The following is a 282,019-nucleotide window of genomic DNA, read 5'->3' on the forward strand; positions in this document are numbered from 1 at the left end:
TGTGTATATATATATATATATATGTGTGTGTGTGTGTGTGTGTGTGTGTGTATGTGTGTGTATATATATATATATATAATATACACTACCTTTCAAAAGTTTGGGGTCACTTGCCTGAAATGTTTCTCATGATCTTAAAAACCTTTTGATCTGAAGGCGTATGCTTAAATGTTTGAAATTAGATTTGTAGACAAAAATATAATTGTGCCACCATATTTTATTTAATTACAAAACTAAAATTTTATTTAAAAAAAAAAAAAAAAGTTTTTGAAATGGATGACTTGGTTTTAATGTTGTGGCTGATCAGTTAAGAAAAGCAGCCAATAATTGCCCAACATAGATGGGACTCCTTCAATACTGTTTAAAAAGCATCCCAGGGTGATACCTCAAGAAGTTGGTTGAGAAAATGTCAAGAGTACATGTCTGCAAATTCTAGGCGAAGGGGGTGACTACTTTGAAGATGCTCAAATATAACATAGTTTTGATTTATTTTGGATTTTTTGTAGTCACAACATAATTCCCATATTTCCATTTCTATTATTCCATAGTTTTGATGACTTTTACTAATTTTCTAAAATGTGAAAAAAAAAAAGTGACCCTAAACATGTATGTATGTATGTGTGTGCATCAAATAATCTGAACTGTTTTTATTACATTGGGTTGAATTGATTTGAGTAGAGTATTTAATAAGAAGCAAGGAATCAAGCTGCTTTCATCAAGTAGAGCTTTTTGCTCTTTGATTCAGGCTTTCACTAACAATATTCATGAGTAGATGCCATTCTACCTTTTAGGAGGAGCATTAGTCTACCTACAGACTTGCTGTTTTACATTATCTGCCATTTATTTCTGATCATTGTTCTTACAGTGAATGAAGGGGAACTCTTCATTTCTGCTTTTGCAATGTTGCTACAGGTGTAGCCTCTAACACACATGGGAATGGCCACAGTGAACTTGGAAAAAATATTTGTTGAATCGGCACATTTCATCATACACCACTAGGTGGTCGAAGAGCATGAAGTCTATTGCCAATGCCTCGAGTAACCTCCCATGCTACCAGAAAACTGCCATGTCGCAAAAATGGTTTCTGATCTCAGGAGGGCCCAGGAAAACACCTCTGTGTGACTATGGCCGGCCCTCTTGCTTTACCCACTGTCATGAGCCGGGAACGTGTTGTGGAATAACGCAGGTCATTTCAATGCCTGTTTGTTACTGTGGTTGGGGCATACATCGATCACTAAGAGGATGATTAAGAGGGTGATGAAGAGTTTCCTGCTCGCCCGAACTGCAAGGCAGACTTGCTCTCACGTCAGATAGTCAGACCATGGGAGTGGAGACTCCATGCTTAGACAGTTCAGAGGATTTGGGAGGGATTCAGGGAAGCCAAGGTGGACCTGTTTGCCTCCCCAGAGATGATGCATTGTCACCTTTGGTACTCCATGACTCAAGCTCCACTGGGTGTGGACGCCCTAGCTCACAAATGGCCAGCAAAACGCAAGTAGGTGCTGCTACTGTGCTGCTACTCGTTTTAGCTTCAGTTAAATGTGTTTGGGACCTTTAGGCCTTGTCGGTCAAAGACTCTTGTTTGGAGATTTGACTGGGCTTGACGAAGGCCCTCCTTAAGCGTAGAGAAGGTTACGTGCCCAAGGTGTTTGCCACTCCCTTGAGGGCTCAGGTTGTCATGTTGCAAGCATTCTCCCTTCCTCTGTTTGAGTTGGACGAGGCTAAGAGGCTACACATGTTTTGTCCAGAAAGGGCATTGCACATGTACTGTATGTTCAATTCAGGCTGTCAGAACAGTTTTTCTTTGTATGCTTATGAGTCCGAACAAATGGTTTGGTTGTCTCATGCAGAGACTTTCTCACTGGGTTATTGAAGCCATTGTGCTTTACTTATGATTTGCAAGAGTGCAATGCCCAATGGGTGTTAAAGATCATTTTACCAGGAGAATTGCTTCCTCCTGGGCTTGGGCGAAGGGATTGTAGGCTGGGCTTCCCCCTAACACATTTGCCAGGTTTTATAACTTTGTTTACTCCCTCTCTCCCCAGACATTGGCTGGGAAGGAGGGTTGATATGTTGATGATTCACTACCCTACCTTGGGTAGTGTCATGCTTCTAGTGTTTTACCTGATTTCAATGTTTTGCATGCAAAGAGGAGCTAATTTTGTCATAACTTTTCATAATTTTGTAATTATGTCTTCACTACCCTGGTTGGCTAATGGCATTTTTGGTAATGTTTATTTCAGGATTGGCAACCTATGTGTATTGGCAACCTATGTGTTTCTCCCTCTTCCTTCCCATTTGTCAATGTGAAGGGAAGTGCGTTCAATGATTTTTACTATCCTGTTGGCTAGTGAGCATTGCTCTGGTGTGTGTGAATCAGTAGCATGGTAATATGGTATACGATTCCCATCGCATCAGCTACTGATGCAGCGTTGAAGACAACTTGAAAGGGAACCTCTTGGTTACGACTAATCTTGGTTCCCTGAAAGGAGGGAATGAGACACTGCTTGCCGCACTACTGATTTTTTGCTTTAAAGGGACTGAGAGATGGCTCATCCCTTCAGTCAAAATATCTTGATGAAATGGCACTGTTCTCTGGTTTATATGCTCGCTATGACAAATGCATACGGGGCGGAGTGCCAAGTGTCATCTGAAAATGAGCCACTGGTGCAGCATCTCATTTCCTCCTTTCAGTGAACCGAGGTTACAGTCAAAACCAAGATGTTATTCACCGCCACACAAACCCCATCTACTGAATTTCCTACCTGTAGTCTTAACACCCTGTTTTTGTGTCACATTTTTTATGCTTTTGTCAGAGAGTTTTGTTCAAAGTAACTTACAGTGCATTTTATGTTTTCACTGGGAATTGAACTCATGACCTTAGTGGTGTTAGCACAATGCTCTAGCAGCTGAGATACAGGAACACCACAGTAGACCTCCAAACAAATGACTTAGAAAGTTTAGTGGCTGGTGTGGCTTAATTGTTAAAGATATCACCTTAAGGTTGTAGGTTCAAACCCCAGAAGGGATATTTTATGAGCTACAAATATTGTGCCTGAGCTAGGCACCTTAGAATAAAATCATGTTGACAATCTCTAGTCTGGATTGGTGTTAATTTTACTGCATATTTTTGGAAAAACGCTGGTATAAAGAATGCATTATGAACTCCAATGGACTGATTTGTGAAATAAGGACTAAATATAGTGTAATTGCATGCAATGTATAACTCCAGATGTGCTATGCAGAGCCTAAGTTTTCAGGTTCGCAACCCCCATCGGTTTAATAGACACCATGTGGTTTGAGTTAACTACAATGAGAAAGAGGTGGGCTTCAGCATCAGGTTTTTGTCATTTCATAAATATGAGGCAGTCACAGCTGCTAAATGAAGAGAGTTTGTGAAAAAGTGCTCAAGACTAGTGTTTAGGTCAGTTAGAAGGGAATGATTTTGAATGCAATTGTTTGAGTTGACAGATTTTCCCGTGAACAAATCGCTCTCATCTGCACAAACTGGCATAAATATCTTTTAAGTCTTTTGAAAAAGATCACGCTAAATCAATGCAACAGTTACTGGTGGAGAAAGACATGACTGCAGACAGCAGAAACCGATTGAACAACAGTGAATGCAAAGATTACAGACGAAATAAACTGCTGGTCGGGCTGGACCTTTTCTGCCTATTTCTCGGTGAGTTATATATTTTTTTTTTTATTAACTTAAGTTCTAAGAGAATATTGTCATTATTTTTTATTTTTCTTTACTAAAAAGTTTGAACAATTATTGTCATTATATGGTTTTGCTTTTTTCTGTTTTTGATGTTTATTTTTACACAATCAGGCCGTAAGTAAAAATAACTTTTTTGCACTTTTAAAAAATGTTTAAAAAAACAAAAACAAAAAACATGCATTTTTGATTATTGATAAGCCATATTTATAGAGTAGTTGACATACAGTAAAAAGTGTCCATGCACTTTTTTTTTTTCAACATCAAAATTATAATTTACAATTCATACAAATGTGTAAGGTAAAGTGTATGTCTGGGTTTTGTGGTCACCATTTCACAATTTTTAATCAACTTGCCTTCACTAGGTAATTTTAAAATGTCCGGTGGCGTTCAATTGAAATGGGCTTAATTAATAGAAGGTCATAAAAACTGCTTAGTAAATATTCTATAATTAGCAAAATGCAGTTTAAAATGTAAATTGAATTGATAGCGTGCCACACCTCAGGATATGTAAAACACTGTATTCCCAAATAGAAGACATTTTTAAAAAGCATTGCATGTTCTTATTGTGTTGAAGCTACCAATCAACAGAATAAAATAATTACCTTTTGTTCACATTTCTGATTGACTTGCTTTAATAGAAGACAGTAACCACAAACTCAGACCGCCTTTCCTGCTCATGCTCTCCCTTTTCGCTTATTTTTCCACATTTCTTACATACCTCCTAACATCTGCTTCCTCATTCTCCAGTCATTCTGTGAGCAGCACTCACATGTTTATAAGGTGCTAGTGAAATGCAAGAATGAAATTTGTATTAATCTCAACAGAGAAGCTAAAGTTTTGTAACGTTTTGTCAAATTCTCAAAGCCAAATGATGTTACTGCGGCGTGAAACAAAAACTTTGCCAAACTGTGTCATTACATCACATTTTTATGCTTTTACAGTTGGCTTAAAGGAATATTCTGGGTTTAATACAAGTTAAGCTCAGTCGATAGCATTTTGTGGCATAATGTTAATTACCACAAAAATGTATTTCGACTTGTCCCTCATTTTTTATATATATAAAAAGAAAAATCAAGGTTACAGTGAGGCACTTACAATGGAAGTGAATGGGGCCAGTTTTTGGAGGGTTTAACGGCAGAAATGTGAAGCTTATAATTTTATAAAAGCACTTACATTAATTCTTCTGTTAAAACTCATGTATTATTTGAGCTGTAAAGTTGTTTAAATTGTTATTTTTACAGTTGTTTTAGGGTTTGTTGACATTACATCGTCATTGCGACGAAGTTGTAAAATTAAGATTTGTACTTTTTTATTTTATAAAAAAAAAAAGAGTGGCAAGTCAAAATTAAATTGTGGTAATCAATATTATGCCACAACTGCTGTTGATTGAGCTTAACTTGTATTGAACCCGGAATATTCCTTTTAAGATCTTTTGTTAATAAAGGTCACGGTCACCATTAATCAGCTTATAGAATAATTTTATATTCTTTTAAATCCCTAATAAAATGCTGAAAGTGGATTGTTGGCCAACAGGCTACTTCCTGCAGTAAACGGGGTCTCCTACAGTGGCCGTTTGGTAACATTTTGAGCCTTAATCACATTCCAGGACTACAACTGAAATTTTGTTTTTTTTTTTTTTTAAGAGAGAAAAGAAAAAAGTACAAACTGCTCAGTACAACTCTGGATGCATTTTGACACTTACCAAAACCCATATTTGCCCACTACTGCTGTAAGTTTAAAGTAGCAGGTCTATGGGAAGGTTTCTTTTTTTTTTTTTTTTTTTTTTTTTTTTCAATTGCTTCTGAAAAGTAATAACGCACCTCTTCCCAACAAACCAAATGATTTGAGGTATCATTCATGTTCACAGTACACATTTTTATTTGTCAAAGTCTGATACTATGGGTTTGTTCAAATCCCTAACCTCCCGTATGATCAATATTCATAGCTATTCTTGCATTTGCAAGGCTGATAGTGCTTCATGGCTTTTAAATACCACAACCCATTGTGCTCATATCTGTGTCCTGATGTGCGCTCCTTCCCACTTAAATTCACATTTCTTAGCATGCCAATATTGTTGCTTCCCTCTCTCTGTAGCTGCCCTGCCATTTCTTATCATCGAGTGTGGTTCTGTTAAGCCCTACAGACGAGGTTTCTACTGCTCTGATGAGTCCATCAAATATCCTGCCAAACACAGAGACACTATCAGTGATGGAGTACTCTCAGCAGTCGGCATTCTCATCGTCATTCTGTCTGTAAGTGTACTTTATGGTGTTTATATGTTTGTACTTTTGGGCCATTTTTACATATCAAGAGAGATACAGTGGCCCCAAAAGGTACTTGGACATTTTAGCCACACTTAAAATGTACGAATGTCATGCATTAAATAACAAAATATTAAAGCAAGTAGCATTTATTTTAAAGGTAACACAAACACTTTTCAAGCAAAACATGCAGAAAGAGTTGCTTAGGTTTAATTTCTGAATTAAACCAATTCAGCTCTGTGAACTACCAACAGCAACTAGATTATTAATTAGTTTGGTGCACAAATGTTTTTGCCAACTGTTTGTTAACAATATACTGAGACAGACCTCAATGTCATTTTATAAACAATATATATCAATCTGGGGGTAACACTACATTAATATTCCCTTTAAGGGTTTATAAAGGGGTTCATTAATGACAAATAAGTAATTTACAAATACATTTTTAAATCATTTATATGCAGTTATAGCAACATGCATAAAATGGGCAAATTTCATCCAGTACTTGCCAAATAGTGAACATTTTAACATGAGCATTTTATGTTATAAATGCTTTATTAACATACTTATTCACACTTATATTAATCAGAAACATAAAATTCCCTAATTCATGATTTGTCACAATGCAGCAAAAATGTTGTAACCCTTTATGCATGTTGTTATAACTGTTTATCAATGATTTATAATGCATATGTTAATTAATTATTAGTCATTAACGAACCCCTTTATCACTTAACAAAAGGAACGTAATAATTTATGAATTCAAGTGTTACAGAATCTGGAAGTTGACCTTTAAATGTTCTGTAGCTATTTGAAATACACTATATTGCCAAAAGTATTCGCTCATCTGCCTTTAGACGCATATGAATTTAAGTGACAGCCTATTCTTAATCCATAGGGTTTAATATGACGTCGGCCCACCCTTTGCAGCTATAACAGCTTCGACTCTTCTGGGAAGGCTTTCCACAAGGTTTAGGAGTGTGTTTATGGGAATTTTTGACCATTCTTCCAGAAGCGCATTTGTGAGGTCAGACACTGATATTGGACGAGAAGGCCTGCCTCGCAGTCTTCGCTCTAATTCATTCCAAAGGTGCTCTATCGGGTTGAGGTCAGGACTCTGTGCAGGCCAGTCAAGTTCTTCCACACCAAACTCGCTCATCCATGTCTTTATGGACCTTGCTTTGTGCACTGGTGCGCAGTCATGTTGGAACAGGAAGGGGCCATCCCCAAGCTGTTCCCATAAAGTTGGGAGCATGGAATTGTCCAAAATCTCTTGGTATGCTGAAGCATTCAGAGTTCCTTTCACTGGAACTAAGGGGCCAAGCCCAGCTCCTGAAAAACAACCCCACACCATAATCCCCCCTCCACCAAACTTCACAGTTGGCACAATGCAGTCAGACAAGTACCGTTCTCCTGGCAACCGCCAAACCCAGACTCGTCCATCAGATTGCCAGATGGAGAAGCGTGATTCGTCACTCCAGAGAACACGTCTCCACTGCTCTAGAGTCCAGTGGCGGTGTGCTTTACACCACTGCATCCGACGCTTGCATTGCACTTGGTGATGTATGGCTTGGATGCAGCTGCTCGGCCATGGAAACCCATTCCATGAAGCTCTCTACGCACTGTTCTTGAGCTAATCTGAAGGCCACATGAACTTTGGAGGTCTGTAGCGATTGACTCTGCAGAAAGTTAGCGACCTCTGCGCACTATGCGCCTCAGCATCCGCTGACCCCGCTCTGTCATTTTACATGGCCTACCACTTCGTGGCTGAGTTGCTGTCATTCCCAATCGCTTCCACCTTTGTTATAATACCACTGACAGTTGACTGTGGAATATTTAGTAGCGAGGAAATTTCACGACTGGACTTGTTGCACAGGTGGCATCCTATCACAGTACCACGCTGGAATTCACTGAGCTCCTGAGAGCGGCCCATTCTTTCACAAATGTTTGTAGAAGCAGTCTGCATGCCTAGGTGCTTCATTTTATACACCTGTGGCCATGGAAGTGATTGGAACACCTGAATTAAATTATTTGGATGGGTGAGCGAATACTTTTGGCAATAGAGTGTATCAAGTCTTTTGATTGCTGATTGAGGAACAAAACTAACGCTCATCACTTCTGTAATTCTGTATTGAAAAGCAGTTTGTAAAGTCAAGTTTTTGACAGGTGTAACATATGAGCATTTCAAATTCTGTAATATAATCAAACCAATTAATCTTTGTAACATCAAGTAATACCCAATTAATCAATGTAATCAATAAAACCAAACTGATAATTAAGCCCTCACAGAATCTGCAAGCACACACCAGTCTGTCATTCACGAAGTTCTATAAATCTCCTGCCTTTACATGTTCATTTACAGTAAATATTTTGGCTTATTTTTTTTTAAGCTACCAGTAAGGTTATAGATAGTACTGTCAGCTCTGATTACACTTAACCATATTTAAAAAAAGAAAATCCACAGTATAATCTGTATAATCACAATAACCAATGTAGTCTTGTATTGTCTGGTGAATTAAACTTGAAAAAGTTTTGATGTAAAATTGTATTTCTAATCCATCATGTGCCCAGATCACAATAGGTGAGAGCTACAGAATTCGCTACCTTCATAAAAGCTCCAACGCTTTTGTCGGGAACCCTTACATCTCTGTTCTCTACAAGCAAGTGGGTGTGTTTATCTTTGGCTGTGCCGTCAGTCAGTCCTTCACCGATATTGCCAAAGTGTCAGTGGGCCGCTTACGACCTCACTTCCTGGATGTGTGCCGGCCGGATTTGGCCTCAGTCAACTGTTCCATGGGTTACATTACTGAATACAGGTGCACTGGAGATGATGGCAAAGTGCAAGAAGCCAGGTACTGTACAACTTGATATTCTTTAAAAGCAATAAGTGATGGGGTTGATAAAGTTAGCCCCAAAAAGTATTTGGACACTTAAGTCACTTGTATGAGGTTCATTATGTTTTAGAACCAGGAAGTGTCCAGATATATTTGCCTTCAATTTAAACAGCATATTTTTTCATAACAAACAATAAAATAATTTGCTTGAAAGTGTGCTTGTGTATTTTCTTCAGCCGGGAGCCACCTATCACAAATATTTTGCCCGATTAATCCCGGAACATCTCCTGGTGGTGGGGCAGCAACTGCCTACCACCTATCCAGTGCTTATCCTTAAAGCAATCCTCCAACAGATTAAGTAGGAGAGCGATGTGGGAGGCGAGCAGTGAGACTGCGTCAGCCGCCCCTCCAATGCCTAGCTTGGCCTGGTTTCACTCCTCCACTCATTCCCTCTCCAGAAACTACTGGATAAAGACCGAGTGGGTCAGTGGAAATAATACCTCCCCACCCCTTTCTTCTACATGCTACCACACCACATATCGCAATTGTTCCCTATTCCTAATTCCTCACTTCTGCACACCCCACCTTTCATCCATCCTTCTTAGACTGGCTGCCTCCAGTCTCTCTTCCCATGGTACAGAAAGTTCATTCATTTTGACTTTCCTAGCTGATGCCAACCATAACACTATGTCCGCCTCAAGGAGGTAATGGCAATCTCGGAAGGAAATTTTAGCTGGTGGCCAAGGTCAACCACCATTGACCAGTCACTTCCATGTGCCAGGATTGACCATGCCTTGTGCGGTACCTACCTTTTTAACAAACTCAATGTACTTCTTCTGAGGAGCATGATGACCTTTGTTGGCCTTTATTCTACACACCTCAAGGATCTCTGCCAGCTTTTGCAGAACAGGATCACGCCACCACCTGTACCGTCCTTGTGCCAAGGTGGTCTTGCACCAAGCCAGCGTGCTGCAGATTTGCTCTTGGGGCCTTGCAGAAGGGACAACTCTCCTCTTTACCATACCACAGAGAACATTTCCAGGGCTTGGAAGACTGTCATAGGTGGATCTTATTGGAAAACGTATCCTGGTCTGGGGTATCTTCCACTGGTCAGCCCATCCTAAAACTCTATTAGATTCACCTTCCCATACTGTCCAGTGCCCTTGCTGCTGCTGGCTGACTTCTTGAGTCATATACCCCCTCCTCTTCCATCTTAGTTACTGCTGTCACTACCATCGCTTTCTTCTGGTTTTTTTATTTATTTATTTTTATAGAGGCTGCTGAACACCGTTTGAGAGCCATCCCCCATCCAAGGCCTGCTCTTCCTTATTGGGTTCTTCCAACTATCTCTTGTTGCTTCAGTCTTGAAACTGCCCTGTTTTCAACCTCCTCTGCCTTCCCGGCATGGCTTGTTCAGACCTGGGCATGGCCTGTTCAGACCTGGGCTTGACAAGCCCACACTGACTGGTCTTTTGATTCTCTTAGTTCTAAGAACAGCCTGGTCTTCTCCTGCTTGTATCCTAGGGTGATGGATTTTAATGGCAGTTGTAAGGCATTTCTTCCAAACAATGTAACATCTGAAAGACAATGCGGAAAGCCCAGCCACTTCCTGATGTAACTGTTGGCCTTTGTGTCCATCCTTGCCACTGCCATGACCTCTCACCTCTTCAGCAGCCACATCAGGTAATGATACAATGTAAATTGGTAACACCATCCCTTGTATTTGCCTGGGAGATGACAATTGTCTTTCTTATCCAAGCCCTCTTTCAGCTTCTTCAGAACCAACCCTGCCATGTGTTTATCTGACAGATCTGCTGTGTATTCTCTCCCTAAATTTCGAAAGGGCTGCTCTGCCAACACCGGGATTCTTTCACCATCCACCTCAAACCATATCTGATCGCTTCTAATCCCCTTACAAATAGAAAGGCTACGTGATTTTGCTGGCTTGATCTTCATCATTGCCCATACCAAAAGCTCTTCCAGCCTTTTTAAGAGTCTGTTTGTACATGCAGCAGTCTGGAGGATACTTGTGAAATCATCCATATAGCTGCGCAGTGCTGGCAATCTCACTCTAGATTGTGCATGGTTTCCTTGGGCAATCTGTGTGGTGCCAATCAGGATGATCCTGAATGCAGCTGTGAATAGGATGGGAGAGATTGAACATCCCATCGCAATCCCTTTTTCCAGTTGCTGCCATCCAGTTATGTACTCCAGTGTTGTATGACATATTTTCAGGTCCCCACAGTAACTATCTACGAAAGCTCTTAATACACTCTGGTACATGGAAGAACTCCAGTGCATAGCTGATGAGCTGTGTAGAACTGATCCATAGGCATTTGCCAGATCCAGCCAGACAACATGGAGGTCTTTCTAGTCTCTTTTGGCAGACTGGATCTAATCCCATATTACTGATGCATGGTCCACACATCCAGGAAAACCTGGTATGCAACCATTCAAGGAGTATGCACTGCTTCTTCCAGGCAACTCTGTAGTCTCTATAACAGTTTAAGAACTGTTGGGCACCAACAGTTCACCAACTTATACAACCTATAAGGCAGTAGTTCCCAACCTGTTCTTGGAGGCCCCCCAACACTGCAAATTTTGTATATCTCCCTATTCTGACACACCAAATTCAGGTCTTGGAGTCTCCACTAACGAGCTGATGAGTTGAATCAGGTGTGTTTGATTAGAGAGATATCCAAAAAGTGTTGTGATGGGAGCCACTGCAATAAGGTATCCCGTTCGGGCCCGGGGCTGAAGTTGTCCTGTCTTTTTCTACCGCTTGCCTGATCTCAATCAACTTGGGTGGAGCTACATCAAATCCCACTACTGACTCCGCTGGCTGTGGGACATATCTGAGTGAATCTAGCGGGCTGTCTTTATGGGGATCCCCTAGTTGTTCTTTCATGTGATGATCTAGATCTTGCTTCAGCATCACCAGCTTTCCACTCTTCTCTTTGAGAAGATTTCTGGCAAATTTTAAAGGATCATTGAGGAATTTCATCCTCTCATGCTCCTTCCTTCTCCGCTGTCAAATTATCTCTGCCCTCCTCAAAACCGACAACCTAGCACTTATGCATCCCACAATACCTTCAAGCCCTTCTCATGCTCCTCTGCTCTTCTCCATGCCTTGTGAAGTTGCCTCTGCTCAAGTATTTCCTTTTCTCTCCTACCCATCACTCTGGGACCAAGCTTCTTCACTGACGCTTACCCAAATCTACCAACACATTCTTCATAAACAATGTCACTAAAAATATTAAGCTTGGCCTCCACCCTTCCGCTGAGAGTGCATTCTCCAAGGTGTAGCTCAGGTCTTGGTCTAGTCTGCTCCAGGCTTAATTATCGTTAGATCTTGGCCAATTAATTCATTTCCTTCTCCCTGGCTCCTTTTCATTGTCTTACCTTCCCTCTCTTGTCTGTGGGTTAACAGTTGTATCCTCCTGCGGCTCGCCTCGCAGGCATGACTTGTCCTGCTGGCGGTACTGGTCTTCTTGGTGACCTTCCACAACAGTGGATTCAGTAGCACTGTAATGCTCAACAGGCTCTGTATCCTCCTCCTGACCTGCTGCTGCAGTGCAAAAAAATTGCTTTCATCCTTCTTGATAAATCCACAGCCCCTTGTAAGTAGTTACCCTCGTCCACCTGCAGCTGCATTTCCTAAGGATCTTTTGCTCATTATCCATAGCCGTTCCAGTCATGTCCATAAAGTCCATCCTAATTGGTCCATCTTCCATCCCACCTCTTGGAGGACCACCGGGCTGTTTTTCTTGTACTAGTGCTCATAGTTAGTTAGGATGTGAGGACCTGTGAGTAAGGTAACATGCCTGCCCAAACCTGTGCAGACTGTCCTGCAGTCAGTCTTTCCTGACGGTATTCCAGTCTTCCCTGGATTCAAACTGCCCTATTCACAGTAGTCACTGGTCTCCCAGAATATTACTCAGATGCACAGGTAAATGTCTAAACCTGCTGGGCATTACTGCCTGCCACACCTCCACCAGTGCCTTCAGTTGTCCAGCTAGAGTGTCATCGGTAGAAGTGTGTGTGTGTGTGTGTGTGTGTGTGTGTGTGTGTGTGTGTGTGTGTGTGTGTGTGTGTGTGTGTGTGTGTGTGTGTGTGTTTAAAAAAAAATGAAATCCCTCAATTTTCTTTTGTCTTTTTCATTTGTCTTTAATAGAATGAGATGTGTGATATGATTTTCTATTCTCTGGTTGTTCATAGGAAGTCCTTCTTCTCTGGCCATGCCTCCTTCTCGATGTACACAATGCTGTATTTGGCTGTAAGTATTTCAAATCATTTCAAATCCTAAACCAGTAGTGCTTGGCATGACTCATAGACCTTATTCAGAGCAGTGCCATATTTGATTTATGACTGGACTGAAAATGAGGCTGTTGAGTGATAGACTTGCAGTCTCTTCATTTACATGCACTGTATAAAGGTCCTAGATCACATCTACATTTTTTATTTTATTTTGTTTCTGGAATTTGACTTCTGAAAAAATTTTGGAAAGATGTTTTTTCAAATTTTGTCAGGGAACGATCAACTCTGCTTCAAACAACAATAGTACAACCCTTTAAAGAAGTCTGTCCCTCACAACCTTGTTTCATTCACATAAAAAATTAAAAAGTGCTACTCTAAATAAAGTGTATTATCTATGACCATACTACTGATTGGTTGTGTCATTGTAGCATTTCTTCTCATAATTGATGCTGAATGTAGATTGAGTTTTGTCTTTGCTAATGCAGTTGTACCTGCAGTCACGGATGTCCTGGCGAGGGGCTCGTGTTCTCCGACCTCTTGTCCAGTTCACTCTGCTCATGATGACATTTTACACTGGCCTATCACGCGTCTCAGATCACAAGCATCACCCCACTGATATACTCGCAGGCTTCGCTCAGGGAGCTCTGGTGGCGAACTCCACTGTAAGAACAATCTACTTTACCTGTTAAATGCATGGGTGTTTCAGCAAACATAATTGCACATCTCGGGTCTTTAGCGACCCAGCAAGTATATCTAACACAAATGGATCTACAAAATACCCAGATATATAATTTTGCCTTTTTTACACTTCACAAAAGAACGTTTGAGGAATATTAAAGAGGTTGGGATATAACTCCAAAAGTTGGATGAGGAAATGCTTTTACTGATTTTGTTTCTTGCAATTTTCAGGTGTTTTACGTGTCAGACCTCTTTTGGTCAAAAGGCAGGAGCTCTTCTCTGCCATCAACCCAAAGAAAGAAAGACCATCTATCCTCTGTGGACATCAGGGAACGGACCAACCATCTCACTATAGCTTGATATAAGTGATAGCAGCAGCTTTCAGCCAGTGGACGCGCTGAGACTGAATGGGTTTACCCACAGGAAAACTTGACACCACTATATAATCAACATACCGTGCAAAGTCATCTGTTCAAATCTGAAGCAACTTATATTTGTTCTCACAACAAAACAACTGACGCAAGGTGGAAAACACTTGAATCTAATTTTCATTCACAGGAAATAAACATCATCAAAAGGATATGGGTGAGAACATGGCACCTCAGATTTTTTGTTTTGTGTTATACGCCTGTTTAAATTTCCTTGCATAAAACAAAACATTCCTATTGTTCAGTAAGGATGCTTAGTTGAATTATTAAACGATAGATTGTATAGCATAATTTGAGAATACAGCACAATATTCAAAGAATATTTCAAATGCTAACCCTAACTGTGCAAGTACCCCTATCCTTTATAAAAATGAATTGTCCATTTACTCTGGCTATGTGCGTAATGGAATACAAGCTTACTACTTAGGCCAACTGAACACTGTACTATGTTTTTTTTTTTTTTTTGATGGTACTGTAAGTGAAACAGCTCTTATACCAATGTAAACATTTAAAACTGTATAACTTGTCACATGACTTCATTACATTGCATATGCATGCCATCCAGTTTTCATCTTAAAAATCATGTATAATTGTATTCTTAATTACATTTGTGACAATTTTGTAACATTTGGCAGTCCAAACAAATGAGTCAAGAAGAGATTACGTCTGATATTATTTTGTTCATTAAACACACTGAAAATGGAAGGTCAAGTCAAGCATTTTGCATTGTGAGAGACATTATTTCATACAATGTGCCCTATTGATTACTGCACATTTTGACAAAAATAGTATGTAATGTGGGTTTCCTTTGCATACAGAAAATCTGAATACTGTGCACATTATACATACATATATATATATATATATATATATATATATATATATATATATATATATATATATATACTGCAAAAATAGTAAGGGCAGTATGGTAGTATGCTATTCCAAACACAGCCTCCCTTTTGTTTTCCTACTCAAATTTTTTACAGTGTATTTTAGACATGTGGGAAAGGTTGATTTATAGTGACTCCTGCTGGTTGGAATGAGTGTGTATATGTGAATTTAATTTAATTGTATTTTTTAAAAGATATTTCAGATATTTTCCCTGTTTTGTGAGAGTGGTTGTGTATTTGAGAAAGCCACAACTTGTATAATTTTTATTTATTTTCTGTGTTTTGTCTGTATACTTTTTTTTTTTTTTTTTTAACACAAATTTAAACAATTTAGTGACCACTAGAAATCCTATCCAAAAAACATCAAAACTTGATGTAAGACATTGTGACACTTTACACATACAGGTGCAAAGCAGAATTGTGCGTAATTATACAAAACAATCAATACTGTCTTTATGAAAAAATTGACATGAAAATAAACTGTTTTCTATCAATTTAATTGAATTTAATCAAAATACATTAAGCTTAGGAACAGATTTTAAAAATGCGCATTCTGTATTCAAAAATTATTTACACATCTTTTTACAATATGACTAGTTGCTGGAATATATTTTAATCCAAAATTACTTATGTACAGGCATTTTGTCATTCAAAAGAAACAAAATATTTAGGATTTATGGACAACACAGGTAATGTTTAAGATTAAGTTGTTCATTGTTAGTAATATACTGTATGTGCTCTATGGTTCGTTTGGGGATTAATACTGAATGTCATGCATTGCACTGATACATTAATGCTGTGGCCAATCAGTATTTATATAATGACACTTTAAACCTGTTCAGTGTACAAAAAAATGTGACCCAGGCATGCACGTTATTGAAAACTCAGATTTGTGCAGTTTTAACCCCTTTCACACTAAACAGGAGTTTTCAAAGCAGGTGATTCCATAAAATCTGTTTAATTGTAAGTGGCTTTTACCCTGATGACATTTTAACTGGAGCCAGACACACTGAAATGCCTTACATGTGGTCAAACTCACATCTCGCTTTACTGGCTTCAAAACATTCCCCCAAAAACAAGCTTGAAATACAAATACACTCTCTCACATTCTTGCCGCTTTGGATTTGTGTGGTTTAGATGATGGAGTCTGTTTGCTAAAAATAGGTTTTCATGCTATGATGCATCTGTGTCAAATTGAGTGATGCATTTGTAACCATAAAACAGCAATTGATATTGTAGTTGGTTACAGTCCTCACCAATTTACAATAAGTAGCTTCTCTAATGTACAATTAAAACCAGTTGAAAATATCTCCCCTAAAGAAATATGCTGAAAACACACACTTGTTCATGGGAATGACTCTAGAAACTCCACCCAGCTACTCGGGTTGCCTTGCAGCTTTAGTGAAACAATGGGTTCATTATTATTTGACTTTAGTTTTTTGGTCACAGAAAAATTCACTCAAATTACCTCCATATGTTCCACAGAAGCTCTCTTGGGGAAGAGCCGGGCAGTGCAATACTGCTGACTGAACATAAACAACAGACGAGGCCCCTCTGATATTCTCCATATGGCAAACTGCCTGACATTTCACACAGTGCTGTTATATTGCAATATCATCAATGTTTGACACAATTTTAAAATCAATGTTTTATTTGTCAAAGGTGCATCAATTTAACAAACCGCAGCACTTGCTGACAATGAAATATATTTTACAAGCTCCCATTTAAAGTGAACATTTTAAATAAAAGATAGTATACCCACTTAGTCTTGGCTACAAACAAGCTTCTGAACATTCCCACCATTATTTCTCAGAAAAGAGACAGGTTATTGAACACACGTTGACCTTTCGTGACAACGTGCACCAGTGGGGACGACCTTTTCACTCACCACATTAATTTACATACAGAAGACTGGGAGGTACACACACTGGTGGAGTGGATTACTAGATCTCTGTCTCTGGTTGAAAACACCAGTAGTTCAGTTTTCTAATGATTAACACAAATATCAATCAACAAAGTCGATTTGAAAGATTAAGCAATTTATTATTAATTTTATTATGATCAGTCATATACATTGAGCATTTGTGTGTGTGTGTGTGTGTGTGTGTGTGTGTGTGTGATTTTCTCCCCTTTTCTCCCCAATTTGGTATGCCCAATTCCCAATGCGCTCTAAGTCCTCGTGGTGGCATTGTGACTCGCGTCAGTCCGGGTGGCGAATCTCAGTTGCCTCCGCATCTGAGACCGTCAATCTGCGCATCTTATCACGTGGCTTCTTGAGCTCGTTACCACGGAGTCGTAGCACGTGTGGAGGCTTCATGCTATTCTCCACGGCATCCACGCACAACTCACCATGTGCCCCACCAAGAGCGAGAACCACAAATTATAGTGACCACAAGGAGGTTAACCCAAGCAACCAGGCCAATTTGGTTGCTTAGGAGACCTGGCTGGAGTCACTCAGCACGCCCAGGATTCAAACTCCCGACTCCAAGGGTGGTAGTCAGCGTCAAAACTCGCTGAGCTACCCAGCCCCCTGCCCCAAAAAAGGCTACATTGTGCATTTAATTAGAAAAGTGATTACTTCAAACTACAGTCTCGCATAGTCAGACCTATATCCACACTTTGTTTTCGCTCTGTTCCAGCACTGGAGAGTCAAATATAATATGCAGTCTCAAAGTTTGTAGTAAAACATCATAACTGTGTCATTTTAATTATGCTACCTCATCTGTCAGCATGATGTCAGTGAATCATGTTCAGTCTCTTTATACGTTACGTCATTGTTTTGGATGCTCGCTCGCGTCCCTATGGAGTGTGTGCACGAGCACGAGCAACAGATAGCTGGCTGCAGTTCACTTAACGGCCACAGGTGTCATTAATAACAAGGGTTTCTGAATCTCACATACTGCATCTTTAAACGCAAGTATTCACCTTGTTTGTCAACTAGGGGGCAGTAACATTCTCACAGTGAAATCGGAAATAGCTGAACTTTTGATTACCAAAATTTGAAACACTGCCTCCAGTGGCCAAAGCTGTAACTGTTGTTGATCGTATGGGCATGTATGAGCTCCATTTTTCAAGTGTAATGTCCACAGAGGGGCGCCAAAAGCGAGTTATGAACCGAATTGTTTTTAGATGTACATGCTGGAATACAGTGAAGAGGAATGCATATTTTATAAACAGTAAATGTTTGTATACTAAAACTGAACCTATTCATTAAGAAATTGAACCGTTCCTTAAAAATTCTAACAGCTGAAAACTGCCCCATGTGACACTTATAAGGAGTGAATTTAAACATAGCTTCAGACAAAATTTTGCTTTCCTGATCTGATGCGCATTCACTCACTACTACTTAAAGATTGGCAGTCAATTTCAGTTTCATTTAAATTATCCAAACTTGTGTTGATGTCAGAGCATCCAAGCTGATCACAGAGAGCTGGTGTAAATAAAATAATTTATGTTGAAAGACTTGAGCTACTCACCACGGACAATAACACAATGTTTTGAGTATGGTCCTCTGCTACTGTTGACTTTTACTGTGTAAGCACCAGTGTGTATAGTTGCGATGTTTGTGATGGTGAGAGATTCAGTCTGATGGTCTATCTGCAGTCTTTCTCTGAATCTCGCATCAGTACCTTCATATAATGCGATCTTATTGGCCGCTCTACTGAATTTAGCTAAGAGAGTGTTTTCAGCCCCAGACATCCACAGTAGCAGATCATCTACCTGTATTTCAGTAACATCAGTGTGTAGACTGACAGAATCTCCCTCAATCACTGACATTGGGTTCATTGCAAATTAACTCTAAACACACCTGGAGAACAGATCTGGAGAAAAATTTCAGATACAGATTAAAGGCTGTGTATTGTGAAAAGCACCATACTAATATAAGTGACTTGGAACTAAAGAGTGTTTCATGTTGACTCAAATTAATCTTCAGTCTACATTATAGTCTCCTTCACAACCCAAATAACACAAAATTCTGATGCTCTAATTGTGAAAAATATGCTAAACCATCATGCAAAGTTTCAAATATGTCAAACGCTAGCTATAAACATGATTGGTGATAGGACAAAAACTTAATTCAAGTCATTTATCCTCTGGTGTCAAAAATAATAGATAACATCAATCCTCCAGTTTACAATATGTTTATTTCCACCGGAGAGCAGTTAGTCTTGAAACTGTTTATGCAGGCCTGCAGTGCTGCCTCCGGTCCAAACTACTTTATATGACCGAGGGTGAACAAATTGCAGGGTAATGCTGTATGACCCCCAATTTCAGCCATAAATGAAAATTCTCTTCTCATTTAAGTGAAAGTGGAGATTTAAAGTAAAAAAGGACTTAAATATTTATCTGTTTCTCCCCCACACCTATCATATCACTTCTGAAGATGGTTTTAAGACATTTGTGTTTTGTAGAAGAAAGAGAGTGGGTGAGGGTGGTATGTATGAAGAACGTGAATCACCAAAAACACAAGAAGAATGTGAAAGTGACCTGTCTCTTACCCACACCTACCATATAGCTTCTGAAGACATTGATTTAACCACTGGAGTCTTATGGATTACTTGTATGCCTCCTTTATGTCAATTTTGGACATGCAAAATTTCGGCACCCATTCACTTGCATTGTATGGACCAAAAGAGCTGAGAAATTTGAGTTCAGCAGATGAAAGAAAGTCAAACACATCTAGGATGGCATGAGGTTGAGTAAATGAGATAGTTCACCCAAAAATGAAAATTCTCTCTTTGCATGATGAAATTCCATTATAAAAATACATATTATTACACATTTAAAACTATGATAAAGATTGAAATAAACAACATAATTTTAATATTCAATGTGTGAAATGATTTCTATTTTTTTATTATTATTATTATTATGACTGTCCCACAGTTGTGGCATAATTTTCACCACACCAAACAATTTTGCCCCTAATAGTTTTTTGGTTAAAGAAGGGATTTCATACTTCTGTGTGATCGCAGCCTAGTAACAGGAATGTACGTAGGTGACAAAAGCAGCCAGATGCATCCAGAGATTTGTTTGAACACTTTGACCAGGAGAACATTGTACACAGCTTCTCCATATACTGTTTAAATATTGCAACCAACAAAAGAAACCAAACCTGTCCATATAATCAAACAGCTTATCATAAAGACACATGAAAAATGTGACTTAAATTCAGAAAGAAATTTTAATCACTTTTATTAACGTTGTTGTGCAAGCAGAATCCCATGCATTTTTCAAATTACTGTAAGTGCTGTAGCCATATTTACCCTCTCAGCCTGAAGAAATACCCAAATTTCCAACAGTAAGTTATGTTCTAACAGTACCTGCATGCTGTCTTTACATGACATATTTGTACTGCTATCAATTTGTGATATGCATTTAAGTTAGTCTTTGATCTGACATGGGGTTTATTACCCTCATCCGCTGGAAAGCCTCCGTTGTGTTCTCTATACTTAGACAGAAAGCTGGATACACAGGAGCTTGGAGGTTACAATAAAACGTATAAAGATGCTTCATTCTAATGGCATCATAGAAAGACAGGAAACCAGTATCAACATCCAGAAAAACGCCCACTCGGGTGGGGAGGCCAGTGACAGAGTCTGAGAAGCTGAATTGAAGCCAGTCATGCTGGGCACAGAACTGCCTGCGGTTCCTGCTATAGTGTAAGCTCCAGGACAGATCATTCCTGCCAAGAGCACAAAAGAGACCTGAACCCTGCTGACAATTGTAAGACACTCCAACTGCCCAAGAGTGGACAGAAGCAACATCCACCTCCCAGTGGTGGACACCACAGGAGAATGAAGCTTCACCCATCACACAGTAAAGTTCTTCAGAACAAAGCCCACCATTTTCTGTCAGCCACACTGTGTTGCGCTCAGGGTTCAACTTGAGCCTGTGGTGTGCCGATGCAGAGTTCAACACAATATCATCTCCTGGAAGTTAAACAAGGACACACTTAATGAAAAACTACCTAGAAGCAGCATGTATACAGAAAGCATTTTGATTATGACTGTAATCTTGGTTCTCTGAAAGGAGGAACAAGATGCTGTGTCTGTAACTGACGCTATGCAAAACTTCTCACAGGAGTGACGATCTCTGAAGCCCTCTGAAATCATGCCAATCTATTGGCAGATGGTGCATGTTAATGATGTGCACATTAATGCAGGACAGACAGATGTTAAGACCACTTCTCTGTCCCTTAACAGCGAGACATTAGTAGAGCTGCAAGCATATACAATTTCGCATTCCCTCCTTTTAGGGAACCAAAGTTACGGTCATAACCAGCATGTTCCCTTTCAAGTTGGTCACTTCAATGCTGCATCAGTAGCTTACGCTATGGGAATTGTTTACCATCACGCCGTTCTACTGATTCACTCAGACAAAGGCAATGCTAACCAGCTGATAGGGTAGTTAAGAGGCATTGACAAAGTCTCCCCATCCAATTGAAAAATAGAAAGGAAGAGAGGAAAAACTCAGTAACCATTTATGGTTAGAAGGAATAACAATGACACTAGCCATTTCAGGAAGTGAATCATTCCACATAAACTCTTATTCACACCACAGTGAATCATAAGTGAGTGCAATGACGTCAACAACCCAGTGAGAAAGACAGTGAGAAGACGGCTAAACCATTTGAACGGCCTCCGAAGCAGACAAAGCGCTGATCTGATAGCCTGAATTGACTTGTATGGTCAATACACATGCGTAGTGTCCTCACAGGGCAGATCACGTGCAGTCTCTGAGCCTCATCTGACTCAAATGAAGGAGGAGAGAGTAACACTTGCAAGGTAACAACCTGAGCCCTGGAGGAAGTGGCCAAAACCTTCCATCCAAAACCTTCCCTAGGGTTGGAAACGGCTTGACAAAACCAGTCCAAACTCTAAGCAAGAGACTTTGACTGATAAGACCTGAAGTTAAAGGACACATTTGAATGAAGCCAAAGCGAGTAGCAGCATGGACTTCAGAGAGAGTATGCACCAGTTTACCACCTCAGATGGCTTGAATGTGGAACCCATAAGGGCATTTAATACCAGTGCTAAGTCCTAGACTCCTTGCAGGAACTTACTGATCAAAGGGTGTTTGCCCACTGACAAATCACACAAAGAGTCCTGGCCAATTGCTATGGCTTTATGTGTGGATGGAGAGAGCCCTGCATCCAAACACTCTTGTAAAAAGTGGAGGACCACCTGCACAGGGCAACGCACGGTCCTTGCCATTGGAGGAACACCACTCTTTCCATTTTAGGGCATATAGCTGCCTCGTTGAGGGTGCGCTGGCCTGTAGAACAGTGTCGAGCACATGCTACAATGACCCATGTATGTCAAATGGGCCAAACATGAATTTTCCACAGCTCTGGCCAGGGATGCCAGATCGTGCCTTAAGCTTGTTAGAGCAGATCACTTCTCAGCGGAGTTCTCTACAGGGGAGCATCCAACAGTTCCACCAGCTCCGGGAACCAAGGGCGGTTGGGACACTCCGGCACAACCAACAACATGGTTTCCCTGTTTTCCCGAACCTTGTACAGCACTTGGTGTAGCAAGCAGACAGGAGGAAACGCATAATTGTGTTTCGCTGGCTATTTGTGAGCTCCGGCATTCAAGCCAAGTGGAGTCTGTTTCCCTTATTTGGCCTTGAGGCCCAAAGCTCCAGGTGCATAAGCAACAGAACCCTGTGCTCGCATGATAAATGCTCAGATTGCAGTTAAGAAGCCAATTGTCGAGGTAGTTTCACACATAGAGGCCGCTCAGCATAAGTGCTGCGAGCGTCGGAACAATACATTTAGTAAATGTGTGAGGAGCCAGGGACAAGTCGAAGGGAAGAACCTTGAACTGATACACCACCCCCTTGAAGTTGAATCTCAAGGGCTAATTTGTATATGAAATACAAGTCGTTCAGTTCCAATGTTACAAATAAGTCTAACAGATGGATATCAGATCAAATCTGTCTCTGAGTAACCATCTTGAACAGAGACTTGTGAGCGTACTGTTCAAGCACCTCAAGTCCAGTTTGGGCCACAGCCCACCGTCCTTCTTGGTGACCAGAAAATAATGGCCAGTGGTTAGTTGTTGTGACTTGGACACAGTCCAGAAGAACTTGAAGGATCGGCCTGTGAGGGAAGACTCAAACCATCCAAGTGCAGTTCCTGTGATGCCCAGGTCGGAGGATGTGGACAGGAGGATTGTGTGGTTCACTGTGACAAAAGCAGCAGACAGGTCAAGGAAGACTTAAGACATATAAAGGTTATTTGAAGTTAGCTCTCGCTAGTCGCAGGGTTTCCGCTACTGAGGACAGTAGTGGTGGAGGACAGTCTTCAACATAATGGTGGACAAATTGCTGCGAGGCAGTCAACTCGTAAACTGAAGTACATTGCTGTGCATGACCGTAAACAGTACCCAGCTGGAGAGAGGAGCAGCTTCAGCTTTTAGAACGTTGTTCAGGTGTGCAAATCCAAACAACGTTGCGATGAGTCATGTGTTCAGCGCACAAGAGATGTTATCGCAACCCTGAAGAGAAAAATTCTGATGAAATGGCACTGTGCTCCAGTTTATATGCCCGCAATGATGCGTGCATCAGGGGCAGAGCGTCAAGCACCACCTGCCAATGGAGATTTCCCATAGCATTAGCTACTGAGGCAGCATCGAAGCGACCGACTTGAAAGGGAACCAGTCTTAAACTAAATTGTGACTATCAGTATTAAAGGAATAGTTCACCCAGAATTTTTAATTCTCTCATCATTTACTCACCCTCATGCCATCCCAGATGTGTATGACTTTCTTTCATCTGCTGAACACAAATGAAGATTTTTAGAAACATTTCTCAGCTCTTTTGGTCCATACAATGCAAGTGAATGGGTGCACATAAGTCAGCATAACAGTAATCCATAAGACTCCAGTGGTTAAATCAATATCTTCAGAAGCAGTATGATAGGTGTGGGTGACAAACAGATCACTTTTACATTTTCTTCTTGTGTTTTTGGTGATTCACATTATTCATGCATAAATACTGTGCAGGGAGAAGAATTACAAGCTAAAAATTACTTAAATATTGATATGATTCTCAACCACACCTATCATATAAATTCTGAAAATATGGATTAATCCATACGACTCCAGTGTTTTACTTTTATGATGCCTTTGTGCTTTTTGAAGCGTCAAAACTTTGGCACCCATTCACTTGCATTGTATAGACCTACAGAGCTGAAATATTCTTCTAAAAATCATAATTTGTGTTCTGAAGAAGAAAGTCACACACATCTGAAATGGCATGAGGGTGAGTAAATGATGAGAGAATTTTCATTTTTGGGTGAACCATTCCTTTAAATAAAAAAAAAAGAGGAACCTACCAGCAAATGTCTTGCGGATGGACTGGAACATCGAGGAGATTTTTGACATAGCTCTAGGTTTTGCATTATTCCACTCAATTGCCTCTGAGATCTGATTTGCACAAGCTTGTTTATCAAACAAATCAGTCCTTCCAGAAAAAAAACAAACAAAAACAAAAAAAACAGGAACTGTCAATCTGAACAAAGTGTAAACAATGAAAATAGCAAGTGATTTATGAATGTTCAACAGTAGCTTACCAGTCTGTATTTGTTATAGTCTGTAAAAGGAAAAAATACATTTGTTCACAGAGCTTTAATCAACAAGTAACAAAATGCAGCATTAAATGTATAAAAAAAATACAATTATTAGTCTATGATAACATTTTATAAAAAAAAAAAAAAAAAAGTTTAATGTGGCAGCGGGGGCGTGGTCAAGCATCTCTCCGGAGAGAGAGAGAAAGCGGTAAGGGCGCTTACACCTGAGCTAAATTATGTCTAACACCTGTCTCTAATTTCAGTGAGCACAGGAGAGCGGCTTAAAAAGAGCCACACCGCCAGCAGTCGGGGAGAGAGACTGGCACAAGAAAGGCCACGGTGCTACAGAAGCTATTGTGATGTTTGTGTTATGAAGCTAAAGTGTTAAAGTAAATATTTGCCTGTGAAACTGTAAGCATCAAGGTGGACAAATTAAACGCCTACCTGAACCGGGAAACCTCGCTTCTCGCCTCCTCCTTTCCATTGAAAAGTGTTACAGTTAATAATAACAATTCAGTTTGGAATGAGTCTACAAGTAATTAGTGTCAGTTATCGCTCTTTTCCTCCCACTGCATTACTACTGTGAGTCCTTGTCCATGTATTCATAGCAAAAACAAAACACCAATATTAGCTGCTCACCTGCAGTACCATCAAAGGGTCATGAAAGCTTCTGGCCTGAATCAGAGCTTCCTGTGCATGCAGTAGTCTACTTCTCAATCTATCCAGTCTCTCTGCTCTCTGTCTCATGCTCCGGCCATCCTGCAGCAAATCCACTGAGAAACGCTTCTGCTGAGCTTTCTCTTCAAAGTCCAAGAACAGTCGGATCCTGTTCAAGACCACTGTGCACTCTCGCTGCTCCTTCTCAAGACCCTCCTGTGTGGAAATAATCACTGAAGCATTCGGGGGGGGGGGGGTGGAAGAGCAATCCATATTTTACTTTAACATAACTTACCTTGGTGGTGGATGACTTTTCCTCAAGTTCAGAAAGTCCAGCTTGAACTTCAGACAAATTAGCTTTGATATTGTCCAGTTTAACTCGGCAGTCCTCCTGTGTAAATGAGATTTTTGAAAGGTGATCAGTAAACTGACTAAGATTCAACTTTCCAAATTGAATTCCAGGGAATAACAATAGGATATATAATCAAATGCAGAATTATACTACCTGTCATTAAATCCAAGACTTTTATGTCTTGGCATACTGTATTTATTTGTTGTACATTTACGGTCTTTGTCTTAGTTCTTATATTGTAGCTTGTGGGGGGAAAATACATTTCACTGGCATCCCAAATAATTCAGCATGTGACTAATAAAGTATGAGCCTGAACATGTCTTGACATATCTAAAGGGCTTCATTATCAACAACTGCTCAACTTGAGGAAATCAATGGATATGAACTTCATTACAACGCGTGCCCAATTATTAGGCAAGTAAGTATTCTGATCTTATCATTATTTCATGCACACTTTCCAACTCCAAACCATATAAACTTGAATGCTTATTGGATTGAAGATTGAATTGGAGAAGAAAAGGCGCAAATTAACTGCTAAACATTTGAGAATTAAACGTGAAGCTACCAGGAACCCCTTATCCTCCAATGCTACCATATTCCAGAACTGCAACCTACCTGGAGTGTCCAGAAGTACAAGGTGTCAAGTGCTCAGAGACATGGCCATGGTCAAGAGGGCTGAAACACAACCACCACTGAATATATTCACAAGTTGAAGCGTCAAGATTGGGCAAAGAAATACCTGAAGACAGATTTTTCAAAGGTTTTATGGACAGATGAAATGAGTGACTATTGATGGACCAGATGGAAGGGCCCGTGGCTGGATCACTAATGGACACTGGGCACCACTTTGAGTCAGGTGCCAGCAAGTTGGAGGAGGGGTACTGGTATGGGCTGCTATCATTAAGGATGAGGTAGTTGGACCTTTTCGAGTTGAAGATGGACTGAAACTCAACTCTCAAACCTACTGCCAATTTCTGAAAAATTATTTCTTCAAGCAGTGGTACAGGAAGAAGTCCTCAGCATTCAAGAAGGCCATGATCTTTATGCAGGACAATGCTCCATCACATGCATCCAAGTACTCCACTGCTTGGCTAGCCAGCAAGGGCCTCAAAGATGCCCAGATAATGACTTGGCGCCTTCCTCACCTGACTTTAATCCTACTGAGAACTTGTGGGCCCTTCTCAAACATGAGATTTACAGTGAGGGAAGACAATACACCAATTTGAACAGCATTTGGGAGGCTGTGGTTGCTGCTTCAGCAAAAGTTGATCGTGAACAGATCAAGAAACTGACAGACTCCATGGATGGAAGGCTCATGGCAGTTATTGAAAAGAAGGGTGGCTATATTGGTCACTGAATATTTCTGAAAGGCCAAAAATGTTATTTAATTGTCATTTTGTGTCACTTATTTGTTGCGCTTACTCTAAAAATTGAGAAACAATTGAGTTGGAAGAAATTATTTTTGTAATTTAGTTGCCTAATAATTGTGCACACTAATAGTTGCCTAATAATTGTGCACACTTATATATTCCCCTGAGAAAGACAAAACTCACTTTTCCTTTGTTAAATGTTCAGGTTTGAAGTTCAATAACATTTTGGATTGACTGAGAGCATTGTGTTTGTTCAACAATAAAATTAATACTGAGGAATACAATTTGCCTAATAATTGGGCATGCAGTGTATACTGTCTATGAGAAGGTTTTAGAGGAACATTAGAGTGACCTTAAAAGTGTCCAGTGAATCGGAGAGTTTGACCACATTGTGTCCCTGCAGATGTTTGGCTTCTGCTGGTAACATGCAGTACACACACAGAGCTGTGCCATCAGTCCTGCAGAATAACTCCAGCTCTTTCCCATGTTCCTTACACAGTCTACTGGAGTTGGCCACTGGATTCACCAGCACATGTTGTCGTAGTGTGTTATTCTCCAGATGTGGCATCACATGTAAAGTGCAGTAATACTCTTCACAGTTCACACACATTTTCTCCGCAGTCAGTTTCTGTTCACCTTTACACACACTGCACTCGATGCCTGAGTGTCTTTTACTCTGGTATTTCTCAATGATGTTGTTGAGCACCGTGTTTTTCTTCAGCTCCACTCTGGAGTCACACGGAGACAAACACAGAGGGCATGTGTAATAGCGAGTCAAGACGCGCTCTTCATCTTCATCATCTTCACTCTCTCTCAAAGATCTCTTCAGCTTATTCACACACTGCTCACAGTAATTATGACCGCAGGGTAAAGTCACCGGTTCAGCAAATATATCACGACACACTGCGCAGATCAACTCTTCATCCAGACTTAAAGAGCTCATGATAACTGAATAAAATGATCAACTCAGATGAGTCACTCACATCAGAAGACGACACACGTCTCAAACACATTAAACTGTTTCCTGAAGTTCAGCTGTTCTGCGCGAGGTTTAGAGGAACTTTTAATATATCACTTAAGAGAGCTCGAAAATCAATCTCCCATTTTGTTTTCTCATTGAGTGTTTACTGTAAAGTCATTGTCTGCCAGTATTTCTCGGTGTCAATATTCAGCTATAAACAACTGTCCAGACCACTGCTGCAACCGCTTTATCACGTGGGAGCTGTTACTTTTCTCAGCGCTGACATTCATCGCAGAAAGCGAAACCAATTGCTTGTCATTCATTAGCATAAGATATTCAGAACAAAATTACATACGCATTATTATAGGTTATATGTTTAATACCTTTTCTTATATGTTTAAAGTATACTTTTGAAATCTATGATAAGAACTCTGTTGTGTTGAATATTGTAAATTGTTTAGTCAGTTGTTTTATTTTTGTCTCTCATTAATCTGCCTGCATTAATATACAATCTGTAAGTCTCTCTCTCTCTCTCTCTTTTTTTTTTTCAGGGAAATGTAACTTCTGGATTTTTGACACACACAAGAAGCACTTTTGTTCACGTTGTGACAGTTCCGCGAGCCCCTGTTTTTTTATTTTTTTTATTAATTTTTTTTTTTTATTATTGGGAAAGCAGTGCATATACATAAAAGGCATTGACGATAGATAAGAAATAAGAAAAAGAAAGACAAAAAAAAAAAAAAAAAGATTTCCGCGAGCCCCTGTGCATCATACGCTTCGCGACTTTCTTACGTCACACAGTGCTGTAGCCAATGACAGTCGCCGTTTAAAATGCACCAATGAAATCCCTCGAGTTTCACTGTGGTGGCCAAGTTGGGTGTTTGTAACCTTTCCTTTGTTGTTTAGATAATAAACAAGTCTCTGTTAACTCAAAATTGTATATTTTAGTATGACATAATTTGTTTATCAAATAAGTTTTTTTAAGTGCAGACTATTGAAATATTATATGAATATATGAGATGTATCTGGCAACCCTGGATTAGTTGTAAAACGCCTTTAGCAACAGTCGTTAGGCAGCTCAGCTCTGTTTTGAGAGGAACTGAGATATTCAGGATTTTTTATTATTATTGATCTTTTTAGATAAAGCTGTATGCATCATGCAGGGTTCGTACAAGGTGCTTGAAGTACTTGATTTTGGCTTTTTGAAATTGAAGTCCTGGAAAATCCTCGAAAATAGCCATTTTTACCAAGAGGTGCTTAAAAAGTTCTTGAATTATAGAAAATCGTAAAATACGTTGCTTAAATTATTTAATCAATGAAATGTATTTATTTTCGGAGAAACACGACAGACCAGTAGATCACTGCTGAAGCAGGCAGCGCATAGCCGGCGCTGTCACGTGACACCTGTTACTTTTGGCAGCGCTGTTCAGAATGAGCCAATCACAATAAAGTGTTACTGGAGGATTTAAAAAATATATTTTATAGATACTGCTGTGGCGGATTTAACAAGTATGAATCCTTACAACTATCAGTTTTAATTGAAAATTACTCTCCAGAGTGAAAAAATTATGAGATGTGAAACATTGTGAGATTTGAATGCAGATCAATGGAGGATTCAGTTTTGTGAGTCGTCTAGCGCCCTCTTGTGTAAAGAAAGCTTTATGTCTCACAAAATAGGTTAATTCTGACAACATTTGGGTCAATATCATATTATGTTGACAAACATGTCTCTTGACATTTTTAGTCATGAAAAGGCTTTCAAATAAATAAATAAATAAATTTAAAAGGTATTATTCTATAACCTAACCTTTAATGATATGAAATAGCTTGACTCTGTTTTGCAAATGTTTTTGAAAACATATTTGAAATTGTTAATTCCCTGAAAAAAATCCTTGTCCCCTTCATCTGGTACACCACTTCTATGACATGTACATTTATTTTTGTATTTATTTTGTACTTATTTTTAATAAAAGCATTAGTGCAAGGTCGAACAAGCGTGCAAAAAAGCAAAACAAAATTATTATTAATAATTTAAATAATTAAAAAATAATGTTTGTCCCTTGATTTCATGGCATTGGTGTTATCAATGATAAAAACCTTTTTCTTTTCTTTTTTTTTTAATGTTTTAAAATAATTAAATACAAAATTTGTGGGAAATATTTTTTAAGGTCAAAGTTCAGAGGCTGGTTAAATATGCATATAGCTATTTTCCCCAGCATGTTAAAAAATTATTAATTCACATTTTAACTAATATTTTCACACAGTAATATCTGGTGTTGTACCCCACTGAACCCTCAAAATGTGGTGGTGTAACCCTCATTAGTGTTAACTTGCTTCATTCGTGAAACAAAATTAAATAATAAAAGATAGAACAACAGCCAAGTTTTCCTTTATGAATAAAAAATTAATGTCCACATGTTACAAAATGTTTATCCTCAGCGTTTATAGGCAAAAACTGAACTGAACGGAAAATTTCAATATTTTGTAAGTTGGAAAGTGTACATTTTTTGAGAATGACCCATTTGCAATTTGGGTCAGTTCCTCACACAAATCTGTTGTGTGACTTTATAAAACATGGGACACAGCACGAGTCATATGGACTACTGTTTACGGACACAGTTATTCACTTTTGTTGGAAAGTGAAGTGCATTTTAAAAGAGCACACTACAACTGCACATCAATTTCATCATGAATGAACCAAGAATTGTTACTGTGAGAATATGTAGTTAAAGATGCACATTGAGATATGTTGTACTTGTAATAAGTGGTGTTTTATAAAAATAAATGAACTGAATGAATAAAATTTTTTTATTTAAAATTAACAAATAAAGAATTAGTTTTAATGACAGCTCGAGCGTAGTCCTTGAAAACAAATAAAAATGTGCTTCAAAAGTCCTTGAAAGATGTAAATCCTGATACTGTATGTATAATCCTGTGAGCATGAAGACAAACTCCAGCTATGAATTATAATCAATGTGAGAGCAGCAGCAGCAGCAGGTTTATTTTCTCGCTTTTATTATTGACTTTCTGTGTGTTTATCTTTTAGTTTAACTGATATCGCAGTTCATAGTTGCAGCCTAATAACATAATCTATGCTGAACACGAGTAATGTTCGATTCATACAAGCATGACAACCAATATAAGCTTCAACAACCCAACCAGAAAACATATCCAAGCACTAAAGCAGGTAAACAACTTCACAAAAATATTTATTTTATTTTTTTACAAAAATAAATCTTACATAATTCAGCTTTAAGTTTTGCTCTATCATGTATAATAAAGCAGATCACAGTAAATGAACAAACAGCACAATAGTTGTTGTAGCCATTTCATGAAAGTGACAAATTTGGTGATTTGTATTATTATTATTATTATTATTATTATTATTATTATTATTATTATGGCTTAAATTTATGATTGCCTTTATGTTCTTCATTTGTATGGTAATTTTCCACCTGTTGTTAGTAGATTGGTACTTGCATCACTGCAAATGGTACGTAAAAAGTGGAGGGGTTTGCATTTGAGGGAGGTGGTTACATACGATTTTCTGACAACTTTATCATTAGAATTGCCTTCTCATTTAGTTTGAAACGTCATTTGAATTTAGAGATAGTTTTGGTTTGAGTTTTTCCATTTCAGTAATTTTTAGAGTGAAAAACGACTGGTGTGGAGATGAAGTGCATGCTAGTGGTGATTTTGATTCAGTTCAGTGACCCGATTCTTTTGATTCTGTTCACCAAAAAAGATTCGTTTAGATTCGTTCATTGATTTGTTCTCTGACCATATCTTCAAGTTGCGCCTTTGTTCCTGCAGATGGCACCAAATGTCTGTATGTTATGTAATTGCGTCCATATGTCATTGTAATGTGTGGTCATCGCTCACTTTTATTCATAATTCATCTGGCCCCATTTCTTGTTGAACGAGATTGACGATATTAAAGAACGACATGCAGCTCCTCCTCTCATTCACCCTGTCAGCATTCATGTTGACTGATTCGTTCATGTCATCGTTCAGGTCATGAACGAGTTTACCAGTACATTCAGTTCGTTCACGACACGAACGAAATGAATGATTGGCTCAGTAATGGGGTGTATTCGTTCAGGAGGTCCAACCAATGATATGCTCCTTCACAGTCCACCAGTGCTCGAATTGAGGGGGGGCTGGGGGGATCCGGGACCCCCTCCACTCGCAGTCGGGAAGAGAAAGCTTCTTACCGACCTTTTTGAGGAGTAATTTTCTCTCTCTATATATCTTTCTATTATATCTATCCACTCCATGTCGGGGCTTTTGTATTCCTTGCATAAATTGGAAACATTTAGGCTTACTCATTTTTCATTATCAATTGGCCTGGTTCTACGGGGGTGCTAGAGATCGCAATGAAGATGAGTGACAGCTTTTTAGTGATTATAAAGGGAGCGCTCGTTGTGTGCTTTCTATGCTATTTATAATCCATTCAGAATTTGTATAAAACTTGTTTTTCATGCTGCTAGGAGGAGGACCAACGGCCACGTACACGCTGCAAAGTTTTGGGAATTACATCCGCATATAAATGCGGGATTCACTCTTGAAATAGCAATGACTGACATATTGATAACCATAGCATTGTTTGTTCTTGAATAAAGCAGCCTTTTTGACTGAAGTGGTTGAATAGTCTGCTGACTGACTCACTCATAACAGTCCCTTGCCGCCACCTACTTACGTAACAATGTAACTGCACTGAAATCGTTGAAAAATCCCCACCAACACTAACACACAGACTGACAGCCTGTCTTGTCACAATTTATATTTTTAATATCTAATAAACTAGTTTCATGCATTTAAACAAGTCTTTTGGAACAAACGTTATTATCACAAAGTGTCACATCAATCATCCAGTTGTTTTTAGGGTAGTAAATACTACATTGGTAAATAATGCTAGAATTATTCTGTTGAATGTACACTACTGTTCAAAAGCTCAAAAGTCTCTTCTGCTCACCAAGCCTGAATTGATTTGATCCAAAATACAGTAAAAACAGTAATATTGCGAAATCTTAGTAAGTCTGGAAGCCATCTGATTATTTTCTACTGTTTTTGAGACATTTCAATGTATTTTGAAGTCACATGCTTTTACGGGTCTTCAAGTGCCTTATATGTAGTCCCCTGGTATATTTGCCATAGTTGCCCTTTTGGGTCTGCTTCTTTGTCACCCTCTAAATCCAGTATTACTTGGAGTAAGCCATTTAAAAGAAGAACAGTAGCTTATCTCTCTTTGTTATATAACACTGGACTGAAAATGTATATATTTTTTTATTCTTTATCAACACAAAAGCCTGTTCCTTTATGTAAGCCTGTTTTTAATAAATAGTATATAGTTATGCATATTATGATCAAAAAATATATTGTATATTTTGTATAAATTGTATATTGCGAGACTATAGTTATGGTGGGAACCCCCCATAAGACTTGATTCAATTCGAGCACTACAGTCCGCTCCCGAATGCTATTGGCTCACGCTAAAGTCAGCCTTTAAAAGAAACGCAAAGGAAGACAAATGGAATTTGCATGTGTACAAATGTACGAAGACACTTTAAAAATAGAATTTATATACCATAACTGTTTTCACCACAAATGGCAGGTCTTATTTTCCCTATATTTTGTCAAATGCTGGGCTTAATTATCACCAAGATGTGACAAGTCTCTAGTTCTTGGGCGAAGGAAGAAGTGGGGCCAGGTGAACAGTCAGTTTAAATCTTTATTTTAACATGCTCCAGTGTATCCAAAAGCTCCTGCTTTGCAGCAGACAAACACACACACACAGTCAGGATCGTGTGTCGCTCTCTCTCTCCTCCGGCGGCCTGGATTGCCCTTTAAATCCCTCTCTGCTCTCACTGCAAACACAAAACAGCTGTTAGAGGTGATTTTCCACAGGTGTCAACCCTTACCGTACTCACTCTCTCGGCCTCACTCTCCACAGACATCGCTCGGCCACGCCCCCATCACCACATGATCCACTTCGAACTTAAATGGCTGGAGAGCTAGATGTAAACGGGTGATCCGCGCTTTGGTATCCTTCATGCATTGGAGCCACTGGAGTGGGGTGTGGTCCGAACAGAGGGTGAAAGCACATCCCAACAGATAGTACTGGAGGGTGAGGACCACCCACTTGATGGCCAAACACTCCTCAATTTTGCTTTACTTAGTCTCTGATCAAGTGCTTGCGACTAATGTACAGCACAAGGTGTTCCTCTCCTTCCACCATCTGGGACAGTACTGCTCCCAACCCCCTGTCCAATGTGTCAGTCTGCAAGATAAAAGGTAAAGTGAAGTCAGGAGATTGTAATAACGGCCCACCACAAAGTGCAGCTTTCACTTGTGTGAACGCCTGCTGACACGGCTCCGTCCACTCGACCGGACCTTGTGCCCCCTTTTTAGGAAGATCAGTCAGCGGGCTGGTGACGGTCGAATAATTAGGCACAAACCTCTGATAATAGCCAGCCAGCCCCAGGAACTGTCTCACCTTCTTTTTGGGCTTAGGTCTCAGGCAGGCTGTAATCACTGCGATCTTATCAATTTGGGGCCGCACCTGTCAATGACCCAAGTGGAAGCCCAGATACCGTAATTCCACCCATCCAATTGCACACTTCTTAGGGTTTGCCGTGAGTCCCGCCCATCTCAGCGACTTCAGGACAGCCCTCAGATGCTGCAGGTGCCGCTTCCAATCATTACTGTAAATAATGATGTTATCCAGATAAGCAGTGGTGTAAGCAGCGTGTGGTCTGAGGATTCTGTCCATGAGCTGCTGAAACATAGCCGGGGCCCCAAACAAACCGAAAGGAAGGGTGACAAATTGGTGTAAGCTAAACAGTGTGGAAAATGCTGTTTTTTCAGGGGACATGGGAGTTAAAGGGATCTGCCAATATCCTTTTGTCAAATCCAGTGTAGAATAAAAGCAAGCCGTGCCTAACCGATCGAGCAGTTCATCAATCCTAGGCATCGGGTATGCATCAAACTTAGACACTGCATTGACTTTTCGATAATCCACACAGAACCGGACTGAGCTGTCATTCTTTGGAACCAACACGACTGGGCTGGCCCAGTCACTGTGGGATTCTTCTATTACCCCATATCCAGCATGGCCTTTAATTCTTCCCGAACCACTTTTTTTTGTGTTCGGGTAAAAGGTAGGGACGACTACATACCACTAACCCTGGGGTTTTTTTCGATATGGTGATCTATGAGATTCGTACGACTGGGAAGAGGCGAGAACATGTCGGAGAATTCTCCTTGCAACCTGGCAATCTCCGTGACTTGTGACGGTAATAGGTGGTCTCTGCAAGTGACTGGGGAGATTTGATCAGTGGCTTTTAAGTTCACCTCTGGTCCGAGCTCCTCCCTCTCCAGAACCACTGTCGCCAAAATCAGAGGGACTGCCTCTCTCCATGGTTTTAGGAGATTGAGGTGGTAAATCTGACGTGCTCTGTCTCTGTCCGTTCGTTTAACCTCATAATCGATTTCCCCGACTCGCCGTGTGACCTCAAAGGGCCCTTGCCACTTGGCAAGTAATTTAGAACTCAATGTGGGGAGTAACTTTAGCTCCCCGTGCAAATCACGTAGCCAAGTACCCCTATTATACAGCCGGCTTTGACATTCTTGAGTCTGGAGCAAATTCTCCTGTGTTAATTGCCCCAGTGTGTGGAGTTTTGCTCTCAGGTCAAGAACGTATTGAATTTCATTTTTGCTGTATGAAGGTCCCTCCTCCCAATTTTCACATAGGACGTCGAGCACACCACACGGTTGACGCCCGTACAATAATTCAAATGGGGAGAACCCCGTGGAGGCTTGTGTGACCTCTCGAACTGCAAATAATAGGGGCTCAAGCCACTTGTCCCAATTTCGAGCGTCTTCGTACACAAACATATGAATCATATTTTTTAATGTCTGATTAAATCATTCGACCAAGCCATCCGTTTGGGGTGATAAATGCTGGTCCAAATCTATTTAATCCCCAAAAATTCGTACAGTTCATGCAGTGTGCGTGACATAAATGTCGTGCCTCGATCAGTGAGGATTTCTTTCAGAATCCTCACTCGGGAGATTATTCTGAAGTGTGCCTCTGCAACACTGTGTGCTGAGATGTTGCGATGTTGGCACTGCTTCCGAATATCGCATTGCATAGTCCACCAGAACCAACACAAAACAGTTCACCAGTTGACATTCATGGCATGCCGCACACCACCTGCGGACATCCCCGTGAATGCCGGCCAATAGAAATGGGCCATTAGATGGTTCAGTGTTTTTTCCTGCCCTAAGTGACCACCATCGGATTATAATGAGCAGTCTGGAATATCATTTCCCAACGGCTCTTCAGTGCTAACAATTGTGTTGTATCTTCCTTTGTCTGAGCATCCTGTGTCACTCGATACAACGATCCTTGATAATATAAAAATATGGATTTGCAAGTGCAACATCTGGCTGAAGGCATTGACCATCAATCACTTTCACGTGGTCAAAGGCGTGCCTAAGGGTCTTGTCTCGCAACTGCTCCAGAGGGAAATCCACTAGTGAATCCACTCAGGGCTGGTGAAGCCGAGACTTCCCCCTCCTTTGCGTCATCCTGACGCGGAGCTGACGTAGATGGCCCTGGCTCCTCCTCCCCAGCCAGTGAATCACAAACCACACACCGAGAGACTTTATTACAGGATCCATCCACACAAATTTCCCTCAATAACATAGTAATTCATACCCATGATTAGTGGATGCATGAAGTGGGGACTAACCGCAGCCTCGACACTATGCTTTTGTCCCCGAAATTGAATGATGACCATCACTAATGGGTAATCGTTAATATCCCCATGCACACACCTTACCTTCACCCGCCGGCTTGTATCCAAAGCCTCGGAATGAATCAACGCTTTGAATGAACCAAGGCTTGATATGTACCCCCCTTTATACGCACCGGTATCTGGTACGTTCCTGCTCGATCAGGGCGGCAAGTGGTATGTCGGGGACCTGGACCAATGTCTCCACCTCCAGCAGACCAGCCCAGACTTCACACCCACACCCGCAACAGCGGATTCACCAGCCTGTGGAGGAGAACAGAGAGGATTAGGGGAAGCCAACAGGATGAACAGCCCACGGGACCGGGAAACGGGTTTTGGTACAGGAATTTCCCGTTTCCGGGGAACAGGAAGGGGATGAGGGGGAGGGGAGGAGGAGGGAAGTGAGAGAGAGAGAGAGAGAGAGAGAGAGAGAGAGAGAAGAGGGCTCACCGGCCCCCGGATATGCTGCCATATGATCCTCAGCCAGCTGGACCACCCCAACCAGTGATAACGGTCCGTGGCACTGGACGCACTCCGCTGTCCCTTTCAGTAGCCGGGCGATGTACTGCTCCAGTAACCCCAGATCGAGTAGCTCCTCGGCATCACAATCTTCAGCCAGCATCCACTCTCAGCAGGCGTCACGGAGCTGCCAGGAGAAGGCGAATGGGTGGCCGTGCTTCCCAAGCGTCAATGTCTGGAAGTGCTGGCGATGCTGCTCCGGGCTACAGCCAACCCACTGCAAGATGTCTCTTTTCAGATCCTCGTACACCAGGAGGTTGTTGACCGGAAGCTGATGGGCCACACGCTGGGCTTCCCCTGTCAGCAGCTGCAGTAGGCGGACCGCCCACTGGGGGTTTGGCCACTTCCACGTCTCCACCATCTACACCTTGAACAGCTCGATGAAAGCCTCAGGGTCATCTCACGGTCCCATCTTCACGAGTGTGGCTGTAGTCACAGTGGAAGATCCCTCCTGACTAAGCTCCATAACATCTGCCAGTCCTCCGCTTGAGCCTGGACTAGCACCTGCAATTGCCACTCCTGTTCCATGCGTAGTTCAAGCAGGGCCTGATGTTGAGCCTGGTGGATGCCGGCGAGGGTCTTGAAGAGCTCGGCCAGTGGCGAGGACTCCATGACGACATTTTCTTCCTACAAACAAATTCCCAGGTTTTGGCACCACTGTGACAAGTCTTTAGCTCTTGGACGAAGGAGGAAGTGGGGCCAGGTGAACAGTCGATGTAAATCTTTATTTTTACACACTGCAGTGTATCCCAAAGCTCATGCTTTCTAGCAGACAAACACTCACACACAATCAGGATCATGTGTCACTCTCACTCTCCTCCAGCGGCCTGGATTTCCTTTTAAATCCCTCTCCGCTCTCACTGCAAACACAAAACAGTTGTTAGTGGTTATTTCCCACAGGTATCAACCCTTACCATACTCACTCTCTCGGCCTCGCTCTCCACAGGCATCGCTCGGCCACGCCAACATCACCACACAAGAAAAAGTTCTAGAAAAGTCTAAACATTGTACACTGTGTATCAAAGCACAACATTTCCATCTGTAATTCATGTCATTTTAATTGTACATCTTCAGTCATTTTTACACATTCATAAATTGGGGATCATGTTTTGTGTATACCTATAAACTTGTCTTAAGTGCTTTTCACCCCTGTCTCTCCTTGTTGAACTTGATTGACTCACATGCTGAACTGAACGAATGACGTGCCTCCATCTCATTCAGTCGATCAGCAGATCTTCGTTCACGAGTCATTCGCGAACGGGTTTACCAGAATATTCAGTTTGTTCACAAACCACCTCTCATCTCGTTCAGACTCAAATGACCGACTAGTTCAGTGATGGGGTGTATTCCTTCAGCGGGTCGAACCAATGATATGCTCCTTCACAGCGTGCTCTCAAATGCTACTGGCTTGTGCTTTTACAGGCATGAAAAGCAGTCTAGCTCATTGGCTTCAAAAGGGAAAGACGTCAGTGAATGAAAAATATGAGTCAGAGTATGGAGTTGAACGAGAACGATTCGTTCATTTAAAAGATTCGTTCAAAAAGACCAATTTGTTCATGAACGAAACATCACTAATGCGTGCAATATGATCACTGATCCCTCGATCCACGGCCTAACTTGGAAGGCCGACACAATAGTATTGTGATGTGCTTTCAGTATGTGAACTATTTTCAGAGCCCTATAAACATTTGAATGGAGTTTCTGGAGAAAATTATTCACTTTCCTCTTGGTGTGAATAGACCTGAAAGTACTGAAGGACTAGACCACTCAAAAGACATCAGTTGCCACAGGAAGTAATTTCCCAGTCTATTCTCTAATGGGACATTTTTACACCAAACTAACACCCAAGTAACATTAGCATTTCTCACATTTTGGCTGCTTTTTCCTTCATCTAAAACTGGATTGGTTGCCTTTAAACTACTCTCAAACCTTGACAGATATGTAAGGTATTGTATTTCTTTAACTTAACTCAAAAAATTGTAATGTGTTATATTTTGTTTAGTCCTCCTAATAGCAACACAGATTATTTTTTTTAACAGCCTTTCAAAAATGGTTTTATATGCTGTGGTTTATCTCTGCAACATAAGACAACTCTCCTGAGACATCAAAAATTACCCGTTCCTGGGGGGCCTGTGTAGCTCAGTGGTAAAATACACCAGCTACCACCTCTGGAGTTCACTAGTTCACTAGTTTGAATCCCAGGGCATGCTGAGTGACTCCAGCCAGGTCTCCTAAGCAACTAAATTGGCCCAGTTGCTAGGGAGGGTAGAGTCACATGGGATAACCTCCTCGTGGTCACTATAATGTGGTTCTTTCTCAGTGAGGCGTGTGGTGAGTTGAGCTGAGTGTGGTTGCCGCAGTGGATGGCGTGAAGCCAGTCTCAGACACAGAGGCAACTGGGATTCATCCTCCACCACCCAGACTGAGGCAAATCACTACACAACCACAAGGACTTAAAAAGCACATTGGGAATTGAGCATTCCAAACTGGGAGAAAAAGGAAAAAAAAAAGAATTCCCTTTTCCTTAAGAAAGATGCCCTGTTTACATTGTGAGCATATGTACCCTCAAAGGCCTGTGCACCATCATGTTGACGGCACCCTATTAAAAGTCAGTTCTTTATTTTTATTACGAAAAATGCAACGTAATTCAAAACAGTCAGAAAACAAGATGACACAATTGTATCACAAATGCGAATCTGGCTCATTCTTGTTGACCGCCAACTCACGAAGATGAGTGCCAGCATAGCGTGGATCGGCCTCCAGTCTCTGCTGAAGCTTCTGGCACAGTGCAGATAACTCTGAGCTCCTGAGTGCTGGAGGTTTTACAACCCACACTAACCTTCCCTCAATGACGGCGGCGTCATCTTCATCTGACATGAGGTCTATTGTTGCTGTCTGCCACAGTGCTCTTTCTTCATCTCGTTCGTTTCTATGACTGATGACCTGGTCTCCAGCAACTGCAAAATATAATTTAACCACTGAAAAAAGATATTTACATATAATACACAGACAAAATAATAACTGAAATAAATTATCCTGTTCAAATGTTTACAATCTCTTAAAACGTGTTTTATAATAAAGATTTTTATATTAGAGAAATCGGATGATGTGAAATACAATGCTGGCAATAAATACGTCTTACCCGGTTTGTGGATCACATTTATGAGAATTGGTTTCAGAATTGTTTACAGCTTCCTGTAAAATGGAGGGGGAAAAAAACAAACATAAAAAATATATCTGTCTTCGATAGGTGCAAATGTTTGTATGGCCACAAACATTAAAAACCACAAAAGATCTTCTGGGAAGTTTTTAATTTCTTATAAAAGATCAACTTTACACTAAACACAGCTGGAAACCCACACGGACATGTGAAAAAGGGACACTGTGTACAGTGTAGTTACTATGTAGATTACTTAAAGCAATGCTCACACTACGTGCCCTTTTCTTCTTCTTTGGACCATTTGTCGGCTCTTCTGGTTCTTGTTTTCTGTGCTGTAGCATGTCCACTTTTGTTTGCAGCATGTCCAGACGCTGGAGAGCTTCTTGAAGAAGAGAGTTTTGTTCTGCGAGCTGATGGAATAAATTATTCAGACCGCAGATCAGCTGCTGTAACAGCTCGTTCACATTCACTCGACTCGATGGTGGATGTTTTACTGCATAAAATAAAACCATTTAAAAGAATAATTTAGAGAAAAAATATACAATTGATATTATGTCAACAGAAAATACATTTAGAGGTGAAGCTGGCAAAACAACATAGTCTTCAAGCAAAGTTTGAAAATTTGCATGTGCAAATGAGGTTTAAGAGCTATTTAAAGAAATATTTACATTTCTGTTACTCACACAAAGTTATCATGTGGCTTCAGAAGTCGTGTACTGTACTACTTTTTACATGTTTTCTTGTCATTTTGATACTTGACAGCCCCGTCCCTATTCAGTTTCAATGTATGGAAATGGATAGCGTGAATATTGTGCAAAATATATTCCTTTGTGTTCCACAGAAGAAAGAAACACCATAAATGACACTTTAAAGGAATATTTTGTGTTCAATACAAGTTAAGCTCAATCGACAGCATTTGTGTCATAATGTTGATTACCACAAATAAATCATTTTGACTTCCCCCTCCTTTTCTTAAAAAAAACAAAAAAACAGTGAGGCACTTAAATGGAAGTGAATGTGACAAATTTCTGGAGGGTTTAAAGCAGTGGTGTAGCCAGGGGTGGGCCGGGGTGGGACTGGGCCCTTCCAAATTAGACCCAGGCCCACCCAGAATGTTAGAGATTATTTTTTTACTTCAAATATATATTTATAAAATATTTTTTAAAAAAGCATAAATTCTGCTTTCTGAAAGTGTGAAAGAACTGTTTCAATGCGGAGCCTTTCTGTTGCTAAGGAACATTTTTAGAAAAATACATTTTGACGAACATTTTGCCCATCCATTTTTGTTGAGGCCAACCCAAAAGTCATTTCCTGGCTACGCCCTTGGTTTAAAGGCAAAAATGTGATGCTTATAATTTTATAAAAGCACTTACATTAATTCTTCTGTTAAATCTTGAGTATTATTTGAGCTTTAAAATAGTTTAAATCGTCATTTTTATGGTCGTTTCAGGGTTTACATTGTGTCATAATGGCAAGAATCTTGTATCATTATACAGGCCTATAACTTTTCACATTAAAGGTTAGTAAGCGATTGTATCACACTAAAATCATGTAAACACATGTTTTGTTCATGTCTTGTGGCTATAATTTTGAAACAGGGAGTATTTTAATGTTTACAGACTGGCCCCATTGACTTCCATTGTAAGTGCCTCACTGTAACCCAGATTTTTGCTCTTTTTTTTTTTTTTTTTTTTTTAAGGAAAAGGAGGGACAAGTCAAAATTATTTTTGTTGTATCCAACATTATGCCATAAATGCTGTCGATTGAGTTTAACTTGTATTGAATCCGGCATATTCCTTTAATTTGGGGATTCACTATTCAGTAGACAATAAAATAAACAAGGATTTACCAAAGGCAACATCATCATGTTCACGGTCCACACTTTTCACTGTAAATGCTGATGGATCCTGTTCTGCATCATATGCCTTGTTTTCTGTCTTTATGTTGTCTGTGTGATTTTCAGGTACAGATGTGTCATTTTTAGCAGCTTTCATCTGAGCTCCATTGTGATCAATTACTTGTTTGAGACTATAAAACTGTGTGTGAGAAACGATGTCCTTACAGTGCTTGCAAAACTGCTGAGATCTCTTTTTCGCATTGATATCAACTGCAGTTTGTCCCTCCATTCTGACAGAGCACTGATAATTATAATAACTTAAAGGATTTTTGCACAATATACTGTACTGTGCAAAAGTCTTAGGCACATAAGATGTTTCACAAAAGCATTTGTCTTAAGATGATTATTTATATCTTCAGTTTTAATGTGTCAACAGGAAATATAAAGGTTAGACTCCCAAACATTACTTTTGCAAATAGAAAAGATTAGAATAGAAGAACAGGGAGCCCTGCAACAGATGTCATGGCCCACACAGAGCCCCCCACTGAACATCGTGTCAGTCTGAGATTACATGAAGAGATAGAAGCAATTAAGACAGCCTAAATAGATAGAAGAACTGTGGTGAATTCTCCAGGAAGCTTGGAACATCCTATCTGCCAACAACCAAGAAAAACTGTGACCAGGTGTACCTAGGAGAACTGTTTTTAAGGCAAAGGTGGTGACACCAAATATTGATTTAGCTTTTTTATGTTTACTGGACTTTGTATGACATTAAGTGATAAATGAAAACTATTTATGTCATTATTTTTGAAGACATCCACACTATGCCAACAAGTGATAGTGACGGTACGTTGATTTTAAAGTTTTACTGTGAACACACAGTGATTATTTTATTTCTGTGTTTCTTGTGGGATACTGAATGGTTTTAAAAGTAATGAAAGTGTGTTTTGTATTTGTGTATAGACACAGATGGGCATGAGGCTGATGTGGGTTCATTCAGTGGCTGCAGAACCACCAATGCCAAAAGAACAAGAAGAAAGAAGTCTTGATTTAAATCAGTGCTGGAAATATTTTCCAAGACAATGTCTGACTGTCAGTCTAGAGACAGAGAGTTTCTGCTGAAGATGCAGGAGGTCCAGCACACTCATGAGAAGAAGCTTTTCGGCATGATGTTGAACTGTATTGCTGCTCTGACAGGACACGCAGCCCTTTACCACTGGTACCACATGATGCCACCATCTCAACCTGGCACCTCATTCTGTCCGCCGCCACTTAATGCACAAACTTCACAGGAGTATCCACACTGCAGCACACCCGAGATGGAGTCACTTCTGCCAGCACATAGATGACAAACTATCATTTGATTTTGACTTCAAGTTGTGTTTCTCAAATGTTTAAAACAGTTGGTCTTATTAAAAAAGAACTGCATTTTACACATTCAACACTTCAGTTTCATTTTGCACTTTAAGCAGTTCAATTTAGAAGATTTTTGGCTTTAAGATGCCTGTGTACTTTGTGATGTCTCTTGTTTTATTTCTTTTTGCACTCCTGTCTGTTTTGTAATATAAAGTCTTTTCTCTTTTTTTGTCCCTCATGTTCAGTTGATTTGACTTCCTTTCTGTTTAGGGTCCTAGAGCCTCCAATGCTTTATATGTAAAATAAAAAAAAAATTAAAAAAAAAAGAATCAGAGTAATTCTATAGTAACTTCTCCCCTCAAATGCTCTTTAACTGGTTATAATGTTATCTTGACTTCATGAAAAACTAAACAAAATCTGTTTCTGTCATAAAATCCTCAAAAAGTGAAAACCTATACTTTGTGCAGGCTATTTAAAAAACAATAGGAACTGATTACCAGTGTCCCCTGTTTATTTACAAGTGGGGCTTGTGGTGTCTCTCACCCCATACAGAACAACAAAAGTTAAATGGATAGTTCACCCAAAAATTATCACTACCTGCTGGTCGGGGCTGTTCAAATGAGATAGGAAAACAAGACGTAAATATTTATCTATTTTTCGCCCACACCTATCATATCTCTTCAGAAGACATGGATTTAACCAGTGAAGTTGTATGGATTATTTTTATGCTGCCTTTATGTGCTTTTTGGAGCTTTAAATTTCTAGCCACCATTCACTTGCATTGTATGGACCTACAGAGCTGAAATCTTCAGTCAGCCACATCTGGGATATCATGAGGGTGAGTGATTGATTAGAGAATTTTCATTTTGGGGTGAAATATCCCTTTAAAATTCCATCAATGAGGATTTAAGATAAAAACCTATTTTTCTGTCTTTATGTAGAAGATTTTCATTAATGGTCATGACGACTATACGAATTGTGAGCTGTGGTGTTGTGCTGTGTCAGCGACCACTCTCCTTGGTTTTGTTCTATTGACCAATAGTTGTATTGACCAAATACAATTAGATTGATTCATAGGTAAATGGAGGCTTGTTGTGGATATTGCAATGCATGTCTGCAAAAACAATGAGCTATTTAAAGAAATATTTACATTTCTGTAATATATATATATATATATATACACACACACATACATACATACATTTTTGGCATGGAAAAAACGTTTCAAAAACAGTTTTGGTGTGACCATATAACAAAAAGAAAATACTGAAGTATTTTTACCCTCTTTTGTTTGTTTTTGTAAAAAAAAAAAAAAAGTTTTTTTTTTTTTAAGTATCCTAAACATCTCTGACGCGCAGTATTGTCGTATGATCATGTACTGAATATCGTGCAAAAATCCTACACGTCAAGTATTCTAATTGGCTGTGGTGAAACACACTTCCTATATCAATATACTGCGCTGTAAATGACAGCAGTGAGTAGTGGGTTTTGACGTAGCTGCGCCTATGTATTCAATAAGGAAGTTGGAGATCCCGGTAGTTCCCCTTTACTACAAGAGAACTATTACATATATTCGCTCACAACTGAGCACTTGTCCATCGCATGTTTAATCAAAACCGGTCTTTTTTATTTTTATAGTTTCCCCCGTTTTGAGGCGAAATTCATCCTTATATTTTCTGAAATAACCTAAAATCCGACAATGGATAGTGCTCACCTGACTGAGGACGAAATGGCTGAAATAAAGAAGGAAGTGAGTATCATGTGTATGAAAGTGTGCTAAAGCCGCTGCAAACACGTCCGTGAGTTTGGCAGATAAACAGATTGAGAGAGTGATTGTTTTTCATTTGGAAGTGTACGTGAGCTCAATACACAGATGCGTGTAAAAGACTACTGTAAAGAATAAGCTCATCAAAATGATGTTTAAAGAGCACATTTAAACCTGCGGTTGATACATTAAAAAGAAGAATCTGTCCGCGGCCCACGGCTGTCAACCAATCAGAAAACTTGACGGTGGCTCTCTGCCAATGGTGACTTTGGGATGGTACTTAACTGTTGGTACAAACGTTGGCTAATGATGAAAGTGTTTGTGGAGACGTGGCTTGAAACGCAACATTATTATTATTGCTCATGCCCCATGACAATTAACCATGATTTTACTACCATAATCAGAGTTTAACTTTGGTATCTGTAGAAAAACCACATACCACATACCACAAAACTTACTACTGCCTAATAATACAATATTGTATCACTGATTTTACTGTATATTACAAAATACAGTAAAATCATGGCTACTATATGGATACTACAGTATTACTGTAGTCAGACAATGGTTAATTGTTTCGAAACTATGGTTTTCACCAAACAAACCATGGTTACTACAGTCATGGCTACTAAAACATTGCTATGGTAAAACCATGTTTAATTTCATAAGGGTGCTTAGAGTTAGGGATCTGAACAAAACCTTCAACCCTCAAGTTTGTTTTTCCTCCCCTTTAACTCCCCAATTTGGAACGCCCAATTCCCAATGCGCTCTAAGTCCTTGTGGTGGCATAGTGACTTGCCTCAATCTGGATGGTGGAAGGCGAATCTCAGCTGCCTCTGCATCTGAGACCTACAATACGTGTATCTTATTGAGTGTGTTACCGTGGAGACCTAGTGCGTGTGGAAGCCCACGCTATTCTCCACGGCATCCACGCACAACTCGCCATGTGCCCCACCGAGAGCAAGAACCACATTATAGCGACCACGAGGAGGTTACCCCATGTGACTCACTCCATGTGATTTAGTTGCTTAGGAGACCTGGATGGAGTCACTCAGCACGCCCTGGATTCAAACTCACGACGCCAGGTGTGGAAGTCAGCGTCTTTACTTGCTGAGCTACCCAGGCCCCCATCAACCTTCAAGTTTAAAGTAACTCATCCTGCACGGTTTGTGCTATGGACATGAATGATACCTTATATTATCAGGTTTTTTGAGGACATGTCTATTACTTTTCTAAGCGATCAAACTTGTGATTTACGACTCAGACTTATGACCTGGCAGACAAAGAGAGAAAAAAAAGTCTAGTAGAAATACACTGAAGGAGGGACCCAAGCCATATTTAGAACCCAGATACTGTATCTTAGAGACATCCTTCCTGAACACCTTAATAATGATAGACCGAAATATCTGCCAGGGCGATTAATCGGATGACATGAGTCCATTTTGTGATTATCAGCAATGGCCAATAACCATGTTCGATGTCCCATTAACAAGAGTGTTAACTTAACCTTGTGTCAGTTCCAAAATCTACCAGAAGATTTGTCAATGAACACTTTCTTATTTCACTTTTCTTTCTTTTAGAGTTTATGCAAATGTCAGTAAATGCTGCATAAAATAAGTGTTTGTTTCACTTTAGAAATTTTGTTTACATCTGATTTGCTGTTTTTTTTATTTTTTATTATTGTTTTATGTACATCAGCATTTACTGTATATCAGCCATCCTGCTCTCTAGAAATCGGCATCAGCATCTGCCATTGAAAAACTCATTTCGGTTGACCACTACACCTAACTTACCTTAGCAACCACACCCTAGCACCACTCACAATTTCTTCAGAAAATTTAAAAATGTGACATATTTTTGTAATTCCATTTCATGCTGCTAGTGGCGTTGAAATATTATTACTTTATGAAATATTAGATGTAGATAAATGCACATACTGTTTTAAGTTGGCTGCAGGTATTCCACCTCGGTTTTTCTTTGCCATTGTAGGCCATAGAGAGGTTGCGGCCATACCTTGTTGATAAGATAATTGCTGAGCGACACTTCGATTACTTGCGCTCTAAGAAAATCCTGACCAGAGAAGACACGGAGGAGATCAGCTGCAGGACCACAAGAGGGAGACGCACCAGCAAGCTGCTTGACATCCTTGCAGAAAACCCCCGTGGTTTAGACGTGCTCATTGAGTCCATTAAATGGGGCAGAACGCTTAACTTCATCATAGCAAAGATCACAGATGAAGTGCAGCGTGTGAAAAATGAACGACTGGAGGCCCTAAAAGGTAAAGAAGAACATATATTGTTTAGCACTAACAGAAACATCTCCCAAAGATCTCAGAGCCTTGAGACTTTTGTCAAGCAACAGAAGTTGCCTGGTGGGGTAAAACTCACGAAACATTGTTCTACAAATCCATAAAAATAAAGTGTAATTTATGATATTGGGGTGCAATATGACAAGGATGTTCTTCATGAGATTCAAATCATGTTATTTGACATTGGTTTATTGACTTCCCTTACATCAGTGTTTCTTGTTATTCCTCTCATCACGTAAGGGCTCCCAAAAAGTTATATTAAATTTTTATGTATTGTAGCAGGGTCCTCAGCCAGCTCAGGATACTCCTGCACAAAGGTAGCCACAAGTGACCTCTCCAAGATGGACAACAACTATGACAAGTGCTCCACTATATGTTATCACCCTGATGGGGAAAGAAGTCCGTCCACCTCTGTCGCTACAGAATCCTTTAACCTGCGCCATGGATCAGGCAGAGGGAATGAAGCTCTGTCGCCCTGTGGAGGTACTGGCAGCATGAATGTGTCAACCACAACATCATCAAGCCTGCCCAAACCTGGTGACCCTGGAGCTCCAGCACTTCCCGAGGAGCTGGAGGAGGAGGAGGTCCAGGACATTGATACCGGTGTTTGTGGGAGCACAGGAAGCAGCGGAGATGCCAATTTCCAGCCGCTACGCTCACGTTCTTTGTCTCCACAAATACCATAGCTTTATTCCAGTAACAGTCTCTTTATATATTTAAATGTCACAAGTTAAAACGATGTCATGGAGTTTGTGACAATGTTATTATACTGTCAGACTTGGGGAGAAGGGTTCCTTCAAGATCTTTGAAATAATATGTAAAATAGTAACAGCTGGTTGTTAATTAACTACTTAAAAGGAATGGGTATTTTTGTCATTTTTGTTTGCTCGAGTACAGAACAGAGAAATTTACTGAAAACTCTGGGGCGAAATCATGAAGCAGTTGCACCACTCTGTGCTATTTGCCCAGCGCAATAAACATTGTGCTATTACCGCCCAAGGAAAACAGGTGGTAAGGTGAATTTAATTTTAATGAAATGTTTGTGTACATTTTAATTTGCTCATGGCAGCAGTAATTTATCAAACAGTGAAGAAGAGCGTTAAAACCTGGCATATGTCCAGATGCGCTACGTAGTTAAACACACTTTCGGCATGTTAAAGAGATGATTCAGGTGTCTGGATCACCGTAGTGCAATGGTGCTGTTCAGACCTGGTAGAGTGTGTCTGATGCACACAAATATGCAGCGCTTTTTACCGGGTGCAATTCATTCTTTGTAAATTCCACTCTCAGTTGTCCCAGTTGAGTGCACTTTTAAACATTTTGGTCTGTACATGTTTGTCAGACAGACATTTTTGACCACATATTGCTACGTGGTTCTAAGTGCCTTGCACCATGGTTATCGCATTTTTAAGTTTACAATAGTTCTTGTAATCAAACTTTTCAAAACACATCTTCAGACCCTGTTCATTTCAGAATTCTGCTGCTGCCCTGGACAGAAAGTCATCATGTTGTGTTATAATGTAAATTGCTGCCTGGCCAAATGGAATCCCCCAAAATGATGGTTTAAATAATAAACCATCATTAAAAAATGAAATGTTAAAAATGTTACGTGCCTTTTTGACACTTGCATACAGTTGTTACTGGATTTTGATTAGTGTGTAAAGATTGATATTTTTCTTTTTCTTTTTCTCCCCAATTTGGAATGCCCAATTCCCAGTGCGTTCTAGGTCCTCGTGGTGGCGTAGTGACTGGCCTCAATCAGGATGAATCTCAGTTGCCTCCACGTCTGAGACCATCAATCTGCGCATCTTATCACGTGGCTTGTTGAGTACGTTACCGCGGAGACGTAACGCGTGTGGAGGCTTCACGTTATTCTCCGCAGCATCCATGCACAACTCGCCACGCGCCCCATCGAGAGCGAGAACCACATTATAGCGATCATGAGGAGGTTACCCCATGTGACTCTACCCTCCCTAGCAACTGGGCCAATTTGGTTGCTTAGAAGACCAGGCTAGAGTCACTCAGCATGCCCTGGATTCGAACTCACGAATCCAGGGGTGGTAGTCAGCGAAAATACTCACTGAGCTACCCAGGCCCCCTAGATTGATCATTTCTTAGTAACGTGGTACGCGTGCTCATCCCTATTATTTAACAACTGGTTAATCACAGAGCCAATCCAGGATGATCTGAGGTATGTTAGAGTTGCACAAAAGCATAATTCCTTTGAAGTCGGGTACACATTGTACTATTTATGGTCCTTAACGATTGTTGCTTGTCAGACTGTAAAATATGACCCCAGTGAGATCTTTGGCACACTCTGCAACATTGTGTCAGACTGTATGATACACATTGTAGTCAAAACCTCTGTCCCAATCGATAGCGTTTACGGCCCCTGCACACTTGCTACGAAATCAAAGAATTAACGGGTGTGATGTCATTTAGAACAAAATCTGGCCAAAAAGTAGGGTTTTTTTTTAGTTGTTTTATTTATTTTTTTATTTTTTAGGTCGTTCAGAACAGCTCACCAGAGCGAACTTTCAGGAAAACTTCTTACCGGCTGCTAAACACCTTCTTACTGCCATTGGTCCATATCATCGTTAGGTGTTTTTGGTCAACAAAGGGAATCAAATCTACTCAAATACTCTTAAATGCCCATTCACTCATGTGCCATCTGCAGCTGAAAGCCATTCACACGTCTGCCCAAAGTAAAGTGTGCCTGTCATTATTCTACCCATTAACACCCATCTTTGCAGTAGTATCAGTGTCATCATAAACTACAATAACAGTGTAATCAGCCCGTATTATGGCCATGTTTTAGCGCATTATCGCCATGAATGCCAAAGGTAAACATTACAAACATTGCCAAAACTTCGTTGGAGGCTAAGATTTATCGCAAAGTCAATTCATCGCCGTCGGTAAACGTGTCACACTAAGTAATTAAAGACTGACAGTTTTGCCCTATCACAAGAAAAATTGTTTACGATCCCCACAGTAAGTCTCAGATGGCAAAATCCTGGCCAAATAGTTAAACATTTAAAAACCCTGTTCCATTCAGAACGCTGTTGCTGCTGTACCATTATGAAGTAAATTGCTTTCTGACCAATCGGTTTTGCCGAAAATGATGACAAAATTGTGGCCAAAACCATACAGTGTGAACGACGCTTAACTCATGTCACCATTGGTTGCATTTATGTCTTAAATTTTGTCTTTGACTTTTAGGTTTTTTCAATGGTCAAGTTTTCAAATGTCTTTTATATCTAAATATTTGTATTTTTATCTAAAACACCATTGGGACATCAGTGCGACATGGATGAAACTATTCTCTTTACTCTGCAGTTGAAAGAGGGTATCACTGGCCACGTTCACACAGAAACAGAATGTGCTTCTCTTTCTTGTTTTATAATCTTGAATGTGGTTATGTTTACACACAATTTGGTTATTTATGAGAGTGACAACTACATTCTATAATCAAACTGACACTCTTAAATTTCCCTTTGTTATGGAAGTCACCATCTTTTAGTCACTGTCATTATGGTTACATGTGTTACTCAAGCTATTGTGAGAATAGAATGCGGGCTTGACTTCAGTTATATGCTCATGTAGACAGTATTCAAGCCGCTACTGTTAGCTGTTGTATGAACAGAGCATTTCTAGGCTCACACCTGTAAGTAATGTGGTTGTCAATCTCAAAGTCTGACTGTGGCCAATGTGAGAACATTCAAAGTGTCATTGTGCAAATGTAAAAAAAGTGAATAAAAGGAAATCTAGAAAATCTATAAGGAGCATCTTTTACAAGGGAAGAGTAAATTATTTTATTAATGGTAAGGTTTTACATGCATCATGTAAAGGCAAGTAGAGAGTGGCACTGGAGTAGCATATCAGAAATGTCTGACTTAGACCACTGTTTTCAGTGGATATATTTTCATAATACAGTTTACATAATAATCAAATCACAATATTAAAAAATGCACAGGCTTTGTTAATATAGTGTTTTGTCAACACTGTGTTCCTTATCGTAAAGTATTAAAGAACGGGAGTCATAAATCTCCTTTTTCAGTCTAACAGTTCTGTAGAATAGTCTCCTCTTGTGAAATTTAATTTACACTATGTTTACAGTATCACTTATTGACTTTGATCCCACAAAAATGTAATATTTGGGTTTTCAAATTTGATGGTCTTTTTTTCTTTGTGGCTAAATTAATTACTGTATATGCTGGAGAATGAGAGACTTTACCCCATCAAGGACATTATGGAAATATCATGCTTCATACTGATGGCCATGTGAACTTTAAATATTTAAATATCCTTTCGAAGGTCCATATCCATCATCTGCATAGGACCATAACTGACAGACTGAAAAAAAATGACATTTATTTTTACACAATTTTCCTAAAAGTGGTTGTTAAATTTGTTTAGTTATCCTACAATAAAGGCATAAAATCAGCTCTGTTTCTATGGACTGTCATACTGTAAATTCCAATTGGTTGAATAAAACATACAAACCGATAGACTTTAAAAACCAAGTAAGCATAATGATAAAGTGGACTAGGAATTACATGTCTTTTTACAAGTAAAAGTTGCATTTAATCAAAATATTTGAGGAAGCATGTTACCCCAAACTAAGTGAGTGTCCTTCAAAATGTGGTCTTCTTAAAAAGTGTACTTAAACATTTAACTTAAGTACACTGAAATCAGATCTGCGATTAAAGTATTATCAAAGAATATAATTTTTTTAATCATTTTATAGCAAATGGTATAAAGGGAAATTATAACGGACTCTAATGCTGAAGTTGCGTGCTGCAGAGAATGTACTGCATTCACGAAGACCCCTGTAAGGAGGAAGCGAGAAGCAGCTTTCCTGGTTCAGGTAAGGATTTATTTTCTCTCTCTGCAGCACAAATTACAGTCTCACAGTCTTCGCGTTATGCACTAAGTTAATCAATAATCACACACCGCTTCACAAAATAAACTCTCATCATTTGTAATAAAAACTCTGCTTCTTGCTCGGGTCTGTCGTGCCCAGGCTCTCTCTCCCTTCTATTTGCGGTGTGTCTCTATTTATGCCGCTCTCCCCGTGCTCACTGAAATTAGAGATAGGTGTTAGACATAATTTATCTCAGGTGTAAGCGCCCTTACCGCATTCTCTCTCTCCGGGGAGATGCTTGACCACGCCCCCGCTGCCACATATCCCCACCGCCCGACTCAGGCCGGGGCGGCATCCGGCCTGCCTACCACTCCCCCCCCATTCCTGGAAAGGAAGTTGGCGACAGCCATCTGCGCCCCCGGTCTGTGGACCACCTTGAACTTAAATGGCTGAAGAGCCAGATACCAACGGGTGATCCGGGCGTTAGTATCTTTCATGCGTTGGAGCCACTGGAGTGGGGCGTGATCCGAGCAGAGGGTGAAGGCCTGCCCCAGCAGGTAGTATCGGAGTGTGAGGACCGCCCACTTGATGGCGAGACACTCCTTTTCCACGGTGCTGTACTTAGTTTCCCTTAATGAGAGCTTACGGCTAATGTACAGCACCGGGCGCTCCTCCCCCTCCACCACCTGCGAGAGTACGGCCCCCAGCCCCCTGTCTGAAGCATCTGTCTGTAAAACAAAAGGGAGAGAGAAGTCAGGTGAATGTAAAAGCGGCCCCCCGCAAAGTGCAGCTTTAACTTGCGTGAACGCCCGTTGACACTGCTCCGTCCACTGGACCGGGTCTGGAGCTCCCTTTTTAGTGAGATCAGTCAGCGGGCTGGTGACGTCCGAATAATTAGGCACGAACCTTCTATAATAGCCAGCCAGCCCCAGGAACTGTCTCACCCCCTTTTTGGTCTTGGGTCTCGGGCAGGTCGCAATCGCCACTGTCTTGTCAATTTGCCCATGGCCCAAGTGGAACCCCAGATACCGTACCTCCACCCGTCCAATCGCGCACTTCTTCGGATTCGCTGTGAGTCCCGCTCGGCGCAGCGATCTCAGAACCGCCCTCAGATGTTGCATATGCCGCTGCCAATCATTGCTATAAATGATGGTGTCATCTAAATAGGCAGCGGCGTAAGCTGAATGTGGTCTGAGGATTCGGTCCATGAGATGCTGAAATGTAGCCGGGGCTCCAAACAAACTGAACGGAAGTGTCACAAATTGGTGTAATCCAAACGGTGTGGAGAAGGCGGTTTTCTCACGGGAAATTGGTGTCAAGGGGATCTGCCAATAACCCTTCGTCAAATCCAATGTCGAATAAAAACGAGCAGTGCCCAACCGATCGAGCAACTCATCAACGCGAGGCATTGGATATGCATCAAATTTAGACACCGCGTTGACTTTTCTATAATCCACACAGAATCGCACAGACCCGTCGCTCTTAGGCACTAGAACAACTGGGCTGGACCAATCACTGTGGGATTCTTCTATTACCCCCATATAAAGCATCGCATCCAATTCTTCCCGAACAATTTTCTTCTTGTGTTCGGGTAGTCGATAGGGGCGGCTACGTACCACGACCCCCAGCTCGGTCTCGATGTGGTGATGGATGAGGTTTGTACGTCCCGGTAGAGGGGAGAACACATCTGCAAACTCCTGTTGCAACCTAGCAACCTCCGCGAGTTGGCTTGGTGAGAGGTGGTCTCCGCAAATGACCGGGGTGAACTGTTTATATTTTGAACTCAGCTCCGGTCCGAGCTTCGCCTTCTCGGGAACTACCGTAGCCAACGTCACGGGAACCGCCTCCCTCCACAATTTCAGGAGATTGAGGTGGTATATTTGACGAGCGTCCCCTCTATCGGTTCGTTTAACCTCATAATCGAGATCCCCCACTCGTCGTGTGACCTCAAAGGGTCCTTGCCACTTGGCGAGTAATTTAGAGCTCGATGTGGGAAGCAATACAAGTACTTTATCTCCCGGTGCAAATTCACTTAGCTGAGTTTCCCTGTCATACAGTCGGCGCTGTCATTCTTGAGCTTGGAGCAAATTCTCCTGTGTTAGTTGCCCCAAAGTGTGGAGTTTTGCTCGAAGATCAAGAACGTACTGAATTTCATTTTTACTGTTTGAAGGTCCCTCCTCCCAGGCCTCTCGCAATACATCAAGCACGCCGCGTGGGCATCGCCCATACAGCAGCTCGAATGGGGAGAAACCAGTGGAGGCTTGCGGGACCTCTCGTACTGCAAATAACAGGGGGTCGAGCCATTTATCCCAATTTCTAGAATCATCGTGCACGAACTTACGAATCATGTTTTTGAGGGTTTTATTAAATTGTTCCACCAGGCCATCCGTTTGAGGATGGTATACACTGGTGCGAATCGATTTAATATTTAACAACTCGTACAGTTCGCGTAGTGTCCGTGACATAAATGTTGTGCCCTGATCGGTGAGGATTTCTTTCGGAATCCCCACCCAGGAGATTATTTTGAAGAGTGCCTCCACAACACTGCGTGCTGAGATGTTGCGAAGAGGCACTGCTTCCGGATATTGCGTTGCATAGTCCACTAGGACCAATACAAAGCGATGTCCGCGTGCTGATCGTTCTAATGGCCCGACGAGGTCCATTCCAATTCTCTCAAAGGGAACCTCGATCAGAGGGAGAGGGTGCAATTGCACTTTTGGGGTGGCCGGTGGGTTAACCAGCTGGCATTCGCGGCATGCCGCACACCACCTGCGGACATCGCCGCCAATGCCCGGCCAATAGAAACGGGCTATTAGACGGTTCAGTGTTTTCCTTTCTCCTAGGTGACCCGCCATGGGATTATAATGAGCCGCCTGGAATACCATTTCCCGACGGCTCCTTGGAATCAAAAGTTGGGTTGTATCCTCTTTGGTCCGAGTGTCCTGTGTCACTCGATACAACCACTCATTTATAATTGCAAAATAGGGGTATGAAGGGCGATGTCAGGCTGGAGTCGTTGACCATCGATGACTCTCACTTGGTCAAAGGCGTGTTTGAGGGTTTGTCTCGCGACTGCTCCAAAGGGAAATCCCCGTCAGGGAATTCCCTGAAAATTCCCTGAATTCCCTGGGGCTGCAGCCTCTCCCCCTCTCTCGTCATTATGACGTGGAGCTGTCGAGGACGGCCCCGGCTCCGCCTCCCCTGCCAGAGCATCACACATCACGCACATCTCCCTATTTTCGTACAGGACCCATCCGCGCAAATTCCCTTTAATAAAACTCTAAAATCAGGCCAATCAGTCCCCAAAATCAGCGGATGAGTGAGGCGGGAACTAACCGTGGCCTCCACTCTATGCTTTTTCCCCCGAAATTTAATTGTCAGGGTCACCACCGGATACTTGTGAATATCCCCGTGTACACATTTCACCTTCACCGTTTTAGTTGTGACCAATGCCTCGGGTTGAACCAGGCGTTGGTGGATAGTGGTTTGATTACAACCGGTGTCCACCAACGCTTGATGACTACCCCCCTTGACACTTACTGGTATCCGGTACACTCCGGCCCGGTCGGGGGCAGCCTGTGGGAGGTCAGAGACCCGCACCACCATCCCCAGCTCCATCAGAGGGCACTGATCTCGGAAGTGGCTCGGGTCTCCGCACCTCCAGCAGGCCGGCCCAGGCGCTACGCCCACACTTGCGTCGGCGGGCGCCCCCCCTGAGGGGGAGAGCGGTGGGGCATTGGAGTAGGGGAATGTGTCGCCTCCCACACCCGGGGAACTGGTCTCAGGGGCTGAGGTCCTCCTCATCTGCGTGGGGCAGGAACGGGACCTGGAGAGAGAGCAGAACGAGAGGAGAGAGGGGAGGGGGAAGGAATAGAGGGAGGAGAGAAAATGTAGGAGGGCTCTTCCGCCCTCGGGATCGCCGCCATGTAGTCCTCCGCAAGTCGGATAGCTTCCTCCAACGACGCCGGGCAGTGGCACTGGACCCACTCCGCCGTCCCTTTTGGCAGTCGATCTGTGAACTGTTCCAGTACCACCTGGTCGATAATTCCCTGGACGTCGCGATCCCCCGCTAGCAGCCATCTTCGGCAGGCGTCACGGAGCCGCTGGGCAAAGGCAAACGGGCGGTCGGAGCTCTCCAACTTCAAGCTCCGGAAGAGTTGACGACTTTCCTCCGGAGTGCAACCAACCCGTTGCAAGATGGCTCTTTTTAAATCTCCGTAGGCCAGGAAGCTCGTCGCTGGCAGTTTTTGAGCCGCGAGCTGTGCTTCCCCGGACAATAGTGGGATCAGTCGGGCTGCCCATTGGCCGAGCGGCCAGCCCCAGATCTCGGCGGTCCGCTCAAACAAATCCAGGAAGGCCTCAGGGTCGTCCGCCGCCCCCATTTTCTGTAATGCTGGCAGGGGTAATGGCGTGGGAGTGTCCGGGGTCGCGGCTGAGGACGCCTCCTGGCTGAGGAGGCTCCGGATCGCCTGCCGGTCCTCGGCTTGAGCATGCAGGAGCTCGACAAACCGGTGGTCTTGATCTTGTCGGAGCTCTAGCAGCGTCTGTTGGTGGCTCTGATGTAGGCCAGCGAGGGCTTGGAGGATCTCCGCCAACTGGGAGGACTCTACGGGACGACTTCCATCCATATTCAACTCAAACTTCAATCCCCGGTTTCGGCACCAGTGTAAGGAGGAAGCGAGAAGCAGCTTTCCTGGTTCAGGTAAGGATTTATTTTCTCTCTCTGCAGCACAAATTACAGTCTCACAGTCTTCGCGTTATGCACTAAGTTAATCAACAATCACACACCGCTTCACAAAATAAACTCTCATCATTTGTAATAAAAACTCTTTGCTTCTTGCTCGGGTCTGTCGTGCCCAGGCTCTCTCTCCCTTCTATTTGCGGTGGGTCTCTATTTATGCCACTCTCCCCGTGCTCACTGAAATTAGAGATAGGTGTTAGACATAATTTAGCTCAGGTGTAAGCGCCCTTACCGCTTTCTCTCTCTCCGGAGAGATGCTTGACCAGGCCCCCGCTGCCACAACCCCACTTCTCGGCAGTTAATAAAGTACGCTGTGTAGGTATTCAGGTGAGTATGAATACATTCCAGGACATACTTCATACAAAAATGTGGTGTGTCACTTCTTCACACACTTCATTCATCAAGTATAATAAATAAATCAGGGGTGTCAAACTCATTTTAGGTGAAGTGCTGGATTTGACAAACTTTACCAGACAAAGTATGATATTTTAATTAAAATAAAAAAAATTTTTTTTTTACATTTATAAATTATTTATTTGTTAAATTGGTAACACATTACAATAAGGTTCAATTTGTTAACATTAGCTAACAGCATTAGTTAACATGAACTAACGATGAAGAATTATTTTATTACCCCAATTCCGAAAAAGTTGGGACAGTATGAAAAATGCTAATAAAAACAAAAAGGAGTGATTTGTAAATTATATTCACCCTTTGCTATATTGAAAGCTCTACAACAACACAATATATTATGTTTTACCTTGTGAATTTCATTTTTTTTGTGAATAATTTTTTTTATGTACAGTAATTTCAAATCAGATGATTGCAACACACTCCAAAAAAGTGTTTACCACTATGAAATATCACCATTTCTTCTAATAACACTTATTAAGCATTTAGGCACTGAAGACACAAGTTTGTTATGTTTAAAAAGTGGAATTTTCCCCCATTCATCCATTATGCAGGTCTTCTGCTGCACAATTGTACGGGGTCATCGTTGCCATATTGTGCACTTCATAATGTGCCACACATTCTCAATTGGAGGTGGTCAGGTCTGCAGGCAGGCCAATACAGCACCCGCACTCTCTGCCTATTCGGCCAGTATGTGGTTTGAAGTTGTCCTGCTAAAAATTCCAGGATGTCCCTGGAAAAGACGGTGCTGGATGGCAGTATATGCTGCTCCAAAAATTTTACATATCTGTCTGTATTAATGGTGTTCTCACAGATGTGCAAGTTGCCCATGCCATGGGCACTGACACACCCCTGGCCCATACAGACACTGGCTTTTGGACCTGACACTAATAACAGCTTGGATGGTCCTTTTCCTCTTTGGCCTGAAAAACACAGTGGCAGTTCTTTATTTGAAATGTGGACTCATTGCACCAAAGAATACAGTTCCACTGTTCTACTTTCCATCTAAGATGAGACCGAGCACAGAGAGGTCGGTGGTATAACATTTGCAGGAAGTCAAGAGAGCAGGATCTAAGTGCTGCTTTTATTTAATCAGCAGATGAGTCCAATACAACACTGGGAAAACACAGTGCAAAACAAATCCAAAACTTCAAAACCAAAACAAACGTAACATCCATGTAGGGTAACAAAGGAACAACAACTGACCAAGACTGAACAAACACAAGGACATATATACACTGGGGCAAATGAGATATAGCTGGGAACAATAATCAAAGATGATATGGAACAGGTGAGGGAGATCAAACAGGTGCATGATGGGAAATGAAGTTTAACAGTCCAAACATAAAGGGAAGTTGAAGGGACAAACACAAGGCAAATCAAGACAGTACCCCCATTTTAATGGGCGGCTCCTGATGGCCAAAGATGAATGGGAAGGGAGGCAGGACCAAGCAGACCAGGAAGGATCCGGAGGATGATTCTGAAGCCAAGGATGAGTTGGCTGATGATCAGGAGGCCGGGGAGGTGGCTGCAGGTTAGGGACTGAGTCAGGAGGCCTGAAAGGTGGCCACAGAGCAGGGACAGGGTCAGGAGGCCTGGGAGGCAGCCACAGAGCAGGGACAGGGTCAGGAGGTTTGGGAGGCAGCTCTCGGAAGGGAACAGGGTCCGGCAGTTTGGCCGCAGGAGGTGGAAACTTAGGGGGCAGAGCCATAGGCAGATCCAGAGGTGGAGCAGCAGGAGTAGGGACTTGAGATCCCAATGGCGATGGGTCCAAAGACGGAGTGGGTGGAGCAGTCGGAGGAGGAGTCTCAGGATGAAAAGCAGGTGGAGTCACAGGAAGAGCTGGAGTTTTAGAGTCAGGAGGTAGAGCTGCTGGAGGATCAAAAACTGGACACTCAGGAGAAGGAACCAGAATGGGGTCGTGCGGAGCCACAGGAGGATTGAGGTTTTGGGTCTTGAGAGGAGGAACTGTAGGTGGAGCAGGCAGAGACACAGGAGGATCGGGGATTTGAGACTCAGGAGGTGGAGATAGTGGCGGAGTGGGCTGAACCGTAGGAGGTGGAATTTCAGGGATTGAGGGTGGAGCCATGGAAGATTCTGAGGGCGAAGCCAAGATAGGCTCGACGAAGGCAGGCAGTGCCGGGAGAGGCTCAATGGGTGGAGCCAAGAAAGGCAGAGCTAGGAGAGGCTCAAGGAGTGGAGCCATGAAAGGTGGAGCCAGGAGAGGCTCGAGGGATGGAGCCGTGAAAGGCGGAGCCAGGAGAGGCTTGAGGGGTGGAGCTTTGAAAGGCGGAGCCAGGAGAGGCTCGAGGGGCAAGCTGTGGAAGGTGGAGCCATGGAAGGCGAAGACAGGAGATGCCTGAGGGGTGGAGCCAAGGAAGGCGGTGCCATGGAAGACTCTGAGTGCAGAGCCGTTAGTGACTGGGAACTGACCTCCATGGTCGTGAGCACTGGCAGTGACTGGGAAACGACCTCCATGGTCGTGAGCACTGGCGGTGACTGGGGAACGACCTCCATGGTCGTGAGCACTGGCAGCGACTGGGGAACGACCTCCGTGGTCGTGAGCACTGGCAGTGCCTTGGGAGCAGGAGCCCTTCTTCTCCTCCTCCGCTTCCGGACTACCATGAGCACAGCTGTGGGAGGCTCAAAGGGTGGAGCTGTGGTGGCCCCCTCTGAAAATTCCACTAGGGCTGAAACAGGCATGAACGCTGGCTCAGGGACAGACGAGGCTGGCAAAACTGGCTCTGGGACGGACGTGGCAGGCGTGGGCATTGGCTTGTTGGCCATGGCAGGCATGGGCATTGGCTTGTTGGCCATGGCAAGCGTGGGCACAAGGGGCCGTGGAAGGCTTGGAGCAAGGGGCCGTGGAAAGCTTGGAGTATTTACTGTGGGAGGTGGTTCAATGTCCTCATCCTCCCTACCCACAGTGAAAGGGGATCCACAAAGTTTCAGAGTCACTTCCACGTATTCGCACAACGTCCAGTGAGGATCTGCTGGAGACATCCGTGTCTTTAGTGCACTATTTAGACCGGCTCTGAAGAAAATCACCAGAGCACTGTCATCATACTGCACTAAATTAGCCAGTTCAAGAAACTCACGGACGTGATCCTCAACTGGACGGTCCCCTTGCGAAAGGAGGAGAATTCTGACAGCCGCTAGATCCATATGTGGTCAGTTGTTCTGTAACGTTTGCAGGAAGTCAAGAGAGCAGGATCTAAATGCAGCTTTTGTTTAATCAGCAGATGAGTCCAATACAACACTGGGAAAACACAGGACAAAACAAAAACAAAACCAAAACCAAAACTTGAGAACCAAAACAAACGTAACATCCATGTCGGGTAACAAGGAACAACAACTGACCAAGACTGAACAAACACAAGGACATATGTACACTGGGGCAAACGAGATAGAGCTGGGAACAATAATCAAAGATGATATGGAACAGGTAAGGGAGATCAGACAGGTGCATGATGGGAAATGAAGTTTAACAGTCCAAACATAAAGGGAAGGTGAAGGGACAAACACAAGGCAAATCATGACAGGCGGTGCTTCTGGACAGTGATGATGTAGGGCTTCTGCTTTGCATAGTAAATTCATCTGTGGATGCAGCAGCGAGTGGTGTTGACTAACAAAGGTTTACTACAGTTATCCCAAGCCCATGTTCATGATATCCATTACAGATGAATTACGTTTTTTAAGACAGTGACATCTGAGGGATCAGAGATCACGCGCATTCAGAAATTGTTTTCATCTTGCCCTTTACGCACCGAGATTTGACCAGATTTCTTGAATCTATTTACTATATTGTGCACTGTAGAGGGTGAAATGCTCAAAATCCTTCCAATTTGTCCTTTTTTTGTTCTCAAAGTGCTAGATTATTTGCTGAAGCAACTCTTGGCAAATTGACAAGTCTTGAATGATCCTTGCTGTTGAAGGACTAGGCTGTTTTTGGAGGCTCCTTTTAAAGTATACAGCACTATGACACAATTGCTTCACCTGTTTAACATCTCCTATTTTACATCGCCTTGTTATTTTAACTCGTCAAAATGTTATTAGTCTTAAATTGCCCCTGTCTCAACTTTTTTGAAGCATGTTGCAATCATCTGATTTGATGATTACTGTACATAAAAATAATAATAAAAAAAAATGAAATTCACAAGGTAAAACATCATATAATGTGTAGTTGTAGTGCTTTCAATTTAGCAAAGGGTGAATATAATTTACAAATAACTTGTTTTTATTAGCAATTTTCATACTGTCCCAACTTTTTCAGTATTGGGGTTGTACAATATTTATTCATCTTAGTTCATGTTAATTTCAAAATGTACTAAACATTTTAATTAACAAGGTTAATAAATGCTGTAAAATATATATTGTTAATTGTTTGTTCATGATACTCAATGCATTAACTAATGTTAACAAATGGAACCATATTGTAAAGTGATACAGTTAAATCCATAGTTAAACCCTGGTACACATGCAGAGCTCATGCACAACACATGATCTTTTGGAGCAAAAATTCCAGATTCACATTATGCTGTTTTAATGATATTAGAGTAAAACAAAGGAAGCACATTGAATTTGCTAAATATACCAATTATTACTATATGCAGTATTTAACCAGAGGCCTTTAGATTGCATACAGGGCCTACAAACGAAATTGGAAATAATAGGGAATATTAATGAAACAACAATAGGGTAGACGAGTACTGTTGTAACACTTTTTTCTATATTGCCCAAATACACCAGGATAAACAAGGCATTTGTCACATAAGATGCCTATATCTGTCTATCAACAAAATAAATGTAAAAAACCTACATATATATATATAGTTCCTATTTTCCATAACTAGTGTGTAAAGACAAGAAGCGCATTTGTTACAACTGTCCCCCACAGACCACCTTGGATGTTTGCCTGATTTTCTCAGTGACCTTGCATCCTAGCATGTCGCAAAATATGTTCATTTTAAGGAGACAAACTGATAACTATCCTTTCATGGTCAGTCAGGAATAATAATTTATTCACAATAAAAGAGGAGGAAAAAATGTAAAACTTACCTCTCAAAAACGATATTCTCTAATAATTTATCATCAGTGTGGACTACTTCCTTTTAAATTTCCTATGCAGAGAGAGGATGCTAATGTGAATGTGTAACTGATAATGACTTGCATGAGAAAGGAAATTTTCAGGACTGTTGTGTTACAACAGTACTCGTTCTACCCCACATACACTAAAACACAAAAAATTACATGTAAAATATTTCAGATGTGTAAGTCGCTTTAAAGACATTTGATGAATGAATAAATGTATTTATTTGACCCAGAGGGGCACCTCAGCCCTAGCTGGCCACGGGGCTCGGGCATTCAGCAGTCATTTCATTATTTCATTGTTGAATTGACTAAGAAGTACTCTCTCTCAGTTTTTGTTAAATTTCATGGTTTATCCTGTAGACTTCACCCTCTTATTTAAGTAGTAACAGAAAGGATAAAGTTGATGAAATTTAAATTTTAAGAGTATTACAACTAAAATTACAGCACTTTTAATGTTAAGACAAATACTGTATGTTGAACAGATGCTCGCTGATTTGACCAGTCATTCTTTTATTTTCTGCATAACCATAGGGTTGAGACATCGAATAAATCAAGGCAACATTTTCTTGGCTTTTCATATTTTACATTCTCAATCATAATGACATAAGAGTGACAGATGAATGCAATGAATGTGGCACAACCTGTCCAGATAACACATGGTATGGTTGAACTATTCAGTCTGCACAACATCTTATTAATGACATAGGGCAATGTAAAAAATGCAATAGATGTATCTGATATAATCATTGCCGCCACTGATAGATAACTCAGCACAGAGCTCTGGTTCTACCAGTTTCAAAAACTGCAAGACAACAGCTTCAGTTCCTCAATCATAGAAAGCCCTGTCTGTGTTAAATGATGAGTCAGTCTGATGTTCGGTCTTGACAGTGAGTTGCATAGATGTCTGAGAAAGAGCCTCTTTTGACTAATGGTTCAGATAACCTGTTTGCAAGCCACAAGACCTCTAAATCAGATGTGGACCCTACAATTGTGGAGAACTTCAGGAGGAAGCTTAAATATTTCTTCATGAGTCCATGTCAGAAGTACAGAGCGAGGGGTCGTAAGCCATGGAAACTGATGCTGCAAATTCTCAAGATTGCTATCATTACCATTCAGGTATGAGAAAAAAAAAATTACTCCAGTACTGCTTTCTGAATTCTAAATATAAGCTATTATAAATTTGCTAGGAACCACTTATTGTTTTAAATATTATTATTTTTTAAAACATTATTAAAAATTAAGATTTAAATTAGAGCCAAATATGGGTTTTCATCTTAATTCCAGACTAGAGAACATTTGTAATCTCCACTATGAAACTGTTTTATTCTCTAGTTTTTATTCTTATAGAACTAATTCTTCTATGTACTGGTGCAGTTAAGAACCAAACAAACACACTTATACAAAGAATCTATAAAGTTAAATCAGGAACTTTGATAATCTCTATAGCCAACTCTGGGAAAATGGCTTTTGATAAAAGAGGTTATTTGCTACAACCTAAGAATGTTTTTTAAAAGAGTCTTTACTTATTCTTTAATTTAATTCAAACTTAAAAAGTAATAGTTTCTTTTGTGCCATTTCTAAAACAATACATTTTCGAGGGGAAAGTTTTAATCAAAATCAAAATCCATGGTTAGATTTGGCATCTATTGAAAAGTATTTTTAAGTTTAATGCAATTGCAAGACAAAATACAATAAACAAGCAAAACTGGAAATTTGACTGTAACCATGATTTTTATGGTTCATGTCAACAGTAAAAACTAACACAATGGATTTTGTTTCTCACTTGAATTAATGCATTCAGGCTCAGTTACCAGGTTTCCCCATTGAATGATTGATTGTTTGACTATTATCTGATTTATTCAGGAATTTAATAGGTGCCAAATTTGTTACATTTCAGTTTATCTGTTTAGATCTCTTATACACTGGTGGCCAAAAGTTTGGAATAATGTACAGACTTTGCTCTTATGGAAAGAAATTGGTACTTTTATTCACCAAAGTGGCATTCAACTGATCACAATGTATAGTCAGGACATTAATAACGTGAAAAATTATTATTACAATTTGAAAAAAATTTTCAGAACTGCTTAAACTACTTCAAAGAGTGCTCATCAAAAAATCCTCCACATGCAGCAATGACAACTTTACAGATCCTTGGCATTCTAGCTGTCAGTTTGTCCAGATACTCCGGTGACATTTCATCCCACGCTTCCTGTAGCACTTGCCATAGATGTGGCTGTCTTGTCAGTCACTTCTCACACACCTTACAGTCTAGCTGATCCCACAAAAGCTCAATGGGGTTAAGATCCATAACACTCTTTTCCAATTATCTGTTGCCCAATGACTGTGTTTCTTTGCCCACTCTAACCTTTTCTTTTTGTTTTTCTGTTTCAAAAGTGGCTTTATCTTTACAATACTTCCCATAAGGCCTGCACCCCTGAGTCTTCTCTTTACTGTTGCACATGAAACTGGTGTTGAGTGGGTAGAATTCAATGAAGCTGTCAGCTGAGGACATGTGAGGCGTCTATTTCTCAAACTAGAGACTCTGATGTACTTATCCTCTTGTTTAGTTGTACATCTGGCTTTCCACATCTCTTTCTGTCCTTGTTAGAGCCAGTTGTCCTTTGTCTGAAGACTGTAGTGTACACCTTTGTATGAAATCTTCAGTTTTTTGGTAATTTCAAGCATTGTATAGCCTTCATTCCTCAAAACAATGATTGACTGACGAGTTTCTAGAGAAAGCTGTTTCTTTTTTGCCATTTTTGACCAAATGTTGATCTTAAGACATGCCAGTCTATTGCATACTGTGGCAACTCAAAAACAAACACAAAGACAATGTTAAACTTCATTTAATGAGCCAAATAGTTTTCAACTGTGTTTGATATAATAGCAAGTGATTTTCTAGTACCAAATTAGCAATTTAGCATGATTACTCAAGGATAGGTGTTAGAATGATGGCTGGGCCTGTCTAGATTTGATCAAAAATAACTTTTTTCAAATAGTGATGGTGCTGTTTTTACATCAGTAATGTCCTGACTATACTTTGTGATCAGTTGAATGCCACTTTGGTGAATTTCCTTCCAAAATAGCAAAATGTGTACATTATTCCAAACTTTTGGCCGCCAGTGTATATATAAGGAATACCTGTTCATACAGTTGATTATAATTTGCTAATATTTTTCATTTGTTGCTAGTTAGTCTCCTTTGGATTGAGCAATGAGATGATGGTCACCTTCAGAGAGGAGAATCTCATCGCCTTCAAGCATTTCTTCCTGAAAAATTACCAGGACAGTGATACAGATTATGGCGTATACACCAAACATGATGTCCATGACCACATCCAGCATATAATCAAAAGGGTAATGCAGATTACATGTTTGGCTGTATTATACAGTTCAATTATATACTTTTCATGTCAAGAAATAATTTTGTGTTCCTCTAATGTCCTTTAATGTCATTTTTCCATGGGGATAAAAAAATTAACTTGCTAGCATTTAAAATGTAATTCATGGACTGGATTTATCTATTGTTTGCATAATCTCATTTGATATATATATATATATATATATATATATATATATATATATATATATATATATATATATATATATATATATATATATATATATATTTTTTTTTTTTTTTTTTTTTTTTTTTTTTTTAGTATGTACACCTGCAGAATTTTACTGTTGGTAATCATGCATTTGAGAAGATTGATGGCATGGTCACCCCTCTGTCTCTCTGTCAAGACTTCTATCGACACGCTAACATTTCACCTACCAATGAGACCTTTGATATTGACCCTCATGTAGAGACAGGTATAATGTACTTTGTGATAATATATTAAATTCAATATCTATATTGTGGGGAGTAACTGAAGTGCTACAGATATTGCATACGATTTTCAACTATCACAAAGTCTTCCTTTGTTTAATTTAGAATTCTGTTAATTAATGATATTATTTCATTTATATTACATTTATTAACAATATAGCATTTTATTTTTAATTTGTTTTTTACATTATTTATTCACTTGTTTTGTTTGTTTCTTTGTTTGCAGAATGCATTTCCATTTACCCCATATCACCCTACAAGAATGATGGTTTGGCAAATGACACAAACTTCACTTTAGACTTTCAAAAGTGTGTACACAATGTTCTTCTCTGAACTACACGATTAATCAGTTTAAATGAAGTTATTATATTTTATCAAGTTTTTTTATTAGCATTTGTTATCATTATTTTATCATTAATATTACCTTATTATGTTGTCTTGACGAAGCCAACATACTGTAATTCTACAAAAGTTGTTTAGATTTTTTATTATTATTAAAAAGTTTGAAAAATCCCATCGATGTACATTAATGGAAAGTTCAAATAGGCCAACGGAATGCTCGTTAATTCAAACTCCAACTGTCAAAAATTCAAATGTAAACAAACCCACAAAAGGCCTTTATTCTACATAAGATCTATCTATCTATCTATCTATCTATCTATCTATCTATCTATCTATCTGTGTGTCTGTCTGTCTGGCTGGCTGTCTGGTTAGCTAGCTAGCTAGCTAACTTGCTTTTTGTCTTACTGTAATGTCTGTATAACCATCAAACTTATAACTTTGAAAACTTTCAGACAAGGCTTTGTCGAGCCAACATCAAAGATTGTCTTGATGTTCCCATCTAGTTAATGATGTGATATCCTCTGATATTTTCCTAGACTGTTAGCAGTGAACATCTATCTCAAAGTAAAAGCGATCAACCTTCAAACAGTACAACATCAAGAGTTGCCTGACTGCTATGACTTTAACATTAATGTGAGTGCCGCACACAGTTTTAAATTTCACACATTTGTTGGTGAAACCTTAACCATCAAATTCGATTTTATAACTAGAGATTAACTGACCCTGACATTGCAATTCTCCCAAAGATCTCTGTTACTTAACATCTAATTACGCCTACTTCTGCTTTAGCTCATTTGACTCATTTGAAAAGAACTTTTTATGTAATTTTGTTGGACATAACCACAACATTTCCAGGATTGGCAAACAGAGATTTGGTTTTGACACTTGAAAGCTATTTCCCTCTTCTCCCTCATTTTGGTTTTATTTTCCCTCTTGTCAACCATTTTGTTACCAGGTTTGACGTCATTCGGTCACAAGGTCACAAGTTCTTTATTTGTTATATACATCAACCATAGAATGACTGACTCAAACCTGGAATTCCCTTTGCATAGATTTAATTGAATTAGAGACAGTTTATAATGTGTTATTTTAAATTCCAGATCAAGTTTGACAACCAGGCACACAGTGGGCAAATCAAAATATCTCTAAACAGTGATGTACAGATAAAGGTTTGTAAGGACTGGAACGTTTCTGGCTCAAGTAAGTTGATTTATGATATAGTATAATTTATTAAAAAAAATCCCCCACTGTAATATATTGTAATCATCACATAACTTACAGTAAAAAACAAAAACAGGATAGTGTACTATATATATCATCCAATAGGGGGCAATGCATTCCCCTCCCATATACACAGGTGGTCAGTTATCCAATCAAGGTGAACAAATAATGCTTAAAGTAATTTTAGTCACTGATTTATCTCTATTGATAATAGCTAGTAACCATGTAGCAACGCACTGATAGCAACTCAATGCAAAGAAAATCATAATGACAGTATAAAAGTGTGAAAGGATCTTTTGCTGTGTTTGTTCCAGCAGACATTCACTTCTTGCTCATAGTTCTGTTTGACTGTGTGGTCATCTGCGCCTGTCTGCTTTCACTCATCCTCTGCACACGCTCAGTCTACACCGGCATTCTTCTACAGTTTGTAAGTCTTCAGGCTATGACAGCCACTTTCATTCACTGACAACCACCTAAAGGGGCAGCTGCCTACATAAACAGAGATGGAATGAGATCTGAATCTCACAAGTCACTGATCTGATGCTCTATATGGGAAATTTGGGGCATCCTACATGTCTGGAATGTGCATATGATCCAAAAATTGATGATTAGTTTGGCCATTTTCAGACAGAGCCTATATGTGTCAATAAAAATGAAATAGTTATAATTGACATGTCTGTTCTCAACAGGAGTATACCACATTTGTGTCTATTCAGCATGGTAAAACAGTGTCGTGGTCAGAGAGAATGGAGTTCATCAGTGGCTGGTATATTCTCATCATCATCAGCGACACACTGACTATTACTGGTTCAGTTCTCAAAATATGCATACAGAGCAAGGTGAGCAGCATGAGAGACACAACAAAATGGATGATTTTCAATGCTGCTGTTTACCAGTGGAGGAAACAAGTCACATGCTGTCTCTTTCTATTCATCATATAAGCAGATGAGTGATTCAGATCAGAGTATTTGCTCTTTTTTAGGAACTGACTAACTATGATGTGTGCAGTATTCTGCTGGGCTCTGCAACAATGCTGGTGTGGATCGGAGTCATGCGTTACCTAAGCTTCTTTCAGAAGTATTATGTAAGATATTTACAGTAATTATGCAATTTACCTTATGTTGTCATTTTATCTGAAGGTGTTTGAAGAGAGTTCACCAGTCAGAAATATAGAATGGCACATGACTATAAATATCTGTGTGCAGTTGCAACTAACCCCTTCTGTTAATGGAATGTTCCGAGTTCAATACAAGTTAAAGGAATAGTTCACCCAAAATTGAAAATTCTCTCATCATTTACTCACCCTCATGCCATCTCAGATGTGTATGACTTTCTTTCTTATGCTGAACACAAATTAAGATTTTTAGAAGAATATTTCAGCTCTGTAGATCCATACAATGCAAGTGAATGGGGACCAGAACTTTGAATTTTCAAAAAGCACATAAAGGAAACATAAAAATAATCCAAAGTTTGAATCCAGGGCGTGCTGAGTGACTCCAGTCAGGCTTCCTAAGCAACCAATTGGCCCGGTTGCTAGGGTGAGTAGAGTCACATTGGGGTAACCTCCTCGTGGTCGCTATAATGTGGTTCTCGCTCTCGGTGGAGCGCGTGGTGAGTTGTGCGTGGATGCCGCGGAGAATAGCGTGAAGCCTCCACACGTGCTAGGTCTCCGCGGTAACACGCTCAACAAGCCACGTGATAAGATGTGTGGACTGACTGTCTCAGATGTGGAGGCAACTGAGATTCGTCCTCCGCCACTCGGATTGAGGTGAGTCACTACGCCACCACAAGGACCTACAGCGCATTGGGAATTGGGCATACCAAACTGGGGAGAAAAGGGGGGGAAAAATAATTAAATAATCCATACGACTCCTGTGGTTAAATCCATGTCTTCAGAAGTGATATGATAGATGTGAGTGAGAAAAAGATGCATATTTAAGTCCTTTTTTACTACAATTCTACGCCTTTGACCAGCCGCGACCAGTAGGTAGCGATATGCACTAAGAGTGCGAATCACCAAAAAACAAAAGAAGAATGTGGAAGTAAAAGTGAAAGTGGAGATTTATAGTAAAATAGGACTTAAATATGCATCTGTTTCTCATCCACACCTATCGCTTCAGAAGATTTGGATTTAACCACTGGAGTCTTATGAATTACTTTTATGCTGCCTTTTATGTGATTTTTTTTTTATTCAAAGTTCTGGTCACCATTCACTTTGTCCATTGTATGGACCTACAGAGCTGAAATATTCTACAAAAAATCTTCGTTTTTGTTCTGCAAAAACAAAAATTTCTTTCAACATATTGTTTATGTCTTGTGGCTAAGCTTTTGAAACAGTATTTTAACGTTTACAGATTGTCCCCATTCACTTCCATTGTAAGTGCCTCACTGTAACCTCGATTTTTGTTTTCTTTAAAGAAAAGGAGGGATGTTGGTAATCAACATTATGCCACAAATGCTGTCAATTGAGCTTAACTTGTATTGAAACCGGAATATTCCTTTAAGAAAACCCTTAATTATATCTGAGAGTCACTATAGGTTTCTTAACTTAGGGGTTTGTTGCAACTAGCCCCTGGCCTTCAAACCTGGCATTGATGTACAGTCACTGATTTATTGAATGATGATTACTGAATGATATTTTGTTATCTTTTTTTTTTTTAGCAATGAAAGTCATGCAGATAACATTTGTGTCCAAATACTTTCTGTGCCACCTTTACATTGACACTCACACTGGCCAGATCCAGAAAATGAATTTACTTAGTTATTATTAGGACATTGATGAGTCTGGATTTCTTGTCAAGAAGTGTTTTGTGTCTTCAGATCCTCATTCTCACTCTGCGGGCTGCTGTACCCAACGTTATTCGATTCTCCCTCTGTGCTGTTATGATCTATCTCAGTTACTGCTTCTGCGGATGGATTGTGTTGGGGCCACACCATGAAAACGTGAGAGACATTTAATATATTGCATGGTATCATGTTGTATACTGCTGCACTAGAAGTCATGGAAGACCTATTGACCTTGCATGTCTATAGTAACCTTACATTATTATAAAGATTTTATGTAATGTAGCATTGGTCCATTATTCTATAAATACAATAATATTGTCATTTAGCCTTTGAAATGAATGTTCCGGGTTCAAGTTTAGCTCAGTCAACAGCATTTTTGCTATAACGTTGATTTCCACACAAAAAATGTTTGACTCGGCCCTTGTTTATTAAAAAAAGTGATTACGGTAAAGCACTTACTATGTAAGTGTATGGGGCCAGTCCATTTACATTAAAATACAATTTTTTTTTTCAAAAGTATAGCAACAAGATATAAACAATATGCTTGATGACATGATTTTAGTGTGATAAAATCACTTACCGACTGTATCTGTGCAAAGCTACGTCCAATACTGAGATTACAGGGTCTGTTGTCATGGCAACAACATTGTAATATTGGCTATAACTTTACACAGATAAGGTTAGTAAGCGATTTTATCATACTAAAATCGTGTTATCATGCATATTGTTTATGTCTTGTGCCTATACATTTGAAAAAGTGAGTATTTTAGCGTTTACTGATTGGCCCCCATTCACTTCCATTGTAAGTGCCTCGCTGTAACCCAGATGTGCTTTTTTTTTTTTTTTTTAAATAAAGCAAACATGTCCTTGATATTTATTAAGCTGGGGATATAAATAAATAAATGCATCCCTTCTATATGAAAAAATGTAATATGTTAATGGTATGGTATAATATGTTTATTTAATCTCAGTTTCGGACATTTAATATGGCGGCCGACTGCCTGTTCTCCATGATCAATGGAGATGAAATCTACTCCACCTTCACTAAACTCCGTGACAGGAATTATCTGGTGTGGGTGTTCAGCAGGATATACGTCTACAGCTTCATTCCTCTCTTCACCTACATGGTGCTGAGTCTCTTCATCGCCCTCATCACAGAGACATATGAGACCATAAAGGTGAGCTCATCAACATCTTCTATATACCTCATCTTTTGGCAAAAAGCCATATGTTACATAGTAGAGATCAACACAGCTGTCATTCATAACTTTGGCTTCACCTCTGGTTTTCTTTTACTGCAGCATTATCAGAAGGATGGTGCTCCATTTTCAGAACTGCAGGCTTTCATTGCTGAATGCAGGGATCCACCTGACTCAGGGAAATACATGATGGATGAAGAGGCCTCCACCTCTGGCTGCCTTTGTGCTCCTTGTGTATATTGTGCCTGAAGCTGATGAGAAACCTGTAGGAGCAACACATTTATATACTGCTGCAAGAACGCACAAAATACTTGTTTGAACAGGAACACTTTTTTCCTTCCAAAGTATTTAAAGCACAGAAAAAACCTCTCCTAGTACTCGCCATTTAACATGATTTGTGCACTTTAATGTAAGCTGCTTTGATTAGAAAACATCTGTTGAGAACATTAGTGTATATGAAGGGCAGCTTCATATTTCAAGTTTGAAATGAATGTGGGCTGCATGGAGCTCTAGTTGTGTTAGTTTGTAATTACTGATACATCTGTTGAACAAGCCTATGCAACTTCTTTTTTTTTTTTATTTACATGTTTATTTATTTAATTTCAGTTAGTGACATGTTTTTCTTGTAATTGAAAAAAGATAAAAACTCAGAAATATTTTTGACTATTTTTAAGATTTACACATTTCAATTTCATAACAAAATTACATCAAATTGAATTCTGAAATGTTTTACGAAATAAAAAAAATAAAAAAAATAAAATATATATATATTTGATGGAATTTTGTCATGAAATTCAAATGTGTATATCTTTAAATTATATTTTTGGAGTGCACAGTCACAAGTGCAAAAAAATAAAAATTAATTAATTTTTTTGCACATACAGCAGGAATATCACTTGATCAACCATTTTATTTTCTGTTAAGCTGTAATCATATTGTAGTTTATAATGTCTTGTACACCATAACTTTTCCAGTAGGCATTGTACACAGAAGAGACAATTATAACAATAAATCACCCAATCCAAAACCCAAAAATAAGGAATAGCTAAATGTTGTAATATTATTATTATTTTTTTTTCCTGTGGCTAGACCAGTTCAAATATATTTTTTAAATATCTAATTAATTAATTAGTTAAATGTATGCATCTATGTCAAAATGGCCCAATTTACCTGAATTCACCCTAAATAAATAAATACATTTGATGGCAGTTTTTAAATATATGCTTATTAAAAAAAATAAAAAATAAAAAATAAAAAATAAAAATAAAATTCTAGCAGATAGTGTAGAAATGTTCTGTTTATTTAATCACTCATCATTTCACAATAAGCATTTTATAAGAACATATTGTTCTTCTCTTAGTACAGCGCGGTACAATTTGGAGCTACCATGCAAGTAAAGGCCCACTTTGGAAATACTTCAATACAAATCTATTCGCTTCTTTCCCAATTATAGAAAAAAAGAGATTTTCGGCATTTTCGTTTCGTAACCTAACAGTGTTACTGGCCTCAGTGCATCTATTCATGTAGGGACTTTAGCCCCAAAACAAGGGGCCTTTTTTTCTTTTTTTTTTTTTTTTTTTTTTTGAAAAATACGTAAGTATTTTAATTACTTTGAATAAATTACTTTTGAATAAAAAAAAACATACTATTTTGTTTTTGTCTTTTATTTTAATTATATGTGATTCTTAATAATTTAATTTAATTTAATTTTTCATGAACGCAGACGTTAAACACCTGTTGCATGTTGTTCCGGGTAGGTAGGAGAGAAGTTCCAGCCAATGAGGTGGTAACATACTGGTTGCTTGACAACGGACTGGCCAATGAGCGTCGCGTTTGGTTGTCTAGAAGGACGGTGGCGTACTTCAAACCACCCAAACATTTTGAGCGCTTCAGGGCAGGTGAATGAAACGCGCCCTACAATCACACATCCACACGCGAGCGCGCACGGGATCTTGAAACACCGATCAAAACTATCGATCAGACCCGCGTGTGGACGAGCATATGTTAATCGGACTGTGTTTGGATCCGTATACCTGCAGCTGAAGGTAAGTCAACTTGTCTCTAAATCTAGTGTGCTCTCTACATAGACAAAATGTCTGGGTTCGAATAGACTCGTTCAAACGCACGTAGTTTCCTGTATAAGATGCTGTCTATCTAAGCAGTCCGTTAGAGGCAGAGGCATGGAAACCAAACAAACCAGTGATGCTGGTAACACCCCCCCCCAATAATCAAAACAAGCAAGTACAAGACCCCCCCCCCCCCATGTAGATGCTTCACGCTGGGGCCACACCATGAAGACGTGAAAGACATTTAATATATTGCATGGTATAATGTTGTATACTGCTGCACTAGAAGTCATGGAAGACCTGTTGACCTTGCATGCAAATTCTGTACAAACACGTCTGTCACAGTAATGTGAAATCTCATTTTTAATGTGATCAAATACGCCATCAGGCTTCAGCGACATAAAACAGGCTGAAGACAGCCAGCCAGAGTTAAATAGGGACTTTTAAAGAGGGATTTGCCATCTGTCATGGTGTGAAGATTTAGATTAGCAGGAGTTGTGTGTGACGCTCTGAAGAAGAGATTTCCAGAGGAAATCAACATCGTGTCTGACATCATCCTCAGCTCTGTATTTGAATAATGACCAAATACTAGATATAAAGATCTGAGGAAGCCAGTATGATTTTCATATTAGTGATAGTTGGGCATTGATAGCCAAATTAACAGTGTTGTTTCTCTAAGATTAATAAAACCATATGAGAAGTGTTTTGGGGAGGTTAAAATGTGGTTTATATTGTTACATTTTTCTCTGTATGCCTCTCTATAATCATGAGAGAAGCAGTTAATCTGCTGTTTTAGATATTCTTGTTATTCATAGTGTCCCATGAAGTGCACATATCGGTGGTACATTTTGTTGAGTTACTCATACGGTAATTATAGACTGTTAAAGATTGATCTGATTTTTGCTTTTCCTCCTTCCTTATTTCTGTGGGCTAACAGATCAGAGGGTTTCTTTGCAGTTTGATTACATATATGGCCTAAATAGGTAACTTATTTATTTAATTGTATATTTAGTGGTGCTTGCTAAGGTTAACGGCACTATCTTTATTGCCCGTACTTCGGAATTTGATATATGACGATGTAATCGGATATCGATGATATCTTACATATAACCTGATGCCGATTGTGACACTCATTGACAGTTGATGATCGACCATATTTTGGGAAATGACAAAACCATGGTTCTGGAAAGTTGTATATTAAACAGTATACACCGATCAGCCACAACATTAAAACCACTTGACTAATATTGTGTAGGTCCCCCTCGCGCTGCCAAAACAGCGCCAACCAGTATCTCAGAATAGCATTCAGAGATGATATTCTTCTCATCACAATTGTACAGTGCGGTTATCTGAGTTACTGTAGACTTTGTCAGTTCAAACCAGTCTGGCCATTCTCTGTCGACCTCTCTCATAAACAAGATATTTCTGTCCACAGAACTGCTGCTCACTGGATGTTTTTGGCACCATTCTGAGTAAATTCTAGAGACTGTTGTGCATGTGTAAATCCCAGGAGATCAGCAGTTACAGAAATACTCAAACCAGCCCGTCTGGCACCAACAATCATGCCACGCTCCAAATCACTGAGATCACATTTTTAACCCATTCTGATGGTTGATGTGAACATTAACTGAAGCTGTCTGACCCATATCTGCTTGATTTTTATGCACTGCACTGCTGCCACACTGATTGGCTGATTAGATAATCGCATGGATGATTGCAACAGGCGGGCGACCTGTAAGACATCTCGGAATGACACATGACAAGAAATCCTGTTAGACACAAAGACACACGCTTGGAAAAAAACACGCTTTATTATATTTTTAAGAACAGACAAAAGAAAAGCCGTCAATGCTCGTGTCTGATTGGCTGTTTGTTCAGAGGTGTGCAGTGCTAGTCTGTCTCGTGGAACACGCGCATGTAAACAGTTTTCACTCTTTTTTATTTTTATTTTTATTTTTTCTCAGTTTCATTCATCTGAAATCTGTTTTCAAAAATAATGTCATCTATGAGAATGCTGCAAACGATTTCCGCTCATCTCAGGAGGTGCTGTGTGTTTAGTTTTATTTCCACGGACCAGTTTGTGTTAACACGCATTGTGAACGCAACTCTGCAGGTTCAGTAATGTATATCTTTGTATTAAAGAAACAAAGACAAAAGTGGTTAAATCATTAAATAATACAAGACCACATTCACCTTGAACCTAAAATTGAGTTCTATTTTCTTTTCTTTAGGAAGCATTAACTGTATTACCAAAATGCAATACAAACACAAATTCGATAAGAACACACATTTGGCAGCATTACTTTGGGAACAGAAGGGAATTTATTAGGCTTATTTATTATGATTATTATTATCTTTAAATTGATAATTGACTTTAGTTCTTAATTTGTAGGCTGTTAGTAATTTTCGACCTGTTGTCGTTGACGTATACTTGGGTGATGGCAAATGGGGCCATTGGAGATGGTAAATGTTTGGATTTGGGGAGGTGGTTATATAAGATTGTTTGATCACTTCGTTATTTTAATGCTTTTTCATTTAGTTTAAAGTGCATTTTGAATGTAAAAGTTTTTCATGTTTCAGTAAATGAATAACATTTTTAAAACAAAATCAATAAAGCAAAAATATTCACCGACCTTCGGCAGGGGGGGTTGATGATGTAATTGGATATCGCAATATTTTTTTAAGATGATTATCGATAAAATATTTTTTACATATTGCCCAGTCCTAGTAAGCAGCCACCTAGAAACCACCAAGCAATGCCATAGCAACTGTAAAGAACAACCGTGCAACTGTATAGCAATGCGCTTAACCAAGACAGCATCAGTGATCGCCCACTTTTTCAGCCGCCTTTGTTTCGGAAGTATTTTTCCTATTCATTTTTTCCATTGGGATTTCATGAAATGCTTATTAAAAAGAGTTCTAAGCCATCCAAACCAACCAGCTCTGTGGTGAATCACAGCATTACAAACTTTGATTTGAAGCAAAAAAAAAAAAAAAAAAGCATTTGAAAATATTGGTGGGTCTGATTGGTAAACATTTCTCTGCAGTATCATGGGAAGTGTAATTCTTCACCAGAAATTCTTCTATTTCAAATTTAACAGAGTTTCAATTGAAGTTGAAATAACGCAGACTGATGGCTTCAACAGAAGCATATACCATAGATGAAGTTACTGTTTACAAACAAACGCTCCGCCCCGCCACTTCCGGGTTGTTTTGTAGCTCACAAAAGAACTGCTGTCTATCAGCGCTTTTCTCAAAATTATCTGAAAATGCCCCAAAAGTGCTATTTGTGGGGTTGAAACACCCCATTTCCTGCAGATCAGGAAAAACTCAGGATTTAACATAATGACGATATTTTACGGGTGACCGTCATTTATCGCACCTGCTCTGTTAACCTCGTGCGACCCCCCCACGTCCTGCTGCGCGGACATTGTTTTTTGTCTTTGCTATATGCAATGCATAATTTAAATGAATTTAAACCAACTGATCTCAGTTCAGGACACTCTGGGCTGTCAGTAAAAGGTTAAACTTTCGACGTACGGAGTCATGTGACAGAACAACTTTGTGCCGATCACAGCTGAGTTTGTCTATGGGAGAAACGGCAACAAAACTACATCTGGTAAGAAACCTTATTAAGTTTTTACTTTTAAATACAGTGACCACTGTAGTGGACAGTAGCACACATTTTCCATAAGAAATCCTATATTTACTGTGCATTTTCACATTAAGACAAATGTGTTTTTTTTTATTTGTGCTTTCCCCAATACACATTGGTACAAAGCAGCTTTACAGAAAATCAGTTTTTGTTTGTTTACACATAAGAGTTCTCACAATCAGTTGAGTTATAGATATTCTAAACTCATTAAGAAAAACTAAACTTATTAAGAAAAAACAACACTGGTATCGGATCGGTATCGGCCGATACTAAGAGTTCAGGTATCGAGAAAATGTTATTGTGCATCCCTATCAACCGGGACATGTCCGACATAATCATACAGGTCCATTGAACCAAGTAAAAAAAAAAAAAAAGTTTTCAGAAAGAACCCACGTAATTTCTTCACTGTAAACCATAGACATCAATTGATAATAACATTTATTAATATTTACAATAAAATGTACTAATAATGCTGTATTAACTGAATTTGGAATTGCCTACACCTCCAGACTACACTTTATCATGCTTCTATTATAGAAGTAATCTGATCTGAGATCAGCCTCTTCACCTGTCTCATCGGCTATATGAAATACACCTTAATGCTTTTCTCTAATCTCCTGTGCTTTTCTTCCTCTATGCATTTTCTCCACCCCCTCCGTCACACGATGGTTTTGGTAATCCCACAGTAGTGTTGCATAGCTTTTAATCCAGCATCACAGGCCTTCTGCTGTGTAATCCAGTGTGCCGGATATTCTATTTCAGGACCAGCGGCCCTGCACTGGCCTCTGTCTCAGTCCCAGCCACACTAGTCCAGCCTCGCATCTCCATTGGATGACCGGGACACCCGAGCATTCCATCTTAGCTGAATGTTGACATTGGAGATTGGTGGATGCCAACAATGATGCCAGATCCATATCTCGGTGAGCATTGTATGCAGTGCTTGCAACATGTTCGTATCATTTTAGAGTTCACTGGATCTTATTATTAAACCTGAGCTAATTTAAAGGGAAAGTGTGCAATTTCTTTTTATGTTAAAAATTAGAGGTCAACCGATATATCGGTTTTACCGATAGTTGCTTTTTGGAACTATTGGTTATTGGCAAAAATCCGCAAAGCCAATAGTTCCTGATAGTTCTTTTTTTAAAATGTTTTTTTATTATGTTTTTATTTTTATTATTATTGTTCCTCCTTTATAAGGTAATAAAAAATTAGCACAGAAGAGATTTGTGGTTAAGTAGATATACATTAATTATATCTTCATGTTAATGTTTTTGTTGATTTTTGACTGTTGGTATCTTTTGGAGGAAAGGGAGAAAGTCTGTTTTTATTACCGGATCGCTGATGATCTACGGTTGATTAATGAATTTTTTAACATTCAATACATTTTTTTTTTTTTTACTATCGGCCGATTAATCGGTTATCTGCCTTTTCCACCAGCTTAGTTATTGGTATCGGCAAAAAACACTATCGATCGACCTCTAGTTAAAATAATTTCTCTAATAATAGTTTAAGATTTAGAGACAGTTATAAGAAAGTCATTTGTAGGTTGACTTCCTGAAAGGTGTAAACACTGACACTTTAGGGTATCAAAATATAGCTGTTTGTGTGAGCATCTGACCAGCCCGTCATAGTTTTAAAAAATATTTTATAATAATAATATTTCACCCTGTTCTCTTTTTTTTTTCATACTTGAATATGCTTAAGCAAATTAGGTATATGTTTTGCTGTAACGTTTCTTGGTCTTTCAACTAAATCTCAGCTATTTTAACAAACTAAGTCAGGTTACCTTTTTAATACTGAACTCTTTTGCAGCTGCACAACCCCATGTGGAAAAACAACATGTTAGTAGATTTGAGAGCTTCAGGTTTCAACAGGCTCTAATAACGGGCTCTGCCCTGTCTTTTGTCCTCTGTACAGAGACCAAAGGGCTTTCCAGTATTTCTGGGATCAGCATGTCTCCTCCCAGGCAGAATTCCATCCCATCACTGCATAACACTATGGCACTGCCCAAAACCTCCTACAGTGTGTTAAGTGCTTTCTGCACTGAGGAGAATGTGTCCCAGTGTATCACGTACATCAATCAGGTACATTATGATGGGTGGGGTTTCAAAGTGTTGCTCATGCTTACCTGGTAGATGTGTAATAATGAGAAGGCTCAAGGGTTGTAGTATTTACTATATCTTTCATCTTGGTATGTTATAAGTTTCATCATACATCTAAGTGAACTATTCACTTGAAATAAACCATTAGATTTAACTCATAAAAAGTTCAAACATTTTATATGTAAAGAAAGACAAATTGATTAGCCTGAATTTTGTGTAACCTACTAACCCCTAAGCCAGTCTGTGGAAAGAGAAGCTACCCTACATTTAACTCCTTGACATTTTGAGTAACTCTAAACTTGACCGTAAAGTTAAACGAAGCTAGTAGTATTGTATGAAAGTACTTGTTTAGTTTTGGCTCATTTCAGATTTTGAGATTAGTCAAGTAATACACTACAAAAGCATTGCAAAAACACGTTTTATACATCATGCTGTAATAATATGCAAACAAACTTTAAAGAGGTCATATTCTACACTTTTAGATTTAATGGAAAAATGTGTAGCACTTTCTATGAAGCACATATTTAAAAATGCATTGTAAAGGCATTATAAATTGATTGTAATGCATTATAATATCTCATAATGCACCTTGTATGCTATAACTGTAGTTACAATTATTTGAGAAGTTATAATACATTCTAAAAACTAACCTATTCATAGTTATACCTAAAAGAGAACAATGCATTAAAACACAACAAATTTTATCCTCAGAAGGTGTAATGTAATATAAAGTAGCCTATATGTTAGGGATTGTAAAAGTGCTGTCATGCAAAAGCAGCATGGTGTTAATAGTCATAAGGCTTGACGTGATCATATAGCATTATTAGTGATCTCAGCCTGCTTTAAGTAAAGGCAATAACAAACTTGTAACATACTGTACAATACATTATACAAGTCAAACTTTTATAATGGAATTTATATGCATTTACGATGCATTATAACGCATTTACGATGCATTTACGATGCATTTACGATGCATTTATGATGCATTTACGATGCATTTATGATGCATTTACGATGCATTTATGATGCATTTACGATGCATTATAATGCATTTATGATGCATTTACGATGCATTATAATGGAATTTATATGCATTTACGATGCATTATAACGCATTTATGATGCATTTACGATGCATTTATAATGCATTTATGATGCATTTACGATGCATTATAACGCATTTATGATGCATTTACGATGCATTATAATGCATTTATGATGCATTTAAAATGCATTACAAATATGGGCTTTATAGAAAGTGTTACTAAAAAATGTGTCAAAAGGGCAAGAAGAATATAATATAGCTGCAAGCAGCAATGACGGGCCCAAGCACAACTGGTCCATTTCCACACGGTTGCTTTTGGAAAACAATGCAAGGTGAACAATTTTGAAGCAATTTGGGCAAATATAAAAGGACTATTTTAAAGTCTGTTGTAAGAGCCACACTTCCTGCTGCCAGGTGGTGATGCTACGACCGTGACCCAAAATAGTCAAATCCATGTTATAAGACTAAATGTGCATCTCAAGTTTGATCTAAATCACACATTGCACACACAAGATATGACACACTTCCTGTTTCCCATTTTTCACCATTAATTTAATGCCGATAATTCGATATATCAAAATCTGTTCACAAAGTAGCATCTTCAATGTCTTGGCATAATGTTGTCTAAATGTGTTGACAGTCTCATGAATCACCTAGGAGTATTTAAAAGTTCAGAGATTGCAATATTCAAAAATCCAAAATGGCCGACTTCCTGTTGGGCGGACCTAATGACTAATGACTAATTATGAAAGTTGTCCGGCTTAATAAGAACTATATATGTACCAATTTTGGTGACTGTAGGTGAAAATGGGGGTGCTACAGAGGCCGTCTTACACACCCGTTTTAAAGGGTGTGCTACAGAGGTGGTCTTACATGCCCATGCATGAACTTTTGCTCCCTGTTTCACATTTTTAGCCATAAATTTATTGCTGTGCCATGGCGACACCATTCAAAATATCAAAAATCCGTTCGCAATTTAGCGTCTACAATGTCTTGGCATGATTTGGTGCCAGTCTCATGAATCCCCTAGGTGGAGTATTTAAAAGTTCAGAGCTTGTGATTTTCAGAAAATCCAAAATGGCTGACTTCCTGTTGGGCAGAGCTAATGACTATCATTATGAAAGTTGTTCGGCTTTATGAGAACTATACATGAACCAAGTTTGGTGACTGTAGGTGAAAATGGGGGTGCTACAGAGCCCCCCTTACATGCCCATTTTAAAGGGGGCGCTACAGAGCCCCCCTGCACGCCCCCCTGCAACTTTGCCCAACCCCAATGTCCGACGAGTCTGATGTGTGTGCAAAATTTCAAGAGTTTTCACACGTTAAGTACCCCAAAAGTACCGAAAACCTTGAAAGAATAATAATAAAAATAATAATAATAATCCTTAGAAGAACAATAGTGCCTCCACACTTTCAGTGTTTGGGCCCTAATAATGCAAGAGTAAGTAAAATATTCTGCACAAACAGCTCCGACAGTGAGCAGAGTGCAAAATGAGTCAGTATGACTCGCCATTTAGCACAACATTACATTTTATTGAGGGTATTATTTGCCTTATCTTTGTCCATGTCCGTAAACTTGAAGTCAACAGCAGGTTTCACTCCTTTGTCCACCTGTATAGTGTGTATACAAGCATATGTATGTCAGATTTAAATATTCACACAGTTTTCATGGGTTTTAGAATAGTTTGCATTACTTTTGAATGAGCAGATGTTTTGATGCTTTTCTGGTTCCTTCTCAGGAGATGTGTTCTCTGGGCCTGTCTGGAGTGAATCTGGACTCTAATTCAGACAGCCTGAGTGCAGTGCTGGTTCTGAACCTCCTGTATGAACTGCTGCAGCTGCAGAGGAGAGCTCAGCGCTCTCTACACGAGCTGGAGACCCAACAGCTGAAGAATAGCAGTGACCTCGAACATATGCAGCACAGCAACACCAGACTCAAAGTACTCAGATTTTCTACATTACAGTCCAGTTAATTCCAATCAAGTGTAGCTGTTGGCAGATAAACTATAGACTCATAGGGCCTTGGTGCTTGTGCAAGTGATGTGGGTTCCAATCTGGCCTGTTTTGTGACCTGATCCCAAGGTCCCCCCTCTTCTTCCCATAATTTCGGTACTTTCATTATCTATAAAAAGGCAAAAACAAACTAACTATAATACTCTAGGAGTGCAAACAAGTTAGTAATCTGCTGTTAATGATGTTAATGTTGTGTCTCAGGACCAGTTGGAGCACACCAGAAGAGAGAACTCGGGCCTTCATGAGGGAGAGAGACAGCTAATGCTGAAGATCAAGACCTTACAGAACTGCCTCAAGTCAGAGAAAGAGGAAGTAAGAGGAAAATCTCAGTCCTCACTCTCATGCTTCAGCAGACATTACCACTGAACCATCTCATGTTACTCTGTATTTGCTGCTGTACATGTGGTTTGGTGTTTTGCTTCAGTGGCAACTTTTGGGGTTAATGAATCAAGACTGATATTGCTTATTATTCACAAATGGAAGACTGTTTTACATTCTATTGCTTACACAGTACCCTCTTTAATTAATTAAAAAAAAATAAGCCACAAGAGGCTGTGTGTAAGAGTGATTTCACCACTTATAAGGGGTGTTTTTTTTTTTACCCAATTTGGAATGCCCATTTCCCAATGCGCTTTTAAGTCCTCGCGGTCACGTAGTGATTCGCCTCAATCCGGGTGGCGGAGGATGAATCCCAGCTGCCTCCACGTCTGAGACTGCCAACCCGCGCATCTTATCATGTAGCTTGTTGAGCGCGTTGCCACGGAGACATGGCGCGTGTGGAGGCTTCACGGCATCCACCGCGGCATCCGCGCTCAACTCACCACGTGCCCCACCGATAACGAACCACATTATAGCGACCATGAGGAGGTTACCCCATGTGACTCTACCCTCCCTAGCAACCGGGCCAATTTGGTTGCTTATGAGACCTGGATGGAGTCACTCAGCACACCCTGGGATTCGAACTAGCGAACTCCAGGGGTGGTAGCCAGCGTCTTTTAACACTGAGCTACCCAGGTGTTCTTAGGCATGCCGCAAAGTCTAAAAATCCTTAACCTTTTGTAAAACGGTGACAACTGCATTATGATGAAAGATGCCAATTAGCAATAAATAATTACTTTAACAATAAAAATAACAAAGAACAATTCTTCTGCCAAGAAATTAAGATAATTAACCTAATTGTAAGCTGGAAGCAATTTAGCAACTTGCCACATTAAGAGGAAAATTCTAGGTTCAATCATAGGTGTAGATTTGGGTAGGGATGATGGGGAAATGTCCCAACCAAACGTTTAGAAAATCGGAAATGCCCTGACCAACAAAGGGCCTTAGTATAATTATTCATGTGAAAATGATTGTCCTTCTTTCTTCTGAAGCAGCACATAAACAGTGTTGTGACGTGACACCTGTTACGTTTCTCAGTGCTGTTAGGATGCACCAATCACAGTCATTTGTACGATTTTTAAAAAGTAATTTTTTTGGAGATTACGCGGGCGGATTTACATTGGTTTGTTACGTCCAGTCCATGAAATTAATCGATTTAAACAAGCATACTTTTCGTGTACAAATGTTTCCTGTCAAAAGGTCAAATGTCCTGAGTTTTGTGTGCAGCCCAATGGGGAATTCAGCAGAAATTCTACAGAATAATGATTCTACAGAAATTCACTTCATGTCCCTTGGATATTATTTTATCAAGGTAAATCTTCTTGGAAAAAGATAACATTTGATTTTGACCCATTAATCTTAGGTTTATCGCATATCACATTTTTCCTCCTAACCGTGAAGCCCTAGTGGTCAGTTCTTAATTTTTGTATTCTTTTGAAATTCCTATTAAAAAAAAAGGTAATATTAAATATGGTGATGCAGAAATAAGAAATGAGACTTTTGAGGTGATTGTTATTTTGCCTATACTGTATTACCAGACTAACTTTCTTGCATTTTCTTAATACCAACATTTTGAATATTATCCTTGCAATATGTCTCTCCCAACTTTCAAACCAAACCTACGCCCTTGGGTTCAAGTTAAGCTCAATTAACAGCTTTTGTTGCATAATGTTGAATACCAAAAACATTTATAAATAAATTGTCCTTATTAAAAAAAAAAAAATGAAAAGAAGCAAAAATCTGGGTTACAGTGAGGCACTTAAAATGGAAGTGAAAGGGGCCAATCTGTAAATGCTAAAATACACACTGTTTCAAAAGTATAGCCACAAGACAAACTATTTTCACGGTTAGTAAGCAATTTTATCACACTAAAATCATGTTAACATGTATTGTGTTTACATCTTGTGGCTATACTTTTGAAATGTGTATTTTAGCGTTTATGGACTGGCCTCCATTTACTTCATTGTAAGTGCCTTCCTGTAACTGTGATTTCTGCTTAAAACACACATACACACAATTATAAACGTTCAGAATTATTAATATTTTTTTTTTGGTAATGAAAATTATGCCACAAATGCTGTCATTTGAGCTTATCTTGTATTAAACCCAGAAAATTCCTTTTTAATATTGAATTCTATGTTTGATGTTTAGTCACAGGTGTGTGAATATCAGTTTTGCAAAGGCTTTGAATGTGGCTATTTGTCTGTCATGTGTAATTGATATGATGCAGATACAGAAACTGCAAAGCATCATTGCAAGCCGTGCCACACAGTACAACCACGACACCAAGAGGAAAGAGAGAGAGTGCACCAAACTGAAGGAGCGTCTCAACCAGCTGCTCATGGACAAGAGGGACAAAAAACTCTGTGAGCAGACAATTTGTTTTTTCATTTCAAGACTACCATTTTTTTAAGAAAAGCAGATCAGGGTTCCGAAAATCATGGAAAACCTCTGAATGCTTGGGAATTTTAAAATTGTGATTTCTAGGCCTGGAATAGTCATGCCAGTTTTTATGATGAAGCTCTTTGTGGATAATGACTGGCATTGACAATGTTCGGAATAGCATACTAAAGCTTATAGTCGATGTTGCACAGTCTGCCTTGGCTTGAAAATTCTCATCAGGGTCATATCTTGAAGTGTGACAAGCAACAATCATAAAGAACAAAAAAAAATTGAAAGGTGTGCATCGGGCTAGCCGTACTACTTAAATGCAGTATACAGCAAATTTTCATCAAGCATGTAATACCTGGAGAATTTGCCAAATTGTGCTATATAAACTGGTCAAAAGATTCGGGCATCAAAGAGAAACCTGAACAGTCCAGACACGGTTTTAATATTGTCTTCTCCTCTGGTTCAGCCATTGAAGTGTCAAACTACGTGGGGAGGTCAGATGGAAAGAGAGGCCTTTGGAAGACGGGCAAGATGGAGGCCAGGTAACCTGCTGTAGTAATGTGAGCCGTATAGTACTGTATGCACTCAGATCTTTGTGACAACAGTGAGTAAATGTACGGTAATGTGTTTGTGTGTGTGTGGTAATAGACACGAGGGTGAGATGTACAAAGCTCTGCTGAGTGATTATGAGTCTCGTCAGAGATCTCTGATGCTGGAGAACTCGGAGCTGAAGAAGGTCTTACAGCAAATGAAGGGAGACATGATCTCCATTCTCAGCCCAAAGAAACCTTGTGTCAAAACAGAGCTGGCAGATGACAGCCTTGAACAGGTCTGAAGTCATCTTACATACACTTTCAAAAATTACGATATGTGTTTCAGTCATGCAATACAACCTTACAGTAGGTGAACGCCTTGGTTACATAAGCTGAAAAGGCATGTCAATTCAGAGGTGGAGCAAGTTATTTAATAGACCAGGAATTAAAAGGCGTCAATTTTGGTTTCATGCTGACTTTTGGCCTTTTTTTTTTTTTTTTTTTTAAAGTAAGATACAGTCTTTTGTAAGGATTGTAATGTTGTATTTCCTTGAGTGATGTCTGTGATGTGTAACATCAGGCCGGCTCTGATGTTGAAGAGGAGGCTAACACCAGCAGAGAGACTCTAGAGCAGTCCTGTGAACGGGCACGGGAGCAGCTCACCAACAGCATCCGCCTGCAGTGGAGGAAACTCAAGAGCCACATGCAGAGACTCGACAGCCAAGGTACGACATGTGCACATTCATTTTTTGTTTAATAGTATTGATTTTAACTCTTCAAATTCATTTTGAAGCCAGTGGAAGACCTGATAGTCAATAATTGGCCAAGCAAAGGGTCGTATAAATGACTGTATCATAACAGTGAACGCTTTCTTGTGTTTCTCAGCATCTCTGGTGGCTTGTCAGGAGCGTGATGGAGAAGATCTGATCTCCAGGAGTGAACATGAGGAGGAGGTGCAGCGTGTGAGACTGGAGCTGCAGCAGTGTAAAGAGTTCATCCACATGCAGCAGCAGCTCCTGCAGGTATTCTTGATCTCTATATCTCTGAATATATACTTCAAACACTAACGTACATTTGGGTTTAGTGGGATGCTTGTATATAGACCATGCTTTACTGTTTATACCGTAGTGGATCTTTTTGCACAGATATATGCGAGAACAGTGCGGGGTGTGTCCCAAACAAGTCAAGATGAGGAGGAACTTATTAAAGGAATAGATCAACCAAAAATGAAAATTCTCTCATCATTTACTCTTACATCATTTCCCAGATGTGACTTTCTTTCTTCTGCAGAACACAAATGAAGATATTTATAAGAATATCTCAGCTCTGTAGGTCCATACAAGGCAAGTGAATGGTGACCAAAACTTTGAAGCTCCAAAATGCACAAAGGCAACATAAAAGTAATCCATACGACTCCTGTGGTTAAATCTAAAGATATTCTCCTCCCTGCCCAGTAGGTGGCAATAAGCACAAAGAGTGTGAATCGCTAAAAACAAAAGAAGTAGAATGTGGAAGTGAAAGTGGACTTTTATAGTAAAAAGGACTTCAATAATTGACCTGTTTCTCACCCACATTTATCATATCTCTTCAGAAGCTATGGATTTAACCATTGGAGTCTTATGGATTGCTTCTATTCTGCCTTTATGCGCTTTTTGGAGCTCAAAGTTCTGGCCACCATTCACTTGCATTGTATGGACCTACAGAGCCGAGAGATTTTTCTAAAAATCTTAATTTGTGTTCTGCTGAAGAATGCAAGTCATACACATCAGGGATGGGATAAGAGTGAGTAAATGATGAGTTTTTAAATGTTTGGGTGAACCATCATTTTAAGAGGGGTTTGTTAGGTACAATGCAAAATTTTTGTTGTTTATGGTTGCTGAGTAACGACGAAACTTGCTGCATTATTGTAGAATTCAAGTGATGACGGGTTAACTCGTGTTACATAATTTAAAGCTGTATTTGCACTGATGCCAGACTTATTCGTTTGTTATGAAGGGTCATATATTTTGGTTTCCGTCTGAGAGAACTTATTAAATAAGATTAAGTGTACAGTATTTATTTCACTAGATTATCTGAAAACAGGCATAACTGCATACGTTTTGAATGAACACTGTTTCTGTCCCATTTATAAATTGGGTTAATTTGTATTGAAGGGTGAGGAACCACCAAAATGTCATAATTGTAATATTACTTTGACTGTGAAACACATTCTTTTGGACTGTTCTGCTTTGAATGTAATTAGACAAGGTTGTTTTTTTTTTTTTTTCAGATAATATTTTGTAGGACTTGTTGAGTACAGTGTAAACTGGAAAACTTATCACAAATACAGTTAAGGAATCTTATATAGAATTATTTCTTTATACTTTTTCTTTAATGTTTTAAAGTAATGTATATAACCATATTATAGCCCCTGATGCTAATATGGCAATAAACACCAAAAGAGCAACAACATAAATTGGGATAAGAATGCAGAACACTGCTAGTATGAATGAAGCTAAAGTCTTGTGATTTATTTCACTTTGGATGGGCGGTATGCCAGCCTAAACAGAGTCCCTTTTTAAGTCCGTTCATGCAGCGGCCGTCTTGTTAACGCCCTGGGCAGCTATTTCCTATGTAGGCGATAGGCAAACAATTACAGCTCCTATCTGCTTGAATGGAGAGACTGAACTCTCCAAAACATATTTAGAATCAACAACAAAATCTGACAACAACTGTATTATAAATTGTTCTTTAACTCAAACCATGCTAAAAAAAATAGTAAACAGACTCAAAACCCATTAGGGCGATTGGTTCTTGTAAATCAACGCCTTCTTTATACCGTCTATAGTCTAAATTAATGTCATTTTTATTTGCTTAGAAATTAAACCTGTGTGTGTTGTTAAAATAGTCCACTTTTGTTCGGTGTAACTGAATAACTTTTAGACATTTCTGAAACATCAAGACCATACACAGTGTTTGCATTTGGCTGAATATATTCAGTCTGATTGAGGTGTGTGTGTGTGTGTGTGTGTGTGTGTGTGTGTGTTAATGTGCTCTCAGCCGCAGCTGAGCTCACCGTTTGATGATGAGACAGCAGCTCTACTGAACGACTGCTACACACTGGAGGAGAAAGAGAGATTGAAAGAGGAGTGGAGACTCTTTAATGAACAGAAGAGGAACTTTGAGAGAGAGAGGAAGAATTTCACTGAAGCTGCTATTCGACTGGGTCATGAGGTACTGAATAAACCCAATGACCCACACAACAATTAAACCACACTGGGTGTGGATGTTTGCAGTCACGGTGGGGCATACTCAATCCTGTAAATAGCTAAAATGTAATGGTTGTTTTGAGTAACAACATTTTTAAATTCAAATATTAAAAGTACCTTTTTAAAAGATGGTGGCCAGATCTGTGTCATTTCACTACATATTGTTATTTAAAATTTGCAACGTCAATGTGGATCGTTAATCATCTTCACAGTCCTTTGGCCCATGTTTTCAAACCTAAAAGTCAGTACATTTAAACACACTTGAAAAAGACCCAATAAAGTTTAAGGGGCTGTTCACATTTCATGGTAAAAATACTCCAAAATTAGTTCAGATTTTGACACGCAGCTGATCAATACCAGTTTTAAAACAATGGACCAATCAGATCAATCTGTGGGGTGGAGAGAAGCATCTCCAGTGTATTAAATGTGTACATTAGCAATGGTTTATGGGAGTTAATGCACCTATAAATGCGCCTTCTGTTCAATTCCATTGAATTCCATCTAGCTGTCTTTAATGCACAAATGTGTCTAATCCCTGTTTCTGTCTTCCTTCTGTAGAGAAAAGCTTTTGAAGAGGATCGAGCTGCGTGGCTGAAGACCCAGTTTTTAAACTTGACTCCATTTGTAGACCGCAAAAGACCTGCACTGCCTGAACCTCAAAGTGCCTTATCAGTCAGTAAGTATCCCTGGAGACTCGACAAAACATCATACATGTGACGTTCATTCGTTAAATGAGAAATTTGCAGTTTTAATTTCACTAGGTATTTTTTTTTGTAAAGGCCTGTGGTTTTTACATTTGTGCTCAATTCCTTAAAATGCTCATTTATGTGGACATTTCAATCCACATTTTATGTGCTCATCTGCAGGTACAGAACCTGAGGCCAAAGTCCAGTCCACTCCACCCCTTCTGACACAGTCCCCGTCCTACACCGCGTTCTCCACCTCCAAAGCTGCTCCAGTGGAGACACCCTCCACCGCTGACCTCTACCGTACACTGCGACTCATTCCAGAGAGCAGGTACCGTCATGTGCCAATGAGTCTTTAAAGTGTAGTTCATCAAAATTTCATCATTTTATGTGGTACTCAAAAGGAGAACATTATGAAATATAAATGTAATATTCAGATTATTAAAATATGTTGCATTATTGTGGCTGACCATGAAAGTATTGATTACACTATACAAAAAGTGGCTTTAGAACATATTTTTTTGTTTTGTCTTTTACATATATTTAGGCCTGTTTCCATAAGTGCTTTTTTTTAAAAAAAATAATCCATTTTCATTTGAGTTCGTAAAACTCTCTCTCAGGACGCACTCTGTCTGTGCGATTTTAAAATGTTTTTTGTGCAAAAATGCATTGTGTTTCAGTGTCTCGGGCCATAAATGTGCAATTTAAGATGCTGTGTCTAGTTAAAAGTAGTTTAAAAATGCCTTTGTTGTCTTTGAACGCAAAAGCATCTTTGCTGAATAGGCAAACAGAGTTTTAATGGTAACTTATAAACCTTTAAAGACAGCTACTGTGAGGTATGAGGTTGTTAATCAATGGTACTTCTGTTAAAGCCATCAGTCTACGTTATTTAATCTTTAAAAAACAATTTAAAAATGTATTGCTGCAAGCAAAGTGCGCCAAAAGAGCTCTGCAGCAACCACCCATTCCCATGACTCCCTGTAAATGGCGCAATTGAGTCGATCGATCTCCCTACACTCTCAAACTACTTGTACATTTGCAACCATCTGAATATTTTGCAAAATGTTTCTATACTTATCAACAGCTAAACCAATAGTTATTAACCAATATTTTTTCACTTTTTTAAATTCAGTTGCGTCATTCGCAACGCTTCGCAATGTGATTTAAAGTTCATGCCTTCATTAAAGACGTTAAGTACAAAGTCTTGTACCTTTTTGAATTTTTCTCCGATTTCCAAATATTTTTATGCATCGAATCAAAGTTTGTAATGCTGTGATTCACCTCGGAGCTGATTGGTTTGATTCATGTCTTGGAACTCTTCTATTAAGGATTTTATGAAATTCCTACGGGAAAAACACTTCCTGAATACGGCTGAAAAAGTGGACTGGCACTGTCGTGCTAAAAAAAAAGCCACTAGTACCATATTCTAGCCCGTTTTGGCTTGTGGGGAAAGTATGAAACAAATGTATAGTTTCCGGTCCTCAAAAATCGTTTTGTATGTTTTGTAACAGGAATTGACTGCTTTTAATAAGTACACAAGTGTTTTGGAATGTTATTTCATTGTAATAAGTGAAATACACTGTGCCTAAGAAATCCTAAATCTCTCTGTCTCCAGAGTTCCCGGCAGACGACCAAGCAGTGAAACGTTGACTAAATCACGGCTGCGGAATGGCTCTGCAGATTGCAGCTTCATCTCATTGGTCAGAGATGAGCAAAGCCCCATCTAAAGGTACTGCAGTGTTACAGTGTGCTCGCTCTCACAAGACGCACTCCATGATTCATTCGAGTGGCACTTGAAGCTTTCCTGGAGTCTTCCCAACAACCTGCTTATTCACCTCCTCATCTGATTTGCTGTGTTTTCCCTATTGTAGGGAGCTGGATTGAGGAAAAGAGCTGGTGTGTTTAGCTGGATAAAACTGATCTCAGAGACGATCATTTGTTCACATTTGCATTGACCTCTTCTGATCTCATAGTGATAAACTACTAAAGCTGCCAATGTGTATTGTAGTTATAACAAGAATTAATGATGTATGTACAGTTCATAAGGCATTACATGGGGCAGTGGTAGCTCAGCGGTTAAGGCTCTGGGTTACTGATCAGAAGGTCAGGGGTTCAAGCCCCAGCACCACCAAGATGCCACTGTTGGGCCCTTGAGCAAGGCCCTTGACCCTATCTGCTCCAGGGGCGCCGTATCATGGCTGACCCTGCACTCTGACCCCAGCCTAGCTGGGATATGTGAAAAAGAAGAATTTCACTGTATATGTGCAAATGTATAATGTGTGATAAATAAAGATAATTATAATTATAAATCAGATTGTGTATAATAATAATTATTATTATACACAATCTGATTTTGCACTTTTAAGAGGAGCAATACTTTTTAAACACTAATACAAATCTAATATAATTTGATGTTTTGCATATTATTGTTGCTAAAAACATGCGTAACTCAGTCTTGGGTTAGGTTTCAGGTAAGATATTTAGATTTAAAAGTTTTGTACTTTTATGATTGTAATTAAGTGAAATTATGTACTATTTAAGACATTGAATAGGTTGTTTCATTTAATAAATGTTATGTTCTCTTGAATGTTGAATATTTGAATGGACAAATCATGAATGTCTTTGGTAGAGCTTAAAATATTTTTAGAAGCCACGTTTCCAGACACATTTCTCAGAATCAATGCAATAAAGCTTGAAAGATTTAAGAACAATCTTGTCATTACAAACTTTGCATTGTGAATTTTTTTGTGAAGTATTTATACATCATGGTAGTATTTGTTGTATGTTCATTTAAACATACTGTACTTAATACTGAATAACACGAAAATTAGCATAGGCTTGAAATAGGCTTCATTTATGCAATATTTGAGAAAGCATGACCTGGTCATGTTTTCATGGTATTCTCTCATATACTAGAATACTACAACTGAACAACTATAGACAAGAGAGTGGTGGGTAATTATATTAGACTGATTTTATTGTCGTCATTTATTTTTCACATGGCAATTGCAGTTTGAAGTACGTGTTACAAAACACTTTGTAAGAGGACCCTATGCCCCCAAAACTGATGCTGGCGTTGACTAAATGACTGTTCGCATTGCTATGGCATTTTCAGAGATGTTAAAAGCCATGGTTTCGAAAATAAAATGAAACTATGCAGCTATAAGCATTTTGGGGAGCTATTTCAATGGCGAGCTTCTTGACGAGCATCCTCCTCCTCTTCAAGATCGTCTTCCTCATACTCGCCAATTTCGTCCGCTGTGGCATCTTGGTACTGCTGATACTCGGACACCAGGTCATTCATATTGCTCTCAGCCTCTGTGAACTCCATTTCGTCCATTCCCTCTCCAGTGTACCAGTGCAGGAAAGCTTTGCGTCTGAACATGGCGGTGAACTGCTCAGAAATCCTGCGGAACAGCTCTTGAATGGCCGTGCTGTTGCCGATGAATGTGGCGGACATTTTGAGACCACGAGGTGGGATGTCGCAAACTGCCGTCTTGACGTTGTTCGGGATCCATTCCACAAAATAGCTGCTGTTCTTGTTCTGAACGCTCAGCATCTGCTCATCCACCTCCTTCATGGACATGCGGCCACGGAAGATGGCTGCCACGGTAAGGTAGCGGCCGTGGCGTGGGTCGCAGGCCGCCATCATGTTCTTTGCGTCAAACATCTGCTGGGTTAACTCTGGCACAGAAAGAGCACGGTACTGTTGGCTTCCACGGCTTGTCAAGGGGGCAAAGCCAGGCATGAAGAAGTGGAGGCGTGGGAAAGGTACCATGTTGACTGCCAGCTTGCGGAGGTCGGCATTAAGTTGACCTGGGAATCGCAAGCAGGTGGTGACCCCACTCATAGTTGCTGAGACGAGGTGGTTGAGGTCGCCGTAAGTAGGAGTGGTGAGTTTGAGTGTGCGGAAGCAGATGTCGTAGAGTGCTTCATTGTCGATGCAGAAGGTCTCATCTGTGTTCTCCACCAGCTGATGCACAGACAGTGTAGCGTTGTAGGGCTCCACCACTGTGTCGGACACTTTGGGTGAAGGCATGACGCTGAAAGTGTTCATGATCCGGTCCGGGTACTCCTCACGGATCTTGCTGATTAGGAGGGTGCCCATTCCAGAGCCAGTGCCTCCGCCCAGGGAGTGTGTGAGCTGGAAGCCCTGTAGGCAGTCGCAGTTCTCAGACTCCTTCCTTACTACATCCAGCACGGAGTCCACCAGCTCGGCTCCCTCTGTGTAGTGGCCTTTGGCCCAGTTGTTCCCAGCTCCGCTTTGACCTGAAAGAAAGCCCATGTTTCCCAGTTTACACAGACAGATTGACAACACTGGTTTATCTTCTAAAGGGTTAGTTGACCCAAAAATGACTAATTTACTCACCCTCATATTGTACCAAACCTGCAAGACTTATTCTTGTGTGGAACACAAGCAAATATGTCTTGGAGTCTACAGAGTGCTCTTCTTATAGGCTACTTATGCTGTTGCTCTAAAAATTCACCATAAGTACTATAAAAATTGTCCATACGACATGCACAATGTCTTCTTGAGCTTTCTGTGAGGACTGAAATTCAAGTTATTTACTGAAAGTCTTTCGCCAAAGCTCTCAAGTCTCATTCAATTCAAATAACACGTCAAGACGCATTTTGCCATGTTTGATATCAATAAATGAGACACATGAGAACCAAGGGTGCTTCACATCAATGAGCCTGGTTACATGCACCATCCTACACGATTATGCTTAATAAGCCGACTACGTGTAAGATCATGTAAACGCCTATTCGAGTAAATCGGCTACTGACCTTACAGCAAAACTGTTCAACAGGCCAGATTTTTGCTCGATACCCCGTTTTCATTTTGTATGTTAACATCTTTACCTATGTTCTTACCAGCTTATCCAGTACGTGCAAGTATTCTGCAGTTGCCTGTTTACGTTATGAGGTCCAAAGCAGAAAGTAATCTGATGACTGAATAAACTGATAGTTATCGGAGTATTGCTGTGCATATAAATGTGCTCATTGACGTCAAACCTGTTACAATTTGTCTTGACGTGCCATATTTGAAATGAACGCAAACACAAATGAGATTTGAGAGCGAAGGCAGAGGGGAATATTTTCAGTAAATAACGACTTCCAAAAAAGCCTTTCTATGGATTCAGAAGATGTGTAATATAGCAAATGAGTTATATAGGATACAAATATCTTTTGTGTGTGTTTGTGTTCCACAGAAGAAAATAATACAGGTTTGTTATGATGTGAGGGTCAGTAAATATGACAAGTTTCATTTTTGGGTGAACTATTACTTTAACACTTAAATGCATACCTCGGGTCTTCAGTTACCTGGGACCTCATTCCACCTCTTTACCTCATCTATTTTTTTGGAGTTATGCCCCCACATCTGTAGTTTTCTCAACAATTCTGCTATGAATAATGTAACAGTAAAACAAAGTGCCAAAATTGCAAATAAATAAATGAATATATATTCAGTTTGCATTACCAAAAGTGTATAGGGACATTAGTGACCCGAGATATGTAATACCGTCACGATAAATACGTGCTTCCATAAATAATATTTTTGATTATTTCATATCTATATGTTTACTATCACAGGACATCTATTTCTGTATTAAAAGACACAAATAATATATTTATACAAATGACTACTATATGTTGATCTTCTGTGCAACAAAGGTGAATTAACCGTATCTCCGATGTGTATACACATACGTATTATAAATGCCATTTGTTACTTAAGGTGGCACTGTTGTTTCAGTGATTTTACATTGCTATTTGAAGAAGAAGCAACATGGAAGGAAACTACAGCAAGTGTAACGTATGAACAGTATGATGCATGATTGGGTGTACTGCTGAAATTCTGTTACGTCTATTAAGACTCAACAACTGCCTGAGAAAATACATATGTGACGCTTATAGCTTATTTGTTATGTGCAGCCAAAGTCTTTCTAGCAAGTCAGTCCACTGGCGGCCATCTTTGGAACACTCCCTGGAGGCTATTTCCAGTCATGACAGTGCAGCTCCAAGGTGATTGGCTCTTTTACCTGTAAGGCGGGACTTCCTTTCTACATTCGTTGACCGTTGGGTGTGAGCTTCTTGGTTAGTGGTTCCAATTTTTCGCATTCATTTAAATAGAAGTGGCCCATCTCTGCTAAGTAGTCTCTGGTGTAGCTCAATATGTGTTTGACAGCCAGTTGCATGTCATAAATTTCATTGTGAAAGTAATGAATCCCATTCCATCATTGATCTCTTTGATATATGAAACTTAAAACATCAATATATAACAGAATATAATTTGTAATTGTCTTGAAAATGCTGGGTCATTTGTAGCTCCATTTGTGATAAATGCGGCAGGTCGCTAAGCACCAGAGGTACAGTACTGTATGTTATAATGTTTAGCGAAACACCCATGCATTAAGTGTTAAGTAAATATTATGTTCTTTGTCAGAATACAACTTTGAATGCACTCGGACACTAGTTTTTCCAAATCTTACCCTGTGTTCTTGTCATGTTGGAATTACAGTAATTTCAGAGTTTCTGAATAATAAAACCATTCACATCTTTGCTAAACTTGTAATCACAAGTTGGAAACTCTGTATTTTATGAAAGCTCTGACTTCTTTCTGTCTGTTGCGATGACATTTAAAAAGAACCAAAATGGCAGTGGCCATCAAGTAAAGGTAGTTAGGTACTGCAACAGATATTTGATATGCTGTTTCATTATATCCAGTGTTAAAGGAATATTCCAGGTTCAATACAAGTTAAGCTCAATCGACAGCATTTGTGGCATTATGTTGATTACCACAATCATTTATTTTGACTTACCCCTCCTTTTCTTTTAAAAAAGCAAAAATCTGGGTTATAGTGAGGCACTTACAATGGAAGTGAATGGGGCCAATCCGTAAACATTAAAATACTCACTTTTTCAAAACTATAGCCACAACACATAAACAATATGTGTGTAAACATGATGTTAGTGTGATAAAATCACTTACTAACCTTTTCTGTGTAAAGTTACAGGCAATTTTACAACTTTGTTGCCATGACGATGTCGTCAACAGACCCTAAAACACTAAATTGACTGTAAAAATGACAATTTAAACAACTTTACAGTTCAAGTAATACATGAGTTTTAAAAGAAGAATGAATGTAAGTGCTTTTATAAAATAAGCTTCACATTTCTGACTTTAACCCCCCCCCCCCAAAATTGGCCCCATTCACTTTCATTGTGATTCACTGTATTTTTGCTTTTTGCTTTATTTTTGTTTTTTAAAGAAAACATATATATAATTTTTTGTGGCAATCAATATTGTTCTACAAATGCTGCTGATTGAGCTTAACTTTTATTGAACTGAATATTCCTTAAAATGCTGTGCTTTCTCTACTCTTCAATATTTTGCATGAACATGTAGATGTAAAGAAATCATTTTTTACTTTTTAATCAATTATTTTACTGTCATCGACAACAAGGCCACACATCCATGGCGTTGTCATGGAAACAAATAATTTCTTGCATAGTGGATGTAAACTGCGCTAAGTAGATTCTCTGAGTTGCCATTTTGTAATGACAGTAATTCGGCTTGAAAGCAGAAATAGCCTTGCTAGCTTTTGTACTGCTAATTTTGGTGATTTCTTGGGTGTTTAAAATGAATGTACTTGCATTAGAAATTCTACATGACTTGGAGAAGCTGTGGAATTTCTCCAGTTACAGTTGCAGCACCTATCAAGCTTTAGCTTCACCACATTTAGCTGAGTCACTTCTGACAGACTGCTAAAACCTCAGAGCCAATCCTTCCTAAATATGTCCTAGAACTCTACTGTTTATCCTAATTATCCACTGTAATACCCCAGAGGGGTCAAGTCATTATTCATTTCAATTAACAGTTCCAAGTTTCTCTTGTTTATATATATATATATATATATATATATATATATATATATATATATATATATTTAATTTGTTTTTGTTTTTTTGTTTGTTTTTGTTTTTTTGCTTTGTTTGCAATAAAGTGCATCTTAGAATTGGCCATTCTGCCTCCACATAGATAGTATGACTAACTAAATCTGTACAGGTGATAGAACATGAGATTCCTAAACATACCAAATACAAAATTATCAGGCCTGAAGATTTGTCCAAAAGGGCCTGAGCGGACAGAGTCCATAGTACCAGGCTCCAGGTCCACCAGGATGGCACGGGGGACATATTTGTTTCCTGTAAAACCGAAACAGACGATTGGCATAAACATACAAAGGGCGTCGACATACAAAATCTGTGAATAAAGAATGTTTCCAATCTAAAACCATTTCATCTGAATGAAGTCTGCATAGAGCATACTGGGTTCATCCATTTCTTAAATGAATTTATTTAATGAAAGCATAACTACTGCTTTGGGCACATGCCTTACAGTGAATGCTGGCCCTCTTAAATAAGTGCAGCGTCATCCATTTTCCTTCTAGTCCTCTCTTGCTTTGAGGACAAAAGTAACTACAGATAAAATATTTTTTTTTACATAATGTGACTGCATAGGCTTAATAACTGAGGTTCGAATGATCTTGTCCGAAACGGCAGAAATGGAATTTGACTACCGCTGAGCAAACTGGACAGATGGATGTGTGGTAATTAAGTCAGGTGAAAAGCAGCGGCCAGTCTGAAAATGGCAAATCAATAATGTATAAGCAGGAGGTCAGACCAGCCTTTGAAATAGCCAATAGCTGACAGCTGCAGAAATAGGTCTATGGTCAGGGGAGCAGAGCTGGCAGAACTGCAGAGTGCTACTAGAGGCCTTTAATGATGAGATAATGAAAATCTGACTATATTCAGCACCACATAAACTAATAAACACATATCTAATCAAAAACCGACTGATGCATCAAAATAACTCAATGCACATAACACTCAGCGACTCAAGTGCTTACCAGATGCCTCATTGTAATACACATTTATCCTCTCCAGCTGCAGATCACTGTCTCCTTGGTAACTGCCAGTGGGGTCAATACCGTGTTCATCACTGATCACCTCCCAAAACTGCACCAACAATAGTAGGTTGTCAAGTACTGTATTCTTACTTTTCAGTTATTTTAATTTTGTTTTGTTTTTGTTTTATTCATATATGTTGATGCTGAACACAATTGCATGCATTCACATTAAATTCTTTGTGTTTGAGCAATGCACTGATAAATCCAGCACAGACCATGAGAGCCGCTGCAGACCTTTACCTTCACCACACCCACATAACAGATGCCACACTTTAATACTGAAAAGACAATGCTTTTCAATGCTTTTTTAGCAACCTAGAGCATTCATTTAATTAATTTATATTCTTTATTTCATGCCACCTAAAATGGACCATTCTGCCTCCATATATATATATATATATATATATATATACGTACATCAATCTAATTTATTTATTTAAAAATCTTACCTTAGCACCAATCTGGTTACCGCACTGTCCGGCCTGAATATGTACAATTTCCCTCATTGTGCAGGTGATGATAATGTAAAGGATGTGCTGTGTGTCACTGCGGCTGATGCGGCTCTGACTCTCTATCACTGATGATAACTACAGTCAGCGGTAAGGAGCGGCTCATGGAGAAGCTGATTGGATGACTGTGCGCTTCCCGTCAGCCAATCAGGGGTTTGATGCAGTGAAAGTGCTGCAGCATCGCATGTCGTGCCGTCATCCCTGCTTTCGCGCTCATGCGTTGAAAATGCTGATTCAACGTCTACACGAATCCATGAAGCTGACACATCTTAAGTCACATAATCTTGCAATTATGTGATTTATAATTCTGTAAGCTTATTTCAAAACGAGTATGTGTTCATGTACTCCCCTCTTCCTGAAGAGGTCAGCATTGACTAGTGTTGAGTCTAAAAGGTAACCGGTAAAATGAGGTAAGCTCCATTTTAAAGCTTTGTCTTTTTCCTACTTTCTGGGCAAAAATAGGCCATATATATATATATATATGTGTATAAAATTTAAAACATTTAAAATCAGAGGTATATCCCCCAAAATGATGTTTACAAAATTCCGCCAAAATCGTTTCTAGGCAAATTTGCAACAGTTTTTACATTTCTTTGGACATACAAAACCACTGCTAAGAAAACAAGCGTCTATGCAATGAACTTTTGTCTCAAATCCTCATAGCTACTGTGATATAGCCCTTGTGACAACTATTTCAAACATCACATCTTTAGCATGCTAAAGTAGCATGGCCTCAGCAGACTTGTGATACCCCATCTGTTCCTGACCAATCACTGGGTGGCACCATAATAACTCGGATTCCCCTGGAATCACATTTTTCACCAAAAGAAACTGCAATGTGTGTGAAAACACTGGACACTGAAAAAAGGAAAAACAAGCTTCCGTTATGAATTGTCGAGCGCTTCTGCATTCTGGAAAAGGGTGGTTAGGCTGTTTTCATAGTAGCGCCATATTTGATCTTTTATGGGAATGAAAACAAGGCTGTGAGGGATAGAATTGTCTTTTCAAAAGGTATACACTATATGAAGCTCCTAGATCACATCCAATTTTTACAACTCAAAGCTTTTTTTCGACCGAAGCGTTTTTGGGGAAAAAAAAATGTATCAGTCAGCGGAATGATTAACATTATTTTAAACAACAGTAAACAACCCATTGAAGATACTGTAAGTCTATCCATCCCTCACATCCTTTTAATTCCCCTTAAAAATGTTAGATGGTGCTACTCTGAATAAGGTCTATAATGCTTATTGGTGCGACTGAGTAAGGAGTGTATAGTTCATGATGAACTGCAGAGGTTTCCGCAATGTAACTTCCTCAATTGTATCCTTTCAGTGTCAGACTTTAAACTCTAGCATTAAAACCTGTTCAGTTTCAGCTTAGAGCTTTGTAGCATGCAGAAAAAACATTGTTTAACATGAGGTTAAAAGACATTAACCCAGGGTTAAGTGTAATATGGAAGTCTTTCAGAACTTTTTGTGCTTTTGAGCTCATAAGACAACAGTAAAGCTGTTCAGCTACAGTAGGGGAGAACAGGGTAAGTTGTCAATCTTCATTCCTCCACCACAAGAGGCGCTATCTCAAAAATCAAATAGCTACTTAGTGTGACGACATGCTCTATGGTTAATTTCCTGTTCACGTGGTCTAAGTCACTCTATTCTGAGGTGAGCACAATTTTCAAAAGTAAAAAAATGACACTACATTTCATGTAATAAAACTTTGTTAGGTATGAATGTTCAAAATTATATTTTTGTACTGAGCAGAGGAAATATTAAAGTGTCTTTTGATACTGTAGCTGCAGTCCTATGTTGAGATAACTTTGAGATTTAGCTAACATTAGCACACATGTCAGTTTGGGGCAAGTTGTCACAGTACATATAGGCACATAGAACATGCTCAAAAACACTGATATTTTGAAGGAAGGAAAGAAGAATCTCTAGAGAGAGAAGAAAGAAAGAAAGATAAGATGGAGAATGGCAGCACACCACCTGATATTATGTTAAAGGCAGTGAGGCAGGTGAAGTTGCAAAAGAAATCAATCAGGAGTACAGTGGGGGATTTTGGCATAAATTACCACACACTTATTCGGTATTGTCAAAAGGTTCCCACAGAAGAAGTAGAAAGTCAGGCAGCTATGCCAGGCCCCAGCACCAACCCAGTCATGCCAGGCCCCAGCACCAACCCAGTCATGCCAGGCCCCAGCACCAATCCAGCCATGCCAGGCCCCAGCACCAGCCCAGCCCTTCCTGCCACGAGCTCAGACCCAGGCCTGTCCAATTCCTATGCTAGCATCAGCTCACCCTTTTCCAGCAGTGCCTGTGCTGACACAAGTCTACCAACTCCAGAGAACATCTGGCCCTGTCCAAAATCTCGTCCCCGAAAAAAAAAAAAAAAAAACTTGCAAAGAAACCGGCGCAAAACAGGAATTTCTAACTGACACACCAGTGAAGCAGGCACTAGAAATGGAAAAGAATAAGGCACAATTTAGCAAAAGTCTGTTTCAGAAGAAAGGGAAGCAAAGGGGGGAGTCAAAATCTGGATCTGTAAAGAATAAGAAGGCGGTTAAAAACAGAAAAATCCAAGACGAGTCATCATCATCAGATGAAGAGGAGTGCTTCAGCCATTCTCAAACAGCCACCCAAAGCAGACTTGGGTGCAGTGTGTGAGGTGCAACAAATGGGCCCATGATGCTTGCACCTCAGGCAATCTATGTGTGCCAGAACTGTAACTCCGAAGATGAGTATTAGTCAGATAAGGATGTTGTTTTTTTATTTACAGATGATTGATTGTTGTTTTGAGTTCTTTAATGATGTTGAATTTGGTTTTGAATTTGAAATTAAAAAAAATCAATATTCACAATTTAGTGTTTTTATTTGTTGATAATCGAATGTGACAACTTACCCGCTGGTGGGGCAAGTTGTCACAAGTGCGCACACTGTATTTAACTGTCTACAACTCTGTACTGAAATAAGATGAAGCTGTAATGAATACAAAATATGTACCGCTTTCTTTCATTTGGTATGGCATTTATACCATTGTGATGTATTGTGCCCAGTCAATGTAAGAAAGAATGAAGTGTGACAACATACCCCGCTCTCCCCTATGCACTTCATGCTTATCACTGACCTCATCTTTTGATTATGACAAAGTTCATTATTGCCCCACAACATTATTGATTTATCCCAATTTTATTAATTTAGCTATGACCTGTACATTACACATAGCCTAGCCAAAACTATTTACAGAGACATTCAACTTTTACACATTAATCAGTAATTAATAAATAATTTTATTCAATAAAGTTAATTATGACACATAGGGTTTTATATACAAGTGCATTATTTATGTAAAAAAAAAAAATATATATGTAGATGAAACCCAAATGACCAGTAGTTGACATCCTCTTGCCAGTACTCTTGGAGCATACAGTCTGAAGGAATACCTGTGTTAAATACCTTTTTCAAGTATATGAGGTATACTCAAGCTATCTCAAATCTAGTGCATTTGGAATAGTTTTGATTGGATAGCTAATATGAATTTTTAATTCATTCCAAAACAGCTCAAACCAAATTCTGCAGAAGAGCTTACCACTAGTATATTTTGGCATTACCACAAACAGTTCATATAACCAGAAGGATTTAGTAACATTGAGAGGGGTAAATGTGATCTGGTTCAGGGTAAAATTGCTTTGGGAAAAATTTTGATCAGTAGATCAAACACAATATATCAATTTAGCACTCCTATTGCAAACAGCGAACCTTGTGATATACTGCCTGAAAACAAGGAATGTTGTTCTTATTGGTGTGACTTTTGTGTATATGTGTATGGGGTCTAGTTTGATGTGCTAGTAAGTGTTTTCATGGTGAACTGCAGTGGTTTGTATAATGAGAATTGCCCTCAGCTATAAGGGTTCTTGGCAACGTAGCTTTCTCAAGTGTAGCCTTTTATTGTGAGACTTTGGCCTGTTACCTGTTCAGTTTCAGATTATATCTGTGTAGCTTGCAGAAAACATTTTTGTTTTATCTGATTTGACATTCTTAAAGGTGCAAAATATAACAACAGCCTTTTTTTTTTTTTTTTTTTTGTCAATGTGTGAATGGCTTGTAACGCAACTTAAAAAATGAGCCCTTCCCGGACTTCCTAGGTTGCCTATTAAAGCATGTAGACTAATTTTCATGCGAAGGGAGCAGGTCGCTTTTGCCGGGAAAATCCAAAGTATGTGACGTTTATGCGTGCTCCCGAGAGCCTTGCCTCAGTGGTTCTCTTCCGCTATTCAACAGCGACAACAAACTGCAACACTAGGTAACGTTATCTTGGAGATGGAATTCAGCAAACGGCCGGCTCCCAGCACGACACCGACTCCTACACAAACTCTGAGTAAGCCAAAAAACAAAAAAACAAAACATATCTACTGAATCCAGTCTAGCTAAGCGGGAACGTGATCGTGGTCGAGTGAAAACTAGAGTGAACATCGGCAGGGCATTTGATTCCTTGGGGATCAAAATCGACCCTGAATTGGCGATCTTCTTATTGGACAGGTAAGTTTACATAACTGCAAAGCATGTGAAATATAGTGCCATAAGGGTTAATCTGTGTAATTTTAGCTAACTTGATCTTGCCTGCTAACGCTGACAAATTGCAAGCTACCTTGCTTCGTAACTTTCAAATAATTTCAACGATCTTCTCTTTATACTGAAAGTCAGGTATACAGGATAAATTTAAGCAAATACGCTGGTTTGTTATTCGTAGTACAACATATGACCCACAAAACATACAATAGTGCAACATAACAGTGCAGTGCAGCAGTAAACTGTCTGGTATAGTTCAGTAGTATGTAGCTGTATGTGTGTATCAGTATGATATGTTAGCTGATAAGTAGTGTAATTTTAATTATGCTACCTCATCTGTCAGCATGATGTCGGTGAATCACATTGTCTTTTGTACGTTACGTCATTGTTTTGGCCGATGCTCGCTCGTGTCCCTATGGAGTATGTGCACGAGCACGAGCAACAGGTAGCTGGCTGCAGTTCATTTTATGGCCACAGGTGTCATTAATAACAAAGGTTTCTGAATCTTACATTCTGCACCTTTAATATCTAGTGTAGCGTCAATTTCAAGTTGTTGCATTCTGAAATGTGTCAGACAAAGTGGCGAATTCTCAGGGCCAGCAAAGCCTTCTCTGCTGGCCTAACATGCCAAATAAATATTTTTCATTCTTTCATTCTCAGTCACCTTTTTGCCTATGTATTTTTAATCGCTGTCCACTCTTAATTAATCTACAGACAAATAGAGAAAAACGTTTATCCAGTCAGAATTTATTCCTTGATGCTTACACGCAAAGTGTGACAGCTGTTTCACAAATCACATGCCCGAAGAAGCACGTGAGTTTGAGCTCCACCCCCTCAGGCCTTCAGAATTTCTGCAGAATCCCTCAACAGTGCAAATGAATGTGCATCTAATGTCAGATGATTTATTTGTTCTTGGTGGGTGTGATCTTTAGGATATGTCCCGGTCCGAGGCCTTCTAGCTGGCCTTGAGTGACGCACGTAATTCAAGAGGGAAAAGTGTAAGATCAAGCTGTCTGAAGAGTCGGCTATCATCACTGCTGGTATTGCTGTTGAGAAAGAGATCCTTATGGATTTAAAAACCTGAGCTGTTCTGCATGACCGTGTGATTGCTTAATTTGTTAATCAGGAAAGCAGGACTGATTTTCACTTCAAGTAAATTGGTAAGTGCTTTTTGCATTGTTATAGCAACATCAAGAGTTTTCTAAGTGTAAATTAGGCTGCTTGAGCATTCAGTGTCAGATCAAGTTTTGAAAAGTAGTGCTGCGTTCCATTCAACTCGGAAAGTTGGATTTTACAACTTCCTACTAGGAAAAGTGCAATGGAATGCATCTTTAAGTCAGAATTAAAACTTGTAGGCTTGTGCACAAATTCTCAACTCCGATTTCACCAAGATGCAGGGGCATGATGTCACACAAACATGTCGACACTCAGGGAGATATACAAAGTGATAAACATTCACTTAATTAAGTAATATCAATAAATGAGTTTGTTTCCACATTACATTATATTAAAGCTTGTTTAACAAACTCCTGCTGAAACAGGTGTTTAAAACATTATAATCTCTTTTGATAATCGTACACCTGACGCACAAATGCTAGCGCTGCAGCATTGTTTATCAGTTGGGTTGCTAGGAGACATCTCTAATGAGAGTCAAACCCCTGCTAAACTAACAGAAGCGTTGCAGTTTTGTTTCCTTAAACGTCATCTTCCGTATATCGGGGAATGGAATGCATTTATGGTTAGAGATATCAAGTAGAAATATCCCTCACCCAACTTGAATGGAACGCAGTATAACCATGTACCCTGACGAAACGAATTTTATTGCAAGCAACATTTTAATCGCAAATATTATTAGATAGATTTTTCCAGGTATTTTATACCTCCTTGGTAGATTCATATGAAAAATTATGATTTTTGAATGTCTGTTTGGGAGATGTTCATTTCACAAAACAGTCATGCAACAGTTAAAATTAGGCTTGCTTGATTATGTTTTGTTTCAAGTTCTGGCTTTCGTGCGTGGACGTGTTTTTAAAATGTCAATTGGTATTACTAGTTAGCTGTGACATAATGTATTATGCCCAAAGGCTTAGGGTGTCTTATTCATCATGAAACTGTGTTTTCTTAATGGCATGAATCACACTGAAGGCCTAGACTTTAAATGCATGGCCCGCCACTGGTCAGACCCCAGTTCATTATGCAATGCAAGTAGTATGTGTTACGTTCTCTGCGTTGCCACAAGAGGGGCTTTAGCAAACCTTATAGCAAGTTGTCTTTTTCTACAGTCAGTTTTCTGTTTCAGGTCAACTTCTGCCATGGCGGAATGACAGTTTGAATAGAATCTTGCTGAGCTTGTTAGATCTTATAAACAAATCTAGAGTGACGCAAGAGCACATGTTAAGTATACTCGTTTAAGTTTGCAAATGCAGACACAAATGCTTGGCAGAGTATGTTTCTCCACAGTGCCGGTCCTCCTTATAGGCAAACTAAGCAAATTGCTTAGGTCCACCAGGGGGCCCCCACACTGTCAAAGACATTATAAGTAGTGTTACGAACATATTGACAGGGGCCCCCTCACACATTTTTGCTTAGGGCCCCCAAAAGGCTAGGACCGGCACTGTTTCTCCAAACATTCTTGGCATGGAAATCAGTACAAAGGGAAAGAAGCGTTAATTGTTTGGGGGAAAAATCTGTCATTCAGTTCTGAAGTATGAATGGGAGAGATTTTACATTGAATCAGCTAAAAAATGTGAGTCTTGGAGATTTGTGGTTTGAGTCGATACAAAACCAAAGCATGCAAAAATGCTAAAAAAATCAATGACTCATGTCATCTCATGTCATCACTCTAAATGTCTATATATGAAATGTAACAAGACATCCTGAATAGTGAAAGGAGCTTTAGCAAAAGCTAAAGGGAAAAATGATATTTTTGAGGGACAGAAAAAATCCCTCTGTACTTCGATTCCCCAAAATACAAATAGACATAATTTTCATTAACAAATGGCCGGAAACCCTTTTTACAACATTTTTATAAGCCCATATGCTCTAGATCTATAATACTTTCCCCTGGCAATACTGTGGATCACCTTAAAATAAAAAAAGAAGAAGGAAAAAAAAAAAAGAGTTGAAATGATTAATATTATCAGGACAGTCTGTCTTTCATTTGGTGTCTGTCAAATGCAGGCACAGATCCAAATTTTTCTATATTTCATACTGCATTTTCCTAACATTGAGTGTTTTTCAAAACCTGTTGCCAAAAAAAAAAAAAAAAAAAAAAAAAAAAAAATATATATATATATATATATATATATATATATATATATATATATATATATATATATATATATATATATATATATGAATAACCATGTCCACCTACTGACAATTTTAGGAGGTAATTTTAAAATCATATTTAGCACCTTGCTCAACCAATCAATAATTAGTACTTCATATAATGTTCATTACTGTGATTAAAGATGCAAAACAATACCAACAAAAACAAACCAATAGCTAAAATTACTTTTACCCCATGGCATAGTGTGGGTCACATACTGTATTATTGCTGTGGGTATTAATAAAAAAAAAATTACAATCATAATCACTTCTCAAATTCATATTTGTTCTTATTTAGGGGTGTAACGGTTCTCGGTAAAAAAAAAGAAAAAAAGTGAACATACGGTTCGCCACCAACGGTTCAGTAAGCATTTGCACCGCGGTTGATCTCAAGTTTAATGGCGTATCTGGATCATACAGTTTGGCAAAAAAAATAAAGTGACAAATAGACATGCACAGTTATAACCTCCGCTAATGCACCTGTATGCAGCTCTGTAGACACGATCTGCCTGTTTCACGTGGGTCAACTTTCAACAGAGAGAAGCTGTCCTATTAACTGTAAGTACGTTAAATCAGTTGATGACATCACAGTTCTGCACGCGTTAGTGTGAAGTTGAAAATGGCAAGCTGAGAAAACAAGCCGCAGGATAGAGAAGCCCCTGTGTCATTCAAGTCTCCTGTCTGGGAACTTTTTCTTTTTGCAGTCAATCACAACAGCGATGGTCATAAAACCTTTACAAAACAGGCACTGTTTGCAGACATTGCTCGGTGCGATATATACTGGTAATCATCAATGCTTGATTAGTTATTTATGCTGACATCACCCAAGGATAGATAGTGCACAGCGCACACAGAGCCGCAGGTGAGCCCAAAACTACACACAAACACACTCCCTTCCGTCTTTAAGGAACTCAGTGCTAGTTCGGACAGACATATAACAATAACTAAAGCGCTTGGAGTGTTCATTGCCAAAGTTATGTTGCCCTACTCCACTGATGAAGATGTGGGATTTCCGCGTATGTTTAAAACACTCATGTTACGTTATGACATCCCTTCTAGCTTCCATTTTAACAGCAAGGTTTTTCCTTCTATAGTGATGTACAGCTTCCGAATATTGAATATATGTTGAGTTGAGTATGAAATGCACTTTATGTTGATGCATATAGCATAAATGCAGGTATTAAGTTAAGAGTTGGTTTTTTAGTTAAGGACACTAACGAAAATTAACCATGGTTTTATTCAGTAATACTATAGTAGCCATAAAGTAACCATGGTTTTACTATAGGAATATTGTAGTAGCCATGACTGAAGTATCAGTGGTGACTGCTGTCACCATTGATTTCTTGGCAGAAATCATAGTTTTGATACAATTAACCATTGTTTTACAACAGTAATACTGTAGTTTCCATACAGTAACCATGATTTTACTATAGTATTGTAACCATGACAGTAACCATGTTAATTTTGTGGTTACTATGATTTTACTACAAATACCATGGTTAATTTGAGGGCAAATCTCTTGAAGTGTTTGTTATCAAATAGAATATTTGTACTTTGGATTTGGTAGTAATATTATTTTTTTTTTTTCTGAACATAAATACCGAACCGTACTGAAACCATGACCCTAAAACAGTGATACAAACAGAACTGTGAGAAATTTGAACCGTTACACCCTTATTCTCATTACTTTTATGTTTTTACAAGTTTTGTTTTAGATGTTCACATGCTTTGTTGTCATTTTAAAAGATAAAGTGCCACATACATTCACACAGATATGGTAACAAAGTTCCAAAATACCATTTGGACAAAATTACATTTTCTAGTTCTTTTTTTTTTTTTTTTTTTTTTTTTATGTAAAGCTCCACTTTCATACCACTACAGCATAAATTACAAGATGTCACCAAAGTTTTCACATTCACAATAAGTCTGTTGCGTACACTTGATTGAGTATGTTGTGAGTCTCTTAGACTGTCATAAAATAGTTCTTTGCCTATTAGCAGTATGTTCTCTTCTCCTCAAAATTACTTTTATTTTTTTTCACCAGATCCAGGTGATTAGCTCTAATAGATAAAACAAGGTATACCATTCTGAGCACTCTCTTTGTAGCATCTATTTTAAAACAGGTTTGTCAGGTTTTGGAAATATGCATATGCATATTTCGGAACATGAAAGTTAAGTGTATATTCAGTACCTAATTTCGAAAGGTATTTGTCATTCACTGTAAACTTCAAGACAAACTACTCAACATTCTCAGCATATAATATACAGAGGTGGGTTATTGAGGAATTCCCTTTAAGCAAATATCTCTTTAAACATTTGGCATAGTGCTCTTTCTTGATAGAACTGTATTTAATGTGTCTAAATTCCTGTTACAGGACTGAGAGTATTACTCAGTACTATTCACGTCTGACTACTTTTGATGCTTCATTGTTTTAAATTGCTATCAAACACTCAGATATGAGTCTAATCACCTGACTAGGGAATTCCAGTGTTACTCAAGTGGGAACCTGTCACTGGTGGCCTTAGTGTTTTTAATAAAAGAAGCTCAATAATTACATTTGGAGTTTTGGATCTAGTTGCTCAAAAAGCTGATACTGGCACCAGTGGAGGAGGGCTGATTAAGCCATGGAAACCAAGGGACAGTAAAGACCCTTTGGGCAACGATCTACTTATGGTTGTTCCTACTTATGGTTAGTGCCAAATCCTTTTATACCTTCTTGCTTTGCCTTTCCTGGGTCATGGTTCCTGGAAAGCAAAAAATACTTCAGACACTTAAAATGCATGAGTCCTCCTTAGGTGACGAGAACTTCTTATAAGGCTGCTCACCAAGTCATAGAGTGAATATGTCCATCATAAAGGTGAAACCCCACTAGCAGTGCTGGTTTCTGTGATGGTCAAGTCCCAAGGCTGGAGGTATACCTGAGTCAATGGGTGAGGAAACGGTCGAGTCTGCCATGCAAGGGTGGCCAGATTCAGGAACAGAGTCTGTGCTTGTAGCATGAGGTGCAGTTAAGTTTGCTGTAGACAGGAGAGCAGCACTGTTTCTTAAGGTTGCTGAAGACTCCAGTACAGCTGATGAAAGAGGGTCAGATTCCATGGAGTCTATCGCAGAGTGTAATAATGGAGCACCAGAATCTATAGGAGAAGAGAGAGACTGAGGTGGGATAGCATGAACTTGACTTGACATGGCAGAAGATTGGGGGTCTAATATTGGTGGTAACGGGGAAGGGGGTTCAAATTCATTGACAAGATGAACAGATGAGTCTCTTGAGCAAGGGGGAGGAATGTGATTTAATGGGTCAATGGGGGATTGTCCGGTGGCGGGGGGTAATGGATCAGACAGGTTCATTGCACAGAGAGGAATGGTGTCATCTACTGGTGTTCCTGGGGACGCCACTGTGAGGTGGACACTGGACTCACTGACAAGAGGAAGCAAAGTGGAGTCAAGAAGAGGGCCTGTAGAGTCCATCCCAGCTTGGTATTTGCTTTCATTGGAACCTGGAGCAGGAGATTCCACAGTGGGAGGAATAACTATATCTACAAGTGTTAGAGTTTGGACATCACTTGTTGAGGCCGAGGACTGATCAATTAAAGAAGAAGCAGGAGACTCCAGGACCAGATCGGTGAACAAAGGAGGAGTGTCCACAGTGCAAGAAGGCAGGACATCTAAAATAACATCAGGGGGAGATTCCATTTTAGGTGCCCGAAGAGAATTAATAGCTATTGGGGTTGAGGTGTTTGGGATAGAGGTGAGGAGAGGGTCCTCTAGAGATGGGGCAGAATATTCCAGCGTGGTAACAGATGTGGGATACTCATCAGTGGTTTGCTTGATTTCATCTTGCTCTTTGGTAGAGCTCAATATCTTCATCCTTAATAGTTGTACCGTACCAGTCGCTTGCTGGACAGGGACATCCAGGAGCGTTGGGAGTTCGACGGCGGACGAGGCTGTAGAGTCCATAGTGGAAATAGCAGTGGCAGCTGCTTCATGCAGAGGTGTGTCGCCCACCTTGGCATACTCGCGGCTCTCAGACTTGGTCAGCAGAAGGCGCTGTTCACCTGGCTTGCGAGGCGGCAGTAGCGGTTGACGCATGTAACTTTCACCATCAGCTAATGTTTCTGGTAATGACCGATTGCGAGTCTCTGGTAGTAGCAGGATGCAAATGATGCAGATAAGAGTGCAGCATGCAAAAATGATATGATGCAGAAAATAGCCTTTTTGGTTATGTAGCTCCATGATAGGTGCTGTCAGCATGCCAAATCCAGCACTGGCCAGGACGAGGCCTAGCCCACCACCCCTATAGAGTAGAATATGAAGAACAAGGTTAGGGGTATAAAGTGAGAATAAGTCAAGTTTAACAAATGGAGTCCTATAAAGTATTGGGTGATACACCTGTGATAAATGACCAATGTTTAATGATTGACCATCTTCACTAAATGAAATAAAAGGATCCAACACAATATATAGACCCCTTCAAAAATATGTCTCAAAACACAGGGCGTTAAACAATTTATTTATTTTTTAAATTTTTTTTTTTACAATATCACATTTTACTACCAGAGAGTGTCCCATAACCTGCAATGTCTTTCATGAGGAATGGCTCACCTAATAACAGTAGGAGTGATTTCAGCACAAAAAAAGATGCTTAGGTTGCTGACAGCGTGGGAGGAGAACATGCCAATGATGGAGAAAGCCACTGAGAAATTGGACTTCAGCGTATCAGAGCGTTCTGTGGCAAGCAAGGGATAAAGAGTTTAAAAAAAGATGACTCATTTATCATTTTCCAAAAGGAAAAACAATACATGAAACAATATACATAACCAATTAAAAAGTGTTTTCAACTAATTTAAATGCAAGGATAGGAAAATTATTCTTTGCAATATTTACTAGTTTTAATATCCAGAGACAACTATAGGTCATTCAGCAAGCCATTCATGGGTTGACTTTATGATATTATCATGTGTGTTTGTCCATACAACAGGGGCCCAAAACTTTCAAGCTCCAAAAAGGCATCCTAAAGGTATAACTCCAGTGGTATAATCAAAGATTGGATTTGGGTGTGAAACAAACCAAAATGTAACTCCTCTTTCACTATTAATCTTGATATTTACAGAGTTCTGCGCATGCATCAAATGAAAGAAGAATAATTTTTGGGTGAACTATTCCTTTAAGTCCTCCCCTTCTTCGAGCCTGTGTTGCCCCCTTTCACGGAAATTACTTTTTGGTAATTTAATTGGATTTCTGGTAATTGTCTTTCATTCAGCTATATCGATCTGAAGTATTGTTCTGCTCTCCTGAGCACAGAGCTCCTTCTTTCTTGCACATACTGTCCTCTTTAAAGTTCAAATCTGGACCTTGATTTGGCCATTTTCCCTCCATTATTATTATTATTATTTTTATTTTTAGCCATTTGCGGATTTGCTTCATTGCTTGAACAGTTTGTTGCAAGTGACAATTATGGTTCAGGTTTTTTTTTTTTTTTTTTGGTCTTTATATTCTCCTCAAGTTCTCTCTGATAAGAGAACACGATGCATAGCTGTAAATCCCTTGATGTCATCATGGAAACCTTTTCATCAGCACTGATGAAATTTGTTGGAACAAGTTTGGATAGTCTGCCATTTTCAAGGTTTTTTTTTTTTTTACCTCATATTAACTGAGATTCTACATAGAATATTTGTACTTTTAAAATTCATTTGTCACACCACAGGACCATTTAAAAAATAAAAAGGTGAAGGCAAAAATATTATAACAAATGGTGGAAAATGTTAAATAAATGGCGTCCAGTTACAGGACCTAAGATGTACACATTACCTTATATATTTAAATTGTAATGTTGATATATATATATATATATATATATATATACATACTGTACATTGACAGTGTTTCACAGGAGAGCCTTGACTCTTTATTTCTGGATGATGGGTGTCTGTGGTTTACATAATGCAGTGCCCATTAGGTGCACCTGATTCTAATATTAGCCATTTAATGCTATGATGAAGGTGGGGTGCAAGGAAATGTTTTCATTAGTGGTGTTTTGCTAAGATCATCACTATTTCTATTGCTCATATTTAAGGTAAGGTATTTGAACAAAGCCCTAACCCTGAGCTTAAAACTTCAGCATGTAACTGGAGACATGAATGAGAGATGTGCTATGTGTACTTTTCTAAGTGATCAGATGATTTTCACCAAAAATCCCACAGACATTGAAGAAGGGACCCAAACCATATCTAGGGAGCAGAATATCAGAGACCTGGGGTGGGCTCTTTTACATTGGGCCAGTAAGCAACCACATAGCAACCATCCCAAAACACCCTAGCAACCACATACACCCTGGCATAGTGGAGGGGACTTTTATACAGGCAAGCACCACTATTATTTTCTTCAGAAAATGTAAAAATACACAATGTCTGTAATGTTCAATAACAAATCATATAAATCATGTAAAACAAATCTAATAAAAAGTACTAACTGTTTAACGGGAGTGTTCTTATTAACACCCAAGGCAATGACATGCTTGCGAACTCTCAGTAACATCATTGTAATTCCAGCAAGGCCATGGCCTGAGGAAACGTTGAGAACATGTACTGACTGCACTCATTGTTCTTGGCTCTGACAGCGGGACAGATCCCTGCCTCTTTGACGACTAGAAAGAACATTACTGAGTATAGAGCCTAAGACAAGAATTATGAACGCAAGCTGAGGCATGCAGACAGACCACAGCTGGCCTTATTGAAATATCCTGTGGGGTCAGTTTCATTAAAACCACTAGATGCGCTAAGAGAAAGGAGAGGAGTCAATTAATCCTCTTAAAATGAAACTGTAAGACTACAGAATTCAGCCAGTGCTTCCATTCTGTAACTGATATGACAGTGAATCAGATTGAGCTTTTGCCTGATATTCACCCTTTGTGTTTGTTGTGTGGCACACCTCACGTAGTTGCATGAATGCATGTCACGACAAGTTTCCAATGTCAATTAATTGTTCCATCTTCGCTTAAAGCAAAATACTGCAACAAAGTGACAAAAAAACAGCCAATCAGAGCATACTTCTGGTTTTATATAGGCTATGTTGAGCAGGATTTTGGACCAATGAGATTTCACATGGGGTGGGGCTACCCAGAGTGACGTGACAAACCTAGAAAATAAGCAACCCACCTTTTTGTTATTTATATTTTTAAATGAAATGTCTTTTTTTCAGCTACAGGAGAAGTGCATAATTTCTAAATGTCAAAATTAATGACTGTTTTCAAACAGGGTTCCCAAACCTACAGTATATGTCAGGCTAGCTGGGATGTTTAGGAGTGTTTTGGGGGAAATCAACCTACAAATGATTTACTTATAGTTGTCTCTGCACATTTAGCTGCAATAGAAGAAAGTATTTTACATTAACATAAAAAGAAAACACCTTTAAATGTAAGTTAACATCTGAGATTAAGATATGAAGAGAAGATCGTGGTAAAGTGTGTTATACTTTACCGATATTCAGCTGAACACTGTACTTTCCCAACACTTCATTCATCATGGATGGAGCACATAGGGGGAAAAAAAACACAGAAAAAAGACAAATATGAAACTAGGCTTTTGGAAAGTCATGAAAGTATACCGGTGTTTCTTCAACTATGGCCACTTTTATGTCCCAGTGGTTGATTTTTAGTAAAAAAAAAATTTATGTATGTATATATATATATATATATATACATACACGTATATACAGTACTGTGCAAAAGTTTTAGGCACAAAATGTTGCATAGTGAGGATGTCTTCAAAAATATTGACATAAATAGATTTCATTTATCACTTAATGTCATACAAAGTCCAGTAAACATATAAAAGCTAAATCAATATTCGGTGTGACCACCTTTGCCTTTAAAACAGCACCAGTTCTCCTAGGTACACCTGGACACAGTTTTTCTTGGTTGTTGGCAGATAGGATGTTCCGAGCTTCTTGGAGAATTTGCCACAGTTCTTCTATCTATTTAGGCTGTCTCAATTGCTTCTGTCTCTTTATGTAATCTCAGACTGACTCAATGTTCAGTGGGGAGCTTTGTGGGGGCCATGACATCTGTTGCAGGGCTCCCTATTCTTCTATTCCAATCTTTTCTATTTGCAAATGTAATGTAATAGTCTAAAATATATTTTTCCTATTGACACTAAAGCTGAAGATATAAATAACCATCTTAAGACAAATGCTTTCGTGAAACATCTTATGTGCCAAAGACTTTTGCACAGTAATGTATATATATATATATTATTATTATTAATTTTGTTATATGAATGTCACTTTAATCCTGTCTTGAAATATGGTTTTCCGTGCCTTCATCATTTATTTTTTCTACTTTTCAAATGCCTTTTATGTATAGATTTGATTGTTTTACCATCATCCCAGACCGAAACTTTCAGTCTTATACTATGAAAATCCATTGAAAAAAAACATGAATTATTAATACATGAAATAATAAAATTACATAAACATACTGGTAAGCCAATTTAATATTTCTTATCAAAATGATTTCTGTTATTTTTTTACACAAATTACGACTGTCCTGTAGTTATGGCTTAATTTCTATTAGGACAATAAATTAAGCAAATAATTATAGTTTATCAAAGGACAAAAAGCTTGATATGAAATATGCTACATGATGTTTGAAGAAAATAGAAAATATCTAAATATTTAAAATATATAAAAAGGTACATTTCATTTGGGAACAAAATGTGCGTCATTTCCAGATCAAGCTTTTTGTCAAATAAAAAACAGTTGTATTAAGGATACAACATGCACTAAAAGCATTTGTGCTTATAATATCTAACATTTCAGAAGTAAGCTGTCACATTCCCAAAAAAGCACATGCAGATGTCAACTGATGTACAAGTGTTACAGTACTTCAATTTTTAAGTACTGTAATAGTAATAGTGAGCCCCTGTAGTACGTTTCAGCCCACCACGTTGGCCTCGAACGAGCGATCGTTCCCAAACTTTGCGCACGCTATCGGGGTCTTCCCACGAGACACATAATACAGTTTCGTGTGCCTAGCCCCAGGGGAACCAATTTTACTACACTAAAAACTGGGTCAATTAAGTTAGGCCTATAGTGGGCCTCTTTAGTACGTTTCAGCCCGCCACGTTGGCCTCGATCGAGCGATCGTTCCCAAACTTTGCGCACGCTATCGGGGTCTTCCCACGAGACATATATTACAGTTTTGTATTCCTTGCCCCAGGGGAACCCATTTTATTACACTAGAAACTGGGTCACTTTAGTCCTATAGTGAGCCTCTGTAGTACGTTTCAGCCCGCCACGTTGGCCTCGAACGGGCGATCGTTCCCAAACTTTGCAAATGCTATCGGGGTCTTTCCACGAGACACATAATACAGTTTCATGTGCCTAGCCCCAGGGGAACCCATTTTATTACACTAAAAAAAGGGTCAATTTTGTTAGGCCTATAGTGAGCCCCTGTAGAACGTTTTAGCCCACCACGTTGGCCTTGAACGAGCGATCGTTCCCAAACTTTGCAAATGCTATCGGGGTCTTCCCACGAGACACATAATACAGTTTCGTGTGCCTAGCCCCAGGGGAACCAATTTTATTACACTAAAAAAAGGGTCAATTTTGTTAGGCCTATAGTGAGCCCCTGTAGCACGTTTTAGCCCGCCACGTTGGCCTCGAACGAGCGATCGTTCCCAAACTTTGCAAATGCTATCGGGGTCTTCCCACGAGACACATAATACAGTTTCGTGTGCCTAGCCCCAGGGGAACCAATTTTATTACACTAAAAAAAGGGTCAATTTTGTTAGGCCTATAGTGAGCCCCTGTAGCACGTTTTAGCCCGCCACGTTGGCCTCGATCAAGCGATCGTTCCCAAACTTTGCGCACGCTATCGGGGTCTTCCCACGAGACATATATTACAGTTTTGTATTCCTAGCCCCAGGGGAACCCATTTTACTACACTAAAAACAGCCTCAATTCAGTTTGGCCTATAGTGGGCCCCTGTAGTACGTTTTAGGGAACCCACTTTATTACACTAAAAACGGGGTCTATTTTCTTAAGCCTACATTGGGCCTCTGTAGTACATTTTTGAGTCAAAATCATGACTCCTGAGACCGACCTAGGTCGAAACCATTCCGATGTAGGTAGAGGATCTCACCTAGAACACGTGTGCAAATTTTCAACCAAATCGGGCCAACGGAACCAAAGTAATAGACGATGGCGTCTGTAGACTATATATCCCTACATCCTAAGGCCTGACCCCAAGCCTGCCACGGGCCCCCAAAAATGCTCCCCACACACCTTCACCAGTCGACTCCAAACGCCCCGAAACGCGCTTCTAGCACGGTCCCCCGTGGCGCCCCCAGGAGAACCCGCCTTCGTTGGACTTAGAATCCGGCTGTCAGTTCTCGCTACGGCCAGCACCATATGTGATGTGGGCCATAGCGAAGCCCCGTATCTCCGCAAGCGTAACTCGGGAACGTGGCAACCTAGAGGCATTGACCCTGCTGCCTGGTGTCCAGGGTCATGGGCCGCATCCGCCCGCCAGAGGACACGCCTCTGGCCATGCCCCCTCGTGGAGCCGGCCCCGGGAAACGCACGCCGCGGGTCCATCGCTACCGCTCGCCGGGGCCTTGGCAGGGCGAGGCCGGTGCTGATCGATCCGGCCCGCTCCCAAACGGGGGGGTAGGACTCGCCGCCGAGTCTCTAAGCGTAAACGGCACTTCTTACGAGGGCCAATCGGGTTGAGGCACTCGCCGACCTCGGAGAAAAAAAAAAAGAAAAGAAAAATTGGAAACAGTGCCCTCGAAAATGGGGGGGTAGGGCTCGGTTTCGTGGCTCTGCCACCTTCCCGACAAAAGTTATGGCAATCCGGCAGGAGCGTGGTGGTTTTCATCCCTATATCCTAACCCTAAGGGCCTGACCCCAAGCCTGCCATGGGCCCCCAAAAACACTCACCACAAACCTTCACCAGTCGACTCCAAACGCCCCGAAACGCGCTCCTAGCACGGTCCCCCGGGGCGCCCCCGGGAGAACCCGCCCTCGCTGGACTTCTGGAATCCGGCTGTCAGTTCTCGCTATGGCCAGTACCATATGTGATGCGGGCCATAGCGAAGCCCCGTATCTCCGCAAGCGTACCTCCCAGAGTCACGGGGCCAGCGCTGGCGTTCTCGGCCACCCTGAAAACCCCCGGGAGGACCTGACTCCCAGACTGCCAGCACCGTCAGGATAGCGGCCACCCAGTACTGTTGATTGTGATTGAGGAGTACAAGGACGCATTGTGCTGGGTGTGTATGTATGTGTGTGTGTTCTCTCACAGTTGAGCAGTCCCAGCTGAAGAAGAGATGCCAGTGCTGTGATGATCATGAACATGAGGAGTCCTCCACGCCGACCCATCACGCCCACAGCAGGGCACAGCGCCACACAGGACGCCACGGCAATACCCGCCATGGTGTAGTAGTCAGCATAGAAATTATGGAACATGGTGGTCGTCTCCATGTCCTGGTCCATCATACTGCGCGCAAAGCAGTGATGGATCCCATAACCTGTTAGTCTGAGACAGAGAATTAATAGCATTGGAATGTTTTTAATATTTAAATAGCATCCCATTCCACACTTGACTCAACGCACAAACAAACACACACACAGGTTGGTACAGCATAATGAAAAGGAATTTACGAGTTGACGCAGAGCACCACAATATTCTTCCACAGGTTCCTCGTGCCAACCATTTTTACGATGCAGGTCTTCTTGGATTGCTTTGGCAGGGCTCTGTTCAGCTCTGAAATCAATGCAGAGAAGAGAGGAAACGATTCAATCAAACCATTCAGAATACGTGAGCTCTAAGCAAACAACATAATACTCTAATAGGCATATAAATACATAGCACAAAAAATACTGAGTAAAACAATGAAATTTAAATTTGTTGTACATTGAATAAACGACTACACCATCTGCCATCTTCTCTGAAAACAAGACTTAATAGAGTACAGTATGTAATTTTTACTTTCAAGTAAATATATACTTTGCTTTGTGTTTAAAGGGTGTTTTGATATTGTGACTAGAAAACAAGACAAAAAAATTAGTTTGTATATACACCGATCAGCCACAGCATTAAAACCACATGTCTAATATTGTGTAGGTCCCCCTCGTGCCGCCAAAACAGCACCAACCCACATCTCAGAATAGCATTCAGAGATGATATTCTTCTCACCACAATTGTACAGAGCAGTTATCTGAGTTACCATAGACGTTGTCGTTCAAACCAGTCTGGCCATTCTCTGTTGACCTCTCTTATCAACAAGACATTTCTGTCCACAGAACTGCCACTCACTGAATGTTTTTTGTTTCGGGCACCATTCTGAGTAAATTCTAGAGACTGTTGTTTGTGAAAATCTCAGGAGATCAGGAGTTATAGAAATACTCAAATCAGCCCGTCTAGCACCAACAATCATTCCATGCAATTATCTAATCAGCCAATCACATGGCAGCAGTACAGTGCATAAAATAAGGCAGATACGGGTCAGGAGCTTCAGTTAATGTTCACATCAACCATCAGAATGGGGAAAAAATGTGATCTCAGTGATTTAGACAGTGGCATAATTGTCGTGCTAGATGGGCTGGTTTGAGTATTTCCGTAACTGCTGATCTCCTGGGATTTTCACACACAAATGTCTCTGGTATTTATTCTGAATGGTGCCAAAAACAAAAAAACATTCAGTGAAGAGCAGTTCTGTGGACAGAAATGCCTTGTTGATGAGAGAGGTCAACAGAGAATGGCCAGACTGGTTTGAACTGACAAAGTCTATGGTAACTCAGATAACTGCTCTGTACAATTGTGGTGAGAAGAATAGCGTCTCTGAATTGCTGTTTTGGCAGCATGAGGGGGAGCTACACAATATTAGACTGGTGGTTTTAATGTTGTGGCTGATCGGTGTATATATATATATATATATATATATATATATATATATATATATATATATATATATATTTTTTTTTTTTTTTTCTTTTCTTTTTTTTGCTGTGTATAATGTCTTAAAAATCTGTTTAGGTAGACAGCTCACTACATTTCGAAACAGAGTTGACTGTACTGTATGTTTTTGTAGCAAAGAGAGAGGACACAGCTTTCTCAAACACACTGAAGAGCACTTCAAAGAAGAGATCCTTCCTAATGACATGATACAAAGCACAACCCTATCCAGATAAACTAGAGCAGGATTTTAGTGCGGGAAGGGGATGAATGCTAAAAACCAGCCCGTATGCTCTCCAGACATTGTTTGTGTGCAGGTGGGGAGGCTAAAATAAGCTCATTGATTCAACACTAAGAGGCTCTGCTCCCCGTCTAAGCTCTAGAGACGATTGCTATTGAAAAAATCCTGTTTATATTCTCAAAATCGAGTGATCGAGTTGCAACACAGCAACAGCGCCTTTGGGCCAACTCAGATCAGAAACAGGGCTGAAGTTTCCATGTGAGGTCACATCCACTGAAATTGATTCAAAATCAATTCTCTGTTTTGTGGTGAGCCTAAGAATACCCCTTACCCATGGTAAAATTAATTATTTTAAGTTCAGTCATGAAACTACGTGGTGCAAGTTGATAGGTCTTTTGAACATGTAATCTCCATTTGGCTCGCACACTCCACGGCCCAAGCTAAATAGGTCCTTCGACAGGTAATCTGTTTTTCAATAACTTGCATCCTATCTTTTCTTTTTTGGTTACATTTTTTAATTTGCTCAGTTGTTTCAATGCAGTGCTTTTTTCCCGAAACCCTCCACCTCCCAAGCACCACGAGTCTAGTTCACAAAAATGTATTCGTAACACACATGACTTATTGCTATTGTATACAATCAACATATTCAACATTTCCACTCTATCTACCATCTTATATGAAAAAAAAAATGGCTATATCTATAGAGGATAATGCGAAGAGATTCAGTTCAGATCAGAAACAGGGTTGAAGTCCCCATTTTTGTGGTCACATCCAAAGAATTGATTCAGAATCAATTATTGGGGTGGTCAAGGTTCACATTTTGTAATGTTTTGTGACCTGTGCATTAGCACCTCAGACACAAATGGTGTAATCTGTTTGTTTAACTTGTTTTTCAAAAACATGTTTCTCAGCTTTAGATGCAATATGTGTGCAAAAACACCGCTATCCGTTCTTATAGCTATGCACATCTAAACACACACATGTTGCATTGTCACATAGACAAACAAACATTCATCAGCAATATTACTGAATATTAACTTCTGTCAAAAATTATTTGTAAAACGGCAACTTTAAAAAAAAAAAAAAAAGGTACATAGTAGGGGTAGACAGTATGTCCAAAATCTTACATCATGGTATGAGTAATTTTAGTAACTTTATCTAAGGTCAAAAATGTGATCTAAGTGATTTGGACCATGGCATGATTGTTGGTGCTGGATGGGCTGGTTTGAGTATTTCCGTAACTGCTGATTTCCTGGGATTTTCACACACAACAGTCTCTAAACTTTACTCCAAATGGTGCCAAAAACAAAAAACATCGAGTGAGCGGCATTTTTGTGGATGGAAATGCCTTGTTGATGAGAGAGTTCAACAGAGAATGGCCAGACTGGTTTGAACTGACAAAGTCTATGGTAACTCAGATAACTGCTCTGTACAATTGTGATGAGAAGAATATCATCTCTGAATGCTATACTGAGATGCTGGTTGCCATTGTTTTGGCGGCAAGAGGGGGACATAATATTAGACAGGTGGTTTTAATGTTGTGGCTGATCGATATAACTGCACATCAGCTGAATTCTATATTCATGCTGCAAGTTGTGACAATGCTCAGCAACAATATACAACTAAATTCTGCTTCGTGTTGTGCCTATCTACAACCCTTAAAGGGATAGTTCACCCAAAAATGAAAATTCTCTAATTATTTACTCACCCTCATGATATCCCAGGTGTATGACTTTCTTTCTTCAGCAGAACACATTTGAAGAAAAATATAAAAATATCTCAGCTCACTATGTCCTTAAAATGCAAATGGTTGGTGATCAGACCTTTGAAGCTTTAAAAATCACAGAAAGTCAGCATAAACGTCATCCATACGACTTCAGCGGTTAATTTAATGTCTTCTAAGGAGAAACAATCGGTTTTGGTGAGTAAAAGATCAATATTTAAGTACTTTTTCCACTATAAACTAGCCATCGCTTCCGGTCAGCAGCAGTATACGCATTCACAAGAACGCCGCGTTCACGTGGTTTCTCAAACGCACCATTGCAAGTAAACATTCAGATACAAATACAGATGTAAACCAAAACCAACAAAGCTTCTGTACAGTGTTTCTCCTACTTGTAAACAGCGCTGCTCTTCCGGATGTGACGCATGTGCGTCAGTTTTCGCGTGAACATGTCAATGCGATTACATCACACGCACATACCGGAAGTGATGCTTTCACTGTAAAAAAGTTCCTCTTAAATTTACAGTAAAACACTGGCAGCAATTTCACCAGCAATTTACTGCAAATATACTGCACACTTAATGTAAAGCTCAAATGCAGCTTTTTACTGTATTCATCAAATACTGACAGCTACTGTTTTTCAAAGTAGTTACAGTACAGTTCTACAGTACTATGTCGTCGCTTCAGTTCCCAGCATGCACTGTAAAAAATCTCCAAATTTCCTCTTAGATTTACAGTAAAACACTGGCAGCAATTTCACCAGCAATTTACTGCAAATATACAGCACACTTAATGTAAAGCTCAAATGCAGCTTTTTACTGTATTCATCAAATACTGACAGCTACTGTTTTTCAAAGTAGTTACAGTACAGTTCTACAGTACTATGTCGTCGCTTCAGTTCCCAGCATGCACTACGACATGAAGAAATTACATGAATGTCTTTTTACTATTTAATGGTTTATTTTGCTGTTGTTTTTGTTGCAGTTTTAGTTATTTGTTTTTTAAGGTTCAGGTTTTACTTTTTATCTAAAAGTATGATTGTTGATTGTCATCATTGTTGAGTATTTGTATGTTGAATGTTGATTTCTGTATGTGTCTAGTTGACAATTCACAAATTCACCATTAACAATAGACACTCAGTATAAATTGCATTGCAGAACTCTCTTTGAATGCTTATAATTCAATTACTTCTGTATTGTATAATGACATAATGATATTGCCTCATTTAGTGGCATTTACAAGTTATGATCAGACTAATAGTCTGACTTTAAGTTTAGCTTTTTTCCTTCCAAGTAACTCAGTGCAAATGATTGTATTTAACTACAACACATTAATACTGACTGGAAAAACATTAAGAAAAAAGAAATAAGGTCCCAGCCCAAGGGAACACCAATCACCATAATGGCGACTTTAAACAAAACAACTATTTTAGGATAAAAAAAAAACCCACTAAATAGTGCTAAAAACCCTATTAATTCTGAATGAAAACTTCTGTGCATGTCCCCATAAAACTCTGATGCAATCCAAGCATATAGTACTTACTCAAGCGCAAGTCCTGATCTGTATTTCACAATTTTAGGATCCCACAATGCAGTGCAATACTGTTATTTAACATTTATACAGTATTTTTTAAAGGTTTAATTGTACTTCTTTAATTGTATTTAGACAAGTGAAAAATGAGGGTGACAGGGTTGAATCCAGTATTGTTTTTATGTGTCAACAGCGTGAACACTGACAATAAGCCACAGATCTATACTACATTTTGGGTTTTAAAATATATGGTTCAGAATGTCACTAGCTTTCACCAAGACAGCACTGGGGTTTTTAATGTTCATCTTCCCAAAATGCTTGGCAAATAACAGCTTTTTACAGTTAAACTGGTCACTTCACAATGAGCCTGCTCTTTATCTCCCAGCAAACTGTTATATTTAAGAATTACAGTAGATTGCTGTTAGAATTCAGCCGTACATTTACAGGCATTTTTAACAGTGAAGTTAAAAATTACTTAAATATTGATCTTTTTCACATCAAAAACTATCGGATCGCTTCACGGATCGCTTCAGAAGACTTTAATTTAACAGCTGGAGTCGTATGGATGATGTTGATACTGACTGTCTGTGATTTTTGGAGCTTCTGAGCATTTTAAGGACCTAGTGAGCAGAGATATTTTTTCTTCAAATGTGTTCTGCTGAAGACAGAAAGTCATACACACCTGGGATATCATGAGGGTGAGTAAATGATGAGAGAATTTTCATTTTTGGGTGAACTATCCTTTTAATAACAAGTTTTTCCATGTTATAACTTGTTTAGGAAATGTCATGTATTTTCACATCTCTATGTTTCTCTGTTGTGTTCACGTGTAAATAACAAAGCAGTCCTGCTCAGTCCTACTAGTTGATACTATTCTACTGACTCACAGTACATAATATCATATGCACCCTTAATGCAAAGTATAGAAATAGTATTTAATTTCTGTATACCTGTCACCAGCTCTTCTGCATCCTGTTCTAGATTGACAGTGTTCTTTTTTGCAATGCGCTCCATGATCCATTTAGAGCGACTGAACTGCTGAGTAGCAAGCAGCCAGCGCAGAGACTCTGGAAAAATCCTGCAAAGGACAGACAGATATACAGTACTTTACTGCATTATGAAAACATCAGTTCAAACTAACTTCACCTAATGAAACACTTGTTTAGGAGAAAAAAGCTGCATTATCATTTCCTTTTCTTGAAAATTTTCCTAAAAGACATTTTCCATCAGTGTATCTTTCTGATCTAATATGTTTTGATAATTATGTTTTTTATTATGCTTTTAATGCATAAAGTTGTGTATGTATTGGATGTTTATGACCAGTATTCACTTGTCTGAGGTTTCAACTCAACAAATGTCCAGACCATCTGTGAGGAACAACAATTGTTGCGCAGTTGCTTACCAGATATAGGACAGCATGAGTAACAGGGGGCAGATTATGACCGCTTGCAGAATCTGCCAATCACTGCAGAGGGCTGCCAAGCCTGGCATGATCAGCTGCCCGGCCAATGCCACAAAGTTAGCCACCATGGTCATGGAGAAACGCCAGCCCGGCAGACAAAGCTCGATCCCTGCAGACAACAAGAATAAAAAGACACAACATTAGCACTCTGACGTGAATAAATATGGAGGTTTTAACCAAACCATGAGCCACGAGAGGCTGTGTTACAGGGATATTACCACGGGTAAGGGGTGTTCTTAACTTGGCCTACTGCTTGTCTAAAAGGGCGGAAAAAAGCGATGTGATGAAAGACAACATTAATATCAAATAAAATTATTAAGCGGCCCCAGTTGTGTACACATTATGCATTTTACAATGGCTGTATGCCAGTCAGAGTTGGAACTATCCATTTAATAAGAAATAATAACCTGGGACAAACATACATTTAATAAAGAAATAAACAATAAACTTCAAGTGAAAGTGGCTGAATCTTTTGAAACACACATTTATATAATTTATAATAATTTATGTATATATACAGTATATATATATATATATATATATATATATATATATATACAGTATATATATATATATATATACACTATATTGCCAAAAGTATTCGCTCACCCATCCAAATAATTGAATTCAGGTGTTCCAATCACTTCCATGGCCACAGGTGTATAAAATGAAGCACCTAGGCATGCAGACTGCTTCTACAAACATTTGTGAAAGAATGGGCTGCTCTCAGGAGCTCACTGAATTCCAGCGTGGTATTGTGATAGGATGCCACCTGTGCAACAAGTCCAGTCGGGAAATTTCCTCGCTACTAAATATTCCACAGTCAACTGTCAGTGGTATTATAACAAAGTGGAAGCAATTGGGAATGACAGCAACTCAGCCACGTAAAATGACAGAGCGTGGTCAGCGGATGCTGAGGCGCATAGTGCGCAGAGGTCGCCAACTTTCTGCAGAGTCAATCGCTACAGACCTCCAAAGTTCATGTGGCCTTCAGATTAGCTCAAGAACAGTGCGTAGAGAGCTTCATGGAATGGGTTTCCATGGCCGAGCAGCTGCATCCAAGCCATACATCACCAAGTGCAATGCAAAGCGTCGGATGCAGTGGTGTAAAGCACGCCGCCACTGGACTCTAGAGCAGTGGAGACGCGTTCTCTGGAGTGACGAATCACGCTTCTCCATCTGGCAATCTGATGGACGAGTCTGGGTTTGGCGGTTGCCAGGAGAACGGTACTTGTCTGACTGCATTGTGCCAACTGTGAAGTTTGGTGGAGGGGGGATTATGGTGTGGGGTTGTTTTTCAGGAGCTGGGCTTGGCCCCTTAGTTCCAGTGAAAGGAACTCTGAATGCTTCAGCATACCAAGAGATTTTAGACAATTCCATGCTCCCAACTTTGTGGGAACAGTTTGGGGATGGCCCCTTCCTGTTCCAACATGACTGCGCACCAGTGCACAAAGCAAGGTCCATAAAGACATGGATGAGCGAGTTTGGTTTGGAAGAACTTGACTGGCCTGCACAGAGTCCTGACCTCAACCCGATGGAGCACCTTTGGAATGAATTAGAGTGAAGACTGCGAGCCAGGCCTTCTCGTCCAACATCAGTCTCTGACCTCTCAAATGCGCTTCTGGAAGAATGGTCAAAAATTCCCATTAACACACTCCTAAACCTTGTGGAAAGCCTTCCCAGAAGAGTTGAAGCTGTTATAGCTGCAAAGGGTGGACCGACGTCATATTAAACCCTATGGATTAAAAATGGGATGTCACTTAAGTTCATATGCGTCTAAAGGCAGATGAGCGAATACTTTTGGCAATATAGTGTATATATATATATATATATATATATATATATATATATATATATATATATATATACACACACCGATCAGCCACAACATTAAAACCACCCTAATATTGTGTAGGTCCCCCTCGTGCTGCCAAAACAATGGCAACCTGCATCTCAGAATAGCATTCAGAGATGACATTCTTCTCACTACAATTGTACAGAGCGGTTATCTGAGTTACCGTAGACTTTCTCAGTTCAAACCAGTCTGGCCATTCTCTGTTGACCTCTCTCATCAACAAGATATTTCTGTCCACAGAACTGCTGCTCACTGGATGTTTTTGGCACCATTCGGAGTAAATTCTAGAGACTGTTGTGCGTGAAAATCCCAGGAGATCAGCAGTTACAGAAATACTCAAACCAGCCCGTCTGGCACCAACAATCATCCATATGATTATCTAATCAGCCAATTGTGTGGTAGCAGTGCAGTGCATAAAATTATGCATATACAGATCAGGAGCTTCAGTTAATGTTCACATCAACCATCAGAATGGGGAAAAAATGTGATCTCAGTGATTTAGACAGTGGCATGATTGTTGGTGCCAGAAGGGCTTGTTTGAGTATTTCTGTAACTGCTGATCTCCTGGGTTTCTCATGCACAACAGTCTCTAGAGTTTAAAGAGAATGGTGTGAAAAACAACAAAAAACATCCAGTGAGCAGCAGTTCTGTGGGCGAAAATGGCTTGTTAATGACAGAGGTCAGAGGAGAATGGCCAGACTAGTCCAAGCTGACAGGAAGATGACAGTAATTCAAATAAACACACGTTACAACAGTGCTATGCAGAAAAGCATTTCTGAACGTATGTCGAACATTTTTAATTAGAAATCCAGATTTGTCAGACCAGGTGATGTTTTTCCAATTGTCTACTGTCCAATTTTGGTGAGCCTGTGCCCACTGCAGCCTCAGTTTTCTGTTCTTGGCTGACAGAAGTGGAACCCAACGTGATCTTCTGCTGTTGTAGTCCATCCGCCTCAAGGTTCAACGTGTTGTTCATTCTGAGATGCTATTCTGCTCACTACAACTGTACAGAGTGGTTATCTGAGTTACCGTAGCCTTTCTGTCAGCTCAAACCAGTCTGGTCATCCTCTGTTGACCTCTCTCATCAACAAGGCATTTCTGTCCACAGAACTGCCGCTTATTGGTTGTTTTTGTTTTTCGCACCATTCTGAGTAAAACTCTAGAGACTGTTGTGTATGAAAATCCCAGGAGATCAGCAGTTACAGAAATACTCAAACCAGCCTGTCTGGCACCAACAATCATGCCATTGTCTAAATCACTGAGATCACATTTTTTCACCTTTCTGATGGTTGATGTGAACATTAACTGAAGTTCCTGACCCATATCTGCATAATTTTATACATTACAATGCTGCCACACGATTGGCTGATTAGATAATCACATGAATATTTTTTTTTCTGCATAATTAGCATGTCCTTGAATTATTATTACTGTGACACAGTCATTTGACTGTATTACAGTAAAAAATAAAGTAATGTAATTGTTTTTACATTTAAATTAGCATGAATTAAAGGCAGTACAAAAATATATAATTTGCATTAAAGTAATGAGAACTGGGAGGAGAAATGTGCTTAATTGTTACATTACAATGTATCTCAATATTTTTAAAAATAGGCTTAATTTTCTTCAAGCAAAATTTAATTTTTTATTTCTGATTTTGTGGTAATAGTATATATATATATATATATATATATATATATATATATATATATATATATACATAGGCTAAATATTAATAGTATATATTAATAGGCTAAAATATTTTGGTAACACTTTACAATAAGTTTCCATTCGTTAACAATAGTTCATACATTAGGCATCATGAACTAAGAATGAACAATATATTTTTTACAGAATTTATTAATCTTTAAAATGTATAAAAATACAATTGTTCATTGTTAGTTCATAGTGCATTAACTAATGTTAACAAATACAACTTCTGATTTTAAAATGTTATTAGTATATGTTGAAATTAACATTAACTAAGGTTAATAAATATTGTTCATTTTTTGTTCATGTTAACTAATGTTGTTAACTAATATTTTTTGAGTGTTGAGAATAAGAGACTTCGAAAAAAACGTAATAGTAAAACATCCAGATGCATTACGGTAACGAGAATTTTGGGAGGGAATATGTGCTTAATTAAAACATAAAAAATAATGTCACAATTCAAAAAATCGTAATGTTTCTAAAATATAATTAATTTTCTTTAGGCAATTCCGCCCACCCTTTTTAAATTTTGGGGTTAAATATAACCTGGATATGTTTTCAAGAGATAATAAGTAGGCTACGCTAGTAATACATTTTGGCACATTGCGTGTGTAGAACATTGCAAATTCCATATTTCACCATAACATGACATTAGTTGGGTTTTTAAAAAAACTTAAGCTGTATCAATCCACATTTGTTTGCTGGAACAGGATCAAAACTGCACATAATGCACTACAGACAGATAATGAGCTTTATCCCTATCATGACCATTTTTACTAACTTATGGGACTTTAAAACTATGCAATACATGCATATGCCTAATTCAAATGCTTCGGCCCTGTCATCTGTCTGCGACTCATTCAAACACTCGTTATTATGCATAATGTAAAGTACGGCAGAGAGCAGGTCTTCAATGACACACCATTATTGCACAGGCCCATATTTTCCATATCAAATGATGGTAAACCCTCAGAACATACAGCATTGCCTGACAGGGTTGAACAGCTTGGGAGAGCACTTTTCAAGGTGACGGGAGAACTCAGGAGAATATTCAGGCTGCCAACACAGTGGCAGCACAATCCTTCAGAAAAGCCTGGAATTTCAATGAGGAGCACTTCCCACAGAGAGCTGAATAATGCTGTGTGTTCAGGGCCAGAGCTCAGGCTCACATCACAACCAAGAAAAAACTCTTTCTCAGCAGGACTGTAGATGATGAACAGCATTAGCTATATGTCACACAGTGGCTCCAAAACGTATTTGGATGCTTAAACCACACCAGAAATGTGAGTAGTCAAATCATACTGAAACACTCCATATTAAATTATGGAAATGGATGTAGACACTGCACATCATGTTGCTTTTGTGACAACAGAGATCTTCCAAGACAACAGCATCTGAAAAACTGGTATGTTTTCATGTCATACGACCTTTAAACAGCTCTGCCCACTGTCTGCAGCCTTAACATTTCCAACTAGCAATGCTTCTCAAGAAGAAGAACATTGTTTTCCAAAAGCATGGTTAGCTGGTTTGTGATGACTGCTTGTTACAAATCAGAATCAGACCTTCCAAAAACTGCTCCAACATTTAAAGGACATAATTCACACTCACAAGTGATGTCAGTATCAATTCAATATGAAGTTTTACATTAGCATGCTGCTAAGCTAACAATGTGGCACGCTAATGAGCATAAAATACACAGCACATACATGAATTATATTGAACAATTTTATCAATACTTTTTTAATTGAATTATTGAATTATATGGATTTATGAATTTGAAGTATATTTATAATTAACTTTTCTCTTGACTCATCTGCCATATTGGATGTTTTTGTTTACACTAAAAGCATGCATTCTGGGATTGCCTTCTCAGGATACATGCAGTGCTTGACATTAACACACATTCTTGCATTCAGCACTTTATAAGCAGTAAATATGCTTCTCTTATCTGACACGTGCATCTCGGGCGAATGAAGCGTGTTTTCACACGAACCACCATAGCACACACCAGCGTGCTCCAGAGAAATTGCCGCGATTCAGTCGAGCTTCATTTAAAATTGCGGCAGCCGGCAGAGGCCACAAAGCTTATTTCACCTATTTGAATTCTACACAGAATCACTAGATAGTATAAACAGCACTGACAAGGTAAAGAGACAACAGTGTGCCAAGAGTCAACATCGATTACAAGGTTTTATTAAAAATACACATCATCACCCAAACTGATTTTTTTTTTTTTCCTGTTGTAACACTAACTGGTAACTGGTATTCTAAGAGATTATTTAAATCATTAGGCCTGTGTCCTCATATCATTCTTGTTCAAATAAAAATGTTCAAACGAATGCATGCAGTTACAGTCTCCAGTTACCTTTATCATTTTGTGGCTAGTGAAAATGCTGAATGGCTAGTGATTTTGGAATACCACTAGCCACAGTTGCCAGTGAGACAAAAAGTTAATGTCAAGCCCTGGATACATGCAATGTTGCCTTAGAATCGACCTGGTCTCATAAAGTCAAGTTACTGTACCTACATTTTTGCTAAATAGTTTTTTCGTGGCTTGTTGTATGAATCACTGCAGTTTTCTGGTGAAATGACCACTAGAGGCGCTACAACAACAATGACTTTTATTGACTTTCACACAAATCACAAGTAAAACGCAGATAATCAGTTAATAAACACTTACTTTTCGTTCTGTTCCTCACACAATGTCATCTTCCTGTATAACGTCTAAAACACTTTTACTATAGCGCATCACTTGTAAGGCGATACATTCATTTGCATTACAAATCCTACTATACCTGATAGAGCGTTGCTTTTGCGATGTAAAGGACGGAGTTACAAGTTCTTAAGAGCATGCAAGTTGACACGAAAGTGCCGAAAGTGTCATAGAAGCACCACAAAATGACGTGGTTGCATCAACAATTGCAATTGCAATTTTTCATTTTACATTTACTTATATGACACTATCAGTTAGGTTTAAGGTAGGGTGGTAGGTAGGTATTGTTGATTTAAAACTCGATAAAGCATTAACCTGAAAAACCTCATCAGTTTGGGAGAACATTTAACTCACCCTAGCACCTCACTAGGTTTTGGAACAGAGCCTGAGTGAGACACTTGAGCTGCTTAAACCATCTGATCTAAATCTCCCACAGTCCCCTCAGCTCAGCAGCTCCAGAAAATCCCTTGTTTCTTAAACACATACATACACACAAGTGAGGACATACCATTGACTTTTATATATATATATATATATATATATATATATATATATATATATATATATATAAAGGTAATTACTATAGGCTAACCCCAAACCAAAACACCAGCCTTATCCCTAGCATTTTTAGATTTAGCTAAATTTTGAGGACAATTTTGTCCCCAAAGTACATACACACACACATACAGTATATAGGATTGGTTACACATAAGGAGAATACAAAAAGCCTAAAATGTGATAGAGAAATCAATTGTCATATAAATAGCTATCTGTTATTGTATTCAGGATGGACTGATATGTTTTTGAGTCTGTGGCTGTCGATCAGAATTGTTGGTTTACTGCACACCAAAAGGGGGCACCATGAGGGATCAGGGCTGTTTGTCTGTCTGTCTCCTATTGCCTGCGGCTGACATTATGACCTTCCCCTGTCACATGAGTTGCTCATGGCAATCTGCCATGATGTCACATATTCAAATACATTCCATCACGCACAGGCCGCTGGGTTTCTGTGTCAGCCCCTCAAACACACACACACACACACACTGTTTTAGCAAACATTCAGACAGAGTTTCCTTGAACGTTACAGGAAACAAGGAAATGTGCTGTAATGCATGTGCAACTATTATGAGAATTATGAGGGGAAAACATGTTGGAGATAAGAGAGCAATCATAAAAGACATAACATGATGTAAAACAAGCAGAGAAAGAGAGAAAAGAAAAAAATTATAAATATGTCTAATGGCTTTATGAAATATACATTGTGCAAATGTTTTATAAAAATAATCTTTGTTAAAGAAATAGTATACCAAAATGTATTATTATAATCATTACTGACTCACCCTGATGTTGTTCTAAACTCGTATTACTTTTTATCTATTGTGGAATACGAAAAGGACATATTGCAAAGAATGTTTACACTGTTCTTTTCCATACAATACAATTCAATGGGGATGAGGCTGTAAATCTCTAAAAAAGACAAAACCATACAAGTACGGCAGCTCTAAAAAAGTTCTTATTTGTGCTTTGCCTTGAATTGCAATATTTTAATGTACACAAGCGCAATTTAGATTTTAGGACTGCAGAGGGGCCGATTTTAAGTGAATAACAAGTAAAATTTTGGTCTGTTCCTCACACAAAGCAACTGTATGGCTTCACAAGACTTAGAATACTTAGATACATGGCTGTTGTTTGATAATAAGAAATCAAGTACTTTGTTCATCTAATAAATCATTTTGCTTTAATTGTTTCAGAGTTATTTTAAATCACTCTGAACTAAATTAACAGGAACTTAAATTAACTCAATAGAGGCATGTTGAAACAACGAAAACGTTATGGTTTCAATCAATCACGTCTTTTGCGCATGCTCCGATGGACTCTGGAATTGCTAAGTCAAAAATCTTTTACCATCCACATCTTAATAACTATAAAGTGTAAGTCTTGTTAAAACCATTACAGATAAACTTTAAGCAGATATTTGACATGTTATATTTTAAATTTGACATTAAATATTGGCATTTTTGAAGTGGTCACATGGTCAGCAGCAAATCCAGAAAGGGGAATTAAATGGAGGAAAATGTGTGCTTTTATTTATATAATTCAAGGGGGCCTGGGTAGCTCAGCAAGTACTGATGCTGACTACCACCGCTGGAATCCAGGGTGTGCTGAGTGACTCCAGCCAGGACTCCTAAGCAACCAAATTGGCCCGGTTGATGGGGAGACACGTGACGCCATGCGAGAAGCGGACGTGTGAGCCATCAGCTCTGTGCACTTTGCTAGTTTTTTAATTATGTTCATGTTATGATCCGGTGAGATTCCATACACTCAGTTACATATTTGTTTTTTGAGGTAAACATGGCAAAGAAGTCAAAATCCTCAGACTCTGGAGACATTAAAAGACACTTACATGCTCAAGATGGGGCCTCTGGTGGGCCTGCGAGCTGGGGACTCGATTTGGACGGCACATCGGGAGAAGAAATTCAGCGTCAACTGTCCAACATCTCGGTGATGCTGACGAAGGTTGTTGCTGACTTGGAGGATCTCACTGTAATATGTCGATCGATTATGGCGATGGAAACAAAATTCTCTGAGTTGGTCACAAGAGTCGCAGATGTTGAGAAACAGATCGATTATCTGGAGTCATCGGAAAGGGAATTATCCGCTAATCTGCCCGCGTCCAAAACAGACTTGGAACACATTCTGGAAAAACTGGAATATCACGAAAATATGAGCCGAAGGAATAACCTACGGATTGTTGGAATTCCTGAGCATGAAGAGGGCAGAGATATGGTGAAATTCCTGGACGAGCTCTTCCCGAGTCTGCTTGACATAGCAGGCCATAAACTGGAAATAGAGCGAGCTCACAGAGTCCCAGCTCGCGGATCTGCTGAGGGAGACAGACCAATTCTGGCCAAATTTCTGAGATCATCCGATAAAGATCTCGTGTTGTGCAAGGCGAGGAGCAAAGGAAAGCTTTCTTGGAAGAATCACAATATTTTCTTGTTCCTGGACTTTGCGAATTCGACAAGAGAGAAACGCGATCGGTTCAAGGAATGTAAGAAACTCTTACATCAACGGAAGATCGCTTTTGCATTGATGTTTCTGGCCATACTGAGAATAGAAATGAATGATGGCCGCAAAGTATTTACAAGTCCAAAACAGGCACTCTCCTTCATAAATACATTGGAGTGAGTAAGCCATTTGATGTTTCTTATATTAGTGGATTGACTCGCTGAACATACACTCGATTGTCTGAGGAAGCTGGGCGGCATTTTTGTTTCCTTTTGCCTCGGCTCCGCCTAGCAGCTGGAGTTTGTTTTTTTGAATGACACTTCCTTTGGGAGACTTTTGCATTGACGGAGGGTCATTTTTGCACTGAGGTTCCCGGCCAGATTGAGAGTGGACGTTATGGATGACCGCAAAATATCTACATGCTCACATAAAGGACGTCTTTTATAAAGTTGACGGACTGAGTATGTCATGGTATATTCTTTTTTACGCGGCCTCCAAGTGAATTTGACTCGCTCAATACACATCTTCAAGACCTTCATGAATCTACATGTTTTTTGTGTTTGTTCTGCCTGTTGGCTGGGGTCTGTTTTACAAAGTATTTTCTGATTTGTAATTTTGCCTCACAAAATTTGTGCAGAAGCACCGGACTTGAACAATCCGATGGCAAAGTTGTTGCGGGGGTTCTCATATGCGTACATTGATGCGTACATTGCGTTTAGAGGGATTGACGCCAGTTGGCGCTTTCGTGCACGGGTTAATGCGCACGTTTTTCTTTTTTTCTGTTTGTTTTGTTTGGGGGGAAGTTCAGGGTTTTATTGTTGCTCTAATGGGGAATGTGGTGTGTATAATCTTGTTTTGACACACAATTTATTTTTTATTATATCAATATGTCAAATGTTAATATGAGTGGGTTATCTCTCTCCATGTGGAATGTGAATGGGTTGGGGCACCCCATAAAAAGAAGGAAGGTTATTTCTTTCCTTAAGTGTAAGAAATATGATATTGTGTTTCTTCAAGAAATGCATCTTTCCCAGCAGGAAGCTGAAACATTTGGGAAGATATGGGGTGGACATGTTTTCTTTAGTGCTGGCTAAGGTAAGAGCAGGAGGGTCATTATATTGATAAATAAACATCTACAATTCAAATGTCTCAAACATATTAAAGAAAAATTAGGGAGAATCATTACAGTTTTAGCAGATATTCAGGGGCAAAGGTTGATTTTGGCTAATATTTACACACCTAACGCTGATGATCAGGGCTTTTTTATAGATCTTGAAGGGATGTTGCATGCTGCTGGCACCCCTCATGATATAATATTGGGAGGAGACTTTAATCTTTTGATGGACTCAGTCCTAGATCATAGTGAAGCAAAAGTATGTAAGCCCCCTAGAGCAACATTGATGCTTCACAGGATATATTCAAATCTTGGTCTTACAGATATTTGGAGACTTTTGAACCCATCTGGTAGGGACTATACATTTTTTTTCATCAGTCCATAAGATTTATTCTAGAATAGATTTTTTTCCTAAATCCCTCATTTCATCTGTTGTGGATTGCTTAATTGGAAACATCTTAGTCTCAGATCATGCCCTGGTGAGTTTAGAGATGCTGCTACATACAGAGAAAAATAAATCATATAGTTGGCGCCTTAATGTGTCCCTTTTGTAAAATCTTGATTTCCAACAATTGATAAAGACTGAAATCAGTGTTTATATGGAGACCAACTGGTCTTTAGTATCCTCTGTGGGCGTGGCTTGGGAGGCACTTAAGGCGGTTCTTATGGGTCGGATCATACAGTATGCCTCATTCATCAAAAAATCCAAAGCACGAGAACTCGTGGAGTTGGAAGGGAATATTAAAAGTGCAGAGGCAGAGCTGAAGCACCGAATGTCATCTGATGGCCTCAGAGAATTGACACAATTGAAATACAGATATAATATTATTTTGGCTATTCAGGGTAAGACAGTCATACTTTGAGTCGGGGGACAAAGCAGGGAAGCTTTTGGCTAGATATATAAAGCAGAGAGTGTCTTTTTCTGCCATTCCCTCAGTGAAATCTACTGGTGGTGACATTTTTACCATGGCCATTGATATTAATAATGCTTTTAAAGAATTCTGTCTTGATCTCTATAGATCCATGTCTTCATCTACTGATGAGGATATTAGAAAATTTGTGGAACCATTAGAACTCCCTAAGTTGACGACTGAAATTCTCTTGATTCTGAGATAACCTTGGAGGAGCTTGACGAGGTAATTAAGTCCTTACCTACAGGCAAGGCTCCGGGGTCAGATGGTTTTGCCACTGAATTTTTTTTAGAACTTATGCTACAGAACTGGCTCCACTTTTGTTAGAAGATTATACAGAATCATAAAAGAATGGAAAGCTTCCGCCAACCATGACACAAGCCTGAATCAGTCTGATTCTTAAAAAGGACAAAGATCCAAGCGAGTGTAAAAGTTACCGTCCAATTTCCCTGATCCAGCTAGACGTAAAAATATTGTCAAAAAACTTGGCTAACCGATTAAGTAAAGTTATGACATCTCTTATACATATAGATCAGGTATGGTTTATTCAGGGCCACAGCTCTTCTGACAACATTAGGTGTTTCATCAATATCATGTGGTCAGTAGCGAATGATCAGTCTCCGGTTGCTGCCATCTCACTTGATGCTGAAAAGGCGTTTGATATGCTAGAATGAGATTATCTTTTTAAGATTTTGGAAGTGTATGGGTTTGGAAGTACATTTATTGGTTGGATTAAGTTGCTTTATAGACACACTGTAGCAGCGGTACAAACAAATGGATTAATTTCAGATTATTTTACTGTGGATAGGGGCACCCGGCAGGTTTGCCCTCTTTCCTCATTATTGTTTTGTCTTGCCCTGGAACCATTAGCAGCCACGATAAGAAAGGAGGATGATTTTCCAGGGGTGATGGTGGGAGGTGTGGTGTAGGCTACTCATAATTTATTGTAAATAAAAATCTGTCTTAATTAAAGCAGTCTTATTATATAGAGATCTGAATTGATCAACTGTGAATTGACTGTGTAAGTGATATTTACACTTTTTTCTAGTAATTCAAATGTGGCCTTATAAAGAGTGTGGAACATCAGAACCTAGCAGGTACAGTTTGTTAAAACAATATAAGTTATGCCATGGTCATTATGGTCTAGTCTACTTTGAACATTTAAAACTTAAATACCCAATGTACTATTGAATTTTGTTGCCTTTTTCCTTTTAACAGATCAATGCAGAGTTCTTGTGAATGAAAACAAATTCCCAAATTCCTTCAATAAGTTGATGAAGTTGTTTTGCAATAAGGGTGCAGTCCCCGGTAAAACCATACAATCCCACACATCATGCAACCCAGTTCCCAGGTTGGTACATAATAAGGATATATTTTCTATATTTATATTTATGTACATAGGTATTCATTTTCTTTGTGTTTCTTTGTTGTCAAATGTGTAGATTATTTTATTTATTTTTATACCAGAAATGTCTGTTCCCTTTAAATCAACATGCATATTATCAATCTAGCTTTTCAATGCTTAAAAAAAAAAAGAAAGAAAGAATAACAGCACCAAAAGAACATGTTGCAGTAAGTCACCAAATATTTCTGGCCTACTGGGGACTGTAACTGCTCAGAACGGCTCAGAAACTGTGTAATTATCCACCATATATTTTAAGTATTTATGATTTAGTCTTTTATTTTGGTATTATTTTTATACGTGTGTGTGTGTGTGTGTGTGTGTGTGTGTGTGTGTGTGTGTGTGTGTGTGTGTGTGTGTGTGTGTGTGTGTGTGTGTGTGTGTGTGTGTGTGTGTGTGTGTGTGTGTGTGTGTGTGTGTGTGTGTGTGTGTGTGTAGCTCAGCGAGTATTGACGCTGACTACCACCCCTGGAGTCCTGACTTTGAATCCAGGGTGTGCTGAGTGACTCCAGCCAGGTCTCCTAAGCAACCAAATTGGCCCGGCTGCTAGGGAGGGTAGAGTCACATGGGTTAACCTCCTCGTGGTCGCGATTATTGGTTCTCGCTCTCAGTGGGGCGCGTGGTAAGTTGTGCGTGGATCGCAGAGAGTAGCATGAGCCTCCACATGCTGTGAGTCTCTGCGGTGTCATGCACGTGATAAGATGTACAGACTGACTGTCTCAGAAGCGGAGGCAACTGAGACTTGTCCTCTGCCACCCGGATTGAGGTCAGTAACCGCGCTACCATGAAGACCTACTAAGTAGTGGGAATTGGGCATCCCAAATTGGGAGAAAAGGAGATAAAATAAAGTAAATAATGGTGTGAAGTAAAAAAAGTTGCAAAAGCAATAATTTCATGCTATATCTAACAGATGCTGTTAAAATTAGTAGGATAAATTAGAGTAAAAATCTTTCAGTAAAAATGCACAGAATAAATTGAATCAAAATGATGCAATCTCATTGGATCAAGATGAAATTTCCTCTTGATTCCATTAGCCCAGATTAATTTCAGACAAATCTCTTCAATTGTGTGGAAATGTGTGTCATAATTAAATTAAGTTAGACCAACGATTACATTTAGTTTTTAATGGAAAAGCGCACAAGTCGTTCAGACTATTTAGTATTTTTGCCAATTAATCAGTGGCAATGCAAATATGAATGGCAAGAGTACTTTATGTTTTAGTCCTGTGGAGGGTACATAAGCTGGTTGCAGATTTAAAAAATGTATTTTGGGCTTGTTTATAGTTAAAATTCTGCCGTTAGGCACCAAATCTTCATATCTTTTTTCTAGATATTATTGGGATTTGTGGTTGCTCAATAAACTGCATCTGGGATTTCATACATTTTGGACTACGTATGTCTCTATGTCTGGACTGCCCCATCACAATAAATTGATTTAAAAAACTTTCGGCAGGTTATTCGATTATCAGCTATTTTCCCCCTTTTATTGGTACTGTCAAATTCCAATCGACTCAGTCGACCTCTAGTACGGATTACTTTTATGGTGTTTTTGTCTTTTTTGGGGCTAGACAGCTCCAGTCCCCATTCACTTTCATTGTATGGAAAAGAACAGACAGGAAATTCTGAAAAATAACTCAATTTGTGTTCCATGGAAGAAAGAACAACAGTTGTTTGGAACAAGCTAACAGCACTAATTGTAACCACAACAGAGAATAGAAAGAGAGAATGATAGGACATGGAGAGAAAAAACACAGTGTTCCACCTGTGATCACTGGTGAAGTGCAGGTGGTGTTAGTCAGTGGTGGGCTGGGTCAAAGGTCACAGATAAACAGAGTGCTGGTGCAGCTCTGAAGAACACACACTCAGCACAACAACTGAACTTTACTCCAGTGAGCACACCAAACACTGACCACACATCTTCATCAGGATCAGACAACAGCACAGAAAGAAAGAAAAATCAACCTACAAATGGCTTACTTATAATTGGCTATGCATATCACAATGGGATAAGAGAAAGGATTTTACGATTTTCACAAAAACTACCATTTAGATCAGTCTGCATTTTGAAGAAACATTCCTAAAAACATCAGGCAGCCCCCTTAAAACACAAAACACTCTCACTGCACTCTATTCTGAGGTCAGCCTGCTGAGTCCACAAAGACCTGCGCTCAATTACGACTTTTTCTGTTCTCAGGAAAGACTCATTCACTAATAACTTCACTGAACTGAATAGCCTCCAACCAAAGGTCAACCACATGAACAATAGCAAGTATGCACTCATGATTGTGTTCTTTTTCTCATAACCAGGTCCAGATGAAATCTGCAGACCTTCATTGCATTTCCTACACACATTTTGGGACAAAAACTGTGGAATTCTGTAGAATCGATTTAAGCATGGTCAAATGTGTTAAACTGAGCTATAAAAGCACTGAGCTACACACTTATTGGTAGCTGAAAGCCTAATCAAATGAGCATAAATATTTAATTAATGAGCATTCAAAAGGCAGCAGATGTGTAGAGTATTGTGAATGAGGAGCATTCAGATTCCGCAGAAATTTGCAGGCATGGCCGAATTTAATAAAAGAATATTTGTTGCTTATGTGTTTCCAGTCACTAAAACAAGATCATGTCCATTATAAATATTTCAGGAGTCATTTGGTTTTTAGTTTGATGAGCTGTAACGAAGAAACAGGTGCAAAAAGGACATTCCCAGATCATTCATTGGGCACAAAAACTCCACCAAAGACAAAATTAAGCCATACTTTGCACCATCTATTGAAGCTTAAGACAGAACCACTGCAATGATATTTTATTCTACAAAGGTAAATTAAAATTAAATAAAAATTAAGCCACTGTGTTAAAAAAAAAAAAATAAATAAAAAAATAAGTACTGCAATTAACACAAGGATGCAAGTTTACATGCATAACAAATCGGACAACCTTTGCAGGCCTTAGTAACTTACATTTAGACTTTTTTAAACAAAATTCACTTTCAAGGTATGGCCGTTTAATTTCTGTTGCAAAAAATTAAAGTCTTTTCTAGTATTGATAACCACTGACTTTATTATACTCATAAATCAAAAACCGTTATTGTTAAAACCCATTAGAATTCCCTGGGGAACACATGGCTAATTAGCCTAAAATTGATGAATTAACAGCTGTATTGGAAAGTGATATAGTATAAGCACTATGTGAACCTAGATGAATATATGAATTCCTTTTATACTCTGCAGGATTTTTGGGCTGCCGCCTGAAATTTTTCACACTCAAATTAAAAAGCTCCCTGTTCACACATACAGTGGACTAATTTCATAAATAACCCCCTATGTTTTAAGAAATTATTGCAATAATTAATAAACAACATTGTTTATGTTTACAATTTTATGATCATTTTTGTTAAATAAATCTTTCTTTTTATGTCTAAGGCTTAAAAGCATGCCATTTTAGATCTGTGTCCACTATTTTCAAGCAAAAAGTCTTATTTTGTTCCACTGGATGGCAGCAAGTAAAAGAAAAAAATATATTTTTTTCCTCTATCAACTTCCATCACATTAAACTGATCTGAAATGTTGGTGGTGCTCTAACGTCTTTTAGCACTCAACCCACAGACAACAAGTCTTTTTTGAAGTGCTAAGCGTGTTTTGTTGAATATCTTGACTTCTGAGTTGTCTAAAGGCCCAATCTATGTATCATTGGAAAGCAGAGAATCCCAACTTAACAATGATGTGTAACATTTCATCTTCTATAAATGCTAACCTATTTTGATGATGATTTATTTCTCATACTTTTTCTACCGGATTTCATATTTTCAAAAAAACATTTTGACACAACATTGGATTATTCACCCAAGGAAGCTAACAAACAAGTAAACAAGTAATTTATTTAACTCATTTTAAAGCTACCAACCCAAGGTAAGATTTGATATAAAGTTTGAGGCTATTTGGGGCTTACAGAGCAGTAGTCAGCAAAGAAAAGAGATGTTTGCATTTTTTGTCTTACCAAAACAAAATTTCATTTCACGGAGATATTTTTGAAAATAATTCAAACTTTTGTATTATGGCAGCAAATAAACTATTCAGTCACCTTCCTTAGAATGAGAGCTTTCATTTGATATATGATTTTTCTATTTAAGTGCTATGTGAAGGACTTTTATATTCATTTACAAATTTCTACAACGTAACCTCTAGGTGGGGCCATTTTGCGACAAATGTTTTCAGGCCTTATTTTTTTATGTTATGTAACTAAATGCAAATGCGACTAAATGGGGTTCTCTGAAAAGATCAGCTTTCAAATTATACCACATCTGCCTAACTTATGCAACCAGGGACTTCAGTGTTTTAAGTGATAAAACAGCTTGCCATATAGCGCCTCCCCATGCAGAGTTCAAGAGTTTTTTTTTATCCGTTTTCCTGGATGCTAACAGATCCAAGTTATGGACTAAAATACATTTAAAATGGAAAATCATGACATATGCTTAAATCTAGACCCAGAGTTAGTCTATAGCCAAAACCAGCCCTGAAATCTTCAAAGGACAGGGACATGATGATATCACCGAGCATCCGTCTTCGCTAATCCAATCCCGTAATTGTAAACTATTCAAGTTACCACTGACCCAAACTCTATAGGTTGTTATCTAGGGCATCTCATTATAGATTTTACAGCACTGGATGAACATTGAAAACCCCGCCCATGTGCACACAAAGCAGAATCAGAATCAAAAGAATCAAAATGAGCTTTATTGCCAAGTATGCTTAGACATAAAAGGAATTAGTCTTGGTGACAGAAACTTCCAGTGCACAAAGAATACAACAACAAGACAGAGATAATAATAAAAAAATAGAATAAAAATAAAAAGTGAATAGAAAATATAATCATATATAGAAATACACAATAAGACAATATATATATATATATATATACACACACATACATACATACATACATACATGTACGTATGTACAAATACAAATCTGTTATATACAGATGCAAGGGAATGTATGACAGAAGATGTAGGGTATGTTGGATAAATATAAATAGACTAAGCTGTGTATTGCACATAATTATTGCTCAATAGGGCAGTTTTAAGTGTTCATGAGATGGATAGCCTGAGGGAAAAATCTGTTCTGGTGATCATCAAAATCAGTAAAGTAATTGCATCAGTGGACTTTAGCATTTAGAATTTAGCATTACTTCAGTTAGTGTGAGTAGAAAAACAGTAGGCTGTTGATTAATAAACTCTTGTGGGATTTGATGCTTTACAAATGTGCAGTTTTCTGTATTAAACTGAGCACCCATGCTGAAAAAAATAAATAAATAAATAAAAACTGGTCTTAGGTGGTTAAAGATAGTCTAGCTGGTCTCCAAGCCTGGCCCAGCTGGTCTTCAGATGGTACCAGCCCAAAAACCAGTGACCCAGACCAGGCTGGAGACCAGCTACGAGCCTAGGCTGGTTTAAGATGGTCCTTTCAGCAGAGACTTTTAAAGTGAAAGCTAAAGGAATCTCAGTTCTATTTGATCAAATATGCTAGTCAAGTTGTTCACTAGATGTATCCCAGATAGTACACATATATCTCTGAGATGTCTGTTTAAGAGCATTTCATCTGGAAAGCATCACATTCTAATTAAAATCTGCTGGACATCTTGAAAAGATCAGATTTACAAACATTCTAAATCATAAACATCTCAAAGACATCTGCTGAACATCTCATTTACATTCGAGAGTAAACGTCTTATAGATGTATTGCAGAAGAGCAAACAACTTAAAAAAATACGTCTTTCAGGTGTAAACACACAGATCAAATAGATGTCCGGGTGATGCATGTGTGCTAGTGTTTGTTGTATTCAATATGTTGGCTCGACAAACATGGTTTAGTGTTTTTCCAATATCCCTTGACCAAGCCCAAAGTTATCAACTTCTAGAGCTTTCAAACTACATCCACCAAACTTGGCACTTACTGTGGTTCATCTTTCCTTTCTGATTGGAATTACAGTGTCCGCACAGTGTACGATCAAAAATCCATACAATTCTAAAGCTCAGTGGTTCTATTTTTTTCCCTTTTAAACTAGAAAAACCTTTGCTGTCTATCCATTATCTGCATTTAGCTACTATACAGACAAGAGAAAGAGTGAATTGAGCTCATTTATTCCAGGAAAACATTCTGACGTGTACTGCAATGCATTCAGGTTTAACAGATAAGACATAGCACACATCTCAAAAAAGCATGCTGCAGCACATCTTAACACAACCCGACTAAAGATATCTCATCAGAGCTGCAGGGATTAAAAGTTCTGATAAAGGGCTTTGGGCCGCTTGGTAAAGGATTAAACTGAACAACCTGCTACACAACTGATTTCTCACTGTTTAATGTATTTCTGTGTCAAAACTGTTGTCAAGACCTTTAAAATATAATCTTCTCAGACACAATGAAAAATGTCACATTTGAATATTGTTTACCCTCCGCTAATTGTCATTAGTGAAAAGTATTGCGCCCCCTTTCACGTACTTTACATTTGTAAGACGCTTTTATCCAAAGCAAGTTAAAGTGTATTCGAGTTATACATATATCAGTCTGTGTTTCTTCGACTTCAGGCACTTTTAGCACTGTGGATTTTGTAAAACGTATTGTTAAAACATTTTTCACACTCTCATGAACAGTCATTTCCAGCAGATCTTAAATTCTGTATTGTGTTAAGTCAAATTTCCTGGTGGACATGATGTAAACAGAAATTACATATATAATTTTTGAAATAAAATGTTCGACTCCTTTGTCTTGCTAAGGCTAATTTCATAGCTAACATTTTATGTATCCTAAATACACACAATTAAATAATATTTTTACACTTTTTGCGTAATTTGGCGAAATTACAGCTTGATTGAAAATGATGTCCAATAAAAATATTTTGCTCGCAAGTGATAACCTTACGAAAAAATCTAAACTAGCCGCAGATTTGCTGCTCGTTATTTTCACATTTCACATATTTCACATAAATGAGCTTGTGATTCACCGCAAATGTTTGCCAGAAGTTTGCAGCTCTTCACCGGTATTGGTGAACCTCCGGCAAACCTTTGGCAACAGTGGACAATTTGCCGCAAAGCTTATTTGCATGTGAAAATTATCTGGCGAATTTACGGCAAATTTGCAGTGAACTCTCAATTTTTGTACGTTGATTTTTCTTTATTTTCTTCAAACATAACTTGTCTCATATTTCATCTCAAGCATGCTCTTCACTAACACTTTTGTCACTTTGGTTAACAAATACACTAACTCTAAATTTAAAGCAAAATTGTCCGGCGTGGTGGAAATGACGTCACAACTGTGCGACATTCCTAATTTTTGGAAAAATTGTCAGAAATCATTTTCACACAATAAATATTAAAATGGTTCATGTTTACTTCAGTCTTTGTTTAGATTTTCATATTTTAAACAGAGGTTTCATTTGCATTTTTATAATTAATTTAGTTTAATATTTAAATATATGATTTAATATATAGTTTCATATTAATGTCCGGTTCTGGGACAAGGCTGAAACAGACAAAACTATACATAAAAAAAAATTTATATTGCTATTGACTTCCTCTCAGACTTAAAAAAGCTACCCTTCCAAAATAAGTATTATTGTATTACCATGGTAAAGTGATGTATCAGATGGTATTACCACAGTACTTTGATACAATGACACTGATTGATTAACCTATTCATGTACCATGGGATTTACATGGCACTCCAATGTACAACATAGTATTACCATGGTATGTCAAAAATGTAATGCATCAAAATATGTTAATATATGTTTTGATGTAAGCTGTAGCCTAACTGAAAACATACAATGAACTCTGAAAAGACAAAACAATCTGTTTTTTTCTTTCCATGGAGCGTTAATTCGCAATGCTAGTGAGATGCGCCCGGTGAGAGGTGTTCCCTAACTGCCCATGTATGCAAAACTGACTAGATGAGCTCAGAGACTCGAGAGAGCAGTTTGTTGTGCCTCAGAGAGCGTGTTCGATTGCTCGGCACTGCGGGGGAAGACCATGACAAATACTGACATCCAGCACTATTAGCAGAACACGTGTACTACAGATCACAGGACGGAACAGACCCAACAAAGCAAAAGCAGAATTCTATCACTCAACATATTTGTGTGTCTTTGCATTGCTGAATCACACACAACCTTGGTGCCAGTGAGTTGCGCAAGAGCAAGTGTGACTGCTGACTCATGTTATGCAGACATTGTGTGCGTGTATATTTGTTGAAGATATCTGTAATCTAAGCGAGCAGTTGTTGTTCTGCCATGGCCAAGAGGATGAAAGTATGTTTAGTGTCTGTCCGCTGATATTGTTTTCTAAAATCCTAGTGCATTTATGTGTATAACAGAGAAATTGTACAATTCTCATTTGGCATCTGTTATTTAGGTTATTAACCGTACACTGCCCCAGCACTGAAGAGTGACGTAAATCATCATGGTCTCATGTTTAATATGATATTTGAGTCTTTTCAAACTTGTGCGGTTTATGTACAGTACCCTAGATTCAGCTCATTAACAATGAAGAACTGTTTATAACCTAAATGAGCTCTGAGCACTATGGTGGAAGGTAGGGCTGCAACGGTACACAAAATTCACGGTTTGGTGCGTACATCGGTTTTGGGGTCACGGTTTGGTACGGTTTAATTTCAGCAGGCAAAAACAAAGAATCTTTCTTTAAATTATTTATTTTGAAAACACAGTGGCTGATGGGCAACAATTCTTATTGTGAAGGCTCATTTATACATGATTGCACTATGCATATTTCTTCAATGAAATTACAATACAAAACTTAAGAGCCTCTTATATGCATAAATAAACATAAATAATAATACCAGTAAAAAATTTTTTTTAAAAAGTGCAATTAAAATAATTGTAACAACATTAAGACATTAGCAGTGCAGATTTCTGTCTTTTACCTTTCAGCTCACCACTTGTACTTATCACTCAATTTTCAAGTTTTATTTTTCGGGAAAATCAGAATATCCGCATTATCAGAGGAGAGGGCGGATCTGTTAGCACTGACAATGTCCCCTGCTGTACAATTACAGTGTGTGCTTGTTTATATAGAGCGGACACTACAGACTTGTTGAAATGCATTCTTGTAGGGGCTCAAGCATGTTAAGCAGATGCTTAAATCCTGTGTTATCAACAACTGAGTATGGTCGCATATCTGCATCAATAAATACTCCTATGACATTCGTTATCGCTTTAACCCTATCTGAGCTTGCAGCGCGAGGCGGCTTGAATGCCGTGGCAAGACTAACTTGCACAGAAAGGCTTCAATATTGTATAATCACATCTAAGGACGTTCAGTAGGAGACATGGATAAAAACATGAAGACAGCGCACAAAAGCGAAAGTGAAAGCCGCCAGGCCAGCGCGCACGTTGATGAAAGAACTGTCCACATAAACTTCACATGCATTTAACTGATCCGCAGTTTCTAGTGTGGTCTGTGCGGTCCCGTGTTGCTCCGCAATCTTTTTTCATTTTAGTTCTTTGCGGTTTGTGTTGTCCGTGATATGTTGTTTTAATATTGGTTTCACGCATGCTAAGATATGCAATCATTCGTGTGACTGCGTGTACCATACCGAAGGCCCTGTTTCTGTTCAGTTCGGCATGGATACATGTACCATTGCAGCCCTAGTGGAAGGGGAAGATTTTCAGAGCATAACAAAGAATTTTAATAACAGGGAAACAAACATATTGTATCTTGTTTTGTTTTTGTTAGGGCTGTCTTTATAACGTGATAATTTAGTGTAATTATATCAAAATAACTCTTAAAAAATTTACACAATTAATCATGCCTCCTGTCAATTCCATAATAAAAGTAAATATTTTCCTTCCATCGGAGCAATTCAAGCTTGAAGAACAAATAAATTAGTGTTTTTATGAGTCGTGTCAGCAGGGGGCAGTCAGCGCGCCTCAACAAACCTCAAAAGTAGCGCAGCAATAGAATGAGAGCCGGTCACACAGGACATATTCTTGACAGCTGGACGAAGAACAACAGAATGCTGGGAACTTGACACAGCATCCTAAAAACTTGCCATTTATGATGCTCTTCTGCTCACTATAATTGTACAAAGCGGTTATCTGAGTTACCGTAGCCTTTCTGTCAGCTTGAACCAGTCTGGCCATTCTCCGTTGACCTCCCTCATCAACAAGACGTTTTCGTCCACAGAACTGCCACTCACTGGTTGTTTTTTGTTTTTGGCACCATTCGGAGTAAATTCTAGAGACTGTTGTGTGTGAAAATCCCAGGAGATCAGCAGTTACAGAAATACTCAAACCAGCCCATCTGGCTCCAACAATGATGTGTCGGTCAAAATCACTGAGATCACATTTTTCCCCATTCTGATGGTTGATGTGAACATTAACTGAAGCTCCTGACCCATATCTGCATTATTTTATGCATTGCACTGCTGCCACATGATTGGCTGATTAGATAATCGCATGAATAAGTAGGTGTACAAGTGGTCGATGAGTGTATATTTCATTCTGAAAATAATATACATTTTATATTTATAATATTTATTATTTGCACTATAATGTAATATTTACATTGAATTAGCTTTATTTGGGCAAATTTTAATATATGTGATTAATTTGATTAAGTAATTGGCATGTCATGTAAATCATTTGTTTAAACATTGTAATAGATTGATAGCCTAAGTTTTTATTCAATGCTGTTTAGTTATTATTATTATAATTTGTCCTTAACCAGTGAGAGTGGTCGCAAAATCTGAGATTCTACCTTGCAATCCGAACACAAGTGGTGACAGTAGACTATTGTTATGACCAGTTAAAAACTGCAATGCATCCCGCCTGTCCATTTATGATTGGACCATCCAAAATGAGTCTTATTACCAGATGTAAACAGTAGGGCTGTGTAAAATATAAATTTTCTGATTAATCGGGATCTTCATCTGAACCCAATATCGATTCTTAAAATCCCAAGATCAATTTTTACTTTTAATTTAAAGTTTGTTTCGAATTTAGATATATTGATTATTTTATCTGTTAAATAAATAGCAATTGAACTGTATAGTTTGCGTCCAGTTGCTAATTTGTTTTTTAATCGATATTTCCGTAATGAACCAAGTTCGAAGAATTCCTGTATAGTTTACAACATCAGCTGAGAGAGAAATTTTTTCACACATTAGCAAAATGGACATTATAACTGAAATATACACAAATGACTCATGATCGAACCAAAACAAACTGAAATCGTAATGAAATCGAGAGCTTGTGAATCGTAATGGAATCCAATCAGGAAATCTGCATCAATACCTGGCCCTAGAACACGGAGCCTATAAGTAAAAAAACATGCCTAAACTGGGCTGCCATAATGTCAACAGTTTTATTGTATTTTGCCAGAAATTCCAATCGGTTTCTCTCCACAATCCCCAATACACACTAATGTTTCCTGCATAAATACTTGGCACAGCTAAACACATTTTCTGATAGGTCAGTTACATAGAAGAATACATGATACTCCAAGGAACACCATGGTATTTTCATAGCATGACCAAAAAAACCATGGTTATTTTTTGTAAGTGACCACACCAATCCAATACTTTGGTTTTTATTATATGATAACGAAAAATTCATTGATTTAATTTGTCAGACCTTTTGTTATGTATCCATCATTCCGTTGTTTTTTAGGGACTTTTCTCTTTCATTGAAAATCTTTTATGTATTCTTACTCATTACAGCTCACAATGACAGCTCACTTACAGACAGCCACAGTTGGTCTGATACACAGTAGTCATCAGGATTTACTCACTGCTGTCACACCATCATGCTTGGACCCATGATCGCAATCATTACATGGTTTTGGCCACATTAAGCCACCACTGACAAGAGACCATGAAGAGACAGCTTTCAAAATAACAATAAACTGTCCATTGACGAATATGAATACAGTTCACACTGAAATTCTTTTTCTTCCAACAAGTACATAACTCTCATTCTACACAGTAGCCATTGTCAGGTTTGGCAGTTACGTAACACATGACTCAGCGTTACGTAATAAGGGTTAAAAAAAGCTAATTATATTCTGGTACATTTACTGGACCATTTAAAATAGAAGGCGTAATCAGATGGAACCTTTTCACACATACGGGTAATGGGAGATCACAGCAAATGTACTTTTTGCTTACCCATTTGGTCCAACATCAAACGAAAAATGGCACAGTTAAGTTTCCACAACTTTCCAAAGACAGTCAGAAGAGAGAAGATGGTAAATTTACTGTCACTCTTTCAGCAACTGTATTAGAAACCTCATCGCATCTGTGGAAACTCGCTTTTAAACACTAATTCCAGGGTAATATAATACAAAGTATAATGTTTTAAATGTACACTAAATAATGAAAATTTTTCAAATCTAAAAAAGTGTGCTAGATTTACACTGCTAAATAAGGCAGAAACGAGTCATCGCAGTCTGTAAAAAGGGTCCATTACTGATACTGTACATTTTGTAAAAATGGCCACTGGTCAGACATGCTCAAACCATTGATATGTTTCCCACCCAACTCATTGCCCACTATTGAAATGGCCACTACACTTTTCTTTTTGAAGTGAAAAAAATTGCCATTTTACAGGTAACATTGTTTGCTGTCATGCATAAGACATTAATAAGTTATCTACACTGTAAAAATTGCCAGGATTTTACAAGATTTAACAGTAATTTCTTACAATAAAAGAACTTTGCTGTAAAATCAATGCTGGCTATGGCATTGATATTGGTTTTCTCTTGTTTTTATTTGCATAAGTGGCCTTTAAATTAAATATAGAGCACATTCTAAGTAATTTGTCATTTGTACTGGAATACAAGTAACCCACCCAACTCAATTCATCTTTTTAGAATTATTCAATTTTCAACTTTTATTCAGGGTTTGTCTGTCTTTAATCAGAACTGACTCTTTGGCGCTCCCTCTTCTAATGCCTGGAAATGTACAGGTTTGGTGTTGGAAAATTACTAAAGGTAGAATGATATTTGAGATGTATGTGTACATAAGAGAGGCAGAAACATAATAGTGTGTGTGTGTGTGTGTGTGTGTGTGTGTGTGTACAAATGTCAGGAGGTAAAGGTAAACAGTACACAAGAAACTACAGTGGAAAAGTCACCATATCGGAGTTCAGTAACCTGCTAACATCAACAAGCCAAACATTCACTGAATGTCATACATTTCCATGTCAAGCCGCATTGGGTTTTGTATGACATTTGGCCAGCTATACAAAACAATTCATGATTAGAAATAGAATAATCATAATGGCAGTAAATTTTATATGTATTGACACTCTTTGCCTTTTGGGTGTGCATGTGTGCAGAAATATTATTAGATAACGGATATTTCCGGTCCTGGATGCTGATTCAAGGTTACCACACCTTTTGACCAATGAATTTCCATGACTTTTCCAATCATTTTTAGAGAGGTTGCACTCATTTCTAGCCAATTAAATGTTTTACAGTTAAGAATAACTAAAAATTGACAGTCACTTCAGAAACTTTGTCCTTTTGTCTATGACTTTGCAAAATATAACTAATTTATATGACATCTCCAGGACAAGTTTTCCATGACCATGAACCCTTCTGATTGGTCAATAGACCTTATTCACGCTAGCGCCATCTTTGATTTTGAATGGGAATGACAACGAGGCTGTGAGGGATAGACTTACAGTCACTTCAATGGCACGAATGGTATAAAAAAGCTCTTAGATCACATCTGATTTCCCACAATTCATGTTGTCTGGATTTCGTTGTATACTGAACGTTCTTGGACAGATATTTTATTAAATGTTTAGTCCGCGGAACGATCCAAAAACACTTTAAACTGCAGTACAGCCCATTGAAGGGACTGTAAGTTCATTTCATTCCCATTAAAATGAAGTCATTGTCATTCCAATTAAAAATTAAAGATAACACTAGCGTGAATAAGGTCTAAATACAGTTCTAGTTTAGCTTAAATTCCCAATATGAAACCATATCACTGTGCAGAACACATAGAAGCCAACTATTAACATTAGCTGTCATGTCAGGGACTATCTCTTCTAATGGATGATATTTAGTGAAGGTTTTGATGGAAATCTGCATCCTTAATATTTATAAAAATATTATGGTAACACTTTATAATAACTACATGGTATAAAGTATTTGTAAACCATTAGTTTGTACTTTGTAGTTTATTGATTATTTATAAATTACTGTTCCTACATTATTAATGCAATAGTAGGCTTCATACAAATAGTATGTTTTTTGTTCACTGTAGCAAATGATTTATTATTGTTTAATAAGTTCATATATTAGCAGTTTGATAATGGCCTTTTATGCTTAGTTAACAGCTTGTTAATCATTCCTAACTGATTTTTAGTATTTTAGTTGATGCAAACCAGTGGTAAAAGTGTTTGAGAACATTTAGAAAGCGTAAGTTCACAGTTAATAAAGAAAGTATATATGCATGTATCTATGTAATGAATTGGATGTATGTTTATGATCTTGATAATGGAAGAAGGTGGGGCCAAATTTTGGAGGGTTTAAAGGCAGAAATGTGAACCGTATAATTTTCTAAAAGCAATTACATTACTTCTGTTAAAACTCATGTATTATATGAGCTGTCAAGCTGTTTAAATCATGATTTTTACAGTCATTTTAGGGTTTATGGTACAAACTTGTAAAATTGGATATAACTTTACACAGAAAACTTTAGTAAGTGATTTTATCACTCTAAAATCATGTTAACACACACATTGTTTATGTCTTGTGGCTATACATTTAAAAAATTGAGTATTTTAACGTTTACGGATCGGCCCCATTCCCATCCATTCTAAGTGCCTCACTGTAACACGGATTTTTGCTTTTTTTAAAGAAAAGGAGGGGCAAGTAGAAATGAATGTTTGTGGTGATCAATATTATGATGCTGTCGATTAAGATTAACTTGTATTAATAGCATTCATATATGTCCAATTGATTACATTTATAAATGTACAAATAATTTCTTTATTATTTACATAATAATACCTACTTAATGTTCTCTTAAAAACTTCTTTACCACTGGTTTGCGTCAAACGCTATACACCAGTTAGATATGGTTAAAAAGTTGTTTAATAAGGATAAAAAACAAAACAAAATCAAACTCCTTGTATATGAATTTATTAAACAATAATATATCATTTGCAACAGAAAATATAAATGAATAACATACTATTTGTATATAATTTATTAACAGGATTACATATAAAATATAAAATACAAAATATAAGTAACTGTATTCTACTACAGTTACAATTTAAATCATTGGTAATTAGAATACAGTTACATTCAAAAAGTATTTTGATTACTGAAGAGATTACTTTGCATTTTATTGTCATTTGATTCATTTAATATTTAGTCCTTTCAGATGGAAAACATTTATACATATAAATGATGTGATCCAAAGTGCATTTGAACAGCGGTGAAACACTTTCTTATGATGTGTTACATTCATACGAGCAGACAGAGAAGTAATTTTGAAGTAAGTTTGGAGCAGAAGAAATAGAAATAAACCTTGTGTAAATTGTCAGCTTTACGCTAAGCTAAAATGCTATTTCTAGCCATTTTACATGCACGTTATCAGGCATGATCATATTTTTTTATCAAGAAAATTCACGTTAGTGAATAATTTCTTTTTTTTTTCTAGTAAAACCTTTGATATTAGAGCAAAAATCTTTTTCTTGATAATAATTTTTTATTGTTTTCCTGTAAAAATACCTAAAAATCCTTAAAACAAAATCAATTAGATTTATCTTGTTTTAGAAACAACACTGCAGAAGATATTTAGGTTTTTCAGAGAATGTATTTTTAACATGTGTATTTTGTCTTACTGTACTGGCAGAGTTTTTATAGTCAAAACAAGAGAAAAAATCTACCAGTGCTGAAGAAGTAATCCAAAGTATTTATAATACGTTACTGACCTTGAGTAATCTAACGGAATACGTTACAAATTACATTTTACAGCATGTATTCTGTAATCTGTAGTGGAATACATTTAAAAAGTAACACTCCCAACCCTGTTTATTAATGAATGAAGTAATGAATTATTCATGTTAATTGAACTAATTAACTATAAACTAATGCTTTATAAATACTTTATACTGTGTAGTTATTATAAAGTGTTTCCATTGTGATAAAAATAATGTATTAAAATAAAATATAAAAAAGGACATTTATAATATTCTTAAAATTATGTAGTTACTGATTTATAAAAACACTCAACACCATGACATATTGTCAATATACTCCATTGTGTGTTGTGCCTAACAATTGTATTCTTTATTGTATTGTAAGTACTGTACCTTGTTGTATAAGTACTGTATAGAATGTGGTAGACAAGGATTTAGAGATCCACTCAGAGTGTTGATATAACGTTTGTATGCAATGTAATATTTTTGGTCTGGCAGTTTACAAGCCTGTCGCAAAAGTTGAAACAAGAAAAAGATGCCAGCATCTGATTACAAGCATCTTACACCAAAACCCTTGACTGAATACAGAAAAATATTAACATAGAGCCTGTTTACACCTGGTATTACGATGTGTTTTGGGTGATTTTAATTTTTGGATGAACTGTCCCTTTAAGTATAGCTGACTCTGCATATGAAACTGGGAATTATAAATAAATTACATGCATCATCCTTAAATTTCAAATGGTATCGACTAAACAAGAGACATTTCTTTCTTTGCCTCTTTGTCCTCTCTCCACAGACGTCTCTTTTTCCTACTGTATCTATGTAACCCTGCCCGTCTGATGCACACCAATAGTCCAGACCGGGTTTATTATTGGGAGTGCTGGGGTGGCTTTTCAAAGTAGATGGGGTGGAGTAAATTACTATGACAAGGACAGAAAGGGCCCCAACACGCCGTAAAGCAATTACTGCATGCAGCTGATGCTTTTAGAGGGCAATCAGGCCTTCAGACAGGACATTGGTGGCACAGTCTATTACTGGCAGGGCTGTTATCATACCAGCAGCCATTCAAAGAGGATTATCACTCATTAGAAAATATCTTCACTATTAAGCATGGAGAAGGTCACCGCTACTCTGTGGATAATCCATCTGAATGACTGTAATGAAGTGAGAAGGCAGTGCAATAAAGTTATGTTACCGCAACAAGCTTGTCTGACATTCTGAGGGGGAGACCTTTATGTGAGAGAAGTGAATAATTTATATTCAGTTAATCTGCCTGAAAACAGCCTCCAATGGATCAATAAAGAAAGCCATCCATTAATAAAGAGAGCAAAACAACAACCCTTGCCTGTCCAATAGTGCAGTGAGGACTTTCTGATGAAGAACCCTTTTGAGAAATACCACCAGGACTGAAATTAAACCATCAAACCCTAAAATCAGCTGAGTATGCGGGAGTTTCACATCAAGGCACTTTCAAAGAGCAAGATTTTGATGAAATGCGGCAGTACAGCACTACCCTTCTCCATGGATGAGCCTAAAGTTTTGTACACATAACACCCTGATCCTTTTTCTTAGTTCTAAAACATGACCCACATTATAAAGAGAACAGCTCGGGCCATTTGTAGCACATTGTGGCAGAAGTAGAAAGATAGAGGCTCAAGCTCGTAGCTAAAAACAGCCATCAGTGCATGGGGAACTATCTCAGACTGACCGTCTGATGTACATTGCACACAAAATCGGGAAGAACTTTCTCAATCTGGCAAGCTCTAACCCAATTGGCTGGCTTCACACAACTCCACATGTTTGCAAGGAAACAAAGACATGTTATAAAAGTACCAGGTTGATACAATAAAAGCCTTTGAGGAAGAACTAATCACTGGATTTGCCAAAGAGGTTGGCTAAATCTTTAAATGATTATCAGAATTTTAATGAAGGCGCTTTGTAGCAAGATAACTTGATATCCACAAGTAGAATGTGATATTCTGCTTTATTTTATTAATTTTATAATAGAAACTACAACTAGACTACTTCATGCTCTGGCTTTTAGCTTTCATAAATCCATAACAAACACATGGGATGCAATCATTTCACGCAAGTTTCATCAGTTTCGTCTTGTCAATAGTTTTTATGCGGCCCTCAGATTGATTTGGATTAAATCTCTGCACAGTTTGTTTCACGAGAAAAATTGAGTGGTGAGTACAAACGCACTCTGCATTATTGTCCACATATTAAAGGTGTACTCAGTAAGTTTTTAACTGCCTCTTACTCATACCATATGGTCCCAGTAGTACTTGGGGTTTTGGAATCTATACTGACACCCATCATCCTAGATACTGGAAGATTGCTTACTAAGTTCTGCCGCTTTACACCGAATATGTTTGTTTATTTTCTGTATTGTTACTTTCAGTCTGTGTTTTTCTCCGTCTCATACTACACACACATCCATATTATGGACATTCTTGGATTTAATCCAAATGAATTATGTGTTGTTGAACGCTGGACTGTGACCGGACACCCACGACTCGATCACGAGCACTCTGCCAGCTGTAGACAAACTTCTGCTCACGTCTGCCGTTTGATATCGCGCCGTTTATCCATTATCGGTGCCGTGAGAGTTGCAGAACGTAGTGGTTTGTTTCATGACTCCCACTTGTTTGGACATTTTATCTTTTCACTTGCACTCATTCTGTTTGGACTGTCTGTTGGATCACACTCCTGCTGATACCATCACTCTGGACTATACTGTTGACTCAGGCTCCAGTATTGTCTGTAGTAAGTATATTGTGTTTGTTGTTATATTGTTTGGTTTGCTTGTTTTGTTTACATGTATTTTAAGTTTGAGCATTGGCTGAAAGCACTATATAAAGTAAATATGTTATTATTATTGTCATTATTAGTGGTAGTAACTCAGTCAACTGCATAGCACAAGTTATCATGTGTTGTCAACATGGCAGCGCCTATGATGGGGCGACCTGCTCCATGTAAAATTAAACAGTTTTTATTGGGTTACTGACATGACTGGAGTCGTCATCTAATTTCAGAGTACATAATTTTCAGCAAGTTTCAAAAAATTTATTTCATGTCTTTATGTGTAGTAAACCAACAGCAGAACAAAAGCTATAGCTATCCGTGCCCAATACTGAAAGGGCTTATATTTCCAAGTAACTTCGGTGCATAAGCTCAAAAAATCATACTAAGGCCCAAAAGAGAGGGGAAGCTCGCACATAATGTGTAGAAAAAGTCTTACAATTTTTTAGTTTATTAAGAGGCCAAAAAGTGCAAAAAGTGCTCAGAGCAAAGACAAAACGTTTTCGATTTACATCGTCATCAATGTCCCATTAACAATAGCACTTTTGTACTTTTTGGCCTCTCAATAAACTAAAACATTTTACAACTTTTTCTACACATTGTGTGTGAGCTTCCCCTCTCTTTTGGACCTTAGTATGTTTTTATGTGTAAAATGTTTTTAATTAGCAAAAACTTACTGAGTGCACCTTTAAAGCTGATGTGTGTAATTCCTGCGCCACTAGTGCCACCGAACGAAATCACAAAACAATGTTTGCAAACAACCTTCCGAATATGCCCCGGTCTGCTGTTGATCAATGTGGCAGGGGGGGGCATGGTCAAGCATCCATCCAGAGAGAGAGAAAGCGGTAAGGGCGCTTGCACCTGAGCTAGATTATGTTTAACACCTGTTTCTAATTCCAGTGAGCATGGGGAGAGTGGCATATAAGCAGCTACGCCACCAGCAGAAGAGAGAGAGAGAGTCTGGCACAAGGAAGGCCACGGTGCTCCTGAAGCTGTTACATTTATTCTGTTATGTTTGGGATCAATGCCCTGTGATGGAGCTGGGAGCGGTGGTCTGGATCCCCGATACTCCGCAGGCTGCCCCCGAACGGGCCGGAGTGTACCGGATACCGGTAAGAGTCAAGGGGATACTCATCAAGCCTTGGTGGACACAGGTTGTAATCAAACCAGTATCCACAAATGCTTGGTTCAACACGGGGCATTGGGCACAACTAAAACAGTGAGGGTGAAGTGTGTGCATGGGGATATTCACAACTACCCTGTGGTGACAATTGTGATTAAATTCTGGGGAATAACCCATAGATTGGAGGCCGTGGTTAGTTCCCACCTCACCCATCCGCTGATTTTGGGGACTAATTGGCCTGAATTTAGAAATGTTTTAAAGGGAATATGTGCGGATGGGTCCTGCCCGAAAGTGATGAGATGTGAAATGTGCGATGCTCTGGCAGGGGAGGCGGAGCCAGGGCCGTCTTTGGCTGCTCCACGACACTGAACCGTCTAATAGCCCGTTTGTGGCGATGTCCACAGGTGGTGTGCAGCATACCGTGAATGTCAGCTGGTGAATCCTCCTGCCACCCCAAAAGCGCCATTGCGCCCTCTTCTGCTGATTGAGGTCCCCTTCGAGAGAATTGGAATGGACCTTGTCGGGCCATTAGAGCGGTCAGCACGCGGACATCATTTTGTATTAATAATAATTGTGCGAGTCCACCGAGCAAGGACACCGACAAGGCGCCACTCACCATAGCACTTAAGTATCTTGTTATTGTATCTCTTTTCCTTCTATATACTAACATGTCTACTTCACGAATAACACATGCCTTCAAGCACATCCCTGTTATCTGTTACAGACCATTTACACGATATCGATGCAAGACCAAATGCAACCCACAGAACCTACGGCCACTTTGCACTTCAGCACCTGCTCCGTTCTCTTTTTCAGTGGGACTCTGGAACTGCCAGTCAGCTGTGAACAAAGCTGACTTCATTCCAGCCTTTGCCACGCAGTCCACCCTCAGCATCCTGGCACTGACAGAAACATGGATACGTCCAGAGGATACAGCAACACCTGCTGCTCTCTCCAACAACTTCTCCTTCTCTCACACCCCTCGACGTACCAGTAGGGGTGGGGGAACAGGTTTGCTCATTCATAACAACTGGACTTTTTCACCACACTCTTCACTATGTAACAATACTAGTTTTGAATTCCATGCTATTATTACAATGCAACCCACAGAAATCCATGTTGTTGTCATCTATCGCCCTCCAGGTCAGCTGACAAACTATCTTGAGGAGTTGGATGTCCTGCTGTCCTCCTTGCCAGAGGATGGTAGGCCACTTGTGGTTTTTGGTGATTTCAACATACACCAAGTCAAGCCCCAGGCCACTGAATTATATACCCTCCTGGCCTCATTTGACTTGGAAAAACTACACACCACAGCAACTCACAGATCGGACCTAATCTTCACACGTAACTGTACCACTCAAATATTCTTGTTACTCCTTTACATGTCTCTGATCACTACTTTTTTCAATTAAACATGACACTCCCAGCTACATTAAAACTGACTCCACCATTGGTTTCCTTTCGCCGTAACCTCCGTTCCCTCTCACCCTCTCGCCTTTCCACTGCTGTCTCTACATCTCTTCCTACACAAAATATATTTACCACGCTTAATGTAAACACTGCCACAGACACACTAAGCTCTACTTTAACAACCTGTCTAGACAACATCTGTCCAATCTCCACTAGGCCAGCACGTGCTACACCACCCAGCCCCTGGCTGTCTGACGTCCTTCGTGAACATTGGACTGACCACAGGGCAGCTGAGAGGAGATGGCGGAAATCTAAAGATCCAACAGATCTAGGTAAATATCAGTCCCTGCTTGCAACTTTTTCAGATAATGTCAAATCTACAAAAACATATTACCAGAACAAGATCAACAGCACCACAGACACTCGCAGCTTGTTTAGAACATTCAACACACTTCTCTGCCCTCCCCCTCCACCGCCTGACACATCACTGACAGCAGATGTCTTTGCCACATTTTTTACTAATAAGGTTGCAGCCATCAGCAATACATTCTCAGCACCACACCTTGTCAAACACCTGTCTCCTGTATGCAACTCTTCTGTCTCCATGTTCTCTCCTCTGACTGACACTGAGGTCTCTAAACTCTAAACTCTCCAACCACCCCACCACCTGTTCCCTTGACCCCATTCCTTCCCACCTTCTCCAGGCCATTTCTCCATCCATCCTACCTGCACTCACATACATAATTAACACATCTCTACTTACAGGCACTTTTCCCACTACATTTAAGCAGGCTCGAGTAACCCCGCTGCTGAAGAAACCTGCACTTAATCCCACACAAATAGAACACTACAGACCAGTCTCTCTCATACCATTCATGGCAAAAACACTTGAAAGGGCAGTTTTCAATCAAATCTCTGCCTATCTCTCACAGAACAAGCTGCTGGATGACAATCAGTCAGGCTTTAAAAGTGGACACTCCACAGAGACCGCCCTGCTGTCTGTCACCGAGTTGCTGAGACGAGCGAAAGCTGAATCCAGATCATCAGTCCTGATTCTGCTGGACCTTTCTGCAGCCTTTGACACAGTCAACCATCAGATATTACTCTCTACCCTTTCCTCGCTGGGCATCACAGGAACTGTGCTTGACTGGTTTAATTCCTATCTCTCAGGTAGGTCCTTCAAGGTAGCCTGGAGAGGTGAGGTATCCAAGCCACATCAGCTACTTACTGGGGTACCTCAGGGATCAGTGCTTGGGCCACTTCTCTTCTCTATATACACAACATCACTGGGACCCATCATTCAAGCACATGGTTTCTCCTACCACTGTTACGCTGATGACACGCAACTCTACTTGTCTTTCCAGCCCAACGACACCACAGTGACTGCTCGAATTTCTGCCTGCCTGGTGGACATCTCGGCCTGGATGAAGGAGCACCACCTGCAACTCAACCCAGCCAAGACTGAACTCCTTGTCTTTCCAGCCAACCCTGATGTTGAACACAACATCACCGTGCAGCTGGGTGCAACTACAGTAACGCCTTCCAAATCGGTCAGAAATCTAGGGGTAACCATCGACAACAGACTAAATTTCACAGACCACATCTCAAAGACTGCAAGATCATGTAGATTTACACTCTACAATATCAGGAAGATAAGACCCTTCCTCTCTGAACATGCCACACAACTGCTTGTCCAGTCACTTGTCATAACTAGACTGGACTACTGTAATGCTCTCATTGCAGGCCTCCCTGCATGTGCAACTAGACCCCTCCAAATGATCCAGAATGCAGCAGCATGTCTGGTCTTTAATGAACCAAAGAGAGCACGTTACACCACTCCTTGTCTCTCTCCACTGGCTTCCGGTTGATGCACGTATCAAATTCAAGGCTCTGATGCTGGCATACAGAACAGTTACTGGGTCTGCTCCAGCATACCTAAAATCATTTATGCAGAGCTACGCGCCCACTAGAAGTCTGCGGTCGGCTAAGGAACGTCGCCTTGTTGTACCAACACAAAGAGGCACCAAAACACTTTCCCGGACTTTCAGCTTCATCATACCACATTGGTGGAACGACCTTCCCAACTCCATCCGTGAAGCTGACTCACTCTCTGTCTTCAAAAAACGACTAAAAACACATCTTTTCCATGAGCACTTAACCAGTCATAAAAAAAAACAAAAAAACATTTCTGTTGCACTTTATTCTATTTTGAACACTACTATGATGCTAGTGATACTTTGTAATACAGCACTTTTTATACCACTGTCTCCTAAGATGATTCGCGTATGTTTTCCTCTCTTGTAAGTCACTTTGGATAAAAGCGTCTGCCAAATGAATAAATGTAAATGTAATGTAAATGTATTAGTCCTAGTGGACTATGCAACGTGATATCTGGAAGCAGTGCCTCTACGCAGCATCTCAGCACATAATGTTGCGAAGGCACTCTTCAAAATAATCTCCCAGGTGGGGATTCCGAAAGAAATCCTCACCGATCAGGGCACAACCTTTATGTCATGAACACTACACGAGCTTTACGAATGATTGGGCATTAAGTCAATTCACACCAGCATTTAACATCCACAAACAGATGGCCTGGTGGAGCGGTTTAATAAAACCCTTAAAAATATGATTCGTAAGTTCGTGCACGAGGATCCTAGAAACTTGGACAAATGGCTCGATCCCCTGTTATTCGCAGTACGAGAGGTCCCGCAAGCCTCCACCGGATTTTCCCCATTCGAGCTGCTATATATGCTTGATGTCATATGCAAAGCTTGGGAGGAGGGACCTTCGAACAGTAAGAATGAAATTCAGTACGTTCCTGATCTTAGAGCAAAAATCCACACCTTGGGGCAACTAACACAGGAGAATTTGCTCCAAGCTCAAGAACAACAGCGCCGGCTGTATGACAGGGGAACTCGGCTGTGGGAATTTGCACCGGGAGATACGGTACTCGTATTACTCCCCACATCGAGCTCCAAATTACTCGCCAAGTGGCAAGGACCCTTTGAGGTCACATGACGAGTGGGGGATCTCGATTATGAGGTAAAGCGAACCGATAGAGGGGGCACATGTCAAATTTATCACCTTAACCTCCTGAAATTATGGAGGGAGGCAGTCCATGTGACGCTGGCTACGGTAGTTCAAGAGAGGGCGGAGCTCGGCCCGGAGGTGAATATGAAACACAATCATTTCACCCCGGTCACTTGCGGAGACCACCTCTCACCGTACCAACACGCAGAGGTTGCCAAACTACAACAAGAATTCGCAGATGTACTTTCCCCTCTACCAGGTCGCACGAACCTCATCCAACACCACATCGAGACTGAGCCGGGGGTGGTGGTACATAGCCGTCCCTACTGATTGCCCAAGCACAAAAAGAAAATTGTCCAGGATGAATTGGATGCAATGCTCGATATGGGGGTAACAGAGGAATCCAACAGTGATTGGTCCAGCCCGGTTGTTCTTGTTCCTAAGAGTGACTGGTCTGTATGGTTCTGTGTGGATTATAGAAAAGTCAACGCGGTGTCTAAATTTGACGTGTACCCAATGCCTCGTGTTGATGAGTTGCTCGATCGGTTGGGCACTGCTCGATTTTATTCAACACTGGATTTGACAAAGGGTTATTGGCAGATCCCCTTGACACCAATTTCCCGTGAAAAAACAGCCTTCTCCACACCGTTCAGATTACACCAATTTGTGATGCTTCTGTTCGGTTTGTTTGGAGCCCCGGCTACATTTCAGCATCTAATGGACCGAATCCTCAAACCGCATTCGGCTTACGCCGCTGCATACTTAGTTGACATCATAATTTACAGTAATGATTGGCAGCGGCACATGCAGCATCTGAGGGCAGTTCTGAGATCGCTGCGACAGGCTGGACTCACAGCAAACCCCAAGAAGTGCGCGATTGGGTGGGTGGATGTATGGTATCTGGGGTTCCACTTGGGCCACGGGCAGGTGCGTCCCCAAATTGACAAGACTGCGGCGATTGCGGCCTGCCCAAGGGCTGGTTGGCTATTATAGGAGATTCATGCCTAATTATTTGGACGTCACCAGCCCGCTGACAGATCTCACTAAAAAGGGAGCTCCAGGCCCGGTCTAGTTGACAGAGCAGTGTCAACAGGCGTTTATGCAAGTCAAAGCCGTGCTTTGCGGGGGGCCACTTTTACATTCACCCAATTTCTCTCTCCCTTTTGTCTTGCAGAAGGACGCTTCAGACAGAGGGCTGGGGGCTGTTTTCTCGTAGGTGGTGGAGGGGGAGGAGCGCCTGGTGCTGTACATTAGCCGTAAGCTCTCGCCGAGGGAGACTAAGTACAGCACCGTGGAAAAGGAGTGTCTCGCCATCAAGTGGGCGGTCCTCACTCTCTGGTACTACCTGTTGGGGCGGGCCCTCACCCTCTGCTTGGATCACGCCCCACTCCAGTGGCTCCACCGCATGAAAGATACCAACGCGTGGATCACCCGTTGTTATCTGGCTCTTCAGCCGTTTAAGTTCAAGGTGGTCCACAGACCAGGAGCGCAGATGGCTGTCGCCGACTTCCTCTCCAGAAATGGGGGGGGAGTGGTAGACAGGCCAGATGCCTCCCCGGCCTGAGTCGGGCGGTGGGGATATGTGGCAGCGGGGGCGTGGTCAAGCGTCCGTCCGGAGAGAAAGAAAGCGTTAAGGGTGCTTGCACCTGAGCTAGATTATGTTTAACACCTGTTTCTAATTCCAGTGAGCATGGGGAGAGTGGCATATAAGCAGCCATGACACCAGCAGAAGAGAGAGAGAGAGTCTGGCACAAGGAAGGCCATGGTGCTCCTGAAGCTGTTCCATTTATTCTGTTAAGTTTGTGAAGCTGATGTGCTTAAGTTACTACGTGCCTGTGAAGCTGATGTGTTGAAGTTGCTACGTGCCTGTGAAGCTGATGAGCTTGTGAAGTTGTAAAGCACTGAGGTGGCTGATTAAAAATCTTACCTGAGCCTGGAAATCCCACTTCCCTGTGTTCTCCGTTCACTCTAACTCCCTTACAATCAATATTCCAGCCCTCAAATCACAGCATTGATTAAATCAAAACGATAACTCATTAATGTGAATATATGCTTTCCGTGGTAAGTTTCTGTGTTACACAGCTCTTAATACAGCTGTATATCCTCAGTACTGCATTCAAGTGTCATATTACAGTGTGTACTCACTCAGAGCATAGAGAGAGAGCGTGATCCCTGCCAAGCAAAACCCCTCAAAGAAGCGTAGGGTGCTGAACATCGGGACGTTGACGGAGAAGGCCACTGTCATGCCGAATACTAACATGAAGAAGACTGAGACGATCAGGACTGGGTGACGGCCAAACCTGGATGTTTGAAAAAACAAACAGCAAAAAACATTTAATAAAAGAGCTTTTACCACAAATATAATTTAAGGCCAATTTACAATATGTTCTATACATTGAGCTGCATTATACTAATAAAAACGTTACTCTTAAATGCATAAATAACTCTACAAACATTTGTTTTGATTCAACATTATGAGAAATTAAGAAATTTTGAGACATACCAATCAGCCAGAACTCCCAACACCAAGTACCCAAAGATGGAGCCCACCAGCAGGGAGAATTTGGCGATATGAACAATCCAGGCTGAGTCACATACAAGGTTCCACTGCAGAGACAGAAAGAGATTTTCCTATTATTGAAGCATGAATTAACTTATTTTAACCTTTTCTGCCAATAGTTGAACAAACAAGATCATATAACCCTCAAATGTATATCTCAAGTCTTTAGTGACCTGGGATCTCATTCCACCCCTTTACCTCATCCTTTTGTTTTTTTTTTTTTTTTTTTTTTTTTTTAGAGTTATGCCTCATCCCTTTAGTATTCCTCAACCTTTCTCTTAAGAAAAAAATTGCAAAAATATATTTTTCTTTATTTCTTGATTATTTAGTGTAGGCTCGTTAGCAGTGTTGGGAGGGTTACTTTTGAAATGTATTCCACTACAGTTTACAGAATACATGCTGTAAAATGTAATTTGTAACATATTTTGTTAGATTACTCAAGGTCAGTAACATATTCTAAATACTTTGGATTACTTCTTCAGCACTGGTAGATTTTTTCTCTTGTTTTGACTATAAAAACTCTGCCAGTACAGTAAGACAAAATACACATGTTAATAATACATTCTCTGAAAAACCTAAATATCTTATGCAGTGTTGTTTCTAAAACAAGATAAATCAAATTGATCTTGTTTTAAGGATTTTTAGATATTTTTACAGGAAAACAATAAAAAATGATTATCAAGAATATGATTTTTGACCTAATATCAAAGGTCTTACTAGAAAAAAAGAAATTATGATCCAACGTGAATTTTCTTGATAAAAAAATATGATTGTTCCTGGTAACATGTGCATGTAAAATGGCAATAAATAGCATTTTAGCTTAGCGTAAAGCTGACAATTTACACAAGGTTTATTTCTATTTCTTCTGCTCCAAACTTACTTCAGACTTACTTCTCTGTCTGCTCGTATGAATGTAACACATCATAAGAAAGTGTTTCACCGCTGTTCAAATGCACTTTGGATCACATCATTTATATGTATAAATGTTTTCCATCTGAAAGGACTAAATATTAAATGAAACAAATGACAATAAAATGCAAAGTAATCTCTTCAGTAATCAAAATACTTTTTGAATGTAACTGTCTAATTACCAATTATTTAAATTGTAACTGTAGTGGAATACACTTACTTATATTTTGTATTTTAAATACGTAATCCCGTTACATGTATTCCATTACTCCCCAACCCTGCTCGTTAGTGACCCGAGATAAATAATAGTGTTGCATATTTTATATATATATATATATATATATATATATATATATATATATATATATATATATATATATATACACACTGTACATACTGTATATATATATATTTCATAAAACATATTTGTATGATTATTTCATTTCTGTATGAGTTAACTATTACAGAATATCAATTTCTTCATTTTTTTTAAAGAGTACTATATTCATACAAATTACTACTTTTTCATGTTGATTTTCTTTGCAACGATGGTAAATAATCAGAATCCCACATTCATGTACACAATACATTTTACACATGCTATTTGTCAACATGGTGCTGTTGTTTCAGTAACTGGCTTGATTTACATTTGACATTACTATTTGAAGAAGAACAATGCGGAAGTAAACTATAGAAAGTATAACACATGAACAGTATGATGCATAATTGGGTGTACTTCTGAAATTCGGTCAGTTGTACATATTTTTAGACTCAATACGTGCCAGAGTAAATACATATGTGCAGCTTATGCATTGCTTATGTGTTAAGTGTAGCTCAATATGTGTTTGACAGCCAGTTACGTCTTATAAAATTTCAGCGTGGAAGTCATAAATCCTGTTCTAGCGTCATCTCTTTGATATATGAAAAATAAAGCATCAAAATAACGTAACATAATATTTTCTATTCTATTAATTTCTAATTCTATTGAAAATACATCAAGTCCCACCTTATATTATGTGTCTTTTACTACTATTTACTTAAAGGTACACTTATTCATTTTTTTCCTCATTCAAAAAGTTATACTTCTAAAGAAATAAATAGTAAATTTGAAACATATGTATGAAATCATGACCACTCATGTGTGATGAAGAAATTAGTCATATCAGTAACCTTATAAAAGCTCTTTTATTCTACATGGGGCACAGGCACCTCATTGAGGCAGCCATGTTATGATCACATGACCATCTGAATACTACTCGTTTAATCTCAGTAACTGCCCTGTTATTGGACACTTTCATTCATGGATTAAATTCATCCTGGTTAACTGTGCATAGTGAATTTCTACAATGGCACTGGTAACTAAAAACTACTGTGTTTGAATGATGCAGCATCCAGGACACTAGGTTTAATTTACACTCCATACCTCATAATGACAAAGCAAAAACAGATTTTTGATAACTTTGCAAATTTATTAAAAAGAAAAGACTGAAATATCACACTGACATAAGTATTCAGACCCTTTGCTATGACACTTGAAATTTAGCTCAGGTGCATCCCATTTCTCTGTATCATCTTTGAGATGCTTCTACACTTTGATTGGAGTCCACCTGTGGCAGATTCAATTGATTGTACATGATTTTCGGAAAGGCACACACCTGTCTATATAAGGTTTAACAGCTGAAAATGCATATCAGAGCAAAAACCGAGCCATGAGGTCAAAGGAACGGTCTGCAGAGCTCAGAGACAGGATTGTGTTGAGGCACAGATCTGGGGAAGGCTACAAAATTTTTTTGGTTGCATTGAAGTTTCCCAAGAGCACAGTGGCCTCCATAATTCTTAAATGGAAGAAATTTGGAACAACCAGGACTCTTCCTAGGACTAGCTGCCCAGCCAAACTGAGCAATCGGGGGAGAAGGGCCTTGGTAAGTGAGGTGACCGATGGTCACTCTGGTTGAGCTCCAGAGTTCATGTGTGGAGATTGGAGAAACTTGCAGAAGGACAACCATCTCTGCAACACTCCACCGATCTTGGCTTTATCCTCTCCTCAGTGCAAGACACATGAAACACCACTTGGAATTTGCACAACAACAAAAAAAAAGCTCCTAAAGGACACTCGGACTGTGAGAAACAAGATTCTCTGGTCTGATGAAATGAAGATTGAACTGTTTGGCCTCAATTCCAAGTGTCATGTCTGGAGGAAATCAGGCACCGCTCATCACCTGCACAATACCATCCCAATGGTGAAGCATGGTGGTGGTAGCATCATGCTGTGGGGGTGTTTTTCAGCAGTAGGGACTGTGGGACTGCTCAGGGTTAAAGAAAAGCTGAATGCAGCATGATATAGAGATATTATGAAAACCTGGTCCAGAGTGCTCAGGACCTCAGACTGGGCTGAAGGTTCACCTTCCAACAGGATAATGATCCTAAGCACACAGCCAAGACAGCGCAAGAGTGGTTTAGTGACAACTCTGTGAATGTCCTTTAGTGGCCCAGCCAGAGACCAGACTTGAACCCAATCGAACATCTCTGGAGAGACCTGTCCACTAATGGTCCCCATCCAACCTGACAGAGCTTGAGAGGATCTGTAGAGAAGAATGGCAGAAAATCCCCAAGTCCAGGTGTGCAAAGCTTGTCACAACAAAAACTTGGTTGTAATCGCTGCCAAAGGTGCTTCAACTAAGTACTGAGTTAAGAGTCTGAATACTTATGTCAATGTGATATTTCAGTTTTTCTTTTTAATAAATTTGCCAAGTTATAAAACATCTGGGTTTTGCTTTGTCAATATGTGGTATGGAATGTAGATTGATGTGATTTTATTTTTTTTTAAAAGCATTTTAGCACAAAGCTGCAACATAACAAAATATGAAACAAAATGAAGGGGTCTGAATACTTTCTGAATGCATTGTATATAGTAGTTAAAGACACCTAATATAAAGTGTGATCATGCATTGTAAACTTCCATTGTAAATCTGTGCATTTTGTAGATTCATTTGTGATAGATATACGTGAAGGGTCACTAAACACCTGATGCCTGTTATAATGTTTGGAGAAACACCCATGTATTTCAAGGTAAAGATATTAAATATTGTAAAGGCATTTCAACACCACAACATACCGACAAAATCACAGGGCTTTACGATTTGTTCTGCCACAAATGCTGGCAGAGCAGTTTGAAAAAAGGTCAATCGCCATTTCCCCTTTCTATCTGAAAACCACTAGCTACCAAAACCACATTGCACAACTCTAAAGGTAAAAATCTATTTAATATGCACTGCTAATTCACCATGAGTAATCTGTTGGAATTCAAAAGACATCCAGTAAACGTTTATCCTCAAGAAATGTTTATTAGACATAGCAAACTATAAGAATAGATAAAAGATAGTGGTACATAACACTTCCAAGACAAGTGAGTTTAGAAAATCAAACATTTCCACCAAATCGCAAGCTCATTTGTATGTGAAAACATTGAGTGGGATGTTTGCTGCAAATTTGCAGCAAGTTTGCCAGAACTCTCGATTTTCTGTAAGGGTGTAGATATACGTATAGTATCATCATTCTATGTGACCAGATTGAAAAAAGACAATGACTTATGTTACCTACTAATTCAAATAAAATAAACTTCAAGGGATAGTTCACCCAAAAATGAAAATTCTCTCATCATTTACTCACCCTTATGCCATCCCAGATGTGTATTGCTTTTCTTCATCTGCTGAACTCAGATGATGATTTTTAGAAGAATATTTCAGCTCTTTTGGTCCATACAATGCAAGTGAATGGTGCCAAAATTTTGAAGCTCCAAAAAGCACATAAGTCAGCATAAAAGTAATCCATAAAGCCTGATTTATACTATGGAAGAAGCCAAATGTTTTCTCCTGGAGGAACTAAAGCAGACTAGTCGTACGAAACCAGCATTTACACTACACGTGGTGTCATTTTAAAATTAGTTAGTTGATGGTGATGTCACTGTGTTTAACGTTCTGTTCCAGCCACGCAAGTATGCCAATAATGTAGGTTTTGCTCTCCGTGGATCAGTGCTTTTAGTGCTGCAACACTTCTTTGCTTTATTAAACTTGTCACGGAGCCCCTTTCACTTTTGGCGACAAGTTATCTGATCAGAGTTCATAAAAACTCCAATCTCTCTCCACACATTTGTCATGGCCACGCTGTCTTTGTGGAGTTTGTGCGGATAATCATATAAAAATAAGAGACAGGCTTCAAAGTTATCCATTTTAACAACAGTGATATAGGTTACAACTCCTAAGATGGCACGCGCGATTGCAAATAAAACACATCACGTCCAAACCACACCCACGATAATATTTACCAATCATCAATGCTCTTCGACCAGCCGAGTTCTCCTAGGTCAAGAATTTCAGAGATATGAACAAACAGACTGGCAGAACAAAAACATCACTGCATTTCGTAATAATTTGCAGGCAAACTAAGCAAAGCCTGTTCACCTAGTAAGTATACTGTAAATTTGCCTTAAGACTCCAGTGGTAAAATCAGTGTCTTCTGAAGCAATATGATAGGTGTGGGTGAGATCAATATTTAAGTCCTTTTTTCCCTATAAATTTTTCTCCCTGCTCAGTCAGTCTCCACTTTAAGTTTCACATTCTTCTATTCTTCATGCATATCGCCTCCTACTGGGCAGGGAGAATAATTTCTAGCAAAAAAGGACTTCAATATTAATCTGTTTCTTTCCCACACTCATCATATCACTTCTGAAGATATGGATTAAAACACTGGAGTTGTATGGATTACTTTTATGATGCCTTTATGTGTTATTTGGCACTTCAAAGTTTTGGTCACCATTCACTTGCATTGTATGGACCTACAGAGCTGAGATATTCTTCTAAAAATCTTAATTTGTGTTCTGCAGAAGAAAGAAAGTCATACATGTCTGGGATGGCATGAGGGTGAGTAAATGATGAGAGAATTTTTCTCTTTGGGTGAACTATTCCTTTAAATCAGCACATATATTACATGGTTAAACTGGATTGTAAATAGTGAATAAGACACAGGGCTTTGCGTTGAAATATCTCACGCTAAAGTGGCACAACTGTTTAGTTAGTGCAGTTCACTCCTCAGTCAGTTAGATGCAATGAGTTTAACTTAGTGTGATCAATTTTCTAAAGAAACAATACACAATATATTGGTTGAATTATTATTTATTGAACTGGGTTTTTCAGTTGATGAAAGACTGTATGAGTCCTAATGTTTCAGGGTTTCCCATGCAATCCCATAGACTCAACAGAAACTGCTGTACAGTACTACAGGTTCTTGCTTCCTCTTTTGTGTGATAATTGAGCCACGGCCATCACATGCGTCATCTGTCACTACCGATATTGCCTGGCAACCATACAGACAAACATTAGTCAGTCACACATAACAACATTAAGGCAACAATGCTAACTGGCTATGACATGAATGTACTCTGCTTACATGAGCATCACATTTCAGCTTGTTTCATCATGTTCATATTTTGTGGTGATTGAACAAGAAACAACATCATAAACAATGTAACTTAATTGTAAATAAAAAAAAAATACAACAAATCAGGGGTGAAATGTGTCATTTTTGCATAACTAGTGTCAATAAAATTTAAAAAAAAAGAGAGGCTGTTTTCTAACAGGTTTCTCGAACACACCCTTGTCTGCTATTGGTAGGAGAAACTCATAGTCCCGCCCCAAACTCACACCATTGGTCAAGTCAATTTGGGGAAATCAACATACAAAAGGATTACTAATAAATGTCTGTACATATTAAAAGTGCAGTCAGACATGTCCCAAATTTTGGTTGCAAAAACTCCTATAAAATAAAATGTCAACTAACAGCTCATATAATATAGTTTGACTTCCAGAGTTTCACAATCAACATTTTCTGAAGGTTGAGCAACGAGACACTGAGCCTTTGTTGAAAAGTACAAAAATAAAAAAAATAAAATAAAAATAAAAATAAATAAATCTACATTTGTACGAAATTTCTAGCCGTAGTTTTACACTATTAGTAAAAAAAATAAAAAATGGCTATGATATTTTGGTAGATATTAATTTTTGTTTTGATTTAATTCAGTTACATTTAATGACCATGGTACATTTTTGCAAAGGAAGAAATAAGGTGTATAAGATCTGATCTGTAACTCAGAATATACAACATTAAAAAACAGGTTAATTCTAAGCAAATGCGTTCACAACTATACTGAGGAAATATTTGTATTAGAGATTGTGATATCTGCGTTGCCACAGAGTCTAATGGCGTTAGTCCACAACAAAAAATAAGAAACCATCACTGTTACCTTTAGCAAGGTAAAGTGAGAGAATAATTTTTCGCAAGCGGATCTTCTAAGTAATATATGACGACTGAGGGCTTGTATGCTTGAACCATCACCTTTTCACTCTCTTACACACAAACACTGTGTGTGTATCTGAAGAGAGCAAAAGGGAAGGCACGCAGAAAAGAGTGAGCACCAGTCAGTCTATAAAAAGCGAAAGAGAGAAACTGCCGCATAGTTATTGCCTAGCAACAGTATATCAGTGTGAGAGCCGGCACATATAAAGGCAGCCATCGCTTTAACAGCCTTTATTGCTGTATAATTGGGAGGAAAGAACATAATGAGAGCGAGAGCCACATAATGAAAGCGGAGGAAGTGATAGACTCTTGTCTGACGTAGAGAGATAAACAAGACATAAAGAGTAATAAAGTGCACGTGCATGTATGTGATGAAAGCCAGCGATGCTACATTTCATTACAGATGAGATCAAGATGATCAAAGAGGCCAAAATTCAACACATCATTCTGGTCTTTAGAGACCATTAATTCTCCAGCGACTCCAGTAATTAAAGGTGCAATCAGTGATTGTTTCCCCTTTAAAAACGTTTTACTCCTAAAGAAATGATTTGTCATTTTGAAACATATGTATAAAATCATGACCACTCTGAGATGAGGACTCTAGTCATATCAGTAACCTTATAGACCTTATTCACACTAGCGCCATCTTTGATTTTTAATAGGAATGACAACGACGCTGCGAGATGATAGACTTACAGTCACTTCAATGACACGAATGGTATAAAGCTGTATAAAGCTCCTAGATCACATCTGATTTCCCACAATTCATGTTGTCTGGATTGCGTTGTATACTGAATGTTCTTGGACAGATATTTTATCAATGTTTTGTCTGCGGAATGATCAAAAAACACTTTAAACTGCAGTACAGCCCATTGAAGAGACTGTAAGTCTATCCCTCACAGCCTCGTTGTCATTCCCATTAAAAATCAAAGATAGCGCTAGCGTGAATATGGTCTATATAGGCGATTTTATTCTACATGGAGAGGGTCCCCACATGGAGGCTGCCATTTTAAAATCACATGACCAGCCAAATACTACTCGCTTCATCTCAGTAACAGTCTTGTTATTAGAAGCTTTCACTCTTTGGATTAAATTAATCATGGCTGATTGTGAACCGTTAATTTCTACAATGGCATCTGTAAATGAAAACTGCATCCACACCACTAGGTGTCACTGTAAGTCCAAGATGACACAAGCAAATGTTACTGAGTGCACCTTTAAAAGGATAGCTCAATCAAAAATGAAAATTCTGTCATCATACTCACCCTCATGTCTCGCAAAACTCATGTGACTTTCTTTTCTCTCTGGAACACAAAATGACTTAATTATAGCAGAATGTCCAAGCTGCTCTTTTTCATACAATAAGACGACATGGTGACCAAGAAGTCGACTATTTTTATGATGCTTTTATGGTGCCTAATTGCCCTTTTTGGAGCTTGATGGCCCTGGTCTCAATTCACTTGCACTGAATGGCACAGAGCAGCTCAGACATTTTGCTAAACTTTTCCTTTTTTTGTTAGACGGAAGAAAGTCATACAGGTTTGAAACAACATGAGGGTGAGTATGATTTCAGAATTTTCAATTTTGGTTGAAATGCCCATTTAAAAAGAACAAAATGACACAAAAAATATTAGCCAACTCAAACACATTTCATTAGCACATGCAATATCTCCAGTAGCCAAACGGCTCTGGCCACCAGTGCTTTAAATATTTCTCAATGTGGTCACTGATAAAATGGTCCAGAATTACAGGTGCTGTGCAAACACAGGGATATACCTCCAGTATCTCATACAAACCATCCATAACACTATCTATGCCATTTACATGCCATCATATACTGTAATTATCGACCTAACATGTTTTAAAGGGATAGTTCATTCAAAAATGCTTTTTAGCATGTATTTATTTGATTTGTTTTACAGCCTTCAATTTATACTTTGTTGGACGAAGAGCATTGAATAAGATATAATTAAAGTTGGAATAACATGGTTTTAGCATGGTATTTAGACCCCTTCATTTTTTTTTTTTTCACATTTTGTAATGTTGCAGCCTTGTGCTAAAATGCTTTAATTTATTTTTTCTACACTCCATACCCCATAATGACAAAGCAAAAAACTGATTTTTGATATCTTTGCAAAATTATTAAAAAGAAAAAACTGAAATATCAATACAAAGTATTCAGACCCTTTGCTATGACACTTGAAATTTAGCTCAGGTGCATCCCATTTCTCTGGATCATCTTTGAGATGTTTCTACACTTTGATTGGAGTCCACCTGTGGCAAATTCAATTAATTGGACATGATTTGGAAAGGCACACACCTGTCTATATAAGGTTTCACAGCTGAAAATGAATATCAGAGCAAAAACCGAGCCATGAGGTCAAATGAACTGCCTGCAGAGCTCAGAGACAGGATTGTGTAGAGGCACAGATCTGGGGAAGGCTACAAAAATGTTTTGGTTGCACTTAAGGTTCCCAAGAGTACAGTGGCCTCCATAATTCTTAAATGGAAGAAATTTGGTACAACCAGGACTCTTCCTAGAGCTGGCCGCCCGGCCAAACTGAGCAATCAGGGGAGAAGGGCCTTGGTGAGAGAGGTGACCAAGAACCAGATGGTCACTCTGGTTGGTTATACTTAAGCACATAACTTATAGTTCGTGCTATTTGGAGAGATATGCTATTATTTTTCTAAGCTATTACACAGTTTTCACCTGGCAGACGATAAAATATGTTAATATACTTACATTTTTGCTAAATGAGTTTTACGGCTCATTCTTGCACACACCCACAACACATTCTGGTGAAGAGATGTAATATTTTTTATTATTGCTAAACAATGATACAAAGATGAGGGGATAATTCAGATCCTTGGACTGATGTACCGTGTGTGGGATTTGGAATGTGCCCACTTGTTGAACACAGTTTCGGCTTGAGTGGGGCAGAGAGAGAGCGAGGAAAAAGAGAGATCGAGAGAAAGAAAGAGTGAGTGTGTGTGTGAGAGAGAGAGAGAGAGAGAGAGAGATTGTGTGAAGGGGGAATTGTTTTTGTGAAACAAGGGAGAGGCAGAAAGGGCCCATTGTCTTGTGCTTGTAATGGTGTGTTACTACGACATAGTACAAATCTCAATCCTTCTGCAAACACGCTCACTGGAGTCACAGGTCACTCAACACACAAATTCACTGAAATACAAAACTAGGTAGCTCAAAGGCATGCGGTAATAAGATACCACACATTCTGCTCAGTGCTAAGTGAGACTAATTACTGAATAGAATGAATTAAATCTATTCACTTATTTGGCAGAAATATATTTTAATTTATTTCCCTTTTTTTCAGGATTTCAGGAATGTATTTTTTGACCGATTCACTTCCATGAACTTTCCAGTTGTTTTTCATCACTGGATAAGGATTTTTAGTAATCAATCAAATTCAGACTTGATTTATAAAATTGTAAGATTTGCTTATGAATCATTCACACCAGTTTGTGAATCGGTTTGGTTGATTCATTGAAGAAACCAATAATTATTTCACAAATCAGATATCACTTCTATCTTAAACCAAGCAATGTGTCATGTCCCTGAGGCACTTCACTGAATTTGCACCTAGAAAGAAAATGTATAAAGTGTACACTGTCTATAATTTTTATCATTAAATGTAAACATTTACTTTGCTGAGAAAGATATTTTACCCCAATAATCATGATTTTTTTTTTTTTTTTTTTTTCATAAAAACTAGGCTATAAATGTTTGTCCCTCAGTCTGAACTCAACCCTGTCACACCAACCATTTTCAGACCATAAATATTTAGTTCCGCTCACATGTGACATTACTAATCAGAAGTGGTGTCATTCAGCTGTCTTCAACAGCGTGGTACAGAAATGGGTAAGAAATATCATAATATGTATTAATATTTTGAAGTTTATTATAGTAAGATGAGTATGATCAAGCTCAACAACCCCGTCACATGAAATTAAGATATTAAATCAGTACTTTAAATGTTTTTATTATAATATATATATATAGAATTTATTAATAACAATTGTTATTAATAAATTGCAACATCTGACTCAGGGTATACTCTCGACTTCAATGTTTACACAGTTTGGCCACCAAAGTAGTTGAATTGTTACTGCAGCCATTCAAAGACCAGGGCCACAATGTTTGGTTTGACAACTTTTACACGTCCCCAGCTCTTATGGTTAAGTTGTTAGAAATGGGAACTAATGCCTGTGGGACATGCAGGGTGAATCTTAAACTGTTTCCTGCAGAATTTAAAGACATCAAAAGATGGGAATGCAAGACTCGTGGGGATATGAGGTGGTGTAGGATTGAGGGGAATATACTTGTAATTCAGTGGAAGGACACACGTGCAGTTACATGCCTCTCCAATTTCCACAATGCAAATGGCTCAACCGAAATTACTAGGCTTGTAAAAAATGATAGCGACTGGACAAAAGAAGTAGCTCTCCAGCTCACTATCATCAGCGATTATAACAAAAACATGGGCAGTGTTGATAGGTCAGACCAAATGATAAAATCTTACGACGTCCTACAAACAACTCAGAAGTGCTAGAAGACTCTTTTTTTTTCCACTTCTTAGACATTGCTGTCATCAGTAGTTTCATATTGTTTAAGGAATGGCAACACATTCATGCAGCACCAGGGGATGAGCGTAGACCGGTGAACTTAACCCAGATAGATTTCAGAGGAAACCTGGCTCGTCAGCTGGGAGGTATCGATATTCACGCAAGTTTCCCTTTGCATACACTAAAGCCTGTAGTCCCTCCTTCGTCATCACTCCACACAGCCCATGTCCCTAAATTTGAAGAGTCCTCTAAGAGATGTTGGTTATGCTATCAAAAAAGTAGGACTGAATATAATACTAAAGTAGCTTGTTGCATGCTGGAATGTAATGGCAAAGACTTGGCAAAAGGTTCGCGATAGGAACCGTTTTCAGTCTTGGCACTCAGCTGAGTGTGACCAGTTTCGCGAAGAGGCCTAGGTTGGGCTGTGTTTACTGGTGTTGTCGTCCTCCCCCTCACTTCTTTTATCCCTCTCTTCTCTCCACAGGTATTGCAGTTGTTGAGTATTTATGAATTTATATATATCCTGTTTCTGCACTCTTTATTAAAAATTTATTTACTGTAGATAGTTCGAAAGTTTGATTTTGTATGTTTTGCTGTGCAATTCGTGTGTAATTCTAATGTTCAAATTAAATAAAGTGTGTGTTTTATTGAACACATAAAATGTATATTTCAGTGTTTGTGTCGTTCAATTTCAGATGCAATCTCAATTTATTATTACAGGTGCTCAAAAGGAGTATTTGAGGAGTGGTCATGTGAAATGTATCTTAACATTCTAAATGTTTGTTTTATTCCATTTTTCCACTAATCACCAGAATGGTCATAACTTTTAAACAATAGATTATATTTCTAATCTGTCTACTATTCTACATTGCCCACAAAATTATGTATATTTCATACACTCTAAGTTTCCCTCTAGCTTGTAATTAAAATGGTTGAAAATGCAGTTGTCTGATGAAGTATGGTGGACGGAGAAGATTTTTGCAAAAATTGCTGTGTGAAATCTTATTGATAAAGAATGATTAGCCTTAAATAATCATACATATATTTATATCATTTGAAAGCCCTAGTTCTTCTCTTCAATATGGTATATACAGTTCAAGTGTGTGATGTTATATGAATATGAATGTAATATGAAAATGGATATGAATATCATATTCTGGCACAAAATGGAATATTCTGAATTTTGCGCTCAGGCTTTAAAGGGTTAATATCAAAAGACAAAGCAGGGAGGCCAGCAGAGAGGCCAGCAGAGCAGAGCGGAGAAGCACCACTGTCAGAAAGGCCATCGAGCTCAGGTACGGGAAGAGACCGGCGTGTGCATTAGGAGGACATCCATCAACAGTAGGATCAGCTTTACTCCAAGTGCCGAAAGTATCGAGAGGAATTTATCCAGTATGGATTCACATGTGTCATCGTCAACGAAATACAACATCCCCAATGTGTAGTGTGCACAGAGGTGCTTGCACATGAAAGCCTAAAGCCTGTAAAAATGCTACAACACTTAAACACCAAGCACCCCTCTCTCGTTGCGAAAGGAGCGAGAATTGCAAGGCCAAAAGAAAGTCCTAACTAAACAGACAACAATCCCTGCCAAAGCTCAACAGGCATCGTATGAGGTGGCATATTTAATTGCACAGGCAAAAAAGCCACACACGATCGGGGAAACCCTTATCAAACCCACTGCTATAGCTATAAGTCGGGCTATGCATGGGGATAAACTGGCCCGTGAGCTAGAATCAGTGCCGCTGTCTAACGGGACTATTGCCCGGCGCATCTCCGACATGGCCCAGGACATAAAGTGTCAGCTGGTGGACAGAGTGAAGAAAGGAAAAAAATACATTTTACAGTCAGATGAATCCACAGATATATCAAACTCTGCCCAGCTGCTTGTATTCATCAGATACAGTTTTGACGGAAAACTTAACGAGGACATACTGTTCTGCACCCCGCTGGAGGGAACATGCACAGGCGAGGACATTTTCACAAAACTTGACAACAAACTAAAAGGAGAGGGACTGTCTGGGGACGAGTGCATCGGTGTGTGTGCTGGAGCGATGCTGGGGAAAAAGAAAGGTCTTAAAGCAAGAGTCTTACAGGTGGCGCCTCATGTAAATTTCACGCATTGTATTATACACAGCGAAGCTCTTGCGAGCAAAACACTTGACCCAGAACTTAAACGTGTTCTTGAGACTGCGATAAAAATTATCAACTACATAAATTCTCGTCCACTCAATATCAGGCTATTTGCCACTCTCTGTAATGAACTGGAATCGGAGCATGAGTGCTTGCTGTTACATACAGAAGTCAGGTGGCTTTCGCAAGGGAATGTGCTCAGCCGCCTATATGAGCTGCGGGAAGAAGTGCGCTTATTTCTGATGGAGCATGGGTCCCAGCTCGCTGACCACCTCATTGATCCGGACTGTTTAACAAGGCTAGCATATTTGTCTTGCATATTTGAAAAACTGAATGGACTTAATATGTCATTGCAAGATGAAAACATAAGCATCATGTCGCTGAATGACAAAATCCACGCATACACAAGAAAACTCGAGCGCTGGATTGAGCGAGTTGAAATGGCTAGGATTTATATGTTTTCTGAGCTGGACGAATTCATGGAGGAAAATTAACTGAGTGTTAACATAGTGAAGAAGTCTATCACTACCCACCTTCAAGCCCTCCTGGAACACTTTAACAAGTATTTCCCAGACGAAACAGCTCCAGAACAATGACTGGATAAGATCACCATTCACTGTAACGAGGGCAAATCATCCGACATCTGACCTGGAGGACGCACTGGTTGAACTGTCAAGCGACCGAACATTAAAGACAGCGGTTAATTCCAAGACGCTGGCTGAGTTTTGGATTTCAGTCGAGAGGGAATACCCACAGTTATATCCGCAAAGCCGCGGGTCCAGACGGCATTCCGGGCCGCGTCATCAGAGCGTGCGCGAACCAGCTGGCTGGTGTTTTTACGGACATTTTCAACCTCTCCCTCTCTTTGTCTGTAGTCCCCACATGCTTTAAAACATCCACCATTGTGCCTGTTCCAAAACAATCGAAAATAACTTGTTTAAATGACTGGCGTCCTGTTGCTCTGACCCCCATCATCAGCAAATGTTTTGAGAGACTAATCAGAGATTACATCTGCTCTGTATTACCACTCAATCTTGACCCGCTGCAGTTTGCTTACCGTAACAACCGCTCCACTGATGATGCCATTGCATCTACAATACACACTGCTCTCTCCCACCTGGAAAAAAAGAACACTTATGTGAGAATGCTGTTTGTAGACTACAGCTCAGCATTCAACACCATAGTGCCCTCCAAGCTAGATGAGAAACTCCGGGCTCTGGGCTTAAACAGCTCGCTGTGCAGCTGGATCCTGGACTTCCTGTCAAGCAGACGCCAGGTGGTTAGAATAGGCAGCAACATCTCCTCATCACTGACCCTCAACACTGGAGCCCCGCAGGGCTGTGTTCTCAGCCCACTACTGTATTCCCTGTACACACATGACTGTGTGGCAACACATAACTCCAATGCCATCATTAAGTTTGCTGATGACACGACGGTGGTAGGTCTGATCACTGACAATGATGAAACAGCCTACAGAGAGGAGGTGCACACTCTGACACACTGGTGTCAGGAGCACAACCTCTCCCTCAACGTCAGTAAGACAAAGGAGCTTGTGGTGGACTTCAGAAGAAAAGACAGAGAACACAGTCCCATCACCATCAATGGGGCACCAGTGGAGAGAGTCAGCAGCTTCAAGTTCCTGGGTGTCCACATCACAGAGGAACTCACATGGTCCGTCCACACTGAAGTCGTTGTGAAGAAGGCTCATCAGCGCCTTTTCTTCCTGAGACGGCTGAGGAAGTTTGGAATGAACCGCCACATCCTCACACGGTTCTACACCTGCACTGTGGAGAGCATCCTGACTGGCTGCATCTCCGCCTGGTACGGCAATAGCACTGCCCACAACCGCAAAGCACTGCAAAGGGTGGTGCGAACTGCCAAACACATCATCGGAGGTGAGCTTCCCTCCCTCCAGGAAATATATACAAGGCGGTGTGTGAAAAAAGCTCGGAGGATCATCAGAGACTCCAGCCACCCGAGCCATGGGCTGTTCTCACTGCTACCATCAGGTAGGCGGTATCGCAGCATCAGGACACGCACCAGCCGACTCCATGATAGCTTCTTCCCCCAAGCAATCAGACTTCTGAACTCTTGATCTCCCACGATCAAAATACATCATCCCTGCACTTTATTACTCTTTTATCTCACACCGGACTGTCATAAATTATATTACTGTCATTATATTATGTCTCTCTTAACAACTGACTATCAACCGACAGCCTGAATGTCAATACAGTACAATACTGTACATTCTATATATATACTTTTTTCATATATATTTTAATTTTTATTGAATAATGTGTATCTATATAGTATCTATATAGTAAAAAACAAAACAAAAAAAAAAAAACAAAAAACAAAAACAGCATATTGTATACTGTGCAATGTATGTTATTATTGTATATTGTTGAGTGTAATTGTGTATAACAGATGTTTAAATTGTGTTGTGTTAATTTGATGTTTTAAGTTGTGTAATTATGTATAACAGATGTTTAAATTGTGCTGTGTTAATTTGATGTTTTAAGTCGAGTTTAATTATGTATAACAGATGTTTAAATTGTGCTGTGTTAATTTGATGTTTTAAGTCGAGTTTAATTATGTATAACAGATGTTTAAATTGTGTTGTGTTAATTTGATGTTTATTGTAGATTGGCGTATGTCTCATCACTGTCACGACTGCTATGTTGATCGGAACTGCACCCAAGAATTTCACACACCATTGCACTTGTGTATATGGCTGTGTGACAATAAAGTGATTTGATTTGATTTGACAGTTATCCAAGGCCACTATGGATGCACTGATGCCGTTTGGCACTACCCACTTGTGCGAAAAGACTTTCTCGGCACTCATGTACCTTAAAAATAAATACAGATCACGAATGAACGTAGAGGATGATCTCCAAGTGGCGGTCTCCAAAATTAAACCAAGGACTTGCTGTGCTCAAAGCATTGTGCACACCCATCTCATTAGGTGAGGTTAACACTGAAATGAAAGTAATGACTAAATTAGGCTACTTTTAAATAATATTATGGTTGTTAGGCTGTTGTGTTCTGTTGTGTTTTTGTCATTATGCTGTTTGGACAGGCCTATTACATTTGTATACTTTAACCACCTCTGAGGATAGTGGCGGGGGGTCACGAGTCACTGGCACCGTTATTTTGGGGGTCGTGGGGTGAAAAGTTTGGGAACCCCTGCACTAGTCAATACTTTTCATGGGACTAGTTCTTTCAATTAGTCAACCTCTCACTTAAACTTTGGGAAACATTTAAAGTTACTTGAATTGTAGCTATTTTAGTGCATTTCTGTTTATGTTCTGTCTATGTTTGGAAAATGTTAATAAAACATTATTGTAACTTACAGTATTGTTTTCTTTTCTAAGAAGGAACTAAATGCATTTTGACAAGAGAAGTATATGGAGTCAAATTTAAGCACTTTCGAAATCTGTGATTAATCGCGATTAACTAAGAAAAATCATGCAATTTATTGCTTTAATCGACTAACAGCACTAATTATATTATATTATATTAAATAACTAAACTTGCATATTCGCTATAGAAATTTCCATGACTTTTCATTGACTTTTAATATGTCATTAATTTCAATGACTTTTAAGTTTTGATTCAATTCCATGACTTCGTTTTATTATTGTTAAAATTATCATGTTTTTATTGTTATTATGGTAACACTTGTATTAATATTCCCTTTGTTAATAGTTTATAAAGAGATTAATTCATGACCAATACATCATATGGAAATTCATTATAAATATTTATAGCAACATGCACAAAAAGGGCAACTTTTCCAATACTTGCAAAATAGTAAAATTTTAAACTTGCATGTTAAATGCTTATTTCACTTTTTCATACTTAAATTAATCAAAACATAAAATGCGCTAATTCATGATTTCTGTCGCAAAGTAGCAAAACTGGAATATTATAGTGAGATTAAATGGAGGGATTATGTCATTTTGCTACAGTCCGCTTTGTGTTTATATATTTACAAATGTAATGTCTTGACTCACTTGTGTTGTCACTTTCCTTGTCACATAAATGATTTTATTCCTAATTACCTAAAGTCCTCTGCAAAAACACTTTTCAGTTCTTCATGCATGCTTATTCACAGCATATATCATATAATAAAGCCTCATGATCATTAAACCATACTGAACATTTGTGTATGGGTTTCTTTAGTTGGCAACTCCTTAATACATTTTTCAAAGCTTTCCACTTTACGTTAAGTTAAATTTGTATAGGTTACTAATGTTGAACAAGTGTTATTAAGCATTTATAACATATGATGTAAAATGGCAGACTTTTTGGAAAGTATTGCATGAGTCGCCCCATTTATGCATGTTTTTATAACCGCATATCAATGATTTATAATGCATTTGTAAATGAATTAGTCATTAATGAACCCCTGTTACCATTATTATTACTGATATTTTCAGGTTATATTTCTATGACCATGGGAACCCTATAAGACTGTTTTGGACAACACATTTTATATTGTTCTCAGTGTGTTTTGTGTGTGTGTGTGTGTGTGTGTGTGAGAGTGTGTGTGTGTGTGTGTGTGTTTCAGTTTGAACTTCTTTGAATTTGAGTCCAGTTCATGAGTCTTCGTGAAAATCTGTGAATAAGCATCTTGTGTTTCTGACTGTGAAATCAACTCACGCCAGCTGAGGAACAGTGAGTTGACCTGGCCAGCCGAACAGCTGGGTAAATACAGTGTGTGTGGGTGGAAGCACACAATCTGTGTGTGCATGAGCAAATGCACATTTCCAAGTCCGACACTAGCTCAAAAAAATATTTGCAATGCTTGTCAGGTTACAATGGTCATTTTGATTTAGATCATATGAATGGAAAAAGGTTGTTTGGAGATATTTGGTGGAGTTCTGTTTGTTTGTCAAGCATTAAGAGCTGGTTCAGCTAGCAATCAATGTGTTTTTAAAATAATGAATATATGAAGAAAACGGCTTATTTGATGTTATTTTGCAGAAAGTGGCTTTCTGAAATGTCATGTTAAAGAGAATGCTGATTTCCTTATGCCGCTAAAGGGATTAAGAGAAAGCGTTTAACACACACAGGTTTCTCCCAGAGAAACGAGGCTTATGTGGCCATGTAAACGTGCGTGAAGAGTACGCATGTGCATGGAACAGACTGGATAACAAACGTAATAGGATGGAGTCCAAAAACAAGTCAACACAGGATAAAGAATTCAGCTTTTCTGGGAGTACAGTGGGAAATGACATACACTATAAACTATTCCCATTTACATACACCCATGTAAAATATGGACTGTCTCTCACACGATTGCGTATATGCGCTCGTACATTGGGGGAATCCTGGAGTTTTACACAAGAGGGAAACCCAACTATTGTAGCACAATTCCGCCTCAGGTCATGATGGAAAGTGAAGGCAACAAACACAGCAACAACTCTGGAAATAAAGCAAAGCAACGGAGAATAAAATAGTAAAGTCTTCCTCAGAGCCCATGTTTGTTATTTACACAAGCGTCACGGAGAAATTACGTTGCATTGGAGAAACGGTTTACTGACCGAACCGCACGTATATGCGAGAAAAGAGTACGGCACTTATGCAGTGCAGGGGAACACCAGATTCTCGCAATAAGCTGCTTTCTGGTGTCCATGTAATATGATCTAGATCTAAATCTTTAGGTTTGATATCTGTTGTGTATCCTTAAAAAAGCCATTTTGTTTCTTTCAGTACCTGTTGTGGGCAAGTTATAATTAAATCATAGGGTTATAGCATTTAGGGATCCAGTGTTGCAAATGTAATCAGGAGTGGCAAATGGAAAATATCAATGGAAATCAACCAAAACGTACAGGTGCATCTCAATAAATTAGAATGTCGTGGAAAAGTTCATTTATTTCAGTAATTCAACTCAAATTGTGAAACTCGTGTATTAAATAAATTCAATGCACACAGACTGAAGTAGTTTAAGTCTTTGGTTCTTTTAATTGTGATGATTTTGGCTCACATTTAACAAAAACCCACTATACAAACTATAAACTTTACTATTTTAAAGGACCAAAGAGGACCATTATATTTGTGACCTCAACACCTGCAATCCCAACACCTCCCCCTCCACCCCATGGTTACAGCCTTGGCCACAGGTGGACTCCAATCAAATTGTAGAAACACCTCAAAGATGATCCAGAGAAATGGGATGCACCTGAGCTAAATTTCAAGTGCCGTAGCAAAGAGTCTGAATACTTTTGTCAGTATTTTCTTTTTAGTAAATTTGCAAACTAAGCAAAAATCTGTTTTTTTCTTTGTCATTACGGGGTATGGAGTGTAGATAGATGTGAAAAAGTGTGCAACAACAAAATGTGAAAAAAACAATTACGGGGTCTGAATACTTTCTGAATGCACTGTATGCATATATGTATACACACACACACACAAACTAAATGTTTTGAAATGTTAGGGTTAGCCCATTAGTCTCCTTCGTTGCCTGAAGTTGGTAATCTAATCCACTCTTGTTCTAATTTAATCAAACAGCTGCTAATCCAATAGGAAATGAAAAGAAACTGGCAACAAAACACTGACAGCGTCTTTGGCCCAATTAACTTTAATTAAACAACTCAAGGTTTCAATTAAATAAAAGCGACCATCTTGATTTCTCAGTCAGGCTCAGTTTGAGTTATTGAAGGCCTGAATGTTGTTAGATAGAATAAACACAAACACAGTTAAAATTTAAAAAAGATTATTATTTCAGTAAATGAACAGGTATCATAATTTTCTAGAATTTGCTGCGGTACCCTACACTAATAAAGAGACAAGGAAAGTAGCTCATAACAAAAATCGGGTTATTTATCTTGATCTTCAGAGTGTCTTACAGAAGCATTCATCAAGGAGACTCTACATTTCTGAGCCCAATTTAATCCTATTTACTCTTGTGTCATTGAAAACAAACCCTTCTGGTCTGATCCTGTCCTTGTCATCAGAATGCAACACCATGGCAGAATGCTACTGTGCATGATTATCTGGCTCTGTATCTCCCAGTGATGATAGTCTCCTATTCATTTTCCCTCATCTTATTAAAGTAAAAATCCTGTGGGGCCTACGATGCAATTAGAGTAGTCCTCAACATCTGAAAGGGCTCTCCCGATGGAAATTGAGTTTATGAAGCTGCCTGAGGACACCAAAGTAAGAAAGATTATTTTCTAGGGACTTTTTTGGTTTGCCCATCTCAAGACTTCATCTTCCCTTGGCAGATTGAGGCAGGCTGACGTTTCTTTAGCTGAAATTGGTCTGAGCTTACCAAAATGCGAAACACGTGTGTTCAGAGGATTTGGCTCTTTTACAGTGCATCTATTTCATTCCATATTTTATTAAAGCTGAAGTTCAATGGACACTCTATTTCATCTTAATATATCTCCCATTCTCCCATCGTTTCTTGGACATCTTGTCAAGCTTTGTAAAATGGTTGTGTTTCAGCATCATGATCACACGAGAAGTCGACATGTTGTTTACGAGAGTTCCGGCACCCTAGGTTTTCCCACATTATGTTGACTCACTAACAAGCGCCATCTCCCATCAGACATTTGTGCATCGGCTCCAGTATGTTTACCTTCCCTTGTGGTGCAACTGGGAGTGTGTTGCGTCAGCAGCATGGGTAACCCCGGTTCAAATCCCACTTCAAAACAAGGAAGAACTCCAATTTGCATAATCAGTGATGAGGGCAGTTCAGAGGTTGCTTTTTTCCTTTTAACATTACATTTTTACTTCACTGATGGTTAGGTTTAGGATTGAGGTTTGCATTGGGGGTACAGTTTATAAAATATGCATTCCTCTACACTGTAATACAGACTAAAAACAGCTAAAAACAACTCGCTTCACAACTCGCTTTTGGCGCCCCTCTGTGGACATAAAACCCAGAAACATGGCGCTCACACGTACCCATAAACCCAACAACACTTACCGCTTTGGCCCACTGCTGGCAGTGTTTCGAATTTCGGTAAGCACAGACTGATTTTACCAAAAGAAAAGTCAACCTACTGTTTCCGATTTCATTGTGAGATTAGTCTGTTTCAGAAGTTTCTCGAGGACACAATATAAGAACATGGGGCTATTTTTCAAGGACTTTTCCAATTTCTAACTCTAAACTATGTTTCAAGACATTACACAAATTTCAATAGGAATCAATTCTGACATCTGGCTAGATCACTCAAGAACATGCAGATACTTACCCAGCACTTCTGATTGTCTTAATGCCTGGTTCTCTTCAACTTTCCCTAAAACCTGATCACTAAGATCCCACAGCATGACATTACCACTAAGCCCTTTACTGTAAGTACAGTACGGATCTAGCCAGGTGATTCATGGTACCTGTTTGTTCTATGCATGGCATTTTCTATTCATAATTCCATTTTGTCCTCTCTCGGCCAGAAAATGCTATTTAGCTGGTTACTTACTGGTCCAGGTCTCTATGATATTCTGGTCCTTTATCATAAATCTGGGGTATGTTTTTCTGCCATTTTATCGTTAATCAGGCAAAAATAAATCTTTTCACGATAAAAACAACAAAAAAAAGTAACAGTACAAGTCTTCTCAAAAAGTTATGTTTTGAGGAATGATTCATGCCCTATGCACAAACAGTACTTAAGGCAAGGGTATACTTAGTTTTCATGCGTGTTGTTATGTCTGCTCACAGTCAGGTGCTCTGTGTTGACCACAACATGCTTGTTGTGGCTTGTATGGATGCAAGTGTGATACTCCTTAGTATAGTCAAATCAAATGTTTGATCAAATCCCTAACCCCAAGTATGAGCAATAATAATAGTGATGCTTGCCTCAACAAGCAAGAACAACTAAATACCACTGTAAACTATTTCCTCCATACTTCTAAAATGAATGATAAAGAGCTTTCCATCATCATGTTAGTACATTTGCAAATCAAACAATACATGAAGGGTGTGGTCTTGCTTATCCTGCTCATTTCTAGGTAAATATGTAGGGGTGAAGCCCAAAGTTAAGGCAGAGCAAATCTGCAGTCCTTCCTGTCCCATCATGAAAATAACTGTCTTGATTAATGGCAGCGCAGAAATTTCCTGACAATCCCTCAAAAGGTTGAGCTTGAATGGAAATCTAAAATATGTAAAGATTTCAGTCAAAGAGAGTTAGATTCCAGCCTTGTTCTGAACATGCCCCAAACAGTACATCTATCCTATTCCAAATGTTTTTGAGATAATTTAGGTGGTAATCATTAATGCTACACTGTGATAATGCCAATTAGCAACATCCTAAATGCTACTTATTGTAAAATAAGTTATACAAATGATGGCATGGTTTTTGAGTGGGAATGCACTTCCATGTGTTCAAGATTTCCTCTCAGATAGAGTTGATGCCTTCGGTACAAATTTGCCAATTCACTTTCACAGTACATGTGCACTGCTAGCGCTGTTTGTTTGTTTTGTTTTTTTAATTCTGTGTCAATGCTCTGAATGTTTTTGAGACATCATCATATTTTGAGTTGTTCAAGGGAATTTGCGAATATGTAATAAAGTCAGAGTACAAACTCTGTCAAAGATCAAAATAAAGTACAGGGTTCCATCATTTGCAAGCATGTTCAACCTTTCACACAATCCCTAGAAGTGCTAAAAACAGACTGTGATGTTGATAACCCTACAGTGGTACCCAAAAGAATTTGGATATTTAAATGTACACTTTCAAATGCATGAATGACACAAATATCAAAATATCAAAGCATGTGGCATCTCCAAAAAACTATTCTAGGACTTTTCTCAGAACTAACTTCACTTTCAAAGTCGTTTTTGTAATAACTCTTAACCAACTGGTGTCAAGGAGATTATTCAACCTGGCCTCATAGTAAACACATTAGGCACACTATAACTACATTTTTGCTAAATGAATTTTGCGTGCCTCCTTCTACATATTGCTGCAGTTTTCTGGTGAATTAAACACTAGAGGTGCAACAACTGTGCATTTTAGTCACTTTCACACAAATCATCATGAGTAACAGCAGATTAACACTTCATAAAAACTTTGCTCTGTTCCCCACACATCTTATTACATCGAAACACAATACATTTTAACGCCTGCATTACGTAACCAACGACAATTTAAAGCTTATTCAAATCTGACTACCTTACACAGTGACACATCTGATAAAGCATTGAATCTAAAACGCTGAAGTCCGGTGTTGGAAAACAACAAATCATGAGAGTGACATGTGAGCCGAAAATATCATACAAGCACCACAAAATGACATGGATGCTTCAGCTATTTGCTTTTATGACACTATCAGTTGGATTTAGGTGTTGGGTTTAAGGTAGGGATGTCTGTTTGTTCACCTAACATTTGCTTTTATTAAACTATCGGTTAGGTTTCGGTTAAAGGTTTAGGGTAAGGAGGTAGGTTTTCTCCATTTAAAAATCCATAGAGCAATCCATAAAGTTTCTCTTTAAGTAGAGAAACTTAAAAACCAACAAAGTCTCAAAGAATGAGTGATGCCATCTAAGATTTGCCGCAGTGTACGAGGGAAATTATCACTAGACGTGCTACAACAACTGTGCGTTTTATTCAATTTCACCCAAATCATGACTACAACAATGTAAATGAGTTTATTAAAGGTGCACTCAGTAACTTTTGTCTTGGTGTCATCTTGGACTTACACTGACACCTAGCAGATTGGATGCAGCATCATTCAATAGTTTTCCATTTCTGATGCCATTTGTGACATTTAGTATTCACAATCAGCCATGATTACTTTAATCAATCAGTGAAAATGTCAAATAACAGGATGGCTACTGAGATTAAGCCAGTAGTATTCAGCTGGTCATGTACAGTAATTCTAACATGGCAGCCTCCATGTGCGGACCCTCTCCATGTAGAATAAAACATCTTTTATAAGGTTACTGATATGACTGAGTCTTCATTTTAATGTGAGTGCTCATGATTTCCTACATATATTGCAAAATTGCAATTCATGTCTTTAGGAGTAAAATGTTTTTAATGAGGAAAAATTACTGAGTGGACCTTTAAAACTTATTTTTAGCTCTTTAACTCACACACTGCTATGTTATGATATCAAATATATTTTTACTAATGCATCATTTGAAAAACTATACATTTGAACACTCGTATTACAGACCTTCCTACATTTAAACATTTATTCCAATATAATTAGCTTCTGAGGTAGCTCACCTGATAAGAGTCTTGGACTTTGGACTCCATAGAACGCGTTTCAAGCCCAAGCTGATGTAAGCTGATGGGAGTGTCATAGAAGCAACACAGAATGACGTGGGTGTTTCAGAAATTGTGATTTTCATGTAGTATTTGCTTTTAAAATAGAACATGTCATTTTGTTTAGCAAAAATGTGACCATGGTCACGTAATTGTCATGAGATCAGGCATTTAAAAACATTTTGGGAGAACATTAAACTTGCTTTGTGGCGATAAGTGCAATAGACCTTATTCACGCTAGCGCCATCTTTTATTTTTAATGGGAATGACAACGAGGCTGTGAGGGATAAAAAGTGATTTAACGTGTCTCTGGATCGTTCTGCGGGCAAAACTTTGATAAAATATCTGTCCAAGAACATTCAGTATACAAAGAACTCCAGGCAACATGAGTTGTGGAAAATCAGATGTGATCTAGGAGCTTTATACCGATTGTGCCATTTGAAGATGGTAAGTCTATCCCGCACAGCCTCGTTCATTCATGTTAAAAATCAAAGATGGCGCTAGCATGAATAATGTCTATGAACCACAATCATTTTGCAAAAATATTCTCACAATGGTCACATCATTTTCATGAGATCAGGCTGAGATTATTATTGGGTGTATTAAGTCAGTTCCCCTCAAGTTCACACAGGTGTCCAAGCGGAGTAACCACAGGTGTAGTTCATCATATTAGCTACAGAAATGTTCCAATAACGTTCACCAACCTGAACACGTCCAAAGATTTTGTCCTAAATTATCTATTAGCTCTAATAGTATATATATCTATTGTGTTGTCATTTAAAACAAACTTGTGAAATGTTTATCTTAAAAATTGTGCTTATACTATCATTCTTCATAGTAAACGACACTTGATTTTATGTAATCTAGTGTAATGACATTCATCCATTTTAAGAGTGACTTACTTACCTATTGCATAGTTCACCCCAAAATTACAATTCTGTCATAATTTACTAATTATAATTTCACGTTGTTCCAAATCTGTATGTATGACTATCTTTAAAATGCGGAACACAAATATCATGGTCTGTCTTTTTCATTCAACGGCAGTGGATAGTGCCTTAAAGGAGCCCCCAAAAGCATTATAAAATAAGTCCATATGGCATGTACATCATTTTCCAAGTCTTCAAAAGAATGTAATATAATACACAAGTCATATGGATTAGTTTTGAAACTTTTTTTGTCTTTTTTTTTTTTTTTGTAGATGGACTGAGATATTCATTAAATCATATAATTTTGTGTTCTGCATAAGAAAACCAAAAGGGTAAATTATGGCAGAATTTCCATTTTTGGGTGAATTATTCCTTCAAGTGTCCAAATACCTTTTGGGGCCACTCTGTGATGTGTTCCCCAGGATGGGCTGATCGGATATAAGAAAATATCCATAATCATGAGAGTGAACAATATGACATGCAACTTGATCAATTCTTGGATATTAACAAATACATCCCGATGAAATCATTATTATTACCAAAATAAAAATTGATGTGGTGTGGATTTCAATGCCATAGTATATTCGCTAATCTTTGCTTTTCCAGTAAGTTGATCAGCCCCATTCTCTTCTAATCATCTAATTTTGTAAAGATATGACCAAATAACTGAATGGGATGTTAAGGTGTTATCTGAAAATGTATTGCAATTTTCAAATTAACTCACTTACTGAGCATTGTGGTTGCCACAACAACTAAAAAAGCTGTGCACAGAATTACTCTGCATTGAATACTGCAGTCCATATTGCAACTCTCCAACATAATGAGTATTTAGGCCTTGTAAAAGTGAAATCGGGGAATTTTCGTCAAGTTTGAAGAGAAGAATTTACCTTGTCCTATAAGTTGCCCATAACTGTTATCGATAAGGAATCTTCCTCTAGATGCCTCTACTTCAAACTCAGGCAAATTAGATGAGCAGTACATAATGTGACACTAATATGAAAAGAGAAAGCTACCACAGGCCTTTTTGAGATTACCTCCGTATCCTGCTCAAGAGTTACTTATTTGTAATCCATAGAGCTTGTTGACCCACATTTTCTATTGCACAACACACACTGATATGCCAATGGAGCAAGAGAAGACACCGTGGTTAAGAGTGCTGCATGCTTTTTAAATCAAGTCAGCATGAGGAGAGCCCGGTGACATCCCCTCTGTGATAGCTGGCATCTGGTCAGCTGTTGATGAAGATGACTCATATTCATCTCAGTCAGCAATGCCATTCTTTCCCTGTCTGTCTGTCTGTCTGTCTGCATCTGGCTGATCACGTACTGTACAATGATGTCCCCTGTAATGCAGGCCTCCAGTGCTTTGCAAATAAACTCACCTTTCTACATGCATTTAGGGTTGTGAGAGTGGAGACTCCTTGCAGAGATCTTGTGGGGTAACCTGCGTTTAAGCCATGCATGCTTCTGTGTATATGCACATTGCTATACATTAATGAACTTGCATCTGCCTACCTGTCAAAACGTGCAGGTTATCTCTGGTCATGGCCAACTGTTGGAAAATTATGCATAGAAGGATATCACTTCGGGCGGGTTGTACACAGACACACACTTACCTTGGTAACAACATTTTGCTCCAGTCCATTTTGCAGTTCAAATCCTGACTGGATGCATATGCACTGCGATGATCGTTCGGTGCCGTTGTTTCCATTCACGGCGCTAAACTGCGCGGGCGGAATTACAGCCGACGGCTCGCTGTTACTCGCGTTCACTTGCGCACACGGGTTGTTCGGCTGGGCCAGGAGAAAACTGTCCGAAAATTGGCTGAATCCGATGAATAGCGCCGGTATCCATGTTAAGACGATCAGCTGTTTCTGAAATTTCCCAAAGCCGCCCAGACTGGGCAAAACGCAGCCGTCGATGTGCGACAGTAAATCGGGCGATTTATTAGTTTCAGGGGTGACGAAGCCGTTCTCCGGTGGATGAGGCTCGGTGTCCAGTTCAGACACGGCCATCACCGTCTCGCACATAGCCTACTACAGCCCGGTTCGGTAATGCGTCAGCTCCACACGATCTCCGTTCACGCTCAATAAACGCTACTGCGACCAAAAAAAAGAGCTGCTATTTCCAATGATCAGGGAGTGGTTTGCGTGTCTTCGCTCATTGAAAAAATGTCACGAACTGTTCGCGATCAATCGGTAGGCGGAAATCACCGGCTCGGTCCACTTTCACGAGCGCTCCGCCATCTAAATGCGTGTCTAGTCGTGAAACAAAGTTAAAACAATGCGATTGATTTCATCGGTGCCGGAAGAAAAGGCACGGGAAATAAAACAACCTGCCCCTTTCCACCATTCACAGCCACAGGTAACACACCTGTCCAGAGCCGCGACGCTGGACATTATAGTCACCCATGCGTCATGATCCACTCATGAGATGAGGAATCTCTCCTCCTGTCCCCAGCAGCCCAGTTAATTCAGGTCATAAACACTTGCTCTCTCTGGACATAATATGGACCGAGTCGAAGCCGTGATCCCCCGTGAAGGCGGAACTTCGACTGAACCTCCGCCCTCCACACTCATTGGGTGCCATTGATTGGAGAAACTCTTCACTGGGCTTCATCACAACAAAGCCACAGCTGTGTACTAAAGTTTCGCTCAAGTATATACTTGTGTTTGTGTAGCTAATTTGAGTTTTTCTTTCAAAAATGGTATAATAACGATAGATTATGGTTTGCTTTGACAATGTGTACAGATATCAGTTAGATATAGGCTATATAGATTTTCTTAGATAACATAATGCAATATATATATATATATATATATATATATATATATATATATATATATATATATATATATATATATATATATATATATATATATCTCCTTAAAGGTGTACTCAGATATTTTTTCCCAAATAAAAGTTTTACTTCTAAAGAAATTAATTGTATTTTTGAAACATATGTATATATGAGGACTCTAGTCATATCAGTAACCGTATAAAAGCTGTTTTATTTTACATTGGGCAGGGGCGCCCTCATGGGGGCTGCCATTTTAGAATCACATGACCAGCTGAATACTACTCGCTTAATCTCAGTAACTGTCTTGATATTGGACACTTTCACTCTTGGATTAAATTAACTATGGCTGATTGTGAATTTCTACAATGGCATCGGTAACTGAAAACTGTTCATTTTGAATGATGCTGCATCCACACCACTAGGTGTCACTGTAAGTCCAAGATGACACAAGCAAAAAGTTACTGAGTGCACCTTTAAGGACTGTCGCCCTGTCTGAATATACATACTTCCGTACTATATAGTATGGCAAAAACAGTATGCCTATGGACTAGTATGTCCGAATCCTCAGTATTCATGAAACAGTAATCGAGAAATACCCGGTTGACGTGCTATTTCTGGCGAGAGTCTGAAGTGCGGATCGACTGGACACTTTACGATTCCATAATCCCTCTGGAGCTGAGGAGAAGTCATGCTCAACGATCGATTTAAAAGAGTGGCGGTGAACCGTTCGTCGGACAGCTCTTTAACTGTAAGTGCTATATATACCAAGAGAGTTGTTCCTTGTGCTAAAATGGTGCTTGTTTAACAAAACCAGTGTCGACTATTTTCGCAGCTGTTGTTGTTACGTTATATATTCAGGTAACGGGGTCAATACCCACGTCCCTGGATGAAGTATGTCCAGAGTCTATTCTTACTACTTGTGTGCATACCTAGAGAACGTACTGTTTTACTGGCCAAGAAGTGTGTTCTTCATCAAATACAGTACATACTGTATATAGTCTTCTTCAGTCACTTTTTGCAGTAACTGCTGCCCTCTACTGGTGCTTTCTGGTAGTAGGCCTACTATAAATTTACTTTTAATTATAATTGCATTATAAATATATAAATTATTTTTATTTGGCTACTGTGTACAGATATGACTAATGTGAATAGTTAATATATATATATATATATATATATATATACTTTCATAAAAAATGATGCAATGCAATATCTCTGTAGGACGGATTGGGTGTGAAAGTCTTCAGTCTCTTGTCAATTTGCAGTAACTGCTGCCCTCTACTGGTGCTTTCTGGTAGTACTATTAATTTGGATGACAAGCCAACACTAGTGTTAAACAAGACCAAAGTTTGTAATGTGTCTATTGGGCCTATTAAGCATTAAACTTAACACCGAAATGTATTGCTTTTCACATATTTATGCTTTTTTCTTTTTTTATATATATATTCTGAAGCCAAAACACGGTTCTATGTTTTGAGATGTAGTGTAATTTGAGCAAGCCTCCCCTCTAGTGATGTATAGTAGTGTTTCAGGAGCTTCCCAGTCAATTAATGTAATTTCTAATGTTATTATTATTATTATTATTTTTTAATGAATGAATGAATTAATCAGGGGCAGAGCTAGGGGGTGGCCAGGGGTGGCCGTGTCAACCATAATCCGAAGCTGGCCACCCCATTGTCCACCCCACTTGCAATTGCCATTTTGGTCATTTTTTTTTTTTTGTCTTGGGCACAATGTCGTTTTTTAGAGGTGGAACCGTCTCTATACAACCGCAGCACACAGGACACTTAACATGTTAACTGTTGTTATGTGCGCACAAATCCAATGTGGGAACGTTCACCTGCTGTATCAGAGAAAGAGATGATAGCCACACCCTTTACTAGAACATTTCAACCTTTGATCGCAGTCATGAGTCATGAATGCTGCCAGGTGGGATAATAATTCAAACACTGTGCTTATTTCTTGACTTATTTTACAGTATTACTGTATTTGTTCTAAATACTCTGATTAAAAGACATGCAATTACTGTATAGGGGAGACTGGGACTAGTTGTCACACACGAACATTGTCAGAGGGGCTATACCTCAGTAACCAGTGTTTGAAATTTTATTCTGACATCGCTTAATTCCAAGTAATTGTGGATGTTTACATTACCATACATTGCAAATGACATGCAACGACATCAGGTGAATAGTGTCATAGTGTCATCATTATTCAGTACAGCCTCAGAAATGGTGCTTGAACAAGAAGTTTCTCTTCTGTGCTTGTCTACACTTTAGCCTTCATTTGTGTTGCAAAATTATCACAATGGTAATAATAAGATGGTATTATATGCTATATTACAAAATTAAATATAAAGTATGTGTGTGTGTGTGTGTGTGTGTGTGTGTGATATATATATATATATATATATATATATATATATATATATATATATATATATATATATATTATATGTATGAAAAATCAAAGTGGCTGAAAACTGGGCATTGGTTAAATTGTTCATTCACTAACAACTGTGGCTGGTGGGCAAAAGTTACTTTCATACATTGTGAGTAAAATGTCTAGTTAAATAGATGCTTGTTTTCTCTAGCTGTGTGTTGGTTTTTAAACACTAGTTTAAAAACTAGCCTTAAATCAGAATATTATTTGAAAATATTATAATACTATACTAATAGCCTATATTTTTTTCTGAATTTTATCCTCCAAACAAAACTTCCCAAACCATCGTATTTTTATAATAGCTGTTGGGTAACCGAGTGAACGTAATTAAATGATGTTGGCATACATTAAGTTATATAAGGAAGGTAGATTTTAACCAACATTTTAAAGACAGTGGTATTTCTCATAAATGGCAGATTGGGGCAGGTTTTCACGTGTTTTAAATGTTGTATAAAAGGAATGTTCCTTTAAGTTAAGCTCATTCGATAGCATTTGCAGCATAATGTTGATCACCACATAAAAGTATTTTGACTCATCCCTCCTTTTCTTTAAAAAAAGGCGTAAATCTGTATTACAGTGAGGCACTTACAATGGAAGTGAATGGGGGCCAACCCGTAAACGTTAAAATACTCACTTTTTCAAAAGTATCGCCACAAGACATGAACAATATGTGTGTTAAACGTGATGTTCAGTGTGATAAAATCACTTACTAAACTTTTCTGTGTGAAGTTATAGCTAATTTTACAACTTCATCGCCATGACGATGCTATGTCAACAACCCCTAAAATGACTGTAAAAATTAGTTTAATTAACTTTACAGCTCAAATGTTACATTTTTAACAGAAGAATTAATGTAAATGCTTTTTATAAAATACATTTCTTTAAATTTCTGCCTTTAAACCTTCCAAAAATTGGACACATTAACTTTCACTCTTAAGTGCCTCACTAACCAAGAATTTTTTTTTTCTTTAAAGAAAAAGAGGGACCAGTCCAAATGAATATTTATTGTAATCAACATTATGCCCACTGAAAAAAAAAAAAATTGTTAAATGTACAGTAAAAAAAAAAGATAAGTATAATATTAACTTTCTGAAATTGTAAAAATGTACTTTTCAGTTTATAATGTATTGTTAATTACCATAATAATTACAGAAGTGCACATGATGACATGAAGTTCATCAATAAAAGCCCTTCCAGAACCAATGATCAATAAACAGAGACAGTGCTCAGTGTCACTCACACAAATACTAAACACCATCAGGGTAACACATGTGGAATTAAAATAATGTAATACAGTTTTTTTTTCAACTGCTTACACACAAAATCCTTACTTGTCACACAATTTCTGAAACCTGACACTCAAACACCAGAACCACACACCAAATCTGCAAAACCATACACTAATTCTCAGCCTTCGACTCAGTTTTCAATTTCATTAAACACTTTTTGCAAAACACAACACACGATTCTCTATGTAACACAAAAATCTAACAGGAAGTATCTTGATTTCCTTTTTCAAACACAACCAATCAAAATGCCACACTAATTCATCAGTGCCTCACACTAACTCCTCACATGTGCAAACACTCATTGCTTTACTTAACACCAACCAATCATGGCTTTAGAATAGGCCTATAAATAGACCAAAGGTCAAGTTATAGGTTTTGAACAATTGATGCAAACAATGCAGACAGAGTAAGGGGAGTTGGAGGAAGAGTTTGAATTAGAGAAGTTGGAGGAGGGAAGAGGATGAGTCAGATGGGGAAGGAGGAGGACAAAGACCAGGAACAAGAAAAATGGTCTCTGATGAGATTAGGGCTACTGTCATTGATCACGTGATCAACCACAGTCTAACAATGAGCGAGGCTGGACGGAGAGTCCAGCCTAATTTGAGTGGATTTACAGTGGTGGGTATAATTCGAACCTTTAGAAATGAAAACGGGTATGTAACAATCTACTGTAATGTACACATGTTCTAATGTACACATAATGGCCATTTCAGCATAACATACTATAATACATATTTTAGCACCCATGCATCCATTTACTGCAGTGCACTGCATGATTGGTCACAGTCTGGTGGGTTATCATACTGTACCACAGTACAGCTGACTGTAAGACATTCTGACTATATTGTATAAGATAAAATATATTATGTTACAGTTTATGGCACACACTCGCACTGTTCTTGAATCTTCTACAGAGTGGAAAGGCGACGGTTTCATTGTGGGTGAGGTCACATGTTCACTGACGAGCAAGAGGCGGCTATCATGAATTTGGGTTTTGGCCAATAATGCTATAACAATTCGCCAAATACGCAATCATATCCTTAATGATGCCACAGTTTTTGCTAACATAAATTCTGTGAGCCCCTCAATACATCGTGTCCTCCAGAAAAACCAACTGAGAATGAAACCGCTGTACAGGGTCCCATTTGAAAGGAACTATGACCGAGTCAAGAACCTTCGACATAACTTTGTGGATATATGCATACAACACTTTCTCCAATATATCAGATTTGCACCTATTAAGTCAGGCTATTGGGTTGTGCATATACTGATCTACATATTCTTTTTTTCTTTTACAGAGAATTTGAGATGGATGCCCATGCCATCGTCCATGAATACATTTATGTGGATGAGGTGGGCTTCAGTCTCCGCAAAACCAGAAGAAGGGGGAGAAGTGTCATTGGACAAAGGGCCATTGTCAATGTCCCTGGACAACGTGGCGGAAACATTACAATGTGTGCTGCAATTACGCAGAATGGTGCCCTGCACCATCATGCCACACTTGGCCCCATAACACTGATCACATCATACGTTTTCTTGATGCTGTTCATGATATGCTTGTTCAAGGTCTGCAGAATGAAGACCAGGCAAGATTTGTCATCATCTGGGATAATGTCAGCTTTCATCACGCCCATCAGGTCCAAAACTGGTTTGTTACTCATCCCCAATTTTCTGTTGTCTACCTGCCTCCATATTCACCATTTCTAAACCCTATTGAGGAATGTTTCTCCACATGGTGGAAAGTGTATGATCGTCGTCCCCATGTCAACATGACACTTCTCCAGGCAATGGAGGAGGCATGTGGAGACATTGACGCTGCCTCCATCCAAGGATGGATCTGCCATACAAGGAGGTTCTTTCCACGGTGTCTGGCAAGAGAGAACATGGCGTGTGACGTGGATGAAGTATTGTGGCCGGACCCAGCCCGGAGGAGAGATGGAGCCTAGATACACCCAACGATCTCGCCCACCAACAAACACACACCATTCCTTTGGAATAATCACCTTTTTCAAAATTATGTTTGGTTTCTGTCCAACTACACATGGTTGATGTATTTCTTTCATACTGTGTAATACTGTATTCACAACCACAAATGCTTACAGTAAAAAAAAAAAATAGTTTGATTTCAATCTTGCTTTCGTGTTTACCGTGAATTTTTCAACATCTCTCTGCCAATTACTTTCAGTCTTGTACAGAAATGTACATGGGAGCTCATGAAAGAAGAGCTTTAGGTTTTGAATAACTGTGTGTATGATATATCCAAAAATATAATATGGCAAAGGTGTTTGCAACGTAAGACAAATGTTTGCTTTTGAGATGCGTTTGTGATATTTTGAATGCAGTGCTTCATTTTCCAAGAGATGCGAGTCATTTTGTGTGTGCAATTCTTGGATTTGTGTAAAGTTTTGAAAATGTGTGTAAGCAGCTGAAGAAAAACCGTAATCATTAAACTACATCAGCTAGACCCCAATGTATGTAACTGATATTAAAACTAAGAAGAAACATAACTATTCCCATGAAATATGATGGGTCATGCAGGGAATTGTGGGAACGCCCAGTTTTTTTTTTTGTTTTTTTTTAACTGCAATTTTAACAATTTACTGTTAAAAAGTACTCTCTTGTTAAACGTAATGTACATTTTTACCATTAATTATACAGGAAAATCATACTTTTACACCTAGAATTTTTTTTTACAATTGTCTTTTAAAATATATTTTACAATTTTACTGTATATTTTACAGTTAATATTAGTTTAATCAATTAACATTTTATTTCTGTAGCATTTTTACAGTCTTTTACCATTAAAATTACAGATTTTTTTTTTTTTTTACAGTGCCATAAATGCTGTCGATTGAGCTTAACTTGTGTTCTTAACCCAGAATATTCCTTTAGTTACAATATCTGTTCAAAACAGTGCTTCACTGTTGTCTTATCGTTTAAATTTGGCTGAAAGTCATTAAATGGGCTATATATAATTACCATATAAAATATTAAATAGTCATGTTCCCATTGTGACAACTTACCCCATAAAGTGAAACATCATGCCCTTTTATTGGGCACGCTTTCACAAAAGGTCAATGTGTGAATGAATATGAACGGTATCTTGCTTTTCCTGGGTAATAATGGTGGAAATGTTCATTAGATTTATTTAATTATTTGTATTGCAATAAAGACATTAAGGTGTGGTCAGAAATTTACTAAACAGAAATATTCCCTGGAGTAAAAAATGTAACAACTTTTTACACAATTTTCAGTTTTTTTTTGTTTTTTTTTGTGCCTCAGTTGTATATCTTTCCATTGTGTTTTAAAGGTGAAAAAAGTTAGATAAGGTTGATAAAACCCTGATTTATTGCTGTGTATTGTTGATGTGTGTAGATCCACTGCAACAGTATTGTGCTCTTGAAGCACGCCCTCTGTGAAACAGTAAAATATGTTAATAAACAGGTGAAATGAGTAAATATGTGGTGCTGTGGTTGATAAAATCAAAAGGTGTGTGTGATTTGCTGTGGTATCCGATGGGTGGCTGATAGTTTAAAATGCATGACTAATCCTGTGTGTGTATATGTGTCTTGTTTGTGTGAATGATAATTGAAGTTTTGATGTCTAAGTGCCAGACTTATTCACTGCAGCTGGCAGCCATGTGTGAAACTGGGCAGCTTCACTGGCACTGTGCCCAGCTGTATTTAGAACTATGACCTTTTCAATGTTCTCTTTGGTCACATAAAGTGCCTCTTGACTGTAATGTGTTTTATTATTAACAATTCATATTTTCAAAGGATCTCAACACTCCACTCTCATATAGGTCACCGAGCGTATTAACCTCCCCACAATCCACTCTGACCAGCAGAAAGGGGACTTATTAATACATAAGTTGGGGTTCAGCCATAAGCTCGAGGCAACATTTAAATAAATGTCTGAATTAAACACTCTGGACACTTTTGTCCATACCAAGTGCAAATGCTAGAGAACAGGGTGTAACTTAACTTCTCCAGTTAATTTGATCGAAAGGCTTTGTAATGGCGAAATTGGGGCAAGAACTTCCTGTTCAATACAAAACCAGGGAGGGGCTCTCTCAGGTGGAAGTGACCAATGAGCCAAATGTCTGAGACTGAATAAACAAATTCTTGGGTAGGCCTTGCCAACCTTTGTCAATCAGCCTATGTAACTTTCTGAAATATAATCTGGGGCGTTTACCATTCCAAATGAAGGACTTCGTTATGCTATCAAATTGCTTGAAATAAGAGAGAGGGACATCTATAGGGAGAGACTGTAGCAGGTAGTTGAATTTTGGAATACAATTCATTTTAATAACATTAACCTTTCCGAATCATTGATAAATGTAATGAAGCCCACCTGCCCACATCGCTTGAAAACTTTTCTATTAAAGGGTCAAAATTAACTCTAACTAAATCACACAAATTTGCCACAAATAAAATACCCAAATGCTTAATGCCCTGTTTGGGCCACTGGAAGGCACCTGGCTGAAAAGCCGTTACTGGGCAGTACGCTGTCAGAGCCAAAGCTTCAGTATCCTGAGAATTTAGAAAAGGAATTAATAATTCTGTGGAGGCAAGGCATAGATCTAGTGGGGTCAGAGATGAATAATAAAATATAATCTGCATAAAGCAAAAGCTTATGTGCCATACCTCCCGCCACAACCCCTGGAAAATCATCCTCCTTTCTTATCGTGGCTGCTAATGGTTCCAGGGCAAGACAGAACAATAATGGGGAAAGAGGGCAACCCTGCCGGGTGCCTCTATCCAGAGTAAAATAATCTGAAATTAGTCCATTTGTTTGTACCGCTGCTACAGGGTGTTTATAAAGTAACTTATCTGGGCTTGCATAATGGTTGGCGAAAGCTTTCCATTCTTTAATGATTCCGTATGAACTTCTAGCACAAGTGGAGTCAGTTCTGTAGCATAAGATCTAAAAAACTCAGCAGCAAAGCCATCTGGCCCCCGAGCCTTGCCAGGAGTAAGGCCTTAATTACCTCGCCAAGCTCCTCCAAGGTTATCTCAGAATCAAGAGAATTCCTTTGCTTAGTCATCAGTTTAGGAAGTTCTAATGGTTTCACAAAATTTCTAATATCCTCATCAGTATATGAAGACGTGGAACAATAGAGATCAAGATAGAATTCTTTAAAAGCATTATTAATATCAATGGCTGAGGTAAATATATCACCACCAGCAGATTTCACTGAGGGAATGGTAGAAAAAGATTTATATACAGTATCTAGCCAGAAGCTTCCCTGCTTTGTCCCCTGACTCAAAGTATGACTGTCTTGTCCTGAATAGCCAAAACTCCACCTTCCATGACAAAATTGAATTATATCTGTATTTCAATCGCGTCAGTTCCCTGAGGACGCTTCAGCTCTGCCTCGGCACTTTTAATATTCCTTTCCAATAACATGTGTTCTTGTGCTTTGGATTTTTTGGTGAATGAGGCATACTGTATGATCTGGCCCCTAAGAACTGCCTTAAGTGCCTCCCAAGCAATGCCCACAGAGGATACTGAGGACCAGTTGATTCACTATGATCAAGGACTGAATCCATCAAAAGATTAAAGTTTCCTCCCAATATTATATCATGAGGGGTGCCAGCGGCTTGCAACATCCCTTCAAGATCTATAAAAAAGCCCTGATCATCAACGTTAGATGCATAAATATTAGCCAGAATAAGACTTTGTCCCTGAATTTTAGCTAAAACAATAATGACTCTTCCTAATTTATCTTTACACTGTTTGAGACATTTGAATTGTAGATGCTGACTTATCAGCGTAATGACTCCCCTGCTCTTACTCAAGCCAGCACTATAAAAAAAACGCCCACCCCATATCTTTCCAAATTTTTCAGTTTCCTGCAGAGAAAGGTGCAATTCTTGAAGAAACACTATATCATATTTCTTACGCTTAAGAAAAGAACGCTTCCTTCTTTTTATGGGGTGCCCCAACCTTTCACATTCCATGTGGAGAGAGACAATACACTCATATTAACATCTGACATTTTGACATATAAGAAAAAATAGATAGTGTGTCAAAAACAAGATTATAAAGACTACTTTCCAACATTGGTGCAACAGTCAAACCCCGACCATCTCTTAGAACAAAACAAACAGAAAAAAGAAAAACGTGCGCATTAACACCACGCACGACAGCGCCAACTGGCGTCCATCCCTCCAAACTCAAACAGTCCATGTATGCCTGCAAGAGCCCCTGCGACAACTTTGCTGTCGGATTACTCAAGTCCGGTGTTTCTATACAAATGTTGTGAGAGAGAATTACACAGCAAAAGATAATCTATAAAACAAATAGGCGGAATAAACACAAAGAGAATGTAGATTCATCCATAAAACTGTCCTGAAGGCGTGTTACTCTACAAAATAAGCTCCAGCCACTAGGTGGAACCAGCACAAAAAAGCACACAGATTTTTCAAACAGTCAAGCAAATGTTCAGTGAGCCAGTCCATTCGGCTGCAACATCAGTACAAGCAAATGTCTTAATCACTACAATGACTTTGCAAGAAATATTCTGCAAAACAAACTCCAGCCAGTAGGAGGAATAAGTACAAAAAGCATGTAGGTTCATCCATAAAACTGTCCTGAAGGTGTGCCACTCTACAAAATAAACTCCAGTCGCTAGGCGGAACCAGCACAAAAAAAAGCGCTCAGTTTCCTCAAAGAGTCAAGCGAATGTTCAGTGAGCCGTTCCATTTGGCTGCAAAGTGAGTACCACAAGATGACTTACTTACTCCATTGACTTTATGAAGGACATCGCAAGTTTTACAGCCCTCCTTAGCATCTATTCTCAATTTGGCCGGGAATATCAGTGCAAAAGCGATCTTCCGTTTATGTAAAAGTTTCTTGCATTCCTTGAATCGTTCACGTTTCCCTCTTGTCGAATTCGCAAAGTCTGGGAACAAGAAAATGCTGCGATTTTTCCAAGAAAGCCTTCCTTTACTCCTCGCCTCACGTAACGCAAGATCTTTATAGGATGATCTCAAAACTTTTGCCATAATTGATAAGGGGGCCTGCCTCCCTCCACAGATCTCCAAGCTGGAACCCTGTGAGCTCGCTCGATTTCCAGCTTATGGCCTGCTATGTCGAGCAGATTCGGAAGGAGCCCATCTAGGAATTTCACCAAATCCTGTCCTTCTTCGCCCTCAGGAATTCTGACGAATTGGACGTTATTCCGCAGGCTACGGTTCTCCATGTCCTCCAACTTCTCCTAGACATGCTCCAAATCCACCTTGGTCGCTAGCGGATTAGCAGATAATTCCCTCTCCGATGACTCCAGATAATCAATCTGTTTCTAGACATCCCCCACTCTTGTAACCATCTCAGTGAACTTCGCTTCCATGGCAGCGATCGATCGATGTATCACAGCAAGATTCTCCAAGTCAGCAACGACCTTCATCAGCATTGCTGGCACGTTCAGCATCTCTTGCCGCATTTCCCACGCTTCTCCATCTAAATCGACTCCTTGGCTCGCGGCCTGTTTGTGGGCATCAACTTGAGCACGTAAGTGTCTTTTAATGTCCCCAGGGATTTCGAATTCTTTGACATATTGTCCTCCTAAAACAGTTATGGAAGACAATTATGTCATTAAAAGTGTTAAAACTAGCACAGTGCACAGAGCTCGCCGTTCACACATCCAATCCTCGCATGGCGTCCACCACTCCCTGACTGTAATGGTTTATTGTTTATAGCTCAACTGGTAGAGCCATGGGTTTGATTCCCAGGACAAATATACGCTGATTGAATGTATACGTTAATCCCTTTGCATAAAAGTGCCCACATGTCAAATATGAATGTGTTTTTATGCTTTTGCTACATTCTCTGTGCTGGTTGCATGCTGGTAAAATTATACCATCATTCATTAAACATTCATTCATTAAACATTCATAACATTACCTCATAAAACCTCATGCCTCCTGCAATAACTGATCAAGTAATAAAATGAAATAAAACCCAAACCCTGTGAGAACACCTGTATTCGTGCTCCTGTATGGGAGTTTGGACCTGCAGCAGAACTCACTGCTAAGGGTGTATCTTGAATATTGAGTCAGAATACAGTGTGAGTAATATTTTGTAAAGAAAAGGCTGACACAGAGACTGAAACACAACAAGCGGGAACAGAACAGGTGAAAAAAGAGGTATTTAAGTAGCCACACCTGGATCTTAAAGACACAGAGTGAAAGGAAAAGGGACAGTTGCCACACCCTTATGAGCCACACCTGGTAATGTCTGGAAGCAACAGTATGTCTTCTGTAGTTACTGTATAAACATCTGTCTGCACGACGCAGAATTATCCATGTATGATGGGTTGATTCGGATGTTATGAATAGACATTCGTAGTTTGATATGTGCTCTGGCACACATAGACCAAATATGGACGAAAACTGAAGGTGCTCTAAGTGATTGTTTTGGAATACAGTGCATAAAATGTCCCGATTACTTGACAGATATGAAACAGGTGCCCTATGAAATCTTACCTGTGTCGGTGACAGCCCTAGGCTCTATAAACAGCAAAAAAAAAGTAAGAGTCAGGTGTGTGGCCCGCATTTTTTATTTATTTTTTGGCAGTCAGAACACAATGAAATCAGAGCTGCTCTCTGTCTGTCAGCTATTTTCTGTGTTTGGGTTTGCTGAAACCAGGTTGGCTGACTTGTCTTTGGAGGGCAGGGTTTTGGAGAAAGGATGTTTGATTGAAGTTAGCACAAAAGCTGAAATTACTTATAGCACCTTTAAAGGGATAATAACCCAAAAATGGAAATTCTCTCATCATTTACTCACCCTCATGCCATCCCAGATGTGTTTGACTTTCTTTCTTCTGCTGAACACAAATGAAGATTTTTAGAAGAATATTTCAGCTCTGTAGGTCCAGACAATGCAAGTGAATGGTGACCAGAACTTTGGAGCACCTTAAAGCACATAAAAGCAGCATAAAAGTAATCCAAACAACTCCAGTGGTCCCAACCCTAAACCTAACCGTTAGTGGGGTCAAAATTTAATTTTAGAGTGAAAATGCAATCTCTGAATTGCGCTCATAATTGATAATGTGAACGTGATTACTTCCTTGTTTCCATGGGACCAGAACCCTTGTCTCTGACACTGCTGATTCAACACGCACATCAGGAAAAATTAAAAAACATTTGAATTGATGCACAGATGTCTGATGGGGGAATGGGGTGGATATCAGGGTACTGGTTAACCCTGATTTGAAATGCTCTGCATGTGGTAATGTGAGGCCTGGGTGATAATATTTTTCTATTTTCTCCTGCTTTTCAAGTGTGTGTTCATTAGTGTGTGTGTGTGTGTGTGTGTGTGTTTATGCTATAAATGTGGTTTATGAGGACATTTCTAGTGTCCCCATATTTCAAATCGCTTAAAAAACATACTAAACGATGTTTTATTGAAAATGTAAAAATGCAGAACGTTTTTTGTGAGGGTTAGGTTTAGGGGTAGGGTTAGGGGATAGAATCTATAGTTCGTACAGTATAAAAATCATTATGTCTATGGAGAGTCCTCATAATGATAGCTGCACCAACATGTGTGTGTGTGTGTGTGTGTGACTGGTAATATTCACTTAGTCATAACATTAATAGCATAGACAAGTTTGTTCTTGTGTAGACTCTTGACAGAAGTGCATTAATTAAGTGGGCATAAATTCATACTCAAAAATTATAAAGGGCTTGACTGGTATGTCAGTAGGTGTGTACTACTCTTTTTAAATTAGATTAAGAGAAACACTACATCCCAAGTATGACATTATAGTAATAATACAGTATTTTTAGATGTTTAACAAGTGTGTCCTAATTAAGTTCATTTGGTAGAAAGTTTAGTTTTGAGATCAAGATTATTTAATGTTCATTCGTTCGTTCGTTCAATCATATTGTGTGCTGTCCTTTTGTGCAAACAAAAGACAAATTTACATGAATTCTTCAATGAATGAATTTACATTAGCTCTTCAGCTTTTGAAAGTTTGTGAAACAAATATAAAAAAATGAACATAAAAAAAGTAAAATGTGATTACATTATTGAATATAAGTAAATTAGGCACATAAACTATTTTAAAGAGAAATTCAAATTGGAAAAAGCTTTTTGAAAACAACAAAAGCTTATTTTTTCTAATCCATTTGATTAAACATGTCTGGAGCAGGAGTTACGTCTGTACACACTGTACATCCACTAAATCCAGTCTGAGGTATGAGCTGTATGACATACGATGACTGTCAACATTTTCTAATGAAAACACTTCATGTCTGCAAGTCTTTCGCTAGGGGTTAAAAAGTACAAAATGAAGAGCTGAATCTTGCGAGACGTTAGATTCCAAAGTCAAGCATTCTCATTTGTTGATTGTCAAAGATCTGAAAAGTATGAGTTTAGATTTCAGCCGTCAATCTAGTCTTCAACCTGGGATTGGTACACCTGATGAACAGGTTCAGTGCAGGAGCCCTTGAAGAGTTGAATGACACTTATCTATCAGATACAGTAAGAAAAAAAAGGTCATTTTGTTTCAACTTAAAACAGTTGCTGTAAAGAGGCGAGGTAAATAAAACTGTTTGGTTGAGCTTGTGAAACCATGTTGTGTTGCAAAATATCATTGGTAGAATGCTAATAATACAAACTGCACTTACTAGCACATTGTATTGCCTATGTTGCAGTTACATTTCAATAGTTTCAAATTCTGAGATATGCAACACAATTGTCACTCATCTACATTCTACGTATTACATTCAACATCATGGTTACCCTTCTCCAACAAGAAAGGAAAGTGATAAATGAATGCAATATGAAATGAAGTTTAATATGTTTCACTTGGCTTCGAATCTGCCAGACAAGTTCTTTAGTCTATAACTGCTGATGATGCTTTCCTCAAAGATAAGTAAATGCTTCCAAGAAAAAATCTGACAAAAACCTGTAATCACAGAGGATAAAATGTGTGAGGTTGGGTGAGGTGGGTGTGTGTGAGGTGGGTGTGTCGCTCTCCTGTGGATAACACACACACACACACACACACACACACACACACACACACACACACACACACACACACACACACAGAGTCCTCTGAACATTTAGTCTCTGTGTGTTTGAGTCAGTCAGGGTGTGTGTAAGCTCCGACTGTTTCCCTGCAACCTTATGTGTAATTTTCACACAAATGTCACTTTTAACAAATGAGAGACTGCATTTTAGCCTGTTTCACTGATTTGAATATATGAGCAACCTTGGACGTAGGTTTTCTATTCCTTTGTGACAAACAAACAAACAAATTGACCTCTGCAGCCTTTGAAAGATAAATAATGTAGCATTAATGAAGAAAAAAAAATACATTTCAGCTTGTGAAAATTTGTGAAAAAAAAAATTAAAAACAGAAAAATAAAACTTACAATATAATAAATAAGTAAATACATAAATACCCTTTTAAAGGGGGAAAAGGCATTTTACATGTTCAGTTTACAAAAGTTTGTTAAAAAAAACAAAATCAAAAGAAATAAAGAAATAAAGACATGCTGTAAATAAATAAAATTACACAAATAAAATGTATGTTAAAATACATATACATGACATTTTCAGCTTTAGAAAGTTTGGGAAAAAAGGAAAAATACATCTTACATGTTCAGTTTATGAAACTGTATTAAAAACAAAACAAAAAATCAAAATAAATAAATAAATACAATTAAATTAATAAAAAATAAATAAATAAATAAACATTTGCATGACACCGTCAGCATTTGACTCATAAAAAATAAAAAAAATACATTCATTTCAAAAGGGAAAAAGACATTTTAAATGTTCAGTTTATGAAAGTTTGTTAAGAACAAAATCAAAATAAATAAATATGTAAATAAATAAATAAAAAATACATTTAGGCTACATGATATCTTCAGTTTATGAAAGTTTGTTACAAAAACAATAAAAGCAGAATAAATAAATAAAATGACATGAATAATAAAGAAATTAATAAAAATGTTTACTTGACAGCTTTTGAAAGTAAAAAAAAAAATACATTAATTGGTGGGCCTGTGTAGCTCAGCGAGTATTGACGCTGACTACCACCCCTGGAGTCGCGAGTTTGAATCCAGGGTGCGCTGAGTGACTCCAGCCAGGTCTCCTGAGCAACCAAATTGGCCCAGTTGCTAGGGAGGGCAGAGTCACATGGGGTAACCTCCTCGTGGTCGCAATTAGGGGTTCTCGCTCTCAGTGGGGCATGTGGTAAGTTGTGTGTGGATCGCGGAGAGTAGCATGAGCCTCCACATGCTGTGAGTCTCCGCCTTGTCATGCACAAAGAGCCAGGTGATAAGATGCGCGGACTGACGGTCTCAGATGCGGAGGGAACTGAGACTTGTCCTCCGCCACCTGGATTGAGGCGAGTAACCGCACCACCACGAGGACCTACTAAGTAGTGGGAATTGGGGGGTTGTTTTACATGTTCAGCTTCAGTTTATTAAAGTTAAAAATAAATACATAATCTTGCATGACATCATCAGGCTGAAGGACCTCAGATTTTGAAAGTAAAAAAAAAAAAAAAAAATTCACGTTTAGTTTTAATTATAAAAACTAATAATAGGCCTACTAATAATCAAATAAATGCATGGGGAAATGACATCTTCAGCTTTAGAAAGTTGGCTGAAGTCCAAAGAGCGAAATTGCGCTGCAAACTTGACATGAATCCTGATTTGACCATCCCGAAGTATTTCGTGGGAGAGTGTGTGGATGTGCTGATGTCACCTCATGAGAAATATCTGTGTTTGCAGTGAGACAGACGGGTGCAGGTCTAGGTGTGGTCTAACAGCCAAAACCGGAACTCTCTGGAGCTCCACGGCCAGTCTCTGCGCAGTCGGGAACGGAGAAAGACGCGCACGGAGAGAAGAGAACTAACACAACTTTAACTGACCCTGAATAGGCGCTGAAGTTCTACAGGGATGAGTTTATACGGATCACAGACCAGACTAAACCAAATGAGCCGCAGATCCAACTCTCGGCCCGATCTGACCACTGTAGGCTACAGTTTACCCAGGACTGATGGTGGCCAGATGTTCATGAGTGGAAATGGATACCCGTCTGAATACAATGATGGCTATACGCAGACCGTTTCGCACACTTTCTCCAAAAACTCACTGGGAGCTGGAGGAGGTGGAGGAGGAGGACAGAGGTGAGTGTCCATTAATAAATAACGAGCAGTGTGTAACTCTTGCTCTTCATTGCGTTCTTTAAATTAGGGACCCATAGAAAAGACCCATAGCACATTAATACATCCTAAGGAATTTCAAGAGACACTTCTGAAACAAAGTTGATTATTAAATGAAACATAACTGACAACTTCATTAAATCTAGAGCTACAATATATATATATATATATATATATATATATATATATATATATATATATATATATATATATATATATATCTGAACAATACAAAATCCTTCTGGGAAGTGCATGGACAAATATGTCCATCTGCATTATTATGTTATTGTATTTTGGCACCAGACAGGAAACTTTATCTGGTTGAGTGTTTTCAACTCTTGAAAATGTCATACAATCTATTAAACATGAAAGAATTGCCGCATTTACTGCAGTTTACAAAGTAGTTTTGGACGTGCTCACATAATTGCAGATTATTGTACATTTGACTTGACATAATATGTGCATTGAGTGTTAAATTCATAATACAACATGTAATTCATAATGAAAGTAAACTGATTTGTTTTGGATTCTCATATAGAGTAAACAGAACACATCAATGACTGTTCCCATTTTTCATATTTGTATGAATCAATTAAATATCTATTAAAGGAATATTTCATGTTCAATACAAGTTAAGCTCATTCGACAGCATTTGTGGCATAATGTTATTTACCACAAAAATTAATTTCGACTCATCCCTCCTTTTCTTTAAAAAAAAGGCGTAAATCTGTATTACAGTGAGGCACTTACAATGGAAGTGAATGGGGGCCAACCCGTAAGCGTTAAAATACTCACTTTTTCAAAAGTATCGCCACAAGACATGAACAATATGTGTGTTAAAATGATGTTAGTGTGATAAAATCACTTACTAAACTTTTATGTTTTAAGTTATAGCCAATTTTACAACTTTCGTTGCCATGACGATGTAGTCAACAGACCCTTAAACCCTAAAATGACTGTAAAAATTACAATTTAAACAACTTTACAGCTCAAATAATACATGAGTTTTAACAGAAGAATTAATGTAAGTACTTTTATAAAATTATAAGCTTCAAATTTCTGCCTTTAAACTCTCCAAAAAATTGGCCCCATTCACTTCCATTGTAAGTGCCTCACTGTGACCTCGATTTGTGCATTTTTTAAAGAAAAGAAAAGGTGGGATAAATCAAAATAAATTTTTGTGGTAATCAACATTATTCCACAAATGCCGTTAGTTGACCTTAACTTGTATTGAACCCGGAATATTCCTTTTACAGAAATGTATTTATCTTTAACATTGTATTCATTCACTTTTAATTTCAATTATGGGGATTTATCTTCTTTATTTTTATTTTTTTTAGCATGTCATCCATGTCTGCTCAAAAAAGAGCTCAGATGCTTTACAATGAGTGCATGAACTGCCTGGAGAGAGCTCAGCACATCCTGGAGAATGTAAGTGTCATTTACGTTCACTATCATATACTTAAGTCCATGTGACCCACACGCACCGTGATTAGAGCTTTCACTGCTTTCCGCAGTGCGTTTTGGTGAGCTATCCATTTACAACTGACCCTCCTGGAGATCTCACATTACCTGATCTGTGCTGATCTGGGGCCAGTATATTAGCTCAGGTGTCCAGCTGCATTTTCCCATGTTAGGGCTAATGGGCAACAGCTATGTGTGTATGCATAATGTGGTGTTTATGGTGTAATAAAGATTTCTGTGCAGGGAAACTGGGTCTAACTGTACAAAGTAATGAGTAGACTATCTTTTGAATTTCTTGTAGTGCCCTTGCTTTATGCTGGTTTCTCAATGTCACTTGAAGTAAACTATTGTAGTCCATCCTTCTTTAGTAAGAACTCCCATGAGGTTCAGTGAACTCTCGTTGGGTTGGGGAGTGTTTGTGTGTTGAAAAGGAAATAGTGTTCAGGCCAGCTCTGAAGCTCGGAAATGTGATTCAGTTCCTGTGGCTGATCTAATTGCATGCTTTACCATGTTAAATATGATAGAATAGACTATGGCATAATTTAACTGTCCTAGTTCAAGTTGTTTGAGTTTAATACCTTTATTTATAGTCACGCTTTCCTTTTAAAACAAAATGAAGTGGATTTGAAAATATATGACTGTTTCCCGCAGTTGGATGGTTGCCATGAAATACTTCTGGGAAGTCAGAATGTCTGGTGTGATGTGCAACACTCCATCTAAATCTATTTTATTAGTTAACATGAACTAACAATTAACAATATATATTTTTACAGCATTTAATAATCTTTGTTAATGTTAGTTATTAAAAATACAATTGTTCATTGTTAGTTCATAGTACATTAATGTTTACAAATGTATTAGTATATGTTTTAATGAACATTAACCAAGATTAATAAATGCTGTAAAAGTATTGTTCATTGTTAGTTCATGTTTACTAATGTTCTTAACTAATGTTAACAAATGAAACCTTATTGTAAAGTGTTACCTAAAAATGTTAAGTAAATGGAAAAAGGTGATTAAAAATGGTGAACAACTTGGTAAAATGGGTTCCAGTTATGCCACCAAACATACACGTTCATATTGTGTAAACGTGTTTAAATAAATAAAATAAAATCTCGTGGACATGTTCTGCGTCGATTACCCAGGAGTTGTCTTGTTGGTAACTTTTGTTGCACACTTGTAATCCCCTGTAGGAGTATTATTCATGTGATAAAGGTGGATAAAGTATTTAAATGTGTAATTTTTCTGCAGATGGGACCGGCGTCTGAAGTAGACAAAAACATGTTCATGGCAGCGGAGGCTATGGAACAGCTCAAGAAGTGTGCTATGGACTTAAGGAACGCTGGTCAGCCCAATGATATGATCCTCAGAAGGTAACTGCAGTGTGTGTTTATGCGAGTATGTGTTGCAACATACAGTACCAGTCAAAAGTTTGGACAAAACTACTCATTATTTATTATTACTATTTACTCATTTTATAGTAATAGTAAATTCATCAAAACTATGAAATAGCACAAATAAAATTATTGGAACTATTATAAACTAATTAAAGGGGTCATGAAATGCAATTCTTTATATAATTGTATTATCTTCCCTGAGGTCCACTGATAATGTCAGTAAAGTTTTTTTTGTACCAAAACTGTCATAGTTTAATAATAAAAGATCATTTCCCACCCTGTCTCTGGCCCTCTAATTGAAACGCTTGGTTTTGGCCTCAGCGTCTTCTTTAAACTTCAATGTAAATGCCCACTTTTCTGATTGGCTAACATCGTGCAGCCCCTCAAATTCAGCCATATTTGAAAATCAAATGGAAGAGAATGAACAAGCTCTCCACAACCTTATAAAACTAAATTTCAGGGTTTACACATAACGCACATCGCATCTGAATATATTAAACTGTTCACTCAAGCACATTAGCACCATAACTATTAAACAGTCATGACATAAGAAATATTCATGAAGTAAACTGTTGACTCACAATTTTGCAGTCAAATCCAAGTGTTTTTAACTGCCCCATTCTTCTTCAATAACAGTTCCTTTGCAGCACTTGAATCGTATTATGACTGGTTCACAAGCAGTCCACGCTGATATGAGCCGCACATACACAGTCCATAGCACGGTAAAACATGCTGCACACACATAGGTGCACTGAGGCGCAGATCGCCAGAAACGCATCCAAGTGGTCAAAGACGTCCAGCTAGTGCTTGTATATACACACCAACAATTAAAAATAGTGCAGATGGCCGCAAAAACAGCAAGCTGAATGAAGCCGAACTGAGTCTCCTTTTCTGAGTTGTAACTTGACACTGCGTCTTTTAAAAGCGCCGCAATATACACAACTGCAGTCAAAGACGTCTGTGTAATGCATGTTTTATGCACAAAAGCTTCAAAATAGTCCAGATGGGTCTCGTTTGCTGTTCAAGAATAGTTGCTCACACTAGGCCTCTCTCTTTCCCTGTTTACGATACGAACTGAACGGCAGTGGGTGGGGTCAAGGGTGCGATGACACATGTTGTGGGGCATGTAAATACAATATATCAGTAACGGTGTTGGGTTAAAACACACACACACTCACACACACACACACACACACACACACACACACACTGAAAACCCTAATAAGTTGACTTTATTCCATAAAATAGCACAGCACAAATAAACACATTCTAGGTCAATCATTAAATCAACTTAATTTTCCACTGAAATGCATATAAACCTGTACTTCAGTTGCACATGCACATTGTGCAATGAAATTAAGTTAACAGGGTCCAATTTGACCAAATGACACACAGATTACCCTAATGGTGACGTCACACAAAACAAAACAACACAAATAATACTACAAAATAGCTACAAATACCTCTATGAATTCTTAATAATAACTATAACCATATTTAACCATAAGTTTCATTTGAACAAGGAAACACAATTTATTGATTATCGGTATTCCTTATAGCCTCAATTTTGTCCTCAATCGTTTGAGTTAGTAACACTTAAAATCTTAAATCTAAAGATTTTTAAGATAAACAAGTTCAATATAGATATTTGAGTTGTGTGCCCAAAACTTGCCATTTGAAGTAATGTTTAATTAACATTAATGACAACATTAGGGTTTACAGTGCATATTACATTAATCATGTAATCCATAAACTAGTAACTGTAATCTGATTCTGCACATTTAATCTAAAATGTAATCTAATTGCGAGTGCTAGTGATTTTACTAATCTGATTTTGTAATCCAGATTGCATGTAGTGCATTAGTACCCAATACTGGTCAGTAACAAATGAAATACAAAGGAACATCAAGTCAGAGAAAAATGTCTAAACCTCATTGTTTCTTTCAGTCTAGAGGAATGTGGCAGCATACAAGCAGAAATCCGAAACTCCATCACGGGCACCACTCTGAGGAGGACCAGCAACATCAGCAGCTGGGAAGACCCTAGCAAGAGCTTCCAAGAGGCAATGGCATGGATTAACCAGAAAAAGGTCTGCTTATATGCCACCATTCAAAACAACACATTAACCTGCTCCTCTTTGTGTTACCACTGATCCTATTTGAGAGCATTCAGTCTTGCATTACAGTCAAAACTTATATTTACATGAATTAGTCATTAATTGCTAAATATGTAAATATAGATAGCCTGATAGAAACTCTTCATCCCTATACTTTCTAAAACAATGTAACTAAATCATTTATTACTAAATAATAACTTGTCTTGCAGTTATAAATTATTTAAAATAAGAATTATTTTAATATCCAGCTGTGCGGATATTTTTGGAGTAAATCAAGCTACAAATAACCTACTCATAGTTGTCTCTGCACATTAAACTGGGATAGGGAAAAGTATTTTAATAAAAAAAAAAAAAAAATGAGCTACAGTAGCTTTAACTTTTCTTTGATCATGATAGTGCCAAAAATCCCCTCCTACTGTAAGTAGCCAGTGACATTTTATGGCAAGAACATTTTTGGGATGTGCTATGCATTTGACCAAACCTAGCTTATGCAAGAGCTTTTCTGAGCTTCTCTTTATTGAACTTAAAAAGTAGATGTGTTGGCAAAGTTGAGCTTTCTGGAGAGTATCCAACATGTAGAGGTCATTATGTTGAGAAACCCTGTTGAATGACAGGAGTGAAGGGTTTATAGGCCGTACAGCTCAAAATGACGGCACTCCAATAGAATCCAGTCTTCCATAGCGGGACAGCCTCCTCATGTCCGGGTTGGTTCAGCGCCTTTGAGTGTGTTGGTGGGATTCTGGTTTATCTCACATTCCGACCCACTGAAATGTGACACCTCTCCAAAAAAAAAAAGAGATTACAGGAGAGGGAGAATACTGACACTGACTTGTTGTTACTTGTGATAGTGTAGAGTGAGCTATTTGGTTTCCATACCTACAGCAGGAGACACACCCACTGTTGCAGGTCCACTCCCATTTCACTGTCCCACCCCACCACTGCACCACACCCAAAAAACCTGTTCACCCCACCATGAATTTCTGCACATCTGCGTCAGTGTTCAACTCATCACTTTTACTTCTTCAGTTAACTCCTCCATATGTGCTCTTTCTTTCTTTCTCTATATTTCCAAAAATCATCCAAGACTTTTACTGTTTGTTTATTAGTTTGATTATTTTTGTTAAATTTTTTGTTTGTTTGTCTATCTTTCTTTCTTTCTTTCTATTTAAACTCATCCAACCAGGGGCGGATCTAGAAATATTTTTATGGGATGGCAAGGGGATGGCATGCAGACTATGAGGTGTGTCAACACCAAAGCAAGTGCCCATGCGTAGTTCTTATGGATGAAGTTTCATTGCAACAAGTACCAGTTCATTAAGAGTCACTATCAAATTACAAATGTCCATGAATTTGTGATACAACTGCATTTCCACAGGAACCATATAGTAACCATTTAGCTACAAAATTTGCATAACAAAAAATAAGTAACAAATTGTATATATCTAGAGCACCAAGACATTGTCTATTAAACACATCAACAAATTCTAAATGTTCCTAAGCTTCACATATAGAACCGGCAATCTGGACTAAACGTCACCACCTTATGCAGGCCAATTCTTTTTATTTTGTTAAGTGTACCCATGGATGGAAAATGCATGCATATCTCATGTTATTCTGTTAATAAAGTCCTGTAGGCATATCAACTTTTGTAACAGCTGGAATAATCAATTTGAAAGTGACGATTAACACAAAGTTAGGTCTAAATAAAAATAAACTGTACAGAAAATTGTACTGTGGGGGGCAGTGCTGCTAAACTCATGAATATTAATTATGCACCCAAATAAATATTTCACATAATATGGTGATTTCATCTGTACATCTGCCACTATCAGTCTTGGGATTTTGTTAATCAGTAGATTAATACATAGATCAGCACTTTGATTAAAAACTATTTGATTACTAAATTATTGATCTAGTGGTAACTTTTTGCCTTTAGTTTTTAGAGGTTTTGGATTCTAATTCACCCAAATATAACTTTTTATTTAAATGAAACAAGATTGCATCTGTACATCAGTGGATGGGTGTTATACTTTAAAAATGCAACAACATGTGGGGAGATAAGAGTAGCGGAAACACAGTCACATTTATTGACATTTCTGTATATGAAAAAATGCGAACTCCGAAATTCAGACAGCGACAACCACAAACTCCCACACCAGCAGCAGGAACACGGAAAAATATCAGTATGTGCCTGAGTGCCCGTGAACGAGATGACACAGCTCATGAACAACCCTCTCCCATAGCACAACCCAGCCATGAAACACTCAGTTTATATAGGGAGGAATCAGCTCACCTGGTTACCGCACACTTGAGAGCGATTAAGAGAGGGAGAGAAAGAGAAAAAGAAAACACACACAAACACACACACTCTCTACATACACACAAACAATACGGCCAAGAAGGTCATCACAATGGAGGACACGGAAAAGAGCGCGAGCTGTGGAAAAACTGCAGACACTGACAACAGCCGCAACGAAACACTAACATTCAAAATAACACATTCCAGCGCCGGATCGCCAGTCAAAACACACACAGATGAAATAGAAACTCCTACTCAAGAACTGGAGATGTTTCATGTGGATTATACACATACCTGACGAAAGCTATTTCAAAAAGTGGTGAGGACACGTCTCATCTGTCTCAGCCCATAACTGACAGTGATGTGTCTAATAATCATTCAGTGAATACTTGGAAACAACTGAGAAATTCATCTGTTACCTCTTTTTTTCCCATGTATTTGTCCATGTGGTCATTGTTGTTGAGGAAATAAGCTCATCAACCCACGAGAGCCCAAACGCTGTACACGCGCTGCAATAGTAGGTAGGCGATTGGCCGCTGCTGTAAACAATCACAGGATTGGTTGCTGCTGTAATCAATCAATGGGTCGGTAGCCATTTGTGCATTTGGTGAGCGTTTAGGCAGTTTGACATGAATAAACCCCTACACAATGACAACATCCACTATAATATACTTACATTTAAATGTAATACATTTGGATACTTATGTTGGGGTGGCAGATGGGGTGGCAATGCTTTTTCTTAGAGTGGCATTTGCCACCCTATGCCACCCCGATAGATCCGCCCCTGCATCCAACACTTTTACTGTTTGTTTATTAGTTTGTTTGATTATTTTTGTATCGATTGTCTTTTTTCTTTCTTTCTTTCTTTCTTTTTAAACTCATCCTACACTTTTACTGTTTGTTTGATTATTTTTTTATCTACTTTCTTTCTTTCTGTCTGTCTCTTCCTTTCTTTTTAAACTCATCAAACACTTTTTACTGTTTGTTTTAGTTTGTTTGATTATTTTTTGATCGATTGTCTGTCTTTCTTTTTAAACTCATCCAATGCCTTTCTTTCGATCTTTCCTCATCCTCTAACACTTTTACTGTATGTTTATTCAATTGTTTGATTCTTCTTTCTTTCATGCTTGCTTCAAATAAATCTCTTTCTTTGTACAAATGTTCCACTCTTATCCAACCGCAACGCACACACACACACACACACACACACTTCCACTGTTTAGACAGAGCATGCATTGTGTTGCTCGAGAGAGGAAAAACAGGGAGGGGTTCTAGCAAAAGCAACCGAGACAAAAGTGGCAAAAGTGACTCAGGAGTAACTGGTTTGTAGTGGTTTGTGTTCTTATCAGTTGTTGAGCTCTGCAGGGGTGAATAGTTGAAATAACTGCAGTCACCCAAAACAACACCATAAGCATCTTGTGGACCCTGATCCTCATTCCCAGACATTATGTAATAACTCCCAAAACTCATATTAGATCAGCTTGAAAGAGCCTCTACAGTCCAGAGCTGAAGTTAATGATTAGAAACTGCAACCTACTGGCCAGGATTGAAGATGACATAAACTGCACTAATCATTAACATCTATACAAACATCTGCATAGATTTAGACACTTTTTTTAGACTAAAGAGTAAAACGTATTGCATAGTAAATAAATGGATGGTTCATCCCAAAATGAAAATTTGGTCATCATTTACTCGAATGACTTTCTTCTGTGGAACACAAAAGATGCATTTTTGAAAAGATATCCTGGTAAAAAAAAAAAAATTCCCATATAATGAAAGTGATTGATGACTGGCACTGCCAAGCAAAAAAAAAAAAAAAAATCACTTAAAGAATAACAAATGTAGCCCAAAACAATATAAATGTGCCATACAAAATAAAAATCCTCATACAAAGCTATCGTTTGTCTTCAAAAGTCTTCCTCACAATTTTTTGGGTGCTTTTTTTGTCATGTTGAAGCTTGAAAGACAACGATCCTCATTCACTTTCATTACATAGAAAAAAGTGGCCTGGATATCCTTTGATCATGGAACAAAGAAAATCATACGAGTTTGTAAATGATGAAAGACTTTTTATGTTGGCTTGAACTAATCCTAAAGTTTAATATTTGAATATTTTTTATTTTCATTGTGAGGTCCCAGTCAATGCTGTTTTTTAACATGTGTTTATCAAGATGAAACGATAGTGTAGTTATGTGATACTGTTTTGAAACAGATAATAATTACAGCGAGGGAATCAGCGAGGTGTGTAAATTTGAAGGGTGTGTTTGTACATGTGCACTTATCTGGGTTGCTGTGTTTTTGTGTGTTGTAGCGGCTTATTGAAACCGCACCCTTCGGTGATGATACAGAGACGGTCAGCCAACAAATCCTGAATCACAACAAGTTCCACAGTTCAGTTCAGAGAAGCCTGGAGGTGGATAGAGCGCGAGATGAACTGGTGAGTGTGTGTGTGGTACACATACATGTGCAAAGCAAGAATACACACACTTTTGAATATGCGGTTTGCTGACACATAACTAACGTAAGTTGCTAAAGCACAAACACAATCACTTGCAGCCTGTGCACACACACTCATGGAACTGCAAACAACCAAGAATGACTGATTATGTTGTTGATACACACTGTATCGATACAACTGGAGAATTGTAAAACTAGACAGAAATGATCTGAGAATGCCTTTTATATTCCTGAATTTAAATTTAATTGAAATTGTGATTAGAATTAAATTTTTAGGAAGTAGAATTGAAATGGAATGAAATCTAAATTCATATAACTGCTCTAAATTCAGATTTTTTTCAGTACGATTTTTTACACACAACCCGGGTTATTTCCAGAAACATTAGATGGGATTAGTAATCTCTTCCTGTCTTCCAATTCCAGTTCAAACTCATAAATTGAAAGGGAGTTCATTCTTAATTCTAAATTTTCCCCAATATGAATACTGACAAACTCTTTCCCCTTCAGCTGCAGAGTGGAGAAAAGGCCGGACTTCACGCCCTTGATCAAGAATGGGACAGTTTACAGGTTAGCTAAGACTAAATAAACAAAATGGGAGTCTTTAGTGTGATTTTAAATGAACATTATTGAAAAAGTTTTACCAAAATAATATTAGGGGCACAAATGAAGGAATTTTTTGTGCTTTTCTTCTTTCATTCATGTAGAAAATGTCCCATGCGCGAACAGCTCAGCTGCGAGACCTGCAGAACATCATTGAGGAGATCTCGAGAGCCATCATGTGGGTTAATGACAGAGAGGAAGAGGAGCTGGTTTTTGACTGGGGCGATAAAAACATTGACAGCTACATCCCCAAAAAACAAGAGAGCTACTCGGTAAGACCAATTTATTCTGCTGAAACACTCACACGGAGGCCCGAAGCATACACTACGCAAGTACATGAACGCAGATGCTTCTAGCTTCCAGTCATCTTTGGATTGCTCACTGGGGGCCTAAAGACAAATAATTTTTTAAGGCATAATCTAATATCACATTATTCATTTAAACCATACAATGATGACTTTAAGACATTAGACATCACAGCTTATATTTCTATTACAGCATAATTTATGTAAAGCTGCTTTGAAACGTTGTGTTTTGAAAAGCGTTTTACAAATAAAAAAACGACTTGACTTTTTGCTGCACAAGGTTGACTTTGTGCATCGTTGTGTTCCAAAATAATGCATAATGCAGTGCAAGTATCCGTAGCATTTTAAACTTTGCTGCAAGGGGTGCTGTAGTGGACATTAATGTGAACTGTACGCTTCTTTGATGAGTTTTCTCTTTCAAATCAACTAATGTCATGGTGGGGCAACACTTTGAAGGAAGTGTTACTGAACGAGTTAGAGAAAGTCAATGGCTTTGTCTGAAACCAGGAAAATGCTGACTCCGGAGGTTGTATATGGAGGTAAGAAGGGTCAAGGCACGTCCCAATGCAATGTTCGTGTCACATCCTGTCTGCTGAGATATCTTCATCTGATCGATTTTTGAAGGCAGCATAGATGTCTCCTTCACTGCCTATGAAATCCCACAATCCTGTGCACGCCATTCCACAACGGTTGAGCTGAAGAAAAGAAATGGTGGCCGAAGAGGTGGTTGATAGCCAATTTGTGTATAAATGTAAATTTTTTCCCATGTTTTCCAACTTTTGATTCCATTTCTAGCGAGAAATTAGTATTGTAGTTATGAAATATACACTTGTTTATCGCCAAAAGTCTCTTGATTTTGTTCTAGATTATTAGACCATTGTGGTTTGGTTAGATGAATGAAGTAGACGCGTTACCTTTAGTGGACACCAGATGGTGATAATCAGTTGCTGATTATCCTAGCAACTATGTGACGTTATGCTGCCTCAATAGCCTGTCAAAAACCAGTTTCTGGAGGTAACTTCGTACATAAAAGCTGTCTGTTCAGACATTGACTGATAGGACAGTGAGGCAGCTAGACAGCTACCTTTGGTTTCAGATGCAGCCCAAATATAGCAGTTTACCTGAATTATAACACATCCGGTTTAATGGCACAGACATTTGAACATAACTCTATCACCCCCTTGATTACTGAGGTTTGTTACCACCACCTTAAGAGCACATGTTTGCAGCATGTTGGCCAAGCACTCAGGTTTGCATTTGCAAGATGCATACATAGAGTATGTTTCTGGCCGTATGCACTCAAGGAATGCAGATGATATACAAATAAAATACAACTTTAGCATAACTGTTCCTATAGCCCAACTAGTTGAGCATAGCACAAGTGCTAGCTATGGCAGTGTTATGGGCTCGATTCCCACTGAACACACATACTGAAAAAATTAAAGCTTGGCTAAAAGCAACAACCAAATGCACAAATTTAAATTTAGCATGAATTTGGGCAAGGCACACAATTAATAATAACTTCATTCAGAAGTCTCTGATGATGACACTTAATTCCCTCCTATCAGAAACTGATGAGTGAGCTGGAAGAGAAAGAGAAAGAGCTGAATAAACTGAAGATAAAGGTGGACAACCTCCTGAAGAGCCAACACCCAGCCTCAGATAAAATACAGGTATGCAAACTCCCCCTACACAGCTTGCAACTTTGTAAAGACTGTAATAACTGAACCTGCAAATATACAAAACTCACAAACATGTGCCAATTTCCTATATTAAATGTATGTTTAATATATCAGGCTTGGCATCTCTGTTAGTCTGTAGATTATAAAACTATCAAGCCAGTTATCGATTCTTCATATAAATGCTTTTTGCATTATCATATAAGGGTTGCATTCATTTGCTTTCTCTTTCAGGCTTATATGGACACATTGCAAACCCAGTGGAGCTGGTTACTGCAGATCACCAAATGCATTGATGTTCACCTTAAAGAGAACGCTGCCTACAGCCAAGTAAGAGCCGTCCTAATCTCCACTGTGCTTTTAAAGACTCCCTGAAATAAAAATTGGAGTTTTGTGGCTTTTAGTCCATGTCTATTAGCTATGAGGCCATCGATAGCAGATGTACACATTTCCAATTTACAATCTTTGTCTTTTGGGAAACCACACAGATTTTTGTCCAAGAATGTCCCTCCCCCTGCAAGTAGCAAATCATGGTTCATAGCTGTGAAATAAGGTTTTAAGTATATTGACTATTTAATTAAATTAATCTGTATGTCCTGCCCACATTTCCTGTTTCAATAGTAAAAACATCAATACATGCACTGGCATACAGGACGCCCCCACGGGTTATGCGGGACCCATCTCACGACCTTATTATATTTACTGTGTTTTTATTTACTTTTTAATGCCTCACAGAGGGGGCAAGAATGTACAGTACATGATGTCACCGCTTGTCACTACAAGACAGAATGTTGTTTGGTGTGTTTAAATGAATATTTGCCTTTAAAACTTAAGACAATAGTTGATCTTAGTTAAGAATGTGTTTAAACAAGATGCATTTTAATTGATGTAAAAGTGTAGTATTATTTGCATATGAAATTACCTTTCATATGAACATACTGTGCAGTTCTTATGCAATTTTAAGTGTATTTTCCTTTAAAAAATGATGTACGGCAATCCTATGCAAAGACTGAGATAATAAGAGGTTTTACACATCAGACACTTAAAATGCTGGGTGCATTTCTGAGGAAACACCCAGAAATGGCGACATGAAAGTTGTCAAAACTCTTCCTAAAGTTGTGTACTTGGGCATCAGTTGTTTTTAAACCATCTATAGTCACCCAAAAATATTCATAGATGGAAAAACAGTCTTAAATGGGTTGTTTGGTGTGTGTTATGCTTTGTAGTTCTTCAAGGAGGCCAATGAAACGTACACCAGGCTGCAGAAGGACCATGAGGGCATCCTTAAGAAGTTCACCTGTGACAAGAACACACCTCTGGAGAACCTCACAGAAATGCTCAAAAACCTGGAGGTGACAGAGCCTGATCTGATATAATCAGCACAAGAAAAAAAAATGTTTTTTTTTTTTTGTTTTATATATGATTAGAAGATGTGATTGGAAAAAAAATACAATTTGTAAATACATGAGTATGAATGTGAATTTTTGAATATACTGATATATCTGAAAGCACAAATTGTCATATTAAAGATCTGTCCTATGGCTTAACAGTAAAGCAAAGGAGGTGTATCAATAATTGACATCATTAGAGTAGGCTACTCCTGAGTAACAACAAACACGTGCTGCATCTGAAATCCTATGATGTCATTTCCTATTCAAATATGATGTAAATGCACTACGCAAATCATTTGGTGTTCAAAAATGTTGCACCACCTTTTCTTCATGATTGTGTATGTATGTGTGTAGAAAGAGAAAGAGAGGATCATAGAGAGTAAGAGGCAGGTACAGACGCTGGCCAGCAAGTCCAAGAACATTGTGTGTCTGAAGCCTCGTAACCCAGAGGAGAAGAGCAGCAGTCCGGTCATAGTGCAAGCTCTGTGTGACTTCAAACAGGATCAGGTGAACATCACACACACACACACACACACACACACACACTAACGGAGTCCTTTTCTTTATTCTCCATTGATTACAGTAGAAGTTTGGAAGAGTTGCAACTTGCTTATTCAGAACTGTTTCTGCTTTTCTTCTGAAATTTTTATAAAAATAAAAAAAAACATTATTATATTCGCAAAAATGGCATCGCTTTGTTTAGCATGTAGTGTGGACTGTTTTCTGCAAAACTCGAAGGACTCAGTGCATGTGTGTGTGTGTGTGTGTGTGTGTGTGTGTGTATTACAGAAGAGCATTTTGAAAGGAAATGAAGCTATTCTGAAAGACAACTCTCAGCGCAGTAAGTGGCTAGTGACTGGACCTGGAGGACTGGACATGCTCATACCATCAGTGTGCCTCATTATACCACCACCTAACCCTCTGAGCATCAGCCTCGCCCACAAGTACGACAAACAAACATGCACACAGATCATAGATAGTGCTGATAGTGTAATAGTAAAGAACTGCATTGATTAATTGACAGGAATGAGCAGTACTTTGAAGCCATCATGTCCATCTGGAGTCAGCTGTACATTAACATCAAGAGTCTGATTTCTTGGCAACACTGCATGAGGGACATTAAACACATCAACTCCCTCACGCTCTCTATGGTATGAATTACAACTGCATTTACTGATTTTTTTTTTTCCAGGAGCAAAAAGGCACATTTACCATTTTGACATATCAGGTACTAAAACTATAGAAAATTATAGTCTATTTCAGGAATACTGTGTAATTTTAATGCAAACCAAAAGAACATTTATATCAGCCGACTAAATTCAGCTGAGTGAGCTAAAAGGCTCTTCCAGTTCCACTTACTGGTGCCTGTCTTAAATATTGAGGTTTTCTGAATTGAGCCGAGAATTTATTCACAAATGTCTCCATCTCTGGCTCCAATAGCTATTAAAAAATATTTATTTCTCTCTCTGTCCCTCTTTCTCTGTCTCAGCTGTCACAAATGCGCCCTGAGGAGTATCGTAACATCATTAAGAGTCTGGAGATGCACTACCAAGAGTTTATGCGCAACAGTCACGGCTCTGAGATATTTGGAGATGATGACAAGAGGAAGATGGAGCAACAGTACACAGGAGCACAAGCACATTATGACCAGCTGGTGATCCATCTGCCCACCTACAGTAAGATCAAAGACACCAGCACATATACCGTTCACATACCTGACAACTTCATTTAGAAAGTTACAAAAATATGACTCAATTTGGTTCTTTAAATGAGTAATTAAAAAACTCATGAACTTACAAGTTAGCATTTTCAATCAGCTGATGGAATTACAAGCTGAATTCGTCAGAGCGGTTACTGAATTTACAACTTTGACTGTACTAAGGAGCCCTATATGGCCTTACAGGAGTTTGGGGGGGGGGGTACCTTAAATAAATAAATAAATAAATCAGTACTCACAGATTTGTAAACTGTGTCGGCAAAAAAAGGTACTAAAACTAATTTCTTAGTTTTAGTAGCTAATATCTTCTTTACAGCATCCAACGTTCAGCAAAGAACCCACTTAATATGAAGAATCGTTTGTGACGGTAGAGTTCATGAATTGCTACATGGTTGTTTGGAAAGTTCTTGACGTTTATGTAGCAAAGTCCCTTTCAAGGCAAGTCAGTCCACTTGGCAGCCATCTTGGGTACTCTTCCAGGCTGCTATTTTCTTTGGAGACAAGCCGCATTAAAAGTACTGCTACTTATCTACTTGAATGGAGAAAGACTGAAATCTCCAAAATGGTTGGTTAAGATTGCAATCAAAGAACAAAAATCTGACACCAATGCTATCATAAATTGTGCTACTTTAGCTCCCATTACACTACAAAAAATAAATATATTTGGGCTCGTCCAGCTAATACAAATGCACGTTTTTTTTAGATGACTGACAGGCGATTTCTGTATCTGAAAGGTGATTGGCTCTTTTACCTGTAAGACGGGACTTCCTTTTTCTACATCCGCCATATTGGGTGTTCCAATTTCTCCCATTCATTTTAATACAATTTTCTGTCTCGGGCTAAATAGTCTCTGACTGTAGGTTCTTCAGATCAGCGTTTTGGTTTTTGGGTTCTTTAAAGCACCAGTACATAGATTTTCAGAATAAAAGTGTTCTCCTATGGGACCAGGCTATAAAACAATGTGGTTCCAATTAGAGGAACCTTTATTATTAAGAGTGTAAGGGGCTTCATACTTATAGAATAATGTTGGTCAAATGTAATTAAGGTTTTCTGAATTAATTACCAATGTCTCTGGATGCTCAAGCAGACTTAAAAACTGAATGCACTGCAGCTTTACAAGAAACAGACCTGAGGTTAGGACTACTGTGTTAGAAGAACTGTTAGATCTTAAGGTTTGATCTGTTTTTCAGGAGAGAATGGGGGGAAAGTTGAAGTCACGAAGCAGGTGAAGGTGGAGACAGATGGAAAGAAGGTGGTCAGCTCAGGTCTGAACATTGGGTTCGTCTCAGACCTGAGTACACTCAGACGCAGACTTGAGGCAGCGGAGGTGGGCTTGATTCAGAATCTCCATGTTCCTCTGAAAGAGAATGGTGTACAGGAGTGCTCCCGAAGACTTGTGCTGCTGCAGGTACAAACATGGATGTAAAGCTGACACACAAACGTCGCTAGCACTGGCAAAGTCTGTTGTAGTCATTTGAGGCCAAGTGGACTGCGATAAATTATAGCTTTTGACCATTTTAATTAGATTTGTGTTTCCTTTTTACCTAATATGAATTTAAAGCATGTCGATCTTTGGTCAAGGCTTTGGACTTTAATGTTGACACCATCGCACTCTTGTTTTCGAGTGTGAATACACAAACTCTTACACCAAGCAAATTTTTTTAACTGATTTGCCTAATGCTTTTTCTTGTTTGTGATATCAGAGTGTGCATCGCGATCTGGACACCATCCTGGACGAGTACCTGCATCTGAGGGAGAAGATTTTGAGAGAGTTAGAAGGAAGCACCAATGCAGAGCAGACCAAGTTCCTGCGCACAGAACTGGACTACGTTAGTCAGAAACTGGGCAGCCTGCAAGGCTTCTCAGATGCTTATATCCAGAGGCAAGAACATTCAACACGGCCAATACTGTATCTCTTCACCATGATAATTTCTAATAAAATATGCATCCCACTCTCAGAAAGACTTGTTGAGTTTGTAATTAAATGGCAGCAATAACGGAAAATGAGGTGAATGAAATCTGAATGTGCTAATGCATATGTTTTCAGACTGACGGCTCTTCAAGCGGTGCTGCATAGCCTCCTGCAGGCTGAGGACATCATTAAAGTCCACGAGGCTCGTCTTACAGAGAAAGAAACCTCTTCTCTTGATCTGGATGAAGTGGAGAGGTACCGCATGACTCTCAAGGTAAACTAAAATGTTTATCAGTTCATATAATTTACCAACTCTTGATATGACTCCTTGTCTCCTTTGATATTGATATGTTGTTTGAATAAGTGGTGCCTTGTGCCATGCAGAACATGAAAGCAGAACTGGAGCAGAAGAAAGGTGTTTTGAAGACTATGGAGTCTGAGCTGTCCAAGGCTGTCCACTGGAATGGTCAGATTGACAAGTCTTTCCATCAGTGCGATGTTGACCTGTCCAAATATACAGAACTCGTCAGACAGATGACAGACCGTTGGCGACGAATTGTGACCCAGATCGACAGCAGGTAGGGGAGAACGTATAGTGCTGATTGTTCTGACTTTGTCCTGAAGAATGCATTAGAACTGTTGAAGGTATCACCACCATAATCCTAGATTTTGTCCATATCTTGCTTTTTGTTTCTCAGGACGTGGGACCTGGAAAAACAGGAGAAACAGCTGAATCACTACAAGCAGATGAGCTCCATGATTAACAAATGGATTCAGGAGACACGTCAGCGCCAAGACGTCCTCCAGATCACTAAATTCAGCAGTGTGGATAACTTAATGGATCACCTCAATCAGCAAAAAGTCAGTCCAACATGCATATCTCAATCAAATAACACTTGCTTAGTCTATCATATTAGCTGTTTTAACATCTTGTAGGCTGCCTACATAGACATGTGATGATTTTTAATATAGACTAGTTTTGGGTTCGAGTCCACCTTAGTCAAGTCAGAGTCAAGTCAGAGTCTTTAAACATTCAAGTCGGAGTCCAAAAGGGGCCGAGTCGGACTCAAAACCAAGTCCATTACATGCCAAGTCGACTTTTTAACAGGATGATTTGGGTCATTTACACTACATTTTAAGTAACGTAGCTTTTGAAGGGCATTACTACATAAAAAATATAATCATTTATCTCTTATAGTTGTATACATTCTGAAAGGGTTGTTAAAACATGTAGCCCTAAAACAAAAGGGGTATGCAAACTTCTGCACTTCACTGTAAATTATATTTTGTTTAATAATTTGTTTTTTACCATTTAACCACATTTGAGCTTTTTTTATGTACAAATTCCATGTAGCCTAAACTATCTTTATGATGTGTAATTATGAGTAGACTTGTCATGTCAGGTACACATTTTAAGACAAATTCTCAACACTGGATCCATAAAATTCAAAATACAATCCCCACATCTCAACATTTAAGTGCTTGTACTATGTAAAAAGTGCAGTGTAGCTGTCTGAATGTGACATTGTCTGATTTACCTCCGTGCTCGGGGGAAAATGAACATTCACAGTGACAGAAAACACCTCGCTTATATTTTCACGTGTTATGCGAAGAAATGGATCGGCTTCTTTCAGCTCGTTGTTGAAAACGCATTTGCGCAATATTTTGGGCATTTGCGCTGACTGACAGGACGTCATAGAGCACGAGCGCCAAGAGGTTTGAATGTTGTATTGGGGGGGGGCGCTGACTCCCGGGCCCCTCCTCTAGAACTGCCACTGCTGTGAAACAAACTCTGGCTGCATCTACGACATCAGGGGGTGCTACATCTGCATGCAGACAGAGACGTGTTCATTTATTTCTATTTCATTATTTTTATTCATTTATTTATTTTTCATTGCATCACAAATGCCATGGCATGGACTCGAGTAAAAAAATCCCAAAGGCTCGAGTCCGAGTAGAAAATGCATCCGAGTCCGTGACAAGTCCAAGTCCATTAAAATTGGACTCGTGACTCAGACTCGAGTCAAAGTCCAAAATCGAGTATCCCAACTCTAATATATACTGTATATTTATATATATAAGTTATATTTCATTCAGTACTGCAAATTATCAATAAACAATGAAAAACAATTTTAAACTAATTTAAAAAAAAGGACCATTTCACACAATATTTGTGTGTGCTATGTAGGGATGGATCAGGCTGGTCGATTTGTCGTCCAGCAGCCAACTTGATGCTTAATGAGGTTGGCTAGTTTACAGTATGTAGCAGTACTAGTTTATGGATTTTTAAAAATATTTTTTTAGCTTTAATATTTTGTATGGATGCGATTTAAAGGGGGCGAATTATAGATGCAGTTTCTTAAAGAAGGTTTTAGCATGCTGAGTGTTAGGCTAGCCTCTCATGCGATTCATGAAGAGCACTAGTTTTGACCTGTGTGAGTGACTGTTAATGGACTTGCTGCCTATGTAGAAAGTAGAGAGCACAGCACCTTGATAGGTTTTGGGACAGAGCCATGGTGTATTTACTTTATTGTTATATACCTGTAAATGGATTGAATGAAAGAATGCAAGTTTATGTGGAATATTCCTTTATTTTATTTGTGAAGTTAAGGATTTGTTGTAAATTTTTGTAGGCGCTGTATTCTGAGATAAAGGGAAAGAAGGAAAAAGTGGATGACGTGGTCCGAGACTCTGACATATGTGCTGCCTCCATAAAGGTGAAACAAATAATTTTTGTTTTTCATAATTACAAGAAATATATAAAAAAATTGCAAAAAAGGCTATATAAGTATTTCGGTTTTCCTAGGATTATGAGCTCCAGCTGGCTTCCTACAGCGCAGGTTTGGAGACTCTGCTAAACATTCCCATTAAGAAGACTATGCTTCAGTCTCCAGCCACTGAACTGAGGCATGAGGTAATAATAGTAGATTCAACAGAGAACAGTGTTCACACGTAGAGCTAAATATGAGATGTAACACTACGGTAATTGAAATTATTTTGAGTAGATAACAAGTAATGACACAGCATTACTTTTTCTACCATCACTAACTTGGAACTGTTTTGCTAAAGGCAATGGAGTTGCAGTCACGCTACATAGAGCTCTTGACACGTTCAAGTGACTACTATAAGTTCCTCGGGGAAATGCTGAAAAACATGGAGGAGTTAAAGGTAAGAAAACGTGTCTGTGTGTTTAATTAACTTGAAAAATGTCTGTTGTGAATGTGTATTTTATTACTAATGAATACCTATATCAGGGTGTCCAACCCCCTGGGGTTTGTGAGGGAATTGTTTGGAGGGTCATGAGAGTGTGAAAGAAATGCCAAGGCAAATTATGTTTAATAAAAATGTATAATATTTATATAAAAAAAATTGAAAGGTTTCATTAAAATGGAAATGGAAATTTTTTTCCATTTCCAAATGGAAATGGAAATGAAATTTTGTGAAATTTTCGATGGCAAAGGGGCACAAAAGCTGCAGGATACGAGAAACTACATTAAGAACCTTATCTGTCCTAAAACCAAACTAAAAATCTCATACAAAGAGGCAATGGATAACTGCATGGTGGAAGAGAACAATGGTATGAAGATGCTCCAGGCTACTTCTATGTCTACAAAGGGCAACAGCAGCCCATACAATGTGTCATCAGGTCCAGGCTCTCGCACAACATAGAAATGTTGTGAAATTCATTATATATACTTAAAATCTTTACTTTTTAAAAAAAGTTTAAAAGAATAATAAAAAAAACTTAGGTACCAAGGGTTTACCAGACAAAGTTTCTGGAAATCTGTGAGCTAAATTATTAATTATTTTGTTTACATTTAAAATTTTGGTAGATGTTTCCAAGGTAAATCATAATAATGTGCAGATAGAGCGTAGGTGGCAAATACCAAAATAATTGGCTAAGCATATAAGTGCTGGGGTTACACAAGGTGCCACGAAGAATGTGAAGAGCAAGGCCCAAGAAAGCTACTTCAATAGCTAATATACGCAGTGCAGATACTGTCACAATACAAGATACAAGTCACCTACTTTAAGACACTTAAGTTTAGTCAGTAAAGATAAGTCTAGTTAAGAAGTTTAGTCCACTTCCACTGATCTATTACATGTGAAACTTTGTTTTCAATTAGATGCGGAACACCAAAATTGAGCTTTTGGAGGAGGAGTTGAGGCGCTTAAAAGATGACCTGAAAGATCAAACCCACAAGAACAAATCAATGGAGGACAGTCTGACTCGCTATCGGCTGGAGCTCACCCAATCTAAAGAGCATCTTATATCGATGGAGGAGGTGAAGAGAACCCAGGCTAGGCAGTGCAGTGCTACCCAGGAAAGCCTGGACAGCACCCAGAATAAGCTGAAGAGCTTACAAGATGAGGTGTCTCGCCTCTCCTTTCTCATTGAAGATGAGAAACGCAAACGGAGGCTGGCTGAGGAACGATACACCAGCCAGCAGGAGGAGTATGAGCTTGCTATCCGCAAGAGACAGAAAGAACTGGAAGAGCTCAACTTGTCCCAGAGTCAGTTTGAAAGGGCCATCAAAGACAAAGAACTGGAGATTGAACGGCTTAAATTTCAGCTCCAGGATGAGACCTCCCGTCGTTGCGCAGCAGAGTCCGAGACCTCAAAGGTAAGATCCCAGTTGACCCAGGACATTAATAGCCTTAAGCAAACTTATGAATCTGAGATCCACATCACCAAGACCAGTGCGCTCATGGCAACACAGCAGAAGGAGGAGCATTCAGCAACTCTAAAACTCCAGTTAGACAGGCTGACTTCTGAGAAAAGAGACTTGGAAGAAGAACTTAGAAAGCTGCAGCTCTCTTTCAGCCGCTCAGAAGAAGCAAAGAGGAAAGCAGAGGAGGAAGCACATCAGCAGAGGTCTTCTGCATCAGAGGGGAGCCGGTGCAAGAGGGAACTGGAGTCACAGATTCAGATTATGATACGTCAAAGAGAAGAGATTGACACAAGACATAAAGTAGATCTGGCAGAGGCCAACAAAGTTGCTCAGGAAAAGGTCCATCAAATTACCTTGTTAACACAGAACCTTCAAGATGAGACCAGAAGGAGGAAAGCCTTGGAGGTTGAGAACCAAAGCCTCAAACAATCTCAAGCTGAACTGCTCACTAAGCACACTTCCACCACAGAGGTCATTAATAAGCTAAAGATCTCAGAGCAAGAAATGGTCATCTTAAAGCGAGAGATGGAGAAGCAAATGAATGAGAAGAGCAAGTTGGAACAGAATACCACCACACTGTTAAGTCGCATCAGTGAACTGCAGTCAATGGTGAATGGGTTGCAGGCTGAACTGGAAAAAGAGAAGAGGAATACACAGGAAGAGCTCACAAGGAGAAAGAGGATAGAAACGGACCTGGAGAGGGTGAATCAGATGTGTCGTGAATACACCACTACTATCAACACTCTACGGGTCCATCAAGAGCAGGAAAGTACTTCTGGACGCAAGTATGAGCAGGAGCTTCGCAGTCTAAAAGATGAGTTGGAGAGAAGCCAAAAGGAATATAAAGTCATGGTAGAGAGTCTGACCAGGGTAAATGCAGAATTGAAGGCCTTACAGCAGCAGCTTTTACAGGAACAGGCTCGCGTCCGTGAGGCCAATCAACGGAATGACTCTCTCTATAAGACTATAGAAGAAAAGAGTCGTATGTTAAATGAGAACACAAGTGAGATTGAAAAGCTGCAGAGCCTCACTCAGAATCTTACCAAAGAACGCCTGCGGCTTGAGGAGGAACTAAGGACCATGCGACTGGAACGGGATGACTTAAAAAGAAGCCTGAGCACCATTGAGAGTGAAAGTGCATCCAGATTGTCAGCCATTCAGTTCCAGTTACAAACCAGCAATAAGAGGGCACTGGAACTGCAAGAACTAATCAATGAACTGACTCAAGAGAAGGAAACTTTAAGAGTGGAAATTGCCAAAATCCAAAAGCAGTTCTCGGAGGTATTTTTTTGAGTGACAACTGATTTTTCTTCTTAATCAGTTGAATCAGAAAATCCATCAGAATTATGGCTTATATGAAAATTGCTTTGCTGGATAATGTTTCAGTGACCTTTGAAAACAACTTTTCTGCATAACACTGCATGGTTGCAAATTGATATTTCAAATTTGCTTTGGCAAAAAATTATATTTTGTTTGAAAATCACAACATCTTAAAAGTCATAACATAAATAATCTCTGCCTGCATGATTTATGTTGCTTTTTCTAACCTTGTTTGCATCATAGTAATTTGTGTTGTGATACAGAAATCTTTCTATGAAATCTAATCTGAAATAGTTCCTTAATGAACAGTTTCTCTTTTGTTTACAGTCATCCATGATGATCCAGCGGTCTGAGACCCACTACAAAGAGATTGCGCAAGAGAGAGACAGTCTCTTAAGCAAACTGAAACTGTTGGAAAAAGACAAAGGTAAGCAGCAGCACTATGAAGAGGAGCTCAGACGCATCAATGTCTCCTTAGAATCTGAGATGAAACAGAAGCAACGCCTCCAGGATGAAATTGACAAAATTACCAAGGAGTTCAAGTATTGGAAAAGCCAATATGAGTCAAAAGAGGGGCAGATCAGACAGAGCGAATTAGACAAAGACAAGGCAGAGCGAGACAGGGCCTCCTTGCGGAGCGAAATCCAGAGATTGACTGCCGAGCTTAGGAGTGTGGAAGAGCGCTACCAGAGTCGTCTTCACAGCTCAGAGAAGGAAATCTCAGTGCTCTCTCGGAAGAGGGAAGCTTTGGAAATGGAACTGAGGAGGTTGCAACAGCGTCCCGTTGCATCCTGTAAGCATACACAGACTGATGAGGTTTCTAAAACTGTCTGTGATAGTGGTTACCAGAAAGTCACAGTGCAAGGTCTACGTGGTGAGGTCTCACTTACAGAGCTTATGGATTCCAACTTGCTTACTCAAGCAGATTTGGATAAAATAAACCAAGGAAAATTAACAGGCAAGGATATTGAGGACAGGCTCAAATTGTACCTAGGTGGATCATCTTGTATTGCTGGTATATATGATGAGGCCAAAAACAGGGTCATGCCCTTTTACCAGGCCATGAAAGAAGGACTGATTCGGAGGGGAACCACACTGGAGCTCCTGGAGGCCCAGGCGGCCTCTGGTTTCATAATTGATCCAGTCAGTAATGTTTGCATGACAGTGGAAGATGCGTGGAGGAGATCTCTTGTGGGAAAGGAGTTTAAAGACAAACTGCTATCTGCTGAGAAGGCTGTCACAGGATATAAAGATCCAGCAACAGGAAAGATCATCTCACTCTTTCAAGCTATTGAGAAAGGGCTGATTGAGAGGGGTCATGGAATTAGACTGCTGGAGGCTCAGATAGCCAGTGGTGGCATCATTGACCCCAAAGGGAGCCATCGTATTGATGTGGAAGTGGCTTACAAGAGAGGTTACTTTAACCGTGAAATTAATGATATTTTGACATATGAGGGCGACGACACCAAAGGTTTCTTTGACCCCAACACCCATGAAAACCTCACATATCTGCAACTGAAGAAGAGGTGCATCACAGATCCTAAGACGGGGCTCATCCTTTTGCCTTTGAAGGACAAGAACAAGCCACAACAAACAACAACTCAAAATAACACTCTCCGCAAGAGGAGAGTGTTGATTGTAGATCCTGACACAGGGAAAGAGATGACCGTACGGGAAGCTTACCATCGAGAGTTAATAGACTATGACACCTTTCTGGAACTTTCTGAACAAGAGTGTGAGTGGGAGGAGATCAAAATCTCAGCATCTGATGGCAGCCAGCGCATAGTTGTTGTTGATCGTAAGACTGGAAATCAGTATGATATTCAAGATTCCCTTGACAGGGGTATTATTGACAGACAAAGCCTGGACAAGTACCGTGCAGGGACTCTGACACTCACTCAATTCGCAGATCTGATCACTAGTAAAAGCAATAGCTCTGAGCTTGCCATCTGCTCCAGCAGTCCTAAGGATGTTGCTACTTGCAGTAGACCCACGCAGGTTGCGCCATCATCTCCAACTGTCCGCAAGTGTTTTGCTAATGTATCTATCACACACTCCCCTCCGTCTGATATTTATGATGACCAGAGCCCTGTGGGAGCCATTTTTGATACAGAGACCCTAGAGAAGATAACCATCCCTGAAGCCCAGCGACGTAAAATAGTGGACACCATCACCGCTCAGCGGCTCCTGGAAGCCCAGGTTTGCACTGGAGGTATTATAAATCCTACCACTGGCCAGAGACTCTCTCTGACAGAGGCTGTACAGCAGCGCATCATTGATGAAGACATGGCTGTCAAGCTAAAACCAGCACAGAAGGCTTATGTAGGTTTCGAGGATGTCAAGACCAAGAGGAAACTGTCTGCCGCTGAGGCCATAAAGGAAAAATGGCTGCCTTATGAGGCAGGGCAGAGGTTTCTGGAGTTCCAGTACCTGACGGGAGGACTCATAGAGCCAGAAACTTGTCGGCGGGTGACCATTGAGGAAGCCATCCGCAAAGGATGGCTCGATGGCAAAGGGGCACAAAAGCTGCAGGATACGAGAAGCTACATTAAGAACCTTACCTGTCCTAAAACCAAACTAAAAATCTCATACAAAGAGGCAATGGATAACTGCATGGTGGAAGAGAACAATGGTATGAAGATGCTCCAGGCTACTTCTATGTCTACAAAGGGTATCAGCAGCCCATACAATGTGTTATCGGGTCCAGGCTCTCGCACAGGATCCAGAACAGGGTCGCATACTGGCTCAAGAAGTGGCTCACGCAGAGGCAGTGTTGACTACTCCTCTTCAATTACTTACAGCTACATCACATCTTAGGAACACATTTAGCTGTAATTCTTATGCTTAGTATGTACAATACACATTTAAGAATTAGTTTTTAGTCATCATGTTTTAAGTATGGGTTCGGGAAATAGAATATTGATTGATATATTTGAAACCATTTTTTTAGTTTTTTACTTGGCTAACTAATGCTAATACATTTTCTTGGGTATCTTATAGGATGGTTTTATTAATGTGATGGATTGATTTACACAAAGCAAATTTTAGATTTTAAATGGCATTTAACATACTATTTTTCAACATTCCTTATTTGATTTATTTGGCATGATCATTTTCAAATATTTTCTTATGCATGTTTTATTTGAAAAATCTGCACTTGCATAGTATCAACGTGTATTTACAAATTTAAACGTAGATTTTTTTTTTTTTTTTTTGTGATATGCTTTTAATGGATGAATATTTGATCTGATTGTTTTTATGTGGAGTAATCTGAACAATAAATCATCTTATACTATCAAAATGTAAAGCATTGCCCTGTCTGTCACTATCAGCATGAGATTTATTAAATAGTCCAGTTTCAAAGTTGCTAGACTAGACATGAGACTGAGAATGAAATGGTAAAGGTCAAGAGGTGGATGGTGTGGACACTTTGGTGGAGTTATGTTCAGATGACCAAACCTCCAAGCAGAGCTGGTCAAGAAGAAAATTCTAATCCTACTTAGACTTTACCATCATTCTGTTGTCATCCCTCTTTAATGTAAATTAAAATCTGTTTCAAGCTTACTGAGCACAGTCATAAAGAATCTATGAACATTTTAGGAGGAAAGATTCCATTCAGTCCAGTGCTTTAGATGCAAATCATTTAGACTGCTATAATCAACCTTTTGTTGAATCTTTCGCTTATTTAGGGGGGGAAATTCTTTTGTCCTAACCAGAGCTCCCCCAGCACGTTTATGTAATTATCAATAAGCATGAGTTGGTGTAGAGTATGAAACATCTTCAACATCTTTGATTTGTCAAATCATTCATAAAATTTACTTGTTGATTTTATGAATGTTTGTGAATATGATAATTGGCTCTAATGAAAACATCTATTGAAAGGAGGAAATTGAAATAAAAATCTTAAGATCATTGGATGCTAATTAATTGTAATAAATTTGTTAGTGCTGTCAATACTTTTTACACAAATTCTAGTATAGCTAGACCTTTTGTCAGCAGAATTTAAAAGTACCAAAAATATGCATGTTCTACAAATTAAGAAAGTCAGTCAACAGTCACACATTGTGCTTAGAACAGTCTAAATATCTTTTGACATCTTTACTTACTTGTTTTACTTTCTTGCCATATTATCTTAATATTAAGGAATAATGAACAGTCAGGCAGTCATTATTGTAAAATAAACTTTGCATTGTGATCACTCTAATATCATCCCGATTCCCGAAGGGTTTTAGTTCTCATTATACAAAAATATTTGATCACAGAATATCACGATTGACCTATCAGAGTCAAGTATTCCAAAGAGCCATGTTACAATTAACTGTCTCTTGGTATATTAATTTTACTACTTTATATATCACTCAGGTTTGTGGAAAAGATATAATTGTTAAGGGACTTCTCACAGTTTTGCAACAACAGGGGCCATTTCCATTCAAATGTAGCATACCTGCCACAGCAGGGAGTCCTGGAAGCAGTTTGTCTCTCCAGCAGAACTAATATGATTCATGTCCTCTTGTTCTTTGCAAATGGTGGAAGAATAACACTAATAAAGAGGTTGAGAACAAGAGACTGAATCAGAGGGCAGAGTGCTTGAGAAAGAAGAGTGTTCCAGAGTGGAGGGGTGCTGAAGGGTGATATGAGCATGCTCAGGCACCTTGCTGACACTTTCCTGAATCTCTCCCAGAAGCGGCTGCTCTCCACACTGTGCCAGGCCACATTTGCTTTGTGATTCATCTATTGTGAAAGGGGTGGAGATCTCTGACATGAGAAGACTAGGTGATGGCTTGTGGGTGGATGGGATCGGCTTGTGCACTCAATAGACCTCTTTCATTCTGGCCGCCATTTATAGTGAGTCAGCAAAGCACTTTCTGAGCTATCTGGGCAGTGAATGTGATGTCATCATAAGCCCCCACCACCCTCCCTAAGACCATTAAAGCACCTCTTGGACAAACAAGGGCTGCCCCTTTCTGTGAGAGAGAAGAGATGACCACAAATATGTGTGACAGGGCACGCCTTTGTTTAGTTACATCTAAAGACACCGCAGGGTAGGAGAGGGTCTGTTTGGCTTTCTGCATCTTCTCTGTTCAACAACAGAAAACATACAACTCATCAACTGATGCAATATTAAGGGATTTTTTTTTTATTCTTGTCATTTTATTTTTAACCAAATAAACCTTTATTATTGCCAGTATAATTGTATTAATCAGGATCAATATTGGAACAGACACTAGCCTATTTAAAGAATTAAATATTGCATCATTTGTGGTCAAAATTAAGTTTTGCATGTATTCTTGTTTATCATTTTCCACCACAGTTTATATATATATATATATATTTGACTCTGTAGTTTTCCACTGGATATAATTGGCATACTATGTCACTGTCAGTAACCCTCTATAGTGTCTAAACTATTGCATCAATATCTTCTTAAAGACCGTTTTCACTGCTCAGAAAGGGTGAAGTAGGACGGCAGATTTTTATCAGCAGGGTGCTAAAGTGCATTACAGTTTCTTTGATGCATGAAATGTAAATTACCTGATAAAGTTTGCCCCTTCAACCCCACTGTTGGGGCATCATGCTGGGAAACATGGTCCATTCAGCACGTAGTTCCACTGACCAGAAGACGACGTTTTTTTCTTGTACTGCAAACCATTGGACTCCTGCTAGGATGTCTAACTATGAAAGAATGAATGGGAATTAGGAAACTCAATTGATCACTGGTACAATAATGAAGATTTCATCTAGCGGATATAATGCTCAATTAGTGTATGAATGTTTATAATTTTTCAGCTTCACTTTTACAAGTTAATCTTTTTTGGTACAAAATACACAGAGATTTGGGAAAACCTACTTATTCTTTATTATTACTATTTTTTATTATTACTATTATTACATTTTAGAATAATAGTACATTCATTAAAACCATGAAATAACACAAATGGGGACTATGTAGTGACCTAAAAAAATAACAAATTCTTCTTCAAAGAAGCCTCCCTTTGCCTGTATACATCTCTGCACATTTTAGGCAACATACTCTCATAACAAAACATCATGCTAGTGACTTTTTGCCTATGCCACCAAATTTATATTCAACTTGTTTTGGAGGAATCAATTATTTTACCCAAGGCTACATTTTTAAATAAAATGAATACAAATTTTGTCATCATTTACTCATTGCGTTACCATATAATTTTTATTTTCTTTGCCATGGGATGCAAAGGGATTTTTCCAAATGTCCTAAATAACTTCATTGGGTGCATACTGGCAGGGCCGTTTCTGGCTATAAGTGTTATAAGTGACTGCTTAGGGCCCCCGAGCCACCAGGGACCCCTGCAAAGCAAGGTCATTTAAAAAATTTTTTTTTTTTAAAGCTGCAAGACTCAGGAAGCTGTTAAGCCTCAATTAGACAGTTATAGGGTGACCCCTTGTGGCCCGAGAGGGAAAGGAGAATGTAACTGCAAAGAGATAGTTGTATCTAGATGTGACAAGCATACGCATGCTCAAAGTTGTTTTGTTTTTGTTTTTTTGTTTTTTTGTTTTTTCATTATGAAGCGCACCTACAAGTTGGGAGTGGAAAAAAGAAAAGGAAGAGAAGAAGAAATGCAGCCAGACCACTGGTAAGAAATGAATATAAGCCAGCTACCTGGCTAAATTGTGTTTGTTCGTTGTCATGCATTAAATTGCAACAATTAGTTAGCTAAAGTTTTGTAGCTGTGTTCTGTTTTTCAAAGGTACATGTTTTCAGACATTTCTACTAGCTCTATAACTAAGGTGTTGACAATACTGTTGTCATAATAGACAGTGTAGCTAGTCAAGATTAGCTCACAGACTCGATGCTATTTTCATTTACGTTAGTTAGCTAGCTAGCAGAACCGGAGATGATTCAGTCAACCAGATTTGTCTTGTCTGCATTATTTTCAGGTGCTATGTTGAAATATTTAGGGGCATCAAAGGCAGCTGGGGATACAGGCAGTGGCGTAACCAGCTACCTGGCCATCAGGAGAACTGGGAAAGCATGGCCGGCTGTGAAACAGGGCTGTGGGTATGCCAAAGTGGGCCACGATATGATGAAGTGGGCCCGTGATATGCAGAAGGGGACAGCGAAACACAAAACCACCCCTCGCACTGGCAGGGCCCTTAGGATCAAAGTAGGAATTCACTTAGGGCCCACATATGCTCAGAAACGGCCCTGCATCATGGGATACCTTTTAAAAAATACTGAGGGAGTTCCTACGTATGCTTGGCACTTGTTAGCTGCTTTTCCTTCCCTATATGCTCCAATTCACAATTTATATCAGTATACATACACATTTCAAACATTTAAACATAAGCCGGGACAGATCAAAAGTTACGATATTTTGAAACATGAATTTAGTCATGAGTGTCCAAACTTTTGATTGGTAGTGTACAGCATCGTGTGATAATCTCACACAGTTGGTTTAGGTAAGAGCTCAGATCATAATCCTTCAAATGTTCTACAAGCAAGTAGTAGATCAGAGCTTTGAGAGAAAAAGCAACCAGAAACAAGACAGTCTTTATACCACAGTTAATTAGAAACAGTAGCTCAGTGGCACCTCGAAACTGGATGCTCAAAGAAAAGATTCATTCAGCAATGAAGCTTGTAATCACTCTAAGATCTAAGAGGAAAGTTTGTCTGTTTTTTGAAACTCTTGTTTGGCACTCCAATAAGATCCTGTGATTATGGATGCTTTTAAAACAATTATGTTTTTAATTTGTGGTAGGGGCAGATCTAGAAATGTTTTTATGGGATGGCAAGGGGGTGGCAACACCAAAGCAAGTGCCCATGCATAGTTCTTATGGATGAAGTTTCATTGCAACATAGTTCATTAAGAGTCACTATCAAATTACAAATGTTCATTAATTTGTGATACAACTATATTTCCACAGTAACCATATAGTAACCATTTAGCTATTGATTTGCCAACATGACAAGAAAACAATTTGCATAACAAAAAATAAGTAACAAATTGTATATATCTAGAGCACCAAGACATTGTCTATTAAACACATCAACAAATTCTAAATGTTCCTAAGTTTCACATATAGAACCGGCAATCTGGACTAAACGTCACCACCTTATGCAGGCCAATTTTTTTTATTTTGTTAAGTGTACCCATGGATGGAAAATGCATGCATATCCCATGCTATTTTGCAAATAAAGGCCTGTAGGCTTATCACCTTTGTTACTGCAGGAATAAGCCATTTGAAAGTGACGATTAACACAAAGTTAGGTCTAAATAAAAATAAACTGTACAGAAAATTGTACTGTGGGGGGCAGTGCTGCTAAACTCATGAATATTAATTATGCACCCAAATAAATATTTCACATAATATGGTGATTTCATCTGTACATCTGCCACTATCAGTCTTGGGATTTTGTTAATCAGTAGATTAATACATAGATCAGCACTTTGATTAAAAACTATTTGATTACTAAATTATTGATCTAGTGGTAACTTTTTGCCTTTAGTTTTTAGAGGTTTTGAATTCTAATTCGCCCAAATATAACTTTTTATTTAAATGAAACAAGATTGCATCTGTACATCAGTGGATGGGTGTTATACTTTAAAAATGCAACAACATGTGGGGAGATAAGAGTAGCGGAAACACAGTCACATTTATTGACAGTTCTGTATATGAAAAACCACAAACTCCGAAATTCAGACAGCTACAACCACAAACTCCCACACCAGCAGCAGGAACACGGAAAAATATCAGTATGTGCCTGAGTGCCCGTGAACGAGATGACACAGCTCATGAACAACCCTCTCCCATAGCACAACCCAGCCATGAAACACTCAGTTTATATAGGGAGGAATCAGCTCACCTGGTTACCGCACACTTGAGAGCGATTAAGAGAGGGAGAGAAAGAGAAAAAGAAAACACACACAAACACACACACTCTCTACATACACACAAACAATACGGCCAAGAAGGTCATCACAATGGAGGACACGGAAAAGAGCGCAAGCTGTGGAAAAACTGCAGACACTGACAACAGCCGCAACGAAACACTAACATTCAAAATAACACATTCCAGCACCGGATCGCCAGTCAAAACACACACAGATGAAATAGAAACTCCTACTCAAGAACTGGAGATGTTTCATGTGGATTATACACATACCTGACGAAAGCTATTTCAAAAAGTGGTGAGGACACGTCTCATCTGTCTCAGCCCATAACTGACAGTGATGTGTCTAATAATCATTCAGTGAATACTTGGAAACAACTGAGAAATTCATCTGTTACCTCTTTTTTTCCCATGTATTTGTCCATGTGGTCATTGTTGTTGAGGAAATAAGCTCATCAACCCACGAGAGCCCAAACGCTGTACACGCGCTGCAATAGTAGGTAGGCGATTGGCCGCTGCTGTAAACAATCACGGGATTGGTTGCTGCTGTAATCAATCAATGGGTCTGTAGCCATCTGTGCATTTGGTGAGAGTTTAGGCAGTTTGACATGAATAAACCCCTACACAATGACAACATCCACTATAAAATACTAACATTTAAATGTAATACATTCGGATACTTATGTTGGGGTGGCAGATGGGGTGGCGATGCTTTTTCTTAGGGTGGCATTTGCCACCCTATGCCACCCTGGTAGATCCGCCCCTGATTTGAGGATATGTAACAGTAGAGAAGCTTGAAGAAGAAGAAAAAAACTTCTCCTTGAAGTCAGCTCCTTGAGGAACATACTGGGTGTCTTCTGGGCAAGTGACCCCATATGGACAATAAACTTGCAAATGCAATGTTTTTGCCTTTAAATTTGAGAATATACTTGTTTTCTCTATACTAATTTTGTCCCACACAGACATGATGTCAGCTTCTTTTTTTGCCATGTCTTTGGCAACCTCTATATAGTAAAAGACAAAATAAAAATAAAAACCCCCTAAAAATCACTGATTACAAAGATTATTATCTTTTATTTAAAAAGTGTGCAAGTGAGATGACCATTTATACGTTTACTTCTTGAATGGAAAAGTATTTGAAATTTGAATAGTAGGCTAGCCTAGTGTTGCATATTTTCATAAAATAATGTATTTCATATTTCAATATGTCCCTCTTATTTTACTTATAAGATCTATTTTAATTTTTTAAAAAAATAAAATTGACACACCAAACTGTGGAGGCATTTTGTTCAATAATATGTTTTATTTTATTTTCCAAAACCAAAAACCATTATGTTAAGGTACATTCAACATATCTGACAGATAAGCACATTTAAAAAGTATTTAAAATACATTTCAAATTACAAAAATAAAATTCAAACATCTCGCTCTAATATACACAGTATATTCAATATTAAAACACACTTCCAAGTGAAAATAATTGGTCGGTTTATTATTTCTAAGCAGACGAGTGGGCAGTCTGGTGTCGCCTAAAGCCTATTCTAAATTATAAAAATTTGCCTATGTGCTGAACTCAGGTACCATCACTAGGCTAGAAGTCCTAGCCTAGGTCACTTCATGGATGAAACAAAGAAAAATTGCCGTTTTATTTTATTTCTTGTTATTATTACATTGCTGACTCCGTGACGCTCTACCAAGGTCTCCAAATCAAGTCTGGAGAGTTCATTTGCATGTCCGAGGACACGCCAGCCTGAGGTGCACCGTTATGCGGCCCAGTCAATCCAATACTGGATGAACCGGGTATCAAAAGAGAAAAAGTCCCATCACTCGATGGCACAAACTGGAGTCCGCAGTGCAACTTTAAAGTCTCTGGAGGCCAAATAAAAAGTGGACCATTCGTGTGCGACACCGGAGGGGGTTCGAATCCCGGTTTTGACGCGCATGAGCGCAGGTGATGCTGGGGTGGACAAGACATGATGTCCAAGTGTGAAACGTAGCCGACCAGATGAGAGAGGAGCCGGTTCTTCACTTCGGTGTCAACACTCTCATGAGTGGACATAAAGCGGGTCACTTCGTGGATGCATTCGTTAAATCCAGCTCTGTACTTGCCAAGCATGGGTAGACTGGTGCCAAAAGTTGCTTTAGGGTTATAATAAAATGGACATTTTAGAGGCATCAAATGAATAAAGACGAAATAAGCCAAAGCTCGAATATTGGTTATAGTTTTACCCAAGTAATTAACAAACATTATTGTACTAATGCTTGAGAGATCATTACTGAATGCGTAAGCCTGTATAATTATTAATGAATGATTATGAATTAAAAGTTAACCAAATGTTCAAAAGAAAGAGAGAGGAAAAAAAACAACTTACCATTAATTTGTGCTCGTTTTAAATTTTTTAAGTGCTTCACTGTCATTTCAAGAATATCGGCCTTTTCCAGTTTGGAGTGCCGAGCAGTCTGAACAGAATGGAAATGAAGAACAACAATTATAACACACAACTTGATAAATAATGTGTACTTGCATTCGACATTGACGGTTTATTTCGACTCACATCTTTACTCAGTGCGTCCAAAATAAGTGTCTTCAACTGACAAAGGCTGTTGTTTATCCGTGCGCGTCTCCTTTTTTCCATTATTGGTTTTGAGGACTTCGAAAAAGACGAAAATGTTTATTGATTTTCCAACAAAGATCACATTTAATAAGCTATTTCATGCATTTCTACATTGATATTTACCTTCCTGTGCTCTAAAGCTGTGCTGGGTTGGTCGGATGTCGCATTCATCTGCGTGGTAAGTGCGCATCTTTGCTCATGACCTGAGCTGGAGGCTGACAGCTGGGATGTGATCTTATGTGGAGTACCTCCAGACATCTTTGAAGTCATAATCTAATACTCTCCGGTTACCCGTAAACAGCGATTTTTACTGATGAACTCCGCGTAAAACTTACTCTGTGAAGAATTCCCACGCAGTCAGAAAGTTGTGCAGCTCAAGCCCTCTCAACAGCTGATTATATGTGCACGCGTGTGACTCGTGCGGGGCTTCTTCGAACCCGCCACCAATCATCTTGACGGATCCATGAAGAACGCGTGGAACGGAGCACGCCATTGGTTTCCAGAGCGCGGCGCATAGCAACCAATGACAAACCAATGGCGTGCTCCGTTCCACGCGTTCTTAGTGGATCCGTCAAGATGATTGGTGGAGCATGACTGAGCTGACCAATGGCACGCTGGCGGGTTCCTCGCACACGACATTAACTCCTCTCCGAAGTTTATGACATAAACTTGATTTCTACAACTGTCAACAAATGATTATATTAATCGTATTGAATATCTTCACTTTCAAATAGGGACAGTTCTAGTGTCAGTGGATATTCAGAGGTTAGTCCAGACCTCTGTGGATATGAGGCTATGGAATATAATGCACTTTATAAGAAAAGTTGAATTGTTACATCTGTGTTGGTGTCATTTATAAATGAATGTAAATCTTTAAATATTACTGGGACTAAAACTAAAAGTCGGGCCATTAACTTTTGTCTCAGTCTAAAATACACAAAGATCAGAAGTTGCGTGCTTTTAACACTATATGGTATTACTGATACTGAAGGAAAGAGAACAGTAGGCCTATAAGTATTTACATATGTATAACTTAATATTAAAATATATGTATATTTTATTATTGACTGGTAGCCTACTTTTGACATAAAAAAAAAAAACACTTAAAAATGGGAAATTCTCCTATCTACTCACCCTCATGCCATCCCAGATGTGTATGACTTTTTTTCTTCTGCTGAACATGAACGAAGATATTTAGAAGAATATCTCAGCTTTTAAATTTCGAAGATAAATAGTTCAGCCCATCTCTGACTTTTCATCCCAAACTCCCAACTTAAAAAGCCAATAATTGAAATGTTATCAGCAGGGAAGGGAGCATCCTCCCTTCTTTCAGCATAATCGTTCCCCAGTGAGCCAGACAATTTGATCATTCTTCTCTAAACCATTTTCCACATCAAGTTTTGATTGTTTTTTGAAAAGGAACACGTTGTTGCCTTATTGCCTTTCATCTTGACAGCTTGGCCTTTCTGTCCATCCTTTTCATTCCTCTAAACTTCAAACCTCTGCCCTGGCCTGCCAGAGCAAACCTCCTTTATGCTATCAGTCTGGGACTCACAAGATCTGAATCCTGACTCCACATCAACAGCAGCGCTGATCACATCTTAAAATCTGTTCTTTATCGTAGCTGACGAGATCATCAGATGTTTGATCAGAAATATATATTTTTTTTTAATTCTATACTGAAGCAGTTTGAAGACATGTAACTGCTTAGAGCCTACCATAAAAGGTGAAAGATTTGTATTATTGTACTTATATTTTATATTATTTTAATTATGGCCACATCATATCAATCATCATAAGTGTCAAAGTTAGTGTCAAAAATGATACCTTCATTTTACAGGAAATAGAGGGTCAAAACATTAGTTACAACAGCATAATTTGAATTCTGACTTCTTGTTTGCTGAATAAGGGAAAGGTGGCACTTTTGATGAATATGGTACACTTTAGTGTCCCACGACGTAAAAAAAAAAAAAAAAATCATTAACATGGAAAAGATTAACATAATTTTTGGGCCATTTAGTAGAAAGATGAGTAAATAATATCATTCTTTTTTTTTTATTATTTTTTTTTTTTTTTTATATTGTTTTGGTGACTGCATTTTTTTAAGTTCAACCAATCACACCTGATACCAAATTTATTGAAAGAAACAAAGATCACACAAATATTTGTTTCCTTGATTTATAAATTTAAGTTTATCAATAATTAAAAACCAACATTTGGTCCCAAAACTAGCTAGACTAAACTAGCATCCATGTTACTTGCAACCCTGGTACATTGTTTATAATTTTTTTATTTCATACATTTTGTCTATTCTGTTTTGATGTTTATTTAACCTTGTGAGACCCCGCATCCACATGCGTGGACATTACATTTTAGCTTCACTATAGGCTATGCTTCATTATTTTTTTTAATTTTTTTAAACCAACTGATCTCAGTTCAGGAGAATCTAGGCTGTCATTAAAGGGTTAAACTTTCAGCACACCAAGTCATGTGACAAAACATGGTGCCATTCTCAGCCCAGTTTGTCTTTCTGAGAAATGGCAACAAAACTACATCTGGTAAGAAACCAGCTTAAGTTTTCTCATTAAAACCTGTTTGAGTCAAAAGAGTAAAGTCTCCAGTTTAATCCGATATGCCATTTTAAATATTGCATCGATTTATTGTGAAATGACATGCTGTTAAACAGAGCTGTCAAATAGGACTACCTTTCCATAAAAATCCTACATCTGCAGGGGGGGCCTGGGTAGCTCAGTAGTAAAAGAAGCTGGCTACCACCCCTGGAGTTCGCTAGTTTGAATCCCAGGGCGTGCTGAGTGACTCCAGCCAGGTCTCCTAAGCAACCAAATTGGCCCGGTTGCTAGGGAGGGTAGAGTCACATGGGGTAACCTCCTCATGATCGCTATAATGTGGTTCCTTCTTGGTGGGGCGCGTGGTGAGTTGAGCGTGGTTGTCACGGTGGATGGCGTGAAGCCTCCACACGCACTATTTCTCTGTGGCAACGCGTTCAACAATTCATGTGATAAGATGCGTGGGTTGATGATCTCAGACGCAGAGGCAACTGGGATTCGTCCTCCACCACCCGGACTGAAGCGAATCACTACGCGACCATGAGGACTTAAAAGCACACTGGGAATTGGGCAATCCAAATTGGGAGAAAAAAAAAATATAAAAAATGCCTACATTCACTGTGTATTATCACATTGAGAATCAATGGACGTATCCAAAAGCTGGAAGACGTTGCTTTCAGAGGGTGTATATGGAGTTAGGATGAAAATAAGGTGCATTTCGAACTGTTCTGAGACCAGTGTAGACAGACAGCACACTGGAGGTTAAGTCATTTACTAATTAAGGAGCAAGGGATCATCCTATAGCTTTCCTATGCAGCCAAGTGCATTCACTTCTATCATCCGGTCAAAAGTTCAGTTTCAGGATGATGTTTGGACCACTCAACATGTTTGGAAGACATGGGACAATAATAATCATTACATAGATTACATTTAGAATTTTGTAATGCAACATTTTATTTTAACATGGTTGGCAGTGATTGGATGATGCTGGCCATTAATTTGAATAAGAATTATTTATTCAGCTTTACAGAAAATCAGCTGTAATGTCTGTAACGTCTCAAAAACATGAATCACCTACACTCCTGGACACATAAACAATTTGATGAAAAAAATCTGACTTTCTATAGCTTGAAGATTTTACATAAAATTTCACAACTTAGTCCCGCTAACCACATATGTGGACATCATTTTTTAGGAAAACTATTTGCTCTTGAAGAAATTTTTTTTTTTTATTTTTTATTTTTTTTGCTTGTTTATTAGGTGCTAATAGTTACAAATCAAAAAGGGAAATGGAAAATGTACACAGCAGTCAGTGGGGGTCTCAGGAGGTTAATGTTTGTTGCTAGAAAATTACAGAATTGCACATCAAGGTTTAAGGTTTCAACTGTGTTTAAGCATTCTAAATTTTGGTAACAGGGTTGAAAAAACTACAAACATATTAAATTAGTAGAAAATGAACTCCTGCTGTTGGTAATCAAAATTTTTGGAAGATTAAGCACCTCCTTTCACTGACCATTTGTCGAGAAAAGCAAAAACTACAACAACTTTTACTTTGTGGAAAGTGCCCAATGTTATTTTTCAATGCTCTAAATCGTTCAACACAATATCTGGAAATGTTCTCATAAAAGTATAGGCTACTGACTATTTATGTCTGTACTTGTGATTTTGCTCACTAAGAGTGTGAGTACGAGACTTTCACACAGGACTGCTCTTTTGGGCCATCACCCAAAGTGACCCCTCTTCTCCAGTCATTGTTCTATACTGAGGAACATATAAAGAAGAGCGGAAGAGGAGTCACACGGCTGACAGACAGTTCCGATTCTCATTGTTGATACTAGATTGATGAGGCTTGTGAGCTCTTCAGCTGATGTCCAGAGACTGAATTCACTGAGAAGACATCAGGGTTAAAACCTGATTTAGGAGGGGTCGGGGGCTGCTTTGACATTCAAGTTTGCCTTTCTAAACTCAAATGAGAAGTTCTAGAGTAGCTCTGCAACACTTGAGGTTAAAGATCATTTGCTGCTACACTTAAGATCAACTCTATGGACTGTGAGAAAAAGCCTGACCTAAATATACATATGTAAATATGAACACAAACACACCCACACACATTTTTACTTTGGTATCTCTATTAGGTTGTCCAACACAAATGGCCAAGGATAATTATGACATCAAATTTCAAAAGTGTGCACTGGATCAGAAAATGTATGATCATTTTGTTTGCTCATCTATTACAATTTTGAGTTCGGTGGAAGTTTTAACACAAGATTTAACACTGATTATTCATTTACCCAAAAAAATCCTCACTCTTGAACATCATAATTTTCTGGAAGACCACAGACTTCTATTTCCATTAGTATGATAAGAGGCTGTGACTAACACTATGGTTTCTAATGACACATTTGGGAAAGCAGTGTTAGCTAGTTTGTGCACTAGTGAAGGATATGAGTGGAAACATGCTCCATGATGCTGAGATAAGACATCAGGATTAGATTTAGATTTAATGCAATGTACAAACCATTCTTCCCTGCAATTTTTTTCCCCCTTTTTCCCACATTTTTCGGAAACTCTATTATTAGCTGGTTTTAGAGTAATGTGGGAACTCAGTGGTGTGAAACCACCATACCATAAACTGATCTCTTTATGTTTAGCTGCTGTTTGCTTTATTCTGCCTAAACAAATTCTGTTTACTTAAAAATGAATAATGTAATGAAAACAATACTGTAGAAATATTCAAAGAGCAGGGAGAGATCATTCTGTTCTAAGAGAAAAAAACAAAAGCCCCAAATAGTATGTTGATGTTCCTGTGAACAACAACATACTAAGATCAGTCTATGGCAGCCACAAGGTATGGACACTTGTCACACTGATGTACTTTCAGTTTGGCACCAAAACTTAAAATACTTTATCTCTTAGAGACAGGATAACAGCGTGAGGAAGTTCAAAAGGACTGTTGAAAAAATGTAAGAAATAGAAAAGACAGAATAAATATGTAATGTGAAGAAAGTCCTGTTGCTGCTAGTGCTTGTGTTTGTAGCCTGCTAGCCTGCTTAGCATATCTTTCTATTTTCAGCATTTAATCTATAATCTCTCTGCACACCTGCATTTCCACTTTTATCATGATTAAACTGCGTGCTTTACCGCATGCATTTTTTACATGGACCATTGCATCAATCTCAAACCACTGGTGGTCAAGAACCACCTCAACAACAACAATTACGTGAGGGATTCACATCGACCTCAAACCCCCGCTGATAAAAAACCACCACCACCACAACAACAAACATTTGTGGTAAGTCATGGCATCCACTCATATTATTTCTTCGTGCATTGCATGCCACATGTTTACTATAGCTTCTTCCATCAGCAGGGAGGGATTCACATGTGATAAATAGAAGGAATTATTCGGGCTGACGGAGAAAGTTAATGAGTTAGAGACAGGCATCTGAATGCTAGTGGAGGTCAGTGAGAAAGAGAGGCCGGTAGATACTGTTTCGGATGCGGGTAGTTCAGCGAGCAACATACACACTTGGTTCCGGCTGTAGAGCCCCCGCAGCAGGGCATTTGGGTGACGTCTTGGCAGCATACTCGTAGGGCAAAGTGACATCACTCTCCCGTTCCTGTTAGGATTTCCAGTCGATTCTCCCCACTCAGTGATGCACCCACTGAGAATCATGTTGAAAGCGCCCTTGTTATTGGTGACTCTCTAGTAATCTGGCTCATAGTCTTAATAGTGATAGAATTTGACTAACTGGGGCCCAGGTCAGGAAGCAGACAAACTGGCTAATGCGAACATCTGATAGCTGCCTTGAGACATCACACAGGTCACATAAATTACAACACATAGAGAATGAATCACCTGTATATCATATAGAGAATCACCTGATCATGTAGGTGTACACTCTACAATATCAGGAAGATAAGACCCTTCTTTTCTGAACATGCCACACAACTGCTTGTCCAGTCACTTGTCATAACTAGACTGGACTACTGTAACACTCTCATTGCAGGCATCCCTGCATGTGCAATTAGATCCCTGCAAATGATCCAGAATGCAGCAGCACGTCTGGTCTTTAATGAACCAAGGAGAACGCATGTTACACCACTCCTTGTCTCTCTCCACTGGCTGCCAGTTGATGCACGTATCAAATTCAAGGCTCTGATGCTGGCACACAGAACAGTCACTGGGTCTGCTCCAGCATACCTAAAATCATTTATGCAGAGCTACACGCCCACTAGAAGCCTGCGGTCGGCTAAGGAACGGCACCTTGTTGTACCAACACAAAGAGGCACCAAACCACTTTCCCAGACTTTCAGCTTCATCATACCACAATGGTGGAATGACCTTCCCAGCTCCATCCATGAAGCTGACTCACTCTCTGTCTTCAAAAAATGACTAAAAACACATCTTTTCCACGAGCACTTACCAATCATTGTTGCACTTTAATCTGTTTTGAATACTATTCTGATGCTAGTGAAACTTTTCATACCACTGTCTCCTTAAGATGATTCGCTTTTGTTTTCCTCTTTTGTAAGTCGCTTTGGATAAAAGCATCTGCCAAATGAATAAATATAAATGTAAATATTGAGACTGTGTCTGTTCCCTGAACTACCAAACACAAAACTTTCATTAAGTCATTTAGAATTTTTTTTTATTGATGTCACACTTGAAAATAACAAAAAAATTAAGATAAATATCAAATAAAGGTAGGGCTACTAAACATTAGATCGATTTCATTCAAATCACTAATTGTAAATTAAATTATTACAGATCAGAGTTTGGATTTGCTCTGTTTTACTGAAACCTGGATTAAAATAGATATTAGTTTAAATGAATCTACTCCATCAGGTTATTGTTATAAACATGAGCCTCATCTGAAAAGTCGAGGAGGAAGTGTTGCAACAATTTACAGTGATATTTTCAGTGTTACTCAAAGGTCTGGATATAAGTTTAATAATTTTGAACTGATAATGCTTAATGTGACATTGTCAGATATAAATAAAAAAGTCTTTGTCGTCTTTTATTCTTGCAACAGTATATAGACCACTAGGGCCAGTTCCTTTTTGCTGATTTTCTGTCAGATCTAGTGGTTGCTGTGGATAGCGCTTTAATCATCTGTGACTTCAACATCCACATAGATAACGAAAATGATAGACTGGGATTAGCATTTCTCGATATTCTCCACTCTGTTGGGGTTAGACAATAAGTGATAGGTCCAACCCATAGCCAAAATCATACTCTATATCTAATTTTGTCATATGGAAATGATGCTAATAATATAGAAATTCTGCTGCAGAGCAATGATATCTCAGATCATTACCTCGTCCCTTGTATGCTGCACTTACCAAAGGTAACTCAATCTACACAGTGTTATCATTCAGGTAGAACTATTCTTTCAACTACTAAAGATAGCTTCACTAATAATCTTCCAGACTTGTATCAAATACTCAGTATGCCAAAAAGTTCAGAAGAACTTGATGATGTCACAGAAAATATGGATACAGTCTTCTCTAGCACGCTAGATAGTGTCGCCCCCCTTCGATTAAAGACAGATAAAGAGGGAAATCCTGCACCATGGTACAATGATCACACTTATACTCTCAAGAGAGCAGCTCGGAAAATGGAGCGTAAGTGGAAGAATACAAAATTAGAGGTATTTCGCGGTGCATGGAATGATAATGTCTGTAGCTACAGACAGGCACTAAAAGCTGCCAGGTCTGCATATTTGAGCAAACCCATAGAAAATAATAACAACAATCCTAGGTGTTTATTCAGTACTGTGGCTAAACTGGTTAGGAATAAAACTTCTATTGAACCAGATATTCCATCGCAGCATAGTAATAATGACTTGATGAATTTCTTTACTGATAAAATCGAAATCATCAGAAACAAAATTGGAATTACGCATCCATCTACCACAGCACCCCAGAAATTATTCCCTTCGAGCAACTTCAATCCTTCACTGTTATAGGTCAGGAAGAGCTAACAGAAATCATCAAAACATGAAAATCAACAACATGTAGATCCAGAACCGGCTAAACTCCTAGAGGTGTTTCCTGTAATCTCAGAACTTCTTATTAATATTATAAACTCCTCATTATCCTTAGGGCATGTCCCAAGAAACTTTAAACTGGCAGTTGTCAAACCACTTATCAAGAAACCACAGCTTGATTCAGGAGAATTGGCTAATTATAGGCCGATTTCAAATCTCCCATTTATGTCGAAAATACAAGAAAATGTCGTGTCCACCCAACTATGTCCATCTCCGGTCCTACCTGATGTCTGATTCCCACTGTGTCACTGAGTGATGATGGCCAACTGCAGCATGTCCCAGCCAGACTTCACTTCAGTCTACTAAGACAGACTTCACAGAGGATGAATTGATGCAAACTCAAAGACATGGCATTCTTCATGAGCCACTGTCTGAAGCATGGGTTCAGGATGGAGTTCACCAAAATTTCCTGCCATAAGCTTCCAGCCGGACTGCGATGCTCCTCACTGAATGATACCTATATCAACTTGGTCAAAGGAGGTACAACATTCTCTTAAACTACATAGAAAATGAATTCACTAATTAGTGAATGACTTCCAGTGTGCTGACTGTCTTCGATGGTCTCAGAACAGTTTGAAATGCATCTTATTTTCATCCTAACTCCGTATACAGCCTCTGAAAGCAACATTTTCCAGCTTTTGGATATGTCTATTGATTCTCAATGTGATAATGCACAGTGAATTAAGGATTTTATGGAAAGTTAGTCTTACTGTCCACGTACGTGGACACTGTGTTTAACAGCGTGCCGTTTCGCGATATATCTATGCAATTTTTAAAACGGCATATCGGGTTAAACTAGAGACTCTACTCTTTTGACTTGGTTTGGAAACAGGTTTTAATGTGAAAACTTAAGCTGGTTTCTTACCAGATGTAGTTTTGTTGCCGTTTCTCAGAAAAACAAACTCGGCTGAGAATGGCACCATGTTGTTTTGTTACATGACTCGGTGCGCTGAAAGTTTAACCCTTTAATGACAGCCTAGAATCTCCTGAACTGAGATCAGTTGGTTTAAAAAATAATTAAATTAAGCATAGTGAAGCCAAAACATACTGTTCTGTCCACGCATGTGGATGCAGGGTCTCACAAGATTAATATAGTTAACCCTTGTGCATCAATTTAAAAAGTTACTCAGAGGTCCTTAGAAGACAAAAATGTCTGCGTCAAAAAACTGCCATAATAATATTATATATTAATATTATTCTCCACTTTCGATGAGTTAATTTTTTAATCAACATCAGTCCAGATCATAACTACCAAATATTCATTTATTTTCAGGATTTTAATTCTTTAAATGCCAGTTTGTTTATATAATGCCACTGTTGTTTTTTATGAAAAAAATAAATAAAAATAAATACAATAATTAATTTCCACATACTAAATGCTAAGGGCAATTTTTTTTGTGTGTGTGGGGGGGGGGGGGGGGGATTATCGCAGTCTGATATATGTCAATGATTACCAACAACATTGATTTTGATGCATTATTATTTTTTGTGCCGTGTCAGATAAAAAATAAATAAATAAATAAAAATAAAAACTCACACTCAGTACCTTAGAGGACAAAAATTTCCACATCAAAAAACTGCAATAAAAATATTATATATTCATATTATTTTCCACTTTCACTGACTCACTGACAAATTTCTCAATACACACATACAAAACACACTCTGACATCATTTATTAAATTGGCCTGCAGTGCTCTATAATACAGAAAATAGGAAAAAAGCATGTATTTTCTCCATAGGCTAAACATGAGAAAAATGGCGCCATCTGGTGGAAAATATAAAAAATGTAAATTTTGAAGCCAGGGCTCCGGAATGAAAGCATAATATCATTGAATTCATGATTTTATGCTTTAATGGCACTGGGATCAAATATTGCAGTTTTAATGGGTTTCAATGGGGACATTTTTGTCCTGAAGGTCCTGAATGTAACTATTTTGTGTACACAGTGTATTATAGATGTATTATAGGAACTGAGGTTGAAATATCAAAATTCCCCCAAAAATACACACCTTTTTATGCCATTGGCATTAACACAGCCAAAATCATTCTCTCCGATGTCCCTAAAATAAACCATTCATTGTCCCCAGGGTGGCAATTGAAAGTGTTTAGCGGAACTGAATGCTCTAAAACAGATCTTGTGAGAAACTTGTGAATATCTTTATTTACTACATTACTACAACTTTTATAGTGTTAAAAAAAATCTTATTCCTTTGATTTCATGGAGTGTATTTTAATAGCAGTCCTCTATTGCTTACTGCACATGTTCTGTTTTATTTAAGTTTGGATATAGTGACCACTTAAAGGTTTTAGATCCCACGTTGAAACTAGGAAGTAACAGCGTTTGCATAATCAGTGAAGAGCACGATTCGGAGGATGCACTTTTCCCTCTAAGATCACAGTTTTACTCTACTGATGGTTAGGTTTGGGGCTTGGGTTAGGCAATACAGTGTATTTAATATGCATTCCTCTTCACTGTATTACAGCCTGTACAGCTGAAAACAACTGGCTTCACAACTCACTTTTGGCACCCCTAAGTGGATATTTCACCCGCAAAATGGAGCTCACATGTGCCCACACACCTAACAACCGTTACTGCATTGGCCCACTGCTGGGGGCAGTGTTTAACATTTCGGTAATCACAGGCTGATTTTGGCTGAAGAAAAGTACACCTACTTTTTCCAGTTTCACTGTAAGATCAGTCTAAATAAAAAGTCGTGTCCTCCGTTGTGTGAAACTGACCCTACGCTATAAGCCCTGCTCACCCTTCTTACTGTTGCTGATGCAGTCAAATGCTGATTCATTGCAATGAAAATGCTGGGACATTTTCATTCTAGAGAGCATTTATAGGTAAAAAATGGCATGAGTGCGTATATCTCATAAAAGTTCATTTTGTTTAGCATACATGCGTGCTAAAAGCCATAAAACTCCAATTTTGATTTCATAGGGTCTTTAAGCTTCAGAAAATTCTCAATGAATTAAATGTCATTAAATCCCACCATTTTACTTGACAGCTGTTATCTAAATGCTCTATCCTGAAGCACAAACATCTTTGGAAAGATGTAACAAAAGCACAATCCAGTGAGAAGGCACGCTAATCTTTGACCCTGCACATGAGCCACTCTTCACTAATCCAAACATGAGAGTGAACTCACACCATGGGCAGCAGACTTTACATGAGCAAACAATCAGACAAACAATTCTCTTCAGAGCATCTCCTTAGTGTAAGGATGTAGAGGCCATATTTTACTTGCATTATCAACAAGTGTTTAAATATTATAACATTAGAATATTAGAGCATGCTTTAGTGAACCAGTTTTTGTGCCAGTTGCCAGTTTGACCCATTTAAAGGTGTTTTGTCGCTTTTTTGCACTAGGCATTTTGTCTACACTTTTGGGCCTTTCAGTAAAGATTTAATAGGATCTCTTCCTTGGATTTAGTGCACAAGCTCTTTTTTCTTTTTAATTGGAGTAAAACTTCACATCCCACTCCATCATCCGAAAAACAGAAAATGATCCAATTTTGTAAATGTAATATACATTACAATATGAAACTGATTTGGCTGTTTTCTGAGGAAAGAGAGAAAGAGATTTCAACAAGCAGAGGTAGGCTGAGATTGAGACCCAATCGTTTTGGTTTCCAACCGAAAAGCCTGGATGAAGTCTATTGAACTGGAGGACTGACTGCAAAGTGACTGAGGCCAAATGGACACAGCGAGAGAGGTTCCTCTTAAAGTGACTCCACTTGCTTCCTCCTCCGCTCCCCGCCATGACTCACGTCCTCACAAGAGGCTCCCCAGCCTGAGCCCAGTGGAGGCCTGCGAGCCTTTTGTCTGGTTCAGAGGCTTCAGACAAGCAAGTCTGTGTGCTAAGCACGTGGGACAAGATTAGTGACAAGCAGGCCCAGGGAGAGGGCCCAACAGAATCACCCGGCTAATGTCGCTGAATACATTTACCTACCTCAGTGTCCATTCACACTGCCTTTTGTTTTTGCCTGGAACAGAGAGACCTGTAAGTGCAGGAAAGAAATGAGCTAGGCCTTGGATGGGAAATCAGCGGATCCCACAGCGCCCACCGCAGATGAATATATGGTGGCATGTAAAAAGAGTGGGGATCAGGAGATTTCACACGAAGAGAAAAGATGGCCTTGTTTTTTCCTGCTGCTTAATGGTAATTAGCATACCAAATAAATAAATAAATAAAACTTGTTTAGACACAAAGTGCCCCAAAACACACTACACTCGTAATGGTATTTGTTGCAGGAACCATTAGAATTTCTTTTCTGACTTTTTTTTTTTTTTTTACCAGTGGATGTAAGGTTAGTTTTCCTCAAGTTCACACAGGTGTCCTAGCAGAGTAACCAAAGCTTTATCACATTAACTATGGTCAACCAGAAAGTGTCCAAAAACTTTTAATCTTAATGCAAACGATATATCTATTTTTAAAATCATCTGAAACCTTTTTTGTGAGCTGTTTTGCTTGAAAAGTGTCTATGCTGGTACATGATAGCTGTGCGGCATGTGTAAACCTCACTCCCCTGGCCTCAAGAGGCGCACTAGCGACTGACACTAGAGGCTGTAGCCTTTAGCCTCCTCATTAGCATGCCCGCCTCCCATGCCAGCTGACACCAGTTCAAATCCTGCTTTGAGCGGGTCAAACAGGACCGGTTACAGTGGTGCCGTGACCCGGGTGGGAGTGAGATTTAAGGGGGTGAGTGTAACGGGAGCCAGCTGGTACATGACAGCTGTGCAGTATATTTAAAACAGGTGCACTAGCGACTGACACTAGAGGCTGTAGCCTTTAGCCTCCTCATTAGCGCGCCTGCCTCCCAAGATGGCTGACACCGGTTCGAATCCCGCTCAGAGCAGGTCAAGCAGAACCGGTTACACTATATTTCTTTAAAATAAAACTATAAGTTGTATTATGTTAATTTATTTTTTAACTGTAGTTTAAGTGTCCAAATAATTTTTGGGGCTGCTGTATGTCAGATGTTGGCATTATATTTTCTTAAAGTCTGATTAAAGAGGCTCAACAATTCATCCAACATTTTTGGAAATATCCTGAAAATATAAGAAAATACAGTAGGAAAAAACATTTTATTAGCTCAATATTTCATTTGCAGTACAGGTTTAATCAATATCTTTCCACCCATGAAGTTCTGAATATGCCACCTAGACGGTAAGCTGCCAATATCCATTCAAAAGAGTGTCCACACGTGATACACAACAACTTGGCTGGAGCTTGAGGGGACCCGATGGGGACTCTGTAGGGTTAAGGTGGGTTTCAGAATAAATAAGCCCTGTTTAGTGTTGTCTGAAGACTGAGGTAAACGGCATTGAATTAACTAAGCTCACAAGAAGAAAATACATCAGCAATGGGCATGCATGTTTCGCCTTTGTCTTACCATTCAAATGCCCTGAACAAATTCAGAAAGGCTTACAGAAGAAGTAAAATGCAGTTTATACGTAAGTCCTTCCATTTCAACATGAAAGTGGTTCCCAACAAATACAAATCTCAATGGCCTACTTAGCATGTAGATTATATGCTGTCTCAGAGCATTGATAGACTTACCATGTGTATTTAAATGATAATATGTTAGGAGATGGCTGCTTGAAGATTCTTGTACGCTAGTGTGCAAAGAATCTCAGATAGGTCTCTTTGAAACTGAAATTGAGAAAAAGCGCAATCATGGGCTTTAAGATCTGAGTTAAAGACACATTCTTGATGCACTAAGAATCAGGATGATTCAGTTCCATGGGAGCATTGTTTAGAGTAGGCCTGCTTAGTCTAATTTGAACTTAAAAATGCATGACTAAAATGCTTTAAATAAGAGAACTCTTTTAGGACAGTTCCTCATTTTTTTTTTTTTTTTTTTTTTTTAAGAGAAAAAGAAGGTAAATTCATTGAACTTAAACAGATGAACAAACCAGTTTGAATTACTTTATACAAGGCTAGCTTAAGTTATATACAGTATGAATATATAGTGCCCTAAGAATGTAGTCAGACATTTTTGCTAAAGACTTTTGAAAATTTTGCAGGTCTATGAAAAATAATAAACTGAAAAGGCTAATTTACAGAAGCATTTGAACAAGTTAATTAGTTAAGTTCTTCCTAGGACCAGCACTGGTATAGTGATTACAGCTGCAAGGTTTCTTGCACAGTTTGTCGATTTTGATTCTCCAATTCTTTTAGCAGATCATTTCAAGTTCTGTGAGAGTCAGTTAAAGGGATAGTTCACCAAAAAAGAAAACTCTCTCATCATTTACTCACCCTCATGTCATCCCAGATGTGTATGATTTTCTTTCATTGTCCATACAATGCAAGTAAATGTGTACCTACATTTTGAAGCTCCAAAAAGCACACAAAGGCATCATAGAAGTAATCCATATGACTCCAGTGGTTAAATCCATATCTTCTGAAGTGATATGACAGGTGTGGGTGAGAAACAGAGCAATATTTAAGTCCTATTTTACTACCAATCTCCACTTTCACTTTCAGCTTTTGTTTTTGGCGATTCACATTATTCTTGCATATCGCCACCTACTTGGCAGTGAGGAGGATGTATAGTGAAAAAGGACTTAAATATTGATCTTTGTCTCACCCACACCTATCATATCACTTCTGAAGACTAATTTGATTTAACCACTGGAGTCTTGTGGATTACTTTTATGCTGTCTTTATGTGGTTTTTGGAGCTTCAACATTTTGTTCACCATTCACTTGCATTGTATGGACCTACAGAGCTGAAATATTCTTCTAAAAATCTTCATTTGTGTTCTGCAGAAGAAAGAAAATAATACATGTCTGGCATGAGGTTGAGTAAATGATGAGAGAATTTTCATTTTTGGGTGAACTATCCCTTTAACTAGTCTTTGGGTCTCACCACACTGTCAAATCCACAGAATTCAAATTAACGGGGTTCAAATCTGCACTGTGGTTGGCTCACTCAAGGACATTTAGACATTTATCCCAAACTCACTCCTCACTGTTATTTTTCAGACATTGTTTGCATCAGAAAAAAATTGTCCAAATTATGTTTAATCTTTTGTCTTATCAGACTCTTCATACAGGAGGCCATAAGCCTTTTACACAGGAGGGGCATTGTCTAACCACTTAGAGACCTGATCAGTGAGTTGTAGATATGATGTCCTTTCAATATGATCCATTATCTCTACACATTAAATCAAAAGCTCTGGGTTCTTGAAAAGGCCACTGGGTTTCTGAACACCTCACTGCATTTTAATACATTGAATTTTTTTTTTTTTAATATGCTTTTCTGTGCCATTCTCCAATAAATGGTGGGACCTTATTTAGAATGCTGACAGTAAATGAAACGCTCCTTAAGCTTAAATGAATGTTGAAAATTGTTTACTCACCCCTATGTCATTGCAAGCCTGTATGTTGTTATATACAACTCATGCACTATATTCTTCTGAAGTCATACAATAACTTTAAGTGAGGAACAGACCAGAATTTCACTTAATTAACTGAAAATGTTCCCCCTGCTGCAGCTCTGAAATGTAATTCTCCATCCTGCATATTCAAACTGGCGCGCCACATTCAGTTTCGACACACGCGAGAACCAATGACATCAAACTTGACACAACGTGTCAAGGCACCATTTTATATTCTGGAACGCAGATGAGATTTAAGAGCTTCCACAAAGGGGAAGATTATCAGTGAATAACGACTTAAACTTCATTCTGTTCTTCAAACAATATAGTGCGCAATTTGAATGGACAACTTTTATGGTGTTTTTGTAGCTTTTGGACATTGAAAGCTATGAACTGTCATTGGAAAGGAACTGCGTAAAGATTTCTTAATAATTTCTCCCATTGTGTTCCATAGAAAAAATAACAGCCACGGGTTTGGAATGACATGGGATGTAATAATAATAAGTAAATAATAAAACAGAATTTTCATGTTTGTGTGAAGAGTTCCTTTCAAATGAAACTACACATAGTAGTCGTATGACAACAATGCCTTCACAATAGAAATAGACAGTAAGTTTGTCATCAAGTAAATCAGTAAATTCAGTGGATTTTCTTTGCTCCGCACTTTCTGTTATATTAACGCAGGAATGCGTTAATATTTTTGGTTTGTATCCAACCTTCCCACATGACCGTGAAGGGAGACTGGCTCACCCTTCCCAAAGCATTCCAGTACAAGTGGGCTTTATCCTCATTTAGGTTCCGTTTACTTACAGGATCTAGTGGGTACATCAATTCATGACTCTTCTTTATGTGGTCATGAATATTCCTATAATCCCCTGGCAGCTTTCCAAACTCTTCCATTTTTTTTTCAGGCTATATGAGACTTTTTCAGCTTTAGCCCAGCTTTTCATATCCTTTTCGCCTGATCTCTTCCTAAAATCTCTCACACTCCTGGTTGTGGCCCTTTATGCTCATGTATGCAGAGGCACACTGTGGCCAGTATAGCCTATAATTGATCTCTAATTGATGTCTGAAAATGTAAGTAAGGAGCCCCACTGCATAATGGCTCTGATACAGTGTGGTGTTAACCTAATTATTCAAATCTGTGTTTTAACTGGCTCGTCTTCCCACCTTCCTCCTTTTCTACAGCCTTCTCATCTTCCTCTCTGACACCCAAGGATGCTGTCGCCCGCGCCGCATTATTGTTGTGCTGCATTAATGTCACCGCAATGTCACTGCATTTCAACGCCTCACTACAATGTTAATGAATCCGCTCCGCGCTGTCCAGTGGGTCGCACTGGGTTACGCAGCTGTTCCACACTTTGAGAGATTTTGATAGCTGACAGTCAGTGCTGTAGCTAGTGGGGTGAAAGTAATGACTCTAGGGGCCAACAGGTCCAGGGGTGCCCCACAAGAGATTCTAAACTGTATTTTTTTTAATAGGAAAGGGGCCCTGAGCAATATTCAGTCAGCGGCCCCGGATTACCTTGCTACGGCCCTGCTGACAGCTAAATAAAACAGGCTGTGTGTCTAAGTATTGTAAGGGTCAATTTTGCGTGCAGATGCAAGGGGCATCAATATATCTGAAATAAACAACTAATATTTTCTGAACCCATGCCTACACAGAAGAAAGCTGGAACGAAGCCTTGTCTAGGCCCTGCCCTGAATAGTACGGTTTGTGTCACAGGTATTCCTTTATCCAGTTGTTTGATGAGAGAGAGAGATAATATGTAGTTGCAATAAACTTTGAGCAGCCGAACACTTGAAGCCCACTCTCCTGGAAGTAGGGGGCCCCCCTGCAGCCAGGGGCCCCAGGGCTTCAGCCCAGGTAAGTCCGTGTGTTAATGCGGCCCTGAATATACACACATTCTCTCTTTGTCTTAGGCCTGGTGAAAACTGCTGCATAAATGTTCCACATTCAAAATAACGAATGACATAAAAATCACGTACTGTACATGAAATATTTTCAATTAAAAACGGCGAAATTTGCCAAATGGTGAATAGTTTCACATTTTTTGTACACACAAAGTATTGTTTTTGTGTTTTAAAGCATTATTCGAAGAAAATTACATTGGTCAACTCAGCAAAAAAACGATTTATTGGTCATATAATTCTGTTTCACTAAATGTATGTTTGTATTTGGTCTGTGTGAAGTTTATTTTCTACTTGCAGATCTTTATATATATTATATATTAAAGATGTCATACCTTTAATAATTATTAGATATGAATTCTTGTTACTGTATACCCTCTGCAGTCTGTTTAACTGCAAAGATGTGCTGCTCTGTCTTCAGCTCTGAGATCAAACCCTTCACACCTGAAAGAACTCAATCTGAATGATAATAAACCAGGAGATTCAGGAGTGAAGCTGCTCTCTGATATACTGGAGGATCCGCACTATATTTACTGAGTAAATCTAATTAAAAATTAAACATTTTTGTTCTGATACATCTATTAATTAGTGTATATTAATGTTTGATCTTTCCCTTCAATGTTTTTCACAGACAATCACCTACAGAGCTGATTACTGCCCCCTACTGGACAAACAGCAGCACTGACCCAGCAGAGCTCAACATGAGGGACGTCTGTTAGAGTTATAAATACATAAAAGTGTATAAACGTGCATTGATGAAGAAGCAGAAAAGTGAAATAGAGTTGAATGGTATGAGTTTGTGCTGTCTTTTACTCAGACATTCATATGATGGTAGTGGAGCCGATTGTTGCACAGTTGATCCAGTATGACAGTTTCTCAGTGTAACTCTCTCTCACCTGCTCCTGTTCAAACCCTTCTGAGATCTGCTGATGATCCATTACTTGCAGCACAGCTCATTCACCACCAGAACATCACTGACACTCACACAAACACATCTTATACATTCAATTCAACACACACAGCTGATTTTTAACAAATGGTGTTTCAATTTCTGTCAAATTTTAATGTGTGAAGTGGCAGGAATGTCAGAGGTTATAGTGTTTTAAGTATTATTAATACAGATGTAATATATTACACTTATTTTATAGGTGTCTGTAAATTCTTTCCTGCAAGAGTCAGTTTGTCATAAATGTCTATCTGTTGTATGTAAAAAAAACAAAAAAACAAAAAAACAGTGATATTCATATAGATTTGAACATGTACAGACGCACTAAAACACTAAATTTATATACATTTTGAAACAATTATTAAACAAGTACATACAGGTAAGGAGCATAAACATTACATAACATTACATTAAATATGTATTTACTATTAACTGAAGAGAAGTAGAGATTTTAGATGAGATGGGCACATAAAGTAAATACAGTGAGATGACGCCATCAAGTGGATGTTACGAATATTTTGACCCTGCATGAAAAGACCAACAACAGCTTTGTCTTTATCAGATGTTGCAACATGGACTAACCCATAATATGTAATGGTTCAGTCCACAACATATATAAACAACTGCAGTGCCGCACTATTTCCACTGTAGAGGTTGAAGTGTCTACAGCTTTAGGCAGACTGTGGAAGTTTAGGAAGTTTGCACAAAGGAAATATTATTTGAATATTTCAAACTTCGATGCAGTGCAGCATCTTATTGTGACAATGCTGCAATTGAAAGCGAGTGAAGATGAGCTCATGGACAAAGATAAACACTCAAAGTTCTCTCTTGGTTCAGCACTGTCTTCATTTACCAAATCATACCCAGATAATGCGCTTAACCGGATCGGGACCATGTTCAAATCCAGAAAGAAAAAGTTCAGCATCACCTCAGACTATCCAACTTATACGGTTGTATATTTAGGAAATTCAACCACCATTCAGTCCAAAGGAGAGGGATGCATGGACGTGGCCATCAGTAAAATCTGGAATAAAAGCGAGATGGGCAGAAGCAGCACCAAAATGCATCTGACTATCAGCGCTGAGGGAATACGCATGGTCCACTCTGATGAAAAGTCCAAGAAACCGGGACATCTGTACTTACTTCACCGAATCACTTACTGCATGGCTGATCAGAGGCTTCCCAAGATCTTTGCCTGGATTTACAGACATGAGATGAAGCATAAAGCGGTGATGCTGAGATGTCATGCGGTCCTGGTGTCCAAACCTGAGAAGGCGAAAGCGATGGCACTTCTGCTCTATCAGACCTCAAGCACAGCGCTGAGCGACTTTCAGAGACTCAAACGAAGAGAAGACGCCAGACATCAGCAACAGATCCTCATAGGAGAGCAAACAGTTCCTCTGGTGCCGAAGAGGAAGATGATAAACATGTACAAACCTCCAGTGGAGCGCAGCAGAAGCGCTCCTAAACTCCTCTCCATCACTGAAGACCTGATCGGGGAGATGGAGGAGGAGAGGGCCATGCTCTTTGACGAGTTTCTTGACGACGACTGTTTCGAGGACAGCAAAGAGGAAATATGCCTTATAATTAGTGAACTTGGAGAACTGTGCATTGGAAATGATGTGAAGTCTCTGAGATCTGACATGCAGGTGACTCGTCTACTGTGTGGAGAGAGCACTGGCAGCGAATCATCCATAGACAGTAATATAGAGTTGAGCTCTGGGACTGATTCAGATGAGTTCACAGATGACAAACATACAAAAAATACAAGCAGCAGATGATTTTGTCTCATTTCCTTTGTACTAAATATTCAGCACCAAAAGTTTCCAAGGTATAAGACTTTTTTCTGCATTCGTTGTACTTAAAGTGTAGTGATATCTTTGTCCTCCTTTGAAACAGTTGTTGGATTGATATTGTAGTTAATGTTTAAATGTACTTCAACTATTTCTTTGCAATGCAAATGTTTAAAATCCCTTAATATTCTCTTGTCAATATAGATGCTTTATTATTAACAGTAGGTTTGTGTTTAAATTAAATGTAGTGTTATTTCTCAATAAACACAAGACAAGTGGTATACCTTTGTGATGTTTATTTGAGTGTCGAACCGTGTTAAACTGTTAGTATTTGGGGGTCAAGCTATGAAATAATTTTCCTTATGCAAGGAGTGACACACATGTTGGCTTGTGCACATAATCTTTTCCACATTATAACAAGTGGGATTATAGTTCACCAATTTCATTGGCAGTCAGGTCAATGGAAAATGTAGCGTTTCAGTTACAGTACAGTACTTAAAATCAGATTAGGAGGAATCATGTTTTCCTCTGTGATGCACTCCTTTACCCTGCCATAACAATTAGCTTGATTATCATTTTAAACAACATTTCCAGAACAGTTTATCACTATTGTCACATGCTTTCTTGTGTTAGTGAACAGTAAATATTACATTCTTTCACACACCCATTCACACCTGTCAACATGACAGTAACAATAACAAACTGTTCCAGCGTGTTAACTTACTGACAATACTGAAATTCATTTCTGGCCAAGTTTTGTTTTTTAGGACATGATATGGACTCTGAATGGAAAATGTTGGCTGGTACCCGTTGTGCACAGGTCTGTGTTTACTGGTGAGGAAATGCCAAGAGCACAGTCAATATCCTGAGCTGCACACCCCCAGAGACGACTGACCAGAGGCTGTCTTCATAGATCACTTTTGTCAGACTTTACAGTAAACAAAGGAATTCAGCATTCATTGTGACCGTGTTCATTGTTAGACATTCTTAGTGCTTAAGTATTGTGTATGCATACATATTCAAAGCCCTTGTATTAATATGTAAGCCAGGAATAACTTTTTTGCTTTGTATGTTCAGATGTGATTTTGGTTCATTAATTGCATCTGGCAGATTTGTGTCTAATTGTTTGTGTTATTTGGTTAATGTTACTTATGCACTGCAATTTTCAAATAGTGCCACATCCTGTTTTCTCAATAGAGCCACTTCAGTGATTTGACCTTGTGTTGGGATTATTGTCCTACTGAAAGATGAAGTTTCTCCCAAGCGTCAGGTTTTTAAGCAGATTGAAACAAGTTCTCTGTCAGTTTTTCTCTCTTTGTTGCATCATTCATTCATCAGGATATTCAGAATATTAATATTCTGTTTTCTTAAATGAGCTATGCGAAGGAGAGATAAAGAAATAATGAAAAACTACAATGCATAGAAATCAATTCCCGCATACTGTAATGATATTTAGGTGTAAAATGAGGCATCTGTCAACAGAAGGCATGTTTCAACAATGGGCACTGCCTGTGTAGGCAGCTCTATTGATTATAATGGAAGTGAACTAGTTTTGCGCTGCATGTGTCCATAACTAGGGTGACCATATTCTGGTTTTCTGGTCGCGATTGGGTGGAATAATAGGGTTCAAAACAGTGTTACTATGAATGCAAACTTTAATACAGTGAAAAAAGACACTCTATTAGCATAACATAAATGTATATAAATAATTACAAATTTCCAACATTCTTTTGAATGTCCATGTACTAAAATAAAATATTTGATGCCATGAGTGTACCTTCATTTACAATTACTATTACTTTGAATGGCCATGGAAAATGAAGCAAAGTGATAACAATTTTACCTGGTTGCAAAAAGTAGTCCGTTAATTTACCTGATGTACTTTCACCTTCTGCTGACCCTTTATGCTTTGCAGAGCTAATGTGTGCTTCTAAAACACTTGCACGTTTATTAGCAACTGACACATAAGTGCCAGCTTTACATGTCATACATTCTGCTTCCCACGGATCTCGACCTGGACGAAAGCATGGGAATTTTTGGTGCAAATCTTCTGTAAATTTGTACTTTCGTTTGGGCATTGTTTCCACTCACCTGGCATTTGCTTCGCGTGTTCGCGGAGAGATTGACAGGCAGGAATTTGGCCAATAGATGCTGCAAGCCTCTTATAATCGACCAATTGGTGTGCGAGATGGCGGGACTTACAAAGAGGGGTTAAAGCAATGCAAATATGCGCACACACACAATGAAGTATTAGACCAGATGCACATCATAATGCAACTAAAGCCGAATCCCGGACATTTTCGCAAATTTAGAAATCCCGGCCGGACGCTTTTTTAAGGTCCGAAAAGAGGACATGTCTGGGAAAAAGAGGATGTATGGTCACCCTACCATAACTAATGGTGTGAGTTTGTTTGTCTGAACAATGAATGGATGGGGGAGTATTTGGGAAACCTATTTGAAGCAGTGATTATTTTTGGAATTGTAATTTGTGATGTTATACAAATCCCTGGTGTCATTTGGGTCTCACCCGCTGATGTTAAAAACTAACACTGAAGCAGGGTTGAGTCTACACTTTGTAGTGTTGAATGTTAAATTGGCCAAGCAAATAATTAAATAAAGTAGATACACTCTCTGAGTGATGATTGATCATTAATGATGACAGCTGCTGTTATTAAGCAGAATCTACTGAAGGAAAGAGAGAGGAACAAACCAGCAGACATCACAATTAAATCTGTCTTACAGCCACACAACATTAGATGTACATCAACTGCCAATAAAATATGTTATTAGACAACAGTCTTTCAATATGTTGAGTGAGGATGTTTGTTTTTATATGTCTGCAAAAGTTATTTTTGATAAGGTGAACAGAAACTGTCTATTAAGGATAATTTATGAGCTGTCAATGATACATACAGATATCAAGACTCGGCATACGGGGGCCTGGGTATCTCAGCGAGTAAAGACGCTGACTACCACCCCTGGAGTCGCGAGTTCGAATCCAGGGCGTGCTGAGTGACTCCAGCCAAGTCTCCTAAGCAACCAAATTGGCCCAGTTGCTAGGGAGGGTAGAGTCACTTGGGGTAACCTCCTCGTGGTCGCTATAACGTGGTTCGCTCTTGGTGGGGCACCTCCACATGCGCAACGTCTCCATGGTAACGCACTCAACAAGCCACATGATAAGATGCGCGGGTCTCAGACGTGGAGGCAACTGAGATTCATCCTCCACCACCCAGACTGAGGTGAGTCACTATGCCACCACGAGGACTTAGAGCACACTGGGAATTGGGCATTCCAAATTGGGGAGAAAAAGGGGAGAAAAAAAAAAAAGACTCAGCATACAAAACTCATCAATGGTAACAATCAACAAACTCAATTTCAGATTCATGCCGCAATGCATTATGGGTGTTCACCAAAGGTGAATTATGGACTGGGCCAATGGGGCCAGTGCCCAGGGGCCTTTGACTACCAGGGGCCTGAGGGGGCCCATCAACTTTGAAAACAAATGTTTGTACATATATAAATATGTGGGCCCCATAGCTTATACAAGGCCCCCTCAACAGGGCCTGGTGACTATGAGGGCCGCCAGCCCTCTTATAGGACCCTTTTGCCTTTCTGTTTCTAATTAAATTTTTTGAGTCACTCTTTAATCTTATAATGCCACCTGGTGAAATTTTCCATGCTCTTCTGGAAGTAGAAGACCTTGTAAAATAATTTCCAAAACAGCTACCTTCATATTTTGATGCACTCATCTTTTTATGTGAAATCTTTGCTGATTTTGATAAAGCAAAATTAACAATTACGTTTATTTTGTTACTGATATTTCAAAAGTAATATTTACTGAATTCAAGCACATGTGCTTCTATTTTATAGAAAAATAAAACAGGTTTAAAATATATAATTTTCTGACTATTATTTCATATGTTAGGCTTTATATGGTTAAGCTTTATTCGTTGTATAAATGGACTGTCGAACAAAAAACGTTTATTATACTATTATACTATTATATATATTATATATATATTGCTATAACTGCACGTTTGCCCTACATTACAAAAAAAAAACTTGGCTTAGGTGTTTGGGAAAAAGAACATTTTAAGAATATTTTACTTTGTGTTGTTCAAAAGTACTGATTAAACTAGATACTTAAAGTTTGCTGAGACAAACTATAATGTTGGTCTGACAAAACCTTGTCCGTAAGATAGTTTTAAATGCTTGAAGTTAGATATTTTTTACAGGTTTAACAGAAAGAAAGAAAGAAAGAAAGAGAAAGAAGAGAGCATATTAAAGCAGATTAAAGGGCTTGTGAGTAAGTTTGAAATTATCAACATTCCAAAACAGACTTGTAGCTCATTTAAATATTCTGTCAGTGTTATGTAGTCTATGGGATTTTTTGACACTTTGAAAAGGTTTAAATGATGCCTTAGCAGGGCTTTTCGATGGAAGAATAATAATGGTGCCAAGCTGTAGGGTTGTTCCAAACAGAATTTCCCCCAAAAAATGACCAAATGACCACTTTTTTTGAGCCCGACACCTTTCCGCTTTTCGAAGGGAAAGTCTTGAAAATGGCCCATACGTTTGAGAGGCCAGAGTTAAACAGTTTTAACCTCTTTAACTTTACCGTGTGAAAGTGTGTGAATGTGTATTTATTCCCTCAAGGCTTGCCATAGAACAAAAATGTTCAGATCAGCTTGACGTCTTGTCTGGTGTCAGTAAAAGAAGAAGCTCATTGGTCACTTGAAGAGAACACAAATGCTTGCCCCCATGACAGAACAATTTTTTTTGACATGTTGGATCATTTTTCTCATTGATGCATTAACTCAGCAGGGAGTCCCGACAGTCAAGTGATTAACGATCTCCTGCTGGCAAATGCTAATGTGCGCATCGTCTCCCTCCACCTTAAAAAAAAAAAATGAATACATTGTAATAGAAGCATATACCATCAATTAACATCCAATGTGTAAGGGGGTTCAGTGGAAAGGAGGAGGCGAGAACCGGCTTGACAACTTAAATAATAATTTAATAAACAACTTAAATAAAAACACACAACCATAAACACACAGTACAGCTGCCTGTAATTCTCTCTCTCTCGAACTGTCGTCCCCGGCCGCCTTTATCCCTCGCGTGCCCCATCAGGCTGATTGGGGACCGGGCGTGCGTCATTCCAGCCCGGCCCCGCCCTCCTCGGCTCTACACTCCTCCCGGCGTTACCTCAGGCCGGGGAGCACCCGGCATGACGTACATCCCCCCTTCCTCTCCGGGGGGGCGTGCCTTGCGCCCCGACTGCCGGCGGGTCATCCCCGCCTTCCTCGACCTGGGAGGAGACAGGAGGGGAAAAACAACAACAAAACAAAATAAGCGAGGGAAAGGCCAACACGGAGCGACAGAGAGAGAGAGAGGAGAGAGAGAAAAAGAAAATCACCGGTTCTCTGATGCGCCATCGTGTGGTCCTCGATCACTCCTCCACCCTCTCAGGTGGACGGCAGCCGCTCCTCCCCGGGCGGACCGGAGTCAGACCTCCGACCCCCAGCGGACAGAACGCCCCTCCGCGTTCCCGGCGTCCCGTGAGGACACTCCTCCGCCCCTGGCAGCGGCCCTACCACTCCAGGCGGTCGGGGAGTTGCTTCCCTCCTCCTCCCACGGACGGCGGTCTTCTCTCGACCCCTCCGCGTTCCCGGGGGACGGCAGGGCACTCCTCCGCCCCCGGCAGTGGCTCCCTCGCTCCAGGCGGTCGGGGAGTCCCGTCCCCACTCGCCTCGTGGACGGCGGCCGTTCACCGCGTCCGGGTGGTCGGGCTACTCCGTCCCCCGTCGGATGGCAGTGGCGCTCCCCTGGGTGGACGGGAATCCCTCCTCCTTCCTGGGTTTCGGCACCAGTGTAAGGGGGTTCAGTGGAAAGGAGGAGGCGAGAACCGGCTTGACAACTTAAATAATAATTTAATAAACAACTTAAACAAAAACACACAACCATAAACACACAGTACAGCTGCCTGTAAATCTCTCTCTCTCGAACTGTCGTCCCCGGCCGCCTTTATCCCTCGCGCACCCCATCAGGCTGATTGGGGATCGGGCGTGCGTCATTCCAGCCCGGCCCCGCCCTCCTCGGCTCTACACAATGGTTTTTACATTTTTGTTAAAAAATAATTTTGCCTATGCAATAAATTGAATAGATTTTTCTTCTGGAAAAAACTGTTGCACTCTTTTCAACCATAAGTATTGTGTACAAGACATGTAGCAACTGACCATAACAACTGTGGAAGATCTTCCAGAGCAGCTGATGGAATTTAGTTTTTCTGAGGCAAGGACACAATTTCCTGTTTCTCTGGAAGCTTTGAATCAACTTCCTCATGACAAGCGCAGCTGCGCTATTCAGATATTTTACTCTCAAACATACACACACTTGCAAGCATAAAACATGTTTACTTGTCCATCTCCATTCCTGTATACATCTGCACACACATAAAAGAACCAAGAAAATAAATTGTCCTACCAGTATAACAAGTACTGTACATAAGATGTTTTATCCACAGCTCAGATGATGGTACTACATATTACACCACTTTGTCTAAATTAGGCCAAACAAACAATGTAGTTAACCATCTAAAAACATTTTGAGGTCATAGTTCTTATTATTTGAGCTCATCTAAGTGCATACCAGAGATATAGGGTGTGTCTCTGACTTTAACAAAGAACAATGTCTGAACATCATGTTCTCCTGCAGAGGAATGGTGACACTGTCAAGAGCTATTGATCGATGTCTATTGCTTTTGATCTTGAATGCACGTGTATCATAAATGTGCCAGTTTAACATTGATCGGCTCATCACGGGTGATCTTTGTGATGTCGAACTGATTGATTGTCAGCCGCTGTGAGAGAAGAATGAGTATCTGTCATTATGGTGAAATCACTCCGGAATGATTCAGGTATAAAGCTGCAAGTAAATGAACCAACAAGCAATCAGCATATGAGTTAACTCAAACAGTTCAGCACTCAAACAGACAACACTATATTTGACATTATTATTATACATTGTCAACAAATTCTAGAAATGAACACTGAGAAAATAAAGAATAAATAAAAATACAATAAATAGCTTAATAAACATCAGTACTGTATGTTTAGTATCAGTAAAATGCTGACCATTTAAATAAGGAATAAATAAAAATAAAATAAATAGCTAAATAAACATCAGGGGCTGGTTGCACCAGCTATACGTAAGTTACAACTTAGCGTAGTTGTGGCATAAATGGGCACTAAGTCAAAATGTATGCACTACTAAATATTTGAGCATTGCACCATTACATTTATGTAGGACGTAAACCTACGTATAAACTAAATATTTGTGGAAGCCTCCGACCAGGAGCAACTGATGGAATAAAAAAGCAGACTGATATTTAATGACATCAATGAGCTCATGTTTTGGTTGACAAGCATCAGTCCTTTCGACATATATGATGGTGTTGGTATTTACACTCGTTTACATTTACGAGAGAGAGAAAAAAAAACGTACTTTTAAGCAGCTCTTCAGCATGAAACCGATCTAACGGTGCCGTTTTTAGGGTGCGTCGCCCAGTGTCAAGTTTCAACACATTCAAAATATATATATAAAGGATATTAAAATGAATAAATGTCTGTTTTTTCCAGCCTGTTGTATTAGTATTTATTTATCACCTCTTATTTAATTTAGATACAGTCCCTATATATTGTTATTTACACAGGGCAAATATACTATTTATTAAATCTACTTTTATTACGTATCCTATATTAATGTCTGGAAAACCAGACTTTTAAATATTACATTTTGTAAATGCAACGACTGGAATTGTTCAGTTTAAGGGGGTACCAAACTGTGAATCCTGAACAAAACAGTTTGGTGAATACATGTTTACACATTAGCTTCCACTCAGCTGACAACAATGAAAGCAGCTATGTGGTTAGCTCGTTAGCTGTAAGCTCGTTGCCACGGAGAGCAAAAGATGGACTTTATTTACTTTCCAGCATTGTGTCTCACCAAGTAGGTAATAACATAGCGTGAAATCAACACTCAACAGACACAATCCACCACCGCACCGTTGTCTGCTGAGCTGCAAAAAGATGCTCTGATGTTTAACTTTCAATCTACTACATTACAGACTGCACTGACAAACTATAGCTGTCTTTATATATATATATATATATATATATATATATATATATATATATATATATATATATATTGTCACCTCAATCTACACTCCATACCCCATAATGACAAATGCAAAAACCAGATTTTTGATAACTTTGGAAATGTATTAAAAAGAAAAAACTGAAATATATTTGCAAAGTTATCAAAAAACTGGTTTTTGCTTTGTCATTATGGGGTATGGAGTGTAGATTGATATGAAAAAAAAAAATGATTTAAAGCATTTTAGCATAAGGCTGCAACATAACAAGACTGAAGAGTTTATGAATGCATTGTATAACTAAGCAACCATCATTTGATTTCCATTCCCTAATCCATTTAATCTCACAATCCATGCAGTTTTCAATTAATCATTGTTCGGTAACACAATCAAAGATTATGCAAAGCAGAAATGAACTTGAGACATTGTGACACTATATCGACAGTTTTTATTATTGTGGATGGGTATGTTACACACTGTATGTTACACACTGTTTGTGTCTGATTTGTGGTACTTACACAACATTATAACAAATTACTACTTTACTTGCAGGGGAAAAAAACACTAACTTAAATGCCTTAAAATATGTGTTGTGATATCAGCACAGACTTTCAAAGACATAACTTTGAAACAAAGTCAAATTGTAAATGGTGTAATTTCTAATATAGATTATTTCACAAAGAACTCAATTGTAAAACAATGATTATTGGTTTGATGTCTTTACATGTACTGTAAATGTAGAGCTCTTTGTCAATAATGTTTCATTGAAATGTTAACAAAAAGCCATCAAAACATAATACAGATGCTTTTGAAACATTTACAATCTGTTAAGATGAAGGCAATGTCAGTTTTGTCATCATTTGTGATGTTTGATATTTTTAAAGGTGTAAAGTCTAGCCTTGCTTTTACAGGATGGTCAATATTCATTATTTGCTTTACGGACTGCAAAACAAAGACAGAATTTTGGATCATAGAATGAGAACATGGCATACTTGTTTTCACGTTTGGACACGTGAGCAAAAGATTGAAAGATTGACTATTAAAGCCATCAGCCTTATGGGAGCTCTTCTGGAATGAATGATAGCCTTTTAATCATATGCTCTACTGAATTCATCACAGATTCTAATTAAATCCAATGTAATTAAATGGCAAAGCTTTGGAGAGACTGTTTAATAGATTGCAGCTGCTGCATGTTTTGGTGAAAAACATGGGTCATGTCCATCAACATCTCCAAGAGACGTGACAGCAAAATTATTAATATGGGGATTTGTCTGCTCATTTTATATTGAACTGAAAATAACCATAAAGCCACCAGACATTGAAGTATCAGCAGATTTAGAGGCAGCCAAGGCAAGCGTTACTATTACTCTAATACTCATACTTTGTGTTAGGGATTGAAACAATCTCATAACCCTAACTTCGGTGTAACCTGTCACAGACCGTTTGTGGTACGGACCTGAATGATATCTTAAATTACGCATTTCACACTATATACTGTCATAAAACTCCAACTACACAAAGTCATTCTAACTTCATTGTACAGTAGTTGTATTCCATTTCTTTTCCAGACTTTTTGCCAAGCATATTTGATTCCTCTTACCAGAGCTTTCTCTTCACAGTAGATGCCTTAATCTTTAAATCACTCTACTGATTGAGTTTTTCATTGTCAGTTTGCACGTGTTACTGGGAGTTATGGTGACTGGATGAGCAAAGAGGATTAAAGGTTCACTTAAGTTTTTTTTTTTTTTTCATTTACTTATTGCTTCAAGCTCCCATGAATTAGTTCTTTCTGACAGTCGTTAGCTTAGCAAATTTGTTTCTACCTTGTCTTTTATGGTTCTTTCAATTGATTATGATGACAAGGGCATTGTTAAGGCCAAGAAAAACTTTGACTTTACTTTCAGTTTCAGGTGCTTTTCCTTCTTACATTACAACCATAACGAGCAAATTAACCATTAAAAATGATTGTGACTACAGAGGGCAAAATGTGACATGTCATTGAGGCTCCATGGCAGTTTGGGCTCACCAAGATGGCCGCTCGAACACTTCAGGTGGCTTCACCATTACCGTTGATGTCAGCAATCCAGTTCTATACTGTATATTTATATCAGTGGACACATCCCATTGTGGGTAACACAGTCACCTCACAGCAAGAAGGTTACCGGTTTGAGTCCCGGCTCACCTGGTTCCTTTCTGTGTGGAGTTGCATGTTCTCCCCGTGTTCGCGTGGGTTTCCTCTGGGTGCATCGGTATCCCCCACTGTCCGAAGAAGAAAAAATAAAACATGCAGTTTAAATTAATTTGAGACTTTAAACTGATCACATGTGTGAGATTGAATGTGTTTGTCTGTGTGTGTTATCCTTGAGATGGACTGGCTTGGGATAGGCTCCAGTACTCCCCGTGACCCTACATAGGATAAGCGGCTACAGTGGATGGATGGATGGATGGATGGATATTCTACTGAGGTGGTCCCCCTATGTCTATCGTGGTTATGGCCCGGTACTTTGTGCGTGAGGTGTGAAAATATTACTTAATGAAAGTTCAGCTGTAACCTTTACAATTGAGGTGGAATCTAAAGAAATCTCTTCTACAGTAAGTATTGTACTTTGGAGGTCTCTGTTACTGAACATATTAAACTGGCTGCATCCACTGGTGCCTCTGGTATACTGAGCCTCTACATCCTCAACTTGAAGGACACTCATGTTACTCATTGAATTTCCTGTTTGTTAAGGAAACAAGTCAAGGTAAGCTAAAAATTATTCCAAGCCACCTGGAGTTGTTACAGCCATAACTGCTTCAAACAAATAAAAACTGTTGACACTTATTATCAAGAGGGTCACTCCCTGCAATAACACTGTACATGAACAGTGTTAACAGATGAACTAATATGGTACTTAGTTCTGAGAAAAATATGCATTATATATACAAAAAGTAACATTATCAGCATGTCATGCCCCGCAGGTCAAACTACCTTTATAATGGTATCACATGTGCTCTTTGTACTATATTTTTTTATCTTGACAGGAAACGAGATATCAAAGACGCTCTTCTCAGAAAACATGTATAAAAACTGAGAACTTCTGCGTATTGATAGAAGATTCTGCTGTCTCAAACATCTGAAAATAGATTATATTACAGTTTATACTCTTCCCAATCAGTTTTGACTGAAATTTACAGAGCTTTTAAATTAGGTCATTGGACCTGTCATTGAGCTGGTACAGAGTGTGTTTTCTGACAAATGTATTTATTGTTTTTCCATTTTAATTGTATTTATAGAATGTTTTTTTTATTTTTTATTTTAGTTTATTGAACTTATTTTGTAGTGTTAAACAATGTGTTACACTGGCTCTGTTGAGATCAAAACCTTGATTAAAAATAAGAACTTAACTCCCAAAATCTCATAAACTCATGAAACAGATCAAAGATTGAGGCTGATATCTGCAGATTTTTATAAAGCATTTATTGGTGCAGCCAATACAGTTCTAATAAATACTCAACATACTTTGTCATTGCCTCAAATGTACACGAATACACTTTTCTCTACTGGTCATTCAATACAATGTCTGTTCAAACATCACTTTCTCAAACAAACAGTTTTAAAGATAACAAATTATAATTTGAGACTTTGACAACATAACTCAAATGTGTTGCCACAAATGAAGTACAAATCATTGTGTCTGCACCAGCACATACATTTTACATTTTCCTGGTGGTATACCAAAAAGAAAAATTGTCTGTCAAACTGTAGGGTGAACATTCCACATTTACCTTGCTGAATGTGAAAAGGAGAAACTGCTATTTGTTCAACTTAAGCTCTGTTTGTTCTACTTTATTTTTCTTGAGGCTTACCCTCCTAAACGTAAAATGATTTACAAGCGTCTCTTCTCAGAAGTTGTTTGTAAAAAATTGTTTGAAATTGGCGGGTACTACGAATCATTAAACACTTCTATGTTGAGTCATGCTCCTCTTTAGAATGATGTATAACATTTCTCTGGAAGTGATCCTTCTTGAGCAGCACTGGGAGTTCTTGTTCAGAAAACTGGTCAATACTAGTCACATACTAGTTAAACCATATGTAACATTCTTCATAGATGAATGTTAAGCATGTCTCCATTTATCTCTGCTTTTATTATTCTTATTGATCTGAAGCAATAAAGAACACTGGCTGTTTGATAATGTAAATGCACTCCCTGAACTCATTATGATAAATGTATGACAATAAAATTATCTGTTTTCACATTTATCCTTAATAATTATGTGATCATAAATACATCACACCCATATGTGCTTGTTAATGGATGATCTTTCCATTGATGCTTTAACAGCTTTCAGTCTTCTTGGAACCATCTTCATTGACAACTAATGGGTGGATTGAGCATCTAAGCACTAATATGCACATTTCTTGCTCCAGCACAAGCACGTCATTGTTTTTTTAACCCCTTTTCTCCCAATTTGGTAAGTCCTCATGGTGGCGCGTTTACTCACCTCAATCCGAGTGGTGGAGGACAAGTCTCAGTTGCCTCCACTTCTGAGACCGTTGTGCATGACACCGCGGAGACACCTCATGTGGAGGCTCACGCTATTCTCCGCGATCCACGCACAAACCTACCACGTGCCCCATTGAGAGCAAGAACCACTAATCGCGACCACGAGGAGGTTACCCCATGTGACTCTACCCTCCCTAGCAACCAGGCCAACTGCTAAAGGTTCAAACAGCATCCTACATTTGTTTATTTTCTGTAGCATATATTTAACACTGGGGCCAGGGAGTCCATTTGAATAACATGGGGGTAAATATATTGTTTGGTAGTGAGCCAGATAGACAGAGAATAACTCATGGCATCCTGTTGTGGACGAACAGAGACCTTCAGGATGTGACCTCACAGTAAGAGGAGTTTCCTGTGAGAGCTTGTATGTGCAGACTGCCATAGAGACAGGTACACACATAAAGACCTAGATATGGAAAAAGACTGTGTCCCTACCGCTCACAAAATGAGAACTGCAAGAAAGGCAATCCCGTTCTTATTCACAAATTAGAGACACTTCTTTCCCCACTTCACAACCCAACACAAAGTTTTTAGGTTGAAACGAAACAAAGACAAACTTCCATACTGTACATGGTACAGTAGGAGAAAAGTGCAAACTTGGTTGTAGGGTATGTAAGTCAATCCAAAACAAAAGCAACTAGTGTGACACATTTTTTAATGGAAAATAACTATAGTACTGTGTAAAAGGCATAAAATTCTCATGAAAAATGTTCTATGGCGTAACATACATGCTTTGTAAATTTATATGTATGTACAGTGGCCTCTACAAATTTGGACACTATAACTATAAATTTATATATACTGTATGTTCACATATGGCTATATATCAGATTTCAGTATGGGAATACCACTGCATTAGACAACTAAATATATCAAACCAAGTGGCATCTGCAAACAACTGATCGAGATTTTCTCTTTAACAAGGGGCGTAGGAACCATTATGTTCCCCTCACTTTTAGAAATAACTCAATTCGTCCATGTCATGATCCTGCCATTTTGATCTTGTGTTATTCTTGTTTTGGCGGGGTCGTGACAGTTTGTTCCACCCATCTCTCAGGTTGTCCCATGTGCTGGTGTTTTCTTCTCAGGCGCTGCTTGTGTTTATGGGCAGCACCTGGTTTCAGTCCTTCCGTTTCCTTTTTATTCCCTCCTTTGTCTTGTCTGTGTTGTCGGATCGTTTTGTTTCTCATGTTCAGAGAGTGTTTGGTTTGTTCTGTCTCCAGTCTGGTTCGTATTTTGTATTTCAGTTTAAAGTTTGTTATCGGCTTTGATTCTTTGGTTCTGGCTGACTGGACTAATGTTTGCAATATTTGACAGCAGTCATGAAATTACATGATAATTCTTTTGTTTAATATGAAAAGTTTCTACATTTTAGTTCTAATTATTAACGTTCTGTCGTCAAATATGCTGATGTTTCTTAAATGTTCAGTTGATATGCTTTCTTTCAAACGATATCACATATTCTTAAAAACATAAAACATTTTCTAAAAAAATAAAAAAACAATTTTAAACTGTCGTATTGTGAAGAGAGGCTGATGAGGACACCCTGTCTACACCGGGCATGTCCGTTAACACGACGCAACGGCTTGAGACTGTCTACACTGGACGCGTTGACATGAACATTATAAACCATTTAATTTGTGTGGCAGCGCCAGCGCGTGCCGTGCAAAAATGGAATGGGACACCCGTTTGCTGTTGGCGCGACGTGCTGCAATGGACGCTTCCAGTGTAGACAGCATCATTGATTGTAATGGGTTCTATTGATTTTGATGCGACGTGCCACTCGCGTTTGTTGGAGACAGGGTGTTAGAATGTGCCCCCCCCCCCCCCCCACAGTTTTCAGATCGTTCCTATGCCCCTGCTTTTAACCAACTGGGGATTTTTAGTGGATGTATGAAGTCAGTTCTACTCAAGTTTACATGGGTGTCCCATGTCTTTTTTTTTATCATTTAAAACCAAACAAACCTCTTTTTGTTAAATATTTGGCTTGAAAATAGTGCTTGTGCTATCTTCAAAATAAATGTTGCTTGGCTTGATATTTTGGTATTGACGTTCATTTTAAGCATGGCTTACTGTAGTTTTCCGAATTTTGGGCTTTAATTGCTGTATTTATACTATATGATTGTCAGTGCTTTGGTAATATAACCACTTTTCCCATGCCAATAAAGCTTATAAACATACTATACTGTAGGTACCTAGATATACAGACAAGTTTAGTTCTTTTGATCTTTAAAGGTGCACTCAGTAACTTTTGTCTTTGTGTCATCTTGGACCTACACTGACACCTAGTGGTGTGGATGCAGCATCATTCAAAATCAACAGTTTCCAGTTACAGTTGCCATTGTAGAAATTAATTATTCACAATCAGCCATGATTAATTTAATCCAAGAGTGAAAGTGTCCAATAACAAGACGGTTACTGAGATTAAGCGAGTAGTATTCAGCTGGTCATGTGATTCTAATATGGCAGCCCCCATGAGGGCGCCCCTGCCCCATGTAGAATAAAACAGCTTTTATAAGGTTACTGATATGACTAGAGTCCTCATCTCATGTGAGTGCTCATGATTTTATACATGTTTCAAAATGATTTGAAACAATCATTTTGATCCAAGTTCCAAGATCTTCATTGCTGTCACTGTACACGCACAATGAATTGTTTTATCTTCCACAAAATGTTACATCAAATTAAATAGAAGTAAGGATATGTGTAAATGTGTGTATGTACTGTATAAAGTGTGTAAAGGTACGAAAA

At 38.9% G+C, this 282,019-nt stretch overlaps 10 protein-coding genes and 1 long non-coding RNA gene across 20 annotated transcripts; 6 read left to right on the forward strand and 5 right to left on the reverse strand.

The window, feature by feature from the left end:
• The first annotated feature begins 2,360 nt into the window (after positions 1-2,360).
• On the forward strand, positions 2,361-15,009 carry LOC127440860 (phospholipid phosphatase 3-like). Of its 3 annotated transcripts, XM_051697880.1 has the most exons (6): positions 2,361-3,682; positions 5,816-5,973; positions 8,554-8,834; positions 13,035-13,092; positions 13,559-13,735; positions 13,983-15,005. In XM_051697880.1, the coding sequence occupies exons 1-6, from the start codon at positions 3,556-3,558 to the stop codon at positions 14,109-14,111; spliced, it is 930 nt and encodes a 309-aa protein (XP_051553840.1). In that variant the 5' UTR covers positions 2,361-3,555; the 3' UTR covers positions 14,112-15,005. The 3 variants fall into 3 exon arrangements, with proteins under 3 accessions (XP_051553840.1, XP_051553839.1, XP_051553838.1); XM_051697879.1 differs by lacking the exon at positions 2,361-3,682 and having other exon boundaries at positions 5,463-5,973; positions 13,571-13,735; positions 13,983-15,009; XM_051697878.1 differs by lacking the exon at positions 2,361-3,682 and having other exon boundaries at positions 5,466-5,973; positions 13,983-15,006.
• Positions 15,010-20,252: 5,243 nt separating this feature from the next.
• Positions 20,253-28,239, reverse strand: LOC127440764 (E3 ubiquitin-protein ligase TRIM41-like). The gene is made up of 6 exons (XM_051697615.1): positions 27,381-28,239; positions 25,602-25,697; positions 25,289-25,522; positions 24,653-24,672; positions 24,416-24,543; positions 20,253-21,005 (listed from the first exon to the last, which is right to left on the reverse strand). Exons 1-6 carry the CDS (start codon positions 27,969-27,971, stop codon positions 20,452-20,454), a joined length of 1,623 nt encoding a protein of 540 aa, XP_051553575.1. The 5' UTR covers positions 27,972-28,239; the 3' UTR covers positions 20,253-20,451.
• A 5,500-nt stretch (positions 28,240-33,739) lies between these two features.
• On the reverse strand, positions 33,740-39,076 carry LOC127440926 (uncharacterized). The gene is made up of 3 exons (XR_007897236.1): positions 37,238-39,076; positions 36,925-37,051; positions 33,740-34,269 (listed from the first exon to the last, which is right to left on the reverse strand). It is a non-coding gene; the product is annotated as an uncharacterized LOC127440926 (long non-coding RNA).
• A 6,058-nt stretch (positions 39,077-45,134) lies between these two features.
• On the forward strand, positions 45,135-52,175 carry LOC127440901 (B-cell lymphoma/leukemia 10-like). Of its 2 annotated transcripts, none has more exons than XM_051697997.1 (3): positions 45,135-45,409; positions 47,414-47,702; positions 48,012-52,175. In XM_051697997.1, exons 1-3 carry the CDS (start codon positions 45,359-45,361, stop codon positions 48,416-48,418), a joined length of 747 nt encoding a protein of 248 aa, XP_051553957.1. In that variant the 5' UTR covers positions 45,135-45,358; the 3' UTR covers positions 48,419-52,175. The 2 variants fall into 2 exon arrangements, with proteins under 2 accessions (XP_051553957.1, XP_051553958.1); XM_051697998.1 differs by having other exon boundaries at positions 48,015-52,175.
• Positions 52,176-63,726: 11,551 nt separating this feature from the next.
• On the forward strand, positions 63,727-73,761 carry LOC127440758 (mucolipin-3-like). 3 transcript variants are annotated; one of them, XM_051697600.1, is made up of 12 exons: positions 63,727-63,955; positions 66,031-66,195; positions 66,501-66,654; positions 66,897-66,978; positions 67,549-67,645; positions 68,113-68,212; positions 68,548-68,660; positions 68,923-69,072; positions 69,216-69,317; positions 71,054-71,176; positions 71,992-72,198; positions 72,322-73,761. In XM_051697600.1, the coding sequence occupies exons 1-12, from the start codon at positions 63,740-63,742 to the stop codon at positions 72,466-72,468; spliced, it is 1,656 nt and encodes a 551-aa protein (XP_051553560.1). In that variant the 5' UTR covers positions 63,727-63,739; the 3' UTR covers positions 72,469-73,761. The 3 variants fall into 3 exon arrangements, with proteins under 3 accessions (XP_051553560.1, XP_051553561.1, XP_051553562.1); XM_051697601.1 differs by having other exon boundaries at positions 68,551-68,660; XM_051697602.1 differs by having other exon boundaries at positions 63,766-63,955; positions 66,035-66,195.
• A 305-nt stretch (positions 73,762-74,066) lies between these two features.
• On the forward strand, positions 74,067-92,920 carry LOC127440750 (afadin- and alpha-actinin-binding protein-like). 3 transcript variants are annotated; one of them, XM_051697583.1, is made up of 14 exons: positions 74,067-74,264; positions 78,703-78,860; positions 79,858-80,024; positions 82,830-83,030; positions 83,305-83,415; positions 85,712-85,847; positions 86,339-86,414; positions 86,521-86,701; positions 86,986-87,130; positions 87,291-87,427; positions 89,445-89,618; positions 90,212-90,329; positions 90,520-90,670; positions 91,955-92,920. In XM_051697583.1, exons 2-14 carry the CDS (start codon positions 78,830-78,832, stop codon positions 92,064-92,066), a joined length of 1,740 nt encoding a protein of 579 aa, XP_051553543.1. In that variant the 5' UTR covers positions 74,067-74,264; positions 78,703-78,829; the 3' UTR covers positions 92,067-92,920. The 3 variants fall into 3 exon arrangements, with proteins under 3 accessions (XP_051553543.1, XP_051553545.1, XP_051553544.1); XM_051697584.1 differs by lacking the exon at positions 74,067-74,264 and having other exon boundaries at positions 74,498-78,860; positions 91,955-92,068; positions 92,211-92,920; XM_051697585.1 differs by lacking the exon at positions 74,067-74,264 and having other exon boundaries at positions 74,496-78,860; positions 82,833-83,030.
• Positions 92,921-93,295: 375 nt separating this feature from the next.
• LOC127440789 (tubulin beta chain-like) lies at positions 93,296-99,919 on the reverse strand. Its single transcript, XM_051697697.1, has 4 exons — positions 99,764-99,919; positions 99,255-99,363; positions 98,440-98,550; positions 93,296-94,608 (listed from the first exon to the last, which is right to left on the reverse strand). Exons 1-4 carry the CDS (start codon positions 99,818-99,820, stop codon positions 93,524-93,526), a joined length of 1,362 nt encoding a protein of 453 aa, XP_051553657.1. The 5' UTR covers positions 99,821-99,919; the 3' UTR covers positions 93,296-93,523.
• Positions 99,920-109,541: 9,622 nt separating this feature from the next.
• LOC127441295 (solute carrier family 22 member 23-like) lies at positions 109,542-194,124 on the reverse strand. Of its 2 annotated transcripts, XM_051698521.1 has the most exons (11): positions 192,978-194,124; positions 165,175-165,278; positions 164,817-164,971; positions 125,568-125,736; positions 125,116-125,243; positions 119,378-119,480; positions 119,017-119,252; positions 115,195-115,227; positions 112,322-112,445; positions 110,545-112,013; positions 109,542-110,463 (listed from the first exon to the last, which is right to left on the reverse strand). In XM_051698521.1, the coding sequence occupies exons 1-10, from the start codon at positions 193,389-193,391 to the stop codon at positions 110,588-110,590; spliced, it is 2,892 nt and encodes a 963-aa protein (XP_051554481.1). In that variant the 5' UTR covers positions 193,392-194,124; the 3' UTR covers positions 109,542-110,463; positions 110,545-110,587. The 2 variants fall into 2 exon arrangements, with proteins under 2 accessions (XP_051554481.1, XP_051554479.1); XM_051698519.1 differs by having other exon boundaries at positions 109,542-112,013.
• Positions 194,125-210,728: 16,604 nt separating this feature from the next.
• LOC127441063 (desmoplakin-like) lies at positions 210,729-238,001 on the forward strand. 2 transcript variants are annotated; one of them, XM_051698227.1, is made up of 24 exons: positions 210,729-211,045; positions 212,422-212,512; positions 213,797-213,918; positions 215,890-216,031; positions 220,672-220,797; positions 221,325-221,384; positions 221,522-221,689; positions 223,291-223,395; positions 223,636-223,731; positions 224,628-224,753; positions 225,147-225,299; positions 225,582-225,736; positions 225,817-225,943; positions 226,282-226,468; positions 227,700-227,917; positions 228,213-228,391; positions 228,557-228,695; positions 228,806-228,999; positions 229,120-229,282; positions 231,055-231,138; positions 231,228-231,335; positions 231,491-231,589; positions 232,549-234,375; positions 234,742-238,001. In XM_051698227.1, the coding sequence occupies exons 1-24, from the start codon at positions 210,816-210,818 to the stop codon at positions 237,229-237,231; spliced, it is 7,389 nt and encodes a 2,462-aa protein (XP_051554187.1). In that variant the 5' UTR covers positions 210,729-210,815; the 3' UTR covers positions 237,232-238,001. The 2 variants fall into 2 exon arrangements, with proteins under 2 accessions (XP_051554187.1, XP_051554188.1); XM_051698228.1 differs by having other exon boundaries at positions 232,549-233,046; positions 234,742-237,737.
• A 6,646-nt stretch (positions 238,002-244,647) lies between these two features.
• On the reverse strand, positions 244,648-246,245 carry LOC127441069 (transcription factor HES-1-like). The gene is made up of 4 exons (XM_051698235.1): positions 246,025-246,245; positions 245,842-245,937; positions 245,659-245,746; positions 244,648-245,425 (listed from the first exon to the last, which is right to left on the reverse strand). The coding sequence occupies exons 1-4, from the start codon at positions 246,169-246,171 to the stop codon at positions 244,977-244,979; spliced, it is 780 nt and encodes a 259-aa protein (XP_051554195.1). The 5' UTR covers positions 246,172-246,245; the 3' UTR covers positions 244,648-244,976.
• A 19,183-nt stretch (positions 246,246-265,428) lies between these two features.
• Positions 265,429-266,838, forward strand: LOC127440961 (protein FAM43A-like). Its single transcript, XM_051698053.1, has one exon. It carries the CDS (start codon positions 265,535-265,537, stop codon positions 266,549-266,551), a length of 1,017 nt encoding a protein of 338 aa, XP_051554013.1. The 5' UTR covers positions 265,429-265,534; the 3' UTR covers positions 266,552-266,838.
• Positions 266,839-282,019: the final 15,181 nt, after the last annotated feature.

The sequence above is a fragment of the Myxocyprinus asiaticus genome, chromosome 5, assembly GCF_019703515.2.
Source record: "Myxocyprinus asiaticus isolate MX2 ecotype Aquarium Trade chromosome 5, UBuf_Myxa_2, whole genome shotgun sequence".
NCBI lineage: Eukaryota > Metazoa > Chordata > Actinopteri > Cypriniformes > Catostomidae > Myxocyprinus > Myxocyprinus asiaticus.

Bases quoted from the DNA above. Each gene is read 5' to 3' on its own strand.
- LOC127440860 (XM_051697878.1), top strand. From the start codon at position 5,620: ATGGGTTTGTTCAAATCCCTAACCTCCCGTATGATCAATATTCATAGC. The intron at 8,835-13,034 runs GTACTGTACAAC...GGTTGTTCATAG, and splicing joins GGCAAAGTGCAAGAAGCCAG to GAAGTCCTTCTTCTCTGGCC. The intron at 13,093-13,558 runs GTAAGTATTTCA...TTGCTAATGCAG, and splicing joins ACACAATGCTGTATTTGGCT to TTGTACCTGCAGTCACGGAT.
- LOC127440764 (XM_051697615.1), bottom strand. From the start codon at position 27,971: ATGAGCTCTTTAAGTCTGGATGAAGAGTTGATCTGCGCAGTGTGTCGT. The intron at 24,544-24,652 runs GTAAGCTACTGT...TTTTTCTGGAAG, and splicing joins ACTATAACAAATACAGACTG to GACTGATTTGTTTGATAAAC. The intron at 21,006-24,415 runs GTAGGTTCCTCT...TTTAACTTCCAG, and splicing joins CATCCGCAAGACATTTGCTG to GAGATGATATTGTGTTGAAC.
- LOC127440901 (XM_051697997.1), top strand. From the start codon at position 45,359: ATGGATAGTGCTCACCTGACTGAGGACGAAATGGCTGAAATAAAGAAG. The intron at 45,410-47,413 runs GTGAGTATCATG...TTGCCATTGTAG, and splicing joins TGGCTGAAATAAAGAAGGAA to GCCATAGAGAGGTTGCGGCC. The intron at 47,703-48,011 runs GTAAAGAAGAAC...TATGTATTGTAG, and splicing joins ACGACTGGAGGCCCTAAAAG to CAGGGTCCTCAGCCAGCTCA.
- LOC127440758 (XM_051697600.1), top strand. From the start codon at position 63,740: ATGTCTGAGAAAGAGCCTCTTTTGACTAATGGTTCAGATAACCTGTTT. The intron at 67,646-68,112 runs GTGAGTGCCGCA...TTTAAATTCCAG, and splicing joins GCTATGACTTTAACATTAAT to ATCAAGTTTGACAACCAGGC. The intron at 72,199-72,321 runs GTGAGCTCATCA...CTTTTACTGCAG, and splicing joins AGACATATGAGACCATAAAG to CATTATCAGAAGGATGGTGC.
- LOC127440750 (XM_051697583.1), top strand. From the start codon at position 78,830: ATGCCAACAATGATGCCAGATCCATATCTCG. The intron at 85,848-86,338 runs GTGAGCAGACAA...CCTCTGGTTCAG, and splicing joins CAAGAGGGACAAAAAACTCT to CCATTGAAGTGTCAAACTAC. The intron at 87,131-87,290 runs GTACGACATGTG...TGTGTTTCTCAG, and splicing joins GCAGAGACTCGACAGCCAAG to CATCTCTGGTGGCTTGTCAG.
- LOC127440789 (XM_051697697.1), bottom strand. From the start codon at position 99,820: ATGAGGGAAATTGTACATATTCAGGCCGGACAGTGCGGTAACCAGATT. The intron at 99,364-99,763 runs GTAAGATTTTTA...TTGTTGGTGCAG, and splicing joins GTAACCAGATTGGTGCTAAG to TTTTGGGAGGTGATCAGTGA. The intron at 98,551-99,254 runs GTAAGCACTTGA...TCGGTTTTACAG, and splicing joins GTATTACAATGAGGCATCTG to GAAACAAATATGTCCCCCGT.
- LOC127441295 (XM_051698521.1), bottom strand. From the start codon at position 193,391: ATGTGCGAGACGGTGATGGCCGTGTCTGAACTGGACACCGAGCCTCAT. The intron at 119,253-119,377 runs GTAAATTCCTTT...TCTCTGTCTCAG, and splicing joins GTGGTGCTCTGCGTCAACTC to ACTAACAGGTTATGGGATCC. The intron at 112,446-115,194 runs GTAAAGTATAAC...TGCTTGCCACAG, and splicing joins CAGTGTTCAGCTGAATATCG to AACGCTCTGATACGCTGAAG.
- LOC127441063 (XM_051698227.1), top strand. From the start codon at position 210,816: ATGAGTTTATACGGATCACAGACCAGACTAAACCAAATGAGCCGCAGA. The intron at 221,385-221,521 runs GTTAGCTAAGAC...TCATTCATGTAG, and splicing joins AAGAATGGGACAGTTTACAG to AAAATGTCCCATGCGCGAAC. The intron at 229,283-231,054 runs GTCAGTCCAACA...AAATTTTTGTAG, and splicing joins ATCACCTCAATCAGCAAAAA to GCGCTGTATTCTGAGATAAA.
- LOC127441069 (XM_051698235.1), bottom strand. From the start codon at position 246,171: ATGACTTCAAAGATGTCTGGAGGTACTCCACATAAGATCACATCCCAG. The intron at 245,938-246,024 runs GTAAATATCAAT...TCTTTTTCGAAG, and splicing joins CAGCTTTAGAGCACAGGAAG to TCCTCAAAACCAATAATGGA. The intron at 245,426-245,658 runs GTAAGTTGTTTT...ATAACCCTAAAG, and splicing joins AAAACGAGCACAAATTAATG to CAACTTTTGGCACCAGTCTA.
- LOC127440961 (XM_051698053.1), top strand. From the start codon at position 265,535: ATGCTGCAATTGAAAGCGAGTGAAGATGAGCTCATGGACAAAGATAAA.